At 43.1% G+C, this 288,358-nt stretch overlaps 3 protein-coding genes and 1 long non-coding RNA gene across 11 annotated transcripts; 2 read left to right on the forward strand and 2 right to left on the reverse strand.

Annotated features, from left to right (window-relative positions):
* Positions 1–6,816: 6,816 nt before the first annotated feature.
* On the reverse strand, positions 6,817–118,002 carry RASSF4 (Ras association domain family member 4). 4 transcript variants are annotated; one of them, XM_069980818.1, is made up of 12 exons: positions 117,946–118,002; positions 82,925–82,988; positions 46,843–46,921; positions 35,767–35,842; positions 20,570–20,715; positions 16,840–16,904; positions 16,278–16,429; positions 14,987–15,088; positions 14,786–14,837; positions 13,618–13,739; positions 9,723–9,820; positions 6,817–8,527 (listed from the first exon to the last, which is right to left on the reverse strand). In XM_069980818.1, the coding sequence occupies exons 3-12, from the start codon at positions 46,899–46,901 to the stop codon at positions 8,458–8,460; spliced, it is 942 nt and encodes a 313-aa protein (XP_069836919.1). In that variant the 5' UTR covers positions 46,902–46,921; positions 82,925–82,988; positions 117,946–118,002; the 3' UTR covers positions 6,817–8,457. The 4 variants fall into 4 exon arrangements, with proteins under 4 accessions (XP_069836919.1, XP_069836918.1, XP_069836921.1 ...); XM_069980817.1 differs by lacking the exons at positions 82,925–82,988; positions 117,946–118,002 and adding an exon at positions 55,743–55,807; XM_069980820.1 differs by lacking the exons at positions 82,925–82,988; positions 117,946–118,002 and adding an exon at positions 55,165–55,254.
* LOC138799520 (platelet factor 4-like) lies at positions 61,470–68,612 on the forward strand. 2 transcript variants are annotated; one of them, XM_069980815.1, is made up of 4 exons: positions 61,470–61,580; positions 63,680–63,788; positions 64,948–65,025; positions 66,646–68,612. In XM_069980815.1, exons 1-4 carry the CDS (start codon positions 61,517–61,519, stop codon positions 66,773–66,775), a joined length of 381 nt encoding a protein of 126 aa, XP_069836916.1. In that variant the 5' UTR covers positions 61,470–61,516; the 3' UTR covers positions 66,776–68,612. The 2 variants fall into 2 exon arrangements, with proteins under 2 accessions (XP_069836916.1, XP_069836917.1); XM_069980816.1 differs by having other exon boundaries at positions 61,501–61,599.
* Positions 78,424–164,092, forward strand: LOC138799524 (uncharacterized). Of its 4 annotated transcripts, none has more exons than XR_011364273.1 (4): positions 78,424–78,739; positions 155,557–155,637; positions 155,737–155,907; positions 163,581–164,092. It is a non-coding gene; the product is annotated as an uncharacterized lncRNA (long non-coding RNA). The 4 variants fall into 4 exon arrangements; XR_011364272.1 differs by lacking the exon at positions 78,424–78,739 and adding an exon at positions 146,156–146,226; XR_011364271.1 differs by lacking the exon at positions 78,424–78,739 and adding an exon at positions 146,498–146,980.
* A 7,127-nt stretch (positions 164,093–171,219) lies between these two features.
* TMEM72 (transmembrane protein 72) lies at positions 171,220–210,536 on the reverse strand. Its single transcript, XM_069980822.1, has 5 exons — positions 210,304–210,536; positions 178,938–179,004; positions 177,004–177,075; positions 175,553–175,692; positions 171,220–171,976 (listed from the first exon to the last, which is right to left on the reverse strand). Exons 1-5 carry the CDS (start codon positions 210,371–210,373, stop codon positions 171,501–171,503), a joined length of 825 nt encoding a protein of 274 aa, XP_069836923.1. The 5' UTR covers positions 210,374–210,536; the 3' UTR covers positions 171,220–171,500.
* Between the last annotated feature and the right edge of the window lie 77,822 nt (positions 210,537–288,358).

Consider the following 288,358-nt stretch of genomic DNA (forward strand, 5'->3'; position numbering starts at 1 on the left):
ATTCTCTGAATTGCGGCCGCAGAAAACTGACACGTCAGTTATTCGCGGCCCCATTCGAGATCCCGGCCGGAGCGTATATGTGTATACGCTCCGGCCGGAATCTCACAGAAGATAAGGCTATGTCCACACCTCATAAAGTATAGCCGTTGTTGCCGATGGCAACAACGGCCGTACTTTTTACGTAGTGTGAACATAGCCTCAAGCTGCAAAGTTGATTCTTATCCGGTGAGCTAAGCCTTTCACTTGCTATTTTATAGGTCCTATCTAGAATGCTAGTGCCCCCCATCCCCATAGTGCAGAATAAAAGATTCCCGAACCTATAAGAAATCTTTTGTTTCCTCCATTTATGCACTTTGATGCTCTTTAAGTGTAGCTGTCATTTAAAATATTTTTGCAGAAATCAATAGTACAAGTGATTTTAGGAAACTCTGTAATAGGTAATAGGATCACTGCTTGTCTGGGAACTTGGTGAGGTTAGATTGCAGGATGATGTGCTGTGCAGGGCTGCCTTTTCTCCTCTCTGTGCTCACTCGTCCCACGTGATCCTTCTATAGACCATAATGAACACAGGAAACCTGCTTGAGGTGTACTCCTTTTTGTGTACAGAAGGAAACTCTTTTGCCTAATAAAACCTATTACAGAGTTTCTTAAAATCACTTGTACTATTAATACTTAATCATTTCTGCAAAGTGACATTTAAATGACAGGTACACTTTAACATTAACATAAAAAACCCTTAATTCAAAATATATACGCCAAGAACCTTAGTTTTATATGTGTAGTAAATCAAAGTAATAGAGCTTGATAGATGTGCTCTTCAATGTTCACATATGTGTTAGCATTTGCAACGCTAGTGTATTTTGTTATGTGTTTGCACTATTTTGCAGCCATGGCAGTTTGCACCTGGGAATTTATTTCAGTGTTTGTGGATGTGTGCTGATCAATTTAGATCAAACAGATTAACGAAAAGAACATGTTTCAGTATCTGACGGTAATTAGGGAAAGAAAACTGTAGACGACACATTCACTTTAATTGAAACATGTAATGGCTCCTTCAGTCAACAAGATATTACTATTAGTACATAATTAGCATATTATATTTAGGGAAATTAAGTGATCATTTTATTGCCTATACCAAGTACATTAGACTATAAAAGTGAAAAAATCCAGAAAATTTGCATTTCTGAAATTAGCATTTCTGACCATGACAATTAAAAAAACACAGTAGTTAGAGACATAGAAAACTGTCAGAATAAAAAGACTGTCTGGTCCATCTACCCCATCCTTATATTATTTCCTTTAGAAAATCTTCGGATGGATTCTGCTTTAGGGTGCGTTCACATGTACTGGATCCACAGCAGATCTTATGGTGCAGATCTGATGCTGTGTTCAGTTATTTGGACCAAATCTGCTGCGGATGCACACCATCAAATCTGCTGCGATACGGTACAGTACATTAAAATGTATTAATCCAAAAACACATTAGTAACTATAGGTCCCGAAACAAAAAGAAGATACATCCTATAAGATTGAGCTGTATTTCAGAACAAACAGACAAGTGCATAAACAATGAGGTTTATGCTTTCAACTTTGATGTCAATTTTGCCAAGTCCTGGTGTCCATCTGTGCTGCAATAATTGGTCAGTGATATTTATAATAACTTACAGTCTTTAGAACATGGTAATGGTGAATGATGTCATCATTCCTATGTTATCACAGAAGGAATACACTGAGCTACTTGCTAAATATCAGTGCATCTTCCTAGTCTGGGTTCTTCTATCATGTGAACTTGATTCACAGGTAAGGCACTGGTTATCTCCAACAGATGACTTTATGGTTTCTTACTCCAGGGAAGACAACAGGGTGATAGACAAGTAGGTTGTATTAGGTTTCATTCTAGTATTTCTGGTACACACCCCGGCAGAAACAGGAGGGGAACCTGATCTTGTCTTCTGAATGTTACAAACCCTGTGGTTGTTGAATAAACAGTCAGAAGATGCTCGACTTACAAAATAAATCTTAATGGAGTTAACTTCTTAACTGCCAAGACCAACTGGATGACAAATGACAGTAGAAAAAGTACCATCACACAGTGATTTACTATCGAGGCTATAGTGCATTAATAAAATAGTCATCAACCACAAATAAATACATTCCTGTATATATAATGAAATATTTCTATACATTGATTCCTTTTTATTGCTGAGTATTGGGCTAAAGAAACAAAACACATTCATGCATGTGTAATCTATAAGGATTAGCCATCATTCATTTTCCACTTGTTTGGTACTGATTTACAAACAAATCAGCACGTGTCTTAATATTGAAAAGTAAAAACATCACAATCAGGAAGACGAAAACATGTATAAAAAAAAAAAAGGCTCTTTACAATTTTGCTATTTTCTGCATTATTAAAGGGCTTTTCTGTGTCAGTCTCCAGTCTCTGCAGCAAACCCTTCTCTTTGTTGTCACAAAGACCTTCCCATTAAAGGGGTTATCCATTGCTACAAAAACATGGCCACTTTCTTTTAGAGACAACACGACTCTTGTCTCCAGTTCAGGTGTGGTTTGCAATTAAGCTCCATTCACTTCAATGGAACTGAGCAGCAAAACCAATCCAAGCTGGAGAAAAGAGTGGGGCTGTCTCTGGAAGAAAGTGGCCATGTTTTTGTAGCGCTGGATAACCCCTTTAAGCTAATCAGTGGCTTAGGGCCCTATAACATGGGAATATGGGGGCACGATGAATACTTTAAACAAGCGCTGATCTGGTAGATCGGCGCTTGTTTACTGGGCCTATTACACGGACTGATAATCATTAAGCAAGGGCTGCATGGACATTGTTACTGATGTCTTTGCAGCACTTGCCCAAACAGTATACATTACCCATCCATGCTCCAGGGTTCCTCCTCCTGCAGTCTCCCCGATCCCGCACACTGCAGCTTTAGAGCGGGCTGTCTGAGCTGACGGGCCACTCAGCCAATCACTGGCCGGGACCGATTATTTTAGGTCTGGGCCTAAAGAAACGATCTACCGATGATAGTTTCATCGTCTTATTGTTGTCTCTATTACACTTGAGCGATAATCGGCTGAATCGGGCCCATTATCGCTCCGTGTAATAGGGCCCTTAGCTATTGACTGGCTTAGCAGGACAGTCAATAAGACAACACAAAAACAAGGAAGTGCCTGCAGCGGGGACTGACTCAGAGACAGCAGAGACAGTGGCTGAGAGAGAAGGGTAAGTATTGGCTCTTCTATTTCATTGCGCCCTGAGCACACTTAGATAGAAAAACATTCTCTGGATTACTCCTTTAATTGTCCAACTCAGGAAAAAAAAGCACCAACTAGGCCATCTTATCATGTCACCAACATCCTTTGCATTAGGATGCACTTTAGGGTAAATTTACAAATAGCAGATTTGCTATGGTAAAATTCTTCAAAAAGCCACAGGGAAATCTGTAATGGCAAATTCCAAAACAAAAACATTTTTTTTTTTAAATGGTTGCTGTTCTTTTAACATAGTTTGCATAAATTAATTGTACAGGCAAATATAAGAACTATAAGAAATGTTGCTGTTATTCACTCTGAAAATGAGTTCAGTTCTATCTGATGTTTACAAGGTGGGACCTGCAGCTCAATCGAAGATCAAAGCTGATAATACAAGTCTATGGAGGGTGGAGGGGTGAGAAGAGACATCGGAGAAGTGACTGTAAAGATGCTTGTTTATCAGCTGATCTGTAGCTCTTTTTCACTTGCCCAAGTGGTGTCTTTTCATTTGCCCAAGTGGTGTGTTTTAAAGGGCTTTAGAATCTAATCTCTCTCCGGGGATTCATTCACAGCTTAGACTGCTCACTAGTGCTCTATAATGCCTTCCATGCTGCTGGTATGTATGGAGACATAGAAGGATCTCCTGTTTTGTATGTGCGCAGTGTATGGCAGACACCTTTGACATGCGGTTTCAGGGCAGAAATTGAAAGAACATGTTATATACAGAATGGCTTAACCTTTGAAAAGTCACCTGAAACAAAACAGCTATAATTTAAACTCTCACCCACTTTGCTACTACTGTACTCTTCTGTGGATTTTCTGCCCAGGGTAACTCATTTTTTTTTTTTTTTTTGCAGAAATCAGTAGTATAAGCAATTTTAGGAAACTCTATAATAGGTTTTATTAGGCAAAAAAGCCTCTTTCTGTACTCAAAAAGCAATCCCCCTCACTTCTTATCTGTGCATTATCAGGCAAATCCGTCTTCATTACAGAGAAGCCAGTGAAGACGGGTTCTGCTGTGTCCATTATATCCTATAGAGTGGGGAAGGGCTGAGGGAGATGAGTGAGCAGGAAGAAGAGACATGAAGCTCAGCTGTTTGTAGACTGGGCACCTAAAACGCTGAATTCAGAGGTCAGAAAGGTTAGTGCTTATCTAGGAACTTGCTGAGAGAAGATTGCAGGGTGTTGTGTTGTTGTCACGGCCGCGGCGGCTTCCCGCGTTCCGGGTTGCCGCCGCGACCGCCTCCTGTCCCGTGCAGCCGCCGGGGTCCTTGTGTAGGGACCCGGCGCTGCTGCTGCTTCGGCCCCTGGGGCGCCTCACCTCTCCTCCGTGCATGTCGCGGTCTGTGCCGGCCGGCGCGCGCGTCCCCGCCTCCTAGGGCGCGCGCGCGCCGGCTGTCTCAGATTTAAAGGGGCAGTGCGCTCCTAATTGGTTAGTGTCACCAATCACTCCCCTATAAATCCCAGCATGCCCTGTCCTTAGTGTTGGAGCCTCTACATGCTTCCCATAGCGTTGGCCCAGCCCCCTGTTGTTCCTGAGTCCTATCCGTTACCTGGTCCCAAGTCCCTGTTCCTGAGTCCTATCCGTTACCCGGTCCCTAGTCCCTGTTCCTGGTTCCTGTTTCCCTGTCACTCCATCTGTTCCTGCGTTCAGCCTGTCACGTGCGCTCTCACCTGCAGACCATTGCCAGTGCCATCTCCTGCCTACTGCTCCTGCCACGCCTCGCCTGCCGACACCAGCAACCAAGCCAGGGGTAGCGACCTGGGGGTCGCCTGCCGCAGCAAGTCCATCCCGCCTTGCGGCGGGCTCTGGTGAAAACCAGCGGCCCCTTAGACTCCGCTCCCTGGTGAGGTTTGTGCCATCGCTGGTGCCGGTCCAGTGGATCCACTACTCCGGGCGTTACAGTTGTGCAGGACTGCTCCGTGCTCACTCACTCCTCTCAGCCCCTCCCCTCTCCATAGTGAAGGAGGGTGGGAGCTAGGAAAACAGCATTTTCAGTACAGAAGGAAACTCTTTTGGTAAATAAAACCTATTACAGAGTTTCTTAAAATCGCTTGTACTATAGATATTTATTGTTTTCAGAAAAATGACCCTGAAATGAGTTACGCTTTAAGATGTCTTCTTAGATGCATTTCATGACCCTTGCATACAAGATGCCACAATCTTGAGAGACTCCAGTCTCTGTCAGCCAATGTCTAGGCACATCAACAGCACAAAGGGTATGGGGAAAGTGCTGTGGCAACCTGCTAAGTACTTCACTGTCCTAAGCAGCTCTTTAGAAAAGTTGAAAACAGGCAAAGCAGGCAGGCCCATATATTATTTTCGATTTAAAAGGCCTCTTCCCCAGTGTTTACATCATCCTAATAGGTCTTCTTCAAATGTATCACACCAGAAAGACTCCCAGCAATGCCAGTGCCTATTTTTAGTTTATCCATATTCTATGCTCTTAACAAAAAGTAACAATATTTGATTATACATTTCATATTCAATATATTTTGATAAAAATGTACACTCATGCTAAAGGCTATACAGTAAATGGTATATAAGAAAGGTAAAGCATTGCTTTCCCAAGCTCTGTGTCTGCAGCTAAACTAGATCAGGATCTTACATACATGTGATAAAGAAGTTGTAGTAGCTCCATATCAGTAATGAGGTAGGTCCAGGCTGACGTTTTAGGCTCTGTACACATAATGTTTGCTTACATTCACTGTTAATGCTTCCAAAAAATTGCATCAAACTATATTTTGGCATAAGTCTGACTTGGCTTTACTTTTTAGTACAACAACCCCCTTTTTAATATAATACAACAACCTTACACTGACTATACACTATAGCATAACCTGTCCTGATAATTTCTTAATATATCTTATATATTTTTGTATCAGTTGATTTTTTCCTAATTATACAGAGCTTCATATGCTATATATATAGGGGTTATCCCATGAAGACACCCTTGTATAGATAACAACCAATTTTCTCTTGCCCTTGTTAAATATCCTGAGTGGGAGACGCTGCTCTATCATGGGGGGAAGAGGGTTAAAAAGCAACTATTTAAAATGATGAAATTCTTTCTGCTGAACTGAATAACAGTAATCCACCCCAAGTGGTGCCATCTTACCCTGAAACGGGAGATCCGTCAATCCAGTGTGAGTAAGAATCTTTAGGAGTTTTACGCAAATTGCTAGCTAAAGCCCCCAGGGTGTTCTCCTGTGCTGCAAACATCCAGCAAAGTGCGCGTTAGGATTGAAGGGACTGCCACTAGGCTTTTGAAATTGTGGGGTATTCCTTGTAAGGGCGGGTTCACACTACGGAATTCTCGCAGACAATGTCCGCGGAATTCCGTCAGCTGTCCGCCCGCGCATCTGGGCGCCTTTCCGCCGGCCCCATAGACACCATTCTATGGGCCGGCGTATTCCGCTATACGCTGAAAGAAGTGTCATGTCACTTCTTTCAGCGGATCGTGGAATACGCCGGCCCATAGAATGGTGTCTATGGAGTCGGCGGAAAAGCGCGTGCCCGTGCGGGCGGACAGCTGACGAAATTCCGCTGACATTTTCCGCGAGAATTCCGTGTGAACCCGCCCTAAGAGTTATTTCCTAAATTACATAAAACTTCTAAAGCTCATCTCTCAGCGATGGAGCTACGGATTGAAATGAGTTACATCTCCTAAGGGCTCTATTACACGGGACGATTATCGTTGGCATAATCGTTAACAATAAACGATCCAAACGACCGCTATTGCGAAAGACCTGAAATCGTTCACCCATTTTCATGGAACGATAATCGTTACTTATGATCGTTCTTGCGGTCGTCTTGTCGTCTCTATTGCGTTCGTCACTACTGCAAACGACCGAATAACGTCTTATTCAATGCAAACAATTTGCGAACAAGCTACGATAAAAATAGGTCCAGGTCTTATAAAACGATCAACGATTTTCGTTAATCGTTCACTGGTATTCAACTGAACAATTATCGTTTAGATTCAAACGACTTAGCGATAATCTGAACGATAATCGTCCCATGAAATAGGGCCCTGATTCAAGTAAAGAAGCCCTATTGTACACTGCCTTTACTTTATTCAGCAAAAAGCTGCAGACGGGTTCTTTGTAAATGTATTTAGACTTTTGCCAATAAAAATGCTTATTCACAAGAATGGCAACAGTGAGATGTTTTTTACAAAATGGGAAAAAACGGCACAAGCAAACTCAATGTACAATATTTCATTTTTACCAGTGTAAGGCTAATTCTCTGACAATGTTAAGTCTCAAACATTACGAATTACTGGATCTGTCTAATTACCATAAGTTATTCCGGCATATGGACATCATAAATAGAGGTCTGCTGCCTGAGACCTTAAACTATCAGTCAGAGTAGCAAGATATAGACCTTGTGCACCTCTGCATTACATGGTTAGCCTACGTCCGAGCGCTACATGTTCCCTGTAGTGCTAATGGCAGCTTAGCTCTCTTCTGGATTCTGTTTAAGGAGGTGGTGTCTCCAATAAGCAATCTCCATCACAATGAGGATGGCAGAAAAGTGAAGCAGCTTTTTCAGTATATTCAGGGAAAAGAGGCTTTGGGCCCTTTTACACAGGTCAATCATTGGGTAAATGAGTATTCCTAAGAATGCTTATTGCCCACAATCATACTGATACCCATTTAAACCCTGACTCATCCAGTGCCGCCTCTCTAGTTCTCCCTACTTTGTTTACATCACTGCAGAGATGACATGCCTGTATAAGCACGCCATCACTGCAGCCAGTCACTGATCTCAGCCAAAATGATGAAGTGGGTATTATTGTAGGTATTCTTTTCAAAAAGAACCCACTCAAATAAAATATATATTAATTTCCCTTTAAATCTGCACACAAAAACCTGAATTGATGGGCAGACTCCGCTAGGTAAAGCTTACTGAAAAGAGAGTTATTATGGTATAGACCTGTATTCAATAAGTTTGCCTAGTAGTTCTCTATGGCTTTGTAAAGAGAAGCATGGATTTGGAGCTCTTTATACGTAGTCCTTTGTAAAGAGACATTATGAGGTTAAATCACAGAATTTTCTATTAAGGTGAAAAACAGCAAATGAATCGGTTTACTATAAACACCCTGTAAAACGTAATGTCTAAGTCCACGTCGACTAGCAGCAGATGCTTGCCATCCCTGATAACAGTACTTCCCAGGCACTGCTGTTTGTTTAGGCAAAACTTTCATAGTTGGTAAGCTGATCCAGTCTCTCCAATAGCATCAGGCGTAGAGCATTGTACCTATAAGAGAAAAGTTTCCAATCAGTAATTATATTCATATTATTATTTTATGTTCACATTGCGTTTTTGCAGTCCGTTTAACATATCTGTTTTATGGGAGAAAACGGATGCAAAAACTGAGGCAATTTTGTGCATCTGTTTGGATCTGTTTTTCCATTATAAAAAACAAAAAAATCCTTTTTTTTCCCCCTCTTCATAGGCACATTATTGTTGGCCGGCTCTAGATCATTGCAGGTGTCTAACAGCAGGTTTATCCATTCTCTCTATTAAAATAAACAGCTCCAATTATTCAAATGGATTTGAAAGCTTTTATGGTGCGCTTACACAGAGAGATTTATCTGACAGATGTTTGAAGCCAAAGCCAGGAATGGATTTGAAGAGGAAAAATCTCAGTCTTTCCTTTATGACTTGTTCTCTGTTTATAGTCTGTTCCTGGCTTTGGCTTCAAAGATCTGTCAGATGAATCTCTATGTGTAAACCTAGATAAAGATAATCTCTGTAATAAGATAGAACAGCCTGTTCATCGTGTGTCACTACCTCTATCTTATTAATGACTACTGCAAGAAGCTAGTCTGTCTGCAGTCTGCATGGACCAATATATTTGCAAAATGGTTTTAACACCTAGTGGAATCCAGCTGCTGTGGTTTTAAATCCAAATGACCACCAATGACCTAAAAATTTGCCCCTGTTAAATATCCTGAGTGGGAGACGCTGCTCTATCATGGGGGGAAGAGGGTTAAAAAGCATTTTAGCAAATTTCAGCAAGTTATATAGATGAAAACAATAAAATAAGTTTTTTAAAAAGGTTGTTATAGATACAACTCCAAACTCCACATTAAAGGGGTATCCAGTGTTTAAAAAACATGACCACTTTCTTCCAGAGACAGCACCACTCGTCTCCAGTTTGGGTGAATGGAGCTTAATTGCAAACCAAACCTGAACTGGAGACAAGTGTCATGTTATCTCTGGAAGAAAGTGGCCATATTTTTCGAACGCCTCATTAATCATGAGTTACGCCTGCTCGTAGGCGCACATCATGACGCAAACATTTTGTGCGCCAGGTGCAGATTCAGGCACCAGGCTGTCCGGATTTACTAAGAGGCGTACGCCTCTTCGTGAATGCTGACGCGAAAAAGGGGGGCCTTATATAAGACCGGTGTACTTGTACGCCAGTCTTCGTAATTTCCCACCTTACCTTTGTGTCAGTTTGTAGATTTCTCTTTCTTCTTCTTCCTTCAGTTTTTCAACAAAGCTGTCCAGGACCGGCATCTCAAACTTGATGTACTGAGCCACCTGAACAAAGCATTAGAAGTGATCAGGGTGAATCTCAAGAATACACATGTACATCTCATATACATTTATTACATTGTTAATAAAGTGTTTAGAATACAAACAGTTTTTCAGCAGTGTTTTTCATAGTGTATTTGCTTTTTTACACCTGAAATGCACTACATGCAATGGCCTAAATGTACTAAAACAAAGAGAATCTGTCATCTGCAATTTACATTCCAAACTGCTGACACTCTTAAAGCGACTCTGTACCCCCAATATGACCCCCCCCCAAACCGCTTGTACCTTCAGATAGCTGCTTTTAATCCAAGATCTGTCCCGGGGTCCGTTCGGCAGGTGATGCAGTTATTGTCCTAAAAAACAACTTTCAAACTTGCAGCCCTGTGCCCAACGGCCATGGCCTAGATTGTGTATGCATTAGGCTGGCACATCCTCTCTGTCCCTCTTCCCTGCCCTCCTCATTATTACAAATGCTCCAGGCAGATTGTCTCCTATTCCTCACCTGTGTCAGCCCAGCACACGGGCTGCATCGTTAAGGCACCTGTGCAATGTTCAGACAGGAGAAAATGTTCTAGGGGCATTCTAATGATGAAGAGGGTGGGTAGGAGGGACGGAGAGGGTGTGCCATCCTAAAGCATACACAATCTAGGCCACGGCCGTTTGATACAGTGCTGCAAGTTTAAAAATAGTTTTTTAGGACAATAACTGCATCACCTGCCGAACGGACCCCAGGACAGATCTTGGATTAAAAGCAGCTATCTGAAGGTACAAGTGGTTTGGGGGGGGGGCAGATTGTGGGTACAGAGATGCATTAAGGCCCTATTACACGGGCCTATCTGGAGAAGCAAACGTGCACCAACCTCAGGTCAGTGCTTGCTTTCTTTCTTGTTCCCCACTTGCTGACGGCACTATTATACGCAGGTAAGGTAACTATTACACTACAGGTAAGAGTGGGGGGTGGAGGAGCTGCGGACATGGCTCATATTACACAGAGCAACATTATCGTTATAGTTCTTTTTTAACATGTTGAAAAGACAAGGATCAGGCAACATTGTGCGTGTCGAATGATCGTTGCCTTTTAACACTAGGTATTACACAGTAATTATCGACCATATCGGCCAAATACTCACTTGATAATCACTTGAAGTAATATGGACTTTAGAAAGCTACTGCAGATAGCTGTGTGTATTCTTGTCCTAACAGCTATCTAACAGAGTGACCAGTTTGGAACGTGATCTAGAGCTGAGAGATTAACTTTAAGGCCCTCTTATATTGACCAATAATTGTTAATAAGTGTTCCATCGGTGATTTGATCTTATGTGCAACTTGTAAAATAATTGTTATCGGAGGCACATCTCTCAACAGGTGATGTGCAGGCAATAAAAATACATTTAAATGGCTGCATGAACAATGCAGTGATCATTTGTGTGGTCTGGTTGCTTGATTAGTTGTGCGCTGTAAAGGCACTGCAAGCGAGCGCCAACCTTGCTGATTCGCAATCGTTTCCTGTCGAACACTGATCTGAAACCAAACAGAACCTGACGTAGCTCTGAAGAAACACCTACAAGTAGTGGGCACGTGTGCAAACAGACATATTTTGTTGGTTCTTAGGGGATTTATTTTGGTGTCTGTATTTAAAGGGGTACTCCGGAGATTGATTTTTTTAAAAATACATTGCTTTAATAAAGTTATATCACTTAGCTAAAATAAATGTATACTTTTTTTGTTAATTCTGACTGACAACAATAAGGGGTAACACAGGCCTTTCTGCTGCTGCCGCCAACGTTTGTTTCAGCAACTGCAGGGTTGTCTAAGCCAGTGCTTCTCAAACTGTGAGGCAGGCCTCACCAGTGAGGCGCCCCCTAGTTGTTGGTGAGGCCCCACTGGGGAGGCATTTTTTTACAAAAGTGACTATGATCTGCTCAGTCCTTTTGATGTTTGCAAAAATCTCCATTTTAGCCACAACATTAATTTATTTTGTACTTGCTTTATTAGTATCTAGAGCTTGGCAGATGGGTGACAGGTAGCCCTAGCTTTATTTTCAGCTTTTAATTGGACTTGGGTGAGGCCCAGGAACCCTCTTGGTCATTCTGGTGAGGCCCAGGCATTGCCTTGGTCTGTTCGGTGAGGCTCCAGTAGAAAAAGTTTGAGAAGCACTGGTCTAAGCCCAACAGTTTCCTGTGCTCTGATCCAGCCCTACATTGCAGCACTGTTAATCTTATTAGAATATACAATACACAAGACGGAAGCTGTATGCCACTATTGCAGTGTACGGCAGCCTTTGCACAACGAGCAGTCATAGTAATCACGGATTGCTGTGCAGAGGCTTCCACACACAGTGATAGTGACAGTTTCCCCCTGGTATGGTATATCCTAGTTAGAATATACAGTACATGGTGGGGATCAGTGAAGTACCCTTACTTCTGTATTAATAGTGCTGTGTAGCAGCGCTGGATCACTGTGGGGACCAGAGCTTAGACAGCCTTGCAGTTCCTGACATGAACATTGGCGGCAGCACCAGGGCCTGTTTTACCCCTTACTGCTGTCACTTAAAGGACGTTGATGTATAAACACATATTTTAATACAGTTTTATTGGGTAACAGTATTTTTATTACTCCTTCATGACATGAAAACAGTGCCAATTGGAGAACAGGAACCTTCTACTGTTATAGAATGGAACATTTCCAAGAAACAGCTTGCCTTTTTATTGCAGCGTGATGAACAGCTGTACAATATGTGTTGCAATGTACATTTGCCTTTTTACTTTTACTTTTAACTTGCAATGTAAACATGATGAATTGTACCACCCAAACTTTACTTCTGCTACATGCAGATGTGATCATAGGAAGGAAAACAACTATACCCTGGACAAGCTTTTCTCTACTATGCAGCTGTCCACCCTGAACAGGGATCACATATTTCAGGATGTTACATTGTTTCACATGCCTTTTTCACTAAATAAAATGATAAATGATTCAACTTCCTGAACCAGACAGTCTATTAGTCAGACACACATGCAGGGTGAAGTTTGTAAATCTCTCCCAGATAGGAAATAATATACGGATATATAAAATTGTCCTGTATTCACATTTTGGTCCCATATCTTTGTAATGCTGATTATTATTACATACAGTGTTGCTATATAATCAAAACTATTGAATAGACATTCTTATCTTACATCTAGGTGGGGGCCACCACTGGTGAGAACCAGGGTCCCATGATCCCATTTGATCTAAGCTTAGAGCTTACAGCTTAGATTCTAATTAAAGTCTTGCAAAATAAAAAAAAAAATAAAGCAGAAAGGCAGGGGGTGCAGGAACATAATAAACAAAGTATACTTACCTATCCACGTGTCCCGTAGTGCTGCTCCTGGGTTCCAGCTGCAACGTCACATACCTGGCTGATCGATAGCCTGCTCAGCCAATCAGTGACTGGAGTGGGACACTGCCACAGTAACCTTCTCCCTTCACATGCCATCTATATTAGTGTAAGTGCCTGCTTGTTCAGTCCAGTCCCCTTTTAGTAGCACTACGTCAAGGCATATCAGTAAGGAGTAATTGCTATTCTCTGACTGGCCAGATAACGTAAGGGAAAGAAGAAGATAAATAGGGAAAGAAGGTGGCTTTGTGAGTACTGCTAATAAAGAGTTTGGCTGTATTTCTGTCCCCAAAAATGGAGAGAATGAAACAAATCTCCTCAAAGTACAGGTTTGCTTTAAAGGGGTTTTCACTCAGGCAACGTGATTATTTACCAACTGTTTACGTTACATATATAAAAATAGTAAGTAATGTAGACTTACATCATGTGAGACCTCCTCCCCAAGGTCAGTCTCCATTAGGAATAATTTGGCAATTCTTTCACAAGGGCCATGAAGTATCCTGCAAATCAAGGGGAATTCATTGTCCCCCAATCTGGTTCTTTCTATATAAGAACAAAACGTAAGAGAAAAAAAAAACAACTCATTCATTTCATTTTTCAATAGAATTCCAGTGATTGTTTTATATATACCTGAGCTCAATATACATAGGCATATGCAAACTTTTGGGTTGAGAGGATCTATCATGTTAACAATAATATGTAGGAATTGTTATTTGACACTGCTATGAATGTCACATTGTACTCCTTTTAGGAAGTACATTGCACTGCACATAAGTAAAACTTTTTTTTTCTAATACTACTTGGCCCACCTGTAAATTAATCCTTGACCTTTTAAAGAGCACCGACACATAACTATCAGCAAGACCAGAATCTCCTCTAAAAGAGTCGACTGTTGTCTCAGGGTTCCTGCCCCACATCAGTATAGAGCTGGGTGATGGATGGATGGCAGAGGGGCCGTTGACATGGGTCTAAGAGGTAAATGCGTCATCCTTAGGGAATCATCCTTATTCCCTCAGAAGTGCTGCTATGAGTAGATGGTCGTAAGTCTATGCAGGCTGAGTAGGTAACAGGCAATGAAGTAAGATTCTTCTTATGTGCAAAAAAACACTTAAGGTCCTTATTTAAAAAGGGAGGAGATTTATTCCACATTCCACCTAGTTTTCCATAGTAACCAATATTGCTTCATTGATATCCAAGGGTACATCGACACATAGTGAGTCCACTGTGGGTTCCATGGAGCAAATTTAGCTCCAGGATCTACATTATATGGGTTGACTGCACAGCACCCAGCCTGATCCAACACTGGGGTAAGAGTGAATATTAGAAATGCCTATTGTTCCCCAACTTCCAAGACCTATAAAAAGTCTGTTTTTTAAATCACCCTATAGGCTTAGTAATAGAGCCGTCTCATCCCTTGCTAAGTCAGGGCATAGATGTAAGAAGGCTAGCACTACACCCTCCCGCTCCTTTTACTAACCCAGTACTCAGTGGTACCAGGGATACTGGAAAGAGCCAGGGCCTGTCTGGCCTGGACCATCAAAAATGACAGTCTGGAACCGAGAAAGTAGCATAACTAGTACTTAATGTACCTCCATTCTCATGAACCAGGTAAAGTCCAAATTCTGAGGGGCCATTTTCAACCTACAAGAACCAAAATATGAAAAACTATTTAAATAAACTATACACATAAATGATCCACAGAAAGATAAATAGCTTGATAGATTAGAGGTGGATATATAAAAAGAACTGTATTTTATAGTTATTAGTTATTCTCTAAAAACACAGCTTACCCTGAACTTCCTTAGCAGCAGGCTTAACACTTCCGATGTGTTCATGGTACTAGTGACACGAACATTTGTCACAGAGCCATATGCTGGAGTAAAAACAGAAGTCTAAAAAGAAACAGATCGGTATTATGTGTCGGCAACGTAGAGGAAATCTGTGTTCTGACCTTTCATCCTGTACATATATTGCAATAAGTTTGTTAAATATTTTCATCCTCTATTTTTTCTCTCTGATCGTGTGGGGTGGATCGGTGCAGCGTGGACTGCAGTCCCAACCCCAGTGCACCAAACTGACTCATTTTTGTATTGGTAAAACTGGAGATTAAACAAAAACTGCGCTGAGGATGAAGGTAAGAAAATTACCTTAAGAAAATAATTTTAAGATATGTTATTACCCAACAAAATTTATGAAAATTACTGATAGACAATTATTATAGGAAACGCAAGAGACTGCCAACACCTGCTGCAGCGGTGGGACAGACTGGAGCAGCAGGGGTCGGCAGTTTATGTGATGTGACATCACCAACTTTACAGAGAGCTGAACACGCCATGCTGTAGTAAGTGAAAGGAAAATGCACTATAGGTGTGTTTCCCATAATAAGTGTCTATTATTAATTTTCATAACTTTTGTTGGGCAATAACATATCTTAAAATAATTTTGCCTGGACTTCCCCTTTAATCCTCAGTGTCCCTGGCCCTATGGGAAAATAACTGCAGGTTAGAGTCCTCTAACCAGCTGTTAGTTTCCCATTAAAACAATGAATACATTAAAGAAAATGTCAATGGCTCCGCTGTCTTTAAAACGTAGGCCAATTGAGTAGGTCTGCTAAAAAAGGAATATGTCTAAATGTCAGATAATGAACTTGGAACCAAAGAGATGCGCCACACTGCACCAAGATGCACTATACTGTGCCATAGGACAAAGGCAAAGCCGAAGAGAGAGTAGGAAGACGGCACTCCACTGGTTGGTGATGCATGAGGTGGAGAGATCCAGTAGTATGTTTAGAAGGAACCCGTCACTCACCCGATGAATTTGAGCTTATTTATTCAGTGCAACTGCATCATGCTACATCAAGTACGCGTTTTAGCCAGGCATGGCCTTCATCAAGTTGCTGAGCGAGCTCATACTCATCTGATGAGCGCTGTGTTCCTTCTATTCATACTAAAGGCAAAGCCGAGTCCCCAATACAAATACAAATTTGAGCCGAGCTCCTCTCAGAAGTAGAAAGAATTGAAAGAGTTGGCTTTTGGAATAAAAACCTCTATGGCATATCCCTTTAACATATGGCAAACATACCTTATGATTATAGAAGTGGCCATTAATGGAGAACCTGTGAGTTCTTAATCTCTGAGCCTCTGCGGGGCTACGATGGTGTGACCGTCTCTGTACAAAGCTGGCATCGCTTCTGGTCCTTTTTAACTGTGGTGTTACTTCCTCTTCATTGGTATCTGGTAAAACAGTTATCATTAAATGAGCTACACATGAGCTCTGGTAACACACAAAGCAAAGGTATTTACTCTCATAATTACAGTGAATACAGTATTTTAGGACCATGTTTTTGTGTGATCTAATTCATTTCAATCTTGTTTATAATAATAATCACACAAAAAAAGTAAACTAAAAAATCTATAGAAATTTCATTCATATTTTTGAAAGAAGGAAACAAAATAGGGAAAAAAAAGTGGAAAATAAATAAGGCTCAAATTAGATGTCATATTTTTCAATGTATTTGTTCCACAAAACTGTTGTAAATACAATGACATACTGGCTCCAGTGTGTATCATCACAGACTGTCGCTTCTTCTTTTGCAAAATTATTAAAGCTCGAAAAGGTGGATCCAAATGCTCCATTTACTTACTTCTATCAGCAGCATTGTTGTTTTCCTCTTCATTATGTTGCTGTTCTGTGATGGATAATTGAAGCCTAGAACAGTGAGATCCAAGTTAATGTGATATACTGATGAAATTCAGTTCAGTCTTATCTTTCTTTGTAGTATAGATCAAAGGATGTCATTGATATAAATGACTGCATAAGTGGCTGCAGTCCACAGAAGTTACATGATATGATAAAAAAAATTCTTTCTACAATATACATTCCTCATTTATCATGTATCGTGATAAGTTACTGCAATTCAGGTAGAAGTGAACAACCTCTAGGTGGGCAAAATGTACAGTAAGGTGGCTGTATATTTCCAATCAATATGTTTCCATTTACTATCACTTTAAACTGTTCCCAACATAAGAGTAGTGGCCAAGGTAATTTACAGAAGAATGCACAAGTAGGCTATGTTGCAGTTCTTAACCTTAAAAAGATGTTGTAAGAATGTAGCCGTAGACTGTAATGGCCTATTAAGAGTAAACTTTGCCAAATTCAAGCCTCTCAGTATTGCATGCATTGCCTGTAATGTAGTCTAGAAATCCACCATAATCACTCTGTGTTACTCCTTCTCACCTTATGTTAAAGGACAAGTGCCATGAAAACCTTTTTCCCAGTAATTGAAGCACATTACAAAGTTATATAACTGTATAATATGCTTCAATCACCTATCTGCCTCCCTTCCCTGTCTTTTCCCCCCTCCACCCCCCACCAGGAAGTGTCCTAACTCACACAGACCTGATTACTGTCGTCACCATCACCAGGCAGCTCCTTCTTGTGAGGATGAGTCATCAGCAGGAGGGCTGCTCTAGGTCCTGTTACACCAGCCCCCCCCCCCTTCCCCAGTCCAAGTGATAGCTTGCAGTTGTTCAGCCAATGGGAGCTGAGCAAGCTGTCACCTGACAAGGCAGGGGAGGGGGGAGGCTAGTGTAACAGGAGAAGGAGCTGAGAGAAGAGCTTGGTAAGGACAGTAATCAGGTCTGTGTGAGTCAGGACACTTCCTGGTGGGGAATGGAGGGGGGAAAAGACAGGGAAGGGAGGCAGATAGGTGATTGAAGCACATTACAGAGTTATATAACTTTGTAATGTCCTTCAAATACTGGGAAAAAGGTTTTCATGGCACTTGTCCTTTAAGCCCTATGATCCTAGACAGGACATGCAGTCCTATCACAGTCTGGAGCACACAAGGGTGTCCTGTATGTGTTTGGTGTCACTGTTCTTCAATGGAAAAAAACACACCAAGCAATTTGTGACAGAGGTTCTCATGGTGACACAAATACAGATTTGGCCACAGACAATGTTGTGTTATTGCCCTTGTTAAAATCCTATAGGGGTCCCCTACTCAATTTACTGAACAATAAGCCAGGGAAGTTGCATGTATCTCTGGCTTAGTTAGTAGATTCCTTGTGCCAGAAATGTGTGCCTCTGCTCAGAATAAACCAGAAAAGTATAAAACTATTAGCAAAGGGTGCCATGGTACTTATACATGGGAAGACGAACACCTGTTAAAGACAGGTATCCCTGCTTCTTGCACACCATGCTATGCTAATGATGTAATGTGCTTTGGAACAGATGTTGTAGTTGGTGCTGGCGTCATCTGTAGATTGTTATCCTCTAAATATACCTAGGTTCTTATTGCACAAAGATGTACTTTCTGGTGTTTTTTTGTGACAGGTATGGTTTAAGCCGTGTTTCTCCTTTTATTTAAAAACTCCAAAATTATTCACCATACTGCACAATGCTGAACTTCTTTTAGATTTCCAAAAGAAAGACCTTGCACTTAATTTCCAAAAGAAAGACCTTGCACTTAAATTCTATGGTTGGAAAATGATGGCTCTAATTTTTTAATGTTCAGTGAAGTTTTTTGAGCTGGCCATGTTTGGGCCATTTTATGGCTCAAGAAAAGGTCATACTGTGTTAGGGTTCATACCACTTTACTTTTCATACTGTACCCTGGGTGTCAGGAAAAGAGGTTCTGTCTTTTTTCTGGTTCAAAAACATTATCTAAGTTGCTTAAAACCTGAGGGTTACTGCGACAGCTGCGCTTTTTATGTCAGATATACATAGTCAGAGGATTCAATTAGGTCTAAACACAAAAAAATTCAGCTCAGGATAAAAAGTGAGATCACGCAGGCCATATGCTTCCTGGGGCTGCGATGGGAGCCGTTCACGTGGTTCCTGGGTGATCAGCTTTTATATAGTGAGCTGGCAGTGCAGGTTAGTGAGATAACTTCCCCACCGCTATTTGTTTTATTCCTATTTTTACTTTGTAAACAGGGAACTCTCACAATGACCAGACAGACCATTAACCTGGTAAGTCACATGTAATGTGGTTTTGTCATCCTCCTCAAAATTAAAAATCATAATGTGTCAAATATATTTTATTTAAAGCACTGAGGGGAACTCAAAAGGATTTCCTTACAGCTGTCAAGGAAGAAAAACAAGTAATTTTTCAGTGTTAGTACAGTCAGTGACTGAATAGAAAACATGTCATTGAAAGGGCTAATAAAAAAATCCTTAAAGCTAACACGTCTATAAAATAACACTATAATATTTGAGCACTACAATGTCACATAATATAATAGCTGAACTTACACTGGAGTTATTTTCACTGTACATAGTAAAACTTGTGTCTGAAAAAATATTTACTTAGCCGATATCACCTCATGGACTTTTTATGTATTACATATTATCAGTATGTATTATGCATTATAAATAGGCAGTGGTACATAACTTCTGGTTTTTAGTGGAATTTTACACGACAACATACAATTTCTATGAAGTTCACTGAAGGGCTTCAGTCTAGAGCAATAGTGCTATAAAGAAACAGTGCTAGCCATTGCGGCTTTGTTGCCATTTGGTGTGTTGGGAATGATTTAGAGTTATGGCTCAGGGGGCTTCTAAGTAATGTATCACCTTCATTTTCTTAAAGCTTTAAGCAATTTAATCAATTTCCTTAAAGCTCTACGTTAGTTAATTGGCTTTCTAAGGCTGCGTTCATACACTGGCACTGCAGTGTTTTCACCAAAAATGATGCAGTGACCACAACAGTACCAGAACAGAATTGCAATGGAACTGCAATGATTGAACACAGCCTACACAGTCCACCGTAATACAATAAAAATACATTGAATCTGCGCTACAACAAAGACATTGTATTATTACTTGGTCGGTATGCAGGTTGGCACGTAAATTATTAGAACAGTGTACTTGTATGTGAACAGGAAATAAGCAATACTCATTCAGGGGTGCCGTCATGTAACACTTAGAACATAGTGTAACAATAGTCTTGCTAAAAGTAAGCAGGACCACCAGAAGTATGACTAACATAAAGAAACCCATAGATGTGTGAGACAAAGATGCAATCAGTAACTGCTATACTGTAATAGTTACTAAAGTACAAATGGATCACTTATCATGGCAATTATGCAGGGTTTTCTGATGCTTTGTAAAATAAATCAGCATGTGGCTCTCATTTTGATTGATTTTCTATGATTATGTTTTAGATAAAACTTAATATAGCCAAGTAGTCTAAGCCACAGGTGTCAAACCTAAGGCCGTCCAGCTGTGGCAAAATTACAATTCCCATCATGCCTGGACAGCCAAGGCCAAACTTGTAGCTGTGCAGGGATGATGGGAATTGTAGTTTATAGCAGCTGGAGGGCCGTGAGTTTGACGCCATTAGCTTGTGCCTTGTTTGGTGCAGCTTTTACCTGTCTTTTTCTTGTAAGTCTTTGCACCATGAGTCAGAGGAGCTGAAGCATATCCTTTCATTGCTGTCATGCATTTGTAGTCTGATAGGGCGCCGCAAACCCCAGGATATGTTTAAAAGTCCTTCTACAACAAGACCTCCACCATCCTGCAAGAAATAGGCAGAATACATTACATTGTGTGAACACAATTGGCAGTCAGAGCAGGCGGCTGGGGAGTGGATCACTTTGCTGCCTCTATGCCCAATATTTTAGGAACACTATAGAAGAATTAACAGTGATAAGCCATAAAATAACATGTCTCTTCCTCTGTCAAATCCAGCCTATTCATATAAATAGCTGGTGTGCAATATTAGATTTTCGCTGGAACATTAAATACAGCATATACAGCTATTTACAATGGGATTTCAGGTGTGACCTACAGCAATTACCTGGACTTTGGCAAGGCTTTGATGGAGAATGGTGTTAGAAGTATGAAATAGTTGAACATTTGCCTGGAAAAGAGGCATAAGCACACTGCCTGTCCATACAAAGAAGTGGATGATGAGAGAGACAAAGAAACCCCCAAAGAACACAGGGGCAGAAATACCCATTGACAGAAAAAAAAAAAAAGACATCAGTTTTCTCTGTTTGTAAATCAGGATCCTGATTGATTTCAATGTAGTCATTCACACACCCATTTTGATAACAGGTCCATTTTTTGGCTACTTGTACGGTCTGTTTTTGCAGAGGCTCCAATAGATGTCACTTGGTATGATTTTACTATGGCACTGCATTTACTAATCCTTAGGCAGGCTCCTTTCAGTGGCCTTTTATTACCCTCCTACCTGTTTTTGTGGATCCACAAGAAAGTCGTCATACAGATGGTTTCTCCAAAACATCACTGATCCAGATTTTTGAGGTCCCAGAAGAAAAACTGATGTGTGGATGAAGCCTTATGTCTCAGGCAGGTATGTAAAAGATTACACTGGGTCTTGCAACAAGAAGGCATATGTCAGCGCCCCAGGAAACAAAGACACAGGACAAGTGGGCCCTATGGCTAACACCCCCCCACACTGTCTCTACCTACTTGCAGTGCAGGTCCTAAATGACTGTCTGCAACTGGGTGTCAGTACAGGCGAACAAGGTACAATGACAGTAGACAAGGCAAAAACAAACTAGTAGAAGCAGCAGCACCAATGTACGCCAAACTTGCCTTCTGATGGGATGCACGCTGGTGAACCCACAATGCCTCAAGTGGGTATCGACAATGTAGTACAGAAGAGGTCCAACAGCATCCACAGTAAATCTTCAATGCTTTATTATAGGAGTCAGCTTACAAAAGATACGATGTTGCGACCCTATCCAGGGTCTTTTTCAAGTATATGACAAGTATATACTTGACAAAGACCCTGGATAGGGTCGAAACGTCGTATCTTTTGTAAGCTGACTCCTATAATAAAGTAGACAAGGCGAGGAACAGGGGACCAATGAAGGACGAAAGCCAGAGATGCAACAAGGTAAACAGAGAACCAAAGAGAGCCAGAGATAGTAGTAAGTAGGGATGGTCTGAACCTGCCGAGGTTCGGGTTCGTACGAACCTGAACTCTCGGCAATGATTCCCGCTGTCTGCCCGCTCAGTGGAGAGGGTGGATACAGCGGGAGGACTGCCTGGAAAACTGGGATACAGCCATAGCCATAGGCTGTATCCCAGTTTTCCAGGTGGTCCTCCCGCTGTATCCACCCTCTTCACGGAGCGGGCAGACAGCGGGAATCATTGCCGAGAGTTCAAGTTCGTACGAACCCGAACCTCGGCAGGTTCGGACCATCCCTAGTAGCAAGATGAACTTAGGAGAAAGCAAGAAACACTGAGGACTAAGCGAAGTTAACTGAAGACTAAGCAAGATACGCTGAGGACAAAGCGAGACACAGAACCAAAAGACAAAGAATGGCAAGAAACAGGGAAAACAGTCAGGAAAGCAGGACTACAGACTGAAGGCAAAAAGGCTGCATCTAGCTAGTCAGACAAGCTGCACAAGACTATCAAGAGCCCAGACTGAAGGGAGAGGGACAGCTATAAGGGAGACCAAGTCCCGAACACAAAGCTCATAGGTTAAGCAGGAGAAACACAGAAAGCCAAAGGTGAAGAGACCTGTCCATCAGAACACAGCAGAGACAATTAGTGAGAAAGCCAGGGCAAGGTAAATGCAGGGAGAACTAAGAAACATGGACCGGATCACAGAAGACATAAGCGAAGAACAGAATAAAACCAGGCACAGACTTAAGGCCAAAAGTGCAGTCTTTGGCGCAGATGTCGAATCTTTGCTGCAGAGGGTGGCACTGATGCCTTTTCAGGCACGATCATGACAGCATAAAACTCAAACTCCCAGAGGCGACTTTTGGTTAGTGTTCCCCTTTGTGACAGGAAGCTGACTGCTAGACATGACTTTATGATGCACTTGAAGACATTTTACCCAGTAGACAGATGTTGTGAGGAGGTGAATTATTGGACTGAGTGGACGAGGAAGGTCGTATAAACAAATTGCCCTCAATCTAGGCCAGTGCTTCTCAAACTTTTTCTACTGGAGCCTCACCCAACAGACCAAGGCAATGCCTGGGCCTCACCAGACTGACCAAGAGGGTGCCTGGGCCTCACTATCTGTGGTGAAAAATCTGAAAATATTTGCTAGGACTAGCTTTCACCCGTCTCCCAAGCTCTAGATAGTAATAAAGCAAGTTTGAAATACATTAATAATGTTGCTAAAATGAAGATTTTGGAGGACTGTGCAGATCATAGTTACTTTTGTGAAAACTGGCTCCCCAGCTGGGCCTCACCAACAACTAGGGGGCGCCTCACTGGTGAGGCCCGCCTCCCAGTTTGAGAAGCACTGATCTAGGCCATTCTGACCAAGCTGTTAGGAGGCATTGGGAGCATTGGTTATGCAAGAGCACGCACACATTGCAAAACTGCTTCGGATGGCTCAGACAGACCACCAGAGGTTTTAAAATAGTTGAGTAATTTTTCGCAGAAGACATAGGAACACGCCATATAAAAACTAAAGACTGGACAATGCCTGAACATTTTATTTTTCTAATTTACCTTTCTAAGCAAATCCATTAAATAAATGTAGGAGCTAAAGTACAAACTTAATAATGGCTTTCTCTCTAATCCAAGTTATCAGCAGGACAAGGTGGAGGTCTTGGATTAAGGGGAAATGGTATTTTCTCACTATTTAATAAAACTTCATGCAGCAAATGACTAGATTCAGAACAATATGCACCCAGCCCAGAAATAGTAGAGGAACAAGTGGAAAATTACCAGTAGATGTTGGAACAGAGCCATTTCTCACTGGTCTCACAATAGATCATTTTTCTACATGAAAATGTTATTGTTTTTTACACTGAGACACAATTTGAATACATGAGAAAATCCTTAATTTAGGGAACACAATCGTATAGCTGTATTCATATACACACACATACTTTTATACAAATCATTAAATATTACAATATGACACCGGCTACATCAGTCTGTTTAAAGGGTGTCATACTGAATTACATTTGGCTTTTTTTGAATGTCATGTAGAGTTTTGTTTTGGTCGATAACCCCTAACCCTGGTTTTCCTGATCATACAGGGGAAAAACATATCAGGAAATATATATTGTAAATGTTAATGCAATATATTTTCTGTTTAAATTATTTGTGTGTGCTTGTTTTGGGATAGGGATTTCTAGGGTTATATATAAGGGGGCATATAAGGGAGCAGTATGTTCTACTTAGAGAGATGAACAGTCCTATTGTTTTTGTGATTTAAAGGGGTTGTCTAGTGAAAAAATGTTTTCTTTCAAATCAACTCGTGTCACAAAGTTATATAGATTTGTAATTAACTTCTATTCAAAAATCTCAAGTCTTCCCATACTTATAAGCTATAATATGTCCTGCAGGAAGTGTTGTTTTATTTACATTCAGACACAGTGCTCTCTGCTGACATCTGTGGCTGAGACAGGAACTGAACAGTTCCTGACATGGACAGAGGTGCCCTAACAGCTATCCAACAGTGTCAGCAGTTTGCAACATGAATTTCAGCTTAAAGATTCCCTTTGAGGGTGCGTGCACACTATGAAATTGCCGCGTCTAACCGGCGCGCCTTTCCGCCCGTGCCATAGACACTATTCTATGCATGGCCGGATTACGCATTCCGCCGAAAGAAGTGACATATCAATTCCAGATGTCCTGATGTCCCGCCCAGCCAATCAGTGACTGTGGTGGGGTTGTGCACTGGTTGACTGAGTGGGACTTACACGGACCTTGTCTCAAGTTTGGGTGTAGGATTTGCAATTTGGCTTTATTGAAGTGAATAGAGCTTAATTGTAAACTCCACTTGAACTGGAGACAAGTAAAGGAGAGTTTATGTTATCTCTGAATTTAACCTGACATTTCCTCTGTGGATACAGTGGAAAGTACAGACTATTAAACCACCTGTGAGAAGAAAAAAAGGTAACTATTACATATATACAGGTAACTGCATCATGAGGAGTAATTATTGGGGTCACTGCCACATAGAAGTGAGAGTGGTCCCAAAACGTCACTTGATGCTGCCTAATCTGAACCAAAGGGAAAAATCTATAACCAGATTTCAAGCTCTTGCGGCTGCCTGATAGCACAGTTTGATGGCAAGTGATTTAGGTTTTATATCAAAGCTATGTATCCAACCTCAGCTTAGTTTCTATAGTTACCTGTGCTATAGTTGGCAGCAGAAAAGCACCATTTAAGGATCTATCTATAGCTCCACACCACTGCATGAACTCAGAAACCGCTAGGTAATAAGTGCTACATTTAGCTTTTAGCCTTTTTTACATGAAAAACCCCTATGCTCCCAAGGGAAAAAAAACCAAGGGGGGTGGGAGTGTTCAGGGAAAAGAACCAAAAAGCCAACATGATGGGTGGTATTATATTCATGTTATAGGGTTGTATTTGTGGGTGCAACAACCTAATTATCTGTAAATTATGCAGTCAGAGGAGAGCAACCTCGCTCCTTCTCACTGGTACATCAAGGATCAGCATAATAGTAGTGTTGAGCTGAAGCTAAACGCTCAGCATTTGACTCCCAGAGGCTGGAGAAGTTGGATGCAGCCCTAGGGAGTTGTGGAGAACATAGATACAACCATAGGCCAAGTTCACACAATGTATTTATACAAAAGAAACGCTGTATGTGAATGAATAGAATCCCGGCCAGTGCATATACCAACCGTATACCAAGCGTATTCCAACCGACTGCACGAAAAACTGCCATGTCAGTTTTGTGCGGCGGCTTTTCATTGAATTGCGGCCACACAGACATGTCAGCTCACACAATAGAGAGTGCAGCTTCAGACGCACTCTCCATTGTGTGCAATGTGAATTGGCATGCGGGCGCACACGGAAGTATCCGCATCCGAATTCAACAGAAATGAGGTCATCTGGCCGGGATGATCTTCACTAACACCGGCCGTTCTACACTGTGTCAACCCGTCCATAGGCTGCATCCAACCTGGAGTCAAATGCTGAGGCCAAACCTGTATGTTCAGCAGGTTCACTTCACACTACAGAAAGAGCTGTTCACACATAACAGGAGAAATACAGGCACTGGAAGAACTTCCATACGATGACTACAACATAATAGAAACATAGAAGATTGTCGGCAGAAAAAGACCACTGGGTCCATCTAGTCTAGTATAATAGTTAAAGTTACCTAAAGTCCTTAATCAGATAATGTGGATAATGTTTATTGTGGAGATGTAGATAGGTACAGTATAAAGATTACTTGCAAATAGACTGCCTTAGGGTAGCTTCACACGTAATGACTCGCAGCGTTAATAACACTGCGAGTCGGCTAGGTCCTGGCAGATCACTTTCACTACATACACACAGCGTTCTGAACGACCGCTGCGTGTATGTAATTCTGCCGGCCGCTTAATCCCTTCAGCTGCAGCCCGGCTCCCGCTGCGATCCCGCTCTGTATACATTACCTGTCCTCGCTGCACAGGGTCCCGACGTACTGCTCTCCCGCCCGGCCAATCAGTGTGTTGCCCTGCCGCAGCCACTGATTGGCCGGGCGGGAGAGCAGTACGCCGGGACCCCGTGCAGCGAGGAAAGGTAATGTAGCCGGGCGGCAGCTGAAGGGAATAAGCGGCCGGCAGAATTACATACATGCAGCGGTCGTTCAGACCGCTGTGTGTCTGTAGTGAAAGTGATCTGCCAGGACCTAGCCGACTCGTGCCGGTACGTGTCGAGTCGGTACGTGTGAAGCTACCCTTAAAGGAGAAGTCTGGCCAAAACTATTTTTTAATATGTTATTACTTACGGAAAGTTAGACAAATTTCTAATGTACAGGGAGATCAGGGAGACTTCAGATTCTCTAAAAAAAAAGTGACGTCACGAACCGGGGGTGTAATTACAATGGAGTGTTCAGCAGGGGCGCACTATATATAGAAGTCAATGAGTACCATTGACTTCTATATAGAGTGCGCCCCTGCTGGACACTCCATTGGAATTACAATGGATGTGTATGTAAATGTAATATACAGTGTTTTTGATTGAATACATTTATGAAATACTTTGGGGAGCAAGTGTCCTTGCTCCCTAAAGTATTCCATAAATGTAATCAATCAGTACATTTGGATATTACAGTAAGCCCACCGATCTGCCGCCGCCCGCCACCGCTCTGGACTACACTGAACTACTACTCCCATCACCTGCTCATAGCATGAGCAGGTGTTGGGAGGTGTAGTAGCTTTGTTATCGCTATGAGATCGCCGCCGCCGTTGATGCTGCCGGGCGCCGCTCATCACTGCAGCCATCATCCCCCTCTGCTCCCCCCTCCTGCTTCTTCCAGGATCCGTCAACTTTACACTTTACATCTGATGGCTGACTCCCCACCTGGCCGCCGCTCTCCGATCACACGTGCCGGCCGGGGACACCAGGAAGTCTCTCTTTCCATAAGTAATAACATTTTAAAAAATAGTTTTGGCCAGAGTTGTCCTTTAAGGAGTAAGAGTTCACATTAAAGGGGTTATCCAGTGCTACAAAAACATGGCCACTTTCTTTCAGAGACTACACGACTCTTGTCTCCAGTTCAGGTGCGGTTTGCAATTAAGCTCCATTTACTTCAATGGAACTGAGCAGCAAAACCCGCCCAAGCTGGAGACAAGAGAGGGGCTGTCTCTGGAAGAAAGTGGCCATGTTTTTGTAGCGCTGGATAAGCCCTTTAACATGAACCTACGCATGTTAACAGATCAAAGGTTTAAAAAGGTAATTTACCTAAACAAAAATCACATACAAAACAAGTACTGCAGTAGTAATGAGAAAGAACAGGAGCATATCACATAGCCAGTGATTTATAGGCTTTATAGGTTATTAGTTGTAAGTGAGGATGTGCATACGTGGATGATGAGGAGCACTGAAAACGTGTCACTGCGCACATTAACATCCCGCTGCTAGGTACACAGTGGAACAGACGAAGCAGGAAAAAAAAAAAAAAGCTGAAAAGCAAATAGTCACTCCAGCCAGTGAGAGCCTGGAAGTGCACACCCCCCCCCTCTTCCCCTCTACATCCCTAGAGCCATCACCTTCTTCACATCCTTGCTCACGTTCACAGCTGATGCTATATTAGGAAACATAGTCCAGAGGCTGGCAGCGGCTAGAAACTATAAAAAGGAGCAGGAACACCATTGTAGATCAGAACGAGCCTGACAGACACATACTGTAACTCAGCAAAGAAGAACTAGGAAAAGGACACATACAACTATCAGAAGGTAAGATATTTAATTATTACAGTACTAAAAGTATTATTGTTAATGCATTATATCAGAAATATAATTATATATATATATTTTTTTATTTTATTTATCTATTTATTTAAGCCTATGTTAATGGTCGATGTTATATTAACCAAACATGAAACCTGTTGGTTGGCTCTATGTTTTATATCCAGAGCATTAGTAATTGTCACTCAGATCCTATATCCATAAATGCTTTCCAAGTTCATGTCTTTCTCAAAAGTTATTCTGATACACTTATGTTTTCTGCCGGTTCTTTACAGCTATGAGATCTCAGCTCCTGATCTCGGTACAGCAGCTGCCGACTATTGGTGAAGATACAGAGGTAAACATGCAATGTGAAAGACTGGCCGCAAATAACCATTTGGACAGTGGACTGGAGGATTACATCAGGTCGATTCAGACCCTGGCACAGCCTTGCTTAACAATAACAGACCAGCTGCAGCTTAGACCAAGCAAGTGTCAGCGAAGTCGTCGTTTTAGACAAAGACCATCATTGAGGGTCTGTGAAACCAAAGTTCTGGCTCATACTCAAGAATCCACCTGTGGTACTGGCCTGATGTCCCTTCCAAGTCAGACTGACCCTATTGCCTGGCTATTCAGACATAGTGGAAAAGAGAACCAAGAGCTAGAGAAGTCCTCTGCAGCTACCCGCGGCACCCTGCCTACAAAGCTGAGAGTTACTACTGCCGTACATACAAATAAAGGGGCCGACACACAAAGCAGGACACAATGCAGCGAGATTCAAGCTATACAGGATAGAAGGAACAGATTCCCACGCCTGCAAAAGAAATGTTGTTCCCCAACTTACAGTACAAGGGGGGCAATAAGCAGACTTCATAAACCACAGTTACCAGTTATATATGAGTTATAATGTGTCCTGAGAATATATGAACATTATGTAATTGGAAATGGTTTACTATTGAAGATGAAAGTTGGGCTGATATTGATCTGATTTGACATGCTTGCACTAATAAATAATATTTATTTCTTTTAGAAATTCTTTTTCTTTTTTGCTATTGGTCACTACAATCCAGTATTCTAGAAAGGGTTATAGTTTTTCATAGGCATACTAACTGCTACGTGGTTATATAAAGAAGTCTCTTGTATATCATGTTGGACCTCTATTTTTTTATTAAGCTGTAACAAGACACTTATAGAAATGTATGGGGTTTAATTTTGTTCTGTCAGATTGTGTAAGAGTTCAAAAATATCATGGCATATACCCTCAGATTTCATATGTATGGAGCCTTTAGAAACACTGCTCCTAGTGAAGAATATCTGTATACATATGTTACCTGATGACTTAGTGAAGAAGCTTATGTAGTGTTGAGTTGTATGCTATCGTACTCTAAGCATGTGCAGGTTTTATACTGTGCTTAAAGGGAATCTGTCAGCACCTGGGCCCTACCTGAGGTGCTGACAGTGTACTGTTGTTGGCAGTTCCCTAGTGATCATGTAACCTTTTGGTAATCTGTCCGTGGAGTGGATTATGCTCAATCTTGGCTCTCTTACTGTAATGAAGAGTCAAAGAGGAGTTGTGGCTCAGCATTCGTGCTATTACTAAAGGTCCTATTACAAGGCCCAATCAAACTGTAGCCACTGCTAAATCGGCGCTCATTTACTGAGCAATTACACTGGCCGACTATCGGCCAGCAAGGGCTGCACAGATAGTTAGCGATATCCGTGCAGCCCTTGCCTTTAGTGTAAAATAATAAGTATTAACTCACCTTATCTAGTTTCCTGGTGTCCTCAGTTGCCTTCCTCGGTGTCTGCAGCTGTGTCTTCTGTTACAGCCTCTGCACCGACAGGCCACCGGCGCTCAGCCAATCACTGGCCGTGGCCTGTCTCGGCCAGTGATTGGCTGAGCAGCCGGCAGCCTGTCTCAGCCAGTGATTGGCTGAGCGGCCGTGGCCTGTCACTTAGTGATGAGCGTCCAACGCCCAATGATTTTAGGTCTGGACCTAAAGAAAACAATTAGCCGATGATCGTTTCATTGGCTGATCAAGTCTCTCTAACACACGGAATGATAATCGGCCGAATCAGCCTGATTCTGACACACCTTACCACACCTTCCTTCTCCTTCTTTTCATGAATAATCTCTGCTGCACTGTCTCCTGCTCACTCGTACTGTCAGCCAGTGTCTCTGAGTGTTTATTTCAGACATAAACTGCCAGAGGATTGATCTGCAATCAGATCTAGTTGAATGTCCTAACCTAACCTAATTTTGAAACTGTGGTCTAGGGGTAAATCACCTGTCTAGAGACCAGCAACAATTTTTTTTCATGGAAGGGAGGCAGCTGGGGGTGACTAGGAAAGGGAGGCAGCTGGAGGTGGCAGGGGGAGCAGCTGGGGTGACAGGGGGAGGGGGAGAAGCTGTGGAGTAGCTGGGGTGACAGGGGGAGCAGAAGCAGCCGGGGTGACGGGGAGCAGCTGGGGCGACAGGGGGAGCAGCTGGGTGGACAGGGCGAGCAGCTGGGGGGACAGAGGGAGAAGCTGGGGCGACAGGAGGAGCAGCTGGGGAGTAGCTGGGGCAACGGGGAGCAGCTGGGGCGACAGGGGGAGGGGGAGAAGATGGGAGGGCAGCTGGGGTGGCAGGGGGAGAAGATGGGAGGGCAGCTGGGGTTGCAGGGGGAGAAGATAGAGGGGCAGGGGGAGGACATGGGAGGGCAGCTGGGGTTGCAGGGGGAGAAGATGGTAGGGCAGCTAGGGTTGCAGGAGGAGAAGATGGGATGGCAGCTGGGGTTGCAGGAGGAGAAGATGGGAGCGCAGCTGGAATTGTAGGGGGAGAAGATGGGGGGCAGGGGGGAAAAGATGGGGCAGCTGGGCTTGCAGGGGGAGAAGATGGGGGGCAGGGGGGGAGAAGATGAGGGGCAGCTGGGGTTGCAGGGGGAGAAGATGGGAGGGCAGCTGGGGTTGCAGGGGGAGAGGATGGGGGGTGGCAGGGGAAGAGGATGGGGGGCAGCTGGGGTTGCAGGGGGAGAAGATGGGGGGCAGCTGGGGTGGCAGGTGGAGAGGATGGGTGGGGGCAGCTGAGGTGACAGGCAGGGGGGAAGAGGGACCAGCCGAGGGGGCCGAGAGATCAGCCGGGTGGCAGGGGGACCAGCCGGGGGGCCGAGGGATCAGCCAGGGGGCAGGAACAGAGGCAGGCTAGGAAGATCTCCCCCATGCAGGGCCAGCATGAGCTTCCGGCACAGACAGCCTGTCACACAGGCCGGAAGCTCACATACAGCCCCGCGATGTCCGAACTTCTTCCCTGCTCAGCAGCGTACGTGTGACGTCATCACGCTGCTGCCAAACAGGAGACAAGTTCGAGCATTACGGGGCTGTATGTGAGCTTCCGGCCTGTGTGACAGGCTGTCTGTGCCAGAAGCTCACGCTGGCCCTGCATGGGGGAGATCTTCCTAGCCTGCCTCTGTTCCTGCCGCCCAGCTGCTCCCCCGGCCAACCTAAAACCCCCCACCCCGCACCACCCGGGCGCGGACCTCAGCGGCGGGGCGGCAGAGGGGGTTAACAAAAAAAAAAAAAAATGTGTCCTGCGAGTGCAGTCCCCCGCAGGGCGCCGCCCTGCAAATACGGCCATGCCTGGGTGGTCTTTCCATCAATCTTTTTGGGTCAGACAGCAGAGCGCCCCAATCTGGCGGGGGAAGGTCCGGTAATGCAAAAGTTTGCAGCAGACTAGGCAAATTAGCTGGGGATGTTAACGCTGCAGCTTTGTCATTATTATGAATGCGTAGAGCAAATGGGAATCCCCAGTGGTATGTCTTAGGGCCCTATAACACAGAACGATTATCGTGCGAAAAATCTTTAAATCGTTCGAATTTAAACGATAATCGTTCTGTGTAATTTTTAAATTAACACATTAATTCCAAACGGCCTGAATGCCGATTTGGAGCTTTTTGAGAATAAAATAAAACTGTTTTTTTAGCTTGAGTTCTGTTACATTCTCAAGTAACTGAGATAGTTTTAAAGGTGAACAATATTTAGCTGCACAGTGTAGCTAAAATATGATATAATAGTAGGTAAAATTCCATTGGATTCCAAGAAGGAACCAGGAGCGCTGGCGACATCTAGTGATTTTAAACATTTTAGCTGATTTTCATGTAGTGATATTACACATTTTAGCGTATTTGCATATAGTGACATTGCACACGTTAGCGTATTTGCATATAGTGTGCCTTGAAACTGCAATGAAACCGCAGCATGAAGTCAGAATGATAGAATTAAATGGGGGATGCCAACAAGGAATAAGGAATGAGGTTTTATTACTAAAAAAGGCAGATCCCTAAAAGGTGTGCATAGGAACTCTCAATATGTAAGATGAAATGTGCTGAACCCATGAAGGACGGAACCCCTCCCTATAGCCTCAACCTTGACGAAGGCAAACGTTTTATTTTGCTGAAACGCGTTGGTTTTGAGACTCAACGGTTCGGGAGAGAGTGACGTCACTTGGTTCCGTGAACCTGCCAGTTGGGTTTGTGCTCACATCGTTTTCTTTTTTGGAGGGACTAGCTGTCGGCTGGGGCATCCCTATCCAAACAGCCTGGGAAAGATATTACACATATTTGCACCGTACATAATTGGACCTTGGAGCCACACCAACTTACCGGATCTCGGTCTGCCATTACCACCAACATTGGAGGACTACTACGCCTATGAAGCTTTTATTGCTCATACTGGTACATACTCATACAGGTACTTTCATCTATTCCACAGTGATATCTAGTGTACTACTATAAAAGAGTTCACTTATTTCATTTTCAGTATTACAGCACATGTTACTTACGCCTGGCACTTTTAGTATTTATTCATAGTTCACTTTTATCCATTTCACAGTGACATACAGCGTGCAATTATTTAAAATATTATTAATTATTAATATTATTTAAAATTATTTAAATATTGTTGCACTTGTAGTACTACAGCACATGTTTACTTGCACTTGGAACGTTAGTGTTTATCAGTAGCTTATTTATTTGGGGAGAGAAGCATGTCACTCCCAGCCTGACAGCTGCTAGACTATCATAGCGCTGGTGTTTGTGAACTTCTGTTTTGTCGGGGCTCCCACACAGGTGGTTCTTTTGCGATTTAATCCCTATATGTGATTGGAGTGACCTGCCTAGAATTGAATTAAAGATGCCTGTTAACATGAGTAGGATATCTGTGAATTTTACATCTGTAGCTAGAGAGTTTAGGTAATTTTTGGATGGTTAGAGAGCTAGTAATGCCTGAAGATCAGGGCTGTGTAATATATGTGCTGCTTTAGCATGTGGTAATGTTGTTCCTGCAGGAATTGTCATTGTGTTGCCACTGATTCTCTTCTCTTGTGGTAGCTGCCTGGAGTGTTTGATTAAATATGTCCGACTCCATGGCTAGGTCTGAGTTAGGGTATTCTGGACTATGCCATGGGGGGGGGGGTTCATTCCCATTTCTGAAAGAGCTTGTAGGTTACAAGCCTGCCTCTGTGTTCAGCTGAGCTGATGGGGTTAACTCTTTTATGGACTGAGTTGTTATATGAGGTGGTGTGAGGGAAGCCTGTAGGTCAGCGTCGTGGGCCTGAATTCCTGAGGGAGCTGCATTTTCTCTCGACTCACTGTCCTCATGCAAATCGCCCTGTGTACTCTGCAGCCAGGACTGCTGTGCTCCCTCGTGTGTTTCCTGACCAGGCTGTGTCCTGCTTCCCGAACGCTCAGAGGCTGCTGAGGGATAAAAGGTGAGCTGCTGCAGGGAGCAGGTCTTACTTGGGTCACCAAGAAAAGCGCCAGTTGGGTTCTCCTTAATCCTTTGGTGCTGAAAAGCAGAGATCTGTGCACATGTCTGGCAAGATGTCGCCGGCTCTGACTCTGCCGGCTCCAGATCTGACTACAGATCTGCGAGCGGTGTAGTAACTAGATATTGGGGGGACAATGCTCTCTGGGGTCTCCGGTGTCTTCTTGGACCATCCGTCTTGGTCACATATTAATGTTATTTTTTCCCCAAAAAGTGCTGGGCCCAGAACTCTTACGGCTTGCGACTAATCCCCAGCATGCCAGGCCACACCCCCTATCCCCAGTGATCGTTTTAACTACAATCTTTTGATTGCAGAGCGTCTTTTACGGTCATTTATGTATTTTGTGCATCTTTCACATGATATGTTTTACATGTCTAACATAGGTCACGGTACTGTCAAAATCAAGTGTTAAAGGCTTTATTGAAAAGTTTCGAAACTTTTCCGCGCCCAAGCCTGCCTAAAGGTTATGTCTTATAGTGTACTTTTTATATTTAATGCTAAAATAAGTGAGAAAATGATGCTCAAACATAATTTTGAGCCCCATCACATATTATACTGGATATTAGGAATTCACTCATATATTGTTAATATTACAATATAAAAATGAGTGACTGGACAAAAGCACAGGGCCACCATTAGGATATTACTGGTGCGGTTTTACAATTCTATGTATGACCAAACGTGACTAGAAAACATATAGAATTAGGCTATGTTCACACAACGTCAAAAATATTAAAAAGGCGGCCGATTTTCTTATTTAAAATAACGTCCGTTTTTGCCGAGATTTAACTGACTGTAATGGCAATGCATTGAAGTCAATGGGAAGACGGACGTCCATTGCACACAGTGTATTGAATAACGGACGTTTTTGCCGCGGGCGTCAAAATAATGAACATGATCATTATTTTTGGACGTCTTTTGCAAACAGCGGACGTTTTTCATTAGCAGTTCACACACAGTTTTCCTTTTTTCACTGTTCTTTCTCCGTTTTTACTATTAAATTCAATGGACTTTTAAATTAAGACACATCCAAAGGGCAATTAGTAACCACAAAATAAAATAATGTGCAAACATCAGTCATTGCACTAAGGGGAGGCCAGGCTGCTAAAAAACGTCCGTTATTTTAGACTCAAAATAACAGAAGTCATTTTAAACGGAGCTGAAAAACGTTGTGTGAACATAGCCTTACTTTGTTATTCATTATAGGAAGTGAATCTGACAGTAAGACAGGAATTTTTTATGTAATGAGTTTTTAGTCATTTTTATTTCTCCATTGCATGTAAAATAAAAAATAAAGCATCTCTGCAAAAGGTCTTCATGTGCATATACTAGAAAAAAGCCCTATGTCCTGTACATTTGGATGGTTGACAACAAATAGGGAAAGATTGCATTTTGTTAACATGGAGGTCTACATAGGAGCTGTAGACAGCAATACCATTTGCTTCGTACATGTATTGGAGCAATGAAAAACCTAAATACGAAAATATTGATTCACTTTAGGGTGGCTCGAACCAAACAAAAAAAAAAATCTTACAGCAATATGCTTTGAAATCTAGATACCCTGTTATCCCAAATTTTATTTTAAATATTAAGAAAAATATAAGGACAATGATAAAAAAAAAAGTGTTCTCACCTCATGATGTCGTAACTGGAAGCTTTTCCCTTCATGATAGCAGTTGTAAGTTTTCAGTAAAGACAAGAGCTCTGACCTACGGAGCAAATGAAAAAAATAAAGACTCATGTGCTGAACAATTAGTGGAGAACACTTTTAAATATTTGTCTTGCAACCAACAGAGTAGCAAATGCAATAAGATTATAGTAAAAAACTGTATATATATTTTTTAATTTTCATGTTTTACTGTTTTCAGACGTAGAGTAAATCCTAAAGTAAAGCTAGTGTCACATCTGCATTCGAGATTCTGCCTAAAATGCTATTTTGTCCAGTAAAATGCTAGGCGCCAAGGAGGAAATCTAATAGGTTGGTTGGGTTAAATTGATGTCCAGCGTTGGGCAGCTATGAAATGTTTTTTTTTTTTTTTGTTTTTTTTTATTGTTCTGCTCTTATAAAGCTCTTAGCAGAAAGACGCAAAGAAGAGTGCAGACGTGAACCCAACCCAAATACAAAAAAATGTAATTTAATAAATTTTTCAAAGAAAAGGGCTATGCAATATCAACTGGCCCAGTGTGTAGCAGGTATAATGTGTGCAGAGACAGGAGCTGTGTGGACCTCTTGCTGGCAGGGGAGGTCAGTGTTTTCTTTATTTTTCACCTCCCTGGACACCATATCAAAAATGTACATTGCCCGGACAAACCTTTTAAAGCAAATGTACTAGGTACATTCAGTGGTTTGCAATAAATTAGAATATATAAAAAAAAATTTCTTCAGTAATTCAATTCAAAAAGTGACCTCATATATTCTATTTCATACATACAGAGTGAACTTTTTCAAGTGTTTATTTCTATTAAAGTTAATGATTATGGATTACAGCCAAGAAAAACCCAAAAGTCAGTATTTCAGAAAATTTGAATATTATATAAAACCAACTGACAAAAAAATGTTTTTAACACAGAAATGTCAACCAGAATAAAAAGTCTGTACAGTAAATGCCCTCAATACTTGGTCGGGGCACCTTTTGCATAAATGACAGCATCAATGCGGCGTGGCATGGAAGCGATCAGCTGATGGCACTGCAGAGGTGTTATTGAAGCCCAGGTTGATAGCGGCCTTCAGCTCGTCTGCATTGTTGGGTCTGGTGTCTTTTATCTTCCTCTTGATAATACCCCATAAATTCTCTATGGGGTTTAGGTCTGGCGAGTTTGCTGGCCAATCAAGCACAGTGGTGCTGTGGTTAGTAAACCAGGTATTGGTACTTTTGGCAGTGTGGACAGGTGCCAAATCCTGCTGGATGATGAAAATTCCATCTCCAAAAACCTTTTCAGCACAGGGAAGCATGAAGTGCTCTTAAATTTCCTGGTAGACGGCAGCGTTGACTTTGGTGTTGATGAAACACAGTGAACCTACACCAGCGGATGACATGGCTCCCCAAACCATCACTGATTGTGGAAACTTCACACTAGACCTCAAGCAGCTTGAATTGTGCCTCTCCACTCTTCCTCCTGACTCTGGGACCTTGATTTCCAAATGAAATGCAAAATTTACTTTCATCTGAAATCAGCACCTTGGACCACTGATCAACAGTCCAGTTCTTCTTTTCCTTGGCTAAGATAAGACGCTTCTGGCATTGTTTATTGGTCAGGAGTGGAATGCAACACTTGTTGCCCATGTCCTGCAGACGTCTGTATGTGGTGGCTTTTGAAGCACTGACTCCAGCAGCAGTCCACTCTTTGTGAATCTCTCCCAAATTTTTGAATGGCATTTTCGTTACAATCCGGTTAAGACTGAGGTTCTCCTGGTTGCTTGTGCACCTTTTTTTTACCACACTTTTTCCTTCCACTCAACTTTCCATTAACCACTTCATGCTGCAGCTAGTTTGGGCCCTAATGACCAGGCTAATTTTTCAAAATCTGACCTGTCTCACTTTATGCTCTTATAGCTCAGTGATGCTTTAACGTATGGTAACGTATGAGATTGTTTTTTTTCGTCACATATGGCACTTTATGTTAGTGGCAAAATTTGGTCACTACTTTGTGTGTTTGTTGTGAAAAACATCAAAATATCATGAAAAAATACAAAAAAATTGCATTTTATGAACTTTGAAATTCTCTGCATCTAATAAAAGAACGTCGTAGCACATAAATTAGTTACTAAGTCACATTACTAATATGTCTTCTTTATTCTGGCATAATTTGGTAAACATATTTTACTTTTTTAGGGTGTTACGGGGCTTAGAAATTTATCAGCAAATTATCACATTTTCGTAAAAGTTTCCAAAACTGATTTTTTTAGGGACCAGTTCTTTTTTTAAATGGATTTAGAAGTCTGGTATCCTGAAAACCCCCATTAGTGACCCCATTTTGGAAACTACACACCTTAAAGAATTAATCTAGGGGTATAGCGAGCATTTTGACCCTACAGGGGCTGGAGGAAAGTATTCACAATTAGGCAGTAAAAAAATGGAAAATTAAAATTTTCCAATAATATATACGTTTAGATTAAAGTTTCTCATTTTCAAAAGGAACATGAGAGAAAAAGCACCCCAAAATTTGTAACGCAGGTTCTCTTGAGTACAACGGTACCCCATATGTGGGCGTAAACCACTGTATGGGCACACAGCCGGGCTCAGAAGGAGGGGAGCGCAATTAGCTTTTCCAATGCAGATTTTGCTGAAGAAGTTTCTGAGCGCCAGGTGCGTTTGCAGTGCCCCTGTAGTGTCAGCAGAGAGAAAACCCCCCATAAGTCACTCCATTTTGGAAAGTACACCCCTCAAAGAATTTATCTTGGTGTGTGGTGACCATTTTGACCCCACAGGTATTACAGGAAAGTATTCAAAAGAAGACAGTAAAAATGAAAAACTCGAATTCTTCCAATAATATGTTCGTTTAGTTTGAAATTTCTCAATTTCACGAGGAACAAGAGCAAAAAGTACCCCAAAATTTGTAATGCAGGTTCTCCTGAGTAAAAGGGTACCTCATATGTGGGCATAAACCACTGTATGGGCATACAGCCGGGCTCAGAAGGAAAGGAGCGCCAATTAGCTTTTTCAATGCAGATTTTGCTGAAGAAGTTTCTGGGCGCCAGGTGCGTTTGCAGTGCCCCTGTAGTGCCAGCAGAGTAAAATCTCCCAATAAGTCACTCCATTTTGGAAAGTACACCCCTCAGTGAATTCATTTTGGGGTGTGGTGAGCATTTTGACCCCACAAGCATTAGAGGAAAGTATTCAAAAGTAGACAGTAAAAATGAAAAACTCGAATTTTTTCAATAATATGTTCCTTTAGTTTGAAATGTCTCAATTTCACGAGGAACAGGAGAGTAAATTCACCCCAAAATCTGTAACGCAGGTTCTCCTGAGTACAATGGTACCCCATATGTGGGCATAAACCACTGTATGGGCACACAGCCGGGCTCAGAAGGGAAGGGGCGCCAATTAGCATTTTCAGTGCAGATTTTGCTGAAGAAGTTTCTGAGCACCAGGTGCGTTTGCAGAGCCCCTGTAGTGTCAGCAGAATAGATTCCCCCCAAAAGTTACCCCATTTTGGAAAGTGCACCCCTCAAAAAATTCATCTTGGGGTGTGGTGACCATTTTGACCCCACATGTATTAGAGGAAAGTATTCAAAATTGTCCAGTAAAAATGAAAAACTCGAATTTTTCCAATAATATGTTGGTTTATTTTGAAATTTCTAAATTTCACGAAGAACAGGAGAGAAAACGTACTCCAAAATCTGTAACGCATGTTCTCATGAGTAAAACGGTACCTCATATGTGGGCATAAACCACTGTATGGGCACACAGCAGGGAAGGAGCGCTAATTTACTGGAGCAAAACCGCAGCTAGTAATAGTTATTAGAATAGAGCAGTTACTAAAATAAAATAAAAAAATTAGATTACAGGTAATCTGGGGTGGTTATGGACAGTCTGGGGTGGTTATGGACAGTCTGGGGTGGTTACAGGTAGTCTGGGGTGGTTACGGACAACATGGGGTGGTCACGGGCAACCTGCTGTGGTTACAGGTAATCTGGGGTGGATACAGACAACATGGGGTGGTCACGGGCAACCTGCTGTGGTTACGGCAACCTGGGGTGGTTACGGGCAACGTGGGGTGGTTACGGGCAACAAGGGGTGGTTACGGGCAACAAGGGGTGTTTACGGGCAACAAGGGGTGTTTACAGACAATCTGGGGTGGTTACGGGCAACGTGGGGTGGTTACGGGCAACCTGCAGTGCTTACAGACAATCTGGGGTGGGTACCTGTAATCTGGCATGGTTACCGCAATCTGGAGGGGGTCACTGGCAATTTGGGGTGGTCAGAGGCGACGTGCAGTGGTCAGAGGCGACAAGCGGTGGTCACGGGCAACCTGCTGTGGTTACAAGCAACGTGGGGTGGTTACGGGCAACGTGGGGTGGTTACGGGCAACCTGCAGTGCTTACAGACAATCTGGGGTGGTTATGGGAAACGTGGGGTGGTTACGGGCAACCTGCACTTCTTACAGACAATCTGGGGTGGTTATGGGCAACGTGGGGTGGTTAGGAGCAATGTGGGGTGGTTACGGATAAACTGAAGTGCTTATAGGTAATCTGGGGTGGGTACCTGTAATCTGGCATGGTTACCGCAATCTGGAGGGGGTCATTGGCAATTTGGGGTGGTCAGAGGCGACGTGCGGTGGTCAGAGGCGACGTGCGGTGGTCAGAGGCGACGTGGCCTGGTCAGAGGCGACGTGGCCTGGTCAGAGGCGACGTGGCCTGGTCAGAGGCGACGTGGCCTGGTCAGAGGCAACGTGGCCTGGTCAGAGGCAACGTGGCGTGGTCAGAGGCAACGTGGCGTGGTCAGAGGCAATGTGGCATGGTCAGAGGCAAAGTGCGGTGGTTACGTGCAATCTGGGGGGTTACATGTAATCTGGCGTGATTACGGGCAACTTGGGGGGGTTATGTGCAACCTGGAAGGGTTACAGACAATCTGGGATTGTTACTGATAAACTGAAGTGCTTATAGGTAATCTGGGGTGGGTACATGTAATTTGGGGTGGTTACGGGCAATCTGGAGGGGGTCACTGGCAATTTGGGGTGGTTACGGGCAACGTTCGGTGGTTACAGGCAACGTGCGGTGGTTAGGGGCAACGTGCGGTGGTTAGGGGCAACGTGCGGTGGTTAGGGGCAACGTGCGGTGGTTAGGGGCAACGTGCGGTGGTTACGGGCAATGTGCGGTGGTTACGGGCAACGTGCGGTGGTTGCGGGCAACGTGCGGTGGTTGCAGGCAACTTGCAGTGGTTATGGGCAATCTGGGGGGGTTAGGGGTAATTTGGGAGTAAACTGCAATTATTACTATAATAAAAAGTGTGTGTTTTATTTTTTGTATGTTTGTCACTTTTTGTACTTTTACACATTCATTTTCTCTATATTACTATGATTACTGTGATATTTTCTATCACAGTAATCATAGTTCAGTGACAGAGACCCACTTTAAAATTTTCAGAGTTGGCTGCTTCTGGAGCGCATGCGCACTTCAGAAGCAGCCTGGACGTTGAGGAGGAAGGACCTTCCAGGATCAGGTGAGTATATTGGGGGTGGGGGGCGACTTTGGGGGGACAGACACATCACTTTTTATCCCGTCACCAATCATTTATGGTGACAGGGGATAAAAAATGCCGGGAGCACATGGTACAAGCGATCAGCAGTATATAGTATATACCGCTGATCGCTTGTACCGGGACCCCCAGGGGGTCACCGATCACTGCCCCATGGATTCACGGCTGGGGGAGATGAAAGGCAGCGGCGGCAGCGGCAATGCCAGTTACCGACGGCCGCTGCTATGAAGTTAATAGCGGCGATCGTCGGTAAGGGGGGCGTCTGAGACGGACCCCACACACTGCCCCAACCCCTCAGCTACCTCCGGTAGCTGGGAAGATGGGGTGGGGGCCTTCCCGGACCCGCAATCTTATTCTCTGCCATAGCCGTAAAAAGCTGATGGCAGCAGAATAAGGCCCCTTAGTTACCACCGTAAAAAGCCGTATCGGCGGTCACTAAGGGGTTAATATGCTTGATACAGCACTCTGAGAACAGCCAGCTTCTCTAGCAATTAACTTTTGTGGCTTACCCTCCTTGTGGAGTGTGTGAATGACTGCCTTCTGGACATCTGTTAAGTCAGCAGTCTTCCCCATGATTGTGTTGCATACTGAAACAGACTATGGGACTTTTTATAACACTTAGGAAGCCATTGCAGGTGTTTTGGATTAATTATTCTAATTTTCTGAAATACTGACTTTTAGGTTTTTCTTGTCTGTAATCCATAATCATCAACCTGAACAGAAATAAATGCTTGAAAAAGTTCACTCTGTATGTAATGACTATAGAATATATGAGGTCACTTTTTGAATTGAATTACTGAAAAAATATTTTTTTCTTGATATTCTAATTTATTGCAAACCACTGTAGCTATCAGGTACATAGCTTTAAGATTTTTACAATAGTATCACCGAGCGGAGTGCAGAAAGTCACACTAGGGGTGGGAGGCCCACCTCCAGTGCTTCGGGCCGGTGCCCGAGAGTAGACAGGTGCCATGCACGGGAACTGGGCCATGGTTCAAGAAAAGGACAGACATCCCCGCACCAGCGCCAGTTTATTGATGCAAAAATCCTAAAGGGATGTACCTGATGGTACATTCTCTTTGAGTTGTCAGCTTAATCTCTGATATTTGAAGTACATTAAATGCTTTTAAGACCTTCATGTCGCAGCCAATTTTCATTTTTGCACTTTTGTTTATTCCTCCTCATGTTTAAAAAGCTATAACGCTTTCATTTTTTCACCTGCATGAGCTCCTATTGTTTGCACTTTGTACCAGATGTACTTTGTAATGACATACTTAATTTTTCAAAAAATATGCTGTGAAACAAAAAAAATTATTTATGGTGCGTTCACACCAACAGGATCTGCAGCTGATTTTCTGCAGCAGATTTCATTTCAATAACTGAACACAGCATCAAATCTGCTGCAGATCCTGTAGGTGTGAACGCACCCTTAAGAGGTGAAATTTTCTTTCCAAATTTCACGTTATGTGTTTACACCCTTGCCATGCCATGCAGTAAAACTGACATCTTATCTATATTCCTCAAGTCTGTACAATTACAACAGTAGGCAATAATGTATATGCCAATTTTTTATCCCTTTTTGCAATAATGTATATGCAAATTTATCACTTTTGCAGGTTTTTGTACTTATGCCAATTACCCTGCAAGATGCTAATTTAATTGTCTGGGTGATTCTGCACGCAGCAATAATAAATATGCTGAAGGCAGCCTCTAACGATCGCTGAATACAGACAGCCCATGAGGAATAGCTGAGGACCCAGGCTGCCTGTAGAACGGATTGGCTCTCCATGATCCTGGTGTGGGGCCCATCTGGCCACCGGACCACCAATGATAGGTAATGATAGGTCATTTAAATGCTGCTGTCAGTTTTGGCAGCAGCATTTTAATGGTTCAGTAGTTGGCACTACTACTGTCTCTATGATAGCAAGATTTTACACATTTTATGAAATCCAAGTCTAAAACACACCAATGGCCTAGAAAAAAATGCCATTCTGGAAGAACTTTCACAATAAGATTAGGATATGTTAGAAACACCTATCATACTGGAAGAACTGAGTTCGGCACATCTGTAAATAAAAAAATCCCTGTGGCATATGCTTGCTTGTAGAGGTATAAAAGAACCATAAAAATACTTCTACCTAATCTATTGGGAGTGTTTCCATATTGACACCGAGAACTGCCCCCTTCTATAATAGAACTTATCACTGCAAAAACAATTCAGAAATCCCCAGGTAGCTGAATCATACAGACTGACTATGTTGTCAAAGTCCTCAACAATAAATGTGGGAATAAATTCCTACAAAAACATTTGAAAGTCTGGAATGAAGCCATCTCTGGGTTTCTCAGCAGGGAATATGCTTTGGCCTTAAAGCAAACCTGTCACTTAGTTTTGATTGGTTGGTGTCTCGGTGTTGAGATCCCCATTAATCATTAGTAGTGATAAGCAACCTTGGAGAGCTGAACCTAAACGCTTGTCATTTTACTCCAAACAGCTGGAGAAGTTGGGTGCAGCCCTTGGGAGTCCTGGAAACCGTGGATACAGCCATAGGCTGCATCCATGTTTTCCTGGCAGCCAAAAACAATTCAGAGCGTTCGTCAATTTTTTGGTTGTCATTAGAACAAGCAAGCAGAAATTGGCGGGTAGTTTGCTTTACTTCTCGGCTTGCAGCAATTTCCACAGACAGCCTCATAGAGGTATCTTGTGGGTAGAAGTTGTATTTAATAACTAAATCCAGTATTCACGTTATCAGCAATTATTTATCTGGGCAGTTTAGTCTGTCCCCTGTTGTCCCTGCTCCATGTGCTGGTAGTGGAACAGCTGGCAGTAGCTTCTAATCTTGTTTCTAAGGGAAGCAGCAATGTCCCTTACAGCTAATATTGGGAAACTACCTGGTTTAATAAAGGGGTAATTCTATCTCAACTTACATATTTTTCGGTTTACTATAAAATAAAACGAAGCTGAAAAAAATATTTGTAGGGTGAAACTGATCCCCCAACCTTTTTCCAGGAATTCACAATCTTTGTGGGATTTTGTTTTCAAACATTGCATTGCATTAAAAGTGACAAGTTATCTGCATTCTGTGGGCCAGTCTGATTACAGCCATACCCAATTGATATAGATATACTAGAAAATTTACCCGGCGCTGCAAAGGTATAAAGTGTCAGTGTGTTAATTAGGTTTATTCTAAGGTGCCCAGGAGGCCAATCTATGTCCTTGTTTTTTTTGTTTAAGGGGAAATCACCAGTAGCCCTATATGCCCCTATATACCCGACAGTTCTGCATTGTTTATGTAAATTGTAGCTTATGCACATTAGAAATAAACAAAAAACTTCAAACATTCGTCCTGTATACCTGTAGTGTATAGTTGGGGGGGGGCTGTATATCTGTAGTGTATAGTTCAGGGGGTCCTGTATACCTGCAGTGTGTAGTTGGGGGGGGGCTATATACCTGTAGTGTATAGTTGAGGGAGGTCCTATATACCAGTAGTGTATAATTGGGGGGGGGGGGGCTGTATACCTGTACTGTATATTTTGTGAAGTACTGTATACCTGCAGTGTATAGCTGGTAGAGGTCCTGTATACCTGTACTGTATAGTTGGGGGTTCTGTATACCTGTAATATATAGTTGGTGAAGGTGCTGTATACCTGTAATGTAAGTTGGTGGAGGTCTTCTATACCTGTAGTGTATAGTTCGGGGTCCTGTATACCTGTAGTGTATAGTTTGGGGGTCCTGTGTACCTGTAGTTTATGGTTGATAGAGGTCTTGTATACCTGTAGTGTAAAGTTTGGGGGTCCTGTATACCTGTAGTGTATAGTTTTGGGGTCCTGTATACCTGTAGTATATAGTTGATGGAGGTCCTGTATACCTGTAGTGTATACTTTTGGGGTCCTGTATACCTGTAGTGTATAGTTGGTGGAGGTCCTGTATACCTGTAGTGTATACTTTTGGGGTCCTGTATACCTGTAGTGTTCTGTAGTATATAGTTCGGGGTTCCTGTATACCTGTACTGTATAGTTTGAGGGTCCTGTGTACCTGTAGTATAGAGTTGGTGGAGGTGCTGTATACCTGTAGTATAGAGTTGGTGGAGGTCCTGTATACCTGTAGTGTATAGTTTTGGGGTCCTGTATACCTGTAGTATATAGTTGGTGGAGTTCCTGTATACCTGTAGTGTAGTTTTGGGTCCTGTATACCTGCTGTATAGAGTTGGTGGGGGTGCTGTATACCTGTAGTATATAGTTGGTGGAGGTCCTGTATACCTGTAGTGTATAGTTTGATGTCCTGTATACCCGTAGTATATAGTTGGTGGAGGTCCCGTGCACTTGCAGTTTATAGTTTTGGGGTCCTGTATACCTGTAGTGTCCTGTATACCTGCAGGGTCGTATTTACTATTAGGCACTCGTGGTCTGCCTAGGGCAGCACCTTGCATGGGGGCAGCACTGGGGAGCAGGGGGAAGGAAACAACTTTTAATTTTTTTTATTTTTCTAGTCTTCCACCTCCTGTTCAGACTTGCCAGAAAATCTAGTGTCTTTTCGAAGGGGTATGGTAGTATTGGTCAGGTCTGGTATGGCAGTGTCATCCAGTCACAGTATGGCGGTATTGGTCTGGTATGGCGGTGTTATGCAGTCACAGTGTCAGAATTGGTTAGCTCTGGTATGGCGGTGTTATCCAGTCACAGTATGGCGGTATTGGTCAGGTCTGGCAGTGTTATCCATTCACAGTATGGCAGTATTGGTCAGGTCTGGTATGGCGGTGTTATCCAGTCACAGTGTGGTGGTATTGGTCAGGTCTGGTATAGCGGTGTTATCCAGTCACAGTATGGTGGTATTGGTCAGGTCTGGTATGACAGTGTTATCCAGTCACAGTGTGGCGGCATTGGTCAGGTCTGGTATGGCAGTGTTATCCAGTCACAGTGTGGCGGTATTGGTCAGGTCTGGTATGACTGTATTGGTCAGGTCTGATATGGTGGTGTTAAATGTGACCTCTGGAGCTATTATGAACCAATCTATCATGATGCTAATTAGTGAGTGAAGATGGGGCGTCCTCAGGTTTAGTGCTTAGGGCAGCAGCAGCTGGTACTACTGCCCTGTATACATGTACTGTATAGATGGAGTAGGGGGTCTACCAGTTATTTCTGTGGATGTTGTGAGGCAGCTGCCCTAGCAACCACAGCTCCCTGTGAAAATGAAAGTAGTAATCCTATTGGCTGCTAAGCCTCCCAACTGTCGTTTCTCCTGGGCAGAGCTGCAGTTAATTGTATCACCTGTGTGTGCAGTGTGGAGATTTTCCCATTCATCTCTATCTCATCTTACACGGAGGAGACAGGGGCAGTGTGACAGTGTTCTGATGGAAAACCCTGGATCCTGGCATTCATGTGAGTGTGTACCACCTGCCTAAACATTGTTACCATGTACAACTTCATGACAATGTTGATCACACTATACACTTGTGGGCAAGCAGCCACTTTCACTGCCGAAACATACAGTAAATTGGTAACATAAAGAAACATACCTTAATATGCATTTCTTGCTGCTGATTTTTACATATAACTGCGATTCACCATCACCCATTTCTGAATCACACAGCGTTCCTGTAACAAACAGAAGTACAATCACAGGATAAAATGCAATAGGCAAATGTATTTTGTGCAGATCAAGTAAGAATATAGTTTAATTAAGGACGACAAACCTTTTTATTCACATACGGATTATTATTTATCACATTTCCTGCATGCATATGTAATACTTTAGAAACCAGATTATATTGCACTCTGTCCTTAGTGGAAGTGGTAATGGTACTTGCAAGCATTAGGCACAGTTAAGACAACAGTCTTTAGACATCATTGACCACAAAAATATCTGCCAGTATCATCCCAACAACCTGCAGAAACAGGCTCTAGCTACAGACCCGAATTCTCTTGCACAGAAATCAAAGATCAAGTTACAAAGATGACAAAAGCATGACAATTGTCAATGATGAAAGCAACCACAGCATATAACCTGGTAGGGGATATAGGGGCAAATGTATGAATGAGCAGATAATGAAATGAATGCTGCACTGTGATTGTTATTGGCAACAAAGACAGTTTCATAGATCTCTACAATGGCATAGCTATAGGGTCCTTCCCCCACATTAAAGGGGAACTACAAGCAAGTAAGACTAATCTATTGTGTACAGGGTGCAGAGGAGAAAGGTTCTTGTGCTGTTAGCAGTGTAATCCTCGGTTCAGAACAACATTTGGTGCACTGCCCCATCCCGGCCCGCTCCTTCTAATAATAAACAATGGAGCGGACAGGCGGGTCAGCGCTATGGGGGTGGGGCAGTACTTCTAACAGTGCTCTAGACCGAGGAGTAAACTGCTAACTGCAGGGAAATGGAGCAGAGGAGGAAGGATATACCTTCCTCCTCAGTGCCCTGTGCACAATACAGGGCTATCAGCAGGTCAGATTTGTCTCCGATCTCCTGTCATTATGTACGGATCCAGGGACACCAATGCGTGTAGGACTGCTCACACTGAAGCAGCCCTGCACAGATTAAAGCCCCTTCACAGCAGGAACCTTTATACACATTCGCACTGCACAGGGCATTAGGACAGTAGGAACGTATATATATATATATATATATAATGTACTGTTGATGTGAAGGGGTTAATTTATCCCTAGCCTTCCTTTTATCTTCTTTCCCTTCCTTTGGTTGTACTAGATGGACAGATTATCTTTCCAACAACACTATGTAACCATACGGATTTAGCTTTCTATTATCAAGGCTGTTGCAATCATTAATTTCCTGGTTTAGCTGGAAAAATGAGTTGGCATAATATGAATAACTACTTTGTTGTCTTCTTATATACCGGAGACCTTTGCTCTTTCAGGATCTTTGTTGTGTAAGCAATAAAACAATATCTGACTAATAAAGTCTGTTAGCACAAATCGTGGTACTGCCTTAAGGCAGCAAGGTAAATGAACGGCTATCTCACAGATGAGGCCATACATTTAGTAAAGATACACAGTCTATAAACCTATACATAATAATGAAGGTGTTTTGCAATGATGTGTGTTAAGCATTCTTTTCACATTACAGGAATTTTAATGGTTTAACAGTTAAAGGGAATCTGTAGAATGCTCCCTCATCGCTTCCTCTTCATAAAGTTTGCTTTTTATCCCACCCGGTGAGACGTCAAAGAGGGTTTCCAGAAAATTAAGGGGCAGAAGCAAACTTATCAGCGACTTTATCTCCGCTCTCAATGCTAATGTTGCATTGACTGAATAGAGCCTATGGAATTTCCAGTAAACACAATTGCAAGAAACTCCATAGGCTCCATTGTAATTAGGACAATTGCAAGATTAGCATTGAGAGCAGAGATAAAGGGGCAGAGTGTGCGCTGCCAATCGCTTCTACCCCTTCTTTTTGCATAGGTGGTCTACAGCTCTGTACTCTGGCCCAGAAAGTCTCGCACACCTTCCAAATTATAACAGATCCACTTCAGGCTGGGGCTTGCATCAGGGGACAGGAGTGTGGAGGTAATCTCTACATAGCTGTAACCCCTCTCTCCCCGGACAAAGAGTGCTGCATGTATGTGCCCACATCTGCCCTGCTCATTCTTTCATGCTCCCTGCAGTCTCTGCCAGCCCTTGTGTTTCCCATCCCCTCTATTACTGCTATAATGTGCCTGCACTCACACTCAGCTATACACACTAATGTATAGAAAAGTTTCTGTCATTGTCCTCCTACACAACTCTCTGATTCACTTCCTAATTGGTCCATGCTGAACACACACCCCTTCCCCATTGCTGTCATGTGACCCCACAGACCTCTGAAAGCAGCCCTGCTTCTCTATTCTAGCCTTTTGTACTACGCTACTGAATCTACAGTTCCATCCTATATCTACAAATTGCTGCTGTTTTTTCAGGTTTATGCCCTTACTATACATTATACTCTGTGTAGCTGTTTCTCATAGTTTGTTTCATCTGTTCTACATGTTGTTTAGAATTAAAAATAATTATTTTGGGGATGTGGAACCATTTGTCTGCATTTCAATGATTACTTATGGGAAAATTTACTTTCAGAGTGGATTTGGATTACAAGCGCGGTCCTGGAACAGATTATGCTTAATCCAAGGCACCACTGTATACAATGTAGTCCTGGATGTAATTACAGAGTATGAATCAACGTCTTCTCACTAGTGGAACACATTATGCTGACTTTTAAAGATAAGCAAAGGCAATGGGCAGCAAGGCACCAGACTGCCGCCACCCCCCCCCCCCCCCCACACACACACACACATCCCCCGCGCGCGACTTCATACTTTCTTCACTATGTATTAAAACAAGTCAGCTTCTCTACAGTGAAGTGAATAAATACATTAGACTTGCTAGAGAGAGACAGGTAGAGGTAGGGTTATAGAAGGTTGATTACATATCAGTGACAAATAGAGGATAGTGTGAGGGTAATACGAAACAGGGTCTCCTTTTCCCTATAAGGGTATGTGCACACTACGGAATTTGGGCAGAAATTTCAAGCGGAATTCGCAAGGCGGTCTCTACTTGAAGTTCTGCCTGTCCCATAGACTCAATGCTATTTTGAAGCTCAATCCGCCGTCTGTCCAAAGAATTGACATTGAGAATATTGACATTCAGAATATCATTGAGTCTATGAGACAGGCAGAACTTTCAGTGGAGACCGTTGCATGAACTCTTGAAATTTCTGCCCAAATTCCATAATTATTCCCTAAGGCCCCGTTCCCACTGAGCAAAACTAGCGTGCGCCTCCCATAGACTCCCATTATGAGCGGGAGGCTAACGGCTTTCCGCGGCGGACAATTCCGCCGTCGAATTCCGCTAGTTTTGCTCAGTGGGAACAGGGCCTAATACTGAGGAGAGGCTGTTGTTTCCCTGCCCTTGGCCAGTTGATCACTGTGTAATGTCAGTGGTGGGCGGGGTTAGAGATGAGGTGTTACAACTTGCCTGCCAACAGAACAGAGATCATGTGACCTCTGTTTCAAAAGGTAAGGGGAAGACAAAGGAGTCGAGAAAGAGTGGACCAGGAAATTAGGATTTTTAGCAGCTTCAGGGTGTGAATCAGCTTAGATTATGTATGGGGATTGAACAGGGTTAAATCTTCCTTAAGGGTGCGTTCACACCTACCGCATCCGCAGCTTATTTTTCCGCGGAAATCCGCAGGTCTGGTGGTGCAGATTTCAACCTGCGAGAAATCTGCGTATGTGTGCGTTTTGCGTTTTTTCTGCATCAAGTTTATCACAACTGAAATGTCAGTTTAAAATGTCTCTCATTCTAAACGGACATTTCAGTTGCGATAAACTTGCTGCAGAAAAACCGCAAAACGCACACATACGCGGATTTCTCGCAGGTTGAAATCTGCACCACCAGACCTGCGGATTTCCGCGGAAAAATAAGCTGCGGATGCGGTAGGTGTGAACGCACCCTAAAGCGAGTTCCCCTTTAACTTCATCCAAGAGAGCTGTGAATTTTGGTAGATCATTGTATATCAGCTAGCCTGGGTGAAGTTAACCAATTGAGTCACCTGTCTGGTTACATCAGGTGGCCTGTATTTAAACTGTGTCTGGTAGTAGAATAACAGTCATTCTCAATGAGACTAATTTTGCTGCGATATTTTGCTCGAGGCCAATTCCATAATAATGTTGTCTGAGGTGATCACAGGGACGTAGTTACGCTCTTGGTGAGGTGCAGTAGAAACAAGCCAATGGGAAGACAAGCCGATATTATAACACTTAAGAGCAAAAAAAAATTCTGGATGTCTAAGGGACTGTCTATTGTAGTGGAGCTGATAATCTGCTGAAAGACTGCACTAAAAGCAGGGAAACTTCAGCGCCTAGGTGGTTACCAGGGAGACCACCTAGGCGACCAGGTAATTCCTATTGTCTCCAAAAAGATATTGTTACCAGTTAGTGTTTGTTATGAAGGTCAAGAGATATCAGGGCTTGCTTTTGTGGACCTAGGGACTGCTTCTAAAGTTTTCAATTTTGGTTTTGCTACTTCTCTGAAAATCCTTCTGCAGCCTCTCCCTGAACCTGTGAGGGTTACTGCAGTTGATACTACCCCATTAAAAAAGGGGTTGATTCAGTATGTCACTCCTGCAGTTAAGATGTGGTTGGTTCTATTCATTCTGAGAATTGTACCCTATTTGTTATGGAGAAACTTCTAGAAGACATCATTCTGGGGTTACCTTGGCTCCAGGCCCATAATCCTGAGTTTAATTGGGAGTCTGCAGAACTGGTAAAATAGAGCTCTTAAAAAAACTGTATTACAGATTATGAGGATGTGTTTTCTAAGAAAGAGTCTGAAAAACTTCCCCCACATAGGATGTAAGATTGTGCTATTGATCTGTTACCTAAAGTTAAGTATCCTAGAGATAGGATATATAACTTATCCAGGCCTGAGAGAATGGCCATGAAAGTATACATTCAAGAAAGTCTCCAAAAAGGCTATATTCGTCCCTCTGTGTTTCCTATGCATGAAGGTTTTTTCCTGAAGGAGAAGAAAGATGGAGGTCTCAGACCTTATATTGATAATCCTCCATTAATTCCCGATTTATTCAGATCCCTTATTTATCAGATCAATACTCCTGAGGGGCATTTTGAATATCTTGTGATGCCCTTGGGGTTAAGTAACGCCCCCACAGTGTTTCAAAACTTGGTGAACGACATTTTTTGAGAATTCATAGGCAAATTCTTTGTCGTTTATCTGGACGGTATCTTGTTTTGCATCTCTGACTGGTCTGCACACATTTAGCATGTATGAATGGTGTCACAACAATGCGTTTCAGGGTACAATGACCCCTTTATCAAGTTAAGAGAGACATCTACTAGCTTCTGCATCCGTTTCTGCACTGCTGAAAAGCGCCTCACAGGTTTTTTACCTCCACCGTTCTACCACGGGGATATGACACCTCCACACAAACAAAAACTTTCAGAGAATTCTTTGTTTGCAAAACTAGAGAAGTGTGTGTTTGGGGTCCAAGAGGTGCCTTCCTTGGGGTACATCTTGATCCCTAAAGCTTTTAAAATGGATCCTGCAAATGTCTATTGTATTGTAGATTGGGTCCATTCCCCATCATTGAAAAGAACTGCAATGCTTTCTTAGGTTTGCTAATTATTACAGAAAGTTTATTAAAAATGTCTGAAAAATAGCTAAACCACTTCATGACATGACTAGGAAAGGGGCGGACCTACTACACTGGCAACCTGAGGCCACAGCAGCACTTGAGGCCTTAAAGGAATGTTATACTAAAGCCCCTATCACACGGGGCGGCATAGAGGAGCAAACAAGCGATGTCAGCGCTCGTTTGCTACTCATTTACTGCTCGCTGCTAGCGCTATTACATGCGTCGGCAGCGAGCGGGTAAGTGCAGGGGAGGCTGCGGGGAGGGCTGCCCGGGTGATCGCTAGATCGTCCGGGCAACCCATAGAGGATAGCGGCGGTCTGCTGCCGCCGCTCCTATTCCATGGAGCAACGGCAGCAGACCTCTGCTATCACAGTCGTTTGTAAACAAAAGAGTCTGGTGACTGCCATAGTGGTAACGAGATAAAATAAGACTTCTGATAATGTAATTCTTAGGGATGGTGCGAACCGAGTTCGGTTCGGGTTCATACAAACCCGAACCCTCGGTAATGATCCCCGCTGTCTGTATCCACGGAGCGGGCGGATCCAGCGGGAGGTCCGCCTGGAAAACTGGGATACAGCCACAGCCATAGGCTGTATCCCAGTTTTCCAGGCGTTACTCCCGCTGGATCCGCCCGCTCCACGGAGTGGGCAGACAGCGGGAATCTGCTGCCGAGCGTTCGGGTTCATACGAACTCGAACCTTGGCAGGTTCGGACCATCCCTGGTAATTCTGTATAATGTCCTTTGAATTAGAAGTCCCATTTTGTAGATAGAAATCCTTTAGAAATTAGCGTCCATTAGAGTCTCCACATAAAATAGTCATCAAACATCATCCTTTACATCCTATACATACTGTACATGGTCTAATGACCATGCATTTTTCTTAACATAACATGTCATAACATGTAACCACAGCAGGCTGTGTGTGTGTTTTGGCTGCAGCAGGCTGTGTGTGTGCGCTATGGCTGCAGCAGCCTGTGTGTGTGTGCTATGGCTGCAGCAGGCTGTGTGTGTGCGCTATGGCTGCAGCAGGTTGTGAGTGTGTTATGGCTGCAGCAGGCTGTATATGTGTGTGTGTGTGTGTGTGTGTGTGTGCGCTATGGCTGCAGAAGTCTGTGTGTGTGTGTGTGTGTGTGTGAGTATGCTATGGCTGCAGCAGGCTGTATGTGTGTGTGTATTTACTGTGGCTGCAGAAGGCTGTGTGTGTGTATGTGTATGCTATGGCTGCAGCAGGCTGTGTGTGTGCTATGGCTGCAGCAGGCTGTGTGTGTGCTATGGCGTGCCCCCACACCCACAGTGACCCCTCTATATCACTATGTGTGACCCTCTCTATCACTATGGCTGACCTCTATATTACAGGTATCTAGCATTGTTAGCAGTGTTTCTGTGTGTATGGTGAATATTTAGTTAGAAACACAGAAGATTGTCAGAAGGAAAAGACCACCTGCTCCATCTAGTCTAGTTGTGAGTGGTTCAGGACATGGAGACTGGCTGCATCCACTGCACATACAGGAGAATCTGCTTTATATCTTTTCTCAGTCCCTCAGAAGTCGCCCCAGGATCATGTAGAACATTAGGGAGAAGCTGCTGAGCCAGTGTGATAAATAACTCCCCTGGTATCTGACTGGCCATTTATGAAGGAGCAGGAGTCAGACTCAGTCCTGATAAAATTCAGGAGTCGGAGCTGCGGCTTACTGACTCCACAGCCCTGACTGTGACAAGAAAAAAAATAAAAAAAATCACTTTTTGGCTTGAAAAAACATGCATATTTTACGCATTTTTAACTGCTAAATAACCCCATTAGCCCCATAATTTAGCTGTTGTGCGGTTTAAGATTATTACTCCAAAATCTGGTAAACCTGCCGAACAAAACTTTTCAAAATTTTGCTCATCTCTATCGATCATGCTTGTCTGATTTGTAGAAACTTGTCTTACATATGAGATAAAGGACTTCAGACATCAGCACTAGAAGAATTAGGGCCATATTACACCAAGCAATGTAGAGGAGCTAACTTGACAGATCAGTGCTCGCTTCCTCCTTGCTCGTAGTCGCTGTCTGTACTATAACACACACATACAGGAGCGAGGAGTGGGGGACCACAGGGAGCAGCGAGAGGGGCGGCACAGACGATCTTTAGATCGTCTGGATGGCCATTCAAGAGGAAGGTGGTCTTCTTCCAATGCTTTTGTTATAAGGAGTGATTGCCAGCATACAAGTCACTATCGTGATCGTTTTGATAGGTCATGTTTAACAGACAACGATCAGCTGACATTGTGCACGTGCCATGATCATTGCCTTTTAACATGACCTATTACACCAAACTATTATCAGCTAAAACAGACGGTAATCGGCCAAGCATGGCAGATAATTATTTGGTGTAATAGGGCCCTTAAGCAAAAGTTTGAGAGTCACAACTGACAATCTGCGTTGTGAATTAACTAGTCTAGCATAACACTGGGATGAGAGGAATACAATGTTAGGGTGGCAAGAAAAACACCAGTTAAGGACCAGGGTAAAAAAATGTGATGACAAAAAAATGGGGCTGGTGAATAAACCATGTGCATCCTGTAAGAACTGGGTATTTGTTGCTATTAAACCCAAACAAGTTACAATTTATTAACTGGTTCATAAAATGTGACTGGAGAGGCCATTATTTCCTTTACACAAGTTGCTTGTAAAAAGGCTTTTCTACCTTAAAGTTTCTTAAGAATTGACAAAGGAATGGAATGTCTCACAAGCATGTAGAATCCTTAATGCTGATGGCAACACAGGAAGTCATTCTTGTCAGTCCAGATTTAGATGGTTATCAATAAAGCTGCAGAAAAAAATGAATTCCTATGAAATGTACTCATCAGTGCTTCAGGAACGGAAATACTGCTGTGTATTTCTGGTCTGAGGGTGTGAATGTGCAAAAGTTTTGCTTCTTCCTCCTACTGGGATCCATTCAAGTTTTGAAAGAAAAAAAAAGAAAAGTGAAATCACCCTAAAAATATAGTTACATCGCACAAAATATTTAAATTTATTGCACTTTTTTAAGTTTGTTCATTTCATGTTAAATTTGTTATTGCTATAATAAATTATCATTACTTTGGCATCAAAAAGGATTGTCTATACCTTAAAGGGGTACTCCAGCGAAAAGCTTTTTCCCAGCAATTAAAAAACATTACAAAGTTATATAACTTTGTAATATGCTTCAATTGCCTATCTGCCCCCTATCCTATCTTTTACCCCTTAATCCCCCACCAGGAAGTGAAGTAAATTCATTCTTACCTAATAACTGTTGACCCCAGACTTTTCTGTGGCAGCCATTTTGTGACAATGACATCATCAATAGGGAGACTGGTCTAAACCCTGTTAAGCCAGCCTCCCTTTGTCAGATGACACAGGTAGCTGATTGGCTGAACAAGATGTAAGCCATCTAACAGTTTTACAAAGTCAGTTAGACATCACAGGAGACAGAGTGCATCATGGAGAAGCACAAACCAGGAAGTAAAGAAAAAATGAAGCCACCAACTGGAGCTCCAGGGACCTGCAAACAGCGGGAAATTGAAAAACTATGGGGGAGATTTATCAAACTGGTGTAAAGTAGAATTGTCTTAGTTGCCCCTAGCAACCAATCAGGTTCCACCTTTCATTTTGCAAAGAATCTGTGAGGAATGAAAAGTGGAATCTGATTGGTTGCTAGGGGCAACTGAGCCAGTTCTACTTTACACCAGTTTGATAATTCTCCCCCTATGTCTATGATTGATTGTTTGTTTTTTTTTTTTTTAATCAGCACCGGAGTACCACTTTAAAAATGATGGCCTATTGGATTAGTAGAAGACCCTTAGCATCAAAACCAGCCACGGGGCTCCGGGGTGCACCACATCCACGTCATCGTTTACCAGGCAGAGCTCCGTTTAGTAGTGGCTGTGTTGGTATTTTAGTTCAGAGAAGCAAAGTCCCATTGAAGTACATAGGGCTTATCTGTAATTCCAGACATGGCTGTGATTACATAATATATAGCCATGCTGCACTCAGAACATCATTTCATAACCTTTTCACCCCACAGCAAGTGGACCTGTGTGACATAAAGGGGTTATCCAAGCTCAGAAAAACATGGCTATTTTCTTCCATAAACAGTGCCACTTCTGTCCTCATCTTAGATAAGGTTGTGCAGCTCAGTTATATTAAAGTGCATGGATATGAATTGCAATACCACACACAGCCTGCGGACAGGGGTGGTGCTATTTTTGCAAGAAAGTAGCTGTGGCTTTTTCTAACCCTGCATAACCCCTTTTAACCACCAGGACTGATTTTTGGTCCGATTCCAGCCCTGCATGCAAGTTTAAGTTTAAGTCCCTTAAGTTTAAGCCCATCTATTAAAGAGGTTATCCAGCGCTACTGAAAACATGGCCACTTTATTCCAGAGACAACACGACTCTTGTCTCCAGTTCAGGTGCGGTTTGCAATTAGGCTCCATTCACTTTAATGTAACCAAGTGGCAAACCCCACCCAAACTGGAGACAAGAGTGGTGCTGTATCTGGAAGAAAGTGGCCATGTTTTTGTAGCGCTATAAATCTACATATTTCAGAAACAGGATCATCATCTCTTTTGGAGTGGCCACAGGTCCTCTTTAAATGGCCCCTGCTCCTTCTTCTCCTCCTCCTCCCCTTACCATAGACTTCTGTGGGCAGCATGTTACTTGACTCATAGCTGATAATCTGCCGTCTTGCAAAGCATTTTTTCGCTGGGACCGGGGAGGAGGTGGCTGAGGGAAAAGACGTCCACTCACCTCCCCGGTTCCAGCGGCGGGTCCCACATCGCGGCGCTCCGGTCCCCGGCCGCTTCCTGGTGTCGGACGTAGGCCCGAGACGATACGTCTCAGGTCTGCTCAGCCAGTCAGTGACAGAGGCGGGATCTGAAACGGACTTGAAACGGATTCCGCCTCTGTCACTGACTGGCTGAGCGGACCTGAGGCGTCATGTCTCGGGCCCGCGTCAAACACCAGGAAGCGGCCGGTAACCAGGCACCGGAGCACCGCGATGCGCGAACCGCTGCTGGAATCGGGGAGGTGAGTGGACGTCTTTACCCTCTGCCACCTCCTCCCCGGTCCCAGCGAAAAAGTGCCCCCCTGCTGGAGTACCCATTTAAGGTAACTTCACACGTACCGGATCACAGCAGATTTCACAGCGGATTTGCTGCAAGTACCGCAGCAACATCTGCTGCGATTCCCAGTAAAGTCATTTTCTGCTGCATACAGTACTTGGAGCAGATTTTTCATTCCACGGTATGTAAAGCCTCTTCCCACTTAAAGGAGAAGTCTGGCGAAAATTTTTATTAAAGTATTGTATTGCCACCCAAAAGTTATACAAATCCCCAATATCCACTTATTACGGGAAATGCTTTTAGGGTGCGTTCACACCTACAGGATCTGCAGCTGATTTTCTGCAGCAGATTTCAGTTAAATAACTGAACACAGCATCAAATCTGATGCTGTGTTCAGTTATTTAACTGAAATCTGCTGCAGAAAATCAGCTGCAGATCCTGTAGGTGTGAACGCACCATAAAAGTGCTTTTTTCCCTGCACTTACTACTGCATCAAGGCTTCACTTCCTGGATAAAATGGTGATGTCACGACCCGACTCCCAGAGCTGTGCGGGCTGTGACTGCTGAAAAGGATGATGGCAGAGGGATGCTTGGTGTCCCTCCAGTGCCCTGTGTCCCTCAGTGTCCCCCTGCCATCATCCTCTCCAGCAGCCACAGCTGCACAGCTCTGGGAGTCGGGTTGTGATATCACCATTTTATCCAGGAAGTGAAGCCTTGATAAAATAGTAAGTGCAGGGAAAAAAAGCACTTTATAAGCATTTCCCATAATAAGTGTATATTTGGGATTTGTATAACTTTTGGGGGGGGGGGGGGGGGGCAACTTCTTTAACCCATTGTTGCCCAGTTTCTATAATAAATTGAGTCACAGGAAAGTGAAATTGGGTAGCATAGTGGCTCGGTGGTTAGCACTGTAGCCTGGAGTCTAGGTTCTCTCCGTGTTTCCGTGGGTTTCCTCCCACACCCAAAAAACATACAGATAGGTGAAGCGCTGCGGAATCTGTGTGCGCTATACAAATAAATAAATAAAAATAAAATTATTCCTGCAAAAAACAAGCCCTCATATGGCTCAAAATAAAAGCATTGTAGCTTTTAGAAGACAAGGAAGAAAAAATTAAAACTCAAAAGTGAAAGTCAATGAAGACACAAAGGGGTTTTAAGTAAAGTTTGTTGTAAACTGTACCCATTTCCTTTAAAGGAGAAGTCCGGCATTTTATAAAACCTGGCATCCTGCAGAGGAAGGGGGAAATTGATCACAATTACTAACTTACCCCTCCTTGTGCCCTCGGTGAGCAGTGAGACCCCCGCTGGGCTTTGGGATCTCCATGTCACCACCTGGCTGATGGCCTGGCCACTAAGCCAGTCAGTGACTGGGGCGGGACGCTGCTCCAGTCACTGACTGGCTGAGCCACCAGTTCAGCCATCAGGACAGGACTTCCGGCGGGGGTCCTGTGGCCACTGCTGCTTACCGTGGGCCATGAGGAGAGGTAATTAGTTAGTAATTGTGATCAATTTCCCTCTCCCCCTGCAGGATGCCAGGTTTTAGAAAAATTGTGTGATTAGAAAAACATGACTGTGCTGTAGAGTAATGCATTATTACTGCTTGCAATAGGTCAAAGGATGGGTTCTTCTACTATCAGAATATCAGATATCTAGTCCTCTAAATCATCCTGAGTAAAATCATATTATGCATTTATTAAAGGGAACCTGTCAACCCCCGTGCCGGGGTGACAGGCTCCCGACCCCCCGCTACAGCCCCCTATACTCACCTGATCCCGCCGGACTCTCCGTCATTCTCTATGAGCGTTGGACTCATCTCTCAGCGGACGCGCCAGGCTGCAGCGGCTGATATCTCTGTGACCCGACCGGATCCAGAAGCGGGAACCGGCGGGATCAGGGGGCTGTAGCGGGGGGTCGGGAGCCTGTTTCGGGGCTAGGCAAAATTCATTCGGGGGTTAGGCCCCGAATGATTATGCCTAGCGACACCACAGCTCAGTCTCATTATATTAGGTGAGCTGCACCACTCCCCTTTCCTTTTTTCATCTATCAGGTCAGATCACGTTAGACTCATAAATTTTACAGTCATACTATTAAGTAATATGTATTATTATATCAACAACAAGGAAATTTCCCGCAATTACATTTTCAGTGTCGACCTTCATTAGCAGATTACATATAATTATATTCTACACTTTTTTTTATACGGATTTTTTTATTTGTAAGGTTATGTTCACACACTGTATTTCCATCAGTGATTTTTTCAACCAAAATCTGGAGCGGAACTGAGAGGGCAAAATTATAATGCAAAGATTTGCCCAGTTTCTGTTCAACTCACCCCTGGTTTTGGTTAGAAAGGACTGACCAAAAGACTGACAGAAATACTATGTTTGAACATAGCCTAAAATGGGAGAGGGGGTTATTTCAACCTTTAGGGTATCTTCACACTGAGCAAATACGGTGGAAGATCCGCCGAGGAATTACGCCATGCTTAGTGTCCGCTGTGAGGCAATAAGAGAGCTCGCGCTTCTCCGCTGCAGCCGCTCTCTGCTCCAGGAAGTGACATGTTACTTCTTTGAGCAGAGAGCGGCGTCAGCAGAGGAGCGTGCACTCTCCCATAGACGGGCTATGGCACACTGAGGCAGGGATTCAGCAGATTCTGCCTGTTTTACACAGTGTGAACATACCCTTACTGGGGGATGGTTCAGTTATATTTTTAAAAACGTTTGTTGTTGTGTGTGTGTGGTTTTTTTAATTTCTTTTTTACACTTAGTGAGGTAGTAACACCTCCTTTATTGAAACTAAAATAATAATAAGAAGTTAAATTCTATTTTTTGCCAAACTAAAAATCAACATAATTACATGTAAAACAAAGAAAGCAACAGGCTACCGATCACAGCCTTTACACTACAAGCTTACTGAGCATAGTAGCAACTAGCTGGAGCATATGCATATACTGTTATGCATTAAAATGTAAGTAACTACTTTAAACAAGTGTACCAACAAAATCTAGGAAATACCTTTTTTCGGGATAAGATATTAAAAAGATGCAAAGTACAAACATAAAATGCAAAGCAATGTATGTGATAAACCATTATGCCCGAAGAAAAAGGGTGGGAAAGCCTTGATATTTCAGGTAAGGAAAATAAAAATAAGAGGATCTGGTAAAGATTTAAACTATATTAGCAGTCATAAAATAAGTATAAATAAACCTATAACATAATGAGCACCGCAACCAAGCAAAATGCCCGATACAGGCATAAAGCGACAACACTGGTACATAAAGGGGTACTTTGGAGATTAAACTGTTTTTCAGCTGCAGTATGTCCTGCGGGAAGTGGTGTATTCTCTCCAGTCTGACACTGTGCTCTCTGCTGCCACCTCTGTTCATGTCAGGAACTGTCTTATACAGCAGAGGTTTTCTGCTGCTTTTTTGGGCAGTTCCTGACAAATCTGTACATTTTGTTTTCTCCCCCCCCCCCCCCCAAAAAAAAAATAAAAAAAAATAAAAATAAAAACAACAACAAAACAGCTGAATGCCCTTGGATCCTAAGGGTAGAAACTAAAGCGTTAACTAAAGTTATTATTTCAATCCTTTAGTGCAATTTCAATCCATTTAAGTTTGCATGAAGAGAAAAACATGAAGTTTAAAGGGTTATTCCAACGTAAATGATCATATGATCATTAGGGGTGTCACTGCTATGTTGCTGCTTCATTCTAATATCATGAATCTTGTATTATATTCATCCTTCCTTTCCTGCTTGTAATATGTTTTGTTGAAGTAAATGGACAGCCTGGCAGTGCATTATTATTGTGACATGCTATTTTAATATTTACTTAAGGTAAATGTAAGAAATCAATCATTGGTTCCTTCAGCTTTCCAGGAAGTAACCAGAACAAAAAAACCTCATCGTTACTTTCATACTGCTTTCACTTTTACAGGAGCCATCGAAGGATTGATATGGAGCTACGAATGCTGCTGCTGTTCTCCTGGCTGCCTGCTTACCTATCAATGGTTTCTCATGGTAAGCTATACAATAGGAGGTATACACAATCAAGTACATTAAATCGGCATTCAATACTTGTTTTACACATCTCTAGAATTTTGTAGTTTTTGGAATGTCTACATATTTGTTAAAAATAATTGAGAAGAGTCAATTTTCCACTTCACAGAAGTATATAGTGAACCTGTGGACTGAATCTTTATAGTAAATCTGCTATGAATATATGTCTAGTTACTGTAAAGTGGTTGTTTGGTAAAATTCTATGCATACAAATTCCGAGATAGACTCTATATAAGTGAATACAGCAGTGTCTATAGATCTTCTGCAGGAAGGGAACAGATACACAGTGCCGATTAGGTACATACACAGGGTTCATTTATTTCAGTCTTCCCCCAAATTGAGAAGTCTTTATTATACAAAGAATAACTGGAATTATTATGGTTTTGAAATACCGGTATTATTTGCCATTAAATGGCAGCCATACACTAAATTTTAACAGTGTGTAATGATAGCATTTCTGTGTTCAATTCACTCCTGGTTTTGGTTGCAAAATGCTGAGCAAAAATACTGCGTGGGAACATAGCCTAAGGGCACTATTACATGGGTCAATCATCGTGCAGAAAATAGAAAATATGACATTCTCTGCCGGCAAGGCTTGTTACATTGCTGCAGTGATGACGTATCTGTGTGGTTTATCCATGTCATCACTGTAGACAATTATGGACCACAGTTGAGGTTAGGTATTGGCTGTGGGGTTTCCAGGCACATCATACAGAAGTGATCAGATTTATCATGGAGCCGCTGGACATAGATTGCTGTAACATGCCAAAGGTTTTCCTTTTTTTTTTTATTTCGTTGCCTGCATCACTGTATAAAGCTGCTATGAAGCTCCGGGATGAACCGGCTGTGGCTGCGGCAGCTTTATATGGTAGAAAAAGAAGTTTTAATCCTCGGGCACGCGGCAGGCAGGTAGTCATCTGGGCGGCTACCTGCCCGTGTGTAGTCACCGCTCTGTGCCTGTCAATGTGCTCTTCGAGGATGATTGACAGGCAGAGAGGCCAGTAACGGGTCAGATGAGTGTCCCTGCATTTCACTGTGACCAGCGTGAGCTTGGTAGTGATGACAGGGAAAGGGTGAGTTCATCAGATGATGTGAGGTAAATTCAAGTCTTCAAATTGGTAAATTCCAGAAACAGTTTACAGATTATTTGGAAGCTATAATGCCAACAATATGACATAGAAAATGGAATGGGGAGGGGAGAAAAAGGAGGACCATATAAACACTCTAAACCACTTAAAGAAGATCATTTCTTTAAGACCATTTATTAATCCATTTCTTTTTATATGGGGTGGGGGAATTTGCAAGATGAACTCCCAAGTGCCAAAAAAAGTTAGACCCGGTTCACTTTTTGGAAGGAGACTTGGACAAAATCTATTCTTAAAACAAAAAGGTAAAAAATGTTGGGTCTTGCCACGCTTGGAGGATTATTTTACGTGCTGCGGCAGAGATGCAAAAGAACAACCTCTTTTGTAAAGGGGGCATTCTGTCACACTCTGGGAGTAAGTGGCCAAAGAAAGTCCGGCATGAGGTAAAGAAACAAAGATAGAGGAACGTGTGTTTTGTAGAACAGCAGTATTCTTTGCCAGAAGGTTTGAATAATTTGACAAGTCCAAAGGCAGGGGTATAGGTCTGTCATTTGTTCCCCGCACATCAGGTTCAGTAGCTTACTGATGAAGAAGTTGCAGAGAGGGGATTTATAGCTCTTGTGGGCTGTTTTTAAAGTCATTTTCCAATAAGAAATGGTGGGGATATAGGGACACTAAGTTTGAGAGTATTATTTATTTTGTGAGTTCCAAATTGTGTTTGCCCCAAGTAATGTTACCTGTTGTAGTAGTTGGGTACAAAGGAAAGAAAAGTGTCGGTATTTGGATCGATAAGTGTTTTGGCCATGGTTAGTCTGAGACAGAGAAAATCATCCCACGCTCTTCCAGATGAATTACTGTAGGTGAGGACGGATGGGGTCATTTGTAAGGAAGGCCTTTGCAACTGTAAGCGTTAATATAGAATAAAAAACAACCACAGCAAGCTTGAAATTCACATCCTTTTTTCTTTCTGTCCAGATTCGTACTCGAGATGTCTATGTATAAATTCTACAACTAAACTGCCTAAGCACGTTGAAAATATAGAGGTGAAACCACCAGATTCTTCCTGCAACTCCTCAGAAATTATGTGAGTCATTAAGTTTACAACCAAACTTATAATAGATATTTAGGGGATTCTACCACGACAATAAGGAATGAATCAATGTCGTAGTATCAAATGTACCAAACGTTACAACTTCAAATGGTCCCTTAAAAAGGTTTTTCCCATCTCAACTAATATAGTTATACTTGAAGGGCTCATTAAAGTAAATATTTTGCAAACACATTTAGCCAACTTGTCTTCTTCTCATTCTTTACAGCTCTTGGAATTACCTAGGTAATCCTTTCTTCAGTAGGGATGCAAAATTGGTGGATTCCTCAACACAGAGATGAATGGAGACAGATTGGGGTATTGGGAAGAAGATAATGATTTCTATTATAGGAATGCAGAAAATAAATTTTAAGGCATCGTCCTCCACTTTACATGGAATGTTTCATTTTAAATATACAGTAATTGCATGGAAAGTCACTGCTGGGTTTTGATGTGCACATTCATTAATGTTAAAGTTACATTATACCTGGAACAATCCACGTGAATAGAACGGCGCTGTACACGGGAACTGGGCCGTGGTTAAAAAAAAGGACCGTGGTCACCACCCACAGTGACTTTCCTGCACTTCTTGTATATTTAAATTGAAGCATTCCTTGTATGTAAAGTTTTATTTATACCTGAGGAAGAGGAGAAGATTCCTCAAATTGTATTGTCCTTATTCCTAAAATAAAAATTGTAATCTCATTCCCAATACCCGTCTCTCTTTCTGATCTTTGTGAGAAGCATGAATCCAGGAAGCCACAAACTTTGCACCCCTACTCAGGTCAGACTTCTTTGGTAATTCCAAGTATTCCCTCCCAGGTTGAGGAACCAACCCGTTTTATTAAAGGCTATATGCGGTGTTGCGTTCGGAGCTTCAGGCAGTTTTCACAGTTTGATGAATCTTGGTCATAGTATATATAAAGGAATATAAAAAGTAAGCGTCTGATTGGCTGCAGCAGTTATGTGCAGTCTACTTGTCAAAAGAGACCCAAAGCATTGACTGGAGCTTGTATGGGGAATTGCCACTATATCAGGTAAGTAACCATTGCTTTGTTGTTTTACAGTGTGTTTGGCCCCTTTTTAAAAAAAATAAAATAAGTCTGGATAACCCCTTTAAAACTGTCGACTGAATGCTCAACTGTTTTCTTTTCAGAATAACTGTAAAGTCCTCACGCCACTGCCTGAATCCAAAAAATGAACTTGGAGAAATAGTCATTTCCTGTTGGAATGAGTAAGTTTAGCCCTAAAAAAATACATATTCAAATAAAAAGAACTAATTAATTTATTATTGTCTTTTTAAAAGACTTCTGACATGTCATAGTGACATGTCAGAAGTTTTGATCAGTGGGGGTCTGGGTGCTGAAACCTCTCTAGGTCCCTTAAAGGAACAGGCAGCAGTGCTTAGCCTTATTCCTGTTTTCCCATTGGCTTGGCTCTGCTCTGCAAACTCTGCTGCTCACTTGTTCTAGGAATCTGCAAGGGTCTTAGTACATCAAAACATCTCACATGTCTCTATTACCCCTTTTAGACCAAAATATTTCTCGGCTGTGGGGTCCACAAACGAATGCAAAACAGCAAGATCAGCTGCTTGTTTGCTTTGCCTTTATACGGCACAAGAAATCTAGCAGATGGGCTGCATGAACGATCGCTCATGCAGCCCAGATATGTATATAGAATATATGTAGATCTGTGCTGTCCATTTCCAGATCACAAGCAGCAATCTATACTTACCAACAACACTGCTTGTGATTCGGCATCTGGTTCTCCAGGCATCATGCAGACTGTATCTTTAGGCCCAGTCTCCTCCGACTGTCAATCATTCCGGAGGAGGTGGCGGCTTGAAGATACAGCTTGTGGCCGGAGGACTGGAAAACCAACAGTATGACTGGTAAGTATAAATTACTGCTTGTGATCTGGAAACTGACAGCACAGATAATATCTGTGCTGTCAGTTTCTCTTTATCTTTCTTGGCCGTACAAACCCCCGCACAAAATTTTTGAGCAGGCACAAACGAGATCAGTCGATAATCGGGCATTCGCCCGGTCTTCAGCTAATCACTTCCCCTTTTACACAGCCGATTATTGGCTGTAGGAGCATCTCTAGCAATGCTCCTGGCTGATAATCGCCCTGTCTAAATTGTAAATGCAATTTTTCTCTTTTGCTAGTACATGTGTAGCAGAGAAAAATTTTAAATCTTTAGTACTGCAGAGCTGAAGGCTTTAGCCAGACAACTCCTTTAACTGTTAAGATCTTATCCATGGGATGACTTAACCTATGTTATTTGTATTGGCACAACTGCATACATAGCATAAGGCCAGCTTCACACGTACCGGATTCGCAGCGGATTTCATGCTGCGAGTTTGCAACGAAATCCACTGCAAATCCTGGCACTGTGATCTTCAATGGGGTTACATACCCGCAGCGGAATTTTCATTTCATTTGTACCACAAATTGCATTGCTTTGTGCAGTTTTCACAGGTGAGAGAAATGTTTTAAATGTTTGATACGTGTCACCTGTGTAAACCACGCTGAAAAAAAAAAAAAAAATCACAAAACCGTGATTTGCCATTCACACGTACAGGATGCACAGCAGATCCGCTGATGTGTTCAGTCATTTAGTTACATTCATATCTGCAGCATTAAATTGAGCCATCAAATCGGCTGCGGATCTTGTACATGTGAACGCACCCTTAAGAAATGTGTTTTAGTGATGCCGTTTTTTTTTTTTATAATATGACCTTAAAAACAATATAAAAATGTGAAGCACAATGTGAACTTAATTGTAACAATACTACTAATTATTTAGCATTCAAATGCGAAGTATAAAATTGCATGTTAATATCCGTTTTAGAGATAAGACCACTTTAAAAAAACTGATGCAATGTGTGAAAACAAAATGGAGAAATCTGCCGAATAAAAACAAAAAGCTAAAGAGGAAAAGAAGGAAGAGCAAGAACAAGCGTAGGAGAAAGCAACTGTAACGCAGATATTAAAGTTGGGAAAGGAGAAAAATTCCACACAGCTGGCGGAGGTGCAAGAGTGGTAGATTAAGCTAAATCCACCCTGATTTATTCCTTCAACTCACAAGTAGAAGACTATGTTCCCACACAGTATTTTTGCTCAGTATTCTGCAACCAAAACCAGGAGTGGATTGAAAACACAGAAAGGCTATGTTGAGTGCATGGCCGCCATTTAATGTCAAATAACCATTATTTCAAAACAAGTACTGACCAAAATACTGAGCAAAAATACTGTGTGGGAACATAGCCTAGAACTGAAATAAAATAACCTTTTAACTTTTTAAAGCTAGTTCAATATATCTGCCAATATGTAGAGGCGCGCAATTCGGAAGGCATTCTTCTATGGATTCACTAATGCATGTCCATTATTATTAAGTGACTATAAACATAAATTTTATTGGTCATTAACCTTTGATTGATGTTAATGTAAGAAGACTTACAGACTCGTCTGACAACACGTTGCCATCTATGTTATGTCTAACAACTTCAAAGGGTACTAATATTATAAATATATATATATATATATATATATATATATTGCTGGGTCCCTGCACACTGACAGCCTGCTCACCCACTGAGTATTCCTGCCACAGCCAGTGATTGGCTGAGCAGGCCATCAGTGTGCTGGAACCCAGAGACTGAAGCTGGAGAATGCTTAGGGATCACGGACTATTAAGCATTGCCAATTTTTCTTAATCCCACATTAAATAGTTAAGCTGGGTTCACACTGTGTTTTTGCAGTCCGTATATGCAGTCCGTATATGCTTTATGGAGGAAAAAAAGATTTAAAAAAACGGATGCAATTGTGTGCAACCTCTTTGGATCAGTTTTTTTTTTTTTTTTTAAACTTCCATTATTAGGGTATTCCCGCCTGTTTCAATGTGCCATATATGTAACTCTCTCTCCCATAGACAGGCGGGATTCCGTGGCGGAAAGTGAGCACTCAGTGTGAACATAATCTTAAAAAAAAACAAAAAAAAAACAAAAACATTTTCCCACTTGCTGCTTGGTCATACTTTTACATAGTCTAATTATCTGCCAAATAAGCATGTCTAGAAATGCTTGTTGATAATTGGCCTGTTTAAATGGGCCTTACGTCTAATGCTACAAAAGCGATAATGGCAGTGTCTTGACCTCCCTGCTCGAGAGTCAGCTGAAAGCTGAACCCAGACTGTCAATCAGGGGATAGGAGGCAAAAAACACATTGCACTGTACATTTGTACTTGCAGTGCAGTGGTCCTGGTTCAAGGACTATAGCTGCAGGTAGATTGTATGTTCTTCCTGTGTTTGTCTGGGTTGATGGAGGTCAATGTGGAAATTAGATTGGAAGTAGAGATGAGCGAACCTCAAGCATGCTTGAGTCCATCCGAACCCGATGGTTGGGCATTTGATTAGCAGGGGCTGCTGAAGTTGGATAAAGCTCTAAGGTTGTCTAGAAAACATGGATACAGCCAATGACTATATCCATGTTTTCCACATAGCCTTAGGGCTTTATCCAACTTCAGCAGCATCCGCTAATCAAATGCCGAATGAACGGGTTCGGATGGACTCGATCATGCTCGAGGTCCGCTCATCTCTAATTGTAAGCCCCAATGGGGCATCCATGATCAGATTTGAGGGCATTCATGAGTGTGGATCTGACTGAGGCAATGCTTTTTCTGAGAGTTTTTGAAAGATTTCTTATTATTATTTTGTACATAAAGTTATTTTCAGTTTACATGAAGTTTACAGGAAGTTATTTGATCATTTTTTTATATGTTCTGAAACTGTATACCAATAAACATGCTTTATGTTCTAAGTTGTCCAATTACTAATATAATTGTGAGAAAAAGCCCAGTATTACTAATCTACAAGAGTAAAATTTTTACTAGTAAGGCTGGGTTCACACTGCGTTTTTGCTGTCCTTTTAATGGGGGGGGGGGGGTGAATGAAGAAAAACTGATGCATTTATGTGCATCCATTTGGATCCGTTTTTCCATTGACTTCCATTATATAAAAAAATGGATCAAAATGCAAGGGTGTAAAATTGCTGTGATTGGTTGCTGTGGGCAGTTTGCACCAGTCTAAATTTTACACTCTTTGATAAATCTGGGCCTTTGTCTTTTTAGCCAGTGAATAGTGATGAGCGAACCTCAGAAAACTGTCTGGGATTTCTCGATATTCAACTCCCGGAAAGTTAGATGCTGCCCTAGGGAGTCCTAGTAAAAAACATGGATACAGATATAGGCTAGGTTCACACTACGTAAGTTTCCGGCCGTAGCACGCTCCGTGAATAAGCGGCCGGAGATTTACGCAGTTTGCGTACAATGGAAAGTATACGATCTACGGCTGCACAGTTCACACTACGTACGAATCGTATGCGGCGCCCGGATCGTATGCGGCGCCGTAAAAAATGAACCAGACCATTGTTTCGGGACGGAAATGCTGTAACTTACGCCCGTAGCGTAACATGGGGACCCGTACGGAGTGGTGATTTCTTCTTTTTTCCACTTTGTTTTGCCGATCCAAAAGGTTCTGTGGGGTGTCCGGGGCTAGCCGAAGATATCCCAGTAAAATCCCGCTGTCAGATCGCTACGTACGCCGCTCAGGAAGCGTACGTAGCTTACGGGCGTAAGTTTGCGGACCGTATGTAGCCGGCCGCAACTTGCGTAGATTCCGGACGGAGTTTTACACGTATATGTCCGACCGCAAAAAATATTTTCGCGGCCAGACATATACGTAGTGTGAACATAGCCATAGACTGTATCCATGTTTTCCTGGCAGCTCTAGGGTGGCGTCCAATTTCTCCAGACATGGCCGAACCCGGACACTTTTCTGAAGCCACCGAGTGCTCCGGGCGATGCAGTATATCACCACCACTGCTATTGCCACCATTACTCCCAATGTTTTATAAGTTTTCTCTTCCTTTATGCTGATACTTCTATTATAACCAGCGAGTCTGTAAACTCTGACATTACAGAAGTGCTGTTTGGTGTCTGTTTAGCACGGACACCTTCTCTGAACAGCCAGCAATCTGCCACACAGCAGTTCTATTTGCCATTTACTACACAGGTCACACACACAGGAAACTTTCGGGTTCTCTCCACAGAACACTGTGATTATGCCCCAGAATTCATGGATTAACCAAAGACGAAGAAGTTCCTTCCACAGTCCGGTCCACACCTGCTCCCCCTGGTGAAGCAATTTATTCAGAAATAAGGAAAGTGTTCAGGGTGTCCAAACCAGGCAACAAATGGAGACTGGCGATAGATCTTACTGTCACGGCCGCGGCGGCGTCCCGTGTTCCGGGCCACCGCCGCGACCTCCTCCTGCCCCATGCAGCCGCCGGCGTCCCTGTGCAGGGACCCGGCGCTGCTGCTAGTTCGGCCCCTGGGGGCGCCTCACCTCTCCTCCGCTCCTGTCTCCGTCTGTGCCGGCCGGCGCGCGCGTCCCCGCCCCCTAGGGCGCGCGCGCGCCGGCTGTCTCAGATTTAAAGGGCCAGTCCGCCCTTAATTGGTTAATTGCACCTATCACTCCCTATAAATCCCAGCATGCCCTGTCCCTTGGGTTGGAGCCTCTACATGCTTCCCATAGTGTTTGGCCCAGCCCCCTGTTGTTCCTGTTTCCTATCCGCTACCTGGTCCCAAGTCCTTGTTCCTGGTTCCTGCTCCCCTGTCACACCATTGCTTCTGTGTTCAGCCTGTCACCTGCGGTTACGCCTGCAGACCTCTGCCAGCACCATCTCCTGCCTACTGCTCCTGCCACGCCTCGCCTGCCGTCATTAGCAACCAAGCCAGGGGTAGCGACCTGGGGGTCGCCTGCCGCAGCAAGTCCATCCCGCCTTGCGGCGGGCTCTGGTGAAAACCAGCGGCCCCTTAGACTCCGCTCCCTGGTGAGGTTAGTGCCATCGCTGGTGACGGTCCAGTGGATCCACTACTCCAGGCGTTACACTTACATACCATTCAAAATGGACAACAAGAAATTGTGGTTTCCAACCTTCAGCAAAACTATTTCATATCTACAATACATCTCATGGATCCATCAAAGATTTATCAAAATAGCCCTTCAGGTCAATTGCATGGTTAGGCATCTGAAATTCATGTCTGCCTCTCAGGCTCAGGAAAGTTTCCAAGAAAGACTGCAGTCCTTATAGCAGCATTTTGTCTCCAGAATATACACAATTACATAATAACATAGCACACATATAGAAAAGGAAAAGCCTTAGGCAAAAATTATACATGTCTATGTAAACATTAATCTTATTTTGCTCTAAGAAGTTGTCTAAGGGTGCCTTCACACCTACCGAATCCGCAGCGGGTCTCACTTCTGTGGATTCGCAGCGAGATCAGCTGCGAATCCAGTACCATTGATGCCTATGTTAGCACATACTCGCAGCAGGATTGACATCCCGCTGTGAGTATGTGCTTTAACCCCCTGCCGCCCAAAGCCCCGCACTCGCATCAGCCCCGCCGGCATCCTCTATCCCCGCCACCATCATCCCCGCCGCCCGCATCCTCCATCCCGGCCCCCCCATCAGCACCGCATCCTGCAGCCCGCCGCCGATGGCATATATTACCTGCTCCTCGGCGCAGCTGCAGTGAGGCTCCCGGTCCCGCTCAGCCAATCAGTGTTGCCGTGCGCTAATCGGCTGAGCGGGACCGGAGCCTCACTGAAGCCGCGCCGCCGAGCAGGTAATGTATGCTCCCGGCGGTGGGCTGCAGGATGCGGGCGGATTCGGTAAGTGTGAAGGCACCCTAAGCCTGTTTTGAAGCCCTGAAGATTTTTTTTCCCTCCAGGTAGAAGGCGTGCCCCTTGTCTTTTCTAGGGGATTTTTTTTACCACAGTTTTGCAATAATCTATTTACATATTTAAATCATATTGATCATATCCCCCCTCAATTATCTTTTTTAAAGACTAAACAAATTTTGTTCTTTTATTAATAACTAATATCCTCCATACTTGTATGCTGGTCTTAAATAAGGTTCATGCATCTTAGTAAATCTCTACCTGCTCTGGAGAAGGTGTGTATTCCTGCCATAATTTACATCTGTTTGCAGTCGAACATGATGATAAATTAGACGTGGGAGTAGGCCACACACCCTCCCTGCCTTGCCCTCCCATCGGGCAAGTAGGGCCTACGCCAACAGGTGGTTTGTGCAAACATCTGCCCCTTTTTGTGGTGTACACCAGGGGTACAGTTAATGAATCTGCTTAGAACTGAACAGTGTACTCCAGGTAAGGCTTTACCAAAGCAGTAATATCTTCCTGTCCTGACAGTTCATATCTGTTTTACGGCATGACAATATCCTGCTGGCCTTAGAAGCAGCTGACTGACATTGCGTGCCATTCTAGTTTATCAACTACAAGTACACCCAGATACTTCTCTACCAGAGACTTTCCTAATTTAACACCCTATGTGTCCAGGCAGCTTATAACTTATGCACATGTTCGATAGACTGGACTGGACTACAAAGCTTGGTGTCATCAGCAAAAAAAACCCCAAAAAACAACATTAAGGTCAATTCAATTTTGTACCTTAATATATAATATAAATAGATCAGACAATTACGCATGCTACGATACCAAATATATGTTTATATTTTATATACATATTTTATTTGTAAAATAGGAATCAGGGGAGAGCTTTATATTAATTTAAAAAAAAACTTTTTTCCACATTTTTTTAAGCCCCACTATGGGACTATTACAAGCAATTATTAGACTGCTTTTACTGATCAATGCTATCGGTGGAGGGGGCGTGGCTTCCTCACTTGATTTATCATAGTTTACACCAGGAAACAGATGTAAATCATGGCACATGATAAAGATAAAGATGGGTATAATAGTCAAAACAACCAATTTGATATTCCATTGATTTCTACATATTCTAATCAAGCTAATAATGTGAGACAAATTGTACAGAAACATTGGAGCATTTTAAAACAGGATAAAATCATAGGGGAACTTATCCCGGATAAACCTAGGATGATTTATCGGAAAGCACAAAATCTGGGTAATAAAATAGCCCCCACTGTCCGGCAAGATTATATTGAGAAGTGTACAGGGATAATATCATATTCAGAAGGCTTCTTCCCTTGTAGGAAATGTAAATGCTGTACTAGTATGGGCAATGTAAAAAGAACTAACAAAGTTATCCATCAAAATATAAGTCACAACATAAAAGGACATATTACGTGTAAAACCAAAGGAGTGATTTATTTTATGAGATGCCCCTGCAATAAATTGTATATAGGGCGAACAAAAAGAACTCTACAAAAAAGAATTTCCGAACATATATACAATATAAAAAGACAGTTCGATGGCCACCCTCTATCACGACACTATAGAGAACATCATAATGGTAAAATTGACGGATCAATTTTTGGGGCGTTGGAACAAGTGAAGACAGAACGACGGGGTGGAAATTATATCCATAAAATGTCTAAAAAAGAGAGTGAATATATTTTCCTATTTAACAGCATGCAACCCGTAGGGCTAAATGCTGAATTTGAACTGTTTGCCTTTTTGTAAAAAATCATCTGGAAGGAAACAGGTTAATCCTGGGATGGGAATCCATACCTATAAAGGAGAAGCATCAACACGAGCAAGATCCTCTTAAGAAAGAAGGACGTATCCTTTGAAACGCGTCGAGGAAGAATCTTGCCTCCTGTAGCGATCCGTACAATCTGTGACGTCACAGAAGGATTCCCATCCGGGATTCCTGTAACTGGGGCTGAACGCGCCACCGGCCGGGGCGCACGCCCTATCTGGATTATATTCCGGTGTAAAGAACGTTTTTAGGAACAACAACTAAAAAGGAATCAGTGACTAAGAACTCACACAAGGAAGTCACATAAAGGAAGTCACACAAGGGAAGCCACACAGGTCTACAAACGGGGAGGACTACAAATCCAAGCCGACATCAACAAGCACCAATGGTGAGTGTCTTGGTTTAAATACCCTACACTGCTCGCACTATACACTAACAGTGGTGCTTTTTATTGCTGTTTTTATACTAGTACTAAGCGCGGCACGGCATTTTTTTATATATTAATTATATTTTTTAGTGGAAGCAGATACCACTAGCTATAGCTCGCAGCAGTACGTACACTAAAATTTTTTTTTTAGTTTTTTAGTGTTTTACCAGGAGCGCGATTGTTTGAAATCTATTCTACAAACATGGCACATATCTTCACCTGCTCCAGATTAGATTTGTGTGCCTGTTTTATGAAAGGTGCAGGTCCGGGTAGGTTCACCAAGAGGCGTACACCTCTTATTAAACCTGGCAGGGTAAAAGGGGTGGGGCTTTATTTAAGACCAGTTATTTATTTCAAATCGGTCAGGGGAAGATACCACTCCTGTCATGGACATGGTCATGTGTGTGCTGATTTTGTTTAATAAATTCCTTTTTTAACTCTTTGGCACCTCTCTTTATGGACAGCACTGACCTACAGTACCATATATATTTTGTTCCAGTTTACTTTTTGTCTCTACGGGCCCCATATTTTTGAGAGAATCCCGTATTTGGTACAGTCAGTTTGGCAGTCCTTAGAGTGAGTAGGCCCTTGTCCAGCTGAAATAGACAAAATAGACGTTGGATTAGGACTTCGTACCCCACAGCTGTAGAGGGGTGATATGCACAAAGCCCAAGTGGCGCTCAGGTGAGCACATTTTCAGCATTCCTTATTTCTGGTTCATTGAGGTATCACACGAGGCGCACATGCCCGGTTTTCTTTCTCTTTTACTTTTGTTTGGAGAAGAAGACTCATACACAAGTTTTTTAATGCATGCATCACAAAAGGCCAAACCCTAGACTGGGAAAACTGGCTCTTTTATCAGTGACAGAAATCACAAAGCACATTGTTAAAATAATGACCCTGAGGGACAAGGAAGTAATAAAACTATTCAAAACTGCTGACCTATCCTTCCACAATAAAGAAAAGGAGTGAAAACACTGATGGTTGTATGCATTAGGCATGTTTTTGCACTTCGGGATATAAATCCCTGAAATGAAAGTTGATATGGGATCTGTAAACATAAAATGTCTAGTTCTGCATACCATACACCAGAGCAATAACATATTTAACCCTTAGACGACCCAGGGCGTATAGTTACGCCATGGAAGTCTGTTCCCAGACGACCTAGGGCGTAACTGTACGTCCTGGGTGTTTCTCCCGCTATGAAGCGTGCTCCGGAGCGGAGCGCGCTTCATAGCAGGTGGGGGCTGGCTGCAATGAGCAGCCGGAACCTCACCGGTAATGACACGCTGCAATGGCGTGACCGTGGCGTTTAAGTGTAAGTGACAGGGGGAGTCCCTAACAGTAAAACGGACCGCCGGAGGTCTCTCACCTTCCTCCGTGCGGTCCGATCGGCGATCTGCTACACTGAGCCTGCACAGGCAGGCTCAATGAGCAGATCGCCGATAACACTGATCAATGCTATGCCTATGGCATAGCAATGATCAGTGTAAAAATCAAAGTAGTGTATGTAAAAGTCCCCCAAAGGGACTTCAAATGTGTAAAAAAAAAAAAAAAAGTTAAAAACACTATTACACTAGCCCAAAACCCCTCCCCCAATAAAAGTTGAAATCACCCCCCTTTCCCATTATATAAATAAAACATATAAAAATAAATAAACAAATAAACATATAATATACCGTAGCGTGCGTAATTGTCCGATCTATTAAAATATAACAAGCGTCATTGCGAACGGTAAACGGCGTAGACGAAAAGAGGGAAAAAAGTGCGCGGATTACCGATTTTATGTTACATTATATATAAAAAAAATTATAAAAAGTGATCAAAACATCCGATCTTCACAAATATGATATTAATAAAAACTAGAGATCATGGCAGAAAAAATGACACCCCATACAGCCCCGTAGGTGAAAAAATAAAACTGTTATAAGCTTCACAATAGGGCTATTTTATTTATAATTAATTGCCAAAAAAAAGGATTTCATTTAAAAAAATATATAACATTAGAGAATCTGTGTAACCTGCATATGGTTGTGTTCGGACTGACCTATAGAGTAATGGTATCATGTCACTTTTACCATATAGTGCATTACGTAGACACAGGAACCCCCCAAACGTTACCATATTGCATTCTTTTTTTATGATTTCACCAATTTATATCTTCATAAATATTAATTTTGGAATTCTGTCATACATGTTATGGTAAAATGAAAGACGCCATTACACAGTACAACTATTCCTGTAAAAAACAAGCACTTACATGGGTTGTAGATAGAAAACTGAAAGTGCTAGAGCTCTTAGAAGGGGAGGAGGGAAAAACGAAAATACTAAGATGAAAATTTGCGCGGTCCACTGGGTCATTTTGGGCCTGGTCCTCAAAGGGTTAATGGTAGCATGCAACATATACAAGCAAAAATGTAAATATTATTTATCACCTATGTTTAGGCATGTATTGTGGCCGTTTCTGTAACTCCCATAAAGCCAAACAGTGTCATCATACCTTCCTGGCCGCCATACAATTATGTCAGAGAAGGGGTCTAGTAAATGATGAGATAATGATTGGTTGTTTCCCAATCAATCTACTGCTTATCAACTTCTAGTGGACGGGTGATACATGTTGATGGCTGGAACACTTCACCAGTAGGGTATGTGCACACTAAGGAAGGGTATGGGCACACTACAGATTCCGATCGGAGAACTTCAAGCGGATTCCGCAGCGCACCCCCGCTTGAAGTTCCGGCCGTCCCATAGACTCCATTCTATGCTTGGGCAGATTCCGCCTTCCTCCCAAAGAAATGCAGGAATGGAGTCTATGGCACGGGGGGAAAGTCAGGCGGGGCCGAACTATGGAATCCGCTTAAAGTTCTCTGCGCGAGTTCCGTAGTGTAAGCATGCCCAAAGAACTGACATGTCAATTCTTTGGGTGCATTCAAACTTGGAATCCGCGCTGAGAAATTCTCACTCCCTGGGAGTGGAAAGCAGATCCTGCAAATTCTGCTTGAAAATTCTGCCGTGTGAACAACAAAGTGGAAATCCCATTGTACACAAGTGGGATGTTCATACTTTACGGGAAGAATTTCAAGCAGATATTAAGTCTGCTTCAAATTCCTTGCCTATTCCTCATTGCGCACATACCCTTATTCTGAAGGACTGGCCCTGTTGCAGATAAAGTGATAATACGACATAGGAGCTAGGCAGACTAGGAGGCACCATGTCACTCACATGTTCCTATGAAATAGTACATGAGCTTTAAGAGGGTACTTCAAAAATTCTTGTATTAAATGACAATTTAAAGGGGTAGTCCTGGTGTCTAAAATGTTTTATTATTTTGCTAATATATTGCTTTAATAAAGTTATATCACTGTGTAATATAACTTAAAGTGACACTGTCCTTTGGGCATTCTGACATTCTGACATCTCTACACAGGTGTAATGGGTAAATTTAGCGGTTTTCATAACTTATTTTATATCATACGTTACGGTGCTTGTTCAAGTAAAAAGTCATCTTTTATCAACTGCAGGTTAAGTGGGTGGGGCCTCACGGCATTAGCGCCACTTAGCCCCGCCCACAACGCCACCGTTGGCCCCGCCCCCTCGCCAACCATTGGAACAGGCTGGCCTAAAGGTCTAGGCCCCACCCCCTCTAGGTCGTCCCACCAATGGCCACCAAGCGGGCGGGGGCCAATGGTGGCATTGTGGGTGGGGCTATGAGGAGTTACTGCCGTGAGGCCCCGCCCACTTAACACAATCTGCAGTTCATAAAAGATTATTTTTTACTTCAACAAGAAGTAACAAGAAGTAGATATACAGTATGTGGGGGTGGGGTTTACAGGGGAAGCTGCCCGACATTATCGCTATGTGCAGCAGCCTCTGCACAGTGGGCAGTGATTGCTTACATTACTAGTGGTTCTAGCTGAGTGAGCAATGATAGCAATCATCGATCAATATAGAGAGGCTGCTGCACACAGCAATCTTGTCAGGCAGCCACCCCCTGGGTACTCTATATAAGAATATACAGTACAAAAGAGAAATGGAGCCTTGCTCTCCATATCGCTATGCAGCAGTGCTTGATCAGAGACGAAATCTGGAACTGTAGGGCTTGCAATTCTCGACACAAATGTTGGTGGCAGTCAAAGCAATAAGTAAAACAATACATTTTTTGTAATGAAGTTATATTACAAAGCAAAATTTAAATAAGAACTTTTGGAGTCTCCGGAGTACCCCTTTAAGAAATGGTACCAAAAAACACGCAAAAGCAACTCCATTCATCCAGAAACAGAATGATAACTGTCTGTACAGTTAGCTTTATTTTTAGAAGACGTCTTAAAACTACAAGCAGTAGCAGGAAAGTCCTTTCCCTTGTTGAACATTGAATTCACGAGTGAACTTGAGACAATGCTGCTGTTTTAGGTCGGGTTCACACTACGTAAAAAACACGTCCTTATTTCATAACAACGGCCGTATTTGCACAAACAACGGCCGTTATTGGCAAAATAACGGCCGTTGTTTGTGCAAATACGGCCATTGTTATGAAATACGGACGTGTTTTTTACGTAGTGTGAACATAGCCTTACAAAGGTTTCTCGAAGCTCAAGCTCCCTGAAATAAGTCTTGCTGAATTATAACTAATCTGTTGCACGCTAAGGTTCTCCATATTTTTGCAGTGACCTATGTTATGCACAAGTTGATAAAAAGAAAATTCTCACACTGGATACATATTTTTAGTTTTTATTATATTTCATAAATTTCTTTTGTCATTAAGTGCAGTGAGGTGAGCGCTGGTGCTCACATGTCTGCATCTGCTAAATTGTAATATGTTAAGTTCACGGTTTTGTCTACATGCAATGCCCACGTTCCTATAAAGTGCTCATGCTGGTCATTCTAGGTCTGGACCCCCGGACGAAGGCAACGAAACGCGCGTCGGGGTGGTGGCGTCCTGGAGGATACACATTGTATATTACCGCAAAAGGTATGTAACTGTCTGGATCTCTAGATTTGATGGGGAAATAATACTAGCTGAAGGGTGGATCAGAGATTTATCAATTACCTGTAGGTTGAGTCTATGAATTGAATGCACTTGCACTTTATTATTTATTATATTTATTATAGTGTCCTACTATGTGATTCTTGAGAATATATCCCCCCTGTTCTGTGACATTTGTTGTTGGTCAGAGATCTCAGCATATGTGATCTGGTTACTTTAGAAACACCTCCAGGATAGTCACTGTTCTTTTTAATGTTTGGTCTGTCTCTCTTTTTTATGGCAATGGTTTTAATGTATACTCAATAAAGATATATAAGTTGTTTGCTACGAAAAATCAGCATTTGTTTTCTTTTTTGGTTATAAATTGTAATATGTTCTACAGGAGAAGTCTGGTGAAAATTTTTATTAACGTATTGTATTGCCCCCCAAAAGTTATACAAATCACCAATATACACTTATTATGGGAAATGCACATAAAGTGCATTTTTCCCTGCACTACTACTACTACTGCATCAAGGCTTCACTTCCTGTATAAAATGGTGATGTCACGACCCGACTCCCAGAGCTGTGCGGGCTATGGCTGCTGGAGAGGATGATGGCAGGGGGACACTGAGGGACACAGGGCACTGGAGGGACACTGAGCATCCCTCTGACACCATCCTCTTCAGCAGCCACAGCCCGCACAGCTCTGGGAGTCGGGTTGTGACATCACCATTTTATACAGGAAGTGAAGCCTTGATGCAGTAGTAAGTGCAGGGAAAAAAGCACTTTATGTGCATTTCCCGTAGTAAGTGTATAATTTGTATAACTTTTGGGAGGCAATACAATACTTTAATAAAAAATTGACAATTTAACAAGATATTTGTCAAGGACTCTCTTTTTAAGATGGGGAAGCTTGTAGAGGAGTGTTTCCCTGCCATATCCTGTCAAGAGCGAGGACACTGTTTGAATCTCTGCGGCACTGTAAAATTATGGAAGCCTCTTCAAATTGTTTGTCCTTGAGTCTCCACCAACCATAATCCAGACACGCATGCAATAACTCATAGCTGTCTGCTGTCGCCAAGACATCAGAACCAATGGGCAGCCATTGAACATAGCCTTCAACATGCAGCCTCCCTACTCTCGACTCAGAAGATACCTTCCAAGACAGTGAGAGAGAGGAAGCAGAACAGCAGCAGAACAAAGGCACCCTAGCTGTGCAATCATGGGATCATAGGTGCTGTGTCCTCTGTAGAACGCCTTTAGATGAGCAAAATCTCATCTTCATCCTATTTAAAGCAGGTATGCTACACTTGAGCACTTCCCCCTTGTTTGTAAACTTACATACCTATGTAGCCAAGTAAGCAGTCTGGGATTTAAAACAGAGTACTTTTATGCTGTGGCCTAAGAATGGTCAGATGGTGTGTTCCCTCTCTCTCCCTTCCCAGCCAAAGTTGGGGAGCTGCTCCTAAAAGGTTGTGTGTAGATTACCATGTGGTGTCCCCACACATGTGTTTGTCTTGTTTTGCGGAGTGTTACTAAAGGATAAAATATGGGGGGTTTTTGTTCCCCATTTACTGGTTGCCTCATCTCTGTGTGTTCTCTGCTACTTACTATGTCACACTCTGCACAACAAAACTGCAAGTATAACAGGCTGCCAGAAATTGTACTTTGACTGAAGCGAGGCTATGTCAGCTTTGTCCTGTAGTCAGGGACTGATCCTTATTTAGTGAGTGCATTGACAAGGTTAGGGATTTTATGTTTACAAGTTGTTTGTTTAAATATCATTAAAGGGGTTGTCCGGCGAAAAAAAATTATTCACAGAATAACACACATTACAAAGTTATACAACTTTGTAATGTATGTTATGTCTGTGAATGGCCCCCTTCCCCGTGTCCCACCACCCCCACCCGTGTACCCGGAAGTGTGGTGCGCTATACATTACCTGTCGCGTGCCGACCACGGTCTCCGATCGTCAGCAGTGACGTCTTCTTCGGGAGCTTGGCGGATCTTCCCGAGTGCCGGCCGCCCTCTGCAGCGTCATCCGAAGCTCAGCCGCGATTGGCTGAGCATAACTGTGCTCAGCCAATCGCGGCTGAGCAGCTGATGACGTGGCCGCGTCATCAGCCGCTCAGCCGCGATTGGCTGAGCACAGTTATGCTCAGCCAATCGCGGCTGAGCTTCGGATGACGCTGCAGAGGGTGGCCGGCACTCGGGAAGATCCGCCAAGCTCCCGAAGAAGACGTCACTGCTGACGATCGGAGACCGTGGACGACACGACATGCGGTGAGTATAATGCACCACACTTCCGGGTCTAGCGTGGGTGGGGGGAAACACGGGGAAGGGGGCCATTCACAGACATAACATACATTACAAAGTTGTATAACTTTGTAATGTGTGTTATTCTGTGAATAATTTTTTTTCGCCGGACAACCCCTTTAAGTAGTAAGAAATAAGGAACATTCCCCAGAGCAATGGAAGTTCTCTAATCCAGCAACAGTGTTATATCCAAGGCCAGTCACCCCTGGCACACAAACCATGCCACCAGCCCCCATATAACAGCCCCCGCCCCAGTAAAATGCACCATAAATAAAAGTGGACCACAGAATCACTTAGTCATTTAAAATTATAAGACCAGGAAAAAAATGTAAACAATTCCTAGGACACAGAACGCTGAGAATAGAGGTAGTTTTCTTACCTTCATCCTTCATCGTCACTTTCTTCAATATGCAATTTAGACGGTTTGGTGCACGGGGGGTGGGGACTGCTGATGTCACTGCAGTGCCACCTCAATATTCATTAGGAGGGATTGGCTGGCAGGGGGAATTGCTGCTTCAGGGTAGGTTCACACGAGGGGTTCGATGTCCATATCCCCGGGTGATCTCCATGTCGGCCGACGGCCCTTTTTTTTTTTAACAAAAAAGAGCCGCAGGTACAGAGCCATAATGCTTTTATTTTTCCACCTAAAGGGCTGGTTAGGGTGTCATTTTTGTGCCATGAACTTTAGTTTTCATCAGTATCATATTGTTGTAAAAGAAAAGTTTTGATTGCTTTTTATAAAGTTATTTCCGCTTGTCCTGTCACTGACTACCTTAAAAGCCACAATCGCTATGCATCGCAGCGTTTAAGGGGTTAATGTCATTATGCTGGGCTCCCGGGACGCTGATGTGTGCAGGGCCGCTCTCACTGCAGCAGTCCCGCACACACTTGCATATATAGGAAAGTAAAGATTTAGCAAAAACTATGCTAAGGATGGAGATAAAAAATCTAAAGTGTGACTGTCATCATAGAAAATTTTAACATGTCAAAAACTTTCAACATGAGTTTTCAGACCCAAACCAAATCGGGAGAAGCGTGGTCCCTTCCCAGCTCTGTTTCACAGGATCAGACGGGCTCTATACTATCTATAGAGCCCGGCTTATTATGCTGACAGCGCATCCCTCTCCCTGCCTGTTCTGACAAACAGTACGGGTCTGAACACTCAGACAAGAACTGATCAAAACTTTTGACATGTCTCTATGACGTGGCAAAAGTTTTCTATGATGACAGTGACACTTTAATGCCATTATCATAATAGTGTCCTGTGTGCTATGGGAACAACACTCTGACCTGCTTTCAGTTTCCCTTTAATGGCAGCCTCATACAAGCTACAAACTAAGTAATATCTGGTTGTTCAACACTTATTTTATTTGTCACCTCACCTCAGTCTTCTCAATCTATATGCAGAACAACTACTACAGCTTATAAAGACTACAATGTAATCCGTATTGCTTTAAACAATACAAATGTGCAGGAGACAACATTGTGTAACTGTCAGATAAATATTTATGGTCAGAACTTTCTAGACATCATACATACATACATACATACATACATACATACAACAGGCCAGCCGGATGATTAAGTGCCATTTCTAACAACAAGAGCTCACATGTGCTTATGTTTACGGCTCCCAGTTGAGGGAATAGACTTGGCATCATCATACAGGCTCACCAATCATTTTGACTAGACTGTAAATTATAGCTTATATATTTTAAAGGGTGCATTAAGGTCAACAAAAGTCGTAGCAGAATTCCGTCCAAGAATGTCCGCCCAATTCATGATGTACATATGGTAGACACAAAGCTAAAAATCCATATAGATGTTCTATCATTACGGATCAATCAATATGGTATACAGGATTGTACTTACAGTCTCAACAGCGATGGGGTAATAACCACTCTATCAGCATCTATTGGGAGGAGCTGCTGTCTGTCTGAAATAAAGACAAGAGGCTGATTTAGTGAAGATCTACCTCTAACAAAGGACGTTTAGGCCTTATTCACACGTCCCATAATCTAAGGATCCGTATTTCCGTATTCGAGTTAGCGCACATTGATGTCTATTGGGCTATTCAAACATCAGAAGATTACAAGGATGCAAACCAATGCTGAAAAAAAGGACATGCCCTAGTGCGGACCCAGATTTTATTACAAATCCTCTAACAGAAATCAACGAGATCCCCTATTTTTTACTAATTGTAATCTGTTTGACATCTGTTTTAAGTAAAAAAATACAGATGACTCATACGTCATAAGGTTGTGTTTCTAGGCTAGGTTCACACTGCGTTTTCAGCATCCGTTTAACGCATCCGTTTTTTGCAAAAAACGCATGAAAAACGGATTGCAAAAAAACGGATTCATTTGTGTGCATCCGTTTTTCCATTGACTTCCATTATAAAAAAAAACGGATCCGTTTTTTTTGGCGGACCAAAACGGACCAAAAAACGTTGCTGACCATATTTTTGTGGATGTTAAAAAAAACGGATCCGTTAAACGGATGCTGAAAACGCAGTGTGAACCTAGCCTAAAGCAACCACAACCAGGAAGAAGGAACTGCAGAAGCACAGGTTCTTGCAAACAGAATTAACAGAACTGTCTCACTGCAAAGCAAACCAGCAACGGCAAAGTAAAATGATCATGTGACTTTTTTTTAGGGGGTGGGCATACTGGTGCCAGTTTTTTTTAACCTCCTCAACTTTATTAACTAGTCTTGTGCAGTCAGTAAAAAAAAATAAAAAAAATAAGGAAATTATAAATAAATTACGGAAATAAATTACGTAAATACAGATGCAATACGGATGCACAATCCTTAATTTTTAGTGGATTGTATGGGTGGATAGTGGGAGGATTGTACGGACTTGAAAACAATACTGAACGTGTGTATGGCCTTACATGTGCTTTCAAATCCATTACATTCCTATATGTATGTATGTATGTATATGAGCTGATGATTGTTATGCAATGCGCGGCAAGCTATACAGTTACAGTAAGTAATCCCATTATTGAGCTGACCTTACAATACAAACACCAGCCTGGTATACAACAAGCAAAACACCTGATTTAGGTATATTCTATTAATGGTGCTTTTTCACAGACAGATTTATCTGACAGATCTTTGCAGCCAAAACCAGGAACAGACTATAAACAGGGATCAGGTCATAAAGGAAAGACTGGGATCTATCCTCTTTTCAAATCCATTCCTGGCTTTGGCTTCCAAAATCTGTCAGATAAATCTTTCTGTGTAAATGTACCCTAACTTACCATGGTTAACCTCTATATGGGTAGACCGTTAAGGGTTAATTGAAGGGCTGTCTCTTTATGAAGCCTGTTTTCACTGCTATATTAGAAAAAGGTTCCAAGAGTTCCCAGGAGGCCAAACCATACACTTATTACCCATATATATTTTTTTTTATGCGGGAAATGGCTAGTAGCCCTATACACACCTGCAGTTACACTTTGTTTAGTTCATTATTAACATCATAAGATGTTATGAGATGGAGTCATAAAACTATATGATAGAGCCTGTTGATAAACGGTGGCAGATTTATTGCCAAGGGCATAAAGACATAAAGGTGGGAATTCAATGGTTTCATGAGGACGCTAGTGTAAAAATAGCAAATATTTGCGCAACAATCTTTTGTGCAGGGCTCTTAAGTTTGGCGTAAAATGTAAGAAAAGTCACAAAGTTTTAATCAAAGAAGCCACTTTTGACAAATGTGCAACAATTTTACACCAAAGACTACACACAACCCATTGATAAGTTCCCCCAATAGCTTCACTGTACCTTCCTAACTAGGATTATCTAGTAAATTGCACTACCTGTTATACTATCAGATAAAAACTAAAGAGTGGACAGTTCCTGACACAGACAGAGGAGGCAGCAGAAAGCACCATGTCAGACTGGTGTCACGGCCGCGGCGGCGTCCCGTGTTCCGGGCCGCCGCCGCGACCTCCTCCTGCCCCATGCAGCCGCGGGGGTCCTTGTGCAGGGACCCGGCACTGCTGCTAGTTCGGCCCCTGGGGGCGCCTCACCTGTCCTCCGCTCCTGTCTCTCACTGTGCCGGCCGGAGCGCGCGTCCCCGCCTTCTAGGGCGCGCGCGCGCCGGCTGTCTCAGAGTTAAAGGGGCAGTGCGCTCCTAATTGGTCCATGTGTCAATCACTCCCCTATAAGTTCCAGCTCTGCCCTCTTCCAGGTGTTGGAGCCTCTACATGCTTCCCATAGCGTTTGGCCCAGCTCCCTGTTGTTCCTGATTCCTATCCGCTACCTGGTCCCTAGTCCCTGTTCCTGATTCCTATCCGCTACCTGGTCCCTAGTCCTTGTTCCTGGTTCCTGTTCCCCTGTTTCACCATTGCTCCTGTGTTCAGCCTGTCACCTGCGGTTACGCCTACAGACCTCGGCCAGCACCATCTCCTGCCTACTGCTCCTGCCACGCCTCGCCTGCCGTCACTAGCAACCAAGCCAGGGGTAGCGACCTGGGGGTCGCCTGCCGCAGCAAGTCCATCCCGCCTTGCGGCGGGCTCTGGTGAAAACCAGCGGCCCCTTAGACTCTGCTCCCTGGTGAGGTTAGTGCCATCGCTGGTGACGGTCCAGTGGATCCACTACTCCAGGAGTTACAGTAGGCTCCAACCATGGATCCCGGCGAGGTGCCTGATATCCGTGACGTAGCCCGTGTGGTCGCCCAACAGGCGCAGCAGATCCAGCAACTCACTGCCGCCTTACAGCAGCATACTACAGCCCAGCGCACACCACCTCCTGCTGCTTTTTCTACACTCCGACTGCTCTCCTCAACCAAGGGAGCTCCTCTGTTGGTGACTACGCCATCCAGTTCCGTACCCTGGCGGCAGAATTAGACTGGAATGAGGCCGCTCTAATAGCCACCTTCAAGAAGGGCCTGTCCAGTCGGGTGAGAGACGTGCTTTCCGCCCGAGACCTACCTACCGCCCTGAACGAACTCATCCTACTGGCCACCAGAGTTGATACTCGTTTTTCGGAGAGGGAGGAGGAGGTTCGGCATGAACAACGACTAAGCCTGTCCCGTCGCCATCACCAGCTGGCGCCGGTCTTCCAGAATCCTGACATTCCGGTGTCCCAGCCCTCTCCTGAGATTCCTATGCAGGTGGAACGGGCTCACCTGACGCCTGATGAAAGAATTCGTCGTCTGGAGCTGAATCTCTGCCTCTACTGCGGTGGTTCGGATCACTTTCGACTGAGATGTCCCCAACGTCCTCAAGCGTCCGGGAAATGCCAGCACCTAGGTCCGGTGGGACAGGTGTCCCTAGGTGTGAATGCCACCTCTCCATGTTTGTCTATGCCGGTTTCCATCCAGACACCCTCAGGACAAACTCACCAGACTACTGCCCTTCCCGATTCTGGGTCAGCAGGCAGTTTTATTGCGGCTACATTGGTCCAGAGATGGCGGCTACCCGTGACCCCACTAGCCAGACCCCTGACTATCTCCTCGGTCACGGGCGAGATTCTTACCGACCATGTGTACTACCAGACCGCACCTCTAGTCCTCCAGGTGGGTCCTTTACATCAGGAAAAGATATCCTTCTACGTCCTGCCCCATTCTTCTCCCGCAATCCTCCTGGGACTCCCTTTGCTGCAATTACATGCCCCTAAGCTGGACTGGAGAACCGGGGAGATTCTCAGTTGGGGTCAGGACTGTTCCAACCAGTGTCTCAAGTCACCTCAGACCAAGTACTCTATGTCGTCACCTGACCCCGCCAAGCCTCTATCCGGCCTACCGGCGGAAGACCAAGACTTGGCGGATGCCTTCTCTGCCGAGGAGGTGGACTCTCTACCATCTCACCAGGCGTACGATTGTCCCATAGACCTCCTTCCTGGTACTTCTTCTCCACGAGGTCGGGTGTACCCTCTCTCCGTACCCGAGACTGAGGCCATGTCCTCCTACATCCGGGAGAACTTACAGAAGGATCTCATCCACAAATCCACATCCCCTGGCCACATTATACCTCCCGATCGCCTAGTACCAGTCGTCACCTCTACTCTTCAGAGAATACCCCCCGGAAAGACCCATGTTCACCCTGCGCTTCGAAAAAGGATTTTGAAGTGGGGACATTCCTCATTGGAGGCCGGGCACCCTGGAGTCCAAAAGACCGGGCAACGGATCTCCCGCCACTACTGGTGGCCCAGTCTGTTCCAAGATGTCAAGGACTTTGTGGCTTCCTGTACCATCTGTGCCAAAAGCAAGTCCTCCCGACTAAGGCCTGCCGGCCGATTACAGCCCTTGTCAGGTCCAGACCTTCCCTGGCACCACATAGGGATGGACTTCATCACTGATTTGCCGCCATCTGCAGGCAAGAAAGAGGGGGAGGCCAAAGGGGGGGGTACTGTCACGGCCGCGGCGGCGTCCCGTGTTCTGGGCCGCTGCCGCGACCTCCTCCTGCCCCATGCAGCCGCCGGGGTCCTTGTGCAGGGACCCGGCGCTGCTGCTAGTTCGGCCCCTGGGGGCGCCTCACCTCTCCTCCGCTCCTGTCTCTCACTGTGCCGGCCGGCGCGCGCGCGTCCCCGCCTTCTAGGGCGCGCAGAGTTAAAGGGGCAGTGCGCTCCTAATTGGTCCATGTGTCAATCACTCCCCTATAAGTTCCAGCTCTGCCCTCTTCCAGGTGTTGGAGCCTCTACATGCTTCCCATAGCGTTTGGCCCAGCTCCCTGTTGTTCCTGATTCCTATCCGCTACCTGGTCCCTAGTCCCTGTTCCTGATTCCTATCCGCTACCTGGTCCCTAGTCCTTGTTCCTGTTCCCCTGTTTCACCATTGCTCCTGTGTTCATCCTGTCACCTGCGGTTACGCCTACAGACCTCGGCCAGCACCATCTCCTGCCTACTGCTCCTGCCACGCCTCGCCTGCCGTCACTAGCAACCAAGCCAGGGGTAGCGACCTGGGGGTCGCCTGCCGCAGCAAGTCCATCCCGCCTTGCGGCGGGCTCTGGTGAAAACCAGCGGCCCCTTAGACTCCGCTCCCTGGTGAGGTTAGTGCCATCGCTGGTGACGGTCCAGTGGATCCACTACTCCAGGCGTTACAACTGGACAGTATAGACCACTTCCTGCAGGACATACAGCACTGGAAAACTTAGTTATTTTTTTTTCTTTAAACAGAAGTAATTTAAAAGTCTCTATAACTTTTTGGCATCAGATAATTTTTTTCTCGAGTACCCCTTTAAAGGGGTTATCCAGAGAAGGAAAGGTTTTCTATCTGGATTTGCTGCTGCTCTGGACAGTTCCTGTCTCAGACAGAGATGTCAGCAGAGAACACTGTGTCAGGCTGAAAAGAAAACATTTCCTGCAGGACATACAGCAGCTGCTAAGTATGGGAATACTTGTGATTTTTAAACCGATGTAAATTACAAATCTATAGAACTTTCTGACACTAGTTGATTTGAAAGAAAAAGATTTTCGCTGGATAATGTTTTCAAGGTTACTAAAGCCCTGGTTGGTCCATATTACACTCCTTTTTCACATTTGCATTGTTGTTGTGCTTCTTGGTTCACATAATCAAAATCTAAACTGTCTTGTCTGGGCTACTATGGGATCAGTATTATCAGGTGTGTCAGATTGTATCTACAGTATATGCCAAATTTATGGTCAAATAGTTGAGGTATTTAGGTGCTTTTAAAGAGCAGACTGTGATAATGGCTAATAACAGAGAACAATGTTGTGCAACTGCTGTAAATGTCCAGAAAGGGAATTAAAAAAGAAAAACTTTCCAGAACACCTTTAGCCAAACAGTTCAGGTGTGTGGATGTCTATAGATGACACGTAGACAGACATTCAATTCAATATGTATTCATATTGAATTATGAATAGCTGAAAAATGACTTTCTGCATTTAGGACATTTAAAGGTTGCCACAAGTATTTCCAACCTAGTAAGAGTGACACAGGACAAGTCATACTATGGTGATATGGAGCACCATTACTCTATGTTCTGTGAGCTATTCATCACTACTACATCCCCTGTACCAGTAATGGAGGATAAATACAGTACAAGCAGCTCCACATTAGACACACCAAAATGGCATTAATGCGACTCTGTACCCACAATCTGACCTCCCCCCACTTGTACCTTCAGATAGCTGCTTTTAATCCAAGATCTATCCTGTGGTCAATTCGGCAGGTGATGCAGTTATTGTCCTAAAAAAATACTTTTAAACTTGAAGCCCGTGCCAAACGGGAGTATCTGTGCCCTAACTTTGCACCACCCCTCCGTCCCTCCTCCCCACCCTCTTCATCATTAGGAATGCCACTGGAACATTTTCTCCATGCTGAACATTGCACAGGTGCTTAATGATCCAGCCCATGTGCCGGGCTGACACAAGTGGGGAATAGGAGGCAATCTGCCTGGAGCATTCCTAATGATGAGGAGGGTGGGGAGGAGGGACAGAGAGGTTGTGCAAAGTTAGGGCACAGATACTCCCGTTTGGCATGGGCTTCAAGTTTAAAAGTATTTTTTTAGGACAATAACTGCATCACCTGCCGAACGGATCACAGGACAGATCTTGGATTAAAAGCTGCTATCCGAAGGTACAAGTGGTTTGGGGGGGGGGGTCAGATTGTGGGTACAGAGTCGCTTTAAAGCTAATGTACCATCAGGTACATTCGCTTTAACATGACCCACGGATAGATCAGCGCAGGGAAGCCGGTGCCGCGGTCCATTTTTTGAACCGTGGCCCGGAACCCCTGTACGGCGCCATTCTATCCACGGATACCAGGCCGGAGCTGAAGCACTGGAGGTGGGCTGGGCCTTTACAATCCTCCCACTGGCGGCGGCCCGCCTCCAGAGCTTCAGCCCAGGCCCACTACTCGTGGATAGAATTGCGCTGTACACGGGAACCGGGCCACGGTTAAAAAAAAAAATGGACCGCCGCACCAGCTTCCCTGCGCCGATCTATCCGTGGGTCATGTTAAAGCGAATGGAGTCACCCAGAACAGTAGCTGCGTACGACCAGCCACAGCGGTGCCGTGCGTCAGCTCCGTCTTGCGCCTGCCTCTGGCCCAGTCTTCCTCCTGCCTCCTGCGATAACATTGCCCCACCAGACTTAAAGGGGTTGTCCGGCGATAAAAAATTATTCACAGAATAACACACATTACAAAGTTATACAACTTTGTAATGTATGTTATGTCTGTGAATGGCCCCCTTCCCCGTGTCCCACCACCCCCCACCCGTGTACCCGGAAGTGTGGTGCGCTATACATACCTGTCACGTGCCGACCACGGTCTCCGATCCTCAGCAGTGACGTCTTCTTCGGGCGGCCAGCGGATCTTCCCGAGTGCTGGCCGCCCTCTGCAGCGTCATCCGAAGCTCAGCCGCGATTGGCTGAGCATAACTGTGCTCAGCCAATCGCGGCTGAGCGGCTGATGACGCGGCTGATGACATAACATACATTACAAAGTTGTATAACTTTGTAATGTGTGTTATTCTGTGAATAATTTTTTATCGCCGGACAACCCCTTTAACCAATACCACCATACTGTGACTGGATCACACCGCCACAGCAGACCTGACCAATACCTCCATAACCCCTCCCCCTCGAGAAAAGACACCAGATTTACTGGCAAGTCTGAATGGTAGGTGGGAGACTAAAAAATAAAAAACAAAAAAAAAGTTGCTTCCTTCCCCTGCTCCCTGGTGCTGCCCCCCTGCAAGGTGCTGCCCTAGGCACCGGACCACGGGTGCCTAGTGGTAAATACGGCCTTTGCACAAGGACACACATTACACATCTAAAGCCCTTAGCATATTCATAAATGTTCTGGTTTGAAGAAACAGATTTGTATAAAATACATTTACCACCAACAAATGGCACAAAGCAGTGACTAGGGAAGTAAACTCGCCTTGTCTATTGATACTGTATAGTGTACAGGTATACAGAAAAGCCCTACTGGACAAAACTAATCACAAAACACTATCTTTCCCATATCTATATCTCAACAGTATGACTAGTATAGAAAACATCTTCCTGTAAAATAGATCTTATGTAAGATCTTAGATATGATATCTTTAATAGTACATTTTTTATAGACTAATGGCAGATTTCTTACTATTATGTGACAGTGCGTTATAAGCCACAATACTTTGTCGTATAGTGACCAGGCACTTGCTAATACTTCTCTTAATTGTAACATTTTTTACATTGTGTGTTCTGCTTTCAGTTGCAAATGTATGTTCTTCAAAAAGATATGAAAAGACTAGAATATATTGATAGGGAGTTGTTTTCTCATTGTTATCTTTGGTGTACGATGTGCGGACACAAATCAGTGTGATGGAACTCTGGATATATTTGGCTACTGTAAGGGCAGCAGTGATTATGTTACGCCAGATGTGTGTACATCAGATTCTGCAAAAAACACGCCACAGTAGCCTGCAATCTAAGTAAAAAATTGTAGCTTTCTACGTTCCTGATTATTTGCGGATGCAAAAAATAAAAATCAACTATTGTAATAGCATAGCTGCCCCTGGTAGATCTAGTGTGAACCTTCTTAGACTACATACAATAGCCATAACATCAAAGCCATTTGTCTCACATTGATGTTCAGTTGTATTATGCATCAATAGATTAACAGCATTAATCACTGGAAACTCCACGAGGCCTGCCGTTTGGATATACTGTGACTCTACATTTGCTGTGTGTATAGATCTCACTAAAAGATTGCGGCAAAAATGACGTAATGTTACCAAAACTTTTGTGCTAGCATTTAGGGTGCGTTCACACATAACGGATCCGCAGCGGATTTCTCGTTGCGAATTCGCAGTGAGATCCGCTGCAGATCCCTGCCCTGTTCACTTATGGCAGACAAACTCGCAGGGGGATGGACAAGCAGCCGGCCCCGTTAAGCCCCAGCCGCCGAAGTGTATACATCACCTTCTCCCCGCTCCGGCTTGCTTCTGGGCTCCCGACACGTCCCGCTCAGCCAATAAGTGCTCTGCCAAGCCGCAGCGCAATGATTGGCTGAGCAGGACGTGAAGACCACGGGAGCCCCGAAGCAAGCCGGAGTGGGGGGAAGCGACGTATACGCTCTAGCGGCCGGGGGTTAACGGGGCCGGCTGCTGACATAAATAGTGTACAGGCCAGGGATCCGCAGCGGATCTTGCTGCGAATTCGCAACCAGAAATCCGCTGCAGATCCGGTACGTGTGAACGCACCCTTAGGGGTGCAACAGATCTGCAGCAGATTTGATAGTCCAGAATTAAATTGCTTTGAATCTGCAGCTTCAAATCTGTGCCATCAAATCTGCTGCAGATTTGTTGTAGGTCCTGTGCGTCTGAACATACCTTAAAATAACAACATTTTGGGCAATTTTGCCATGACTTAACAGGGAGTTTAGCAAAAACAAGGAAAAGATGGTGTTATTGAAACTCTATTTCAAAAGTCGTAGTAACATAAAACCAATTTTGGTTTTGGAAATTTCCTATACATTTACAGTAATCTATGAAAGCTGCTCACCAAATCTTTTACAAGAAGTCTGCTGCTGGGCTCACTGCATTGTGATTAACAGCACAGGAGAGCACAGAGCTCTGAATGTGCCGCAAACACTCTGTATTTCTTTCAAGCCTTGCAGTTGTCATAGATCAGGGGTCTCAAACTCGCGGGCCAACTGCGGCCCTCGGGACACTAGTTTGCGGCCCCCACCTCAATGGTAGCTTTCCTGTAAGTGCGGCCCTCATCAGCTGCTCAGCCGCAACTGGCTGAGCTTAACTTTATGCTCAGACAATCGCGGCTGAGCAGCTGATGGCGCGGCAGAGGGGGGCCGGCATTAGGGACGGCTGCAGCTGTTCGGCCGGCCTCCCGAAGAAGACGGAGAGGTGGGCGGCGGCGGTGGTGGTGGTGGGAGGGGAGGTGTGCGGTGCAGGGGCCTACAGCCGCCTAGCAGAGCCGCCGCCCCGTAGCGTCCATGCCGCACATGCAGCTCCCCGGTCTCTGGAGGAGGAGGCCACGGGGACTGCAAGGTGATCGCATCGCTGCAAGTCCTGGGGCTGTTCAGCAGGATCGGGGGATGCAGTGCAGACCCCCGATCCTGCTTTACAGCCCCAAGACTTGCAGCGATGTGATCACCTCACCCTGCAGTCCCCGCGGCCTCCTCCTCCAGAGATCGAGGAGCTGCATGTGCGGCTGAGAGGAGAGCGCCGGTGCGGGGGTGAGAGGAGGAGGAGGAGGGGTGTGTGCCCAGCTCCCCCCAGTCCCCTCTCAGTAACCCCCAGCTCCCCCTAGTCCCCTGTGTCACCCCCCAGTCCCCTCTCAGAGACTCCCAGTCCCCTGTGGCACCCCCAGTCCCCTCTCAGAGACCCCCAGTCCCCTTTGTCACCACCAGTCCCCTGTGTCACCCCCTGCTCCCCCCAGTCCCCTCTGAGACCCCCAGTCCCCTTTGTCACCCCCAGTCCCCTTTGTCACCACCAGTCCCCTGTGTCACCCCCCTGCTCCCCCCAGTCCCCTGTGTCACCCCCCGGCTCCCCTTTGTCACCCCCTGCTCCCCCCAGTCCCCTGTGTCACCCCCAGTCCCCTGTGTCACCCCCCTGCTCCCCCCAGTTCCCTGTGTCACCCCCTGCTCCCCCCAGTCCCGTGTCCCCCCTCCTCCCCCCAGTCCCCTGTGTCACCCCCCCCTGCTCCCCCCAGTCCCCTGTGTCACCCTCTCCTCCCCCCAGTCCCCTGTGTCACCCCCCAGCTCCCCCAGTTCCCTGTGTCACCCCCCCATCTGCCCCCAGTCCCCTGTGTCACCCCCCAGTCCCCTTCTTGTGGAAAACCTGATGCGGCCCAGCCTCACCAGACTCTACCTCCAGCAGCCCCCGGGTAAATTGAGTTTGAGACCCATGTCATAGATGAACATGTATTATCGTGTTTTCCCAAAAATAAGACGCCCTCCTAAAATAAGACACCCCAACTAAACTACCAACTAGCCTAAAGTAAGGCATCTCCCCAAAATAAGGCACCCTCTACTCTAAACTAGTGCACCCCCCAAGTAAGGAACCCCACGAAAGTAAGGCTGCCTATTGCCACCCGCTGACTCACCTAATCCCCTTGTGGAGCTTCACAGCCGGCCCCACAGGCAGCTTGGTCAATGGCCCCCACGTCCCCCGCATGTCCTGCTGTACGTCCCAAAACACAACGCCACCTGTCCCACCGGCACATCCCGCTGCATGCTGCCTGTCCCGCTGCTGATGTGCTCCAGCAAGGAAGATCATACCCCGACATACCCCGAAAATAAGACATAGGGGGAGATTTATGAAACTGGTGTAAAGTAGATTTTTTTTAGTTGCCCCTAGCAACCAATCAGATGCCACATTTCATTTTTCAAGGAATCTGTGAGGAATGAAAAGTGGAATCTGATCGGTTGCTAGGGGCAACTAAGACAATTCTACTTTACACCAGTTTGATAAATTTTCCCCATAGTGCCTGTTTTTCAGCAAAAATTTAAATAAGGCAGAGTCTTATTTTCTGGTAAAAACAGACAGAGGAGCAGAAGCAGTGACACCTATTGGCCAGGGTTTTTAAAAATAAAGTAAATTACAAATATGTTAGACTGTCAAAATATGCAAAGGTTTTTTAATGACAGAGCCTGTTTGAATTCAGGATTAACTGAACAGTCTGACAAAGTATAAACCTGCGTATCTGTAAAATCTGCATATCGGGACACCCGGAGATATGTAATAATGATTTTTTTAGTTGGTGTTAATCCAACAAAAACATTAAATAAGGTTTTTAGAATGTTTTGAAACATGGATCTACGTCTATTTATGCATCTACAACAAACCTCTCATCATTTAGTTTCAGATGAATTGACATTTCAATATCTTCAGTATAGTAACAATTACTTTTCCATTACTTTTTGCCTTTCAGTTGTAGAGCTATTTGTATTTCCCACCAGTATCACTGATGGCGAGTATACAATTACAGATACAAAGTACAGCAAATAATAAAGAGTAACTCAATGGAGCTATTCCAGGATGATACTGGGCACATGCAATGCTTTATGAATACATATATTGTGCAGTCAGGATAACAGGCTGTAGAGCTGATTTTAGCTGAAATGTAGCATCTTGCATTGCATTCTATAAATAGTAAGACTGAGTTAAACTAATATGCCTATATACTCACACGCTGATTGACCATAAGATTAAAACCACTGTCTGGTGAAGTAACTATGACACCTGTCAAGATTAGCAAATGAACAGTTCCTGAAGCTGAAATGCTCGAAGCAGAAAAACAATGAACAAGTATAAAGAGAGCGGACTGTGATGGCTGGATAAACAGATCAGAACATCTCCACAACAGCAGCTTATGTGGATACTATGGGTACTGGTGAACCACTGTCTGGCGACTTATGAATAGCATAATAGCACTTTTACTTATACATATTAATCTAACAGTATTAGACATCTGTCTATTTTTGTTGAAGCAGTAATAGACCTTCAGGTAGTTCATGTAATGTGCTGTATGTTCTATATTTTATAGAGAATTTTTATCTCATTATTATCTTTGGTGTATAATGTGCATTGCAGACACAAATCAGTATAATGTATTTCCTGAAATATTTGGCAACTGGCACTGTAAGGGCAGGAGTGACTATTTTACGCCAGTCTGTGTGTACTTCTGATTCTGCGAAAAAAACACGCAACAGTAGCTAGCAGTCTAGGTAGCACATTTATGTTCTTTTATAGCTGCAGGTACAACAACAACAAATAACTGTTGTAATAGCACAGCTGCCCCCTGGTGGATCTAGTGTGAACCTTCAGAGACTACAGACAGATATAACATTAAAACCACTTGCCTAATATTGATGTCCAGTTGTATCATGCATTAATAGATTAATAGCAATAATCACTGGAAACTCTCCACAAAGGCCTGCCGTTAGTAAATGTATATAAGCCAGAGTATATCCTATGGGTCTATAGACCGAAAGGTAGATCTCACCGAAAGTTTGTGGTAAAAACGGCATTATGTTACTGCAACTTTCATATGCACATTAAAGCGACTCTGTACCCACAATCTGACCCCCCAAACCACTTGTACCTTCAGATAGCTGCTTTTAACCAAGATCTGTCCTGGGGTCCTTTCGGCAGGGGATGCAGTTATTGTCATAAAAACAACTTTTAATCTTGCAGCGCTGTGTGGGCTTACATTTGTATATGCATTAGTCTGGCACACCCTCTCTGTCCTTCCTCCCCACCCTCATCATCATTAGGAATGCTCCAGGCAGATTGCTTCCTATTTCCCACCTGTGTGTATAATGAACATGGGCTGGATGGTTAATACACCTGTGCAAAGCTCAAACAGCAGTAAATGTTCCTGGATCATTCCTAATGATGAGAAGGGTGCGGAGGAAGGACGGAGAGGTGGTGCCAGCCTAATGCATATACAAATGTAAGCCCCGGCCGTTAGACACAGCGCTGCAGGATTAAAAGATGTTTTTATGACAATAACTGCATCCCCTGCCGAACGGACCCCAAGACAGATCTTGGATTAAAAGCAGATATCCGAAGGTACAAGTGGTTTGGGGGGGACAGATTATGGGTACGGAGTCGCTTTAAGATAGCACGATTTTTGCCAATTTTGCCACAATTTTACAGTGAATTTAGAGAAAATGAGGCAAAAGTAGCATTATTGTAACCAGGGCTGTGGAGTCGAAGTCGTGGAGTCGGAGTCAGAAAAATGTACCAACTCCAGCTTTAAAAAAAAACTTAAAAAATATTTAGAATTGATATGAAGTTTTGCTCATCAATATATATTTTATAAGCAACATTCTAATAGGATACTGGCCCTATTAGAGAATGGTGGTCGGGGAAAAGTTGTCGGCCTCTATTTGGCAGTTTGTTTCAGAGAAAGAAGAGCCCATTGTGTGAGGGGAGATCTGTGCTGTTCCCTTCCTGGATGCTGGAGGATAGTATATTAGCAGCAGTGTAATATGAAGATATCCTGTGTAATATAGAGAAGGAAGAGAAGCCATAGGTAGTAAAGCAGTAGCCTCTGTCCTTAAAGGGGTTGTCCGGGATTTTTCAATAAACTAGCATTGAATTGACCTCTGTGGGTGTTGCATATTCTACATACACTTCTATTTTTTAATTTAGAGCGCTTACTGTGTTCTCAGACTTAGTCACATGACCACTCTGCCTGTGTTTTCTTTACTTCCTGTGATGTCCTGTTCCCTTTTTGTTTCCTGTTCCTGCCAGGGAGGGAACAGTGAGTCATCAGGTGGGCGTGGTTATGCCTCCACATTTCTTTAGCCACACCCCTAACATCTAAGCCCAGAAGAAACTGCAGCAGTAAGGACACCATGAAAGACTACAATCTCTGTACAGCACTGCAACATAGGTTGGAGCTATAAACAGTAAATAAAGGAAATATGGGGGGAGGGTGATTTATCAAAACTTGTGCAGAGGAACAGGGAAACAGTCACCCATAGCAACCAGTCAGATTCTAGGCTTCATGGGTATGAGTCAGGGCTGTGGAGTCGGAGTCGGAGCTAGTTTTGGCTGGAGTCGGAGCTAGTTTTGGCTGGAGTCGGAGCTAGTTTTGGCTGGAGTCGGAGCTAGCTTTGGCTGGAGTCGGAGTTGGAGTCGGAAAAAAGTGTACCGACTCCGACTTCAGCTTTAAAAAAAAATCTAAATTTTACAAGTTTTGCTCATGAATATATATTATGATCAACATTCTAATACGACACTGGCCCTATTACATAAGGGGGGTCATGGAAAAGTTGTCGGTCACTATTTGGCAGTTTGTTTCTGAGCTGGAAGAGTCCATTGTGCAGGGGGACATATGTGCTGTTCTCTTCCTGGATGCTGGATGACTGTATATGAGCAGCAGTGTAATATGAAGATATCCTGTGTAATATAGAGGAGGAGGAGGAGAAGATATAAGTAGTGTAGCAGTAACCTCTGTCCTCAGTGTGGGGTTTTCTCTCTGGGATAATATTGTGTTTTTCTTCAGTGTTCAATGGCTGCAGCTGTGTGTATGTGTGTGCGTGCTATGGCTGCAGTAGGCTGTGTGTGTGCTATGACTGCAGCAGGCTGTGTGTGTGTGTGTGTGTGTGCTATAGCTGCAGCAGGCTGTGTGTATGTGTGCTATGGCTGCGGCAAGCTCTGTGTGTTTGTGTGTGCACACTATGGCTGCAGCAGGCTGTGTGTATGTGTGCTATGGCCGCAGCAGGCTGTGTGTGTGTGGTGTGCGCTATGGCTGCAGCAAGCTGTGTGTGTGCTATGGCTGCAGCAGGCTGTGTGTGGTGTGCGCTATGGCTGCAGCAACAAGCTGTGTGTGTGCTAAGGCTGCAGCAGGCTGTGCGTGTTTATGCCATGGCTGCAACAGGCTGTGTGTGTGTGTATGCTATGGCTGCAGCAGGTTGTGTGTGTGTGTGCGTGCCCCCACAGTGACCTTCTATATCACTGTGTGACCTCTATATTACTATGTGTGACCCCCTGTATATCACTAAGGCTGACCTCTCTATCACAGGTATCTGGCATTGTTAGCAGTGTTTCTTTTTGTATGGTGAATATTTAGTTAGAAACATAAAAGACTGTCAGCAGGAAAAGACCACCTGCTCCATCTAGTCTAGTTCTGAGTTGTTCAGGACATGGAGGCTGGAGACTGGCTGCATCCACTGCACACACAGGAGAAGCTGCTTTATATGTTTCCTTATTCCCTCAGAAATCATGTAGGACATTAGGGAGAAGCTGCTGAGCCAGTGTGATAAATAACTCCCCTGGTATATGACCGGCCATTTCTGAAGGAGCAGGAGTCGGAGTCGGGAGTCGGTCCTGATAAAATTCAGGAGTCGGAGTTGGAGTCGGTCTTGAGAAAATTCAGGAGTCGGAGTTGGGGTCGGAGCTGCAAATATGGAGAGGACAGAGCCTGCTGCTGTGTGTAATATGGAGAGGAAAGAGGCTGCTGCTATGTGTAATATGGAGAGGACAGAGGCTGCTGTGTGTAATATGGAGAGGACAGAGGCTGCTGCTGTGTGTAATAAGGAGAGGAGAGAGGCTGCTGCTATGTGTAATATGGAGAGGACAGAGGCTGCTGTGTGTAATATGGAGAGGAGAGAGGCTGCTGCTGTGTGTAATATGGAGAGCAGAGAGGCTGCTGCTGTGTGTAATATGGAGAGGAGAGAGGCTGCTGCTGTGTGTAATATGGAGAGGAGAGAGGATACTTCACCTCATGGCAGTCACCATTCTATCTATTTCTTGCGGAGGTAACAGAATCCTGCCTCATTGAGACCCCACCCACCAGTAGGATGGCTACTGTAGTGTATATGTATATGTAGTGCATATTCCTTGGTTGAACTTGATGGACATGTGTCTTTTTTCAACCGTATTAACTATTTAACTATGTAACTATGTAATCCAGGACTACAACTCCTATAATGTACATGTGTGCTGGGGTTTGTAGTCCTACAACAGATAAAAGAGTGAAAAAACTAGTTGATTTGACAACATAAGTAATTGGCAGACAATGAGCCACCATGCTGCTCAAAGGGCACTTGTAGTAATACAGACATTTCCTGCCTATGGGTAGAGTAGGAGGAGCTAGATTCAGAGTGGGGGGGGTGGAGCTATAGGCTTGCAGAGCTGTAATGTCACTGCTGACCCCTGTGACCTGGAAGTTCTTTATGTAAACAAACACAAATCCAAAAAGCAGCAACAGAGGAGGAGGCCCAGGGACAAAGAGGCGAAAAAAGGTGAGAGAAAACCACTAAGAGAAAGGGACAGATTACAAATTATTCACATTTCCAATAAGAAAAAAATGTTGGAGAACCTCTTTAATGTACTGTTTTCTCTCTGGGAGAAGATTGTGTTTTTCTTCAGTGTTTTATGGCTGCAGGTGTGTGTGTGTGTGTGTGTGTGTGCACGCGCGCTATGGCTGCAGCAGGCTGTGCGTGTGCTATGGCTGCAGCTGTGTGTGTGTGTGTGTGTCTGAGCGTGTGTGCTATGGCTGCAGCAGGCTGTGTATGTGTGTGTGTGTATGTATGGCTGCAGCAGGCTGTGTGTATGAGTGTGTGTATGCTATGGCTGCAGCAGGCTGTGTGTGTTTGCTATGGCTGCAGCAGGCTGTGTGTGTTTGCTATGGCTGCAGCAGGTTGTGTGCGTGTGCTATGGCTGCAGCAGGCTGTGTGCGTGTGTGTATGCTATGGCTGGAGCAGGCTGTGTGTGTGTGTATGCTATAGCTGCACCAGGCTGTGCGTGTGTGTGTGTGTGTGTATGCTATAGCTGAAGCAGGCTGTGTGTTATGGATGTGTGTGTATGCTATAGGGATGCACGATGCACCGAAATATCGATACCACTATCGATATTTCAGGCTGAAAAACGGTTCGGTACCAGGATTTCCTGGTATCGATACTTTATTTTAAGCAGCTTAATATAAAAGTATAGCGCAGAGAACACGGCCAGCGGCTACCTGAGCGCCGTCTGTGTTCTCTGTATGCCTCTCCCTGCCCCCTGCAGTCTCCTCCTCTGCCCTTCCTCCCTCCTTTCCCGGCGGCACCAATTTCAAATAGCCGGCACTTGCTGCGATTGCTAGTGCCGGCAATGTAACTGTGTAGATGCCGCTGTCACACTGAGAGCGGCATTAACCCCTCCTGAGCCCGCTCCATATGCAGCAGGGGTCGGCTACTATGTGTAACAGACCCCCGCTGCCGGTGTCTCTCTGATAATAGAGTCTGGCTCCGCCAGACTCTGTTATCAGAGAAATGATTTATGCTGAAAAGTCGGAGCTGCACGGAGGTCTCCACGGCTGGAGAGGGAGAGCGGGAGGTCCGGTAGAGGAGGACTAAGGAGAAGGCTGGAGGTGAGGAGGCTGGAGAGGGAGAGCGGGAGGTCCAGGAGAGAGGACACATGTGAGGATCCAGCCGGCTGGCAGATGGGGGAGGTGCGCTGGGGCTGTGAGGTGCAGACATCAGCATAAGTATAAGTAGTGTATAGCAGAGCCGAGTGGGCAGTGTATAGCAGAGCCGAGTGGGCAGTGTATAGCAGAGCCGTCCATGATCGCTGTACCCGGTATAGCAGAGCTGTCTAAGTGATCACTGTACTCTGTACACAATTATGTAAAAAACGTAAACCTTTATTTTTAATGTAATTAAAATAAAGAAAGGTCCATAAATTGGTATCTCTGTAATAGTGCAGGCCTGAGGAGTATAGATAACATTTCAGGTTTATTATATTCGCTGTCTAGGGGGTATTATATTTCTATCGTTGTGTTTTTTTTAAATATTTTAGTAAGTATCGAACTGGTATTGAGTATCGAAATGTTAGTATCGGTATCAAACTCAAAATTCTGTTATCGTGACATCACTAGTATGCTATGGCTGCAGCAGGCTCAGTGTGTGTGTGTCCACGCGCTATGGCTGCAGCAGGCTGTGCGAGTGTGAGCTATTGCTGCAGCAGGCTGTGTGAGTGTGTATGGTCTGGCAGCAGTAGGCTGTGTGTGTGTGTGTATGTTATGGCTGCAGCACGCTGTGTGTGAGAGAGAGGCAGAAATTAAAAGGGGTAGTCTGGGCAACAATGAAAAATCCAGGGGAGGCAGGGGACGGTTGGTTTATAATAAAAAAGTCCTATTTACCCATCCCCATGCCCCCACAGTGCAACCTGCTCCCAATCCTGTGATGTCACGGCCCCACTCAGAAATGCCCACTCAGCCAATCAGTGAGTGAGGTGGGGCACAGCTGTAGTCACTGACTGTCTGAGCGGGTAGTTCCTGTGGGCCGGGATGATTCAACAGCACGGACACTGACAAAGAGCTGATACATCTGGGCCTATGACTGACCCCTCTATATCACTATGTGTGACCTCTCTCTATCACTATCTGGCATTGTTAGCTGTGTGGCTTTGTGTATATTGAATATTTAGTTAGATAAAATGCTGTTTTAAAAAAGTAATTTCTAAAAAACAACCATATACATGGCGCTGTACTTAGAAAAAAGCCCAGTTATGCTGCTAAAGTGTAACAAGGGATTCCGTGGTCCCCCCTAATAGTTAAAATACACCAAAAATATGTGTGTACACTTAAAGCGCTACAGTGCATGCTTAAATGATGGAAAAGAAGTTTCCTGAGAGATACTGTCCTATAAAAATGTAAACATAATATATTTTCTGTAAAGTACATGAATAAATAGTGACAATGGTTCGTTTAAGCAGTTTAAGTATCCTTAGTAATATATAGCTATACTGCTGAATACCTGGTAGTTTTGTGATGTGGTATAGTATCCTCCATTCTTCTGTATCTTTTCAGTAGTTGTAGGTGTTGAGATGTTGAGTTGGGAGCGGGCCCCGGCCGGTGGCTCCACTACTACCAACTCTTGGCATGCGGTGAGTAGTCCAAAGGTTTTCCACGGAGTAGCAGTGACGGCACTGTAGTAATTGCCGTAGTTCATGGAGGTCAAACATCTAACATGTTTCGGCGATCAGCGGTCGCCCTCCTCAGAGATAATTTTGGCCTTGATGCAGCCTCTCTCAGGAAACTTCTTTTCCATCATTTAAGCACGCACTGTAGCGCTTTAAGTGTACACACATATTTTTGGCGTATTTAGTTAGAAACACAGAATATTGTCAGCTGGAAAAGACCACCTTCTCCATCTAGTCTAGTTCTGAGTTGTTCAGGACATGGAGGCTGGAGACTGGCTGCATCAACTGTACATCCAGAAGAAGCTGCTTTATATCTTTTCTTATTCCCTCAGAAGTCGCCCCAGGATCATGTAGGACATTAGGGAGAAGCTGCTGAGCCAGTGTGATAAATAACTCCCCAGGTATCTGAATGGCCATTTATGAAGGAGCAGGAGTCAGGAGTGGGAGTCGGCTTACCAACTTCACAACTCTGATTGTAACTCTAATCCGGAAGTTGCAGTATTAGGCCATGTTCACACAATGTAAGATTTGTATTAATCACGGCTGTAGTTGGCAATTTGCACAAGCCTGACAGGTCACACAATGGAGAGTACAGCTCCGGCCGCACACTCTCCATTGTCTACTATGGTGCATTAGGATGCGGCACACAGATGTGCCCGCATCCCAATTCAGCACAAATGAAGATCATCCGTCTGGTACTGCAGTACCGGCCAGGATGATCTTCACTGACACTGGCCGTTCTGTGACCCAGCCAGTGTTTCACGTAGTGTGAACAAAGCCTTATATTGCCAATTTTGCAATTGCTGCAAAAATTTCCCTATTTTACAGGGAATTTCCCATACATTTACAGTGGTCTATGAAAGCTGCTCACCAAATCATTTATATGAAGTCTGCTGCTGGGCTCACTGCACTGTGATTGACAGCACAGGAGAGCACAGAGCTCCAAATGTCCCACAGAGCTCTGAATTCTCTGACAAAAGTATAAACCCGCGTATCTGTAAAAGGTGTGTATATCCTGAGATATTTAATGATAGTAATGTAATTTTGAGTTAGTGTCAAATTCTCTTTAAATGGTCACTGCAGTGTCAAACAACTTTCCTCCATCCCTCCTCCTAACATATCTGTAAATCATTTTATTTAACAAAAAGGACCCCTTACCTTACATTGGTCACTACTCTGGCGGGGTAATCTAACAAAACCATTGTTTTTTAAAAAAAAATCAACAGTTTTAAAGGGAAAAAAAAGACTCCATTCTTTGATGTGCTATGAAGAAAGGGCAGTTTCGGAGGAATTGGCATTTCAATATCTTCAGTATAGTTACAATAAAGGATGGTCCGAACCTGCCGAGGTTCGGGTTCGTATGAACCCGAATGCTCTGCATCAGATTCTGGCCACTCTGTATCTGTAATTGTATACTCGCCATCAGTGATACTGGTGGGAAATACAAATAGCTCTACAACTGAAAGGCAAAAAGTAATGGAAAAGTAATTGTAACTAGGGATGGCCCGAACTCTCGGCCTGGAAAACTGCCTGGAAAACTGGGATACAGCCTATGGTTTTACCCCAGTTTTCCAGGCTATCCTCCCGCTGTATCCACCCTCTCCACGGAGCGGGCAGACAGCGGGAATCATTGCCGAGAGTTCGGGCCATCCCTAGTTACAATTACTTTTCCATTACTTTTTGCCTTTCAGTTGTAGAGCTATTTGTATTTCCCACCAGTATCACTGATGGCGAGTATACAATTACAGATACAGAGTACAGCAAAATAATAAAGAGTAACTCAATGGAGCTATTCCAGGATGATACTGGGCACATGCAATGCTTTATGAATACATATATTGTGCTGTCAGGATAACAGGCTGTAGAGCTTATTTGAGCTGAAATGTATCACACAGTTTCTCATCTTGTTTGCAGTAACAGAAAAAATGAGTTGAGCTAATATGCCTATTTACCGTGTATATATACAGTGGTGCCTTGGATTACGAGCATAATTTGTTCCGGGACCACGCTTGTAATCTAAATCCACTCTTAAACCAAAGCAAATTTTCCCATAAGAAATCACTGAAATGCCAACAATTGGTTCCACACCCCAATAATAATTTATTCTGAATAACATGTAAAACAAATGAAACAAACATTTAGAAACAGCAGAATATGTGATATTATAAGTTACTGTACAGTAATGGAGGGGATGGGAAACACAAGGGCTGATAGAGACTGCAGGGAGCAGGAAGGTATGAGCAGGGCAGATGTGGGCACATACATGCAGCACTCTCTGTCCGGGGAGAGAGGGGTTACAGCTATGAAGAGATTACATCCACAGTCCTGTCCCCTGATGCAAGCTCCAGCCTAAAGTGGATCTGCTATGATTTGGAAGGTGAGGGAGACTTCCTTGGTCAGAGTACAGTGCTGTAGACCCCGCTATGCAGACCATGCCTCTCCCCCACTCCCCTCCCACCCAGTACAGGGAACTCTTAAACCAAAGCAATGCTCTTAAACCAAGTCACAATTTTGAAAAACTGTGAGCTCTTAAACCAAAATGCTCTTAAACCAAGTTACTCTTAAACCAAGGTACCACTGTATATATATATGTATGTATATTAGACACACACATATACATGCACACACACACAAACACATACATAAACACACAGTGATCGGCTATAAAATTAAAACCACCGTCTAGTGAAGTAACTATGACACTTCTCCAAATGAGCAATTGAACAGTTGCTGAATCTGAAATGTTCAAAGCAGGAAAAAAAAATATGCGCCTCCATTAGAATCAAGTCTGGCTGCGTCACTGAGGTGATATCGGTGAACTAGGGGCGCTGGGATGGGCAATAAAGCGTGTTATGGGATGTATTACAATGGATTTATAGCATTATAATAGTTTTTAGGTGATTGGTTCCCATTAAACGCTGACAGAAAACGATCTACAATATGATGCCTCACAGATTGTTTCCTCAGAACATCATTCCCGGACATGAAACCGCAAAAACAATATGGAGAATTCATAGACTGTTGTGGTAAGGAGACTTGTCACAATAACAGCCATGTAAAGACTCCACTATCACATGTTAAAGGGGTTATCCAGCGTGGGGGCTAGTTTTAGATCTGGCCGGAGAGGAGGTGGCTGAAAGCAAAGACGGCTCCCGCATCGCGGCGCTCCGGTGCCCGCTTCCGGGTGTCTGACGCGGGCCTGAGACGTCACGTCTCAGGTCCGCTCAGCCACTCAGTGAAGGAGGCTGGAACCCGGAGCGCCGCAACGCGGGAGCAGCCGCTGGAACCAGGGAGGTGAGTGGACGTCTTTTCTTTCAGCCACCTCCTCCCCGGCCAGATCTAAAAATAGCCCCCACGCTGGATAACCCCTTTAAGCAAACATGCTCTGCATCATTATAAAATATGGCCAGGAGTGTTTTTCTTGACTTATGTTGTCTACATTGCTGTTTTAATTTTTATTTCTGTGCTGCCTGTTACCCCTCCATTGTGCACCAAACAATACTATGTACGGAAAGGATCAGGAGGAGGCACACATCATGGCTGTAGTAAAGCTTTCTACTACAATCCCCATCATGCCGCTCACATGCCCTCTGTTGATTGGTCCTCCACGGCTGTTGCATCGCTGTGCGCTGTATTATTACACAAATGGTGCTATTAAGGAAATAGAGTAAGTTTTCCTGCACAGTGTTTCCTAGGCAGCTTAGGATATGAAATATATCTTGTATGTCCTCTCCCCAATTACCCTCCCAGAAAGTGAAATGGTGAAAACATTGTAATCAGTAGCTGTCCAAGAGCATTTCAAGGCCCTGTATCCAGCCATCTCGGCCCTATTCACATGTCCGCCATTCCGTCTGCAATTGCAGACAGAAAATAGGATCAATGTATTTCAAAGGCTTCATTCATACATCCGTAGTTGTGTACAGGGTAGTGATGTCACAATGCCAGAATTTTGAGTTTGATACCTATACCAACTTTTTTTTTCCTTCAATGCTCAATACCAATTCAATACATAACAAATTATAAAAACTAAACACAATAGAAATATAATGTCCCCCAGACATTAAGCCATTAACCATGTAATAAATCTAACATTTTATCTATATTTTCCAGGTCAGTATGAACCATTTATGCTTCCATTTTATTGCTGTCAAAATAAAGTTTTCATTATTTAAAATAAATGTGCTTAATAAAAAAAAAAATTGCTCTATTCTGACTCCTTGGAGTTTATTCTGACTCCAAGGTGGAGACGCCAGGGTGAACATGCAGAGAACATGGCAGGTACTCAGGAAGCCGCCCGCCATGTTTTTTGCTGTATACTTTATGTTAAACCGTGCTACTGCCTTAGTGTGGACACACCATTAGAACCCTATGAGATCCGTAATTTTGCGGATGCGATCCGCAATCCACAAATAGTGACTAGATTATTATTAACCACACCAGCTAAAAATACGGATGCAATACGGATAGAAATTTGCGCATTGCTAATGAAAAATAGCAGACTCAAATTTGCAGAATCTGAAGTATAGTGATGTGTGAATAGACCGTACTGTGTGCATGCTCAGATTTCAGCAAAGGTAAAGTAGAGTATAAGAGGCTGACATAGAATAAGTAAATCAATGCACTAGATGGAGGGACAGATGGCCAGCACCACAGGGAATTTCAGTGTGCCTGAATGACCTATTGACAGCCATCTACGACCCTTAGGAGGCACATAAAGGACAATGCAATAAGGGATTTAATTAACGGACTTTGCACAGTGGGACAAACCCTTAAGGAAATTTGTACTTGTACCAAGCATGATGTGCTGCCAATGCCCAATATCATACAGAACCACTTGGATCTAATGTCGGTACTGCATGCTTCTTTTATAACCTGCTACTAGTGTTGAGTGGACTTGAGAAAACTGCCATAGGCTGTATCCATGTTTTCCAGGACTTCCTAGGGCGGCATCAAACTTCTCCAGAATCAAATTCAGGGCCAGCGTTCAGGGCCCTATTACACAAGACAATTATCATGTAAAAATTCGTTATATCATTCGAATTTGAACAATAATCTTTCCATGTGTATGCAGGCAACAATCGAAAAATCATTTGTGTTGTTGATCGGATCTTTTAGGCTGACCATAAAATTGTAAATCGTTTGCTAATCTTCGTTGTATGTACACATCATTCCTTCTTTTGCTGGGATCAGGAGTAAATGATCTTAGTAACGATCGTAACTGATGCCTATCGATCTGTGTGTTAGGGTCCAATGATGTTGCATTTACATGGAGTGATTATCGTTCGAATTTTCACGGTAATGATCGCATTTAAGCAATAATTGGCTTGTGTAAACACAGCGAACGATCAATTGACAAGCGAGAAATCGTTTATTGTGATCTTTCAACATATTCATAAATTGTCGTTAGTCGTTCGCTAAAAAAAATCGCAGATCGTTTTGTGTAAACAGTCTTGCACCGATTCAACCTAAGTGTGAGATAGGCTTAAGTAATCTTAAAACGATTGCAATAATTTTTATAAACGATATATCGTTACGTCTAAACGCTGATCGTTAAAAAACACATTGTTACTTTGCAATCGTTAATCATTCGATTTGACGAATTATAGGTCTGTGTAAAGCACCATTACACAGAAAGATTATCTGACAGATTATCTGCCAAAGATTTGAAGCCAAAGCCAGGAATGGATTTCAAAAGAGGAGAAATCTCAGGCTTTCCTTTATGACATGATCTCTGTTTAAAGTCTGTTCCTGGTCTCTGGCGCTCTGGAGAAAGGTACGCTTTAAATATAAATTGCAATCTGCTGTCTCCCCGTTGTCCCCCCTGTTTGGAAATCCCTGCTTTCCTCTCGGTTTGCTGCAGATCCAGTTTGCCTGGTGGAAAGCCAATGGACTGCTTAGACTACAGGACTTTTTATGTAGAAAACGCTTGTATACTATGGAGGAGTGCGCCCGCCAATTTAGTCCGCCTCCACCTGAAATATACCGATTGCGACAAATTTATTCCTTCTTTTCCTCTCTTAAGGCGGTTGGAGCTGAAATTTCTCTGTCCGACTTTGAGAGACTGGCCTTATACACCCCTGATAGGATTGGAATGTTGTCTACTCTCTACAGTTTGCTGAACTCACTCCCGCCTGATCATAAACTTCCTTATATGACCCAATGGGAGTCAGACCTACATATCACTATGTCCCCCCTTCAATGACAAACTAGCAGTGAGCTCCTTAGTAAGGGCAGGTGGCAGGTAGCGCTTTCGGAAACAGCCCTTAAAATTCTCCATAGAGCATATTATGTCCCTGCTAGGCTACATGCCATTTATCCTACAGTTTCTCCCCTTTGCTTTCGGGGCTGTCAAGCCACTGGTGACATGCATCATATTTGGTGGTTCAGCTGGCGGTGGACGTGGTGGGATACCCTCTCCGTTCAACGCCTCAGCTATGTCTATTTGGTGTAAAACCCTCCCGTATGCCCTATAAGCCATTTAAGCTGGCTCAACTTATTTTAATGGCAGCCAGAATATATATAGCTTCCAGTTGGAAAAAACCTCATCTTCACTTAGATAAGGTGAAGGACAGGGTCAACGATATCATGTTATCTGAAAAAATTGCTGCGACCAGGGGAGATACAGTGGAGGCGTTTGAACGAACCTGGAGACCGTGGTATACCTCTTCCCACGTGAGGGATATTTCGTATTATATTGATTTGGCACTACTTGCTATTTATTTTAGCCATTGATACTGTACTGCACTATTTCTGTTTGTTCCCAATGATCATTACTTGCTTGATTGCTCTTTTTTCTTTGTTCTCTATGGAGGCCGAAAAGGCCCATATGCTTGTACTATGCATTGCCATGAGATTGCAATAAAATTGATCTGTTTGATACTAAAGTCTGTATCTGGCTTTGACTTCAAATCTTTGGCAGATAATCTTTCTGTGTAAATGGACCCTCATGGTGAACCATTCCGTTCCCAAAAACGCTTGTTTGTGATTGTTAACCGAAAAATTGCTTCATCTAATAGGAACCTAAGGGCCCCGTTCACACTGTGGAAAGCCTCGGAGAGTGGAGGTGCCCTACATATAACATTGAGACAGTGAGGCAGACGGGGGGGCATTCCGCTCTGAATTTCCACAGTGTGAACGGGCCCTAAGGGTACAAACACACACACCGTATACGCTGCGTATTTACTGCTGCGATACGCAGCAAATACGCAGCAGATTAGATCTATATAACTGAACACAGCATCAAATCTGCAGCAGACCTGTTGCGTATCTGCTGCGTATACAGTGTGTGTGTTTGTACCCTAAGGGTTCAAACACACAGGACGTATATGCAGCGAGTTTCTCGCTGCGTAAACGCAGTGAAACTCGCTGCATTTCCCGTCCCTGTGTAGTCAATGGCAGGCAAAATCGCAGCAGGGATGAAAATCCCTGCTGCAAGTTTGTCTGCAGCCCTCCCTTTTAACTCCCCAGCCGGAGCGTATACTTTACCTGATCCCGGCTCCGGCGGTTCCCGGTGTCTTCAGCAAGCCGGAGCGGGGACCAGATAAAGTATATGCTCCAGCCAGCCGCCGCCCGCAGCCTCCTTAACACATCCTGCAGCCCCGGCAGCCCTGATCATCCCCTCTCCCGCCCGGCAGCCCTGATCGCCCCCCTGGCAGCCCTGATCAGGGCTGCGGGGGGGGGGCGATCGGGCGCCCGTGGGGACGATCGAGGCTGCCGGAGCTGCAGGATGTGTTAAGGAGGCTGCGGGCGGCGGCTGGCTGGAGCATATACTTTACCTGGTCCCCGCTCCGGCTTGCTGAAGACACCAGGAACCGCCGGGATCAGGTAAAGTATACGCTCCAGCGGCCGGGGGGTTAAAAGAACGGGCTGCCATTGACTACACAGGGACGGGATATGCAGCGAGTTTCACTGCGTTTACGCAGCAAGAAACTCGCTGCATATACGTCCTGTGTGTTTGCACCCTAATAAAGGTGTGTTTACAGACAGATTTTCCCCAGCAATTATTGAAGCCATAGCCAGGAACAGACTATAAATAGAGAACAGATCATAAAGGAAAGACTGAGATTTCCTGGCTTTGTTCTTATCAACTGCAACCAAAAATCTGTACGTGTGAACACACCATAAAACCACAGATATCATTACAGATCAGTGTCTAGTGTCCATGTAAATGAGCTTCTCACGAGTGCTGCACTTGATTTACAGTTATATATACAAGTAAGATATACCAGGACTGTATTTCATGTATTTTTGTACTACAATTCTCAGGTGTCAATACGAGACATTTTGTAGAGGGAAGTAGAGACGCTGTATTGTAGGCAGCAGCAGGTGTGGAGCTGACAGTGCGGGCATCGCTCCACCTGACATCATAGAGAAGGGTGTCATGTTTTCAGGGCCATTATGAAGCTTGGAAAGAGGAGGAGAACATTCTCTGTTACTGCTGTGTAACTTAAATATCGCTTTATATAATAGCCAACGTGTAAAGTAAGCTATTGGTTGTTGCAACAGTGTTTTCACACACAGCTTTTTGGAACCCCCACCCCCATCTGAAATCACCTGAACTATCAAATGAAGGCACACATTTCTCCACATGCCAAATGCCACATAAAATGAGTAAAATAATGCCACATAAAATGAAATAAATAATGCCACAATTGCTGTTTTTTTTCTACTGCCATGCTAAAAACAAAATAAAAAGGGGATATGAATGATTGCTGGGCGGACAGTTATCTCTACTGTCCTCCCAATACACATGGGCAGCCAGATGGCTCTGTCACCGGCTTATCCCTTCGAGAACAATGGGGTCGGGCAGTGAATATGTAATACACATTTCTACGTGTTCTTTTAGCACAGTTTAGTATGGGTGAACAGCAGCTATACCCAAATAGTAAAGTGTGACCATCAAAATGTATAGATTCCTGGTTAATCTAATACCCTCAAACCACAAACAGGTGAAGTAAATAACCTTGATTATTTTGCCACAATGGCACCTGCGGTGTGGCAGAAGCAGGAACTGTGAGGGGGACATTAATGAAGACTGTGTACTCATACTAAGGGCCCTATTCCACGGGACGATTATCGTTCGCATAATCGGTAACGATAAATGATCCAAACGACCGCTATTGCGAAAGACCTGAAAACATTCACCCATTTACATGGAAAGATAATCATTACTTATGATCGTTCTTGCGGTCGTCTTGTCGGGGCTATGTCGTTCGTCACTGCTGTGAACGATGTCTTATTCAATGCGAACGATTTGAGAATGAGCAACGATAAAAATAGGTCCAGGTCTTAAACGATCAACGATTTCTCGTTCGGTCGTTCGTCGTTAACTGCTATTCAACCGAACGATTATCATTTAGATTCGAATGATTTAACGATAATCTGAAAGATAATCGTCCCGTAGAATAGGGCCCTAAGGGTACATTCACACAGGGCGACTTGCAGCTGAAATATCACTGCGAGTTTTGCAGTGAGATCCGCTATGAGGCAAGGTCCTGGCAGGTCCCTGTGCATACATATGTAATTCAGCCGCCCCCTTAACCCCTTAATCGGTTCCCGCTGTCTATATACATTATATGACTCCTTGCTGCATGGGGTCCCGGCTTCCTGCTCTCCTGCCCAGCCAATCAGTGGCTGTGGCTGGACAACACACTGATTGGCTGGGCGGCAGAGCAGGAAGACGGGACCCCTTGCTGCACACAGTGGAAGCCGATTAAGGGGTTGAATTACAGGGACCTGCCAGGACTAGAGATGACCATAGCCATAGGCTGTATCCCAGTTTTCCAGAGGTCCTCAGGCTGCATCCACCCTCTACACAGAGCGGGCAGACAGCGGGAATCAGAAGTCGAGAGCTCAGGTTCATACGAACCCAAACCTCGGCCAGTTCGCTCATCTCTAGCCAGGTACTTACCTCGTAGCGGATCTCGCAGCTAGATTTCCGCTGCGAGTCGCCCTGTGTGAGGGTACCCTAAAACTCATACTTAAATAAGACCCAGGCCCCACCCGATTTACTATGAGGGGCACCACTCTTAGGGTCCATTTACACAGAAAGATTATCTGACAGATTATCTGCCAAAGATTTAAAGCCAAAGCCAGGAACAAACTATAAACAGAGATCAGGTCATAAAGGAAAGCCTGAGATTTTTCCTCTTTTCAAATCCATTCCTGGCTTTGGCTTCAAATCTTTGGCAGATAATCTGTCAGATAATCTTTCTGTGTAAATAGACCCTTAGTTAATCTGGCAGACCTGCACCTGTCACAGGGATTGCGCAAAAATCTACATCTGCTCTGAAGAAGATGTACATTTTTGCATTTACATCGGTTTCCAGGCGTAAACCATAATAATTTAGCAGGCCACACCCTCTTACGGCCTTGCTGCGCCTCCCCCCACCCGCCAATCAGGCACGCAGGTGTCACGACTGGAGAACCCTACAGAAAAGGTAATAATCTGTGTTTATCTGTGGCATACGCCAGGGATGCAACAATGCTAAATGTCCCACTGAATGTTTTTGACAAGGACCAAAGTGTAATGGTCCTTTTACACGGAACGATTATCGTTCGAATTTGCACGATAAAGATTGCATTTGAGCGATAATCGTTCCGTGAAAACACAGCGAACGATCAAGCGGTGAGCGAGAAATCGTTCATTTTGATCTTTCAACAAGTTCTCAAATCGTCGTTGGTCATTCGTAAAAAATTCGCAGATCGTTCCGTGTAAACAGTCTTTCACCGATGTAACCTATGTGTAAGATAGGCTTAAACGATCGCAAAACGATTTTTCCGTACGATATATCGTTCCGTCTAAACGCTGATCGTTATGAAAAACACATCGTTCATTCGGAATCGTTAATCATGCGATTATGTGTGCCCAGGATGCCCAGATGTGCTTAGGAAAGGGACAGGGAACCTTCGGCCTTCTGGCTGTTGCAAAAATTACAATCATGTCTGTTCAGGCAAAGCTTTGGCCTTAGTCTTTCAGGCTGGATGGGAATTGTAGTTCCCCATCCCTGGATAAGGGTCAGTTAAAACTACAGAATTTGCGTGGAATTTCACCTGTCCCATTGATTGAATAGGATGTCTCACACGCACTCCGCCATCCGCTGAAAGAATTGACAAGTCAATTCCACACCAATTCCATAGTGTGAACGGGCCCTAAGGGAGTGAAGACTGGCCCATCTGCTCCAATTCCCCAGAAGAACTACTGTAGCACAGATTTCTGATAAACGCTACAGCTGGCAATGGGAGAAAGCTGTCAGACACTTTGCTGTGTATTGAGCTGTTCAGCTACGAACTGTTCACATGTGGACATGGAGGACTCACATAGAGTTGCACACCTCTACATAAATCCAGGCATATCTGAGCAGCCTGTGCACTTTTACTGAAATCTATGCCAAATCTGAGTTGGCATAGATTTCAGCTATAATGTGTGCCCGTGTGCAATCAGGTGTGAACCCCCCCCCCCCCCCCCACCTCCACACCTTCCCCTGTGACAGTGATCACTATGACAAGTGAGAAGTGCCAAGCTTCCCTCCTTGCTGCGGCGGCTATAGTCTTGGTTCTCCTTCATATGACTGTAATTTGCAGTCCATGTACTGTGAATTTCAAAGTGCAATGCACATGACCATGGATTCCACCATCCATTGCCTTGAGCCCAGATGACAAATATAGGATGTGACCTAATACGGACCGCACTGTGGTCCAGGCTCCATGGACTTCTATTAGCCTTACACTCTATGATTGCAGGTGGTCCGTGGTTTTTCCACAAGTGCCCTTATCTGGAAAACTGTTTGGCAGCACAGTCGTGCAGGAAAAGCTGCAGTATCACTGGCAAAATCATATGGTTAATAAGTTATTGACTATCCCACACACTACATATGGGCATGGCTTCATCCACATACAGCCAGCACAACGTAGAAACATGCCCAATATGTTATGTTTGGTGCAGTGTAAATTATAAAAGGGGTTACATTTTATCATAACCAATAAATATGCACAGTGGCGGATCATACTGTAGGTGGTCCAGGCGGCCAATCGGAGCCCGAGCCTCCTGGTTGGCGCCCACATCTAATCTTGTCCTGAGCGCATGCACAATTGCTGACAGCCACCTGGGACTTTTGGTGCAGGCAGCATCTGTCACACACACTGCCAATGCAGGGAGACAGAGAAGGAGTCAGCAGCAGTGATGGGGAAGCCTACACTGGGGCCCATCTACTAACATGGCAGACTACACAGGGGGCCATCTACTAACATGGGAGACTAAACTGAGGGCCATCTACTAACATGGGAGACTACACTGAGGGCCATCTACTAACATGGGAGACTACACTGAAGGCCATCTACTAACATGGCAGACTACACAGGGGGTCATCTACTAACATGGGAGACTACACTGGGGCTCATCTACTAACATGGGAGACTACACTGAGGGCCATCTACTAACATGGGAGATTACACTGGGGGCCATCTACTAACATGGGAGACTACACTGAGGGCCATCTAATAACATGGGAGACTACACTGAGGGCCATCTAATAACATGGGAGACTACACTGAGGGCCATCTACTAACATGGGAGACTACACTGAGGGCCATCTACTAACATGGGAGATTACACTAAGGGCCATCTACTAACATGGGAGATTACACTGAGGGCCATCTACTAACATGGGAGATTACACTGAGGGCCATCTACTAACATGGGAGACTACACTGGGGGCCATCTACTAACATGGGAGACTACACTGAGGGCCATCTACTAACATGGGAGTCTACACTGAGGGCCATCTACTAACATGGGAGACTACACTGAGGGCCATCTACTAACATGGGAGACTACACTGAGGGCCATCTACTAACATGGGAGATTACACTGGAGCCTATCTACTAACATGGGAGACTACACTGAGGGCCATCTACTAACATGGGAGACTACACTGAGGCCCTCTACTAACATGGGAGATTACGCTGAGGGCCATCTACTAACATGGGAGATTACACTGGAGCCTATCTACTAACATGGGAGACTACACTGAGGCCCTCTACTAACATGGGAGACTACACTGAGGGCCATCTACTAACATGGGAGATTACACTGGAGCCTATCTACTAACATGGGAGACTACACTGAGGGCCATCTACTAACATGGGAGACTACACTGAGGCCCTCTACTAACATGGGAGATTACACTGAGGGCCATCTACTAACATGGGAGACTACACTGAGGGCCATCTACTAACATGGGAGATTACACTGAGGGCCATCTACTAACATGGGAGATTACACTGAGGGCCATCTACTAACATGGGAGATTACACTGAGGGCCATCTACTAACATGGGAGATTACACTGAGGGCCATCTACTAACATGGGAGATTACACTGAGGGCCATCTACTAACATGGGGAATTACACTGGGGACATCTACTAAAGGGGGACTGCACGGGACCCTGGGTACATTTAATCTGCTCCTGACTATACACAAGATCTCCATACGCCTATATACTATACACAGCGATGACACATACTGGACAGTTACTTCCTCTTTTCCTGTGTTACTTTAGGTTCCTCTGACTTAAGTAACAGAGTGGCGAGCGCAGCCTTTTGGGGTGGCGAGGGCGGCCTCCCTCCTAGGGAGCTGACAGGTGGCCTCCTTCCGAGGGTGGCAGGGGCGGCCCCCCTCCTGGGATAGTGGCAGTGGCCTCCCTCCTGCGGCAATGACAGTGGAGCCCCCCCCCCTGGGATAGTGGTAGTGGCCTCCCTCCTGGGGCAATGACAGTGGCGGCCCTCCTCCTGGGGAGCTGAACGGTTGCCTCCTTCCGAGGGTGGCGGGGCGGCCCCCCTCCTGGGATAGTGGCAGTGGGCTCCCTCCTGCGGCAATGACAGTGGCGCCCCCCCCCCTGGGATAGTGGTAGTGGCCTCCCTCCTGGGGCAATGACAGTGGTGACCCTCCTCCTGGGGAGCTGAACAGTTGCCTCCTTCTTGGGGTGGCGGGGCGGCCCCCCTCCTGGGATAGTGGCAGTGGCCTCCCTCCTGCGGCAATGACAGTGGCGCCCGCCCCCCCCCCTGGGATAGTGGCAGTGGCCTCCCTCCTGCGGCAATGACAGTGGCGGCCCCCCTCCTGGGATAGTGGCAGTGGCCTCCCTCCTGCTGCAATGACAGTGGCGCCCGCCCCCCCCCCCCTGGGATAGTGGCAGTGGCCTCCCTCCTGCGGCAATGACAGTGGCGCCCGCCCCCCCCCCCCCTACTGGGATAGTGGTAGTGGCCTCCCTCCTGGGGCAATGACAGTGGCGGCCCTCCTCCTGGGATAGTGGCAGTGGCCTCCCTCCTGGGGCAATGACAGTGGCGCCCGCCCCCCCCTCCTGGGATAGTGGTAGTGGCCTCCCTCCTGGGGCAATGACAGTGGCGGCCCCCCTCCTGGGATAGTGGCAGTGGCCTCCCTCCTGGGGCAATGACAGTTGCGGCCCCCCTCCTGGGATAGTGGCAGTGGCCTCCCTCCTGCGGCAATGACAGTGGCGCCCGCCCCCCCTCCTGGGATAGTGGTAGTGGCCTCCCTCCTGGGGCAATGACAGTGGCGGCCCTCCTCCTGGGATAGTGGCAGTGGCCTCCCTCCTGGGGCAATGACAGTGGCGGCCTCCTCCCTGCGGCAATGACAGTGGCGGCCCCCCTCCTGGGATAGTGGCAGTGGCCTCTCTCCTGCGGCAATGACAGTAGCGCCCTACCCCCCCCCTTCCTGGGATAGTGGTAGTGGCCTCCCTCCTGGGGCAATGACAGTGGCGGCCCCCCTCCTGGGATAGTGGTAGTGGCCTCCCTCCTGGGGCAATGACAGTGGCGGCCCCCCTCCTGAGATAGTGGTAGTGGCCTCCCTCCTGGGGCAATGACAGTGGCGGCCCCCCTCCTGAGATAGTGGTAGTGGCCTCCCTCCTGGGGCAATGACAGTGGCGGCCCTCCTCCTGGGGAGCTGAACGGTGGGCTCCTTCTTGGGGTGGCGGGGCGGCCCCCCTTCCTGGGGCGATGATGGTGGCCTCCCCCTGGTGTGGTGACGGTGGCCTACCCCCTGGTGTGGTGACGGTGGCCTACCCCCTGGTGTGGTGAGGGCAGCCCCCTAGGCTGGCACAGCAGTCAGGATACCCCATCAGGGTCTCCATAATGATGACCAGAGGAAGGGGGTCACTGCCATGGTGGATACCTTATGACGCTGGTGACACCATAGAGGGAGCACTGAGCTCTCACAGAACAGGTTACTGATACAACTAGGAATCACTGCGTGTGTTGCTGATGGATGAAATAATGGGAACATACGGAGCATAATGCCGGAGCTGCATATCACACTATTCACACTGGACGCTGCGGTAACAAGCTGTGTAACCCATCCAGCACTGCTATGTCCCGGCAGCATCAGCCATACAGTGCGCGCACTTGTCATAGGGATCCCACTTCCTGCACAATGTAACGGGAACGTGACCTGCCGCGCTGAGAACAGTGAGTGCAAGCTCTTGGGACCAGGCACCGTGTGACGAGCACCTGCACGATCCCCCCAGTACTGTACCAATCTCTCACCTGACGGCTGCTCCCGGCTCCGGTGCTTGTACGGACACACAGCTGCACCGAATCCCGGTAGACGCTACTGGAAGCCAAACAGCCAATAAGCATTAGCCTCCTGCGAGTGTCAGCCAGTAGGAGAGAGGGGGCGTGGCTTATACTTCCCAGCTAGGTGAGGCGTTCTCCGCTCACCACAGTGTCCATGGAGACGGGATGAGGGCTGCTCGCTCCCCCGGGGACCCCTCACACAATGCAGCATCGGTCTCATCTTGCTTTATGGGGAAACACGGATGCCTCTAGGACCCAGTGACTTCACGCATTGATAATGAAAACAATAAGCTGACTGTTGTTCATTATAACAATGATGTTTTCAGCACTTTTGCCGGTAATTACTGCCGCAAAGTGTGAATGGCGGAGGCCAGCAGGGAATGGGCAGCTTGTAGTTACTGACGGGCAGGGCCGGACTGGGACTTAAAATCAGCCCTGGCAATCAAACCCCAGCAGCCCACATACCATATCCTTCCCTATATATCATGGATAGCCGTGTAAAATACGAGCTGTAGCAAATTCTGCTTCATTTATCCATGTCCCCACTACTCCCCTAAACATGTGAACCCCACCATCAGCACCTAAAAACAATGCTATAACATGATCTGCTGTGGATTTGATGTGGCATATATATGCACTCATTCAACTCATTAAATCAGAAGCATCAAATCCGCATTGGATTAGGTATGAACGTGCCCTTAAAGGAAACCTGTGGGGTCTATTCCAGGTACACAGCTGTAGATCCCAGCGTACAGATCAGGGACTGGATCTTTAGTCCAGTGTAAACCTCTATAATCGTTCTTTTCATTACCAGCTGAAGTGTCACAGAGGTGGAGCCACAGCAGCACCTTCTGCCCCGCCCCTTCCTGCTCTGACTGATGGACGTATAGGGTGGGGCTGCTGCTGCCGCTGCTGTTGTGAAACTTTAGTTGGAAATGAAAAGGACAATTATATAAGTTTACACTGGACTAAAGGTCCTGTCTGTGATATCTCGCTCACATCTGTCTGCTGAGATCTACAGCCCTAGACCTGGTACGGACCTCACAGATTCCCTTTATAGGAGAAAAACATGGCCACCTTCTTCCAGAAATAGCGCCACACTCTTCTTCAGTTTGTGTGAGGTATTGCAGCTCAGTTCCATTGAAGTGAATGGAGCCAAGTTGTAATAACCATACACTGAGGACAGGATGGTGCTGTTTTTGGACAAAAGTTACTATATTTTTTAAATCCCTTTTATCCTGACTATGTTTGCACACCATATAATGGCGGTCAAAGCTACATAATAAGCTGCTAGATAGCCATTTCCTACTGGATATCTATCTATCCATCTATCTATCAGTAGGGCCACATGAAAAATTGAAGGATATATAATGGTAACATAGGTAAGAATTTTATGTGCATGATAACAGTGTCATAGTTAATAACACCAGTAAGCAAATATCACCATAGTGTACCCGTTACTGCCATACTGTTATTAAGCAAACCCACCAATACTGCCAATACTACCAGTATATAAGTAACAAATAATATCACCACACCATGAGCACTGCCATTATCACCACATAATGACTAATACCACTACACTGTGACTGAATACAATCCACTATATACAACACTAATATTACCAATAATACGAGTAATACCATCACACCATGCCCACTACTCTCACCATACAGTGACTGGATAATACCACTATACCATCACACCATGCCCACTACCCTCAGCATACGGTGACTGGATAATACCACTATACCACCACACCATGCCCACTACCCTCACCATACAGTGACTGGATAATACCACTATACCACCACACCATGCCCACTACCCTCACCATACAGTGACTGGATAATACCATTATACCATCACACCATGCCCACTACCCTCACCATACGGTGACTGGATAATACCACTATACCACCACACCATGCCCACTACCCTCACCATACAGTGACTGGATAATACCACTATACCACCACACCATGCCCACTACCCTCACCATACAGTGACTGGATAATACCACTATACCATCACACCATACCAACACTAATATTACCAATAATACGAGTAATACCATCACACCATGCCCACTACTCTCACCATACAGTGACTGGATAATACCACTATACCATCACACCATGCCCACTACCCTCAGCATACGGTGACTGGATAATACCCTCACCATACCATCACACCATGCCCACTGCCCGCAGCATACAGTGACTGGATAATACCACTATACTGGCACCAAATAACAGCCACTATATAAAGACCAATATTCTCCCAGAACAGTGACAATAGAACACAGATGTCACACTCCGGCCCTCCAGCTGTTACAGAACTACAAATCCCATCATGCCTGGACAGCTAAAGCATGGTGGGAATTGTAGTTTTGCAACACCTGGAGGGCCGGAGTTTGACACCCCTGATACTGAGGTAGATCCCAGCTGTATAAAGGTTCTGCAGACCTGATAAGTGATTATAGTGCAATTACATCCTGTCACTCACAGTAGGCGTCTTCTCTGCATGACCAGACGTCCACTTTTCCTTTTCTTCTCCATCTGGCTCCGGTCATCAGGAAGGCTTCTCTGGCCAGGACTCCTCTCCACGGGATCTGCCAGACAGACATTTTAGGCTTCATGCTCCAGCAACATCCTCATCTATACATCCCCCCCCCATATAGAATAGCCCCCCTGCTGTACATCCCCCCCATATAGAATAGCCCCCCTGCTGTACATCCCCCCATATAGAATAGACCCCCTGCTGTACATCCCCCTATATAGAATAGCCCCCCTGCTGTACATCCCCCCATATAGAATAGACCCCCTGCTGTACATCCCCCCATATAGAATAGACCCCCTGCTGTACATCCCCCCCATATAGAATAGCCCCCCTGCTGTACATCCCCCCATATAGAATAGACCCCCTGCTGTACATCCCCCTATATAGAATAGCCCCCCTGCTGTACATCCCCCCATATAGAATAGCCCCCCTGCATCCCCCTCCCATATAGAATAGCCCCCTGCATCCCCCCAATATAGAATAGCCCCCCTGCATCCCCCTCCATATAGAATAGCCCCCCCTGCACCCCCTCCTGTATAGAATAGCCCCCTGCACCCCCTCCTCTATAGAATAGCCCCCTGCATCCCCCTCCATATAGAATAGCCCCCCTGCATCCCCCTCCTGTATAGAATAGCCCCCTGCATCCCCCTCCCATATAGAATAGCCCCCTGCACCCCCTCCTGTATAGAATAGCCCCCTGCACCCCCTCCTCTATAGAATAGCCCCCTGCATCCCCCTCCATATAGAATAGCCCCCCTGCATCCCCCTCCTGTATAGAATAGCCCCCTGCATCCCCCTCCCATATAGAATAGCCCCCTGCATCCTCCTCCAATATGGAATAGCCCCCCCTGCATCCCCCTCCTGTATAGAATAGCCCACTGCATCCCCCTCCCATATAGAATAGCCCCCTGCACCCCCTCCTGTATAGAATAGACCCCCTGCATCCTCCTCCAATATGGAATAGCCCCCCCTGCACCCCCCTCCTATATAGAATAGCCCCCCTGCATGGCCACATGTGAAGGGGTTAAAAAAAAAAAAAAAAAACATTCTCACCTCACCTCGCTCCCAGCAGCTTCTTCCTCGGCTGCATCTTCGGTCCACGGCGGCGGCGGCTCGTCCTCTCTCTCCTCCAGGTCCTCAGCGGCGCGTCAGGGAAGTGACGTCACCGCTGGGGGCCTGGTGGAGGTGGCTGCAGACGTGCCTGCGCGCGGCACGTCTGCGGCCCTCGGCACTTGGGGGGGGGGGGATAACAGGGCAGAGACACACCACCGCAGCCCCCTCCCGCCACCACAGCCCGCTCACCTCGCCTCGGCTGGCCCGCTCCTGACGTGCTCCGCCAATCAACGAGGGGCCGCATCGGCCCCACGTTGATTGGATTGGAGCGGAGGAGCATGTCAGGAGCGGGCCGCAGCGGTGATAGGACAGCCGGGCGGCCCACGGACTGGTAATCTGGCCAGCCCAGCGGGCATTTGCCCGCCTTGCCAGATTACCAGTCCGGGCCTGCTGACGGGAGCCTGGCTGAAGCTTGTAGTCCTCCTTCAGCACAACAAGCCGAAGAGGGGTGGTCCTGGTCTCCTATACATAGATGGAGATGAGTGATGGTGTCTGTGAGCTAGGGGGCATCTGCAGGGAGCAGCATCTATAGAGCGCAGCCTGAGGCTATGTTCACAGTTTTTTTTTCTTTTTCTTTTTTTTTTTATAACTTATTTTTTATTAAATTTTTCAAAATTTTTCAAATTTTAGAAAGGCATACAAAGGAGCAGTGAATTGCATGCACAGCAAATGCTCAACATCAGCATACAGTCGTCAGAGCAATAATAGACACAGAACATAACCTAAACAATATCCGTAAGGATATGGATCACTATAGTGGCGTCTGCTCTATCCAATGAATCCACACACAGGGTTTTTAACCAAAACCAGGAGTGGATTGAAAACACAGAAAGGCTATTTTCACATTGTTGAAATTGAGTGGATGGCCGCCATTTAATGGCAAATAATTACAGTTATTTTAAAACAACGGACGTTATTTTCCATTAAATGGCGGCCATCCACCAAATTTCAACAGTGCGAGAACATAGCCTTTCTGTGTTTACAATCCACTCCTAGTTTTGGTTAAAAATTCTTTGCAAAAATACAGTGTGTGAACATAGCCTGAAATTGTATATACGGAAGTGGTTCCAACAGTATTCCTCCAAAAATGTCGGGATGATGAGAGAAGCGCTGACGAAACCAAGTGCTTTGCTTTGTTTAGATGAGCAATTCGCTCAACTCTATAAATAATGCTCATAACAATTACATATATGCCAGGAAACAGTGCTTGGGGCCATATAGTAACGTAGTAAAAGCTACAGGGGTGATTTTATAATGACTGGTTCCCTTTAGTGGGGTTGTCCAGTGTTTAGAAAAGCATTTCCACTTTCTTTCAAAGACAGCACAACTCTTGTCTCTGGTTTCTAATTGATGACTCTTGTCTCTGGTTTCTAATTCAGCCCCATTCACTTCAATGGAACTGAGTTGCAAAACCCAACCTAGTATGTCAGCAGTTAAAGGGGCATTTCCCATTCCCATATTCACTAACTTGTTAGGTGATGGGAAAGGCAAAAGCCATTTTACAAATGCATTAAATTAGCAAAATTGCTTTCTTTTGAAAGTTGTCCCCCTCTCTCCTGCTGTCATGTTGTCAGCTGTTGCCTTGAATCCTGTATGTATATGTGTATTTAACCCTCCCGATTTTCTTCGCTACTCTGGCCCTGTTTGTTACTCTCTTCTCTCTAATCATATCTTTCCCCTAAAGCCCCTATTACACGGGGTGACATAGAGGAGAAAACGAGGTGAGGCTGCCCTGGTGATCGCTAGATCGTCCGGGCAGCCCATAGAGGATAGCGGTGGTCTGCTGCCGCCGCTCCTATTCCATGAGGCCACATCAGCAAATCGCTGCTATCACAGTTGTTTGTCTTTCACCATGTTGAAAGAGAAACAACAGCAATGATCAGGGGACATCGTTCATTTCGGCTGATCGTTTCCTTTTATTACTTGGGCTCAGCCAATCAGGGCTGAGCAAGCCAGAAGCCATGTGATGCGCTCTAGCCAATGAAAAAGGCTGCTGGTGCGCATGTGCGCCAGCAGCCTTTTCCTCTCCCATTCACTGCAAAGAGGAAGGAGACCAGGCCTGCCCCCTGCTGTGATGACATCAGCCCAAGATGGCGCCCAGGAGAAGAGGACAGGGTCGACAGTGATTTGGTATGTATAACTTCTGGTTGGGGGTCGGGGTCGGGGTGGGAAAGGGGGGGGGGAACGGGGTCAGACAACTTATTAACACAAGTTACAAAGTTATATAACTTTGTAATGTGTGTTAATTAAAGGGGTTGGCCACTTTATAGTAAGATATTTCAGTGTACAGTATTAGTAACTGTACTCACTGTATATACTGACAGCAGCTCCCTGTGTACTTCATAGAGGTAAAATCGGACTCCCCTCCTCCAGGCTGTGCTACCCTGCTCTGCGGTGTTTTGGTCCATACGATGCCGACATGGAGGAGCATGTGACCATGCCCCACCCCCCAGTGTCCACCACTGAGCCTGTATATGTCTATGGAGGACACAAGGGGCAGGGCATGGTCACATGCTCCTCCATGTCGGCCATTTTATGGACAGAAACAAAACAGAGCAGGGCAGTACAGACTGGTGAAGAGGAGTCTGATTTTAGCTCTATGAGGTACATAGGGAGCTGCTGTCAGTATATACAGTGAGTACACTTACTAATACTTTGTACTGACCTATTTTACTATGAAGTGACCAACCCTTTTAAGCAGAAAAAGAGTAATGCTGCACTACCCCTCTAACCTTAATGTGTCTCCTGTTAGGCTGTGTTAACACATGCTGTAACACAATGAAAATGCAATGTAAATGCATCATTTAGGCAATGTTCACATATAGCATTTCTGCCAGTCTTTTGGTCCAGTATTTTTTAACCCCTTCAGGACTGGACTGATTTTGGCCTTCAGGACCAAAGCCTATTTTTTAAATCCAACCTGTCTCACTGTATGCGGTTGTAGCTACGCGATGCTATAACTTTTCTTTCTGATTCTGAGAAATTTTTTTTGTGACATATTGTACTTTAGGTTAGTGGTAAATTTTGGCCTTAGGCTGAGCCTGATCAGCTTCCGTAGTTGAGACACCAGGAGGCTTCTGAGAAGCCTCCTGACGTCACAGCAACCATTGGGGCTGCGCGATCTCACCGCACAGCCCCGATGGGGGACAAAGGGAGGATGCTTCCTTCTTGCAGCACTATAGATGCTGCGATTGCACAGATCGCTGCACCTATAGGGTTAACTGCCGAGATCAGGGCGGATGCCCACCTATCACTGAAAGACGCAAACCTCTCCATTCTAATTTTTCCCTGTCAGTTCCACTCCTGATTTTTTGGTTAAAAAGGACTGACCAAAAGACTGATTAAAATACTATGTGTGAACATAGCCTTGATTGTAATTGATCATTTCATTGCAGTGCTGCATTTCATTGTGTAAGGCTATGTTTTCACTTGGTGTTTAGTTTATTATGCATTTTTTAAGTGATTTTGATGCCATTTTTACAGCGAATTGTTCAATTGTGGTAAAATTTTGCTATTGTGGCACTGTTGCTGCTAAAATCTTGGCAAAAATAGCGATATCTTACAGCAGTTGGGCAATTCGCAGAAAAAGCATTGACCCCTTTAGAAACGGGCTAGTTTTCATTTTTGCGCTTTTGTTTTTTCCTCCTCGTGTTTAAGTCGGTATGATTACAACAATAGGTAATTTGTGAAACTTTTATTTTGATGGCTTTTAAAAAATAAAAACCTTTTTAAAAAACCAAATGTTCCTTAAAATTGCTTTTATATGTTGGTCTATGGGGCTGTGTGAGGTGTCATGTTTTGCACCTGTACTTTCTATCGGTACCTTGATTGCATATATGCGACTTTTTGATCACTTTTTATTACAATTTTTCTGGATTTGATGTGACGAAAAATCAGCAATTTTGCACTTTGGTGGGTTCATGCACTTACGCCATTTACCGTGCAAGATCAGGAATGTGATAATTTAGAAATTGGGGCGATTGCTCACACAGGGATGCCAAGTATGTTAATTTATTTCTTTTTATTTATAAAATAGGAAAAGGGGGGGATTTAAATTTTTATTAGGGAAGGTTTTTTTTTTAGTAATGAAAAAACAGTTTTTTACACAGTAGTTAGTCCCTGGGGGACTTCTAATACAACTACACTGATCTTTCATAAAGATCAGTCTAGTATACATAATGTATTACTCTGGTCTGCTGCAGACCAGATCTGTCAATTACCGAGCTGGTATCAGCGTCATTCTGATGCTGAGGCCTGGCGGGGTAAGGTGAGCGGATCGCCCTTCTGCAATCTCATCGTGTATTGCCCACCTAGCCAGTCACTAGGACGGGACACAGCCCCAGTCACTGAGTGGCTGAGCGGCCGATAGGCGGATTGTGACCTTTCAGCTGGTGAAGCCGGGTACGTGACATATGCAGTTTTCAGCTGAAGCTGACAGCCGGCTGCTTTAAACGGGACCTGGGAGGGACGCTAGAGATGAGCGAACTTTTCAGAAGTTCGTTCTGACCGGACTTCCGGATTGTTTCGGAAAGGTCGGTTCGACCGAATTTCGGATTTCTTCGGATTTCATAGTTTAAAGCATCTATATGATACGAGGGTAGTGTATTTGGTTGAATTTAGGGCTCTACATGTCAGTAACATCGTTATCTTTTCAATATCTTAAAGTAATTTTTTTTTTTTTTTTTAAGACTTCAATATTCACCATTACAGGGTCTATGCAGGAAATTCACCATTACAGGGTCTATGCAGGAAAAAGGTCACAAATGCAGTGAAGGAGCAGCAGTAGTCATTGGAGGCCAGTGGAGGTCCAGCAATAGTCATTTGAGGCCAGTACAAGAGCAGCAGTAGTCAACATGGAGGCCAGGCAGAAGCAGCAGTAGCCAACATGGAGGCCAGGCAGGATCAGCAGTAGCCAACATGGAGGCCAGGCAGGATCAGCAGTAGCCAACATGGAGGCCAGGCAGGAGCAATAGTAGCCAACATGGAGGACAGACAGGAGCAACAGTAGTCAACATAGAGGCAAGGGCAGGCACAGCAGTAGTCAACATGGATGCCAGTTAAGGCCCAGCAGTAGTCAACATGGATGCCAGTTAAAGCCCAGCAGTAGTCAACATGGATGCCAGTTAAGGCCCAGCAGTAGTCAACATGGATGCCAGTTAAGGCACAGCAGTAGTCAACCTGGATGCCAGTTAAGGCCCAGCAGTAGCCAACATGTAGGCAAGGGCAGGCCCAGCAGTAGTCAACATGGATGCCAGTTAAAGCCCAGCAGTAGTCAACATGGATGCGAGTTAAGGCCCAGCAGTAGTCAACATGGATGCCAGTTAAGGTCTAGCAGTAGTCAACATGGATTCCAGTGAAGACCCAGCAGTAGCCAACAAGTAGGCAAGGGCAGGCACAGCAGTAGTCAACATGGAGGCCAGGCAGGAGCAACAGTAGCCAACATGGAGGCCAGGCAGGAGCAGCAGTAGCCAACATGGAGGCCAGTACAGGAGCAGCAGTAGTCAACATGGAGGCAAGGGCAGGCACAGCGGTAGTCAACCTGGATGCCAGTTAAGGCCCAGCAGTAGCCAACAAGGAGGCAAGGGCAGGCACACCAGAAGTCAACCTGGATGCCAGTTAAGGCCCAGCAGTAGCCAACATGGAGGCAAGGGCAGGCACACCAGTAGTCAACCTGGATGCCAGTTAAGGCCCAGCAGTAGCCAACAAGGAGGCAAGGGCAGGCACAATATTGACATTTGCCATTGACAGCACGGTCTGTAAATGGGATGAAGACTTTAGAAAGTGTGTAACTATTAGGTTTAAAACATGTGCCATACACGGTACGTGCCTCATACGACGCAGTGCGGAGAGAATGTTGCTCCCATTGTCACTGACCACCGTCCGCACTTTAAGATGGCGTGGAGTCAGCCACGAGAGGATTTCCATCTTGAGCAGGCGGTGCAGCTCTTCCCCTGTGTGTCTCCTTTCACCCAGGCAGGCTAGATGCAGCACAGCATGACACCTCCGTGCTACACCCAAGTGGTACAAGGGAGGAACACTGGCGGTTGAGGAGGTTTTGGACCTACTGGAGGAGGTGAAGGAGGACCGCTACACAGGAACCCTGCTGTGACAACGGGGTGGTGTCATCGCCCTTTCCTGGGGGTCCACCGGCCATATTACATTTACCCACTGAGCAGTAATGGACATACACTGCCCTTGCCCGTAATTACAGCTCCAGACGTCTGTGGTTAAATGTACATGTCTGCTCACTGAATGGCTCAGCGAGTCAGCAACCTTTTCGCGAACATAGCTATACATGGCCGGGATACCTGTGTTTGAAAAGCCGAGTCGACAACTTTAAACGGCAGACCCTGGAGCACCAGCAACTTGGCCAGGTGGGCGTTCAGCTTGACTGCTGCGGGATTGCTGGGTGCATATGTCTGCCTCCGGTATAGGGACTCCATGATGCCAGGCTGCCTATTGCTAGCAACACAGGGGCCACCAGCCGAAAAAGGGAGTAAAGACACACTCCCTTCCACAGAGGAGGTCTGACTCTATTAAAGGCCCCCCTGACCACTGCTGCTTCCTGCTGCTGTTGACCGCGGGTCTGCCTGGGCCTGCTGTGACCCACTATCACCCCGTTTCTCCCAGGCGGAAAGGTGGTGGCGCTTCATATGGGCAGCCATGGCGCTGGTGCCAGGATGGCAACTCTTGCCTCTTTTAATGCACCTACCGCACTGGTGACAGATGACCACATAGGTATCCTCCGGGCACTTTTTAAAAAACTGCCACACAGGCGAGGTGTAGAGTCTAGTACCGACAGGCTGCGAGGATGGGCGGGGGCTGCCGATACTAGGACCTGCAGTGGAGGAGGTTTCCCGAGTGGTCATCTGCTTGTCCCGGCTACGGTTCCGACTTGTTAGTTGACTACTGCTGCCTGTCTGCTTTTTAGTTGTGGCGAGCCTGCTGGCGGACGGATTCCCGATTGACGAATCTGTCGAATAAGCCAAATTCTGCTATGGATCCCATGTAACATCCGATGTAGCATCATCCTGTTCCAGAATGATGCTATCATCCTCATCAGGCTCCTGCCCAGCCCTCTCTCGTCTACTGCCTACTGCTGTCCTGCCAGGCCTAACATGGGCCTGCTCTGATATCGCTTCCGACACAGCTATGCCCTGCACTTGATTGTCCCCTGTCTCTTCCCCCACGTGCTCATCATCATCAACGAGCAGTTCGCTGCTCATAAACGCCAACAGTTCCCTTGCAGGCGGCGGGTCAAAAGTTAGCGGGATGTTGCTGAGGATGTCAGATGGAGGACGTGGGGGAATTGCTGTGTGCCCGTGCCAAGTCAGGGTCGTGTCCGAGGTACCCACAGATATCTGGCTGTCTGTCTCACTACTCATCCTTGTGGACGTCGAAGTGTGAGCCAGCCACTCCAGGACTGTGGAATTAGACGTGTGGACACAACCCTGGTGTGACAAAGGAAGCTTGGGCCTGCCACTGGACCCTCTTCCTGCGCTACTTCCTCTTCTGCCCCTTGAGCCAGACTCTCTGCTCTGCCCTCTGCCTGAAACCCTTTGTGAGGTTTCCTGCTGCCGCTGTGCCATGACTTTATATTCAAATTCTGATTTCTACACTTGTTAGATGAGAACAGTATTTTCTGTAATATATAGGACTTGTGTGTGTGTATATATATATATATATGCGATGCCCTGGCCCCTGGGGGCCACTTCCGCAGTGCTGGTGTTATGAGCGGGCAATGACCGGGGCAGCTGCAGGGGTTATACTTGTCACGGTATAGGCCTGAGGGCGGCACAGCTGTAGGGCCGGTCTGTGGAATCTGCGGGTGATGATGGGTATGCGATTCTTCGCTGCACCTAGTCAGGGCACCAGTTAGTGGACACCAATGCCAGGGTTCAGTAACAGCGGTTTTATTATAGATGAGGTAACTAGTAGCAACAGTTCTGTCCGGATGCAACCGGGTATATAGCAGGCTGTGACAAATAAAGCAGGAGTGGTGCTGCATAGGCTGTGAGAATACGTGCCGGATGATGGGAGTAGGAGTATGAGAGAAATAGCGTTGCTGGGTGGATTAGCTTGAGAATAATACTTGCTGTGAATCCTTGCAGCGATGAGGAGAGATAACGGAATGACACCCAGATGAGAGAGAAGAATCCGGTCACTTGAGCAGGCAGATACAGCCGAAGACTTGAATACAGCAGAGCACTCGATCCACAACTCCTCTGAGGAAGGAGAGGGACGACACACACAACCTCCTTGCTCAGCAGCAAGGGGAAGACTACCTTGTTAGGAGGAAGTGGGAGGTCACATGGTTGCTCCTGGCCAGAGCTAGTCGGCCATTGGAGGAACCATGGTTACAGGTCACGTGATCAACAGCCTTGCATACCACTGTACAATGCAATAATACACAGGAATGCATGAGAATACACATGAGAATGCACATTACTAGAGAATACTAGGGCAAAACCAGCAGCAGTTGCAGTGCAAACACTTACCAGAACAGGCATTGACACAGCAAAAGAAATGGCCATAATAGGAGTAGTAGTCTGCATGTTCTGGGACACTACATACCTCCCTAGCAAATTTGAGCCGACCTCGGCGAATCTAGAAGGCAGCAGACATGAATAGACTGGACAATCAAACAACAGGAATGAATGATGAGAGTGAGTGTGATGAGGTGTGTGTTTCCCACGCCCAAGGCACAGGTGAGAAGAGAGAAAGGATGAGAAACCCTAGTGGCAGGACTTCAGCTAGGGGTGCCTAACGTACTCTGGCGACCAGGTAGCTAGTGCGTGAACCATCTGACGTGTAAGCCAGGACAACTTAACTGCTGGCGGGTGACCCTCCATATTCCAGCCAGTTAGACAGTAGGTTTTCTGTTAAATGTGTTACCCTACTGGAGGAGAACGTGAAGACCTGTGTACTATCTTGGCGTGTTTGTGAAATGTCTTGGATACCTGAAAAAGAATAGAACAAAATAATAAAAGCAAGCATACATCTGGGCGCCCATGCATACGGGTCAATCATACAACACAATTACTCAATAGGCCAAACACACGAAAGGGTATCCAAGGTGCAATATGTATGGACCAGTGTGAATGTTAAGTAAGACTATGTGTGATTACTACTGTGTTGGGACAAGACAGAGGTGAACAAATACTGGAAACAAAAGGAAAGGAAACACAAGGGACAACAAATACTGCGAGGTCTTGAGGAGAACTGGCTCACATGAATCTGAATGAAACCTGAGAAAAATCTGAATGAAAATCTGAGAAAAATCTGAATGAAAATCTGAGAAAAATCTGCATACGAACTGGCTCAACTAAATCTTTCCAGCTATAGATATGATAATAATACACAATACTGAGACTGGATGAGAAAATACACTCCTACATAATCTGGACTTTCTCTGAGGTATATGTAAACTGACTTCTCTTACTCAGAGGAGGAGCTATCTGACTTAGACACTGGAAAATATACTGTTTTACAAAAGAGGCACTCTACTCTGAGGCAATCTATGTAACCTTGTGCTTACTCAGAGGAGGAAATACAAAGACTTTGATAACACTGGAATGCAATGGTAGAATAAGTGCAATAATGAAATAAGTGCAATAATACCCTGTGTGGACCACACAATCACAGGAAAGTGCATTAGGAAGGAATGGGTTAAGTGTCTCTGTTAGGTAGAGTCTCTTTTAGGCAATTAGACATCGTCCATGTAAAAGGCTCTGGGACAGGCACTAGAGAACCTTTTGTTACTGTAAGTGTCCATCAGCTCATGGCTGGTTAGTACAGGGAACTTGGTCAGGAGGACCAGGCACGAACCTTGAACGTTGCATAGCAGGAACCTGAAACAATTAAACAGTTAGACAACAGAAACAGTTAAGGACTCATCTCTCAGGAGGACACTTAACAGAAATGTCCTGGAGGACCCTGAGTAGGCTTCTTCTTTTTCTTCTTCCACGGATAGCGATAGCGTGAAGGGCCTGGAGCAGAAGCATCACTGGATGCCGTAGTGACTACAATGCTGGGCGTCACCATGGTGATAGGAGAGATGATGGGGGCCACATGATAGGTGACGGTCGTGGTAGAAGAGGCAGCCATAGCCACAGCAGTGGGGGCAGTAGAGGGGACTGCGGTAGTAGACGGGCCCGCTGTAGTGGAAGCTGCAGGAGTAGCGCTAGGCATAACGGTGGCAGCTGTAGTGGCAGGCGACAGGGCAGTGAGGGCCTGCTGAATGTCCTCGATCAGCTGCATAATCTTAGGCCCCGGCCCGAGCATCCATTGCGGCAGGGGCGGTGGATCACGCCCTGGAGGTTGCCACAGACCCGGGGATATGAAGGCCTTAGCAGAGTTCTCCCCTTTAGGGCCAGGGACTGAGGACAGAGGAGTCGGTCCACTTACAATCTGCTGGCTGCCCGGTGATGAGGAACCTCCGGTAGAAGAAGCCAAATCAGCGGTGCTGGGGTGACTGGGTCCTGGAGAAATGCTGGTCTCAGGTATGGGCCCCTCATTCTGATCAGCAGAGGCCGGGATGAAGGCCCGGCGAAGACCTCCGTCGTCCGACGAGGCAGCGGCCCAGCTGGTGTCGCTGTAGGATGGGAGCGGTGCTAGCAGGCAGGCAGGATTGCTCTCCGGCAGCTCCGGCATCACTGGTGCTGCGGCTGCAGGCAAACGTTTCTCTGGGGCCGCCATCTTGTCACGCTCTGGCCGGAACTTGTAGCAGGAAGGGGAGGAGCGCCAGGCTGGAGGATCAGGTTCCAGAATCTGCCCAGCAACAGTGACGTCATCCGACCCAGGCAGCCAATCAGGAGCAGCCAATGGAAAGTCTATGGCGCCGGACGATTCCCGCGCTTTGGCTGCATGGCTGTTAACCCCCTCCTCTCCGGGGTATGGCGCAGCCAGAAATTGAAGAAGACGGCGGCCATCTTGGGTACTGTTTAGGGCCCGAAACACTTCAATCACCCCCATAGTAATCGGCAAAGTCTCTGGGGGGTAACAGTACAGTTCTGGGGGTACTGACAGTTGGCACAACACAGTCTGTATCCTGTTCGTGACGCCAAAAATGCGATGCCCTGGCCCCTGGGGGCCACTTCCGCAGTGCTGGTGTTATGAGCGGGCAATGACCGGGGCAGCTGCAGGGGTTATACTTGTCACGGTATAGGCCTGAGGGCGGCACAGCTGTAGGGCCGGTCTGTGGAATCTGCGGGTGATGATGGGCATGCGATTCTTCGCTGCACCTAGTCAGGGCACCAGTTAGTGGACACCAATGCCAGGGTTCAGTAACAGCGGTTTTATTATAGATGAGGTAACTAGTAGCAACAGTTCTGTCCGGATGCAACCGGGTATATAGCAGGCTTTGACAAATAAAGCAGGAGTGGTGCTGCATAGGCTGTGAGAATATGTGCCGGATGATGGGAGTAGGAGTATGAGAGAAATAGTGTTGCTGGGTGGATTAGCTTGAGAATAATACTTGCTGTGAATCCTTGCAGCGATGAGGAGAGATAACGGAATGACACCCAGATGAGAGAGAAGAATCCGGTCACTTGAGCAGGCAGATACAGCCGAAGACTTGAATACAGCAGAGCACTCGATCCACAACTCCTCTGAGGAAGGAGAGGGACGACACACACAACCTCCTTGCTCAGCAGCAAGGGGAAGACTACCTTGTTAGGAGGAAGTGGGAGGTCACATGGTTGCTCCTGGCCAGAGCTAGTCGGCCATTGGAGGAACCATGGTTACAGGTCACGTGATCAACAGCCTTGCATACCACTGTACAATGCAATAATACACAGGAATTCATGAGAATACACATGAGAATGCACATTACTAGAGAATACTAGGGCAAAACCAGCAGCAGTTGCAGTGCAAACACTTACCAGAACAGGCATTGACACAGCAAAAGAAATGGCCATAATAGGAGTAGTAGTCTGCATGTTCTGGGACACTACATATATATATATATAGCACTTGTCATGAATGTGCCTGTGCCGAACTCTGTGCGCCCCTTGGCTCGTGTTGCGCGCCTGAGATGGCGCTGATATTCAGTGTTTTTGTATGTTTGTGCGGTGTTCTGGGCCTTGTCTGAACACTGGCCTTTTTCCTTCTGTGTTTGTTCAGCCACACCCGCTTTGCCTGAGATACTCCTGGCCACTCCGGAGTTAACTCTGATGCTGGTTAGCTTGTCTTGTCAGGTTGCTCTTGCCCCAGGTGTTCTGAGGAGATCAGGGGTCTGGTCCAATCAGCTCCTGCACTGGACCTCTGGTCTCCTATATAGTGTCTGCCAGCCTGCCTCTCACTGCTGGATATTGAGCTTGACTCTGCCTGCTTGTGGTCTGATTTATTCTGTCTTTACTCTGACCCCCTTTGCCTGTATTTCTGACCATTCCTGCTAGCTGCCTGCCCCTGACCATATTGCCTGTTTATTGACCTTGCTTGTTGGATTGTGTTTTTGTACTGCGCTGCCCGATTGTTGTGACCCGGACTGTCGACTATTCTTTGTGTTTTGTCTGTCTGTCTTGTCTTTGTGTCCCACCAAGCCAGTACAGGGACAGCCGCCAAGTTGCCCGCCGCCATCTTAGGGCGGATTGCGGCAAGCAGGTAGGGGCAATGGGCGGGGTTCAGCGTCAGGGCTCACTGTCTTGTATTGTCATGCTGTCCAGTTCCTGACAGAATACCCGGCCCAATATATATATATATATACTGCCCCCTCTGGTGCCATGACTACTGTGGAAGATCTTGCTACCCGGGTGGAGGGGGTGTCAGGCCTGGTGGTCCAACTGGCAAACCAAATAACAGTTATTGGATTTAAACCTGGTGGCTAAGATGGAGGCGTTGTCCTGCCTGGTTGGTGACCTTGCTAAACAGGTTCAAGTTTTGTCTGCCAAACAGAATAATGATGTGGTAGTGCCCCATCCGTCCCCAGCGATCAGAACATCATCAGTGTCCCGATGACTACCAGGAAGGTCATCTGGGCGCACAGGTAACCATTGGTGAAATGGGCATACATTGTTCCTTTGATAAACCTGCCATACCTGTGCCTGATGTGAATGAAAATCGTGGGGATGATAACTCTGTCTGTAACTCATCTGTCTCTATCTCAGTCCTCCGCTGACGAGTGGGAGACGGATAGCGATATTGCTAGTAACATTCAAACCTGTGTGGTGAGAGGTTATTTTTTCGCCTACACCTGATTTATCAAGTGAGGGTCCGGAGGCCCCTCATAAAAGGGGGGGTACTGTCATGAATGTGCCTGTGCCGAACTCTGTGCGCCCCTTGGCTCGTGATGCGCGCCTGAGATGGCGCTGATATTCAGTGTTTTTGTATGTTTGTGCGGTGTCCTGGGCCTTGTCTGAACACTGGCCTTTTTCCTTCTGTGTTTGTTCAGCCACACCCGCTTTGCCTGAGATACTCCTGGCCACTCCGGAGTTAACTCTGATGCTGGTTAGCTTGTCTGGTCAGGTTGCTCTTGCCCCAGGTGTTCTGAGGAGATCAGGGGTCTGGTCCAATCAGCTCCTGCACTGGACCTCTGGTCTCCTATATAGTGTCTGCCAGCCTGCCTCTCACTGCCGGATATTGAGCTTGACTCTGCCTGCTTGTGTTCTGATTTATTCTGTCTTTACTCTGACCCCCTTTGACTGTATTTCTGACCATTCCTGCTAGCTGCCTGCCCCTGACCATATTGCCTGTTTATTGACCTTGCTTTTTGGATTGTGTTTTTGTACTGCGCTGCCCGATTGTTGTGACCCGGACTGTCGACTATTCTTTTATTGTGTTTTGTCTGTCTGTCTTGTCTTTGTGTTCCACCAAGCCAGTACAGGGACCGCCGCGAAGTTGCCCGCCGCGATCTTAGGGCGGATTGCGGCAAGCAGGTAGGGGCAGTGGGCGGGGTTCAGCGTCAGGGCTCACTGTCTTGTATTGTCTTGCTGTCCGGTTCCTGACAGCACTTAAGACTTTTGTGCTATACACCTGCATTAGGTATTTTTGTCTCTCAGGATAAGATGGATGTGATATACACAGAAGGGTCCAAGTATAGAAATTGTCTATATATATATATATATATATATATATATATATATATATATATATATATATATATATATATAGCACTTTTTTAAAGATATTATGCTATGCACCTGCACCAGGTATTTTTGTCTCTCAGGATAAGACGTATGTGATATACACACTATCAGAAGTATAGGACTTAGGACTTGTATATCTGTACAGCACGGTTTCGTTCTGTGCACCCTTTGCTGTCCTATGCCTAATCTATCTATTTTTCGCCCTCTCTATATTTCTCTCTCAATCACTAGATGTTTCTCCTCTCCGCTTTCCTAATCTTTCCTTTCCTTTCCTACAATATCTTCTCAGTAGTCTGTAGTACACAACAGCAGCAGCACCAGCAGAGTTTTGTCAATGACAAGCTCTGTGCAACGCTAACAGTATGCTTCCTCTCTCTACACACTGCGTGGTGCGGTCATGTGACCGCTCCTCTTAAAGCAATACCGACGTCACACAGGGGGTGGGCTAGTGCAAGATCCCTGCATGGGAAAGCGATTTTCCCGCCCGGATCACTTCCTGCTTTCTAGAATGGCGGCTGCCATTTTAGAAAGCAAGAAAAAAAAAAATCGGATTTTTGGAAAAATCCGAACCGGATCCTATACCGGCCGAACCGGTTCACTCATCTCTAGGCGACGCATCAGAGGCACGAGGACAGATTACTTCAGGCCTTTATTATTTATTGTTTTCCTGCACCTTTACCAGCCTGTCTGCAGTTTTTGTCCTTCCATAGGACTTATCCTTTAAAATAAGAGGTGACATTAAAAAGTACAATTGATCCTGCAAAAAATTATTCCTAATATGTGTAGATAAAGAAATAAAAGAATTATAGCTTTTGTTTCATTAGAAAGTGGCCTATTAAATCAGCCCTTCTCAAACTTTTTGTACTAGAGCCTCACCTAACAGAGCAAAGTGGTGCCTCAGCCTCACCAGACCAAGAGGATGCTGGGGCCTCCCTATTTGCTCAGTCTACCCTTCACATTGAAATAAGTACAAAATGAGTCAATGAATTTTCCTAAACCAGAAATTGTTGCAGTCAGGAAAAGAACTTTTTGTAAAAACAGCCTCCCCAGCTGCGCCTCACCAACAACTAGGGGGCGCCTCATTGTTGAGGCCCGCCACACAGTTTGAGAAGCACTGGTTTAAATCAAGTTTTTATGTCAACATCTTTTTAGGAATTTTTGGTTATTTTTGTTTAATTTTTCATGGTACTATCTATATTTTGCAGTTTATATTTTGACTAGACTTAAAGGGGTATTTCAGCAAAAATCTTTTTCTTTCAAATCAACTGGTTTCAAAAAGTCATATAGATTTGTAATTCACTTCTATTTCAAAATCTCACGTTTTCCAGTACTTATTAGCTGCTGTATGTCTTGCAGGAAGTGGTGTTTTCTTTTCAGTCTGACACAGTGCTCTCTGCTGACATCTCTTTCCGAGACAGGAACTGTCCAGAGCAGTAGCAAATCCCTATAGTAAATGTGTATTGCTGAAAAGAAAACGTTTCCTGCAGGGCATACAGCAGCTGATAAATACTGAAAGACTGGAGATTTTCAAAAAGAAATAATATACAACTCTATATAACTTTCTGAGACCAGTTGATTTAAAAGAAAGTATTTTCACTGGACAACCAAGTTGAGACTTCTTATTCTGTACATTGCCTTCCTTATCAACACAGACAGGACTCAGCCCCCTCCCCCCCATGTGGAATGAGCTCACAGAGCATGCACACAAATGTGTCCCATACATAGGGTCTGGATTATTGCAGTTCCTAACTAATCAGCCTTCCCTTCTCTAAACTCTCCCCTCTCCAGTCTATCCTAAATGCAACAGTCCAGGATATATTTCTAATGCCATCCTCCTGTCCCGGGCACCTCACTGGTTGCCATTCAGCACAGAGTACACTATGAATTCTTCATGCTCAACCACAAAGTTCTCCACAGTGCTGTAACATGTCCTCTCTCATCTCTGTCCACCACCCTACCTGCGCTCTATACTCTTGACTTATGACTCACATCATCCTCCATAATCCGCAGCTCTCACTCCTACCTCCAGGATATTATTGATAGACTGTACTGTAACAGGGAACTGAAACAATCAGTTCCATAGCACTAAAAACCCACAAGCACAGCACTGATATCAGGAGCTGCGCTCCTGCTGCTTCCCTATTCAGGTGGTTGCTAGGAAAGCCTTTGGTGTCATTAAAGGGGTTGTCCAGCGAAAATCTTTTTCTTTGAAATCAAATGGTGTCAGAAAGTTATATAGATTTGTAATTTACTTCTATTAAAAAATCTCCAGTCTTCCCATACTTATTAGCTACTAAATGTACTGCAGGAAATGTTGCTTTATTTTTATTCAGACGCAGTGCTCTCTGCTGACATCTCTGGCCCAGACAGGAACTGTCCAGAGCAGGAGAGGTTTTCTATGGGGATTCATATAAAACCGAGACAGAGTTCCTGTCTTGGCCAGAGATGTCAGCAGAGAGCACTGTGTCTGAATAAAAATAAAACAACATTTCCTGCAGTGCATTTAGTAGCTAATAAGTACAGGAAAACTTGAGATTTTTTTAATAGAAGTAAATTACAAATCTATATAACTTTCTGACACCAGTTGATTTCAAAGAAAAAGATTTTCGCTGGACAACCCCTTTAAAACGCACCTATCATATTTAAAAACTGGATGCTGTAGGTGCCATTTTATTATATCACAGTGATAATGTGCACCTAGAGAAGATGCAATCGGACCTTCTCTCTGTGTCTGTCATCATTTATCTTGACTGTTTGCAAAAACTATGAACAGATCTGCTAATAAAGATGGCCTCATAAATTCAAGGCACTGGTTATAGCTGGTAAGAACATGATTCATGCTCATAGACAAGCACAGTATGTTTCAGAACAGATTGATTTACTCTGTGGAGGGAACATTTCACCAAGAAATAGAATATACTCATCACAGTTATGGTTCTTCACAGATGAAATTGAAAACAAAAATGTTGGCTCAGAACTTTTTTTTTCTCAAAATTCTCAGAAGGTTTGAATTATTTTCAATATGTTCTTATTTTGAAACTTAACCAAATCCAAGCTCCATGAGAACGGGAACACTCTAGGTTTAAGCAATAAATCACAATTTCCTCTACATGGTCTAAATATAGAGGAAGGGTTTACAGTGTGAACTTTCTATAGATATATCATGGGGCATTTCCTGAGAACTTGCAGGAAACAATTGCTCACTTGCTTATTTGCTCCTTATTTCAGCTGCCTTATGTTTGTTACCTGGCTATGTTGACACATGCATTTCATTTTAATCCCAGTTTATACATTAGCAGTTGTATAGCCAGTACATGTGTGATCCAATAAAACACTCCTCTAGCCAAAATGTAAAACTTGTCGACATTTGCATTGGAGGTCCAATTAGGGGTGTCTGTATGTCCCAGTACAGGTGTGCCACTAAGCTTTATTCCACCTGTAAAAAGGTAACTCAGGCGTCAGGTGTCACACTCTGGCATGGTGGGTGCCTTTCTGCACTATCACCACTTATTGTCCCACTTTCCCCTGTCTTTGTGCACAGATGAAGATATAAGAAGAGTTAACTTATGTGTTCTTGCTGTTCTTCAGTTCACCAATAACTGATTCAGGTGCCTCACACTTCTCCACCTATCACACGTTTACACCTTGCTGCTTCTGGCCCTTTCCCCACCAATAGGAGGTTAGTCCCAGTCAGCCCTATAAAGGTTGCAGTGAGGGAGTTGCTGCTGCAATCTACAGCCAGGTCTAGCTTAGACCAGGGTCCTGGGCTTCTAGTCAATTGAAGTTGGAGAGAGACAAAAGTTTGTTTAAAGAGAGACTATGAAATAAAAGTAATGCAGTACTAAACCTAAAGGTGGGGTAACTGTCACCTGGGTGCACCTTGCCTACACCTGGGATCCTTATACAGTTAGGACAATCTACTGTATCTGGAATTGATCTGCAGTGGAGCAAAAAAACCAAAGCTGAAGAACTCCATTGAATCTTGCTCTACCTATTCGGGAAACCTTGAGGGGTTAGCTTAGCCCAGTTGTGCAACCTTGGGACTCGTGCTACCAAACCTGATTGTCATTGGCTTGTTTGGCATAAGGCGGTCTATATCTTTCTTCTTATCCTACACCAAACACTCTACAAGCATCCCAGCAGAGTACTGTTTTATTAGGCAAGGCCCCCAGACAGCCCCTGCACCTATCTAGTCTCAAGTAACACATTCTTTCTACCCACTAACCTCTACCTGCTACGTCAACATTTCAAGCGCCTTGACCCTCTGTGTTGTCCATCAAGAGAAAGGACATTGTCATTGCTATTTTTGCGATATCTTTTGCACTCATTTTGTCTGTTCTTGTATTGCACTGAAGATCTTAAAGTGTCACTGTTGTTAAAATTTTTACTGCAGAAATCAATAGTCCAGGCAATTTTAAGAAACTTTGTAATTGGGTTTATTAGCCGAAAAAAGAATTTTTATCATGAAAAAGTAGTTTGAAGCTCTCCTCCCCTGTCTTCATGGTTTTTCCTATGGAGAGAGAAAGTAAAAGCAGCAAAACAGGACAACAAAGAGTTAATTTACATTAACATTGCGGGCTCTCTCCTCTGACAGTCACCAGGGACCTCTCTGACCTCTAATTAGGGCTCTGAATAGCTTCCCCGCTGAGCAATCCTTCGTCCTCAGCTCTCAGCTGCCCGCTAATCTCTCTCCTTCCCCCTCCCCCCTCCCCTCTTCATAGTCCAGACAGATCCGACTGATGAAAAAACTGTTTCGATTTCCTTATTCTAAGGAGTGGATGACAGAAGGGAGAGGAGGGGGGGCCTGGGAAAAGGCTTTTTACATGCAGATAATGGCATATTTTGCTAATAAACCCAATTACAAAGTTTCTTAAAATCGTCTAGAATATTGATTTCTGCAAAAAAAAATTTAACGACAGTGACACTTTACGTTAACTTTATTCTGGTTAAGTGCTGCTCATTCCTTTCCGTCGTATCTGCACCCAGTGCATCTGGGGGTGGCTATCACCACTCCTGGCCACCGTGACAAGTGCCCATTTAAAACACCAGCTAGCCCACTGCTGTTATCACCTAGCAACTCCAGGTCACAGCATCTCCATCAAAATTCCTTTACAAAATAGTGTCGCAAACTGATCTATTATGCGTGGTAAAATGCACCACAACAGAAACTCAATGAACATTAAAGAGACTCTGTACCCACAATCTACCCCCCAAAAACTGCTTTTACAATAGGATAGCTGCTTTTAATCCAAGATCTGTCCTGGGGTCCGTTCTGCAGGTGATGCAGTTATTGTCCTAAAAAAACAACTTTTAAACTTGTAGCCCTGTGTCAAATTGGCGTGGCCTAGAGTGTCTGTGCCCTACACTTGCGATGTATATCCATCCCTCCTCTCCACCCTCTTCCCCATTAGGAATGCCCCTGGGCAGAATTTCTCCTATTCATCACTTGTCTGAACACTGCACATGTGCCTTAACGATCCATGTTCAGACAGGTAATGATCAGATGAAATCCTAATGCCCCCTGTGCCTCTATATAGTAATAATGCCTTCCCTGAGCCTCATGCAGTTATAATGCCCCCATAAAATAATACTCCCATAAAATAACCCCCTTAGCTTCCCTAACTTCCCCTGTTCTCTATATAGTAATAACTGTTTAGCCCCCTATAGTAATAATGCCTCTCTCTGCCTATATATAGTAATAATGCCCCCTTAGCCTTACCATAATAATAATGGCACCCTTACCTCTATATCGTACTAATGTCCCTTTAGCCTCCACAGTAATAATGTTCCCTGCACCTCTATATAGTAATAATACCCCCTGTGCCTCCATATAATAATAATAATAATAATGCCCCCACAGGTGCCCCTGAATGCCCCTTTGCCTCTGTATAATATAGCTCCTTTAGCCCCCCCCCTCTCCCCCAGGTAGTAATGTCCCCTGGTACAATAAAAATAAGAATAGAATTAATACTGTGGCTCCTGTGATGTGTAAAGGGTCTCTCTGTTCAGGCCTCTAGTGTGTAAGACACAGACATGTAAAAAGTTATATGTCACATTGGGTCTTTTTAGCTTCATAGACTATAATGAAACATAAGAGTGCGGTTTGATTGACAGTTGGGAAAAAAATGCAACACTCTTTTACCTCTCTGTATCTCAGGATTGCAGCGGTCTTAGCTATGCAATCCACCACAATCAATAACTTTATTATCAATAAAGTTATTACAAATGACAGTAATGCTTTAATGTAGATATGGTCCTGGTTAGGCTAGGTTCACACTGCGTTTTTGCAATCCCTTTTTTCACCCGTTTTTTGCAAAAAATGGATAAAAAAAACGGATGCATTTGTGTGCATCCGTTTTGATCTGTTTTTCCATTGACTTCCAAAAAAAACGGATCAAAACGGATCGGTTTTTCTTTTAACGGACACAAAGTGTCAGATCCGTTTTGATCCTTTTTTTTTTTTTTTTACAATTGAAGTCAATGGAAATACAGATCTAAACGGATGCACACAAATGCATCCGTTTTTGCAATAAACGGATGAAAAGAACAGATTGCAAAAATGAAGTGTGAACCTAGCCTTACCTGGAGTACCTTTTTTTCCCCCCTGAAGATTGGTCTGTTGCACCTTGTAAGCTCATTACTTATATGGTTTTATCCATGATTACTTATATTACTAAACAAGCAGAACATCATCACTCTTTTGTATAAGTAATCTCTGTTTATCTCTGTTTATGCTTTAGTTACAGTGCATGACCCGTACCTGACACCTTCATTGTGTTTCTCCTGTGCTTGTCTTACATTCTGTTTTTGCATTGTGTAATGCAATAAGTGATTGCAATAATTGATTACAGAGCAGTTACATCCAGTGACTCAGTCTTCTCTGAGTGAAGCACAAATGACATCTTCTCTGATCAGAGTTGCTTATTTTTCCTTTGCTTTTCCATCCAACTCTGTCATAATAAAGGCTTCCCCTAGCCATGTCTCGTCTCTGCAGAATCTGAAAAATATTTTAGGTTCCACCTTCAGCACAATCCTCACCTGTATACAAACTGAATAGGTATTGCCCTCTCTGTGCCCTTGTACAGTAGGTAGGCTCACCTCTGTCCCATATGGTATTAGGTCAAAATTTGTGGCCCTTATAGTATTAGGCCCCCTCTAAACCATAATATAGAATAGGCCAAACTTTATGTCCCCATATAGTATTAGGCTCACCTCTGCATCCATATAGTAGATAGGCCTATTATGTGCAGGTTCTATATTGTATTAGGTCCCTCTTGGCAGCCCCTATGTAATATTAGGGCTCTTTGAGCAGCCCTTTATAGTATTAGGTTACTCTGTGCAGCTCCTATATAGTATTAGACCCTTCTGTGTTTGTGCAGCCCCCATATAATATTAGGTCCCTCTGTGACGTTGTCACCGGCTAGGCCAAGCCCCATCTACAGCCAACATGGAGGCATAGGCCTCTTTGTGACTGCAGGATCAGCGGGGCCCAGGCCATTATGTCTGCCCATAGTGGCCATGGCAGGGTCTAGGCGCCGATGATGTCACGGAGGGGCTGGGGCCTGTGGTGATGATGTCATGAAGGGGTGGAGCCTACCGGGCCAATGTGGGTAGGGTTAGGGGCACAACTGTCGTGAAGCCCCACCCATATGATACTGTCCACCAACAATAACATGCATTTTTGAAGGTAGATTCCACCAAGAGATCCTTTATATGGTAAGATGAAATGTCCAGAATATAGGTTGAAGAATGGTGCTGAGAACTATAAACTACTCAAACAGCGGGAGATACAATAATAAGAAGTGCGGCCCTGGAAAGAGGAGGTAGGGGGCTAACTCGGACAAATCACCAGGTTCATTGGCACAAACCTGCTGATAGGAAATATAGGACATATTATCATTCTTATTATTCAGATTAGTAAAGGAAATCATTCACATACTGTAATCATTTGTATAGTGTACTCATTGGTTAGATCTAAATAAAAAAAAATATATTCAGGGCATTTGCTGTAAGTCATGAATATATAAATGAAAAATGAGAGAGAAATAAGTAATGCATATGAAACAATGTACGCTCTGGGATTCATAAAATTAATGTTTTAGATATTTAAAGGGGTAATGCAGAATGTGGTCTGCAAAATGGCTGAAAACGAATAGTTATTGGCATATAAATGCTCAGTAAACAAACACAAAAGTAATATTGTTTTAAGTTTTATATTCTGTAATCATTTCCAGAAAGTACAGCCTAAAACCAAGGAAACAATAGAGGTTGTCTGGATTCAACAGCTATAAACACAGACGCCATGAACTACAAATAATATCAACATATGGATTAGTCAAAATAGGCCCCAGGCTGCTCAGGTTCCTATTCAATGCAATTTCAGTTTAAAACGTGCTTCTAATTTTGGTAATAAAAGCGTTTTAATGGCCAATAAATGCATTATTACTCTGGATTTTTTTAAAAATTAATTAACTCCATCTACACAGTTGTCACGATGTTTCTGAATACATTACATAAGGCTGTAAACATACTGCACAGTTTTATCAATATAAATTGATATTTTATTAACTATATTTAAAGGGAATCTGTCAGCTGTATTTCATGTTCCAAGCAGCTGACACTGTTAGCTGTTAGGACAAGGAGACACATGGTACCTTTCATATATCCAGCTGTGCTTCCAGAATGTAGAAAGTTGCTATAAAGTTTAGCTGTCGTAGACAAAAACATATGGAGTGTCAAAAGTTTTGATCTGTCCAGGTCTGAGCGTTTTCCAATTCGTACCAATCAGGAAAATGATCGGGAAGAGGACTAAGCTGCAGTGCGGGTTTCATAGAACTCCATTAGAACTCTTTTTTCTAACACAGAGTGGGAGTGGATGTGCTGCAACGTGGGCTTTTGTCATGTCTTTATGACATGTCCTGAATAACTGCAAGCGGGAATGCTTCCTCTCTTACCCCTCCCTGCTTGGAAGCCAAATCCCAGGCAGGTTCAGGTGTGGGAGGGGGAGTAAGGAGGTGTTACAGCTTTATGAAAATTCAGGAGCTCAGGATAGCCTCTATTGTGCCTATTGTCAATGGGGCTTGCTGTAAATTGTCAATAAATCCTGTTACAATAGTTCAGGCAAGATGGCACCCCCCATAATTATGTACCAAAAAAAAACTTACAAAAAAAAAGAGAGAAAAATCCTTATAATCAGAAAATAGAAACAGAACTGAAAAAAGAGCAGATCCAGTATCAGTAAAAAATAAATAAATAAATTGAGTTTTCTACTTTTGGATGTTTATAGGACAGGATACTCGTATACTGTTACAATTACTGCTTTCCCAAAGAGAACATTAGTGAAGCTCCACCCCCTTGGGCCCTTCTGTGCTGTCCTGCAGCAGTCGCGTCCATGATGTGTTGGCACATGTGACCATACAAAGTTATTTAGCCTTATCCATTCACCCTGCGCTAGTATCTAGTGCACACTGTGGTCCTATGGAGAAGGCTACATTATATAGTTACATGCCCCATCATACACCAACATGTCATGGAAAGGATTGCTGCAGGATGGCATGGACGGACCAGCAATCGAGGGGACAGCTTTCATGTGAGTTTAAATGCTAAACAATAAACCAGAACTTTTTGTGTAACCTAGTGTCTATATGGAACATATTAATAAATAAAGCCATCATGTTGCAGAAAAATCTCTTTGTGTGTGGGGATATATTTTATCATGTAACCATTCCAGCTGGAAAACCCAATTTAGCTTCAAAACCACCTAATATGTGAGTAAGAGAAAAAGAGTCACTATCCGTTTGTGTAGAATACATTTTCTTTGCAACAGCCGACACTTTGCATGTGTTTGTGATCATTCCCAGGAAGGCTAGCCCTTTAGTGAGAAGTACCCCCTGTGGAACAATTTGACCTGTACCTCACCATACACTGTTTTATTGTATGCAAAGCAGAGGTTTTCTTCTGTCAATTGAGAAAAAAATCTCTGTTCCAGGTGACTAGACCTCCCGTCTAAGGCACAGGCTCCACGTAGACCCATTTGTGTAGAGCAAATCTCTAAAAAGGAGCTGTTTGGCTACAATATACTGTTCACATCTGGTGGAGCAGTGCAGACCTTCATGTACACACACAGCTGTTTAGGATGAAAAATTAGTTGGAAGATTAGTGACTACTATACATATCAAGCCTCGGTTGCTCATCTTGCCTCATGGTCCTCCAAATTTGAGATTAGCGAAGCACACTCACGTCATAATCTGTATCCATGTTTTCCAGGGCTGTATCCACGTTTTCCAGACGGTCCTTGGGCTGTCTCCATCTTCTCCATGGAGTAGGCAGACAGCGTGATTAAAAAGCCAATCGCTTTAATTCATACAAAGCTAAACGAAGTGTACTTCACTCATTTCACAGATCACTCACCAGTTGCTATATATAAAGAAATACTGAATTACCTGAGCCTCAAGATTCCATTCCTGCAGTGCATCGGACAACATGAAAAGAAGTGAAATAATACTCACTCATTGTAGCACTTATTTATTATGTAGCACTCACACATTTTTACTGGCACTGGCAAACCACCAAGCATTACACCAGTATGGGCTATTACATTTTAACGCTGCAGGCGTCAAGCAGGTGTTTTCCTGCTTGTAGGATGATGACTGCCACTCTTACACAGGCCAATTTCGGGCCGAATGAGTGTTTCTAGGAGCACTTTTTGCTAATAATAGGCCCATGTAAAAGGACCTTTAGTTTTTAATACCAAAGAAAATCATCCATAGTTGCATTTAAAAATGGTTTTCTATGGGGGTAGCGTTCTCAAGGAAAACAGACAGTGTACAGAATGTATTGGAAACAACTTCCTTCCATTTAATAGATGTAATTGATAACCATGTAACGGTTCCACCAGAAAAACATGGACACTTTCTTCTAGAAACAGCTCCACTCCTAGGGCCTTATTACATGGAGCGATAATAGTCAGCTGACAGGCCACTCAACCAATCACAGGCTGAAGCGAGTCCCGATCCCCCACCAACTTTTCCACCAGAACACAAAAAACATGGGTATAGACCCAACAAGGAGCCTAACTGTGCTTAAAAAGGAAGAGACCGAAAAGGATGGATAAAGAGCATCCATAGAGGGAAGAGAGCAAGGTGTATAGGGGAGAAAAGAACAGAAACAACAACAACAAAAAAGAGAGCTAAGAGAAGGAACGGAAAGAGATGTGGCATAGTGTAAAGGAATAAAGGTCATTGCAGGTCAGTAGGCCATAGGGGCAACCCCACAAACTATGAATCTCCGGAGATTGAGGACGAAGCCATAAGAAGCAGGAACCTATCTGAATCTAGGAACTTACATCACTTTCTACATTTGGTCTTTTTTTTTTTTTTCTCTTGCTAAAGACTAATTGGCATTACAGTTGGAGCCTCAACTACAGTTTGCCAGTAAGGGAGACACCTAGTTGCTGGTTTTATAGCATTGTATTTCATATAGAAAACTGGCAAAAAGGAAATAAATGAAGTAAATTGCAAATCTGTAGCATATATATATATATATATATATATATATATATATATATATAGTGATTGAACATTATTGGTAATGACAGCACCTAATTAGTTTACCAAAGACAATTTCTTACTGCAGAAAACAGCTCTAACGTTTAGCCACTAGGTGTCTCACTTATCTGCAATCTGCTGTCCATGTCATGAATGTGCCTGTGCTGAGTTCCGTGCGCCCCTCTGTTCATTCTGTGCGGTCGAGGTGGCGCTGATATTGAGTATTTTTGTATGTTTGTGCAGTGTCCTGAACCTTGTCTGAACACTGCTCTATTTCTTTCTGGGTTTTTTCAGCCACACCCGCTTTGTCTGAGATACTTCAGGCTACTCCGGAGTTAACTCTGATGCTGGTTAGCTAGTCTGATAGACTGTTCTCCCTGCCAGTCAGGTTGCTCTTGCCAGGGCCGGGACAAGGAGTTTTGGTGCCCTAGGCAGAGAAGGCAAATGGCGCCCCCCCCCCGAAAAAAGACAAAAAAAAAAAACGTATATACTGTATCTGCATAAAAAAGACATGTATACACACTTTTAAACACACTTAGTATGGCATGATCATAAATTAATGTAAATAGTTTTTTCCCCTGTAGCTAGTGCAAACAATAAGAGGTATCTTCGACATCAATAAAGTGCTTCATAACTTTTGATACTCAATACCATTTCGATACTTAATACAGCGCCCTACAACTCCCAACATACCTTCTTGTGCACTACAACCTCCAGCATACCTATTTGTGCACAAGAAGGTATGCTGGGAGTTGTAGTTGTGCAGCAGCAACCTCCCGACACAACAACTCCCAGCATACCTCTTTGTGCATTACAACTCCCAGCATACCTTCTGCTGCTAGGGTCCTAAAACATCCGGGGCACAGACCCTCTGAGTTGCTATAAGTGGATAATGGGAGAGATCTCTGCACTGACGTTATTTATATAGTGTACATATGTATGCTTATGTGTATATAGGTTTTGTTGTTCATTCCAGTTAGTGTTTGGAATAGTGACTCACAGTTGACGTCTTCTCTGATCACAGTTGTTCATTATTCTTTTTCTTTTCCACTCACCCTGAGCCACGATTTCTCTTTGCAGAATCTGCCAGAGAGACACTTTAGGATCCTTGCTCCAACACATATATAGTAATATAGTCCCCTCTGTACTCCTATGTAGTATAGACCTCTTCTCTACCCCTGCATAGTATTAGACCCCCTCTGTGCCTGTATAAAATATGGACCCCTAGGCCCCCTGTGCAGCAGTCTCCATAGTATGTGGGCCCGCCATGCAGCTTCCACATATAGAATAACCCCTCCTGCTGTGCAGCATCCTCATATAATATATGCTCCCCCCCCCCCCCCGTGAAGCATCACCATATAGAATAGGCCTCCCTGATGTGTAGCATCCCCATGTAGAATAGTCCCACTTGATGTGCAGCATTCCTATATAGAAATATAGAATACACACACACACATTGCAGCATTCCCATTTAGAATAAACCCACTTCACACACACACACACACACACACCACTGCCTCCCCCTCATGTACTGTACCACTGCCTCCTCCAACGTTTTTGTGTGGTACTAAATTTGTTGGGTTTCTGCGCTTGCTCTGTTTACCGTGCGTGATCAGGAAGGTGATCATTTTGTAGTATGGACAATAACACTTCAGATATCAGGGGGACGATGGGGATTGTAGTCATGTAACACTTCAGCTATCAATGGGATGATGACGACTGTAGTCATGTAACACACACTGCTATCAGGGGGATGATGGGGATTGTAGTCATGAAACACACACATACTATTAGGGACATGATGGGGGTTGTAGTCATGGAACACCAGCTATAAGCGGATGATGGGGATTGTAGTAATGTAACACACTTCAGCTACCAGGGAGATGATGGTGGTTGTAGTAGTCATATTTACATCCACAATTCTCATACACAGACTGACAGGCACACACACACAGCTCACACACACAGCTCACACACACACACACAGCTCACACACACACACAGTTCACACACACAGCTCACACACACATACAGCTCACACACACACACACAGCTCTCACACACACAGTTCACACACACACATACAGCTCACACACACACAGCTCTCTCACACACACAGTTCACACACACAGCTCACACACACATACAGCTCACACACACACACACAGCTCTCACACACACACACAGTTCACACACACACATACAGCTCACACACACACAGTTCACACACACACATACAGCTCACACACACACACACAGTTCACACACACACACAGTTCACACACACAGCTCAAACACACACTTCACTCACACACACACACACACACACACACACAGCTTAAACACACACACACACACACACTTATCATAAGGAAACTTTACTTTCAGCAGCTCCTTGCCTCCTCCTGCTTCCATCTCCTTCCTGGAGCCGGCACCGGGTTCTTCCGCCCCTCCCCCCACCTCCTCTGTGTGCCTGTCTGTCTGTGTATGAGAGCAGAGCAGGAAACAGGTGATGTGGAGGGAGCAGGACCCCAGATGGCAGGGTGAGGCAGCCTGTTAGTGCAGCCAGGCAGTAAGTGGTGAGGAGGCCCAGCAGCATATTCACCTTCCTCCCCAGCGTCTTCCTTCTCCTGGAGTCTGAAGGATCCGGAGTAGTAGTCAGGAGGAGGAGCGGCTATGACTGCCGCCGCGGGACTAGAGCCTGCTCCCCCGCACATGTGAGGTGTGTGTGTGGGGGTTAGATCTTGTGTCCTGCAGAGGGCGCTGCTGGCGGCCGGATCCCGGCCTGCCCGTTGGTATGTGAGCCCCACAGCAGCTTCAGAGCTGATGCTGCTGCAGGTGAGGGGGATATGAGGGCGCTGGTGGAATGTAAGCGCGCAGGGGCAGCGCTCAGCAGCCACCAGGAGACAGAATACAGTAGCCAGTAGTTAAAAAAAAAATTCAGAGACCACAATTGCGCCCCCTGTATATTACCACTAGATGGCGCCCTAGGCCATCGCCTACCTTGGCCTACCCTTTGTCCCGGCCCTGGCTCTTGCGCCGGGTGTTCTGAGGAGATTAGGGGTCTGGTCCAATCAGCTTCTGCACTGGACCTCTGGTCTCCTATATAGTGTGTGCCAGTCTGCCTCTCACTGCCGGATATTGAGCTTGTCTCTGCCTGCTTGTGTTTCTGCTATCTACTGTGTTTACTCTGACCCTTCTGCCTTGTGTTCTGACCATCCCTGCTAGCTTCCTGCCCCTGACCATATTGCCTGTTTATTGACTTTGCTTTTGGAATGTGATTTGTACTGCGCTGCCCAATTGTTGTTATCCAGACTGTCGACTCTTCTTTATTGTGTTTGTTTGTCTTGTCTTGTTTTGTGTTCCACCTAGCCAGTGCAGGGGTTGCCGCCAAGTTGCTCGCTGTCAGCTAGGGCAGATTGAGGCAAGTAGGCAGAGACAGTGGGCGGGGTTCAGCTCAGGGCCCACTGTCTGTGTCCGCCATCTTGTCAGTCTGAGCGTTCAGTCCTAACAGTCCACTGCCTGTTGACAGGCAAAATCTGTCTAAAGCGACAGCTTGAGAAAGCTTGCGCTGTGGATGTCCAAGCTGAGATTGTCTGCTAAAAATTATTGATATTGCTTCTCAAAGGTAAATCAAGGCTTCCCTTTTATCCCTCACTAACCATAAAGCGCAGATGTCCCTTGTGTAAACACAAGTGTATTTACTGCTGTATGCCCACAATGGTTCTTGAATGGTGCAAAATTTGTGCTTGAAATGGGCAGGAAAGTATGTATGTATGCATTTCAGCCATTCTTTTATGGCTAACATCGCCATCCTGGATTTACAGCTACAGAATGTTCTGCCTTTACACTGCTCTGCAACATTTCACACCACTGGAAATTCCACTTTGCATATACAGTGGTACCTTGGATTACAAGCATAATTCGTTCCAAGACCGTGCTTGTAATCCTAATCCACTCTTAAACCAAAGCAAATTTTCCAATAAGAAATCACTGAAATGCAGACAATTGGTTCCACACCCCAAAAATAATTTTTTTATTCTGAATAACATGCAAAACTATTGAAACAAACATTTAGAAACAGCTGAATATTGTTACTGTACAGTATAGCAATCATCATGTGGAGTATAATGTATGGTAAGTGCATAAACCTGAAAAACAGCAGCAGTTTGTAGATACAGGATGGAACTGTAGATCCCTATAATACAGTAGCATAGTACAACAGGCTAGAATAGAGGCTTCTGTCAGGGGTCTGTGTGGTCACATGACAGCAATGGGGAAGGGGTGTGTGTTCAGCATGGACCAATCAGGAAGTGAGAATCTGTGCTGTGCAGGAGGACACTGACAGAAACCTCTCTATACAGCAGTGTGAATGGCTGAGTGTAAGTTCAGGCACATTATAGCAGCAGTACGTATAGCTGAGTGTAAGTGCAGGCACATTATAGCAGGAATGGAGAGGATGGGAAACACAAGGGCTGGAAGAGACTGCAGGGAGCATGAAGGAACGAGCAGGGCACAAACATGTAGCGCTCTTTTCTTGCAAAACGCTCTTAATCCAAGTTACTCTTAAACCAAGGTACCACTTGTACTTGAATGCTTATATGAGCAGCATAAAGCAGTCAGTGACCACATTATCTACATTAGGCACCATCCCAGAGTCAGTGAAAATCAGAACAGTATGTCGCCTATTCAGGCTCACCAAATATGTGAGTAAAGAAAACAGCGGCATCAACAATGTCATCTACCTGGTATGTATATTACAGCAAATTTTCACAATTGTGCAACAAAGGATAGAAGAAGAAGAAGAAGAAGAACAGCTTCCACATTTTGCTCAAAGCCCTTGCATGTAAGAGGAAGTGGGGAATAATGAGGAGCTAGGATTTGAGGAAGTTTTAAAAAAATAAATACTTAACCCTATGATTCCCTGTGAATTAAAACAACAAAAGCCTGCCTACGTACCTTAGTAGTACCGGCATCTACTGTCTGGCTGTCATCTGGAGGGGGTTATGTATGTGGGCAGGGTTTGGGGAGATGAACTGCAGCATATAACAGGGGTCCTATACCTGTCTGCAAGCTGTCAACCTCTGGAGCTCCGCTCCTTGTATCGGAGCACCACCACATGAAAGAACAGTGTCTTGAGTGTCCTGTGTCCTCCCGCTCCATCCCAACATACTGTAGGTTAGGTTAGGCCCCCTTAGTGCAACATATAGTAGATAGGCCCTTCTGTGCATTCATATAGTAGGAGCCCTGCTGTGCATCTATATACTAGGTAGACACCTATCTGTATCTCCTGTATAGTGCTTAGGCCTATATGTGTCCCCATATAGCAGTTAGACATCTCTGTGCAGATAATATCCCCCATGTAAGCATCACTCTGTAGGTAATCACTCCTGGTAGTTACCCCCCCCCCCCCACACACACACACACACACACCAGTAGCTAGTATCTTGTAGAGGTAATACTACTGCGTGCTCCCCATTAGGTAGTATCCCCCATTCAGCTGGCATCCCTCACTATGTAATCCCCCAGTAGCCCCCCAGTAGGTAGTATCCCTAGTAGGTAGTCAGTAGATGGCCCCCTGTGTAATCTCTGTTTAGAAGATCGCCCCCTGTATAGTCCTCCTTTAGTAGATAGCCCCCTGTTTAGTCCCCCATTAGTAGATGGCCCCCTGTGTATTCCCACTTTTGTAGATGGCTCCCTGTGTAGTCCCCCTTTAGTAGATGGCCCCCTGTGTATTCCCACTTTAGTAGATGGCCCTCTGTGTAGTCCCCCTTTAGTCCATGGTCCCCAGGAGTCTCAGGCCCTGGTCCGCTGCCAGAACCACCCACATTATAACCCACCAGTAGTGGTACCCTAGAGGTGCTGTAACCCCTGGCACTTGTCTAAGTAAGATGAGTGCTGGCCTGGATATATGTTTGTGTGATGGGTAATGTATGTGCTGCAGTGTGATATCTTGTATGTATAGCTTCTTTGTGATATATTATACCTGTGCTATAGTCACTGAACACTGTCATTCTTTATAGCACAAGTGGTGATTGTAACCTCTACACAACAGAGTGGAAATAGCCAATGGGTTGGGGCTTTAGGAGGGGCCCCAAGGGGTTGGGGTTGTAGTTGTAATAATTGATTGGAAGTGTCCCGGGGTCGGGTTGGGTCTAGGATACTTTTGTAGGCCTGTGTAGTCTGATCCTGTTACTCCAGTCCTTTGCTCTATGTTCTCCATAGCCTACAGACATGAGATGATGCGTGCAGATAGAAGAATATAACACAGGGCTGGTTTGTGGTCTGTAAACGTGGGGACATATAGGTCTGCATAGGAGCTTTAAACATAAAACAGAAGATCTCATAAAGCACAACTGTAAATAAATGTGACATAATGGGTGTGGCATAAAAATATGAACCTGGCTTATAAAAGGTTACATGTTCAATTAATTGTGATGTTGATTTAGGCCATAAACGTCCAGCTCTAGCTATGCATTGGGCATTTTATCACGTAAACATTCACGTTTTTTCCCCCATAGACTTCTATAGGGAGGTAAAACTACCGGAAAAAAATGGCATGTTTATGTGCATAATAGCGTTTTTTTCTGGTGTCAAAAGCAAGAAAAACTACTGGCAAAATATTGATGAATAATTTGTGTTTAGAGAAAGCCTTAAAACAGAGGATGAGGAGTTGGTGGTGTTGAGGCATACATGGTGGCACATAGACTATATAGACATAGCTAGGGGAGGAGGCTGACATCCAGCTGCTGCTGCCCTAGGCACTGAACTTTAAGACGCCTCATCTTCACTCACCAATTAGCATAATGATTTTCTAGTTTCTGAACATCATATTGATATCTGATCAGTCTTAGGCCACGTTCCCGCATTTACTATACGTCACCACATGCAGCTGAAACCAGACCCTCATGCGGTAACCATTAGGCGTATGGCCAATAATCCTGATAACAGCCCATGACTACTGAGGAAGAAATGGGGGCGTTTTGGCCATATGAAACATTGTCCGAATCACGTTTTTCATGTTTTTTTAAACTGCTTAAAACATAAATGAATCTCCACATTGAATCAATGATTAGAGCAGTCTGCATATTGTCTGAAGGAATTCTCACCACAGGACTGGTAGATTTCTAGGTAATACAGTAGCTCCAGGCCTCACATTTAACAGAGCCATACCATGTTTTCTTCCCCCTGCTCACTGGGCTTGCCCCCCTGCAAGGTGCTGCCCTAGGCACCGGACCACGGGTGCCTAGTGGTAAATACAGCCCTGCTGACACCCACTGCTGTGTCTGATATAATGATGATGATGATGATGACGACACAGGACATGTCCTGCCAGCCACATCTCTGACCAGGAGGCCCATCTCTAGCCCTCCCGGAGTTACCACCCTGCCTCCTCTGCAGCAGTCAACTATTTCATTTCTTTTGAGTTAACCAGGTTCTATGGAGACACAAAGCATAAATAGATGTGTATAAATCATTTATTATAAAGCAGGACATAAATAAAATAACTGTATAACAGTAACCTGGTGCAAGGAATCTGGTTACCATGCACATATACATATAGGAAAAATGCCTTTTTTTATTTCTAGAAAATAATATAAGCAATTTAATAATATTAATGTAGTTCGGTGAAAATTATCCCCAAGCAATAAATAATGGAGGAGTGCAGAAATAGTGATTTGCATGATTATTACATTTCCTGTCTCAGCTACATGTGTTTAATATAACTGACAGGGATGACTGCGTAGGAGCGTCCTTATGTTGTTATCTGAGCTGTGACTGACACTTCATTTTTCTTAAAATTAAAATAAATTAACTGGAGAAAGAAGCCATCATAACACCCCTTTCCTTTGTCCCCAAGGTACTTACATCAAACACAGCCCGCTGGTTTAAATGTGCCCTTTAAGCCTTATTGTGATTGATTATCCTAAGTGATTGCTTTCTATCTAAAATAGATTAATTGCTTTTACTCATTTTCTGGTGTTTGTCAACATTGCACGTTATTTATGTTTCTTTTTCTTTTGCTTGAAAGGTTTGAAAATAACATAAATCATTTGTAAAGGTAGTGGCTACATAGTAATAATGATACAATGATACAAGAGGCCTGATGCACGTACCTGCAATAAGTCTATACATTCAAGCCTGAACACACAAGTTCTTTGGTTTCAAGCACACAGATTAGGCAATATATATCTGATCACTGCGACCCCTACTGATATGGAGAATGGGGGTCTGTACTCTAAGGCTTCATTCACACATTCATTCTGTCATTACAGTGCTAAAGAGATTCAAACAGTTTCCCGACTCCAGGCATGATATTGATACATCATTCCAGGCAGGGAAACCATCCAGGACAGGTATTTGTAGGCTCGCAAAATTTGTGGACGTGTGAATACAGCCTTGAGAAATCTTTAGATCGTTTGGATTTAAACAATAATCCTTTCGTGTTCTGGCAGGCAACGATTAAACGACCAACGAGAAATCGCTGATCAGATCATTTGATACAATCTGGAACTATTTTCATCGTTTATCGTTCACAAATCATTCGAACATCGTTTGGGAAATTAACATGTTATTCGGTCGTTCCCTGGTCTATCAGCCAGGAAAGGACGAGCGTAAGAACGACCGTAAGTAACGATCATCTTCCTGTGTAATAGAGTGAATGATTTAAAATCATTTGTCATAGTGGTCGTTTGAGATATTTATTGTTAATTGTTGAAAAATCGGACCATGTAATACCACCCTTTTTTAGATGTTGCCATTCAGCGCAAAAAAAAAAATGTTTTGCCACTTATTTTGGAACATTTATGGGACATGGATAGAAAATTGCCTCAAAAAAGTCTAAAAATGTTAAAATATTTTTAAAACACAGCTTAAAAAAACCGCCCAGAAGTAAACAGTGGCTGAAAAAGACATTCCAAATAGCAGGAAAAAAAAAAACTATGAAAGTTTAACATGTTGATAGCTATGTGCTGTGTGCCGTGTAATAGGAGCAGTAGCAGCAGACCACCACTGGTTTCTATGGGCCAATATTCTAAGGATCATTCAGGCGGCCCCTCCCGCTTCTCCCTGCTTGTTGTCTGTGCATATTATAGCACAGGCAGTGAGCGGGGAACAAGGGGGAAGCGAGCATACAATTAAACTTTTTTATGGTCAAACAACCACCTTATGATTTTTTTTAATGTATTTACATTTTTTTTAAATAATTCTCATATCATCAGTTACCACATTACAGTAATAATGTTAGTATAGCGCCACCTGCTGTTTCTCTTTAGTATCTCTACTGAAAGCAGCCTTAGAGGTTTTAAAGTCATTTGCTAATTTTATTAAGGGGTTGCAAAAATGTATGTTTAATACATTGCTTTAATAAAGTTATAATACCTTTATTTATAAAAAGAATATTTTTTTTTATCTGTATACAGTGGAAATAAGTATTTGATATAAGGCTGATTTTGCAAGTTTTCCCTCCTACAGTGTATTTTTTTTATTGTAGGTACACTTCAACTGTGAGAGACAGTTGGAAAAAATTCCAGAAAATCACATTATATGATTTATTAATATTATTTATTAATATAATTTTTTTATTATTATTATTATATTAATTTATTATATGAATTGTTACCTGAATAAAACAAAAAAACAAAACAAAAACAAGGAAGGATGATTCTAAAAAAGGTCTGTAATCAGCCCAGAACTATATGGAAGGACCTACCTGGTCAAAGACCTGAAGAAACTAGGAGCACATTCAAAGATTGCTGTTTACCATCCCACAGCACTAACCAGCCAATCACAGCACACATGCAAATAGCTGAAATGTAGCAGCCAATAGAAACTCACAGGTCCTGACAACATCCACGCAGTCACATGTGACCCAATGGACAATAGAAGATGGCAGGTCCTTACCATTCTTTACCAAAATTGACTCTTAAAGGGACTGTACCGAATTCACTTTCAAAGGGACAGTACCAAAGTCACTTTTAAAGAGACGTTACCAAAGTGGCTCTAAAAGGGACAGTATCAAAGTCGTTCTTAAATGGATGGTACCAAAGTGGCTCTTAAAAGGATGGTACCGAACTCACTTTTAAAGGGCAAGTATCACTACTCTTAAAGGACCAGTAGTGAATTCACTCTTAAAAGGCTGGTACTGAATGTACTATGGGGCTGGTATTGAATTCTCCTTTAAAGGGCCAGTAAAGGGTCGGTATCAATTTTTCTCTAAAAGGGCTGGCACAAAAATCCCTCTTAGAGGGCCGATACCGAATTCTCTTTTAAAGGGCCAGTGCTGAATTCAATCTTAAGGCTATGTTCACACTACGTAAAAGTGCGTCCATTGTTGCTATCGGCAACAACGGCCGTACTTTCTGCGGTGTGGACATAGCCTTACCTTATGTGGGATCCCGTCTGGAGCATATACATATCGTATACGCTCCGGCCGTGCTCCTGTACGGGGCCGCAAATAAATGACATGTCAGTTTTCTGCGTCCGCAATTCAATAAAGTGCGGCCGTAGAAAATCCTGTCAGTTCACACAATGAAGCAAGCGGCCTATGGGGAGAACCCTGCGGCCAAAAGATCATCCAGCCAGTACTGCAGTACCGGCTGGGGTGATCTGTGCAGAGACCGGCCGTTCCGTGACCCGGCCGGGGTCACGGAACGGCCGGTCTCTCACGTTGTGTGAACATAGCCTTAAGGGCTTTTGCTTTCAATGGGCTGGAAACAAAATCGCTCCTAAAAGACCGGTAACTAAGTTACCCCTAAAGGTCGAGCACCAAAGATGCTCTTAAAGGGTCAGTAACATCATTGACAGACCAATGAAGAAAAAAAATGTCATGTGTCATTTAGGGGTTAAAGTTTCTTTTTAAAGGCCGCTTTTGAAGTCACTGGAGCGCTCTTTTCAAGCACTATGCATTTTCTCCGGGAAATGCACATCTAGTTATGCATCAGGTATTATCACAGGTGTTCTTTGTATGGGATATCCTCAAAACTTAACCTGTTGGTGGGCCATGAGGACTGGAACTGCACTGGTCCTCATGGTCTAGGGGACATGCTTCTTGAGCACAGTAACTCAGCAAAGTTCAGTCCATGTACCTGTAACCACTGCTTATTTCACCATTTATAACTGCCTTCCCCTGCTTGATTAGCAGTCACTTACATTAAAAACTCTCACTGCAAATTGTTCAAAAGTGCCATAGAGTGGTGCTTATGCAGTAACATAATGTTCTTGTGTGGGTAGCATGTGTAGCCTTGGGCAAGCAGGGTGCTTGCATGGTTGGAAACTAGAAAACAGGTCAAGGCAGGCAGCACAAGTTTCTAATTGTCAAACTAGGTAAAAATTGGAAGCATGCAAAAATAAAGTCAAAGAAACAAGCCGGTGTCAAACACAGAAAACAGGATTCTACGGCAAACCCCATACCCTAAAAATTTAATGTCCAGGTGAACAGGTGGCAAGGGAACAGACCTGGGTGCATGCAACCTGGGTAGACACTACTGTATGGCTTTAAACCTTATAAATGTAGCAGTAAAGTAACGGCTTGCGATCAATTCAGGACCAGTTGACAATAGACCTGTTGTTGACCTATATTTGGAGAAACAGAAATAAAAATAAATAACAACAAATATAATTATAAAAACACTGCTAAAACTGCAAAATGCTGAGTGTGAATCCGTGCCTATACTGTATATGCACAAATTAATTCCTCATAGTTAAAATTGTGCACACAATTGTAAAATAATATCTAAGCACCATTATACGTTTTTCCTTCTTCAATAAATCAAGTTTATGTGCTGTCGTTTGTCTGATAGCTTTTGACTAGGCTTCTAAGGGAAGGGGACAGTGGGCTGTCTGTTATTCATGGGTCACTTATTAATTAAGGATTTTAATTAGATACCTATGCCATATATTTTATTACAAAGGGTCATTATGTAGTGCAGCAATTATTTTACCAACAACACAATTATATCAATGTGACAGCACAAAGTATCTGCACCCTTTTGACTTCACAATTCTTTAAGCAGTAAAACAATAAGTAACTGTTATCTCAACAACTGAATATGTCGAAGAAATTAAGATTATTAAGCAAATCCAGTCTTTTACAATGGGACTTAAAAAGAATAAACAAACTAAGGCCCAGATTTATAAAGCCTTTGACTTGTATAAATGGGAAAATAATCAAAGATTTTTACATAAACCACTCGGTCTGTGCAGAAACCTGAGATTATTTTTAGATGTACTCCTTATTTGCCTGATGGGTGGGCAGGGGGCATGGCAAGGTGGAGGCATTGTGACCCACTTAGCATTCAATTAACAATAGACAGACTGGGGTACCTAGGGGCCACCAGGGAATTTAATACTAGGAGCCCACCCTACATATACCAGATATAACAAGTACCAAACCTTTCACATTTCTATCACGAACTGGAGAGAGTGGAACGGCTGCACATCCCATCTATGGCTGATACTAATGCCGCTAGGCCTATATTAAAAATCAACACCAGAGTGTCTGTATATGAATTGATCAAGCCATATTGCCCCGTGTACCACCGCGCAGGTCCTCTGGTCCACATGGGTCCCTACGCTAACGCCACACCGTGTCGGTCAGCGACCGCCAACCCCGCAAAGCGTGCACATGCAAGGAAGGGAGGCCATGGAACGGCCCTGCAACCCCAATGTCACAGGACCAGACCCAAAAAGCCCCACCAAAACCCAGCCAGCACCACCGGCGGGGAAGGCTGCCCCCAAACGACACAAGTATGGATATGGTATTACACTTACCATTGCTGCTCTCACAGAATGGGGAAGACATAGGTTCCAGACATGTGAGCACAGACATATCCTGCTAATTTTGGTCATGTGGGTCTTATAAAGGACTGGGGTACCTAGGGGCCACCAGGGAATTTAATACTAGGAGCCCACCCTACATATACCAGATATAACAAGTACCAAACCTTTCACATTTCTATAGCGACTTTGCACAGAGCTGTGTATGTCACCAGTGATGCTAGCTCACTGCTATTAACTTGTCAGTCACTCTATGCAAACAGCATAATGTGCCACTTAATTTTCTTAACCTCTTAAAGAGTCACTGTCGTATTTTTTTTTTTTGCAGAAATCAATAGTCCAGGCGATTTTAAGAAACTTTGTAATTGGGTTTATTAGCCAAATCTGCCATTATCTGCATGTAAAAAGCCTTTTCCCAGGTCCCCCCCTCCTTCCTCTTTTTCATCCACTCTGAAAAATCTGAAAATTGTGACTTGTTGCAGGAGACGTCCCCTGTCTGTTCTAGGGAGAGGGGAGGGGGGAGGAGGAAGGAGGGAGTTAGCCGGCAGCAGAAAGCAGATAACAGAGGATTACAGGCACGGAGCTGGGTGACAGCTGTAATCCAAGCTCAGACAGGTCACTGGTGATGGTCAGAACAGATAACGGGTGAGATATTTGTAGATTAACTCTTTGTTGTCCTGTTTTGGTCTTTTCTTTAGCTCTCTCCATAGGAGAACAATGAAGACAGGGGGGAGAGCTTCAAACTGCTTTTTCATGATAAAAATGCATTTTTCGGATAATAAACCCAATTACAAAGCTTCTTAAAATCGCCTGGACTATTGATTTCTGCAAAAAAAAATTCACGACAGTGACACTTTAAGGTACCATGTGTCTTCTTGACCTAACAGCATCTAACAGGGTCAGCAGTTGGGAACACGCATTACAGATGACAGATTGCCTTTAAAGGAAAAGTCTTGTGAAACTAACAAATGACTGGCAGGCAGGGGGGTGCGGGAAGATAATAAGGAAACTATACTCACCAGTCCTCGTGCCCCTGTGCCGCTCTCTCTTCCACAGCCGCTGGAAATAATTTTCAGTGATTTTTGACTTGGTTCCGCGTATGTTACGGTCCCAGCTCCTTACCTCTAGGCGACCCTGGCCATATCCGTACGTCCAGGGCCGCCTCCATGTGTTCAGAGCGGGGCCGCATGGCGGCCGCACTCTGAGCCGCCGCGGTCTAAAAGTCGATCAAAAAGTCGCATATGCACAATCAAGGTTTCCGATAGGAAGAACACTTCATGGCGCAAAAAATGACACCTCACACAGCCCCATAGACCAAAGGATAAAAGCGCTATAAGCCTGGGAACGGAGCTATTTTTAGGAACATATATTTGTTAACAATGGTTTGAATTTTTTACAGGCCATCAGATACAATGGAAGTTATACATGTTACATATCGTTGTAATCATAACGACTTGCCGGACATATATAACAAGTCAGTTTTACCCCAGGGTGAAGGGCATAAAAACAAAAACCCCCAAATAAAACAAATGCGTTTTTTTTTTTCAATTTCACCACACTTTGAATTTTTTTCTGGTTTTGCAGTGTACTTTCCGAAAAAATTCAGCCTGTGATTGCAAAGTACAATTAGTGGCGCAAAAATAAGGGCTCATGTGGGATTTCTAGGTAAAAAAATGTGCTATGGCCTTTTAAGCACAAGGAGGAAAAAACGAAAACGCTAAAATTTAAATTGGCCCGCCCGGTCCTCTAAGGGTTAAGCTGCAATGTCACATACTCGGCTGATGGATTGCCTGCTCAGCCAGTCAATGACTACAGCAGTGTCCATCCCAGTCAGTGATTGGCTGAGCGAGCGAGCAATCCATCAGCCGAGTATGTGACGTTGCAGCTGGAGGAGCTGCAGGAGGCCGGTGACTATTGGATATCATTAAAGAAGAGTGCTTGGGTTCGAATAGTGTTGCTGAACCCAAACATTTTCACAGATCCAAAACAACTCCTCAGCAATACGCTTGGAATATGTGACATTTCAGCTATAATAATGTATATAAAAATACACAGTGTGAACTGTGGCATGTATTGTAGACATTGCATACATTTTTCAGCACATATTTCGGTTTGTAATTGTTGAGAAGATTTTTTTTCTAATATATATTTTATAAAATTTGCTGCTCTTTACATTTTTTATTGTATTTGTAGAGAACTACTTTAAAGCGACTCTGTACCCACAATCTGACCCCCCCAAACCACTTGTACCTTCGGATAACTGCTTTTAATCCAAGATCTGTCCTGCGGTCCATTCAGCAGGGGATGCAGTTATTGTCATAAAAAATTACTTTTAAAATTGTAGCCCCGTGCCCTACGGGCGTATCTGTGCCCTAACTTTGCACCACCCCTCCGTCCCTCCTCCCTGCCCTCTTCATCATTAGGAATGCCACTGGAACATTTACTTCTGTTTGAACATTGCACATGTGTCTTAATGATCCAGCCCATGTGCTGTGGTAACACAGGTGGTAAATAATAGGCAATCTGCCTGGAGCATTCCTAAGAGGGTGGGGAGGAGGGACGGAGGGGTGGTGCAAAGTTAGGGCACAGATACGCCCGTAGGGCACGGGGTTGCAATTTTGAAAGTAATTTTTTATGACAATAACTGCATCACCTGCCAAACAGACCCCAGGACAGATCTTGGATTAAAAGCAGCTATCCGAAGGTACAAGGGGTTTGGGGGGTCAGATTGTGGGTACAGAGTCGCTTTAAAGCTAAAAGAGTTACTCCAGCTGGATTTCTTTTCAATCAACTGGTGTCAGAAAGTTATATAGATTTGTAATTTACTTCTATTAAAAACGCTTGTCTCCCAGTACTTATCAGCTGCTGTATGCACTGCAAGAAGTGGTGTATTCTTTTCAGTTTGAAACAATGCTCTATGCTGCCATCTCTGTCCATGTCAGGACCCTACTCTGGACAGTTCCTAACGTGAACAGAGGTGGCAGCAGAGATCACTGTGTAAGACTGGAAAGAGTACACCACTTTCTGCAGGACATACAGCAGCTGATAAGTACTAGACAATTGTTGTTTTTTTTTTTTTATCAGAAGTAAATTATAGATTTCCGTCAACTGTTGATTTGAAAGTGTCCCTCCAAAAAGTTGGGAGGTATGGAGGAAGGGCAGACTGCAAAACATTATGGGGAAGCTTGATGTCATGTGTTTTCAGTCATCATCACCATCATAAACTTTACAGCAATGAAACAGCTTTATCAACCTGCCAGAGACAAAACACAGTCTGATTAGCCTTTAGCAACCAATCATAGCTTATCTTTTATATTTTAACAAGCTCTTATAAAATGAAAGATCAGCTTTGATTGGTTGCTATGGGCAGGTTAGACTGTCTAAATTGTGCATGGCAACCAATCACAGTTCAGCTTTTATTTTACCAGTATTATTTAGGGTTCTTAGTGTGTTAAGTGACCTCTGCAGTAAAGCGCATTGCCAGTCATTAATGGGTTAATGCTTCAGATGTGTTTACCTGCAGTAACCATGGCAACCATGCACTGTGATAACAAGCGCTGATGTCATAAAGAAGGTTCCATAAAGCAATGCACCGCGCCCTGATCAGTGCCATCTTGGATGCACCAGAGGACCTTGAGCTTGATTACTTTACTGCCCCCTACCCTTGATGTAATTTGGAGGTTCTAGCAGGGGAAAAGGGGTGGTCTGCTTTAGACTACTCCTTTATCAAGTCTCCACCTTCTTGAGAAGTGGACCTGGATCTGTGAGAGAGAAGAGATACAGCCGCCTAGCCATCAATAAGGTGACAGATATTGCAGCCGGATATCTCTCTCATCCAGTTTATTATATTTATAGTATGGTATTACCCTCTAAGCCCAGGGGAGGGGCAACTCTCCAGCCATGGCTCCCCCGAGGTTTCCCCCACAGGGGTTTTTTCCTCGCCTGAGTGCTGGAGGGTGAATCTCTGTGAGTCGGGGGTCTGTCATTTTCAGTGTCATGTAAGTTTAAATAAAATGAGAACCCTTTGACACCTGATTACAATGTGTTGTGTTTTTATTTTGCGTTCTTTGGTTTATGCACATTGCATTTTTCTATTAATATAGTTAAACTTGTAGAGCTCCAGTGAAAGGTAACCAATCACTCCAAAAATAGCCAGGAAGCTATATGTACGGCATAATGAAGCCCCTTGCACTGTTTTCAAAAATGTAACTGACACCTTTGAGCTTTTCACATACCCCTGAAAACAAAGCTTGTAAATGTCCTTCAAATTACCTTCAACTTGTCATGTGGGTGTTCTTTAGTGCTGAACTAGTCACCAATTGCACCCTTGAGTTGGCTGTAATCCTGCTTCTCTGGGTGCTCAGGGATGACCCCTCGGTAATGTGCAGGAGGCTCCTGAGAATCACGCCTAGAGTGGCCGTCCCTGGGCACCAACGCTACGCAGTTCATAGGTGTCAGTTACACATTTGCAAACAGTGCAGGGGGCTTCATTACACTGTACATATAGCTTCCTGGATATGTACTGGGAAGCCATGCCCCTCATATGTGTAACTATAAGCACTCCTAATGAGTGCTTGACTGCTTATAGTTAAATAAAGTAGTGTGCTGACAGAGGAAGGAGCCATTGGCTTCCCTCTCTGACAGTACCTTCTGTTGCTGTAGGCAGCATTTAGCCTCTGGCAAAACGAGGCTACTCTCTCCTCCTGGCTCACGGCGCATGAGTGATGTCACTCATGCAGAGCAGGGAGATCAGTAGGAGGAGGAGGCTGCAGGCAAGTGAGTATGGCTTGTTTCTTTTTTTAAATTACACACTGAGAGGTGCCTACATGGTCAGGAGATGGTGGTGGGGGTGGGAGATTACCTAACAGGGGAGATGCCTAACATGATGGGAGGGGGCTTACAGTGGGATGTCTACAGTTGAGTCCTAACTACATTACATATTAGGGGAGGTAATTGCCAGGGAGTTTACTTTAAGGGGATGCCTCCTGGGGAGGAGGGTCTAACCACCAGTAGGGGAGGGGGACAGCAGGACCTAACTACTACATGGGAGTTTAAAGGGGGCCTAATTACTATCCCAGGGCATGATACTGAGTCAGTAATAAGCTGGGGGCCTGATACTTGGGCGTGTAATATTCTGGGGCGTCTGATACTGGGGTCTGTAATCTGCCGGAGGTCTGATACTGTGTAATATTCTCCCTCTGTATTGTTCTTACTGTAAGGTCCATACAATGAGAACAATATAGGGAGAATTCTGAAAGCAAAACAAAACAACAAAAAGAAAACAGGTGACCAGACCCCCCCCCCAAAAAAAAAAAACAACAAACAAAGAAAACAAAGTGTGTTTGGGAAAACTTTTCAAATGTTGGCAACTTTGGTGGTGGTGTCCCTGTACAGTTTAGCGGTAATGTGGAGGCCTGCCGCCTACATACATAAACTAATGCTAGGTGTAATTCGCTGGTCATTACTTCCAGGAAACTGCAACTAAATTGGGAAAACTTGACTTTTCTGGAAAAGCAGGTTATTTTAGGAGAATCTGCACTGGTGACCATAAAGGTTAATAGGGATATTATACTAGTAAAAGCTTATGGAAATGCAGAATAAATGCTATAATTCCATAATGACAAATCCATTTTCAGATCTTGAATCAGCATAAGACATCTTGCACAAAGCAGCTGGTGAATAATGTCACACAATGAAGTCTCCAGGTGTGACCTCTTTATTTAGTTGTGTACATGTTCAATAATGTGAATAATAGATGATATCTGGCACAACACTTTTATTGCTATTTGGAATGCTATAATCTCAGGTTTAATTGCTGCACATAGTTTATATTGGATGAAGTATGGGGATAATTATGGTTTCTTATGGAATAGATTACAGCTGCAAAAATTGGCTTATACTACATTTTAACCACAATACATCTTTGCTTAATTTTAAAGAAACTGAAAAAGAGAGGCAGCATATTCCCCAAACCCCTCATTGACTCTGCTGTAGAATGCGTTTACATTGACATTCTTTGAGTACCCCCAAGATAAGTTTATTGTGAGCGTCCTTCAACTACGATACATTGTTTTCAGGTTTGGGATTAGTTGGGATTTGTAGAAAAAAAGGCCAAGACAACATGTTTCTATTCTATCCATGTTATAAATGCATAAACTGGAATATTTATAGGGACTCTGTGCTGCTGACAAAGCATATTTTTATTGCTACATAAAATGCTGCGTTTACACGAAGCGATAATTCGCCCGATCGTACGATTAACGATTTCGAAGTAACAATTTTTTTTATAACGATCAGCGTTTAGACGGAACGATATATCGTACGGAAAAATCTTTTTGCGATCGCTTAAGCATATCTCGCACATAGGTTAAATCGGTGAACGACTGTTTACACGGAATGATCTGCGAATTTTTCACGAATGACGAACAAAGATTTAAGAACATGTTCTTCGCTGCGTTTACAAGTACGATTATCATTCAAGTCAAACTCAAATTCAATTCAAATTCAAACGATAATCGTTTTGTGTAAATGCAGCAAAAGATCAGCCAATGAATGAACAAATTATATGGGACAAACATTCAACCCATGCAAAGGACTCTAAAGCCCCTATTACACGGGCCGATAGTGAGGAGCAAGTGAGAGCCGACCTATCAGATCAGTGCTCGCTTGATCCTTGTTCCCTTCTTGGTGCCGGTGCTATTATACACGCCCAAAGAGAGCAGGTCAGTGTGGGGGGCCGCGGGAAGTTGAGGGAGGGGCTTCCCGGATGATCCTTAGATCGTCCGGGGAGCCCATAGGAAATGGGCGATGGCCAGCAGACAACCGTTATCATTCAAAAATATTTTAACATATTGAAAGACAAGGATCATTGTGCATGTTAGCTTACTGTTACCTTTTAAAAGGAGCTATTACACCAAGCGATTATTGGCGACGGACAATAATCCGACGAATAAGGACATAATAAGGTGTAATAGGGCCTTTAACTTTAAAGCCCTTATTACATGGGGCGATGCAGAGGTACAAACGAGTGCTGTCAGTGCAAGGAGCCGGGGGACCGCGAGGAGCTGCGGCAGGGCTGCCTGGGTGATCGCTAGATTGTCTGGCCAGCCTATGGAGGATTGCAGCGGTCTGCTGCCGCCGCTCCTGTTTCGCGGGGCCATGGCAGCAGATCGTTGTTATCTTAAGCCCCTATTACACAGGGCGATATTGAGGAGCAAACGAGCTTGTCGTTCCCCACTCTCTGCTGCCGCTAATGTACGCCGGGTAGGCCGCTAAAAGGTGTGTGGGGGGGGGGGCTGCCCGTGTGATCGCTTGATTGTCCGGGCAACCCATAGCATATAGCAGCGGTCTGCTGCCGCAGCTCTTGTTCCACAGGACGACGGCAGCAGATCGTTGCTATGTCGTTTGTCTTTCAACATGAACAACGTCGGCTGACTGTTGTTTTCTATTACACAGGACAATTATCAGCGGTAACGGCCAATATCGGCGGAGTACGCCCGATAATCATTCCGTGTCATAGGGTCTTTAATTGTTTGCCTTTCAACATGTTAAAAGACAATGACAGACAACGATCAGCCGACATCGTTCATGTTGGCTGATCATTGTCTTCTATTACACAGGACGATTATCAGCCAAATATAAGTCCGGTTATCGTTTTGTGTATTAGGGCCTTAAGGCGTATGGCCACCTTCAGACTTCCTCATCAGAACTTTCTAGCCAACTCTGATAAAGTGAAAAGCAATTCTGTCCAGTCTTTAGCCCCTAGAGTGTTGCAGCAATTCCAGAGATAACCCTTTGACCTTCAGACTTCTCTCATTTAGTTCAAACACATGCTGCTCATTAATGACCTTATAACAACAGCAAGTTGTCCTGATCTCTTTCCGTGACACCTTTTAGTCTGCTATTAATAACAGCATGCCATAAAGCAAATACCCTAGCTTGGTGTTGTGCGGAAAACTAGTATCTCGGAGCACAGACATTTACATAACAACATTTTACTATAAATGATTAATTGTAAAGTTCAACCCATTAACCAGTATTAAATCTTGTGACTGTTTCATGGCTGGCTGATGTTAAGTGAGCCGTCACAGTGCCAGACACACGTAATAAAGTAAATGGAATCAGTTATGATAATTGGTCACATACAACTCTTTCGTCTATGTCTGCCTTCCCTCTTCTCATTCCAGTGCCAAGTTTCTTCATCCTGTTTCCATTTATAAAGAAACCTTTGACACAATGAAATACATCATCCCATCTTTGGTGGCCAGTAATTCATTTCAGTTTAGTGCATTGGGTTACTGAACTCAACAACAGTTTTTCCCTCAATGTCTATAGTAAAGCAAATCCCTAAACCTACATTTATTTTAATCAAGTTCTGGTTGTCTTATAGTACAATGCACATTTGCTATTTTGGCCCACTATACGGGTCATATTTCAGTCTTGCCTGTCATTACTGCTGCTCTATATTAGTTCTAGGTTCCACGTTCCCATATGTTTTGTAGGTGCCGGTTGATGTTCCAAGTGCTGATCCAAGTTAATCATATTGTCCTTAGGTTTTATCCCCAAGAATCCTAGGACAATTGTATCCATATTTATGAATATTAAAACAACGGATGTTATGGCGATTTTCCTGGAATACTCTCATGGCTAAAGCTACATTGGGCAAATCAATGAGCATAGAAATGTTAGTGCAGCTCTAGAATTCTATGAACCAGTCTGATAAAGTAGTACATGAAACAGATTTCACACAGAAAACAACTTAATGAGCGAAAAATAAGCCACAGATGTCTGAAACGTTATTTCCCACAAACATTTAGGGACATTTATGTAACCAATGATGTCCCAGCCATCACTTTCATAGTGCAATATCGGAAATTAAAGCGAACATCTGGCTGATGTAGGGATCGCCACATTCATTCTGTGGATTAGCTTTCACAGATGTCCTCTGCCATTGTGGAGTAGCCGCAGATCAAAGATATCTCTTAAGCTGAACACAGACATTAAATAATTTTAAGCCAGGACGAACAATTATGACTGTATCTGATGACAGTCATTCATTTATTTTGTCCTGTGCTTTTGCTCCATATGTAAGCAGAAGATAATCTGCCATATTGCTATGTTCCCACCATGGGAACAGGCCATCATTTAACAGAAAAAGGCATCCTTATTTTTATAATGACGGCTGCAAATAATGTTCCTTTTTTAAAAGACGGATGTAATTTCGCTCTAAAGGCCCTATTCCACGGGGCGATTGTCGTTCGCATAATCATTAACAAAAAACGATCCAAACAAACCCATTTACATTGAACGATAATCGTTACCTATGATCGTTCTTGCGGTCGTCTTGTCGTCGCTATTGCGTTCGTCGCTACTGCGAACGACCGAACGACATCTTATTCAATGCGAACGATTTGCGAACGAGCAACAATTAAAATAGGTCCAGGTCTTATTAAACGGTCATTGATTTCTCAATCGGTCGTTAATCGTTAACTGCTATTCAAACGAACGATTATCGTTTAGATTCAAACGATTTAACGATAATCTGAACGATAATCGTCCCGTGGAATAGGGCCCTAAAATCCTGTAGCCTTAGGCTATGTTTACACACTGTATTTTCTTTGGCCCTTTACCGGCCATCCAAAAGTCAGTTTTTTGATAATTGAGGCTGGGTTCACACTACGTATATTTCAGTCAGTATTGTGGTCCTCATTTTGGAACCCTAAACCAGGAGTGGATTAAAAACACAGAAAAGCTCTGTTCAAACAATGTTGAAATTGAGTGGATGGCCGCCATATAACAGTAAATAACTGCCATTATTTCAATATAACAGCCGTTGTTCTAAAATAACAGCAAATATTTGCCATTAAATGGCGGCCATCCACTCAATTTCAACATTGTGTGAACAGATCCTTTCTGTGTTTTCAATCCACGCCTGGTTTTGGTTGCAATATGAGGACCACAATACTGACTGAAATATAAGTAGTGTGAACCCAGCCTAAGGCTATGTTCACACTGCGTATATGTCCGGCCGGACATATACGCGGTAAACTCCGGCCGGAGATTTACGCTACTTGCGGCCTGCTACGTACGGACCGCGAACTTACGCCCGTAGTCTACTTACGCTTCCCGAGCGCCCTACGTAGCGATCTGACAGCGGTCTTTTACTTGGCAAGCTTCGCCTAGCCCCAGACACCCCACAGAACCTTTTGGATCGGCACAAAAAGCTGCAAAAATGAAGAAATCACCACTACGTACGGGACCGCATGTAACGCTACGGGCATAAGTTACAGCATTTTCGTCCGCAAACAATGGTCTGGTTCATTTTTTACGGGGCCGCGTACGCTCCGGGCGTAAGTTCGTACGTAGTGTGAACTGTGCAGCCATAGATCGTATACTTTACATTATACGCAAACTACGTAAGTCTCCGGCCGCTTATTCACGGAACGCGCTACGGCCGGAAACTTACGTAGTGTGAACATAGCCTAAGGACGTAAAAAATTTGCATGATCATTATTTATGGCCAGCCATGCGCAGTACAGCAGCCTCCTATCCATGCTGTACTGCCTAGGTCTGTCATGAGGAAGATGTTGGAGCGCCGCCCGCCCCCAATGTGATGTAATGACATGACAGCAATTTCAATCATGCCTAGGGGGGCGTGATTACAGCGCTGGAACACCCAAGGGACCGTGACTACTTAAAAATGGGAAGACGCCCAGATGACTACCTCAGGGTGATTTATATACAGCGCTTGATTTCATTAATGTACATTTTCTTAAAACATTGGGCAGGGACGGGGGCTTCAGATAAATGTTTAGGAAGTGTGCTGTGTCATGTACCAGCACATTTCCTTAGCGTTATAGTGAATTTTCATGTGATTGGTTCCCTTTATATGTTTTCTCTATTAAATGGGGTTTGGATACTGCCAGCAAAAAGCTAAATGCTCTCCTGCCCCCCCCCCCCACCTCAAATAGATAAACACTTATTTCTGTTGAATATTCATGTGTTTTAAATGGGGGGGGGGGGCATTGCTAGGCTTTTTCTAAATGCATGATCACACACTAGGAAGAAAAGAAGGAAGAAATAGACAAATCTTTAAAAACAAAGAAGTCTAAGACTCACCAACTTTAAATTGTTTCAATTTATTTTTTTTGAATGCAGATGCTCTTTTCCATGAAACACACTCACACTTTATAAAATTTATGTTTAAACTCTTTTTTTTCTATTTGACATCTGGAAATTTCACATAGAATTATATAAAAAATATATATAGTTGATTACATTACAGGAATACTGTATCACTTTCTTTGAGTATTCTACATTAAAAATAGAAGTACATACACTACTTCATCTGGTGGCAATTTTCACATGGTTTCTTTGGTCACTGGAGATTCACAGTCCTTTTTAGAATCCCAGAATTTACATTTGTAAATTGTATGATGCATCCTTAGAAGATGCCAGGAGTCATAGGTAGTGTACTGGATGCCTGTTTGGGCTCTGTAACTATTATAGGAGCTGTATCCGAGGTGGTATCCTCCACCTCACTGTCCTGATCATCTAGAATTCCCTCCTCCATAGGGATGATTTTGATGACTTTCTCTTCAAAGTGCACCTGCTTTTTCTTTGGAGATGTGTCCATAGATACATCCTTATAAAATTTGTCAGGGCTTTGGCTCTTGGATAGAGGTTGATCCTTTTTAACCTTTAGAATGCTTCTCATGTGCATAAGGAGAGATTCTCTTTTTTCTTTAAGATTCCCAGTGAATGTATATGTTTGCTCTGTGTCTCCAGCCCTTGTTAGGGCTACAGCAGTGGTTGATGGGTCTGTGTAGTATTCCGCCTGGGAAATACATTGTTTATCTTTATTCTTCTTTTGCTTACTCAACACAAGATAGGCAATGCCAGTAACAACCAACATGGTTCCTGTGGATGTGTAAAGAAAATGGAAGATGATGATCAATATGCATTACTGTTAGTGTAATGTACATCTTAAAGGGGTTTTCCCACTTAAAACTAAGGATAGGAGACAAGTAAGATTGCTGGGGGTCTAACCTCTATGCTCACCTGCGATCTCCTGATCAGCCTCTGGCTCCTTTGGTTTGACTACAGCTGCGGGTCAGCATGTGACCCTTGGCTCTATTCATTCTCTATAGAGCTGCTGGAGAGAGCCAGGTACAGCACTCGGCTCTTTCTGGTGGCTCCATTGAGAACAAATAGAGCAAAGGGTCACGTGCCGACCCATGGCTGTTTTCAAACCAAAGGAGACAGAGGCTGATCTGGAGCATGAAGAGGCTGATCGGTGGTGGTCAGACCCTCCCACAATTTCTTACTTGTCCCCTATGTTGTCGATAGGGGACAAGTTAGTTTTAAGTGTTAGGAGCATGCACTTTACACGTCTTTCACAAGATACGATTGTGCTATCATATATAATACTTTTATGCAGGAGAAAAAAACATCACAATTTGTGACAACACAATTTTAGTTTGTGTCTTGGGATGATAGTTTTATTTAAATATAATTATCTTATACCGGAGTACCCCTGTAATGGTAATGTATTAATACACAACCTCTGCAGCAGAGCTGATGACGATCTCTGATGAGAGGACCCCTTTAAGTGATTTGGTAACCGCCTGGATGTGCTACAACGTTGACTACTCCTTTCACACAGTTGCAAAAATGTATCTGAATAATTGACTGTATATTCAAAGCACACATGAGAATAATGGCTGTATACTAATAACTACAGCATATCAGTTATTACATGCTGATATTAATCACACATACTTATATTTAAAGCTTTGAATTAATTTATTCTATCCACCAAAGGCATCTTGCAGATTAATTGAATCTTGTGCCAGCGCTCTTTGATGGTTTGCCCTTGGCATATTACTGATCACATGCACATTTGGCTCTTGAGGGAAGCCCCAGCAAAGAAAAAGTAAACCCAGATGTTCCCAAAGAAAGTGAAGAAATAAAAAAGTTATATTGAGAAAAATGTGTGACTAAAGCTCATCTGCATCCCCTGAATGTGCTTTTGCAAGAACATTTTCATCAACGTCTAGAAATGAGCAAACCTCGAGTATGCTCGAGTCCATCTAAACCCGAACTTTCGGCATTTGATTAGCGGTGGCTGCTGAAGTTGGATAAAGCCCTAAGGCTATGTGGAAAACATGGATATAGTCATTGGCTGTATCCATTTTTTCCAGACACCCTTAGAGCTTTATCCAACTTCAGCAGCCACCGCTAATCAAATGGCGAACGATCGGGTTCAGATGGACTTGAGCATGCTCGAGGTTCGCTCATCTCTATCAACCTTTGGAAGGTTTAGTAGTTATGCTATTTAAGTGGTTTATTTTCTTTCACTTAGTTTAACCCCTTAATGACTGAGCCTACTTCTGGCACTAAGGACAGCAGGAAATTTTTCCTTTTTGCACATTCAGAAAACCATAACTTTTTATTTTTTAATGCTTTTTTGTGATGTTCCCCAAAATTACAATGCAGGGAGTTCTAAAACATTGCGGTTAATATTTTTGTGGTTGATGGTTCTCGTTTATGTATCTTAAACTGACGTAATTATTACTTCATTATTATTTGGTGCTGATCTATTTGTTGGAAAGCATTTATTTATTACAGCTGCTTAGTATTTACAACACACAAGCTTCAAAGAGATGTCGGCATTCAGTGGTGAGGAATGTGTTTACAAATGTGTTTTAAGTGTAGGAAGTGTCACTCTTGGTATCTCGGGTAACAGGATTGTTCAAACCCGATCGTCTTGCCTATATGTGGTGCTCAGACAGGTTTGCAGATATAAGTCCAGAAAGCGGGAAGTTTACACGCGAAACGGCTGTAGGCTGAGGGCACGGCATCTGCTGGATCTGTCTCCCCCTGCCCCACACCAACCTGTTTGATGTCACCCTGAATAAAGATACGTATTGCCTGAAGACTGGTGAGTGCTACTGGTTAGCTTAGTATTTACAACACTAGGGTACGTGCACACTAAGGAAATCTCATGGATAACTTGCCACGGATTCTGCCGTTCTTCCCTGCGTGCTTTAGCTTCACTCTCCCCCCGTCCCATAGACTCGATCCTGTGGTAGATTCCGCCGTCCACCCAATAAATGGAAGAGCGTCGGAATCTGCAGCAAGTTATCTGTGTGAATTTCTTAGTGTGCACTTACACTTAACCCCTAGACGACCCAGGACGTAGAGTTACGTCATGGAAGTCTGTCCCCAGACGACCCTGGACGTAACTCTACGTCCTGGGTGTTTCTCCCGCTATGAAGCGCCCTCCGGAGGTGCGCTTCATAGAAGGTGGGGGCCGGCTGCAGTGAACAGCCGGGACCTCACCGGTAATGTCACGCTGCAGCGATCGCGCTGCCACGTGTCATTAACCCCTTAAACGCCGCGATCGCTGTGTGACTGCGGGGGTCCCGATCGTTGAAACGGACCGCCGAAGGTCTCTCACCTGCCTCCGTGCGGTCCGATCGGTGATCTGCTACACTGAGCCTGCACAGGCAGGCTCAATGAGCAGAGCGCCGATAACACTGATCAATGCTATGCCTATGGCATAGCAATGATCAGTGTACAAATCAAAGTACTGTATGTAAAAGTCCCCCAAAGGGACTTCAAATGTGTAAAAAAAAAAAAGTTCAAAACACTATTACACTAGCCCAAAACCCCTCCCCCAATAAAAGTTGAAATAACCCCCCCTATCCTATTATATAAATAAAACATATAAAAATAAATAAATAGATAAACATATAATATACCGTAGCGTGCGTTATTGTCCGATCTATTAAAATATAACAAGCGTCATTGTGATCGGTGAACGGCGTACACGAAAAGAGGGAAAAAAGTGCGCAGATTACCGATTTTATGTTACATTATATATTGAAAAAAAATAATAAAAAGTTATCAAAACGTCCGATCTTCACAAATATGGTATTAATAAAAACTAGAGATCATGGCGGAAAAAATGACACCCCATACAGCCCCGTAGGTGAAAAAATAAAACCGTTATAAGCGTCACAATAGGCCCATTTTATTAATATTTAATTGCCAAAAAAAAGGATTTCATAAAAAAAAATATATATAACATTAGAGAATCTGTGTAACCTGCATATGGTTGTGTTCGGACTGACCTATAGAATAATAGTGTCATGTCGCTGTTACCATATAGTGCATTACGTAGACACAGGAACCCCCCAAACGTTACCATATTGCATTCTATTTTACGATTTCACCTATTTATGTCTTCATAAATAATATATTTGGAATTCCATCATACATGTTATGGTAAAGTGAATGACGCCATTACACAGTACAACTATTCCTGTAAAAAACAAGCACTTACATGGCTTGTAGATAGAAAACTGAAAGTGCTAGAGCTCTTAGAAGGGGGGGAGGGGAAAACGAAAACACTAAGATCAAAATTTGCGCGGTCCACTGGGTCATTTTGGGCCTGGTCCTCAAAGGGTTAAGTCAATGACATTACTGTACCTGGAATAGTGACATGCCACACTAGGACTGGGTGAAGGAAACATGCCACAGAGAGGAGTCCATAGCCCACAAACTTCTGAAATCCTCCCATACGAGCTGTTTTCCCTAAGTACACATATAGACGTGGCTCCTTTTGACATCTTAAAGAGAGAAAACAAGATATCTGAATACAATATTATATGTAATGTCCGTGGTTATCAGAAGAGCAATGTCAGTCTAGTGGTCGTATTATTGGTTTCCCGAGCAGGCTCACTTTGAAACTAACAATAGCAAAAGTCTCTCTCTAAGTTTCAGCTAAAAATATGTTTTCCCCCATCCCTGGAAGATATATTAATGGCTGGGGAGAAATACATATTTTTGGAAGAATGACTTTTACCTCCTGTCCAAAAGAGAAATCAGCAAGGGAAAAATCATCTAAATATAGACAAAATATTCATTTCTGGCGCTCGGAAAGTATAGAGTTCAGGATTAGAAAAAAAAGGATCTACCCCCCCCTCCCCCGGGAACTGTACAAGAACTATTTCCTAAGACAGACCATGAACATGTGTGGTGCGGTTTCTGAAAAAAAGCATGCTAATTCCTTGTATCTAAACAATTTTAGTTCCATGACCAATGAGCATTGTTTAATAAAGGACCTGTTATCATCCACGGAAGTCATTTCTGCATTTTTTTCCCAATTTCCCCAATGTGCTAATGAGAGCGTAGACTTTCAACAGGGTGGCTGCCACCTCTCAGTTTCCAACAGAGAGAGCATTTGGGTTCATGTTCAATTGACAGCTGTGAAATGGTAACCACCACCCTGACAATTCTCAGCAAGAAAATTCAGAGAGTATATACCACCTCTGTGTTTTTACAGAAACCTATAGAAAATCACTATTTGTGCCATACATTTTGCTACAAGAGTAGCTTAACTGGTCTGAAAGGGTTCCAGTTTATGTGAATGCTCACATTTGGTAGGTACAGTCTGTTCATAGTGAGAAAAAAAAGGCTTGGTTGTTATGCACAGAATGTCTTGCCAGTGGTGGTATGTCCACATTATACACTGTGATCTCTGATATGGACTCTTTCTTCCCTTTAAAATAACTGCCTGTTTGAAAGCAACAACTGACACAATGGGGTGATGCATCAGTCACTGCTGTCATGGTAACAGACTCAGGATTTTTGCAAATATCTTGAGAATAGTAGATCCTATTGAGCTGAGAAAACCTTCCAAATGGCTGGATTTACCTATGTGCCAAATTTGGTGCAGATTGGTGTAGTCATTTGGCTTTGCATAAAGAACATACATCAGACATATTAAATTCTATTTGTTTCCTAACATTGATTTTTTTTCTCAAAGACATTACCACTTTGTTGGCAGCAATAAGTGTGCATATGGATAATCAGATACATGTGCAGCACTCTATCATGTCACTAGAAAGCACACGGACAACACAGACACTAAAGTTTACCTAAAACAACGTGTGAGGAATAAGTGCAAAAAGAAAGCTCCTTCACAGATTGCTACTGCTGCAGATGCAAACCTGTAAATCACAAGAAGGAAAAGAATGAGAAAAATGAAGAAACTGTGGCATATGTTGTAACCTTCCTTTAAGGGCAAGTTTATGTTAAGTCATTTCAGGTGGAATTGACTCTGATTTTGAGGTAGCTTCTACCTCAAAATCATGGATCTAGGGTAATTTTCACACCCACAAATGCAGACAGATGCGGACCCATTTATTTCTATGGCCCCATAAACATACCCATTTGTGTTACGGGTCCGTGTTGGAGCTGCATCCTTTATTGTTAAAGGGGTTATCCAGCGCTACACAAAAATGGCCACTTTCTTCCAGAGACAGCCCCTCTCTTGTCTTCAGTTTGGGTGGGGTTATGTAAGTCATTTCCATTGAAGTGAATGGAGCTTAATTGCAAACCACCTGAACTGGAGATAAGAGTCATGCTGTCTATGTTTTTGTAGCACTGGATAACCCCTTTAATGAAGGGGTCCATACAACTATAGACAGGTTGCAGACAATTGCAAATGCACATCTGTAGTCTTGTCTGTAGTTGTGGGTCCGTGGCTATGGCTTTGGCCAAAGATGTGTGTACCAGAATAAGATCCAAAGGATTTACACTACTGTTAATACACTGTAAATTGCTTGCTAAAATGTCTAACACAAATCCAAATTCCACTTATGTTAATTCTTAAAGCGCAATCCATAAGTAAATTCCAATTCTAAAAGTCAATGGGACTTGTATATCCTCCCCAAATTCTGCACCATTTCAGGATAAAGCAGAAAGAGGATTTCTGCTGTAAAATTTAAGCAGGAAATTTTTCCTTGTCATTTTCCTCCCTGTGAACCTTCCCTAAAGGCATACAACAAGAAATAAACCGTAACCAGTAAAAGGCTAGGTTCAAATGGCATTTTTGGTCCAAAGCCAGGCTATACATTGGGAACCTATGAAATAAGGATGCGGATGTTAGCCCAATGTGTGGCCAACGGCCCTAATGACTTGAATAGACAGAATGCAGTTAGTTTGTGGCAACATTGTGTCCGCTTTTGAGTCTTAATTTCAGAAAATGGACAGAACGTAATCACAAAATGACTTCTCCTGCCCCATCAAGTCAAGCCACACACCGGGTACAGGGCTCAGGGTCGCTCACTATGCATATGCATAGTGAGCGGCAATAGAGGGGGCAGGCGGGACGGCTTCCTTGCGGTGCTCGGCACTGCTTGGGAGCCGTCTTCGCTTTATAGGACGCACTTAGTTTTTCCTCCCACTTTGGGAGGAAAAAAAGTGCGTCTTATAAAGCGAAAAATACGGGTATGTCACCCCCCCGGGCAGCCACCTACCATGCCCAATGGGTAAGATGGCCCTAGTGATAGCAGCGGCAGAAAGTGGGAAACAAGCAGCAAGCAAGCGCTGACCTAACAGCTCGCTTGCTCCTACAGATCGGCCTGTGTAATAGGGTCTTTAGAACATTGTCTGGGGATCTTTCCTTTTGTAGAGATTTTTGGCTTGGCATATATTCCTAGACAATGTTCTAAGACTCAAATGGAGTGAAACACTGCCTTGATGGGATACCACTTTGCCTAAGGGGTTTCAGAGATATTTGCATATCCTTTCTTCCCAGTATGTCAGGAGGAACCTTCCAAACTGGAGTAGTGTATTTCATCCAGATACTGATATACTGATTGCTATATTGATTACTACACCACCCTACTGTAAGTGGCATCTGACTCCATGCCTTTTGCTGTGAGATAGGCCCCTGTGTGGAAACACCATTTACAATAGCATGATTTTTTACATGATAGCAAAAGTCAAATTTCAAATTTACATTTAATAATGTAAAACTTTACTGTTTAAGATAATCTCACAATATTATAAAAAAATCAATACTCACAATAAGTAATAAGCCAGACTTGGGAATTGTCCTTGCTGCAGAGTTTCAATGCCAACCCCAATAAGTACTGAAGATAGAAATAGATAAGTATAATAAACAGGTCAATAATAGTGGCTTTCTGTCCTCATTTACTATCAGTAATATTTAGCATCACATTAATTTAGTTTTAATTCCTGTAGTAATACACTGTAGGCAGCAGGTGGCAGTAGAAGACTGTAGAATGTAAGTCCTGATACATCATAAAATTCATGCTGCCTTTGTTACTTGCCCATAAATTATGGCATCACCTAAACATTTGTAATGTAACATTACACACCATCCAAACCACTATTGATATCAGTTAAAAAGTGTCTAAATAATAAAAAAAAATTATAGTCTTTATCTCTCTAAGTGTTTTTAGCCCAAATTATGACCTCCTATTATCAATGGCATGGTGGTTCGATTCTGGGCATATTCTACTATAAGGCAATGTTCCCACACAGTATTGTAGCTCTGTATTTTGGTCATTTTTTGCAACCAAAACCAAGAGTGGATTAAAAACACAGAAAGGCTATGTTCACACACTGTTGAAATTTAGTGGATGGCGGTCAAAAATAATACAGTGTGTGAACATACCCTAAAACTTCTTAAAAGAACATGAAAAGTGACTTGAACAGAACAGTGGCACCAGAGAGCTTCTTTACACATCCTTCTTACCAAAGGTATATGAAGCAACATGGTGGTTTATGTAGGTATATTAACATATACAGTGCTTCTTGCTAATGTTGAACCCTTCAGAACTTTCTAGATTTCTGTAGAGTTTCTGGTAGTTGAAATAGGTCCCTTAGTTTGTTTCTGTCATGATATATTATAAGTGTAATCTTGGGTGAGCAGGGCTGCTATAGTTATTGTTGGTGTGTAGACAGTGGGGGAGATTTATGAAAGGGTATAAATATACACCTGGTGTAAACTGCCCACAGCAACCAATCACAGCTCAGCTTTCAGCTCTGGTAAAATATAAGAGGAGCTGTGATTGGTTGCTGTGGGCAATTTACACCAGGTGTATATTTACACCTTTTTCTAAATCTCCCCCAGTGTGTTTTTTTATGTATATATTATTTTCAGTTTTTTAACCTATGTGTGCTTATTATTATTATTTTTTCTTACATAATATGTCCCTTCATTGGGTTCTATAAGACCTCTGAGGTACATTGGCATGTAATTTTTTATTGCAATTTTTCCATTGCAACTGGGGCAATCATAAGAGCCGCAGTTACAAGTTAACACATACAGATTTATCTGGCAGTTTATAGAAGCAAAAGCCAGGAATGGATTTTAAAAGAGGAGAAATTTACAGTGTCATGGGTTTATAGCTAAGAACTATGAGCTGTACATGAATGGTGACATGTCTTTGTCGGGTTAAACTGCTTGATGTTCTGTAGTGTAACACCAACAGAGAAAGCCCTATGTGTGACCAATAAATCCCCTCTTGCAGCGTGGTTATGTGACATGACCAATGGACTTTAAGGAAAATTGTGTGTGATCACCTTGTATCTACTACAGAATGTGAGTGATTACTGATAGTAAAACTATACCGGGTGTTAACAAAAACAATAACAGCAAACACTCAACTCAGGAAGAAGGATCTGGAATGATATTAATCTACTTCCTGAGACAACTGATTAATGCCTATGATGAATGAATGCTTTCTTAAGATCTTGTATTTCAACAAAAGCAAAGAACCAAAAACTTTCATGACAGTCAACAGCAGCTGTGAACTGGCCTGCCATTATGGTAGATAAAAACGCATAGAAAATGTCATTAAAGTGGTTATTTAGGATTAGAAAAACCTTTCTTTCACAAACAGCGCCGCTCTTGTCCTTAGTTTGGATGTAGTTTTGCAGCTGAGTTCCACAGAAGTGATAGGAGCCAAGTTGTAATACCACACACAACCTGAGGACAGGTGGTGGTGCTGTTTGTAGGGGAAACTAACAGCAGGTTAGAAGACTCCAATCTGCTGTCACAGAAAGTTGAGAATAAAAGTAATTTTCTGACCTTCATCCTCGGCGCCATTTTCACTAAACTTTTACTTATTCAATATACACATTTGGCAGGAATACCACCCTCAGTATACTGATCTGTCTGCTAGCCTGCCTCTCCTTATAAATATTTATCTGCCACTCTGTGGCAGTGGCAGTCAAAGCGTCAAATGAATATTCATGAGGAAGACCGGCAAGCGGATCGGTACACTGAGGATGGTAATCCCAACCCCAGTGCACCAAACTGTGTAATTTGCATATTCATTTATTTTATTTAAGTGAACATTTTGCATAAACTATGCTGAGGATAAAGGAAAGAAAATTACCTTCATTCTCAGCATTTCCTGTACTATAGAAACATAACAGAAGGCTAGATTCTTCTAACATGCTGTTAGTTTACCTTTAAAATGATCAGTGATCCAATGTTACCAAAGCTATAATATAAAAACCTATAAAAAAACAACCAGGTGTCATATGGTTGGGTGTAGCTAATTAGCTAATCTGAACCAGGTGAGAAGAGAAGAAAACATCCTCCTTCAGACAAGCGCAAATGACCAATTGGTTTCTCAAGGAAAAAATGCATCAGTTTGAACCATTGTATCAGGAAAGCTGTTTTATTAATAGTATAATTTCTATTGGAATTGGCCAGGAGGTTGTAACGAGCCTTCCTCAGGCATAACAGCAATAAAAACACCCTTTCTATAAATGCCTAAATAACTAAAAGAATCCCCCCCTTCTGGGTCAGAGGATAACATGTAAACAAAACCTCCGGGCCGAAATGTGTTGCTTTTTATCCAATAAAAACTGTACTATCTGTGAAACTGCTATCCTGTGTTCCTAAATCATGGGTTTTCACTGTGCTTGTCTGAAGGACGAAGTTTTCTTTTTCGCTCACCTGGTCCATGTTAGCTATGTCCTATCTTCCTTCTGTAGTGTCCCAGTACAGGTGTGCCATTAAGTTCTGTATTCCACCTGTCCAAAGGTAACTGTCAGGTTTCACACTCTGGGATGATGGGTGCCTTTCCGCACCATCACCACTTGGTCTCTCTCTCTCCCCTGTTTGTTTTTACAGCTGAAGGTATACTAAGGATTAACTTATACTTTTGACTTTCTTATGTTCACCAATCACCAGCTTGGGTGCCTCACACTTCTGCACCTATCATGCTTACACCTCATCTCTTCTAGCACTTTCTCCACCAACAGGAGATTTGTCCTGGTCACTGCTATTTAAGAGTTAGTTTCTGGTGGAAGGGTCCTCTTTAGTACCCTCTTTAGTGGAGACAGAGACAGAGAAACACACACACACACACACAGAAAAAGCTCTTGTTGAAGCCTATAACTGGGCCTGGCCCAGGGACAGGGCCCTTGCCAAGAGCTACAGCTTACAGATTTCTTATGAGAGATTTTGAGAGAGCTATTAAGCACTGCTAAACCCGAAGGTGGGGTAACTGTCACCTGGGTTAAACCTTGTCTATACCAGGGATTCTTCAACTAGTAAATACTACACCAAAAGTAAGGATTAGTATGCAGTGGAGTAAAATGCACAACGCTGAAGTACTCAATTGGATCTTGCTCGGCCTACTTGGTAATCTTGAGAGGTTAGCTTCGCCCAGTTGTTCAAGCCTGGGACTCATACTACCAAACCTGAAACTCGCTGGGCTGGTTTGGCAAAAGGCGGTCTTCTTCTTATTTTCAACCGTGAATATGAGGGTCTTCTTCTATACAAAGTTGCTATAAAACATTCCAGCAGAGTATTGCACTACTTAGGCAAGGTCCCCAAGACAGTTCCCTAACCAACTCAACTCAGCTAGACTTAAAGCAGCCAAGCTACAACCTCCATGTTATCCACTAAGATAAAAAACATTGTTATATTCTTTGCTTGAGATTATCTGATTTACTCGTTTCACCTGTTTTATTGCACTGAACAGTTTTTCAAATAAACGTTATTCTGGTTAAGTGCTGGACTCTCTGTCACACCTGCAACCACACATTGTGCTACCCTTACAAAGCCCAGTGCCAGTGTGTCCTGGGGTGGGTAAAACACAATCAAGCGCACTGCTGTTACCTCCTAGCACCCCCCGGACCACTGAACTACATCTCGCGACTACACTGGTGGGGATTCTTGGTGAGCTGCATTGACCTCTATGTATCACTTCATAGTGTTGTACCTATCTATTGCATAACCACCCAAGATGAGTGTGCTCTACTTAGGAATAACAAACAACACCATAAACACTTAAAATAATACCACACTAGAAAGTGCTGACCCTAAGTGCTGATACCATGTCGGTTGAGTATACACCAATGGTCAAATTAAGACCAACAGGGTGCCTGTATAGACTGTGTACAACTGTATACAAAAAACAATATAAATGTAGGCGATCTATACAGTCAGCAACATCTTGTTAAGCTTTCCTACCTAACAAACAAGTACAAGATGGTTCAAGGCTTAGAGCAGTGTCGGAGAGTTTCAGTCCCAGTCAGCTTGTTGTTATTCAGAGGACTTTGTGAAGGACTTAATGGGACTCTTGCCCTTGAGATTCAATTAAATTTATGATCTGGAACAATTTAATCCTTGATTAGATTGAGAGCATTAGGCTTGGCCCACCTTTTGGGTCAGCTTTCACTGTTTACACCAGGAACTTCTCCCAGCAGTATATACTGTATGTAAGTCTATAGATTTGGTGAATACAATGTACAATTTGCCTCAAAATTTAGTCACTTTATAATTCTTTTACATGCTATGCTTGATCAGCCTTGAGAAAAGTCCCCTGGGAAAATTCAGATGCAATACTATTTTATATAATGGGAGGTTTCAACAGTTCAATGGGAGGCCTAACAGCTCTATCTGAATACCCTTTATTGAATTGTTTGGCTTGTTAACGTACAACTTGGCATCCAGCATCAAGGATGCATGTTCTGCCTGCTCCCTTTTAGCTATTGCACCTATAGGCAGGACCATGCTGTATCTATAGCTTGTCCTTTCGTAGGCACACAGACTGTATACATTAGGGTGATTACACATAATCTTTTCATACAGATCTGTTGATGTTCTGTTGATGCTTCTGCTCTTTCTCCCAAAATAACTTCAGATTGTCCATTTACACATATGTATGTTTTCAAGTTAAATCCACTGTGAGGCTTTGTTCACACAACGTTTTTTTAGCTCTGTTAAAGTCTAATATAACGGACGTCATTTAGCAGCCTGGCCTTCCCTTAGTGCAATGACTGGTGTTCGCACATTATTTTAGTTTGGGATTACTAATTGCCTTTTGGGTGTGGCTTAATTGAAAGGTTTATTGAATTTAATAGTAAAAACTGAGAAAGAACGGTGAGAAAACAAAAACTAAGACGTCTGAAAATAATGATCATGTTCATTATTTTGACGTCCGCGGTAAAAACGTCCATTATTCAATGCATTGTGTGCAATGGACGTCCGTTTTCCCATTGACTTCAATGCATTGCCATTGCAGTCAGTTAAATCACGGCAAAAACTGACATTTTTTAAAATATCAAAATCGGTCGCCTTTTCTCAAATTTTGGCATTGTGTGAACATAGCCTAATACTGATTTCTATTCCAATCACTCCAATCTCCCAGAGGATTTTTAGTCCACTATGAGAATATGTGGAGACATAGCGGGACATTTATCAAACTAATTGCGCCTGTTAGTCTAATATATCTAATTTGCGCTCAAAATAAATCTAATATGAATTTATGAAGCTTTTTTAGACAAGACTATCCAAATTAGATGCAACTCTTTGAATTAGATTTTTTGTTGTTAATTAGATCGAAAGTCCGCCAGAATTCTTTTTTAGCTAAATTTATTAACTGCACAATTTTTTTTTTAAAGCCGCATATATTGGCGCATCGCTACGTCCGCTCCGAGCCAGGTGAATTTTTTAGACTAATTAAAAGACCATTATTTTTAAGACACATTTACTATGCTAGTAGACAATTTACATAAATTTGACAAAACACATTAGATTGGAAATTATGCCAAAACATCTTTGACAAAATCGTGTTTTTAGATTTGTTAGTAAATATCCCCCATAGCCTTGTAAAAGTTACCTATTTAGCTCCTGAGAGATTAAAAACAATAAAAAGATCATGGCTGCTCAGCCAATGACTGCCCTGTCCTGCCGCAGCCTGTGATTGGCTATGCAGGCCATCACAGAGCAGGGAACCCAGAGAAACGAGCGGGAGTGCATGGGGGCACGCAGACGGGTAAGCATGATCTGTTTTTTTTTAATGTCTCAAGAGCTAAATAGTTGACTTTTATATTGCTACGACACTATATTCTTGCAGAGTAATGAAAATCCGCTGTGAGAATGGAGTGCCATAGACTTTAAAAGAAATCAGTATGACAAGAAACTCGCGGCGTGAAATATGCTGTGATGCGGTATGTAAGAATGGTTTCTTAAAACTTCCATCTTCCCCCATGTACCAGTCTGCCATTTGCCTTCATGTTGTGTGTTTTGAACTTGTAATGTTCCTGTTTGTTACCCCTATCTATTGTATGGCCCTCTGGAATTAAGGGCACTTTACAAATAAATAATAATAAATAATAATAATGTCCCCCCTTTCCGTTCTATCCTGCAGATTATACAGATTTACATCCTTACTAAGGCTGGGTTCACACTATGTATATTTGAGGCTGTATTTGTGAGGCTGTATAGCAACCAAAACCAGGAGTGGATTGAAAACACAGAAAGGATCTGTTCACATAATGTTGTAATTGAGTGGATGGCCATCATTTAATGGCAAATATTTGCTGTTATTTTAAAACAACGGCTGTGGTATTGAAATAATGGCCGTTATTTACTGTTATATGGCGGCCATCCACTCAATTTCAACATTGTGTGAACAGATCCTTTCTGTGTTTTCAATCCACTCCTGGTTTTGGTTGCTATGAGGACCTGACATGAGGACCAAATACTGCCTGAAATATACATAGTGTGAACCCAGCCTTAAAGTGTCACTGTTGTTAATTTTTTTTTTGCAGAAATCAATAGTCCAGGCGATTTTAAGAAACTTTGTAATTGGGTTTATTAGGCAAATATGCCATTATCTGTATGTAAAAAGCCTTTTCCCAGGTTTCCCCCCTCCTCTTCTTTCTCTAAACCCAATTACAAAGTTTCTTAAAATCTCCTGGACTATTGATTTCTGCAAAAAAAAATTTTTTTTTACGACAGTGACACTTTAAGTTTTGCTGGTAGGATTTATTTATCAATATGAGGGTGAGGTCTCCAGAGCTGGACACAGTATTCCAGATGTGGTCTCACTAGAGTTCTATACAGTGGGATCACAATCTCCCTCTTCCTACTGCATATAGCATAATTGCATACTGCATATTAGCGACTTTATTAAATGGTTCAAAGACACATTGGTGACAGTTGTTTCACTGTATTAGGTTCATCACAGCCACCATTTGCTTGCATATGGACTTATTTCATACCTTCACACCCCTGCTACTGGCTAGATTTTGGGTGCTTAGAAAGACCTGGAGTGGCGAGTTAAGTAGTGCCAGCTACTTCCTTTTGATTCCATCTTCCTACTGGTTATTCCTCTAGCTATACAGCCCAACATTCAGTTAGCTTTTCCTACCACCAGGCTACTCTGGTGACTCATTGGATTTGGAGATTGTCATAAATCACTACCTCTAAATCCTTCTCTTCTGAAGTCTTTGCTAACACAGAACTGCTAATACGATACTCTGATTAAAGATTTCTTTTATCCAAAAGCATTATTTAACAATCGGATGTAAGGAATAGATTTTTTTTTATAAAAAAAAAATCTGCAAGAAATCATACCCTGATTGTGCAGGTTTAAGGTGCCTTTACGCAGAGAGATATATCTGATTTTGGAAGCCAAAGCCAGGAATTTGAAAGAGGAGAATTTCAGTCTTTCCTTTATGATCTATTCTCTGCTTATAGTCTGTTCCTGGCTTTGGCTTCCAAAATCTGTCAGATAAATCTCTCTCACAGAGGGTGTTTGTGATGTTTCTTGTTCATTTAAACTAATTGGTAGACAAATCAAATCATGGGTTTCAAATATGGCTTTCTTTTTCTGGACTTCATATACAAATGGCCCATTCTACATAACATATTGAAATTAGCTTGTCGGCCTCACTGACTACAGGGAGTTATGTAATTGATTAGTTTCGGCCGAATCGGCCGAATACGAACGATAATCATTCCGTGGAATAGGGCCTTTAGTCTTCTAAAAATGTTTTATTTTTTTTTTGCCATATTTATCTATTAAAAGATTGTGCATTAAAGATTGCAGTGTTATAATATATTTGTAATAATAATATAATCATATAACATATCATAATATAATTGTAATGTAACAGCATTAAAAATAATTTTACAATTTAAAAAAAGACAAAGACAAAACTAAGTAAGTGTTTAATAGCCATACACAAACTTTTGCTGGAAGGCGAAAGGGCAAAGGTTGCATTCAGCAATTCACACTTGAGATCCTAGGCAAATTTCTCTCATCACCCTCCAATTAACACTGTAGCTCTAAAGCCTCCAATAAGAGACAATTAGGTAATCTGCAGCGGAGTGATGATGACATTACATTGTGTTACCTCTCAATGACACAAGTGGCTCAGAATGCTGCAGGGATTAACACATTTCCTGGTGTCCTGTAATGAGCTTTCAATCTATGTCTGTAATGTATTCTTTGCCATTCAGCCTTTACATTTTCTGTTCATGACACAATGTCTAATTTGCACAGTGAAATGTACTGAAGCATAGTGAGTGTAGCATTACACTTTACGCTAGAAGCTTGTATATTCTTTCTCTTGCATGTAACAATGGGTGTGTTAATGACAGCCAACTATATATTCACCACTGAAAATGGCTCTCAAAGACTATCATATTACAATGTCACAGGAAGCCATTATACGTCAGCATAGAATTTAAATAATAAGCATTCAAAATAATGCTAACAATTTAATTATTTTTTTTTTTTAGATTAAAAAGGAAAAAGAAGAGTGTCGGAGGCAAGATGACCTAGTGGGGTGGGGTATATAGCTTTTCTGCATTTATTAATGTCTTCATACCACTTACAATCTTTAAAGGGGATGTCCAGTGAAAATCTTTTTCTTTCAAATCAACTAGTGTCAGAAAGTTATATAGATTTGTAATTTACTTTTTTTTGAAAATCTCAAGTCTTCCCATACTTATCAGCTGCTGTATGTTGAGCAGGAAATGTTTTATTTTCAGTCTGACACAGTGCTCTCTGCTGACATCTCTGTCTGAGACAGGAACTGTCCAGAGCAGCAGCAAATTCCCATAGAAAACCTCACCTGCTTTGGACAATTTCTGTCTTGGACAGAGAGGTCAGCAGAGAGCCCTGTGTCAGACTGAAAAGAACACATTTCCTGCAAGACAGACAGCAGCTGATAAGTACTGGAATACTGGAAATTTTTAAACAGAAGTAAATTACTAATCTATATAACTTTCTAAAACCAGTTGATTTGAAAGAAAAAGATTTTCATTGGATAACTCCTTTAACACAGCAAAAAAAAAATCAGCTCTGGTACAACACAATTCACACTAGGCAGACACACAAAATGCAAAGACCCAAAAAGACAAAAATACAACAGCTCACTGGTAATGGCGTGACATAAACACAATAAAGATTTGAAAATCGCTAAAAGCAGCCCCCCGACTGCTAAAAGAAATACCATTTGCAAATAGTGTGTACCATCCCACTCGGTAAGGTGACCTCGGCCTCTCCTGAGCTAGTAATAACACCCGTATAAAAATTAGATATCTTTATTAATAACATTGAACATACACTTTAAAACCAAGAGGCAATTCCGAACATGAACTACTTCAGACCATGTGAATAGGGATAAACTCAATGTGGCTATGTGCAACAAACAACATTCAAAGGTACAAATAGCAGTGCAAATGAGAGGCCATATATAGGGGGACACAGTATTCTGAAACCACTTTATTAAACCACGTAACAGCCCTGAGTACAGATGTGCGCATGCGCGGATGAATGACCTGGATGCTGCTCACCCCGGCAGACGCAAGTGGCACGCTCATACCTTTGGGCCATTTTGGTCATAGGCATCGGCGTGTCGCTGGACGCCGTGGGTGAAGCGGTGTGATTTCCGGGAGTCATCTGCGCATGCGCCAATAGATCCGGAAGTAGTGATGATATCAGCGGATCAGGGTATAAAAGAGAGCCCACACAATTGAATAGGCAACACCCCCTGAGGAAGCTAATAGGTCGCTTTACGATCCCGAAACGTGCGTTGTGGAATAGACCAGACCTGTGAGATTATGGGTAAGATGCAAAGATGTTACATGGGACTTGTACAATAATTATAAGTATGTTTACATATGAGCATTGGGCGGATGTTATGGATTAGAGCAGTGCTTCTCAATTCCAGTCCTCAGGCCTCACCAACAGGTAATGTTTTGAGGATTTCCTTAGTATTTCACAGGTGATATAATTATACTCAGTGCATCAGGTATTATCACTGGTGCTCTTTGTATGGGATATCCACAAAACATGACCTTTTGGTGAGGCCTGAGGACTGGAATTGAGAAGCACTGGATTAGAGTAACTCATTGTGAGTGCTGTTATAGGTGGAGATACTGATGAGACTCTGCAGATAAACCCTATGTAGGTGTGGAGTAGTGACTGTTTCAGAATACTGTGCCCCCCCTATATATGGCCTCTCATTTGCACTGCTATTTGTACCTTTGAATGCTGTTTATTGCATATAGCCACATTGAGTTTATTCCTATTTACACGGTCTGGAGTATTTTATGTTCAGAATTGCCTCTTCAGTGTTCAATGTTATTAATAAAGATATCTAATTTTTATACGGGTGTTGATCTGTGGATGTGTATATTATGGGGGATCTCCGTAGTTACTAGATGGGATGGTGGTAAATTATGTGACATTATCACTGGGTTGTGTTTTACCACCATCCGCTGGAGTATCTGTATATATATGGGCTAGATATAAGCCTATGCTCTGGGCATGCAGGATTAAACTAATACTGGCCAAAATATCCCCTAGGGTGAGATCGGTGGAGTGCATGACAAAGTAGAGGCACCAACCCCCCCATATGCAACACAGCAAAAAGACAAAAAAAAGTCTCACAAGGCTCAGCCATAGGCTATATTCACATAAATTCCATAAATACAGTCTGTGTGCAGACTGTATGCTACATAATGGACTATCAGGACTATCAGTTATGATACTGCAAGTTCTGAAAATCTCCAGGCTACTGGACTGACACAGCATGTCCTGGGGCTGCATTAATGTTATAACCCACATGGTCTTCATAAATTGCTGTGGTCTTCATAAATTCAGAAAAAGAGCTAATAAAGACATAGGGGGACATGTATCAACGGGCGTACAGGGGTTTTTCGGTGGAAAGTGCCGATTTGCGCATTATTTTATTCGCAAATGGCCGAAGGGGGCGATTCACCATCCGTTCAGCCAAAAGATACGCCGAAAACCTACTCCACCTTTCAGGTGCCGTAGGTTTTTGGCCGTGCGCACTGGATCCCCGTAGCGCCAGAGATGTGGGGACATTTTTAAGTCCGGCGTAAAAAACTTTGGACTTAATAAATGTCCCCCATAAAGTTTGTGTGTTTCTGCCATCCATTCCCACTTAGGAAAAGAGAGGATTATACAGATAAAACGAGCGGACACAGAGGCATAAAATATAACTCAAAAGTTTGATCAACGCTGCAAAAGTCAAGTACTTTGCAGTATTTCTCACTCTCATAAATGAGTAACACATGTATTTCTATGGTTCTTAAAAAAAAGCACAAAAAAAAAAAATTGTGATCTTAGTTTCTCCCGAGGCCAAGCTAAACTGTACTGTATCACTACAAGATGCCTTCACTGCCAAATGCTGGTGCGACGGTTTTACCCCAAGGCACAACATTTAGGAGGAAATACCCATTTTGCACATGTTTCATTTTACTTGTGGTTATTGAATTGTTTTTTTTATTTGATTTGTTACATAGGTGTAAGAAAAAAAAAAAACAGAACAAATTGGAGACGTTTACAAAGCCTCAAGGTTACATGTAAAATAAACCATAGAAATACCATGCCAATTGAAGATAAAAATTTGTACTGGAGTTATAGAGAGTTTAGAGGGTAAGTATTGTACATGATATGTATTACTGTTCACAATATTCAATTGCATCAATATCATTTTTATCCAAAAGAGACCACCAAGGACATCAGCTGTCATCATGTCTTTTTACTTGTTTCTACTGAACAACTATGAGTTGCCATAAGGTGTCATTAGTTGTCAGTTTACACCATCAGTTTACTACTCTGTACCCGTAGCAGCCCCATTGACTCCAATGGCACAAATATAGTTAACTAAGGCCATATCCCACAATGTATATGTTTATAACCCGGACTAAAAAATGCATGCATTCAAGCCCTACAAAGTGAATACATACATGCAAAAAATGCACCAAATGTCTCTAATTTGTTAATTATACCAGCGACACAGTGTGGTGTGGTAGATCATTTAGGGGGTGCAGTAGGCTATGTTCACACAACACAAAAAATAGAGAAAAGGTTGCCGATTTTGATTTTGAAAAAAAGTCAGTTTTTGCCGTGATTTAACTGACTGCAATGGCAATGCATTAAGGTCAATGGGAAGACAGATGTCCAATGCACATGGTGTATTGAATAACAGACGTTTTAACAATCATTATTCATCATTATTTATGATCATTATTTTCTGACGTCTTTTACAAACAACGGACGTTTTTTTATTAGTTGATCACACAGTTTTCCTTTTCTCACCGTTCTTTCTCCGTTTTTACTATTAAATTCAATGGACTTTTCAATTAAGCCGCACCCAAAGGCCAATTAAGTAAGTAATTAAGTAACCCAAACTAGAATAATGTACCAGCATCCGTCATTGCACTAAGGGGAGGCCAGACAGCTAAATGATGTCCGTTATTTTAGATAAAAAAAATAAAATGAGGGGGCGCATGGCCGCAGCTCGACGGTGAGGACGCACCTCATGTGAGCCCCGCTCCATCTGTGACTATTTCGGCTTCCTTTAGCATCATTTCACGGCTCCTAAGCATCTCACCCGTTCCCACCGACTGGGGAACATGTCTAGAACATGTCTAGAACCCTTACCGGACCGTTACCGTACCGTTCCCAATATCTTCAGGACCATGCAGGCCTCACAAGTGGGAGCGGGCGCCATCTTGGACACGCTGAGAGCCTCGGAGGAGGGGGACGGTGAGGAGAACCCTTTAGACCCTCTGGGTGCACCAATGCTGTTCCGGTCCATCAAGCAGCTTTTCAGGCAAGAACTACAGAAAGTCCTCGCTGAATTTACCACACAGGTCCAGGAACTGGGCCAGAGGGTCTCTGACGCAGAACATAAGATAGATGAGATTGCTGACACCCTAGAGGCAGACCACCTGGACTTTAACGAATACAACGAACGCTTGGATCTTATGGAACTAAAACTGGAGGACCTTGAAAACCGGTCACGCCGGGCGAATATCCGTATACGGGGATTGTCCGAATCACACACTGATCTTAAAGGTACTGTGACTGCTTTGTATGGGTCGCTGCTCCCCTACTCCCTGCCTGAAATGTTGCGGCTAGATAGAATCCACAGGGCCTTTAATAAGCCATGCAACGCTGATGTCCCACAGGATGTAATCCTGAAGCTGCATTACCCTTTGCAAAGGGACCCTATAATGGCGGCAGCCAGGAATTTTGACCCTTTGCCGGGCCTCCTTCCCACGGTGCGACTCTACACTGACCTGGCACCTTCCACCCTTGAAAGGAGACGCCAGCTACACCCTATCACCATGGCACTGATCAAAAATAACGTGAAATATCGTTGGGGTTTTCCTTTTTCTTTGAACTTTACGATTAACAATCACACTTACATGGTGCGCACTCTGCACGACGCGCGCAAAGCGCTGACGATGGAGGACATACCGTGTGACGACTCTGAGCCGCCTCCATTGCCACAGAGACAGTGGCGACCCATGCGTTCCTGGTCCACAGTTAAGACACCTTCCAGAAGACAAGCTGTCCAAGTGGGCGAGGACGCTGCATCTCCATGAGCCTTCCTTTATAAGTTATAGTTATGAGGTTCCTATTGTGCATTTTATGTGCCTAACCCAGTTCTGGTGGTGGTCGGTACTCTAGCCGGTCAGTCGGTTAACCATGTTGCCTACCATACCCTTGGGTATGTCTGGATTAGGCTGGTTAGTCCCCGGATTGCCAGCCCTTCTGGTATTTCTTGTTTTTTTGTTTATAAGTTTATCTGTTGGTTTTGTTCTTTGTTTGTTCTCCTCTGTTTTGTTTGCCTTTGTTTGTACCGTGTCGTGTCTTATATCTGTTCAGTGTTTTCGGACAGATTGGAATCCTGCCATTAATAGTTGGGGAGTTGGCTGTGTCAGTCGACTGGCACTACATTTTTGCACTAGTCCCAACCTATTGCATGTGTAGAGTACTCTCCCATAATGTGAGGGGATTTAATTCCCCAGTTAAGCGTAAAAAGGCATTCCTGGACTACTTTAAGCATGCCCCCAACGTCATTGCCCTCCAGGAATGCCATTTCACATCTAATTCCTTTCCTAAGTACTTCCACCCCCAGTACTCTAAGGTCCACATAGCCCCGTATCTTACTAAAACCAGGGGAGTCATGTTCCTTATCCGTAATTCTTTTCCCTTTACCTTGCAAAAAGAAATCATAGACCCGGAGGGCCGCTTTCTGGTGCTGCTGGGCACGGTGTATGGGAAGCAACTCTGTCTGGTTAACTCGTATGCCCCTACAGATGATCCGCTAACCTTTTTTGCAAGAATGTGTACACTTATTTCTGATTTACAGTATGATTTATTGATTTGGGCTGGTGACTTTAACATGGTCTACAATGGCAAATTGGACAACGACGCTCCCCTGTGCCGTACTGGTGCCCAGCAGCGTCTTTTGACCTCATCCTCTTCAAATCTAGGGGTGGCGGATGTGTGGAGGGAACATAATGGTACTGTTAGAGGTTACACCTATTTCTCGCCTACTCATCATCATTATACCAGGACTCCCTGCACTCTTATATGCTAGACATGTCCTCTCTGTTTGGTCGGATTATGACATAGTGTTGGCTGAATTTGACTCTGTAGGCAAACTATCTACGCCCTTTAAATGGAGGCTTAATGAATCCCTTCTGACGAACCCCCAGTTACACCAGCAGCTTCAGGAAGATCTTATGTCATATTTCAGGGCCAATGCTGTGTCATCGTCTGACCCTTGTTGGGTTTGGTTGACCCATAAGGCATATATGAGGGGTAGATTGATATCCTTAGCCACTGGGGTGAAGAGGGACCGCAACAGGGCCCAGGCCCCATTAGAAAATAAGCTTTTGAGGCTATCCATTGCACACCAGAGTAACCCTACTATATATCTAGCTAAAGCTATGACAGATGTTAAGTTGCAGCTTGATGCAGTTCTCACCCACAGGACAGAAAAAGCGGTACGTTGGACACAAGCTATGTATTATAAATGGGCCAATAAACTGGATAGACTCTTGGCCAGATGTTAGCCCAGAAACAGAGGATAAATTGTGTGCATAAACTTCAGCTATGTCTCACCCTGACCGCATTTACAGTATTTTCCATTCTTTCTATTCTTCTCTCTATGCTAACCCCTCCTCTCCTTCTGACCCTAAAATTAAGCATTTTCTGGAATCCCTTCCCCTTCCATCTATATCCTTAGAAGAGTAATCCCTCCTCAATCACCCTATAACAGAAGAGCAAGTTACAGAGGCCATCTGTCGCCTAAAACTGGGAAAAGCACCTGGCCCTGATGGGTTTTCAGCAATGTATTATAAAAAATTCCTTCTCCACATTGTCCGCCCGCTAACCCTATTCTACAACTCCCTTCCTGACCGCCCGTCTGTTCCCCCTGAATTTTTGGATGCTCTGATTACTCTTATCCCCAAACCCAATAAGGACCCCACCCTATCCACTAACTATAGGCCCATCTCCCTAATAAACCTCGATGCTAAACTACTCGCTTCTATCCTTTCCTCCCTTAACCCTCTCCTTCCCCAATGTAATGACCAGGTAGGGTTCATCTCGGGGAGGCAGGCCCTGGACAATATCCGTAAAGTTCTAGATATTATTAAGTGGTCCAACACCTCTACAACGCCATTAATGTTATTGCCGCTTGATATAGAAAAAGCGTTTGATAGCTTGTCCTGGGCCTTCAGTCTATAGTATGTTGGTCGCATGGGGTCGCATGGGGTTTGGAGGATCGTTTGTTCATATCTTACGTTTACTCTACTCCATGCCCTCAGCGTTTCAGTGACCGCCACATGATATTGGTCTGTATATAGTGTGTATATAGAGTCATTATGTGGTGATCACACTATGGTGGTAATATTGGTCTGTATATGGTGTATATATGGAGTCATTATGTGGTGGTCATGGTGTGTGCTGGTCTGTATATAGAGTCATTATGTGGCGGTCAGTCTATAGCGGTAATATTGGTCTGTATATAGTGTATATATAGAGTCATTATGTGGCGGTCACTCTATGGCGGTAATATTGGTCTGTATATAGGATCATTATGTGGTGGTCACTCTATGGCAGTAATATTGATCTGTATATAGTGTATACAGAGTCATTATGCGGTGGTCAGTCTATGGCAGTAATATTGGTCTGTATATAGAGTTATTAAGCGGTGGTCAGTCTATGGCGGTAATATTGGTCTGTATATAGTGTATATAGAGTCATTATGTGGTGGTCACTCTATGGCAGTAATATTGGTCTGTATATAGTGTATATAGAGTCATTATGTGGTGGTCACTCTATGGCGGTAATATTGGTCTGTATATAGTGTATATAGAGTTATTATGTGGTGGTCACTCTATGGCAGTAATATTGGTCTGTATATAGTGTATACAGAGTCATTATGTGATGGTCAGTCTATAGTAGTAATATTGGTCTGTATATAGTGTATATAGAATCATTATGTGGCGGTCATGGTGTGGTGCTAATATTGGCGTGTATATAGTGTCATTATGGGGCGGTCACTTTATGGTGGTAATATTGGCCTATACATAGTATGTTTTCATCAATAACGGTATGGAGGTAATATTTGGTCCTGATATAGTGATTTTTTTATTTTATTTTTTAAAACAATGCATAAACTAATAAGGGGAATGGAGCATCTTAGTTATGAGGAGAGATTAAAAGAATTACATTTGTTTAGTCTGGAGAAGAGACGTTTAAGGGGAGATAGGATTAACTTATTTAAATATATAAATGGCCCCTACAAGAGATATGGGGAAAAGATGTTCCAGGTAAAACCCCCTCAAAGGACAAGAGGGCACTGCCTCCGCCTGGAGAAAAAAAGGTTCAATCTCCGGAGGCGACAAGTCTTCTTTACCATGAGAACTGTGAATCTGTGGAACAGTCTACCACAGGATCTGGTCACAGCAAAAACAGTAGAGGGCTTCAAAACAGGGCTAGACAAGTTCTTAGACCAAAATAATATAGATGCATATGTATAGAACATATCACCCCTCCCCCTTCCCTGTATCCATCCCCTCCTTGGTTGAACTTGATGGACATGTGTCTTTTTTCAACCGTATTGACTATGTAACTATGTAACTATATAGATAGTTTTTGTGTTTACACCACTAGTGGCGGTCCTGACATGTAGCGGCGGTCCTGACATGTAGCGGCGGTCCTGACATGTAGCGGCAGTCCCGGCATGTAGCAGCAGTCCCGGCATGTAACCTTCTGAATTGACTCAATGTGACTAAGGGCCATAATACACGGAGCGAAAATTGTCCTAACCTGGCCGATATTGCTCTGTGTATATAGAGACAACTGTAATCAGCTGATCATTGTCTTTTGGCAAGTGTAAAAATCATTGTTTGATGATTGTGCGTGTAACATAATAAAGCTGTTACTTACCTGATCACGTTCCCCGGTGTCCTCAGGCCTTGTCTGTTTGTTACGGCCAGTGATTGGCTGAACGGCCGATCACTTCAGAGAGAGGACGAGAAGTGAGAGCTGGGACTGGGGATCCCACAGACAAGGCCTGAGGACACCAGGGGATGTGGTCAGGTAGTATATATCTTCATTGTTCACTATATACAGCAAGGGCTGCACACACATCACTAATGAGATATATATATATAAAATCTCATCTGGCCCCATCCTCCCCATACACAGGAATGTTCGACACAGCTGAGCGTTTCTGTGTTCTCTATAGGAGGGGTAAGCCATAGCCAGACAGAACTGATGACCGCTTGTCTCTCTGAGAACAAAGAGGTTGGATGTTGATTTTCCATCAAGCCCAACCCCATATGTCCACTGATATCATGTCAGAGGACTGTACAAAGAGCCCCATTCACCTTACACTGATGGCCGAACCCACCACGAGCAGCAGGTACCACCAACAAGTGTATGGGAACCTTAAATTGCTGCTACAATATTTCAGCATTTGGGGCCCCACCTTCAACTTTGCCCAGGGCCACATTTAGCCAAAAACCGGCCCTGCCTGATAGGGAACCCTTCCTTTCCCCCTGGTCTGTCCCCCCTTATGTTTCAGTGGTGGATGTTTCCTACTATATTTCCAAGTGATCCCCAATCGCCCTTCCCCTTCTCCATAGGACATGTAATATTTGTTTTGTATGTGTACGAGACACGGTACCTGGAATTTCTTTTCTGTTCTGTTACTTTTGTAATTTTTTATGTTTTCTGAAAGTTGGCCATGTAGGCCACTGATTGCTGTATTTGCTTTTCTGGCTTTTAAATAAACTTAATATGTTTGACACTATAAAAAAAAAATAAAACGGACGTCATTTTAAACGGAGCTGAAAAAACGTGTGAACATAGCCTTTAGCAGTATTTTATTTAGGGGGTGCAGTATGTAACAGTATTATATTAAGGGATGTAGTGTTACGTGGTTCATCAAAAGAAAGAAGCTGGAAAGATCTGAAGAGTAAACTGCAAAAAAGTTCTAATGATGATCTGGGCGGAATAGAGAAAATAAAGAAGGTGAATGAGAATAGTTAGAAAACACACAGCCTGTGAGTGAATGTTTATTCTACCTCTGACTGTGTTCTGGATTCACTTGTTGGTCTACAACAAGATGATGTAAAGTAGCATTCTTTATGTGTTTCTGAAACAACTCCCAGTATACCCTTACCATTGTTTAGATCATACTGGAAACTATATTTACACAGTGCAAACTCAAATTGCAGAGCCACCAGCTATATGCTTTTTGTTTTCTGCAGTGGCGGAATCAGGGGGCCGCATCAGGGGGCCCGGTGGCCTGGCCTACAATGGCCTTGGCCCCCTGAGATCACTTCCTTTGCAGCATCTGGCAGCTGAGCGGGCCCCTTGTGTGCTGCTTTCAAACGTCCGGATCCGGTACTTACACTGCAAGTTCTCCTGATGAACGATCGCAGCTAAATGCAGGATAGTGATTGAAATGGTTAGGAGACAAAGGTTCCTGAACCTGCCAATCACTCTTGTGTCCAGAGACAGCATTCTGCCTCAGGTCACAAGAGCCCAGTCTCTTCCCCAGCTCTCCAGCGCACGAGTGATGTCACTCATACGCTCAGAGCAGTGACAGGAACGAGATGTCGGATGCTGCAGTAGGGGGAACATGGTTGTTTGTCTTTTTCACTTAGGGATGCTTGCAGTGGGCATTGTGTGTGTGTGTGTGTGTGTGTGTGGGTTATGCTATCCAACAGAGGGATGCCTACATGGTGGGAGAGGGGTTAATATAAAGGGGAAGGTGCACATGGTGGTGATGCTTGTAATCTAAAGTAACGTGGTAATGAAGTTGTGTATGAGTTTTGCCACTAGATGTCACTGTGTTAAGTCTTGTATATGTTTCACAGCTGTAGTCACTATAGGGTTACTGTCTTGTTATGCGATTCTGTGCACCAATGAGAGATGCTCTTCTTCTTCTACCTATATCTATCCTCTTTTCTTTACCCATTTTCTTCTCCACCACTCACAGGGACTTTTACACACCCTGTAGGAAGTCATCACATGGGGAGAGGAAGTGTAGCACCACTTTAGTTTAGTTTCCCTCTGATTCTCTGAGGAGTAGAACACACACAGATCAGGCATCCCTGCTGAACTTAGCCAGGGCCTGGCTCTGCCAGATTACCTGTCTGGGGCAGGCCAGCTGTGATAGTGAACACACACACATGAAGAACGCAGAGACTTTCCTTCTTAAAGTTATCACTATAGACAACATGCAGTGCTAAACAGCTAAAGAGGACAAGTCAGAGAACACCCCAGCCCATGCCAAGAACTTCTCTGTACAGAGCAGGGCATTATCCTAGACAGAGGAGCTGACCCGGATAGAGCAAAGCAGCCGTATCCAAGGCCTACATACTCTATCTCGCAGCGCAGGTGAAACCAAGATACGCTTGGACAGAGGGCCCTAATGGGGGTCAGAGAAGGATCTAACTACTATATGGATACAGAGGGGACTAACCACTATATCAGGGCACAGATGGGGCAGTATAGATGTGGAGGATGATGATGGCATATGAGTGAGGAACCTAAAATGTTTGTCTGGCAGATCCTACGGGAATGACTTATGACTCAGAGAAGTCCTCATGATGGCCCAGGCCGGATGGAGAAAACGAGGAAAAGAGAGGAACTCTGATCAGGAAAGAAGCCACTCAAGGAAGACACTTGCTGTGAGTCATTGGCTATAACTGTAGTCTGAAGTCTCTGGAGGTCTGCAGAGCTGGATTCAGAGTATACTGGATTTGGTCAGTGACAGTAAGGATGTAATCTTAGCGGTCATGGTGTGGCGGTAATAATTTTTGCATAACCATGTAACACAAATTTAGTTACATAACCATGTACCACATGAAGACTTAGGTGGTGGTGGTGGTGAGTTGGAGCTATTTCTAGTTACGCCCCTGGTTTTCTGAACTCTGGGTTCTGTATTTATGATATGAGCTAGGTTTGGGCACTATAGTTATATACTTGATTCTGGTGCTGTATTTATGTTATGAGCTTGGCACAATTCTAGTATAAAAGCATCAGAGAGGTTATAGGGAACCTAGCAGCAGGTTAGATGCATGTAACCTGATAATAGATTCTAATATTTCTTTTGAAAACCAAACAAACCTGTTAAATATACAGTATGTCAGATGTAATGTACATTCAAAACTGTTGACATTGTTAGATAGCTGTTAGATAGCAGATTTGGAATGCCTCCTATCTGCCCCTCCCATCCCTCTCTCAGCGGACTGACAATCAAGCAGGCATAGGCATCGGAGGGAGAATGAGGAGGCATATTCGAATAAAAATGGTCACAGCGCCAAAGGGGTAAATCGCTAATGTGTAGTGGAAAAGGTTTGACTAGAATTAAATAACAATAAAATGCCTCTTTGAATTTTAGACAGTATTGTACATGGAAGAAAATGACAGACAAAGAGATTTAAATCGGCCCATTGTGGTTCTGGATTTTGACTTTTGCCATTTTTAAGGGGCCTGGTATTTTCTTTCAAATCTCTTTTTATTGGAAGATAGTTTTATATTTTGGCCGGGATTTTCTATTTTATGGCCTTTTTGCCAATTCTGCATCTCTTAGCTGGCTTAGGGCGCTATTACATGGAGCAATAATGTGCTGAATCAGGCTAATTCTGCAGATTATCACTCTGTAATGCTGGGTTTACATGGAACGATTATCGTTCGAATTTTTGCCACAAGGATCGCATTAGAGCGATAATCGGCCTGTGTAAACACAGCGAATGATCAAGCGGCGTTTTGATCTTTCAACATGTTCTCAAATCGTCGTTGGTCGTTCGCTAAAAAAACCCCCTTTATTTGCGCACCCCACTCACCGTTGCTGCTGAAGCTTCTACACTGGTCTTTGAAGTGACAACTCAGTTAATCACTGGCTGTGGAGCTGTCCCGTCTCAACCAGGGATTGGTTAACAGGCCTATGACTTCATAAATCCTGAAGCTGTGGCAAGCGGCCAGAAGCTAGAAGAACACCGGGAAGCGTGGAGAGATAATGTATATACAGAATTTTATGATTTACTTTATACAACAAGGGCTGCACGGACATCGCTAGTGATGTCTGTGCAGCCCTCGCTGCACGATTATCAAGCCGTGTAATAGACTCAGTAAATGAACCCTGATCTGGCAGATCTGGCATTCATTTACATTAGTGGTTGGGCCGTGTAATACGTCCCTTACAATGCATTTGATGTAGAGGTGAAAGCCCTGCCCTGCTTCTCTTTATTCATTAGCATAAGGGATGGGGTTAAACATGGCTGGGCCCTATAATAGCTATATCATGTCTACCCCTCAGTATTGTCTATTGCCAAGGAAAAAAAATATGATCGTATTGATGCCTCCAAGTGGAGATCAAATTTTTTACATTCCATTTCACTAACCTCCAGAGTAATTTTTATTTAAAATAAGTTCACATTTGTTGCCATGTCCCATGTAATGAAGAGAGTTAATAGTCTAAATCTAAAAGCTATTCTGCGAACCTTAAATAATCTGCGCTAAGCCCCTTCACCAATGTGACACCTCCTAAATCTGGGCTCTCAGTTATGCCGAGTATGTGCATTTCCGAACGTAGTCAGGACAAACCACCTTCTAAACCAACATACAAGGGTGAATGATCTAAACTCAAAGCTTTTGTCCTGTTCTGGTAAAGAGTCTAACAGTCCAAAATGAAGGATTAAAGGGATAAACGTGTTGCTTTCTACTGCTACTTAAATGCTGATATATACCCTTAAACTCTTCCTTTGTTAAACATTGCTCCCATTATTTTCATTATTATTAGTTCTAGCAGAGCTTGCAATAAAATCATGGCAAGTTACTCTGACTCTGGGAGTTTACATTTCATGGTAAGCATGGGACATTTGAAGGTTATTGCAAAGTACAAATTTTAAAGGGGTAGTTCAGTAATAAATAAATAAGATTTCAAATCAACTGGTACCAGAAAGTGCAAGAGATTTGTAATTTACTTCTATTAAAAAAATCTCAACTCTTCCAGTACTTTCCAGCTGCTTTATGTCCTGCAGGAGGCAAATACCCTTAGAAAACTTATTCTGCTCTCCAGACAGGGAAAGAATACCACTTCATGCAGAACATACAGCAGCTGATAAGTACTGGAAGACTTGAGATTTTTTTTTTTTATAGAAGTAAATTAGAAATCTCTGACACTTTCTGACGCCAGTTAGTTTGATTTTTTTTATTTTTTTGCTGAACTACCCCTCTAACTATTCTAATATTTTCTTTAACAATTCAACATTTCATTATTGAGCACTAGTTACAATCCAAAAGATTACATGTAACACAATGTATTGTTTGACATTAGCATTAGCTTGATAATTGATTTCAGACAAAAGAGTTTTAGATGGGCTAGGTGCCTAATGGTCCTGTATGCATGATGGAGATTTACCAAAGTAATGACATCACTGGGGACATATAGTCCTATGGACTTAAGACTTTTAGGACTAGGGTTTTTCTTTACAAATACCAATATTAAAGGGGTATTTCACTCAAACATAACTTTTCATATGTTGCTGCCTGTGGGGGAACAGCCTATCCTCACCTTTCACACTCCCCTGGTGCACTCCTAGTTTAATCTTCAGGGTCATGGCTGAGTGATCCCACCTTCACTTTTGAGACGGACCTGTCTGAGGGTGACTGCCCACTCAGCCAATCACTGGCTGAGATGGGAAAGAGCCGCAGCCAGTGATTGGCTGAGCAGGCTGTCATCTCGAGATTTTTTAACTCAATGAGGTAATCGGGGGAGTGCGGAGAGGTAAGAATCCCCATGGGCAGCAACATATTAAAAGTTATTTTTGAGTGGAATACCCCTTTAATGATGGACCTATAGACAACATGCATAGCCAACTTACCAAGGAAGAAAGTCAATAAAACTCTACTTGACAGTCACGCATTTTGGTGAAAGTGCTGTTCATTTATCTTGGTGATCTCACTGATAATAATTCACAAAAAGTAGAGTCTGAATTTAATCTAAGCTATGTTGAGTCTCAAAGGGGTAGTGCGGCAGTAAAGAATTATTCACAGAATAACACACATTACAAAGTTATACAACTTTGTAATGTATGTTATGTCTGTGAATGGCCCCCTTTCCCGTGTCCCACCACCCCCACCCATGTACCCGGAAGTGTGGTGCGCTATACATACCTGAGTATCTAATTTAAAGGGGCGGCCTCCCACCATGTTGGATTTCAACTGATTGATCCATTTGTTCTCGGGAAGAGAAACCTTCACAAGAGTTGTTTGGCAGAGGCTTCCACCCCTCTCTCCATTTAGAACATTTATGAACAATCAACTGGTGTTCTACATCTTTCAAACAATACAAGGTAAGAAATTCTTGGACTTTGGAAATATGTTTCATTTTACATAATGTATCAGTATGGACCTAGTTTTCTTTGTGACACCACCCCTTTAGGCTAGAAACCCACTTGGCGGGTCTGCAGCGAGTCCCCTTGCTGCGTATTTGCAACGAGACTCGCTGCAGATCCCGGCCCTATACTTTTAATGGCAGACAAACACGCAGCAGGGATGTACATCTCTGCTGCGAGTTTTTCTGCAGCCCACCCCATTAACCCCCCGGCCGCCGATGTCTTCAGCAAGCCGGAGCGGGGACCAGGTGAAGTATATGCGGGGCTGCAGGGGGGCGTGCGAGCGATCGGTGCTGCGGGGGGGGGCGATTGGGGGGGGGCGTGCGATCGGTGCTGCGGGGGGGGGGGGGGGCGATCGGGTGGCCGGGGGGCGATCGAGCGGCCGGGGCTGCGGGGGCGCGATTGGGGGGGTGTGCAAGCGATCGGTGCTGCGGGGGGGCGTGCGATCGGTGCTGCGGGGGGCGTGCGATCGGTGCTGCGGGGGGGGCGTGCGATCGGTGCTGCGGGGGGGGGGGGGGGCGATCGGGTGGCCGGGGCTGCGGGCGGCTGGCAGGAGCATATACTTCACCTGGTCCCCGCTCCGGCTTGCTGAAGACATCGGGAACCGCCGGAGCCGGGATCAGGTGAAGTATCAGCTCCGGCGGCCGGGGGGTTAATGGGGTGGGCTGCAGACAAACTCGCAGCAGGGATGTACATCCCTGCTGCGTGTTTGTCTGCCATTAAAAGTATAGGGCAGGGATCTGCAGCGAGTCTCGCTGCAAATACGCAGCGAGGGGACTCGCTGCAGACCCGCCAAGTGGGTTTGTAGCCTCAAAGTGTTTGGCTGATTATTGCTCCATGTAAAAGACCCTTCAGGTCCAGCCACTATTTCTGAATCCTATTTGTTTTCCTGCTGAGAATATAGTCCAATAATTTCCTCCTCCTTTCTTACGTTATATCTTAAGGCCGAGTACGAATATTTTCACTATACCACATTCAACTAAGCTTTAGGGTACAAACCCACTTGACGTATTTGCTGCGTGAATCAGTCTTAAAAATAAGCAGGCAAAACGCAGGTTGGCTTTATACAATTGTTCTGTGTTAAAATACGCAATTGCGTATTTTTGAAGCGTGAAGCTTGTTGTTAGCAAAGCATCAGTTGTTAACCTGTGCGAAAAACGCATGTAGCTTCACGCTTCAAAAATACGCAATTGCGTATTTTAACACAGAACAATTGTATAAAGCCAACCTGCGTTTTGCCTGCTTATTTTTAAGACTGATTCACGCAGCAAATACGTCAAGTGGGTTTGTACCCTTAAAGTGACACTGTCACCCCCTATATGCATTTTGACTGCTCTCCACAGGTGTAAAGGGTAAATGTTACAGCTTTCATTACTTATTTTATATCACACCTCATGGTGCTTGTTCTGGTAAAAAGTCGTTTTTATCACCTGTGGATTGTTATATGTGGGCGGGGCCTCGCGGCCTATGTTCCAAATCGCTCCGCCCCTAGCACCACTTAGCCCCATCCCCATCTGTGACGTCATCACAGCATATGCCCCTCCTCCTCAGCAGCCATTGGTAGGGCCAGCCTAAAGCTCTATGCGGTGATGATGTCACTGATGGCGCTAGGGGCGGAGCGATGTGGCACATAGGCCGTAAGGCCCCGCCCACATATACCAATCCACAGTTGATAAAAAGGACTTTTTCACCAGAACAAGCACCATGAGGTGTGATATAAAATAAGTAATGAAAGCTGTAACATTTACCCTTTACACCTCTGGAGAGCAGTCAAAATGCAAATAGGGGGTAACAGTGTCACTTTAAAGATTGATGTAAGGAGAGTCTAGTCTAATTGGACTGAGTTCCTTTTGAATATATCCATAGCTCACAGCAAGCAAGCTACATATTTACCAAAGTGTCCAAGTTTCCCGAGACAGTGACCAACCACTCTTATTTTACAGTTTTATTTGCAGAATCTTACTGTCAAAAGTCATTTGCCAGCACCTTGCATCACTGAAGCAGCTCATTGACAAAGACTGAAGCTTGCACTTAGGATAATATGCTGGCACAGCCACTATGCCAGGTGACATTTACAATGCACTACTGTATCCAGCTAGCCCTGCACAACATAAGATCACTTGCCACCCCTCAGGCACCACAAATGGACCAAATGTGGTCAATGTCAAACAATTTTAAATGTTTGCTTTGCAGGATACAAATGTGTGATAGACTGCGCTTTTGATTGTAGAAAATAAAATATATAAGAGCATAAAAGCAATATATTTTGGTTGTTAAAGTGTTAGGGCGTGCTGCCAGCATGGTACTGTATACTACCGTGTCATAATATCTTTTTGTCTGTATCCTGACATACACTAACAGCAGATGCCTGAAACATGATGTGAATTGGGCGTTAATTTGAATGCTCTTTAGTGTATTGCTCTTTAGGGCAGATCTCCGAGCGACTGCCGCCTTTCATTGCTTGCATGAGTCCTCTGCATACAGATGCACTAATAAAGAATGGCAGAACAGGAGTTGTCAGTTCCCTGCTCATGAGGCCTGCAGCCTACAAGCCACTGAGACACAACCCCTGTACTTGCTGGTGCAATGATATAACTTCATCTTGCCTGTGTGGGGATCCCATCCTTAAAACTCATGGGGAGCAGGACTGAAGAAGCCTGACAAGCCTGAACTAGGTGAGTATATTATAATTTTTTTTCTGGTTGTTCACAATAGGACATTTTTAATTCAGGGGTACAGGAGGCATTATAACAGTATTGGGGAGCACAGGGTGCATTATTACAATATGGAGGCACAGGGAGCATTGTTACTGTATGGCGGCATTGGGGCACTATTATTATATGAGCACACGGGGGACAATATTACTATAGAGAGGCACTGGGCTAGCTATAACTATACAAAGGCACTATAACTGTATGGAGGCACATGGGGCATTAGTATGTTATATGGCACATGGGAATATTATCACTATATTTAGGAATATAGAGGCAACTATTAATATCTCATACGGTCTCATACGTTGTGTGAACATAGCCTTACTGTAAATGTACCAAGGGACCATGGGGAACTATTACTTTATGGGAGATCAGGGGGCATAATTACTATATTGGGGAACTTTTACATTATGGGAGAACAGGAGGCATTAATACTGTATAGGGCACAGTAAGGGCATTGCTGTGGCCAGGGAGTCGAGTGAACTGCTGTGGTGCTGTCTTCCTGGCTGTATCTTGGTATCGCAGCTGTTACTTATAATGACAGTGTCTGCTCCCGCTGCTCCTATTACATTGAGCGATTGCCAGCAGACCATCGCTATCGGGATCAGGGTTTTGGTTCATGCTTTTAAGCAATAATCATAGCTAATCAAGCATAATAATCAGCCGACATCATGCATGTTGGCTGATTGTGGTCTTTTAACATGTGCTATTACACAAAACGATTATCGCCCGAAACAGCCGGTAATCAGCCAAGTAGGGGCGATAATCTTCTGGTGTAATAGTACCCTAATAGATTTGCTGTTCCCTTGTGGCTAATCATGAACAATAAAGGAAAATAGAGAGAGGTGTCTGTGCTAGTTTACGGTAGTCTGAATTTATTAGGACAAGTTTAAAAGTTCTGTAAGACTGTGTAGACAGTTTATTCATCAGAGTACAGGACGTGCTCTTATTAGATGTGGTTCATTTCATTTACAGAATACTGTTCTTGAAGGCCTAAACAATGATGGATATACACATGTAGTGTGCAGGTATTGGCACCTAGGATTCATTTAGTCTTGGAAAACTTACTTAAGGCCGTTTAGGGTGATAATCATTTCTTGTAATAGCGCATGTTGAAAGGCAGTAATCAGCCAACATGCGTGATGTTGGGTGATCATGGTCTTTCAATTTACAAAAAAATCACGATCATCTCAGCGACGGTCTGTTGCTCGTCGCTTCTTGTAATAGGAGTGGCAGGCTGACTTCAATGGGCAACCCCAACAATCTAAAGATCATTGAGGCAGCCCCTCCCGCTGTTCCCTGTACCACCTTCCTGCTGCTCTCCGCCCGCTGTCTGTGCATGTAATAGCACAGGTAGCAAGCGGGAACGTGGGAGAAATAAGTGCTGACCTGACAGGTTCGGCACATGCTTCCCTGGAAATTGTGCCGTGTAATATGGCCTTTAGATGTCAATTATATATATTTAGTGAAGCTATTTAATTATAGTCTTTTTGTTTTCAACTATCTACAGTAGAATAGAATAACATAGCCATAGCCACATTTTATTATACTGTATACTGTATATAAAATACAGAGACTACAACCAGTCACCTGACTCATAAATCTTCAATGTACCAGTGTTTTTTTTTACTGCACCATGTAGATTCTCTATGATGTGTTTTTTTATTATGTAGTTTCAGCTCCAGAGATAACATCTACTAAACATTATATGCCGGAAGATACAGTATAGGGGGAATTTATAAGACCAGTGTACAAGTCTACCAGTCTTACATAATGCCCCATCCCCATACCACTGGCTGGCATATGCCTCACAGTAAAGGCTGTGAAAGAATGGGTCATACTAAAGAGCGCACTTCTAGTGTGGTTCTGTAATAGGATGCCATTGCAAGTCAATTGTGAAATTTCTACCCTCATTGATCAACTGTGACTTATATGAATCAATGGAGCCGTGTCATAGAGGGGAAGGGGTTTCCTCCCACTGCGTCCCCCACGCCGGCATTGGTCTATTCATAAAAAAACATTTGCTTTAAGAACCCCAGCAAGTAGCACAGAAGTAGCAGACGATATGAAGTTACAGAGGGTTTGCTGAGAGCTGAGGTCAAGCAACTGCATCACCAAACACTAAGCATTGGATGGAGTGTAAAGCACGCTGTCACTGGACTCTAGAGCAGTGGAAACATGTTTAGTTTTGACAAATCACTCTTGCCACTATCTGCCATGGATGGATGAGGATGAGTTTAGCAAATGAGAACGCTACTTGCCTGACTGCACTGTGCCCAAGGGCATACAGTACATGCTTTAGAGACAGACCATGCAGCTGCTATGGGGCCCTTGAAGGGATTGGTCTCATTGCTTTTGCCATTGGTAGGAAACTTTTCAGGACTCCTCTTCTCACTGGACTGCATTGTCAGCAAATAAAGTGATAGAGGAATTGACCTAAGGGTGGTATTACATGGGCCGATGGGGGCCCGATAATACCTGTAAACGAGCAGCGATCTGCTAGATCGTCGCTCGTTTACTGGATTTATTACACGGCCCGATAATCATTAAACAAGGGCTGCAGGGACATCATTACCGATGTCCTTGCAGCCCTTGCTTAACTATATACAATACCTATCCACGTTCCAGGGCTGCTGCTGCCGTCTTCTTCTCCACGGGTCCCGCGCGCTCTAACTTCAAAGTGGCCTGTCAGCTGACAGGCCGCTCAGCCAATCACAGGCCGGGACCGCCGTGGCCTGTCAGCTGACAGGCCACTCTGAAGCCAGAGCGTGCAGGACCCGGGGAGAAGACTGCAGGAGCAGCCCTGGAATGTGGAAAGGTAATGTATATCGTCAGTCGCCGGCCACGCACCGCTATTACACGTAGCTGTGCGCGGTCGGCGCCCAACGAAAATAGGTCCAAACCTATATCAACGATCAGCCGATGATCGTTGTCATCGGCTGATCGTTGTATTTATTACATGGAGCGATAATCGGCCGAATTCAGCCGATTATCATTCCGTGTAATAGTACCCTAAGAGTCCAGGAAAAGAAGGCAACTTGATAACCAGACTTCTCTGTCTTAGGGGACAAAATCAAACCCCATAATTGGAGGCTCCTTTGCTAAGGGGCAAACTTTCTGCTGTGTATGCTACTGATTGTATCAAGAATTAAGTTTGGTGGAGGAGGGATAATTCTGTGGGGTTCCTTAGATTTTGGCATAGGCCTTTTAGTTCCAGTGGTAGAAAATCTTATTACTTCAGCATATCAAGATGCTATGAACAATTGCATGCTCCTAACATTGTAGGAACACCCTGGCCTGCACAGAGCTTGGACCTTAGTTCTAGTGAACACTTTTGGGATGAACTAAAACAGAAAATACCAGCCAGGGCCTCTCGTGAAACCAAATGACCTCCAAAATGCTCCTACAGATGAAAGGGAAACAATTCTCATGGAAAAACTCTAAATATAGAAGAAACTCCCCCCCCCCTCCATAGAAAAGTATAAGCTGTCATAAACTATAAAGCAAGGGGACCACTCCATATTAGTGTAAATGTGCATAAAGATGATTGAACAGCGCTGATGTTCAGGTTTGTACGAACTCGAACCATCGGTATTTGACTCCTGCAGTCTTCCCGTTCTGTGGGGAAGGTGGAGACAGCCCGAGTCCTGGTTGGAAATCAGAAATACAACCTATGGCCCAGTATGTATTCCTGTTTTCCAGGTGGGACTCAAGCTGTCTCCACCTTCCCTACGGAACGGGAAGACTGCAGAAGTCAAATGCCGATGGTTCAAGTTCGTATGAACCTGAACATCAGCGCTGTTCGATCATCTCTAGATGTGGATGTAAAATTGGGATGTCTTATAAGCTCCTGTAGGTAACAAACTATGATATAACTACATTTGGACACATTTCTAATACTCTTTGCTTGTATGCTTTATAACTCTAACTTTATACCATACAACTTTTGTAAAACAGTCACACAAAATGCAACATTAAAAAAAACGCTGCCCCTTCTCCCTACTGAAGAAAAAAATGGTAGTTCGTGCAAGGAGTTGTGGAGAACCATTTTAGAAATATAGATGCCCCATTGTGCATACAGCTCTCTTATACATTCATTTGTCATCTATTGTATATTCCAACTGCTTTATCTCATTGTCTCATGTATAAATACCTTTATAAATGTGGTCATTAATGAAAATGCTGATTCTTACCTGCAGTTGTAGATATCCCTAGGAACCTACAGATAGCTTCAACCACCACCCAGCCTGCTTGGCACTGCATTGTATCCAAAGGTTAGAAGCACAGCACTGCCATGAACTTTGGCATCACAGGCAGCACAAGCTCCGCGCTGAGGAAAGTTGTACTTGGGATGTTTTGAAAACAAGATTTCCAGAGGGTAAATGACTTTGGAGCAACAAGCTCTGTCCACACACATCCAGTCTCTGCTGCTACTTTCACCTCCTCAATACATTCCATGACTCCAGCCCCCCTGTGTGTGCTGGCTGGTGGCATTGTTCTGTTTAATAATTACCTGCATCAGACTGCAGGGAGGGTGCCCTCATTCAATGCACCAGGCTAGAAATCTGATTAAGGAATCTAAACCCCTTGAGGCTGGAACGCTTAATCTCTCGTTGTTTAACTCCTTAATTATTTTTATTTTGAGCCTTTGTTCTCTATTAACCTTTTTGTGTGTAATACAATTTGTGCTTTAAAATCAAGGGACTCCAGCAAACATTTGTGTACTGATATACTCATAATACTATCTTCTTTCCTGCTAAGTAAGGGACAATGGAATAAGTACAGCAGTGTCCTGCAGAACCCACCTGAAATCAGTTGCCTAGTTTACCCACAAACACCAGCTTGTACAATGCTTAAGGCCTTATTCGTCCGATATTGGCTGTTATGGCCAATAATCGTCTTGTGTAATCAAAGACAACGACTTGAACGATGTTGGCTGATCTTTGCAGTCATTTGTCTTTCAACATGTTGAAAGGCAAACGACTAATATAGCAGCGATCTGCTGCAGTTGCTCCGTGGAATAGGAGTGGCGGCAGCAGACGGCTGCTATCTTTTATGGGCTGCCTGGACGACCAAGCAATCACCTGGACAGTCCCCCGCAGCTCCCTGCGCCCCCCCCCCTGTACTCACCCGCTCACTACTGATGCGTGTAATAGCAGCAAGCAGGGAACGAGGAGCAAGCAATCGCTGACAGCACTTGTTTGCTCCTCTCCGTCGCCCTGTTAGTAGTGTATGTAAGTATTTTCGAGCAGTTTGTAATGAAAAATTAAAGGGTGTCTATCCATAGGATAGGGGATAACCAAATATCACCAAATGCCTGAAGGAGCTCATGGAAGCATTCGACAGCCTCATTGAGAAAGAATGAAGCTGAGGCGCACTAAGCACTCCATTTAATATGAGGTAAATTGCACCCTTCACTCCTTGGGGTTGGATGCTGAGATAGAAATACTGTACATTTTTAATGTCAGAGTTATGACTATATATACACCTATAAGTAAGTAGACTGCACCTGGTGGCAACTAGTATCTTGTTATAAAACACACTGCACTAGCTGATTTTTTATTCTTTTTGACAAAAAAACAAAGGTTCATAAATGTTCCTTTTTTGGCAACATATGTCTGTTAGTGTTCATATCCACATACTTTTTCCAAATAATCTTAAATGTATCCGTTTTTGGAATCTTACACCCTAGAAAGTGCACAAAAGTGGCACAAAAGCTTCAATGCAGTCCTCTTTTTTTATATATATATTTTTTTACAACATCACAAATAAAACAGGCACACTTAAAGTTGCAATAAAACAGGTGCAAGGAGAGAACAGATGCAATGCATTCTCTCCAGTGCTGCTTTAACTTATTTTATTTTGTTGGTGTGGTCCTACTGGATTGGAGTGCTGTCTGCAAGGCATTATGGGCTACCCTGAGGTCATGCGACCCCCCCTTTTTGCCATGTGGCAGACATCATTTTATTATTTTATCAGGTTTGGCCCAAATGAACCACCCCAAGTTCAAGTTCACACTAGACTGAACTTGTAGCGAAGTTCAGACTGAACTTTGATTTAATGGGTTTGGTTTGCTTGTCTCCATTTGTGTATATTAAGAATCTGTGTAACAAGGATCCTGAGTACTGTAATGTGTAGGAGGCCATACAGCAAGTGACAACTCCTTGTTTACATTAGATGGATAAAATTAAGATTTTTTCACTTACTGCCACAAGTTTTCCCTCAGCTTAGATGTAAAAGTATTTGAAGTGTTGCAAGCGTGAGTAATGAACAGATCTACAAAGTTTTAATAGATTCTGTACCTGAATATACCCGTCACTTTCTACATTAGAGTTAATGTTAGTATAGGAATGCAGTCTGTGGGGTGTGTGCCTGCTGGGAACTCTGTTTTCTATCTACTTTCCCCTTTTGCCTTTGTTCCATCCTCAATGTAAATATGCAGACAGTGTGATACATCTCTTATTCCAAGGTCACACTCTTTGGAAAGAACATCCTCTATATTTCACACATATAACAACTTTGTCACAAAGCAAGTGAGTAGGAGGCAAAAGGTCTCACGTTTGCATATGGACATGGTTTCCATCACTTATTTTTGGATTACCCTCCAGCCCTCAGTATATTGTATGCACTTCAAATGAACGGCCACTTGTTCTGGGGTTATTTGTAGATGACTCGACAGTAGTAGCAGACATCCTGCATATTACATTTCAAGCTAAAGTAAAAGGATTATTCAATTATTATGTGGATGAGATGATGTGGAAATGTCACTTCACAATGTCCTGTGCATTTATAGAGCTGGATATGTAGAAGGCAGGAGGTTAGCTAGGGATGGCCATATAATATACAGATTCTTTTATTCAATTTTACCTTTTGCTTGCTTATTGACTAAATCGAAATTTTAAATGTAACTTTAAATAAGTTGATGAAAAAAAAAATCACCCAGTACATTTTTATCACAAAATTGACATGTCTAAACAAAAGTGTAATAGAAGCATCCAACCTGCACCAATCATAATTCCCTAATATTCTCCAATCCAAAAATCGGTGGGGAGGAGGTCAGCTTTTAAATCACCTATTTCCTGTTATGGCCCTTCTTGGTAAGTAGAGTGATTGTACTGAGAAGAGGAAAACCTTACCCAGGTACACTCTGGCTAAATAATTCTTATTGCCCTACATGTTTCTTCCTCCTTTAGCTTAGTCAGGGGGCATATGCTCCAGGAAATGGTAAAAAGGAATAATTGTTGTAAGGTAAATATCAATAAGTTACATAGCAGAGATATAGGGGACATTTATTAAAAGGCAAAAATGCCTTTTTTAGGCAAATGGGCCCGATCAGCGGGAAAATATTTGCAAATGGTCTATTTGCGAATATTTTTTTCGCATCGGGCCGATCTGCACCACCTTCGCCAGTGGGGAGAAGAGGGGGTGTTACGGGGGGTGCGGCAGCATGCAGAGGGGGAGCAACCTCTGTGTGCGCCGCATTTATCATTTTTCCGCTGGAAAATTATTTGCACAGGCTCCGTGCACACAGGATTTAGGTAGAGGCAGTGCGCCTCTACATAAATCCTCTGAGCTCCGGAGCTGCGGGGATATTTGTAAGCCCAGCGTAAAAAACACCCTACTTCATAAACGTCCCCCATAGAGTTCAGTTGCCATCTCTCCCAAAAGTTTCCTATAATTGGGTAATTATTACTTTATCACCCCCAAATCCACAAAATCAGTTCAACTATGAGTACAAGGCTTCATTGCAAAAAATATTGTCCAACAAAATTGGTATGAAACAGCATTGCAGTGAAAATCTTATTAAAAATGTCCTGGGTACAATTTTCAAAAACAGTGATAAAACCTGTCACCACCACTATGCAAGAAACATCACATGGCTTCCATCCTCATTTCTTGTGCATATGGTGAAGCCGCACCCCACCTATGTTAAAGCCCCAAACAATTGGTAGGTAGAGCTGGGATAAGTAAGTGCTAACCACATGACCATGTGATTGAGATGTCAATTGCCGCCAGTGGGTTATGCTACGTTTACATGGAGCGATAATTCGCCCAATCGATCATTTAACAATATTGAAGCAACAATTTGGTTTTTATAACGATCAGTGTGTAGATGAATAAATCGCTCGAAAAATCGTAAGAAGATTCGTAAGAAAAATTGTTATTGCGATCGTTTTTAAGATCACATAAGCCCATCTTTTACATAGGGTGAATCTTTGAAAGACTGTTTACACGAAGCGATCTGCAAATTTTTAGCAAACGATGAACGACGATTTGAGAACATGTTGAAAGATCAAAATGAACGATTTTTCGCTCGTCGCTTGATCGCTTGCTGTGTTTACACGGAACGATTTATCGCTCAAATGTGATCGTTATTGCAAAAATTTGAATAATAATCGTTCCGTGTAAACGCAGCATTATACACTGACATTTACCAAGAACTATTTCTAGCTGTTTAAATCCTGTATGAGCCACATAAACCAGATATATTTTCCTCTATGAATTCTAAGATTTGTATAATTTGTGTATGTCAGTCATTTGATACATAGATTGATATCCTTTGTGAGCTTGTGAGCCATATTGTGACGGTGAAAAAGGCTGCTGTGGATTGAGACAAGCTTAGAGTACATGCTAACAGCTGTGAGAATAAAGCTTTCAATCATAAAATCGGATGAGCAAGAAGATTAATGTCAGAGCTCCATTTCCATGGTCAGATCAATGGGGCTGGTTCATGATTTAACTGTAAGTGGATTGAGCAGAGTTAGGGAGGAAGAGAACGCAGCGAGACAGAAAGGCAGAGGAGGCTTGAGGTCAAAAGAGAGAGCACATGAACATCGTGTTAACATTCTTCATGAATGACCATGCCACGACTTCCAAGATGTGAATGAAATACCTGGATGTAGTTTATACTCTAAGGAGATGCCTTACTGTCATTGTGCTACTGGGGTGTTGTGGAGACTCTGTAGCTCTCTACTTCTTGTAGGTCATGATTGCAGTATTGGAAATTTATCTTGATCAAATAGAATCTTAGGTAAATTTGATATTTTATTTTTTATTTCATGTGCTTTAGTCAGTTAAAGGAGACACACACGGCTCTTACACCACAACTAATAGAAAATGCACAAAATCAGGTTCTGCAGGTTACACACACCATTTATAACCAGAACACATCTACAGCTGCCTATGGAACCAGTAACATTTATTCTAAATTTCCTACTGATGTTTTATAAGTAAACCTGGCTACAGAAGAAAAGAATAAAACAAACCTGCTGTTGTTTATATCATTGGTCAGTCATTTGTTACATCCTTTGTTACATTGTTACATTACTGACACCTATAGCATAATACTAGCATTATACTCTGAAAAATGAGCCCAGTCGTACTGTAACCTCGGGGTGAGCAGGGACAGCTCTATATTTACTAAATAAGCCCACATGTCTGACTGTGTTTGACAATAAATACTGGCGATATGATAAACCTTTTATCCTATGCTAAAGATTTACATTGTTATCAACAGGACTGTTGATAAAATAGAAGCTACTCCAACAAAGATTTCAACATTGCAAGTATTGTTTTGGCAACTGTGAAATAAAACTACAACATCAACATGTTTTGCACATTTAAAGAATTAAGAATTACTAGAGTATTAATATTTTTATTATATTCTTTAAAGTGGACCTAAACTAAAAATTATGAAATTATGTAAAGTAGCTGATAAAGTCCATTAAGGATTCCCCTGGGCAGCAGTAATCCAACTGAAGGTCATCCTCTTTACTAGAAACCAATGCCCCTAGGGCTGTCAGTTTCCAACCACACTCTTTGGATTGACAACCTAAAGCCTGTACTTTTAGCCTGGGCAATCCAAGGAAATATCATGTAAGCATTTGAAAGAGGCAGCCAGGAGTATACTCCTTGTGCGTGTGCTCGCCTACAGTGGTTACCCTGGCAGATGCATGAAAGACCTGCACAATTCTGACAGTGCTGATCCTGCTATAGACACTACTAGGAGAAGAAGACAATACACATGCAGCACCCACAGCTTCACAAGTGATTTCGATATATGGGTAGAGGCTTCCGCCCGTCAATCTAAGAAGTGTTTTAGCAGAAACTGACGGACTAGAGGCATAGGTTTGGAATTAAGGGGTTAAACTGTGGTGGGCTTTTGCAGCCAAGAATGCTCTGTGGGCTTTATCACTTAATTTGCAAAAGTTCTCAACGCTGGAGCGACAAATTTAAACAAGATTGATAGTTTTATGCACCTAAAAGCTGCTGACAAGTGCGACTCCATGTTAGCAGTTCTGTTTTGCTGGACTTTAGCCATTCTTTTTACATGGATGGCCATTCACTTGAATGGCCACTCTGTAATACTACATTTCCCGACAGTGGCTGCCAAAGGTGACATATCTGACTGGCCACAGCTTCTCCCAGTGTAGACAAATGTCTAGTAGGGGTGGCAGACAGATTCTCAAAAAAATTGTCTTTCATGAAACAACCTTTTTAACAATTTTATATGGTTTGTTTACTTACTAGAGGTGGTCCTTTGCAGAAAGTGGGCACCAAACAATCCATAGACATAATACAACAAAAATAGAAAGGGTGCACCAGCACTACAGGTCGCAGATCACGCCACTGGTATCAGGTGTAGGATACTCTCACCTTTAGGTGTATTGGTGGTGCTCTGTTCAAAACAGTAGTCCATGGAAATCACATATAGAAGAAATGGGCGAACGGCACATCACCTTAAAACGAATCCACCTTTATTATTCCATTTGGTTTTACCCTTTTTAAACCTGCGAATTTTAAAGAGTTTTTATCGGAATTATGACATTCTTTCATGTGGTTAATTAGTCGTGGGCAACCTTTTCCAGTAGTGAGTGACCGCATATGTTCCTTCACTCTCACTTGCATTTTTCTTATGGTTTTCCCAATATAATAAAATTTACAAGGACAAAATAACACATAGACAACATTTTTTGTCTGACATGTTAAAAGGTCCTTTACAAAAAATTCTTTCCCCCCCAATACAAAAATAAGAATTAACCAGCATTTGATTACATATATTACAATTTCTGCACTTGTGGTTCCCCTGCGGTACCGATCCTTCTAGCCATGTACCTACTGTACATGATTATGTTCTTTTATCACACCCTCCACTAATTCATCTCCGAGATTTCTACTTCTTCGGAAAGATATTAACGGGGGGAATTGTGTTTTTTCCTTCAGTGTTTCATCTTCTTTCAATATATGGCAATTTTGTAAAATAATATTTCTAATATGTTCAGACATGGGCTTAAATTCAAAAGAAAAAACAAATCTATTCTGTACCTTTCTGTCTTTCTTTTTAAAGATTAAATCATCTCTATCTATTCTTACTGCTTTTTCTAATGCTTTTGCTATTACCTCTTCGGGGTATCTTTTTTCTCGTAACCTCCCTATTAGTTCTTGGGACTGTAACAAAAACTCATTGTAATCACTATTTATTCTATGGAGGCGGATGAACTGTCCATAAGGGACCGAATTCCTTACATAATGGGGGTGATAGCTCTCATAATGTAGTAATGAATTAGTCGCAGTTTTTTTCCTAAAACCCTTAGTATGCAGTTCACAATTCGCAATGTATGCTGTCACATCTAAAAAATTAATGGAGTCCCCTCCAAATTCTGCTGTGAACTGCATGTTAAGGGGATTTTTATTCAGATAATTAGAAAACTCAAAAAATTCCTCCTTAGATCTCTCCCACAAAATTAATGTGTCATCCAAAAATCGTCCCAGTATTTGATCTTACTCAAAAAAGGATTATTCACAAGCCAAAAAGACAAAAATGGCTGCACATCGCACCCATGGCTGACACGAAAGCTTATTCAGGTACATTTAAAACCAACATCAGAAGTTAGTATATAATTTGGCCAAACCATAAAGCCTCATGTACCACGTGCAGGTCTTCTGATACACATGAGTCCCTAACCAAAAAAACATCACTGTGCCGGTCAGCGACCACAATCCCCGCAAAACGTGCGCAAGCAGAGAAAAAGGATTATTACTGGAGTAGACAAAGTCTTCTTCCCACAGGGCTAAAAATAAATTTTCTAGGGTTGGGGCTACTGGAGTCCATCAAACATGAACGCGTTATTTTTCAGAATAAATTCTATAGATATACAAATAAATTCCACGCATTCTCTATCTTTATCCATACGGGCCATGATCCTCCTGAGTGCCGTGACTGCATCTTCATGTCTTATTCTGGAATACAAATTTACAACATGAATAGATGCTAAACCCATGCCCTCACCTTTATGGATAGATTTTAATTCCTGTAACAATTTTTTAGTATCCCTCAAATATGAGGGGACACTAGCGAGTAGGGGGCATAGAAACCAATCGGTGAACTGGGATAGGTATTCCGAGACCGAGACCCTGCCCGCCACAATGGGGCAACCAGGGGGGTCCACTAAGGTCTTGTGGACCTTTGGCAAGAAATACCAGTATGGTTTACTGGGACTCACCGGTATAAATTTTTAAGCATCTTTTTTACTTATGGTACCCTTCTCCACAGCCCCTCTTAACAATGTTCTCAGGCGATTTTTGTACCCCTCAGTTGGGTCACAGGACAACGGTTTATATGTTTCTTGATCCCGCAATTGGCGCATGGATTCCTTTAGATAATATTCTTTTGACATGACAACTATATTCCCTCCCTTGTCGGCAGGCTTCACAATTAATTGTTTATTGTTTTTTAACCATTTAACTGATCTCCTTTCTCTCTCAGAAAAATTCATTTCTACCATGGGATATTGGAGAGTTTTTACCTGCTTTTTCACGTTATTTGTGAAGTTATATAATGAGGAGCATGGCGCCAAGGGAGGAAAAAAGTTGGATTTATTACCCCCCATAAATGTGCTGTCACAGTGGGGTGTATCATAAATGTCATCACCACCCATCAATTCACATAGATCTCTCAAGACCCCTTGAGACTTCCTCTGTGGAAAACTGATTATATGCACTAATGCCCAAAGGCCCTATACACACTGGGTTTTGGATGGCTACGTTATGTGTGGGTTTGTCAGGTAAATCATTAAACATTTTATGGAGGTTAATTTTTCTCATAGCTTTTTCTAAATCTATATCAAACTGTGTTTCATTAAACTTATTTACCAAACAGTAATTAAGGCCCCTAGACAGAACATTCATACAATCCGTAGATAGTGTAACATTAGATAAATTCATCACATTGTTACCTGTGGGATCAGAGGAAGCCGCGTCCGTCAAGCCTGCCAGGACACCTGCTTCTGCTTTGTCCCACCCCTTGTACTTATGGGGTTTCTTTTTCCTTCCCCTACGCGTCTTTGCTCTAAAGGGGGTATGTGCTGGGAAGACCTCTCACCTCCCGCACCTCCCTCTCTAGATTGTCCATTTTTATTAAAGTCTCTGTCCTCAGGTGTACTTGAATCCGAACCCAAGTCGGTAGTCCAATAATCCATGTTTTTGCTTTGACGTTGTTGTTTTCCTCCCGATCTTTTTAGTTTTCTTTTTCCAAAATTGCTTGTGAAAATATTCTCATCGTATCATAATCTTGTTTATCACAGAGGAATTTATCTATTTTCCTCGATTTAATTTCATTTTGTATAGGGATTAGTTTTTGTTCCATTTTCTTAATTATTTGTCCATATTGTTCATCAGATAGTTTCTGTTTTAGTTCATCCTTAATTCCATCCAGATTTTCCACGATTTCATCATATTCCTTAATAGATTTTTTCAAAACAATCCATAGCAACTCAATATTAAAAGCTATGTTCATGTTACCTGAATGCAAAATTAAGCAACTTATTAAGTAGTTTTCATTTTAAAAAAATCTAACATTTAACTTTTACTAAGTGTTAGAAACAAAAGAAGGGAGGTAGAAAGGGTTATACACCAGCTTAAACCATGGACAGAGGGTAGAGGATACATGGAGGGTAGCTGGCACAATTTATGGAAATAGAGAAAAGCAGGTAGTTTGCAGATAGAAATCACATGGGCCGTGGACAAGTGTAGAGAGAATATAGAGCCCATACAACAATGTTTCACTGGATTGTTTATGTGGCCCTTTGCTTATATCAGCAGTATGATGCACACTCCCTATAACAGACCATTCACAGATGTCAGTTCCCCCTCCCCCTGCACAATGACATCTGCACAGGTCACAGAGCATGCCTAGAAAACTCTTCTATAGAACTGAAGGGGGGTCAGCTCCAATCTCCTGTGCCTATGTAATGCTTGTTGCAAAGCATAACTCTTAAAGGCAGCTCAGGCAATATAGCTGCATAATAATGCATCTAAGCATTTGGTTTTGATCAGTAAAAAAAATATTCAATTGAAGCTAATAGAACAAACAAGAAACATAAAGTGTATGTTACCATTTGGATATCTCTAGTAAGAGAAATAATAGTAGAACATTATGCTCTCAATGTGCTGTCTTGAAAAAAAAATCTACCAATAAAAATGCCAAAGAGAAATCCAATTTTATAGGACAGGATAAGTATGCGGTATAAAGACAGGTCAAAGGCTAAATTCTATAGCTAAAATAATCTTTAGCTTGGCTTTAAATGTATTACTGCCCATCCCCCTGTATAGTCAATGTCTTTGTTTTGTTCCTTAGCAGGACACTGGGTTTAAAATTTTTCATAGACACGGCTGTGAAGTTATTAGGTTTGCTGGGCTGGAAAGAATTAGATAAAACACAGGCACTTGTACATGCACCTGTGGGATGTAGAATACATTAGAGCTGCATTAACATGGCATTAACTGGTTCAGTGAGTTTCCTAAACCTTCTAGCCAACCAGCCTGTCATAACCTCTAGAGTCAAAGGCATCTGAAAGGTAGAGATAAATATCTCATTGTATCTCATCTCAAGTTTTTCTTCCCCCCCCCCAAGCAATTCTTGGTAAGGGTATATGCGCAGAAAACCCTGTGCGGAATCCGCTGCTCGTCCCTGCGTGCTCCCACTTCCCTCTCCGCTGGCTCCATAGACATTTTTTGCTCTGGTGGAATCTGCTGTCCATTCGGAATCCGCCCGACCATAGAATGGAGTCTATGGAGCCGGTGAAGAGGGAAGCGGGAGCGAGTGGGGACAAGTGGCGGATTCCGCAAAGAGTTTTCCGCCAGAATTACTCCATATGCATAATAAAGAAACTATACTCATCAGTCCCCATGCCCCTGTGCTGCTCTCTCTCACACAGCCGCTGGAAGTCATTTTTAGTCATTTTAGACAGGATTCCGTGTCACAGCCCCAGCTCCTTTAGCTGCAATGGATGCCTGCTTAGCCACTCAATGACTGCAGCGGTGTCCATTCCCAGTTGGTGATTGGCTGAGCGGGCGATCCATCAGCCGAGTATGTGAGATTGCAGCTTGAGGAGCTGCAGGAGACCAGTGGCAATTGGATATCATTAAGGAAGAGCTACCCTACAGACAGGAATGCAGCTGTTTCTGGGAGAAGGCTATGTTCACACAATGCGTATATCTGTTGCGTTTAACATGCATTTTGATTGATGAACTTATTGAGAGACTTAGGAGTTCACGAACAAAATGGCATCATAAACGCACAGTGTGAACCCAGCCGAAAGCTGCCAAGTCTGATCACGTTGCTGCGGGGAGCCAAACGCTTGGGTTTTTGGGTTCGAATAACGAATGTATATAAAAATACACAGTGTTTCAGTGCATATTTTGGTGTGTAATAGTTGAGAAGATTTTTTCTTCTAATATATATTTCATAACATTTGCAGCTCTTTACATTTTTTTTATTTCATGTGTAGAGAACTCCTTTAAAGCTTAAAGGGGTACTCCAGCGGGAGGAATTATTTTTTTAAATCAGCTAGTGTCAGAAAGTTGTAGAGATTTGTAATTTACTTTTATCAAAAACCCTTGTATTCCGGTACTTATCAGCTGCTGTATGCCCTGTAGGTAGTGGTGTATTCTTTCCAGTCTGACACAGAGCTCTATGCTGCCACCTCTGTCCACGTCAGGAACTTACTCTGGACAGTTCCTGACATGAACAGAGGTGGCAGCAGAGATCACTGTGTCAGACTGGAAAGAATACACCGCTTCCTGCAGGACATCCAGCAGCTGATAAGTACTGGAAGACTGGAGATTTTTTTAACAGAAGTAAATTACAAATTTCTGTCACCAGTTGATTTGAAAGATTTTTTTGTTGGAGTACCCCTTTAATACTCAGGACTATTTTACTTTTAAACAACTAGACAACCCCTTTTGTACAATCAATGCAGTTTCTCGAGTGATCAAATTATGGGATGATCACTGATTTTCTATAAAAGCCTGGGAAATGTAGTTTTACATGTCACCCATACTGTCTTTACTCTGTCTTTCCAGGTAGGGATCCCCTCCTTCTCTATTCACTTCAACAGCTTTATTATTAATACTCTTTGGCAGCCCTTTTAACATACAATTAAACCAGATTGTCAGCAGTCTCCTTCATGTTAACAAATATATAACTGTATACCCATGGATTCTATACTGAGTGACAGGAAATGCTGGGAATTGTAGTGTATAGAAATGTCTGTGAACCACAATTGTCCCTCCAAAAAGTTGGGAGGTATGGAGAAAGGGCTGACTGTAAAGCATTATGGGGAAGCTTGATGTCATGTGTTTTAACCCTTAGACGACCCAGGACGTAGAGTTACGTCATGTTAGTCTGTCACCAGACGACCCTGGACGTAACTCTACGTCCTGGGTGTTTCTCCCGCTATGACGTGCGCTCCGGAGCGGAGTGCGCTTCATAGGAGGTGGGGGCCGGATGCAGTGAGCAGCCGGAACCTCACCGGTAATGACACGCTGTAGCGCGGCGTTTAAGTGTAAGTGACAGGGGGATTCTCCTGTCACTTACCGATCGGGACCCCCGCAGTGTGACTGCGGGGGTCCCGATCGTTGAAACGGACCACCGGAGGTCTCTCACCTGCCTCCGTGCAGTCCGATCGGCGATCTGCTACATTGAGCCTGCACAGGCAGGCTCAATGAGCAGAGCGCCGATAACACTGATCAATGCTATGCCTATGGCATAGCAATGATCAGTGTACAAATCAAACTAGTGTATGTAAAAGTCCCCCAAAGTGACTTCAAATCTGTAAAAAAAAAAAAGTTCAAAACACCAATACACTACCCCAAAACCCCTCCCCCAATAAAAGTTGAAATCACCCCCCTTTCCCATTATATAAATAAAACATATAAAAATAAATAAATAAACATATAATATACCGTAGCGTGCGTAATTGTCCGATCTATTAAAATATAACAAGCGTCATTGTGATCGGTGAACGGCGTAGACAAAAAGAGGGGAAAAAGTGCGCAGATTACCGATTTTATGTTACATTATATATTAAAAAAAATCTATAAAAAGTGATCAAAACGTCCGATCTTCACAAATATGGTATTAATAAAAACTAGAGATCATGGCGGAAAAAATGACACCCCATACAGCCCCGTAGGTGAAAAAATAAAACTGTTATAAGTGTCACAATAGGCCCATTTTATTAATATTTAATTGCCAAAAAAAAGGATTTCATAAAAAAAATATATATAACATTAGAGAATCTGTGTAACCTGCATATGGTTGTGTTCGGACTGACCTATAGAATAATAGTGTCATGTCGCTGTTACCATATAGTGCATTACGTAGACACAGGAACCCCCTAAACGTTACCATATTGCATTCTATTTTACGATTTCACCTATTTATATCTTTATAAATAATATTTTTGGGATTCCGTCATACATGTTATGGTAAAATGAATGACGCCATTACAAAGTACAACTATTCCTGTAAAAAACAAGCACTTACATGGCTTGTAGATAGAAAACTGAGAGTGCTAGAGCTCTTAGAAGGGGAGGAGGGAAAAACGAAAACACTAAGATCAAAATTTGCGCAGTCCACTGGGTCATTTTGGGCCTGGTCCTCAAAGGGTTAAGTCATCATCATCATCATAATCATCATCATCAGCATAAGCTTTGCAGCAATGGAGCAGCTTTATCAACCTGCCAGAGATAAAACACAGTCTGATTTGCCTATAGCAACCAATCACAGCTTACCTTTCATATATTAACAAGCTCCTATAAAATTAAAGCTGAGCACTTGGTTGGTTGCTATGGGCAGGTTGCGCATGGCAACCAATCACAGTTCAGCTTTTATTTTTCCAGAGCAATTTGAGAATCGAAAGCTGGGCTGTGCTTAGTTGCTCTGGGCCACATCAAACCATATTATTTAGTGTTCTTAGTGTGGCCTAACCATGAGCTGTTTGCTTGGTCACAAGTGTTTTTAGTGACCTCTGCAGTAAAGCACATCGCCAGTCATTAATGGGTTAATGCTTCAGATGTGTTTGCCTGCAGTAACCATGGCAACCGTGCACTGTGATGACAAGCGCTTATGTCATAGTGAAGCTTCCATAAAGCAATGCACTGCGCCCTGATCAGTGCCATCTTGGATGCGCCAGAGGACCTTGAGCTTTACTACTTTACTGCCCCCTACCCTTGTAATTTGGAGGTTTTAGCAGGGGAAAAGGGGTGGTCTGCTTTAGACTACCCCTTCTTCACCACCTTCTTCAGAAGTGGACCTGGATCTGTGAGGGAGAAGAGATACAGCCGCCAAGCTATCAATAAGGTGACAGATATTGCAGCCAGATTTCTCTCACATCCAGTTTATTATATGTATAGTATGGTTTTACCCTCTAAGCCCAGGGGAGGGGCAACTCCCCAGCCATGGCTCCCTCGAGGTTTCCCCCACAGGAGGTTTTTCCTCGCCTGAGTGCTGGAGGGTGACTCTTTGTGAGTCGGGGGTCTGCTATTTTCAGTGTCATGTAATTTTAAATAAAATTGGGCCCCTTGACACCTGATTACAATGTGTTGTGTCTTTATTTTGCGTTCTTTGGTTTAACTTATTATGCTTGGGAATTTGGGATCCATCACATATAGCAGAGTCATAAAGCTGGACATCTGCCTGCTACACAGATCTATCACCTGCACAATGAGCACAAGTAGGATGGAGCAGTGGATAGTATGTATGTATGTATGTGCATATCACTGGATTAAAGGTGCACTCAAATCTTGAAGAAAAAACACGTATCGCAAGGTTTATACCTACATCTGCAATGTTTGTCGAAAGGTTTTTTTAATTGACAGGGTCACACCAAGCATATCATAGCAACATGGACACCACCATAAATATATATTATATGTGTACGTAGGTATAATGCATGTGTGTTTCTGTGCACTATGTATGCATATAGGTAATGTGCATTTCTTTATATCTGTGTATGATGTGTGTATATATTGTGCATATTTGTATGGAATGTATGTACACGTTATGTTCGCTAATTTGTAACTCCCCTCCGACACCTAAACCTTCTGGGGACTTGGCGTCCAAGTGTCAATTAAGCAGGGAGAAGCCTCTTTGACTCTTAAAATATATTTAAGGTACCATCAGTTTTCTTGACCTAACAGCATCTAACAGTGTCAGCAGTTTGGAACATGAATTACAGCTAACAGATTCCCTAAAGGAGAAGTCTTGTGAAACTAACAAATGACAGGCAGGGGGTTGTGTGAAGATAATAAAGAAAGTATACTTACCAGTCCCTGTCCCCGTAGCGCTGCTCTCAGGTCTCTCTCACAGCTGCCAAAAGTAATTTTAGCCCACGTTCAATGTATGTCTCAGCCCTGGCTCCTCCAGCTGCAATGTCAAGGAGCGGCTGATGGATTGCCCCCTCAGCCAGTCAGTGACTGTAGTGGTGTCCCATCCCAGTTACCGATTGGCTGAGTGGGTGATCCATCGGCTGAGTATGTGACGTTGCAGTTGGAGGAGCTACAGGAGGCCTGCATCTGTCGGATATCGGATATAAGTTTACTTTTGTTATTATGTTCCCGAACCCCCCTGTCTGAGATTTGTTAGTTTCATGGCACTTTTACTTACTTTATTTAAATTAAGTGGCACACTATGTTGTTTGCATAGAGTGACTGAAAAGTTACTAGCAGTGAGTTAGAATCGCTGGTCACAGTTACGGCTCTATGTAAAGTCGCTATAGTAATGTGAAAGGTTTGACACTGGTTATATCTGGTATTTGTAGGGTGGGCCCCTAGAATTAAGTTCCCTGGTGGGCCCAAGGTACCCCAGTCAAACACTGCTGGCAACCTGTTAAAGGTGTTACACGTAGCCTCCCAGGTTCAAGTTTGAATTCCCTGATTTGTGATTTCTTAGGTCGGTAACAGCTCAGGAGCAACACACTCAAGGCCTGTATATACAGTAGATACAGTGGCTGCTTAAAGCCATTGTAAGTACACAGGGAAGGCAACTGCTAGTTGTAGACTGGTTCTTCAATCTAATGACCTGTCAGCATTGTTACAGATTGCCAGATCTGGAGTCAGGAAGGAATTTTCTCCCCTAAAACTAGTTAAATTGGCTTCTCCCTCATGGGGGATTTACTTTCATCTGGACCAACACTGCAGCATAATAGGCTGAAATGGGCGAACATGTCTTTTTTCAGCTTTGCAGACTTTGTTATTATGTTCATAGCTGTTTTTACTTTCACTGCCTTTAGGCAATAGATGGCACCAATTAGTCATAGACTTGTTTTCATTATCCAAAGCTAAATGTTCATCAGGACCATACAAAAAAAATAAGGGCAGTCTGGAGAATTTAACAGGACAAATTTCTGTTGCTCGAGACTCATGAATCATGAATTTACATCAATTTGATTCTTTAAGGAATATTTTTATTTTTCTGAGGTAGGTATCGCGATGGTGTAGATTGGGTATTTTTGGAAAACCAAATGAAAAGAAGAATACCTACCACAGAGGTAGACACAATTGCTATGAGACCTGTTATTAGAGTCAGACTGGCACCAAACTGCTCCTTTAACAAATTTATAGCATTAAACGATAACATTCTGGTTACACGCAACAGTTCCCAGCATGCAGGTTTATGTAGCTCCGTATGAGTTTAATAAACATTGTATGTTTTTATATTCTGCTCCTATTGGAGGCTATAGGCAACAATAACTTTATAGTTTAGTGCTGTATAAAGAGAAGCAGTGGATTTATAGTTCTATATCAGAAAATTGCATATGTTTCCATTTTCACATTTTCTTTTTACATGTATCCTTCTAAAGTCAGCAGGAAACTTTAGAGTGGAATTCTAACTTGATATATGATGGTTGAGCTAGGCTTGGTAAGCCAAAAATGAAGTATAGTACACCAAGAAAATGAAGTATAGTACACCAAGAAAATGTAGTATAGTACACCAAGAAGTAGTATATATTTCCCTACTTTGACGTCGAAGGTAGAAAAATTAGCTAATTGAGAATCTTCACACATGTTCAAAGGAAATGTAGGTCAACCAAAAATGGCACAAGATTTCATGATGAGTTAGTGCCAGTGTCCTCCAAGTAGTATTAGGGACTACTTGATGTAAAGAGTCAGGTAATATCTTGTTTGATATGCTATATAAGGAATTGGCCTTTTATATGATTTGTAAAGGACTAATCTTTTCCATGAAGAACTTATATAGTATTCATGGCTACAGTATGTGCTCCCATAGCCCATATGTGCTCATATGGGCTATGGGAGCTCTGTAGCTGTAAGAAGCTGCACAATAATAGGCTGCAGCAATGATCAAATATTATGGGATATGCTGGGGACTCTCCACAGTGACCTTGATGTTCTACAAAGCCTAGACCAGTGACAAAAGTAGGCTGTGAAGTCCAGGAAATGTACAGTGGGGGAGGAACTATCTGCATCTTCAAGGGATGACAGAGAATGGGGCTCCCTCTATCCGTCCACAAGTTACCCCACGATTATAATGAGGGGGTTAGCAAAGGCTCCAAGGTTTGCCATAGGCTATTAGGCCATATGAGGCATAGTAGTAGGTAGGTAATCCCCCATATTAGGTACCTGCACTTGGTAGGTTATCCCCTCAGTAGGTAGGCAATCAAGCCCTTACGTACCTGTCCCCCAGTAAGTAGATAACCCACCTATTACATAGAAGCCCTCAGTTGATAGATAACCCCCCAATCTAGTAAGTAGATTATCCCTCCTTGATTTGACTTTTGTTTTCAAAGACCAACTCACAACTGTAATGAAATCGCATGACAAGTCACAGACCGGTTACACTAAGTATTTTGGTTGTATGGCGTGGAACGAGAGTTGTATTGTAGCTCTAACTTTATAATAAATTGTAAAAGTACTATTTTAAAAATGAGTGCAGTGGAGATGAGTCATATAGGGTTATAGAAGACACATTATCATATTCAATGTTATAGTTACTAATAAAACCTGACAGTCAAAATTGCTGGGAATCAATCCCACTAAAAAATGTACAGTCCCTGAGTGTCTTTGACTGTCTTAGTTGCCTGAGGCAAGTACCTTTACTCTACATTGGTGGTCACCACACTACTATGAGGAAAATATTTTTACTTCCTGCAGGTGAGTTTAACCTGTAGGAGGTTGTTAATAATGATATCGCAACCTATGAAAGTTCTTGAATTCTTGAATGGAAACACGGGCCATAAAAATGAATGCTATGTCTTACCTTTAGGCACTTTAGGCAGTAGCTAAAGTGAAATAAAACTAAGGCCTGAGGTTTATATTGTCCTCAGCTGCATCTAGACAGTATTTTTAGACATGTGAAAATGTCATACCAATGTCAACAGGATCTGCCAGTCGTCTGATGTGTATAGGTGCAGAGGAAATGCAGAGAGGGGAAAAATAAGAATCAGGCCTATTTTTCTGGTCTGGCAATACATATGAACAGTGGCATAGCCATAGGGGTTGCAATGGTCGCAACCGTAACAGGGCCTGCCTGCTGGCCCCCCTCAGCACATACTGATCTTCAGTTTTCCTAAATCGGCTGTGATAATGACATCTGTTTCAGGAGAACTGCAGTGAATTGATCTCTCTTTCTGTTCAATTGTATAAGCAATCACACATACAAGTGAATAGCTGAGTGGCAGGAGGAGGGAAGCCCTGTGCTTCCTCTCCTGCCACTTTCTTCTGTGTGATGCCCACATTAAACAGACCTGACCAGAAAAGGTGAGAGCACCAGAGAAGAGCAGGGGCATGGACTGGGGAGATTACCAAGGGGCTGTGCCTCCCAACCTGTGGTTCTCCAGGTAGAAACCTACAACCATCATCATGTTCTGCTTACAGTTCTGCAGTCCTGTGGTTTTGCAACCTGTGGTTTTTCAGGTTGCAGATATACAATCCCCCATCATTTCCCACTGGCAGTCCTTAATGGGGGTTGTAGTTTTGCAGACTTTGTCTCTCTCCAGGTTACAGAACTACAGCCCCCATTATTTTCTGCTGACAGGTCATGATGGGAGTTGTAGTTTTGTCAACTGTGGGTGGGCTAAAATTTTGCATATGCCCCTACATATGAATGTCCAAACACCTGACTTTTATTTAGCAGTTAGACAGTTGGGATATTAGACCACCAAAGATAAGTGGTTCTTAGAAACTTGTAGAGGTCCCTAGTTGTATGGTGTCCAGGGCCGGCCTTAGGGTAGATGGCGCCCTGTGCAGAATATTCTTTTGGCGCCCCCCCCCCCCCCCTCCCGGCTGATTGTAGCCCATCCCAAGCCTATCTCTTGGAGACACACACTGTATATACTGCTTACACAGACAGATACAGTCACATATACACATACAGACACACGGGGGATGTTCATCAAACATGGTGTAAAGTGAAACTGGCTCAGTTTCCCCTAGCAACCAATCAGATTCCACCTTTCATTCCTCACAGACTCTTTGGTTGCTAGGGGCAACTGAGCCAGTTTCACTTTACACCATGTTTGATGAATCTCTCCCACAGTGTATATACTGCTTACACAGACACACAGTATATATATCCTGCAAACACAGACACACATACAGTCACATATACACATACACACCACACATACCCACCACTGGGAGTTGTTGTTGTCCTACCAGAGACGCACAGGAGCATGCTGGGAGTTGTTGTCCTACCACACAGAACCACACAGGAGCATGCTGGGAGTTGTTGTCCTACCACACAGAGCCACACAGGATCATGCTGGGAGTTGTTGTCCTACCACACAGAGCCACACAGGAGCATGCTGGGAGTTGTTGTCCTACCACACAGAGCCACACAGGATCATGCTGGGAGTTGTTGTCTTACCACACAGAGCCACACAGGAGCATGCTGGGAGTTGTTGTCCTACCACACAGGGGCATGCTGGGAGATGTCCTACCACACAGAGCCACACAGGAGTATGCTGGGAGTTGTTGTCCTACCACACAGCCACACAGGAGTATGCTGGGAGTTGTTGTCCCACCACACAGAGCCACACAGGAGTATGCTGGGAGTTGTTGTCCCACCACACAGAGCCACACAGGAGTATGCTGGGAGTTGTTGTCCTACCACACAGAGCCTTACAGGAGCATGCTGGGAGTTGTTGTCCTACCACACAGACCCACATAGGAGTATGCTGGGAGTTGTTGTCCCACCACAAAGAGCCACATAGGAGTATGCTGGGAGTTGCTGTCCCACCACACAGAGCCACACAGGATTATACTGGGAGTTGTTGTCCTACCAAACAGAGCCAAATAGGAGTATGCTGGGAGTTGTTGTCCTACCACACAGAGCCAAATAGGAGTATGCTGGGAGTTGTTGTCCTACCACACAGAGCCACATAGGAGTATGCTGGGAGTTGCTGTCCCACCACACAGAGCCACATAGGAGTATGCTGGGAGTTGCTGTCCCACCACACAGAGCCACATAGGTGTATGCTGGGAGTTGTTGTCCCACCACACAGAGCCACATAGGAGTATGCTGGGAGTTGTTGTCCTACCACACAGAGCCACATAGGAGTATGCTGGGAGTTGTTGTCCCACCACACAGAGCCACATAGGAGTATGCTGGGAGTTGTTGTCCTACCACACAGGGGCATGCTGGGAGTTGTTGTCCTACCACACAGAGCACACACAAACTCCACTAACACACACAGACAGAGATAGATAGATATACTCACAGTCACACTGCATTAGTGGAGGATGTCTCTGCCCATGAGGAGACGCAGGTAGAGCGGAGGATCACACTGCTGATGTCTCCGTCGGGGGAGGGGGCGGAGTTATGGGCCTCTGTGAGCTGGGAGACGCTGTGGAGGGCGGGGGATAAGGGCCAAGCTGCAGTCACATGTCCGGGGAGAAGAGCTTCCTCGGCTGCTGTGCTGAGGCAGGGGACGGATATATGGCCTCAGGGGGATGCAGGTGGCGCCCCCCTCCTGCCGGGAGTGCACAGCGCCCTGTGCGGCCGCACTGCTCGCACACACCTAAGGCCGGCCCTGATGATGTCTCTTGGAGCACCAAAGATAAGGTGGTTCTTAGAGACTTGTAGGGGTCCCTAGTTGTGAAATGTCCCTGGGTAATTACCTCTTTTTATCTCCATATAATCCAGCCCTCATTCAAACTTGTGGGGGGATTAATCAAAACTGTAGTCAAATATGCTGGTAATAAATAATCCCACACCAGTGCACAGGTCCGTTGGATTTATATAAAGGCACATTTCTACATAACTCCTGGCTCCTCAGAGCTGCCCATAAATTGCAGGTGTAAATTGTGGTAAAAACAGTGCTAGGGGAGGCTGTGCCCACCATTCTGACCCCTCTCCATACCCTTGGTTTAAGCGGCGCAGATGTTTAAACAAAACAGGGTCACGCCACTCAACAGATTAAGTCTTCATCATTGTTTTTTTTTTTTCCTTAAATTATGCTGTGTATATATATTTTATTGTCATTGTTTTCTAACAATCTGGTTCATAAAATAGATAATATTATGATTTTATCGCTAATTACAATTATGAGGTTTTGTACAATGATTTCAGTATAAAAACAATATTTTGTAAACCAAAAAACTGCTTGAACTGTTCTGACATTAGAGGAATGTGTTAGAAAGAGTAAAGTGTCAGCTCAGTGTCTCTGGGATTTCTGTAGCTATAGTCTTTTAGCACCATAAATTGATCTAGGTCAAAGGTTGTTTAATTTGGCCTTTACATAATACTTAGTGGGATCTGATTGGATGATACATGCATCAGTCAATTTAAATAACCTAATTTGTGGAACTCAGTAATGAGTAATACAGAACACTATTACATGAAGTATAAGGAGAGACATCTATCAACCAAGCTGATGATTGTTCCAGGCCCATGTTCTGGCTACTCTGAAATGGCGCAGAGTGCATCATAGAGGGCAGTATGAGACTAGTGACAGGTTCTTTTTAAGCGGTTGTCTGATTATGGTCCTCCTGTGGAATAGGCCTATCCATGTATTACTGTGGTCACTTCAGGAAAAATGTATTGCACCTCACAATCAAATCATAATATGAAATGTATTTATTAAACATAAACTTAAGGGCATGCAAGATTAAAAACATTAATAATTCTACCACAAACAACAGCCGATGGCTGTTATGTGAAAATCCCTTCATTTTAATTGGAATGCAGGCACAGGTACAATACAGGGAGAAAGTGTGCCGCAACGCATACACCCAATGGCCACTGATTGGTGGAGCCGGGAGCAGCTCTTCTGTTCTAGTAGAGCCGCCATTCAGTATCAGCTGTGCCCTAACAGCCAGCAGCAGGCGGAGATGCTATGCCCACAAGTCATGATGGGACCCTGCATGAGTCATGGGCCCCTGGGCAACCGTCTACCTTGCCCAATGGGAAAGACTGCTCTGGTGATAGTGTTGAAATGTTGTATCACTTTTTGTCACATTTTGAAAATAAATCAGAATCTGTCACTTCTATCTATCTATCTATCTATCTAGCAAATAGATAATCCACGGCACTCACGGGGTTAAACGGTGAAAAAAGTAAGTGATTTATTGCAGCATTCCAAAACAAGACACGACGTTTCGGTAACCTCACGTTACCATCCTCAAGTGTATCTATCTATCTACATTTTCGCCTATTTTCATAAATTTGAGCATCAATTGTTTTTTAGTGTGTAGCATTATTTATATGCCTGCCACCTTCTCATATATATGGTATATCGATCAGGTCCTCATATCATAACCAGTGAATTTTTTATATTTTTACCCTTTGAGTTTATGTTTACTAAATAAATGTCAAAAGTTAGGATTGGTGAGGGTCTCCAGGAGAAGCGTGCTGCTGTGCTCTTCATTCCCTTTGTGTGTTTATAAAGTAAAGTCTATATAGACATGGTCAGGAGAGTTTGATGTGGAACAACTCGACCGCCTGCATAGACCCCTGACCTTAACTCATTTGAAAACCTTAGGGATGAACAGACATTACTAGCCAGTCCCTCAACATCAGTGTCTGACCTCACAAACGCCCTTCTGAATGAGTGAGCAATAATTCTCGTATGCAGACAAAAAAAACTTTGTAGAAAGAATAGTGGAAACTATTCTAAAAGAACTATGCTCTTGTTTTCTTATTCCATTTCTATTTTCTGGTTGTAATTTTTTATATCATCTTTTATACATTATTATAGGGACTGCCATCTTGACTGGGCTTCTCTATCTACTGGTGTCACATGTCGCTGCAGTGCTGTACAGATCACTTTACTGCAGTCTTCTCTTATCACCACAGGAAGTCTCAGCTTAATTTTAGCCCCAGTGGTGATAATGAAAACTGTAAGATCTCAGGATTATTTTATAATATAGAGAGAAAAATGAAAAATTAGATTGGCCCCTTCTCCCTGGCATACACCTGCCGATGGGCGGGCAGGAGGGCTTGGGGGGTGAGGCAAAGTGGGGCGCAGGGTCGGGTGCATGGCCAGCTAGGTTCAGTAAGAGGCGTGCGCCTCGTAGTGAATTCAGCTGGGGAAAAGTGACGGGCCTGATTTAAGACCACCATACATTTAAACAATAGGTCATTTTCCCATCACACATTCCCTTTAAAGCTCCTGTAGGAATAATTTTTTTCCACATACCTTATGTATTACAATGTTTGATTTATAAATATATTATGAGACAAATGCATTTTTTTCTGTATGTTTCACCAAATATTAAGGATTATTTTTCTTAGTTAGTGTTAGTTAGTTTTTTTTTACTCTTTTCGTGACATAATTTGACATACATTGCATGCATGCACATCTTTACAAATGTATGTAACTGTGTATTATTGGAATTTTTTGCCTTTTTTTTTTTTAGCTTGAACCATTTGTCATCATTTTTCACTATTGTAAGTTCAGAATTGTATGGAAAGGCTAGAGAAGTAAGTGCTTTTCTGGCATTAAGTTTATACTTTATGGTTTAATATATTTCAAGAGATAAGGATGCATATTCATCTCATGTATGTCACTGCAGCCTACCTATTAGACAGAAGGATGGTCTAAAGAATGTCTTATTGGTTTACTTTTGTCAGACATAGTCAAATAAAGATAAAACACAGGAAACAAGACCTAGAATCAATTTACATTATTTAGAAGTGGTGCAAAAATATGTATGATGAAAGGAAACTATTTACTTTTGCAAGTATATAGTCAATTATAGTAAATCTAGTTAGTGCAGGCTGCAACCAGTACTGCCAAACAGCCTGGGAGTGACACTCCCTACTAGTCTACTGGAAGACCAAAGGATTCTCTGGTGGGCCCTGATGTCTGGGCACTGTTCTCTGCTGCATCTTGACAGTGCTCCTCTAAATCTTTCTACTCCAGATGCCAACTAGCAGTGCAATAGAGCTCTATTATGGTGGCAATGTGCAGGTCACAGGCCTCTTGGTGCATTCACTCTCTAGGTCACTGGATTACTGGGAGAGTGGTGGTACTGAAATTAACCCTGACACTAGTTAGTTGTTGATTCTTCATTGAACCACAATTAGGGGTTGATTTTTTTTTTTGGGGGGTGGGGGGGGTGTAACTATAGAGTAGAGTCACAAAATAATAGGGGGTGACTGCAAAGTGGTGGCACAGTATTGTTGGCTAACAACAAAATGGGTGCACAATGTTGGTGTCTAACTACAGGTTAAGGCAGAGTATTTGGGTCTAACAACAGACTGGGCCTTAACTATAGAGAGGAGGCCAAAAAGATGCCTTTCTACACTGAGGGGGCACAAGATGGTGGCCTAATTATAGAGTGGGGGCTTACTTTAATGTGTATTGACCTCTAGTGAACTATGGATAGGGGGTTATATAGAGCTGTGGATGCTGCTGAAAGAGTAAGGAGAATTAGATCTTGTCTGGCAAATTCTGCAGAAATAGTTTATGACTGGAAGAAAACTTCATTGCAGTTTAAGTGGAAGAGAGAAGAAAAGTGAATGACTCTTATTAGCAAATAATGAGTGACTGGATATAACTGCACTATGATCACTTATATGGTCTGCAAAGCACCTGTGTTGACTAGGTATCTACCTTCATATCGTCAGTATATTGAGGAATTATTATTATTATTGGTTCTTGTATAGTGGGTGTTACTTCATAACAATATGGTGGTAATGTATGATGGTATGGTGTTATTGTTTGTTAACAGAAAGGCAGTGTTGTTCAGTCACCATGTAGTCATAGTGTGGTTTTATTATTTGGTAACAGTATATTAATCAGTTACTGTGGGGTAAGGTGTACTCATGGTGTAGCAGGTATATTGGGTTTGTTAAGCAATAGAACAGAAGGACTCTACTGGATTAATAAATGGCAAATGGCCAAAGAATCCAATGTCTTCTGGCATCTTTTGGCTATCATTATCAATGTCATTCACTGCCATTTTAGTATCGTATTCTGACAGAAGAGTACTAAAAGAGCAAAAAAAAAAAAATGGCACCAAGGGGGCTTTAAAGAGCACAAAGCTAAAGAAGCAATGAGTGGCATTTGGGCAGAAAGGTGGCACTGAACAGAAAAGGCAAATGGATCAATAAATGGCAAATGGAACTTGGTCTAAGAGCATACTGCAAGACAAACTAACTGTTTTAAAAAAAATTGTAAGTTGGTAAACTGGCAGTATGGTGTATGATCGCTGCTTCTCTCTGAGATCTAAATTGCGAAAATTTGCTTTGATATACAAGTGCTTTGTATTCGATCCCTTTCCGGGAATGTTTTTCTAAGATATGAAAGTTGTCCACATGTGTCCTGGGAAAACTCGGCATAACATGTAAACAAAACACCAAATGCCAACATTATGTAATGAGGTGGGGGCACCAGAGGGCAACTTTGTACAGGGCACTATGCAGCCTAATGCTGGCCCTGGTTATCATCATCAGATACAAGAATGTTCAGTTTTTTTCTTCCCTTTGGACTATCATGATAAATGTTAATTGGTCTGGACTACATGAGCGAAATCAAAAGTTACATAAAAACTCCATTGTTTGTATCTTATGACAGGAGCACACAAGCTGTATTGTATACTGAATGTAAACACTTATGTAAACCCTAATAAAAGCAGAAAGACAGATTCAAGAGTAACAGATGATAGAGACAAAGATAGGGATGACAATAGATCACAGCACTAGATCTGCACCCAGCTATCATTGGTTTTGTTTAGATCAACACACAATGTAGAAAAGAACCCTGGCATGCAATGTCTGAAGTGACATTAAATGCTACATTTAGACTGTAGAATGTGTGACATCTTAATGCCATAACCTGACATCTGCCAATGCCTTTGGGAGGGGGGCAGTCAGGAGTCTTCCACCAAAATCAATAAAGGGGTATTATGACCACTAGGTACATTGCTTTTTAATTTTGTTACATGAATAAACCAGTGCAGGGATGCTGGTGCCATGGCTCTTTGTTTGAACCACTGCCTGGTTCTGGCACACAGCGCCGGCCTATTCCCGAGCACCGACCGGGCATGAAGCATGTGACAAAACCCCCTCCTCTCTGTGATGCCGCTGATTCTAATGGAGCCACATCACAGATGGGACGGGAGATTGTCACACTGGGGGCCAGTGGGCCTGCCCCCAGTGCTTCATGCTGGGCTGGTGCTCAGTTATAGATGGACGCTGTTTGCGGGAACCAGGCAGCGTTTCAAAAAACAAAGGACTGCAGCACCGGCATCTGTCTGTTCATGCAAAAAAATTTACCCAGTGGTACATTTGCTTTATATTAATAATTGTGAGGTTGCACAGAGGTCTATGATCTCTCAAATGGGGATTCAAACTCTTTCTTTGTTTTTTTTTTCCCAATAGAGCAGCAGTTCAGCATGTGTGCAGCTGCTCCATTCAATGTTTATAGAGCTGCTGGGGATATTGGAGTACAACTCTCATCTACCTTCAGCAGCTTCTATACAGAATGAATTGAGTGCTGGTGTGTGCGCTGACCTGCCAATTAATTCAAAATAAAGTAGTCGGCCCCATTCAGGAGACCACAGGGGATCCTACCACTGAGATAGAGGTTAATTTAAGTCAGAATACCCCTTTACGTTTATTAGTGTTAGGGGCATTTGCATCTACAGTATACTCTATGTTTTAATACCGTGTGCCTATAATGGATTTCTTTTTTGTATTCGCCCTCTGATAATACGGTGGTGAAATGTGTTGGGTTTTTTTTTTTTTGTTTCCATATCTAGTTTTACAGTTGTTTAGCTGGACCTTTGCATTTTTATACCCTTGTGTTGCAGGTACCTGTAAAAGTGAGCTAGGGTAAGATAGGGCCGGTGTTAGGCAGGGACTTGAATTACAATGCTGTTGATCCCTTATATAGGTTTTTCCTATAACACAGAGAGACCACAGGAGTGGGTCATAAAACTAACTGTGAATATATACCCCTTCTTTGTGTATTAATCCTGTGTTCTGTACATCTGTTATTGCTCATCGAAGTCCCCCATCACAGTGTGGGACAGCATCTGGTTTTATGACTAGCCGACTATGGGGATTTTGTTATTTTAATGTGCATTTATATTTATATTTTAAAGTGGATTGTTTATGAAATGCAGTGACATGATAATAATGATCCAGTACTATTAGTGATAACTAGTTCATAGATTGTAAGCCCTCACGGGCAGGGTCCTCTTCCCCCATGTACCAGCCTGTCTTCTGCCCTCATGTAATGTGTTTTGATCTTGTATTGTTCTGCTTGTTACCCCTATCTATTGTATAGCGCTCTGGAATTAAGGGCGCTTTATAAATAAATAATAATAATAATAATAATAATAATAATAATAATAGTGATGAGCGAATAGTATTCGATCAAATAGCTATTCGATCGAATACTACGCTATTCGAGCTATTGCTTTCTTTCAAATATTCAAACGAAAGCGCTGTAAAAATTCGTTTCGCCCTCCCACCCCCCTGGCGCTTTTTTCCAGCCAATAAACATGCAGAGGGGAGAGACAGGCAATAGGAATAGGCAGGACTTTAAAAAAAGCTTTAACTGTGATTGGCTGGATAAACTATGTCACCTCCTGAGTATATGAATAGGTGATTTCAGATTCTTGTCACTTGCTGGGTGGAGCTAGAGAGGGAGAGACTGTATACCAGGGAGAATTAACTTTTAGGTTAAGTTAGGTAGGAAGGGACCCCCAAAAGCCCTTCTTAGGGCTAAAAGTATACAAAACAGAGATTTAGAAGGTGTTTTGAGACAGTGTGTTCAGGGTCCTATTAGACGAAGCGATTTTTAACGTTTACTGACCAACGATAAACAATTGGAAACAAGATTATTTATGGTTAACCTGAAATCGTTAACTATATTACACAGAACTATAGTTGTTAGTTCCGATTGTTATTGCGAACTTTACTATGATCGTTTACTCCATCTGATCCCAGCAAAACAATGAACAATGTGCAATTACACTGAATGAGTAGTGAGCAAATGCGGAACTTAAGCGAACGAATGTGAAAATACAGCGAACGATTAGCAAACAATTAGTAAACGATTAGCGAACAATTAGTAAACGATTAGCAAACAATTAGTAAACGATTAGCAAACAATTAGTAAATGATTAGCGAACAATAGTCAGCGAACAATAATCATCCCGTGTAATAGGGCCCCTGGGTAGGAAGGGACCCACAAAAGCATCATTTCCTAAAGTTTCATTGTGTCCTTGGTGACCTCCTAGTGGTCGAATATTGATTTCAAAGTCCCGAGTATTTTTCTCCCATAGAATATAATCAGATTCTATATTCGATTGAATATGCGAATATCGGGGGCTATTCAAATCTAATTTCTGAATATTTCACTATTCGCCCACCTCTAGTGATAACATTATTTTAGTAAGTTATATGTCTGGGGGTGTTAGTTTTATTTAAATAGAATTTTCTGATACTGGTTAGCCCTCTAAGTATAATCATGATGCATGTAAGGTGTAGAGCCTGAATTTGGAATAATAAGAACAGATATAGGTCATGTACTATCCAATAGCATTGCTTCAGTAGTAATGTTAACACTACAACTCCTACAAGTTTCACATGATTTGTAGCTTACTTCCTCATAGGAGACCTTCCAACAACCTCAACAGTTGGCAAATATTCAGGTGTCACATAAGCAAGTAACCAGACTAGGAACTTGGAATCATAAGTTCAAGCACTGAAAATCCTAATATAACTTCCAGAAGATGAGAGGGAGGGTGGATATGAAGCTTTTACATTGACATGCTTTTTGTTCTGATGACAATAAGGACACAGTTGCCAAGAGTCATACATCTCTGATAAACTTGAGCTAAAACAGCCATAAACAACCATGCGTGAGGTGGGCTTGAAAATAACCCAATATTTTACAAGGGGTGATATTAAAACTACTGGTGGAAATAGGAGCTTGGACTCTCCATTGTCAACTCTTTATGGTGGGTAGCTGTGACAAAACCACATGATTTTCCAACGGACACTTTTCAAGTCTGGTACAGAGGTGGATTTTGGCTTTAAAAAATAAGACATTTAAAATGAATATCTCTGTCTGTAATTTGTACTCATAGAAGTAGCAAGAAGTGGCATAGAAACAGATGCCCCCCCTCCTCTGATGAGGTCAGGTTTCACCAACCAGGAGAGAAGGCCCTGGTGATTGCTTCCCCTTCAGCTCCATTCCCATGAACCTTGGTTCACATCCCTAGCCCTCATTTGGTCCTAAGGACAGAAGTTGTCAAACCAACCTGATTTGTTTTTATGAAGAGGTCAGTAAAAGCTTTAAAAGGGGGGCGGTTGTGGATGTAGTGTATCTGACCCTTTTAAAAGTGTTTGGCACTGCCCCTATATATGTCTGATGGGTAACTTAAAGTCTAGGGGTTTCGAAAGTTTAGGTTCAATCTCCAAAGGTGCCATAAGAACTATGAATATGATCTTTACTATATACCCCAGAGAGTGATTGAACATACTAAATGAGCTATTGCTAATAAATGAGCAGAAAAGTAACTATACAGAATCCACCAGATGCCATATAAAAACCTTTGTACATATGATATCCAACAGAACACGTCATGAAACATTTGTATACTTCTGCATTAAATTGAAGGCATCTGGGCTTACATAAGAGGCCTCTTAAAGGGGTATTCCGGTTAGAAAAGAGTTAACCCTGTTCAGTCCCCACCCATAATCTATACTTGTTTGTAATAGGCTACTATTTCATACATTGGGGGCATTTGTCTGTCTTACATGTTTATCTGTATGTCTTCTGTAACTCAGTGATCAGTGATCACTCGGTCAAAGCAGGTTAGGGCGGTTTTCAGTGAGTGCATCTATATGCTTTTTTTTTATTTTTTCATTTTTTAATGGGATTGCCGGAATACCTCTTTAAGCATTGTACAATATCTAGCTGAAATTTGGCCTTTTGCATGACCTAGTTACTCTGCTTTACTTCAGACAGACAATCTGTAGACGTAAATGTAAATTTAATATTAATGTTTCTTTTTTTTTTTTTTTTATTTCTTTATTTAAGATTTTTTTTTTCCTTAAAAAACAAATCCAAGCAAATTAAGTACATAATTTAGTAGAACCTGTTGGTAGGATAGGCTTAACTTGGCAAAAAAAACATATACCCAAGCTAGTCACAAACAATAGAATTCTTGCATAAAATGGGTCAAGGGCACAGGCCAGTAATATCATATTAACTTTTAGGTTAAACAAAACGTTATTCTATGTCTATGTCAGATATCTTTTCCTCTATTACAAATCAGCACACTGCAGGCCGCTCTGGTAGGACCCCCCTTTTTTTTTTTTGTATTATTGTTCATACTAGCATGAATTTAGAGGCCAAGATATAAGCTGGCCATTGGCCCCAGGATGGCGTCCACAACCGAACCACCAGTGGAGCGCCCCCCTCGTCGAAAATGGAGGACCCCCACTACTCAGTAACACAATAAAACAAAAAAATAGAAATAAGTAAATTAATAAATAAACAAAAAAAAAACAAAAACACAACACTAATATCCCTACTAACCTTAGAGCACTAAAAATAGCGGTTTTTTAGGTTTTGCGGAGGATTACAACTCACTTCAAGTAAGCTCCATATCCTACCGCTACTTCCCAACCTTTACTATTGTACATGTTTAGTCACATCACAGAGAGGCAAGGTTTCACATAGCCTTTGGGTACATATATAATGACACCCTCAGCCCTATTACTACTCCCCCGATCTCTCTATTCCGATACAAAATAATAATTAGTGCTCACTTATTAAGTCTTAGGGCATCTCATACGGCTTACATCTCGTTTTCCACAAGACTTCATGCCCTTTTAGAGTATTCCTCACCCTAAAAAAGAACAAAAACTGCAACAGCCCAGACAGCTAAAACAGACAAAAAAAAAACAAAAAAAAAAAAACAAAAAAAAAAAAAAACACAAGACGAACACAGAGGGGGTTCCCCTTCCCAACTCCGGACAGGCCCTCCAATGCCGACCCGGCCGGGTAACACCAATCCCCGGTACCAACGGTCAACTCACGCTCTCTTTTCCCCTTTTCTAAATCTATTTTTGCATTAGGTTCTAACCATTCCCCACCTGACAAGAACAGCAAACTCAAATACTTTAAGAGCGAGGGTCCTCCAGAACGGTCCACAGATCACAAAATGCCAGCCTAATCCCATCATTATGCAGTAAAAAAAACAATAAACATACCCTACCATAATCTATTCAGTGTACAACTGTTATCTCCCCCCCCGATATCCCACCCTCCCCCTCTTCCAAAAAAAAAAAAAATAAATAAATAAATAAAAAATAATAATAATTTCTCTCATCTCCTCTTCCCCCCCCCCCTCCCTCCCTCTCCCCCCCACCATCCACCCACCACATAGAGCTTGAGTCCTGAATTATCAATCCAGCCACTTCCCCCATACTTCCCTAAACGTCTCCATCCTCCCTATTCTCTTTGCCTCAATCTGTTCCATCAAAGTAACTCCATGCATTTCTCTTTTCCAATCACTAAAAGTTGGTTCTTTGGACGTTACCCATCTCTTCAGGATACAATTTCTAGCTGCAAACAGGGCCTTGTATAGAACTCTTTTTTTTCCGGTGTATACATTAAATCAGACAGATCACCCAATAAGTATTGCTTAGGATTTTCATTTAAATTAATCCCCATTATATTATTTAAATATTGAGTAATTTCTCCCCAATAGCGGTGGAGTTTAGGACAACGCCACAAGAGATGAATTAAATCCCCCCCCTCTCTCATACATCTATTACATTTATTCGTTTGACGTAACTTCATTCTAAATAATTTCACCGGTGTATAGTGTACTCTATAAATAATAAATAATTGGGATATCTTATGATTAAGTCTCAGGCTAACCTGATCAACTGCATCGAAAGCACTATCCCAATCAACTGAATCGGCCCCTAAATCATATTCCCACTTATCCTTATATGACATATCATTTTTACCTTGATTATATTGCATTAATTTTTTATATATTTTACTTATAAGCCCTTTCTTAGCCCTAGTGATTCCCTCATCAAATAATTCATGAGATACAACCATAAACTTGTTATAGTCCTCCGTACTTTTTACTGCGTGTGTCACTTGCCAATATCTAAACTGTGCATTATTGGGAATATCAAATTCCGTGACCAAAACATCAAATGACTTCAGAACTCCCAAATCATCAAAAAGGTGCCTAACTTTAGTGATTCCATATCTACCCCAAAAACTATAATCAGAGATTTTGTAAAACTGTTTCTATTATGGTAACTTGATTGTCAACTTCTTTAAATCCTGGAAAGCAGATGTTTTATTTTTTTTGTAGGGGTATTTACTTGCCTTACTCCTCATTAGTTTTCCACTTGTTTGTGTGTGCAGTTAAACTGGTGCCAGAATTACTGAAACAAATGAAGGGGTCTTTATGTGGCTTGTTGGCTCCCTCTAGTGGCCACTTCAAAGAAAGCAAGCAGCTGGAATGTAATTGTTCTTTAAAAACCACAGTTTTCTGCTGGAGTTAGCATGACCACACACGGGATCTACCTCAATGTAGTTAATCAAAGTCCTTTGGGTTCATTGGTATGAACGATGGTGTCAGTAACATTAAACCTGCGCAAAGAGACAAATGATTGGTTAAATTCAGAGGATCGTTCCAAACACTTTTTTTTCTCTAGCAAAAGGATAAGCCCTTTAAGCAGCAATTGCATTATACTGTAGACCTTGTTATGAAGTACACTGGCTGACAATGACTGCAGGCAAGTGTCATCTGCACACATACTGTATCAAACATAGGAGATATAGGACCAGAGGGAGAAGGTCAGCACATCACAGCAATGGCTCACACTCTGTATGAGAATCTATTTACTAGTAAGATGTATCACCATCAATGTGGAGATCAATGGAGCAGAGGTTTACTATAGAAACAAGGTCAGGGTCAACAGGATGGGGGACTATTGTGACAACGCTCAGTCCATTCTTATTAGTGGGAACACTTTAATTAAAAGCAGAAACCACTTTCCCTATGTGAATCCAAACCCCAGAATTATGTAATGAAGTGCACAATAATAACTATTAGACAATGCACACACATATGTTTATAGCCTCTTTTTTAGATAATCTAGTGTGAACTATTGTATTTATAAAGCAGGAACATATAATAAACCACAAGGCTGTGATAAAAGAATTTACAACATGTGTCTCTATTGTGTATGAATGCCGGAGCAGCTGAAAAGATTTAAAAGTACACGTACAACAGATGTAGATCCCGTGATTGGTGGACATCTGGGAGACAGGCAAGTCCACCTGAGTGACAAAACCTCTGGGCTCAGAAAGCGATGGATTATGACAATTTCACAGTATTATCTATCATTCACAGTATAATCTATTATCAATCAAGTATCTCTCTGCATTGATCAGCCATAACATTAGAACATCCTTCTCATGCCACCAAAACAACTCTAAGCCATTGAGGCTGTCCAGGGCAGGAGAGGTTTTCTATGGGGATTCCCATAGAAAGCCTTTCCTTCTCTGGACAGTTCCTGTCTTGGCCACATATGTCAGCAGAGAGCACCGTGTCTGAATAAAAATAAAACAATTTTTTTTAAATAGAAGTAAATTACAAATCTATATAACTTTCTGACACCAGTTGATTTGAAAGAAAAAGATTTTCACTGGACAACCCCTTTAACTCTGGAGTTAAAACCGTGGGATCCTCAGTGTAGTCAGTAAAAATCCAGTTGCAACCACAAGGATCCAATTTCCAAATCACGAGCACTGTAAGGCTATGTTCACGTTAGTTTTTATATGAATTTGATACTGTACACGAAAATACATGCATGTAATACTGTAGGGCACTACTCGGAATATGCAATAGTGTAAAAATATGGTATTTGAACATAGCCTGACACCTATTTTTCCTGCTTCTAACAAGCTTCAAAAACCAACGGTTCATTTGCTGCCTCATATATTCAATTCCTTGACAATGGCCGTTGTCCCTTTATCTTGTTTTAATGTTATGACTAATTGGTGTGTATCTTATATCAGAGATGAGTCAGGAGAGGAGCCTTAAAAATAGGGGAAGGATAGGCAGCGATTATATTATTTATAGTCCATTAGATATGTAAACACTGGAAACTAGTTGTCACGCCATCCTCAATGAGTGGCGTCCAATCCTGCCCACTGCTGTAGTGTAGTGCTATAGTAATAGTAGTGGTACTGTAGTAAACGTCTTCTGCATATGGCGTCCATTCCTGCCCACTACTGCTGTAGTATAGTGCTATAGTAGTAGTGGTAGTGTGTACTGTGGTAAACGTCTGTGGCATATGGTGTCCATTCCTGCCCACTACTGTTGTAGTATAGTGCTATAGTAGTAGGGGTAGTCTGTACTGTAGTACTGTACTGTTCTGCATATGCCGTGAGTTCCACTCCATGATGCCCCTCCATCTTCCATTTCACATATATGGCAGATGTTAGAAAGGGTTTAATGTATGCACAGCTATTCATAGCGGTGATGGGGGATATAAGGCCTATTTTGGAGGTGGAAGCCTTGGTGCTTGGTGGCTTCCATCACCTTCCCAGAATTTTTGTGTAAATCGTCCACACTCCTATTTTTTAACATTATAACATGAGAGCCTATGGAGAGATTCCCACACAGAATTTAATTATTCATATACACAATGGATGCAGCAGACCTGGACTGGGACTCCTCTTTGCTGAGGACACCCTGGACACATAGCTGTATTGTAAACAAGCTTTTTCAAGCTACAGTATCTTGTGCTTTTTAGCATAGGAATTACATTGTGACAAGGCAAACAAAAAAGTAATATTTAGTTTTATGTCTTTTTAGTTTTTTAGTTTTCATTACGATCTATGTTGTTCGGAACAAAAGCAATATCTGTGATTGAACGTTCTGCTGTGTAGGAAATACTCAACACTAGAACATTTAATCAGATGGATTTAGTGTAATTAAACCTCTTAATCCCAATGTAATAGGACTGTATTGTAGTCTTTAGGGGGATAAAGTTTTCTAACCCTAAAATCTCCAGTGGCAAAGGATTTCCCATTTACCTGCAATGCTTATACTGAAGTCCTACAACCAGAGAGGAGTAAACTATGAAACCAGCAAAGCTTATTGGAATGGTTTGCTGGAAGCTTTAATGAAATCTCTCTCTATCTATTTATCTGGTAATAGGACACCTTCCTCTGTTATTCTTTCAACTGTTTTCTTCTAAGTATTTAAAATCTCTGTTTTGGTGCATAAGCTCCATAGAATAACACTCAAAGGTGTCCCATGTCAACGTGGCCTAAGAAATGGGAACCATATGAATAGACTCCATTATTTGATCTATTGTACAAAGAGTTTAAGGTGGAAATATACTTGATTACTTGATATAAAGATAAATGGTTATACATTTACTGCATGTCCATCACCCCCATAGCACAGATTGTCTAGACAATGATCACTATATATAAGAAGATTCTGTAATATATGTTATAACCCACAGGACATCGTTGCTGTGAAATTTAAGATACTGAAAAGGTTTAGAGGTGGAGACTAACAAGGAAAATACAGTCACAGCACAGCGGGCTTTATCTGAAATACAAGCAACTACCTGTCCCAACCTGGGACAACCAGAATCTGTATTTTCTATACCCACAACCTAAATCTTGGCGCAACTACACATGCCAATTGGGTCAGCTGTTCCCAGACAATGACCTGCAAAACTATCCTGGACACCACAGATTGCCACTTGAGTAGCAGGAGCTGAACCAGTTGTCCAACGCTTGCTCTTCCGCAAGCATCTCAGGTGGCCAGCCACTATTTGGCACTCTGATGATCCACGGAGATTCCCTATGTCACTCTCCTCGTACTTCTGCAGATTGTAAACAAGGGATGCAGTACTTAAGGCCCTATTCCACGGAACGATTATCGTTCATATACTCGCTCCAACGACCACTCGTTAGCATTCAAAATTGTTTTTCAGCATGTCGAAAAAAAAATTGTTGGTCTTTGAAAGATAATTTGCTAATCGGTTCGTAAAATTAGAAAGCTTTCAGTCGTTCGTAAAAAGGTTTAAAAAAAGTAGGTGTGTCATATGGTCATGATCACCCCGGCGAACGGTTTAAACGACCATGTAACGACCGCAAAATAATCATTACACTACATATATCGTTTACGTTCCCACGTGTGTTATGTGTTATCGGTCGGAAAAAAAAATCATTTAGTGATCGTTAACGAGCGGTCTTTGGAGCGAATTTGTGAACGATAATCGTTCCGTGGAATAGGGCCTTTACTCAAGCCCTGTGACCCCCTCAAATAAGAGATTGCCAAAAGTCAGACCCAAAATAAAATATTATTAATGGTCCTTTCTGAGGATTAGGAATCAAATTTAAAAGCCCAGTTGGATGCTTAACGCTTTCAGGACTAGGACAAAAATGGCCTACTTTTAATTCAAATCTGACCTGTCTCACTTTATGTGGTTATAGCTCTTTGATGCTGTAACTTATCCTAGCAATTCGGAGATTTTTTTTTCCGTGATATATTGTACTTTAGGTTTGTGGTAAATTGTGCAAAATATGCTTACAATTGTCTTGTAAAAAATGCCCCTATTTTATTAAACAATAGCAAAATTAGCATTTTCTAATATTACATTTTCTTTGATCGTCGTGCAGGGTTAATCACCTGATAATTTTATAGCCAGCATTGTTACGCATGCACTGGTACCAAATATGTGTACTTTTTACACATGGCTGGGTCGTTGGCAGATAAAGCACTTGTTGCCTCTTGTGTCCAAGAGGCAACTTTGGACCGAGCAGAGCCTACATCTAACTCTAAAACTTATGATCACCCTTTCACCACTATCAATTTCCACCCTCCTATTTTATCTCTCAACCAGTTATTAAGGTCCCCCCCCACCACACACACACCATGATTTTCCTTTCCTCTCTTTTTTTTTTTTTAAATATATTTACCCTTTATTTTACTGTCTCACCTAGGGGACTGTACTATCTGACAGGCATATGACACTGTTGATCTGCATTGCAGTGTATTATGCCTGTTGGCATAGCTGATCAGACTAGCTGATAGCTAACATCATTACTTCGCAGAGCGCCCTGATGGTGAATAGAGGGAGAGTTCTCCCTCTGTTCTCCCTATAGATGCTGCGATCACACTGACCACAACATCTATAGCATCCAACTGATAGGATCTGAGCAAGGGCCCCTGCTAATGGCACAGACACGGCTTCTGTGTCTGTGTCATCAATGAGAGTTACTGTACGCCCATTTGCCTGAACTCACCGGAAAAATGGATGTATAATAACAGCCAAATGTGGGAACGAGCTTAAGTGTTTCATAAAAAAAAGCATTGTAACAGTAGGTTTGTAAACATGGATTTACTTAACTGAAAAATAAAGACATCATATATTTGGTTATGACATGATTACTGAGAATTCAAGTTGATCTAGACTTTACTGAATCTGTGCTGGGGGTCCATAGATTTCAGCTGTAAAGAGCTCCCATTTTCCTCCATCTGTATGCCACTGTTTTTTCCAAGCAGGTGGGGTCACAGGGATACGTCTTGAACAAACTTACGCCTGAACAACAAACGCAACATAACAGAACTTACAGGATAAATGAACATGTTTTTCATTCCAGACCTTTCTGTAGACCCAGTTCTGGCCTTAGCAGGGACCCCTTTCTGTGAAGTATTGAGTAACTTAGTTTACTTACAAGAGATTAATTCCCATTCCCTTCAGAAAGGAGTTTTTTGTGCTCAGAAAAATGCTCTGTTTGGAGGACATCTGTAGGTTTAAGCCTTTTCAGTCACAGACAAGCAACACAAACATTCATTTTTAACTCTTTGCGTGTTGGGAATGTGGAAACCTCATGCTCTTCAATGACTCTCAGTCCGCAGTAAGTGAACTGTTAATGCCTTGGCCTTCTGATTCATTACAGATGTGGGCACGAATCCCTTTCATGTAATAAATCCGCTGCCCATCTCTCAGTCATGCATCTCAAGGTTATCTAGTCCCCTCCACATCTTTCAGCAGGTTTTAGACAAATGGACTTGAGTAGGAGAGTAAAGGTGACAGTGATTTATCCGGCGACACAATAACTGATTGAAGTGCCGCAGACTTTCAGTGGATGAAATATTTTAGCCAGTCATTATACCATCAATATTTTACAGGCAAAAAATTGTAATGGTAAAAGTGCTACACAAGTGTAAAAAATCTGACCTCTGTACGTAAAAAGAATGGTATTAAATGTTGTGTTAAAGGGGTAGTGCAGCGCTAAACAATTATTCACTAAATATTACACATTACAAAGTTATACAACTTTGTAATGTATGTTATGTTAGTGAATCGCCCCCTTCCCCGTGTTTCCCCCCACCCACCCTAGACGCGGAAGTGTAGTGCTCTATACATACCTGCTTCTTGCTGACCCCGTCCGCCATCTTGTGCCAATGATGTCATCTAAGGACGGCCGGCCGAACCGCTCCGACTGTCCCTAGTGCTGGCCGCCCTCTGCCGCGTCATCAGCTACTCACCTGTGCTCAGCCAATCACAGCTGAGCAGCTGATGACGAGGCAGTGGGCAGCCGGCACTAGGGACGGTCGGAGCGGTTCGGCTGTCCGTCCGAAGATGACATCATTGGCACAAGATGGCGGACGGGGTCGGAGAGAAGCAGGTATGTATAGAGCACTACACTTTCGCGTCTAGCGTGGGTGGGGGGAAACACAGGGAAGGGGGCGATTCACTAACATAACATACATTACAAAGTTGTATAACTTTGTATTGTGTAATATTTAGTGAATAATTGTTTAGTGCCGCACTACCCCTTTAAAGTGTACCTGCCATGTTAAAAAAAAATTAAAAAAAAAATTTTAATTCCCAGACCCCAACTCATCCCTAGAATAAAGTTAAACGTTAAAAGTTTTTTTTTTTTTTTTTTTTTAAGTGATAGTGCCCGCAGATTAACTACACAGTATAAACATGGAAGCACAATGTTAGGTTAGTGAACTTAAAGGTTTTTTTAACCCTTTTTCTTACTGCAATAGACCATCATTTTTAATCCTCTAGTTTCCTTAGTTGTTTCCTCCAAACTTTTATTTTGCCTTTTTGCCCCTGTGCATGCTCTGTTCCTGCTTTTCTGATATGAATTTAGTTTTGTTTAGAGACATTTTTCAAAAGACTTTTTTTTTATTTTGTTTATTAAAGTACTGTGTGAATTCATGTCCATGTAGATAGGGGTGGATTATGGTTGATGGAAATCACAGAAAAAAAATCTGGTCGGGCCTAAATCAGGTGGGATCTGCAGAAACTGTAGTATCCATCAATCACTTACATTATCAAATACATTTTTTTCTGTGAGTATTGCATCTTCTAGCTGTTGTACAAATACAACCCCCACCATGTGGGCCTTATCTGGCAATAGAAGATCTCTCTGTGCTCTCCCATTATCCTGTTGCAGCATCTCTGGTGTCTCCTGATGACTGCAGCCAACGCCTATGCCAAGACTAACTTGTCTTGGAGTGACAGCCCTCTCAGCCAATCATTGATGAGTGAGTCTCAGTGGGCCCCCAACCGATTAGGTTTCCCATAGGGAACCTCATCAGACAACACTGCTTTCCAAATAATAAAAGGAATGTTATGCTACATTATTCATAGTGAATAAGGACTGAGAGCAGGAAAAATACTCTCTACATCTCACATATAGAACCACATATATAAGAGTATTAGCACAAAGAAAAAGGGATAAAAGCGGTGGCTTCCTTGGTGCAATCCGTCTGGACCTGGAGTCTGATGTCTGGATCACTGGGTCTCCTCAATGTTACCGGACACTGACTCCATGTTCTGGTAAAAGAAGTTCTTTATTTACATTCAGCTACGCGTTTCGAGGAGGCCACCCTCCTCTTCATCAGGCATGTGACATAAGGTGCTGGTGTGCATTTTATAATGAAGCTCATAAAGGGTGACCTGGAAGTGATCTCACTGGGTGCTTGAACCCGTGACATCATAGGTCAGCATGCAATTAAATTGAAACAACAATTTTAGTTCATACATATAAAAACAGAATTTGATTCAAATATAAATAAAATGCAATAGAAACATATCTGATAAAATGCTATAGATACTATAAAAGGTTTATATTTGAATCAAATTCAGTTTTTATATGTATGAACTAAAATTGTTGTTTCAATTTAATTGCATGCTGACCTATGATGTCACGGGTTCAAGCACCCAGTGAGATCACTTCCAGGTCACCCTTTATGAGCTTCATTATAAAATGCACACCAGCACCTTATGTCACATGCCTGATGAAGAGGAGGGTGGCCTCCTCGAAACGCGTAGCTGAATGTAAATAAAGAACTTCTTTCACCAGAACGTGGAGTCCTTGTCTGGTAACATTGAGGAGACCCAGTGATCCAGACATCAGACTCCTGGTCCAGATCGATTGCGCCAAGGAAGCCACCGCTTTTATCCCTTTTTCTTTGTGCTAATTCTGCTGACGGAACTCCTGGCTGAGTTACCGGAAGGTGGCGGGCTGCAATCCCACTGCAATTTCAAGCTCTGAATAGTGTCGTGCCTAATTCAGTTACGACCACACCAGGTCAGCGTGCATACTGTGTACTTGTGTTTTTGGCTCCCTCAGAGTTAATTTTCCTGCACATGCAGCGCTTATTGCTTTTTTCTTTCATATATTTATATATAAGAGTATAAGATACTGGAGGACCACACTATACTGAGTATAAGATACTGGAACACTGGAGGACCACACTATACTGAGTATAAGATACTGGAAAGCTGGAGGACCACACTATACTGAGTATAAGATACTGGAGGACCACACTATACTGAGTATAAGATACTGGAAAGCTGGAGGACCACACTATACTGAGTATAAGATACTGGAGGACCATACTATACTGAGTATAAGATACTGGGACGCTGGAGGACCACACTATACTGAGTATAAGATACTGGGACGCTGGAGGACCACACTATAAGATACTGGGACGCTGGAGGACCACACTATAAGATACTGGGACGCTGAAGGACCACACTATAAGATACTGGGACGCTGGAGGACCACACTATAAGATACTGGGACACTGGAGGACCACACTATAAGATACTGGGACGCAGGAGGACCACACAATAAGATACTGGGACACTGGAGGACCACACGATAAGATACTGGGACACTGGAGGACCACACTATAAGATACTGGGACGCTGGAGGACCACACTATAAGATACTGGGACGCTGGAGGACCACACTATAAGATACTGGGATGCTGGAGGACCACACTATAAGATACTGGAAAGCAGGGTGACCTCTTAATATCCCACTTGCTATAGAGCCCCTCTCTCCTCTTGCCCTGTACAATTTGGAAGTAACAGGGTTAATAGCTCACCAGCAGGCTGCAGTGGGAGTGGGGCTTGTGAAAACGGGGCGGGGCTTATCAGCACATTATACGGCCCCTTCAAAACAGAGAATCTGGAAAAAACAAATGTTTGCAACTATGCACACAGCCTATCTCCCCCCTCCACCCGCCCCTGTAGGCCCCCCCTGACCAGTATGTGCCCCCTCTGTGCTGTGCAAGCTCCCCCCTCTCCTCTGTGCAGTGCCCTCTATTCACCTCTCCTCCGCTCCCAGAAGCTCTTCTCCTGGCCAGTCCTCAGCTCGTCCTCTTCTAGCTTCCGGTGCAGGCAGACTGACATACAGGCTGCCTGCACAGGAAGAATGGGTCTCTGTCCCAGCGTGCCGTCCTTTAGCTGTGCGTGCGTCTTAAAGGCGTACGCACAGCTAAAGCTCACTAATATTACCCTGCCACCCGGACCAACCCACCTCAGCAGTGGGCCCCCAGCCTTGGTGGGCCCAGAATCGGCCGCCCCCTTTGCCCCCCCCCCCCCCTATTTTCGCTACAGGGCTGCAGCAAATGGGGGACACCAGAGATGCCACAACAGGACACCAGGGGAGTGCACAGAGAGGTAAGTATAAGATGTTTATACCCACTAATCATGAGAATGATGCACATACCTTGCTTCACTCGCATACAACAGAACTCGGCCCTTTCTTGGTTTTGGTAATGTCCCATACTTGTTAATCATATATTGAGGGCAAATTATTTAAACAATTATATTCTTTTCTCTAGAGACAGGGGCGATACAAGTATAATATATGTATAAATAACTAGTGTAATACCACTGGTACAGACATACTGCTGCAACTGATAACATGAAGAAGAAAGAGCAAGGTCTAATCCAGATGTCATGTTAAAAGAAGACGAAGGAAATTGAAAACACCCAGCATTTCAGTTCAAATGGAATACAAGAATGATAACAATGGTAACACAATCCCATTCAGTTACTCATTGATCAATATCATGAAACCATTTTGCACAAATCATATAGACTCAAGGATGATAAAGCCATCACAGAGCCCCAAGGGGTAGTGTAAACTGCAATATATCTAAATGAGCTTCTAGATTAATCGTAGGGGAGTAAAACACACAAGTGAGAAGAGTTAGCTCCTTTATAAGTGGGCCCAAATACTACAAAATGAAACATGGAACATGTTATCCTTTAGATCAACATAGAAAAACATTTAATGATTGTGATTAGAGATGAGTGAGCCTTTAAAGGGGTTATCCCTACAAAAAACATGGCCACTTTCTTCCAGAGACAGACCCACAGTCTCCAGCTTGGGCGGGGTTTTGCTGCTCAGTTCCATTGAAGTGAATGGAGCTTAATTGCAAACTGCACCTGAACTGGAGACAAGAGTCGTGTTGTCTCTGAAAGAAAGTGGCCATGTTTTTGTAACCCCTTTAAAATACTCGAATGCTCGTTATTCGGATCGATTATTTTTTAATACTGGGGTGCTTGACACGAATAATGAGCCCCATTGAAAACTATGGGAGACTCAAGCATTTGATCACGTGCCCCCTGCTAGGCAAAGTGGAGGGTACCTGGTTAATCTGAAAGTGACAATCTGGCCCAAAGGGGATTAAGTTAACCTTCTAGGCGCTAGACTTTGCTCTCTTGGTGGGGAGGGGAATGTGGAAAGTATACTTTCTGCTCCTGTTTTCACTATTGTTGCTCTGTGTACCAGCAGCTGAGGCGGGACACTATTGCAGCTGCAGATTGGCTAAGTGGAGCCTGCTCAGCCAATCAGAAGCTACAGTCCTGCCTCATCTGCTTATTGACTGAGCTGCGATAGGGAAGACAGATAAAAGACCAAAGCGGTAAGTCCTGTATACTTTCCCTGCTTCCCTCCACCCATGTGGTTTAATGTGTCATGATCGGACCTTCGGGATCAGCATAGAGATCCTCTGCTAATCTGAAAGGTTTAAAACAAAACACAAACAGAAGGACGCTTCCTGGTGCAATATAGTTAAAACTTAAAACAAATGAGCAATAGAGATACCCAAGGAGTGTAGACTAAACACTCACCTACTAGGGTTGTGCAATTAGGCACAACGCTAGTAATCGCATAAAGTTAGTCACCGCAGCACGCTGGAGGGACCACAACGACCGTTGAGTAGAAATAACCAAAGATGGTTAACTGCCAGGACCCGGCAGAAAACAAGGGCGCGGGTGATCAAATGCTGGCAATCTTATAGCTAAACCGCATCTGAATCTGAACGCTGTGCTAAAAAATGAGTGCCATCCTTAAAATGTCGTAAAGTGCAGAAATAATTTATTTTGGCAACGCGTTTCTGCCCTCTAATCTAGGAGGGCCTTTCTCAAGCTCTAAAAAACATGTTACAAATGGATCCTTATATAACACCAAATCTGACAAAAAATTGTGCTTCCGGTCCCAATCGGCCGCTTCACATACATCAGAATAGTGAATATCTTTTCTAGACAAGTTCATACAACATAAACCATAAAACATCAACATATAAATCGGCATATATTACATACCAAGTTTCAAACTTGGTATGTAATATATGCCGATTTATATGTTGTTCAGATTCAGATGTGGTTTAGCTATAAGATTGCCAGCACTTGATCACCCGCGCCCTAGTTGTGAGAGGACAACTTGTTTTCTGCCGGGTCCTGGCAGTTAACCATCTTTGGTAATCTGGAAGGTTGCGTCTCCATCGGTACGAGGACACAGAACATAAGGCATTATTGTCTGATTGTGTTTCCGTATCCATGGAGATCCGACCTTCCGACCTCCAAGGATCTCGCTACTGATCCGGAAGGTCCAATCATGACAGATATACTTTATTAAGGCTGTGGAAATGCATTATGCATGTTAAAGACTTGCAAGAAGCTTTTTTTAACGAACACCCGAGTAGCATACAGTACAGTATATAGGTTTGTATATAATAGTGTATATAGTTTATTAATATGTTTAGCTAAATAGTTTATATTATGTATATATTGTATATAGGTATATGGGTGTATATATTGTATATGGGTGTATATATTGTGTATATGGGTTGTCTGTGTGGAGGAATGAGTGTGGGGATGGACCGGTGGTTTATGTTATGGTTTCATTTTTCTATTTATTGTTTTGTTCTGGTCAGATATGATGCGTTATTTCTGTATTTATTTATTGTTATGTTTAAAATTTTAATAAAAGAAATACAGTACTCGCTTGAGTATTGACTACTTTTGAGTAGCCCGATATTCAAACTAATACTATATTTGATAAAGTATGCTCGCTAATTTCTTCATCTTATTATGATCATTATCAAAATAGGTGAAATAAAAAAAACTGAAAACTGGTTTTCACTTTGTGAGATCCAGAGGTCATATTTGTCATTTTCAATGCAGTGCTCATACATATAAAAAGTATATGATGGATTGTGTTTATAACTTGCAGAACAGTGATTGAATAACCCATTCCAGTAGACAGCCTTTATTGTAATATGTGCATTGGATGTGTATACGATAGTCTGCGCTTTAGGCTATTTGTATAAAAGTAGTAAACCTCGCCTTTCTATATCACTGATTAATGATTAATGAACATTGCTTACTTTCTATACGTTCTCCGTTCTCTGAAGCATGAATGTTATATTATTTTCAGCCATTTTTCATACTCTAAAAAGCAAAGACACTTGTGAATAGGGTTGTCTATCTGTAGAACGTATAGATGCCATAGAGGGTATCCCAGTTTAACGTGCAGATGTTAGTTGATCACCATGCTGGCTTCTAGTGATGAGCAAATAGTGAAATATTCGAATATTCGATATTCGTATGAATATCTCCCAAATGATCGAATATTCGATCCCATTAAAGTCTATGGAACATGTATTCGATTATTGAAAAACATCTATTGGACCACTTGGAGGTAAAAACCAGAAGCTGGGGCATTTGAACACTTATCGAATATTCATCGAATATTCGGTGAACTATTCGATAATATTCGATAGATTGAATGCCTTACTATTTGATCGAACATCTATTCAATCGAAGAGTATTCGCTCATCACTACTGGCTTCTAATCAAAATGTGTTGTCTTTAGCAGAAAGCAGCAGCTGAGAACTGGAGGAAGGAAACTGAATAGAATAGTATGGAATGAATTGTTAGTCTCAACATTGTTAGACTCAACACTTTTAAAACTGTTCACGCACATATTTTTTCGTATTTTTTCGTATTTTCGTATTTTTCCGTTAATACGAAAAAATACGTTGTCTATTTGCCTGTGGGATCCTGGCCGGAGCGTATGCACATAGTAATACGCTCCGGCCAAGACCCCTCGCGGCGCCGCAAACAACTGACGTGTCTTTCTAATTACTCCATTGGAATGAATAAAGCAGCGGGTCATGTGCCGTACCCGTGGCTTTATTCAAGACAAAGGAGCTGCGGGCCGATATGGAGATCACTGGGGCATACAGAGGTTGTACTTGTTTCCTATACTTGTTGATAGGGGACAAGTTAGTTTTTTGGAATACCCCTTTAATAGGTACTTCATTTCTTTCAGAAATTGTCAATAGAGGGCATTGTCAATAGAGGGCATTGTGTACTGATTGAGCAGCAAGGCATACTGCGCTCAGTGAGCATTTGGTAGGCTGTGCTCTCTTCCCAAATGTGAATAAGTGGCAACGTATATGTATGCCTCAAAGCTCAGTACATACAGGAGCAGGGAGGCAAACCTATTGGTATTTAGAGCTCACTGTGACCTTATCTAGTGTTTTTGATGTGTAGAAAATTTCTGCAATTATACAGTGACTTGAGATGAGCGAATCTACAGTAGGAAAGAAGCAAACTTTCCTAGATCTGGAGCCCAGCCCCCAGGGAGGAGCAGCACTGAGCCGAACAGACTTCTAAGTCCCGCAGCCTGATAAGCAGATAAGCAGTGCTAGCTTCAGACGTGTGTTGGAAGAGATCAGGGAAAGAGCTGCTGCTGGTCAGGGAGAGTGTCAGTGTAGGATTTAGCGTTCCAGTAGGCAGGGATATACTAGCAATATAAACAAACAGCCCTTTTCGGGGCTTAAAAGCGTTTTTAATACTATTACTACAGACTGCTGGCTGGGACTTGCAGTGCTGCTACCACAATTTCAGCAGCACACTGTGGTGATCGGCTGATGGCAGAAAGGGGGCATTAGTTGTTGCATACACACCCCTAAGAAGTGCTCAGTGTACTCTTTTTGATTTTGGGGCTGGTGGTTCTGCTGTACTACATTGCATTGCTGGGATTTGTAGTACATCCTGCATAGAACTTCACTGCTCATTGTAAAGGGGTGACAGAGAGTTTGTATAGTTCCGGCCAATACCAGATTGTACCGTACAGCCCCCCTAAACTAGTGGGTACTACACTGTATTGCTGGGACTTGTAGTACATCATGCATAGAACTTCACTGCTCATTGTAAGGGGGTATCACAGCATGTGTCTAGGTCCAGCCACTACCAGATTGTACCGTACAGCCCCCCCCCTAAACTAGTGGGTACTACACTGTATTGCTGGGATTTGTAGTACATCCAACATAGAACTTCACTGCTCATTGTAAAGGGGTGTCACAGCGTGTGTGTATAGTTCCGGCCAATAACAGATTGTACCGTACAGCCCCCCCTAAACTAGTGGGTAAACACTGTATTGCTGGGATTTGTAGTACACCTGCATAAAACTTCACTGCTCATTGGATGGGGGTATCCCAGCGTGTGTCTAGGTCCAGCCACTACCAGATTGTACTGTACAGCCCCCCCTAAACTAGTGGGTACTACACTGTATTGCTGGGATTTGTAGTATATCCTGCATAGAACTTCACTGCTCATTGTAAGGGGGTGTCACAGCGTGTGTGTATAGTTCCAGCCACTACCAGATTGTACCGTACAGCCCCCCATAACTAGTGGGTACTACACTGTATTGCTGGGATTTGTAGTACACCTGCATAAAACTTCACTGCTCATTATAAGGGGGTATCCCAGCGTGTGTCTAGGTCCAGCCACTACCAGATTGTACCATACAGCCCCCCTAAACTAGTGGGTACTGCACTGTATTGCTGGGATTTGTAGTACACTACCCCTCAAGTAATGATCCCTTTGCATGAGACAATTGCCAGATCCTCAAGGATCAAAGTCAAATTCAAAATCAAAACAGCGGTGGGGGGAGAGGTGGTGAGTCACATTATGCAGGGAATGTTACCCCAGCTGCTGCAGTCAAATTGAAAATCGAAAGGGTGCTGGGGGTAGAAGGCTACTTGTTGGCTACTGCTGGGCCTTAAGTGGCATCCATGTTGACTATTGGTGTGCCTGCCCTTGCCTCCATGTTGGCTACTGCTGGGCCTTCACTGGCACCCATGATGCCTGCCCTTACCTTCCTTGTCTTGTCCATTTCAAACCATATTATCTGTGGATATCATCTTATCTTACGGGTGTCCTATGCCATTTTTTTACCAGTACCGTCTACCTTTTTTCAATGTTGTAGCTGTTTTTAAGGCAGGATTGACCAGAGCAGTAATGGACATCCATGTTGACTACTGCTGTGCCTGCCCTTGCCTCCATGTTGGCTACTGCTGGGCCTTAACTGGCATCCATGTTGACTACTGCTGTGTCTGCCCTTGCCTCCATGTTGGCTACTGCTGGGCCTTAACTGGCATCCACATGTTGACTACTGCTGTGCCTGCCCTTGCCTCCTTGATGGCTACTGCTGGGCCTTAACTGGCATCCATGTTGACTACTGCTGGGCCTTAACTAGCATCCATGTTGACTACTGCTGGGCCTTTACTGGCATCCATACTGCTGGGCCTTAACTGGCATCCATGTTGACTACTGCTGCTCCAGGGAGTTCTCTGTGTGCTCAATGCCATGCTGTGTCTGCCCTAATTTTTGGGAGGCTCACTTGCTTCCTCACTCACTTTTAATGGTTCTCTGTGGGCTCAATGCCATGCTGTGTCTGGTATAATTTTTGGAAGGCTCACTGGCTCCCGCTTCTACCTTGTTCACTCTGTCCTTACCGCCATGCTGTGTCAGGCAAAATTTTGGGGTGTTTCATCATATGCTACCTCTGTTTTAATGGTTCCCTGTGTTCTCACTGCTATGCTGTGTCAGGCTGAGTTTTAGGTTGGTACATATGCCTACCTCTGTTTTAACCAGGCTGTTGCACAGAATAAGGCATAATGGTGCCATTAGGCAGCCTCAGAGGCATGCATACATGCTGCCCCTGCTGTTTCCTGTCCATTTCCGTTGTGTTTCCATCAATTTCTGAGGTTGACAGGTTTTTACACGACCTTCCCTCTACCGAACTTGAGTCTGCTGCAAAAATACTCCCATTGAGTCTCCCATTGACTTCAATGGGGTTCGTTACTCGAAACGAGCACTTGAGTATCAGGAAATACTCGTCTCGAGTAACGAGTACCCGAGCATTTTAGTACTCGCTCATCACTAATAATAAACTATGATTGCTTTAAGATGAACCACATTAATCTTTTTGTCCTTGGATCTGTCAGCAATAATCATTGGCTTACACTTAAAACACCAAACATTTGGCAGAGATTCTTTAATAAGCGAGGAATAACACTTAAGAAAAATGCAGACCTTAATCTATTTAAGATGAAATCTGGAAGGAATGATTATTTACTATAAAGACATTGATTGTATGGAACACTACATATAACTGTATTCTACAGAAAGCTTGGTAACTTTAGAAATACTTAATTAGCAATATTGGTAGTAATAATAATAATAATAATAATAATAATAATAGCAGCATTGTTTTACATATACCATGGTGTTTTATCAGCTATGAGATGCAGAATCAAGTAGAATGAGGCACCACATTCAGACGTTATGCTGAAGGTTGATCATTAACAGTGTTGCACTGAATGTACTGTATGTGTATACTGTTGCCGTTGACTATCATTATATTAATAAATTATACTGTGCCATATATTTTTTCTTATTCCATTATGCTGTAAAGCATAATCAGCTGGACATTTCAATGAAATTTGAGGCAAAGATACATAAAGGTCCGCCAGGCAAATGAATTCCTGTGTACAAACTGGGCAATCATTTGGAATATTCCTGGCTAATGATGTGGTCTATGGTCAAGTCAAATATGTGTGCTTTAAGAACTTCATGTTTCACCCCCAAATTTTTTTGAATGTATATAACCAAGAACGAAAAAAAATAACGAAAATAAAAAGCATTTTATAGTATATTATAGTACCATAGAATATTGTTTCTTACATGTGTGTTGTACTTACTTGTTTGAGCTAATGTGATGGATCTTTTTTTGATTGATTTGCCCGCTGAAATTATTGTCTAATGTTGTCCTTATCTCCCATGAAGACTTTGAATTTGTATAGAGAGGGGAGAAGGAGTCTCTATTGCGATCTATCTAACAATAAGGATGACTAGTGGATTCTAGAATGGGCAGTTGAGACTCAAAAGTGGGTTGGTGTCAGTTGAAATATTTAGTTTTGATGCATTCTTTTTTTTATTTAAAGAGTTGTTTTTTTTTTTTTTTACAGAACTATCGCTATGAGGAAAAAAGATTTCACGTATTATCACTACATCAGGTGTTTTACAAAAATGGGAACTCTTCAGGCAGTGTTCACAAATACTCCCCTATGGGAGGTATAAAACTACAGTATCGCCTGACCCTACATATAGAGCTGGGTGAGGAGGGGAGGGTTCTGTGAGCATCCACAATGGATCTAAAAGGAGATTATGTCATGTTGTAGTTCACAGGAAGTCAGCTGACCCAGGAAAGGTTACTTCCTCTGACACGTCCAGGCTCGGATATTTTTTTCAAAATAGCTGGGGAGGAGGTGGGTGAACATAACAACGTGCGTACAATTAGGTAAGTAGGTAGTGTCTACATTCTCGGAATATAAATCTGCTGAGAGAATGCAGAGCCATAGGCCATAAAAGGATCAAGTGTGAAACCTGCTGCGATACCGTACATGTGAATCCACCCTTGAAGGGTTTGTTGCGTTTTTTTGCAGTCATGGTTAAACCGCAATGGTACTGATCTGCAGCAAAACCACAATGTGCGAACACAGTCTTTCCAATAATTGATTTAATGTTACAAGCCTGGTTATAGTTTAGCCTGCTGAAGTAACAACTACATACTACATACTAATATAATTAAATTGCATGCAATACGTTTGTTGGAGACCCATTCAGTAACTTAACATCTGTGCTTTATTTTTCATTGCTGCAATTACATCAGTGTATGACCCACAGGACATACCTCTTTGATGAGTGCTCGGGCAGGTCACTATGGAAGCTCCTATAAGTCAGGCATGTTTTGAACACATTTTTGTTTGTGTTTTCTTGCCCCCTGTGAACTAGACAGGGTTAAACTCTATCACTTTAGAGATACTTATCATCCCACCAAATTCCTTGAGGTTTGGCTGGTATCCCGAGGCTGTTCCTCTTGGATGCAGATGAGTCCTGGGAGCTATTGTTGGATAATGTTTATTACAAAATGTTGAGGTATGTAAAGCCTGGAAAATAGAACTGAAATCCCTTCTATGCTTGACTTTTCTGACAACTATTGGCCTATTGAACCATGTTTTAAACATTCTGCCCCATTACATATTTTCAATATGTAGTTAAATTATCTTGACAAGAAACTACTAATTGCTCTATTCACCGTACTTCATCATAATTAGATTATACTGGCGGAGGAAGGGACAATATAAGGAAACTCAACCAGAAAAGAATCAGTAGTTTCCGTAAAATGAGGCCATAAAAGTGGAAATGCAAAGAAATAAGAGATTCCAGGTGAAACCTTAATGCTTTAGTTTCTAAAGAAAGCATTTGATGACACTACCCATTCTACACGCCATTATTACTACTCAGAATTAGTTGTGTGTATGTGTGTGTGTGTGTGTGTGTGTGGGGGGTTAATTTGCCTAAACAGTTCCTGAGGGTGGGTTCAGACTAAAGATCCCATACAAAGTTCCGTCGGATTCCATAATTTGTCCCGCTCATGGCCGCATGTATCTCCGCCTGTCACATAGACATGTCAGTTCTTTCAGCGGACGGTAGAATCGGCCCGGCCATAGAATAGTGTCTATGGCACGGGTGGAGATGTGTACCGCTTTGAGCGGGGTCGAGCGGCGGAATCTGCCGGAACTTCTCTGTGCGGATTCCTCAATGTGAACCCACCCTATGCTTGTAATGTAATGTGTGCAACCAATTTATCAGTCACAATATGTTTAGTGAATTGGTTGAATACAAGTAAATACTTTACTAGGCATCTGATCATTGCAACATAAGTATCCTTCTTGCCAGTAAAAGTGCTCCGAATTAAAGTCCCAACATGCAAACATTTATGATCTTTTTTTTTTTTTTAAGTTGCAGTATGGAAATGGTACTTACCAGCCAAAGTTTATATGAAAAAAAAAAAATCAGCTTTTTATTGTATTGCCTTGCTTTGTTGTATGAGGTAAGACTAGCATATGTGTAATACGTGGATGGTAGAAAACTAAGGGTGTTAACTTGTACCTACATCATCATGTACCTAAGGCCAAGATGAAGTGTTTGCAACATGAAGTGGTCGTTTCCCGGCTTTTCTACTTTTCTTCCTTCAGTCCTGCTTGTTGCATTATACTAAAAGTGAATAAAGCCGAGCAAATAAATGCAAAGAAATGCAATCATTTCTCATGATTGTAAGAAGTTGGATTTCAATTATCATTGAATATCGTAGCAGAGCGGGACTTAATTGTTTCGGCTGCCACAGTGCCGACTGAATCTGAAGGGCTATAAAGGATCATCCTTTTGACTGGAGCAAGCAAGTGCTAATCTGACTGGTCGGTGCTCGCTTGCTCCTCCTGATCCGCCCATGTAATAGGGCCTTAACTCTCTCACCTTTCCAAGTTAACTTTACTTTCAAGTCCACTTTGTACTACATAGTTATGAATTCTAACTGCAGCCTATAACCCATTAGACTTGGGTTCTCAGACATTAGACTTGGATTTTTGAGGTTTGATATGTGCCTTATATGTGTGAGAATCAATCCTACTAAAAGTTGACCTTTTGTCTTATGTCTGTTTAAATGTTATTTGGCAAACATTATTCTTCCTGTTTATGAGGCATATGAATGGGTTATATCTTGTGGTAAAACCTCTGCATTTACTTTGGTTAATTCTCATTATTGTGGACTCTGATACGCCCACATCCGGTAGGGTATTTAGGATCTGGAATGGTTTTATCTAATATGAAATAGGAATTGTCCTTTCACCCACCACAGTTATTTTGTGTGGTCTTCAAAGCCTTTTGTTGAGGTTGATCATTTAGTTTGTTCTTTTTAAGAATGTACTAAACAGTTCTCTTGGTCACACCCATTTGCTATCGCTATGATAGGTTGTTTTTTTTAGACTTAATGATGACTTTATAAGGACAGCTCTTTGGATCGCATATTAGGTTTTAACAGCAACATACTGTATTACCAATGCAAATAAATGTCTTCAACTATTGACCTAATGTTACAGTTTTTCTTATGAATGTATTCTTCATTGTTTTATTCACATACAAAGAAAACTATTAGCAACCCACCTCTTCCTGCCCCCATTTATTATTCCTCAGTATATGAAAAACGCTAACATCTATATCTATTTAACTGATAACTACATATTAACTGTTATTTTATGTATATACTTACACACTCATATATATCATATCATAGAGAAAAAGGAATTTTATTTGTTTTATACAACCACACCTAACCTCATCCACTCACTGCCCGTTACAAAGAGGCGTGGTATTTCAGTAGCCGAAGGCTATGCAAAATCTGAAAAAGTGATTTATAGAGCCCTTTAACATGGCCTGCTCATTTACTTAAAAACATACAGTATATGAATACATACCCTTACATTTATATGCGTTTAATAGCCAAAAAAATCAGACAAACATTCTGTTGGTGTAATAGAGCCCTTAGGGCCTTATTACATGGCCCAATATTTAGGAGGGAGCGGAGGAGGGGGGGATGTCCTTGCAGCCCTTGTAGCCCTTATTTTATACATTAGCTTTCAAGGCTGCAGGTCTTCTTCTCCCGATCCTGCGCGGCAGCATCGCCTTCGGAGCAGGGCTGTCTGAACTGACAGACCGCTCAGCCAATCACTGGCCGCGGCAGTTCCAGCCAGTAATTGGCTTAGCGGTCTGTCAGTTCAGACAGCCCCGCTCCGAAGCTGCTGCGGTGCGGGAACGGGAAAAGGAGAAGACCAGCAGCCCGGACACGGACAAGTAATGTATGGTTCTGCTGAAATCGTCGGTTGTCGCCGTGCACCGCTATTCAACCGTAGCTGGTGGCGAACGACAATTTTAGGTGTGAACCTAAATGAACGATCAGCTGATGACACGATCATCGTCTGATCGTTCTCTTTATTCCACGGAGTGAAAATCGTCTGAATCGGGCCGATTCGGGCCAATTATCGCTCCTGTGGAATAGGCCCCTTAAGGTGGTGGTCCGTAGAAGTGAGCGGTGGCCTGCTGCGGCCACTCCTATCAGATGGGGTGACAGCCAGAAGACACTATCATGATTGTTTTTTAAAACATGCGTTAAGATGACAATCAGCTGTCATTGCACATTTCGGCTGATCATTGCCTTTTAGTAGGGATGGTCCGAACCGAGTTTGGTTCGGGTTCGTACGAACCCGAACTCTCGGGAATGATTCCCGCTGTCTGCCCGCTCCGTGCAGCGGGCGGATCCAGCGGGAGGACCGCCTGGAAAACTGGGATACAGCCATAGCCATAGGCTGTATCCCAGTTTTCCAGGCGTTCCTCCCGCTGTATCCACCCGCTCCACGGAGCAGGCAGACAGCGGGAATCTGATGCCGAGCGTTCGGTTCATACGAACCCGAACCTCGGAGGGTTCGGACCATCCCTACCTTTTAGCATGACCTATTACACTAAACGATTATCGGCCATAACAGCCGGTATTGGCCAAGTACGTCCAATAATTGTTTGGTGTAATAGTTACTTAAGGCTTTGCAAAATCTGAAAAGGTCATTTGTAGGACTCTTTTACTTGCCCTGATGAAGCTCCAATCACTGAGAAAGGCGTCTCTTTGCAAAGCTCCTACAAGGGCCAATCAATTGTGTGGCCCAGCCACACAAAAGATTGCTGTGTCAACTTCATGATAATTGCCTCTACATTCCCATTTATACGGGAAGATGTGCGGGAAATTATCAATGATTTTAATGTCCACACAAAATCAGTGAGCGTCCCTGTCTGCTGGTCATTGTAATAGGACCCTTAGAAACACATAATTTTTGTCCAGCTTTGCCTAAAATGTGGATTAAAAATACAGTCTGGACAATTTGCTACCATAAGAGCCGGCACTACTGGCTTTGCCAGCACTAGCCGGTAAAGACTGATGCTTTGATCCCTTTATTTAAAAAGTTTTCTTCATACTAAACACTTATTAAACAGATGACTCAATGCCTGCACTTTTATATGAAGCATATTAAGCTATTCTTTTGTTGTGAAAATACCAAGAAATGCAATGGAAAATAATTCATGTCACACATCTTATGTAGGCCGGCCAAGCCTTCTTTTACTCCTGGCATATACTATTGTTTGGAAATGAAAACGGTTTCATTGCTCTTGACAGTTCTTGGATAGAGTTTCCATCTAGACCTCCAGAAGATTTGCTCAGGGCTGTGGAGCTTTGAATAAAGGTGCACAAATCACTTACTAAGAAAAATCTTTTGCTTATGAATTTATTACAATGTTATAAAACTTTTTTTTTTTTTGGCTTGGCCTGATTTCTAGCTGGCTATATGCGATATTAACAATTCTCCTTTTACTATAATTTTTGCACACTTCTCTACCGCAGTTTTAAACCTTAATCTAAAAGCATGATCTTAACTACAGGTACACAGACATGGTAGCTGTTATGGAGCTTGGCAACCATAACAGCAAAACTAAACTCCAATGACCTAGAATACAACCGCCCTGTTGTATTATTTAACTTTACGAACAGAGCTTCACTTTCCTTCTTCACCGAGCTCCAAAAGCTTGCTTCCCATGATAATATTAAGTAACAGGTTACTTCAGAGATTTTTTTTCAATAACATATTACAAAATAATATAACTTTATTAAAGAACGGTATTAACAAAAAAAAAAAATTCTGGAGAAACCCCTTTTTCTGTGTAAAAACTTCAGTTGTAAAGCTGCCTTTTTATAGGGTAAGGTGTAGATCAGAAAATTACAAAAACAAACAGATGTTTTTGGCGCACATAATTATACATTTATACATTATACTCAGCATTCTAATGGTATTTTAATCCTGTTTCAGTAATTTTTTATGTGTTATATATGAGTAATGTATTTATTTGTATTGAATTTACCACCCTAGTAGAGAGCCATAGATTCCAGGCATACTGAACTTTTGATAAGGCTATTGAACACCAAAACCACGCCTGCCCTCAGGTGCCCCGATCCTTAGTATCCATCACTGGCAGTCTGTGAAGCTCCCCTATAGGTCATTACTTGCTGTTACTTGCCATATGAATACATCCTCAGGGCTGATTGGGGCCCTTTGTGAGCTTGTCCCTTTACCACTACCAGGCTTTGGGCACATCCTGATGCTATCACCTTTTTCCTTTTTCAGACACAACCTCCCCCCCCCTGCAAAGGAAAAAAAATCCCAAACTAACAAATACTTTAAAATGAACCTGTCTACTTTACCTCTTTGAGTACTAAGTTGGTCTTCTTGGGGCAAGTCACACATTATCCTAGTCACATAAACTAAAGGTTCTATTACACAAAGCGATTATTGGATGTTTTTGGCCGATTATCGGACATTACGGCCAATAATTGCTTAGTGTAATAAAAGGCTGATTGTTGTCTTTCAATGTCTTTCAACATGTTAAAAGACAAACAACAAGGATAGCAATGATCTGCTGCTGATGCACTGAGTTATAGGAGCTGCAGCAGACCGCTGCTATCTTCTATGGGTTCTCCTCCTCCCGTAGCTCCCCCGGGCCCCCCCCCCCCGACTTACCTGCTTGTTGTCAGCATGTAATATAGCGCCTTCAGCGAGCGGGGAACGAGGAGCAAGCGACCCTTGACCTGACAGGTTGGAGCTCGCTTGCTCCCAATGATCGGCTTGTGTAATAGGGCCTTAAGGGTCCTTTTACAGGGGCTGACAAGAGGCAGACAATAAGCACCAATCCCGCACATTGGCGCTTGCAGAGCCTTTACAGGGCTCAAATGTGCAGTTGGGTCGATAATGGTAATTAACAAAGCAAAGCAATGACAAGTCTATGTGCAGCTCAGCAATAAGTGCTACCTGAGGCCAAGTAAAAGCACCTTTATAGCATCTGAGCACTTTGTTTAGCCTCTGTCTTATAATTGAGGAAATGGCTTTGATTTCTGCATTTTCTTTTGATACATGTATATGTAAATTCAGGGTTCCAGTTCTACATGAATAGTTTCCTGATCTATATAGACAATAATACAAAATGACAGCCCAAGTTTAAAATGAGCTGTAACAAATAACCTTTGGTAAACTATGTAATATAAACCTAATGTTGCTTACTAATAAACCATTGCAGGCTCATGCTGTTTATATAAACAGCCTTGAGAAATATATCCACATTAAATATCAATTCATTGAAGTACCTTTTAAAAATTGCATTTCCCCCCTGTTTAAATGCAATTGAACTTGCCTATATAAGTACTAGTACTAAGATTATGTTTCTGTCTGACCTTCCAGCTTCATAGCTTCTTGGCCTGTCTGATCATATTGGTACACACAGTGCTTCTGTGTTTATGGGATAGAGTGTTATGGAAAACCCCAGCACTGATCCCTATTGGCCTGACAACTTCCTGACAGCAAGCAATGAACTGGAATCCACCATCCTGAAGTAGACCCATATGGAACTAATCCTGACAAAGGACTTCCAGCTGAAATGTTAATTGGCTTGGATTAATCTGGGTATGAATCTCAGAGTTCTGCCAAGACAACAATTTTTTTGTTTAAATGCAAGAATAATATATATGCACAAACATTTTAAAGTCAGCTTATATTTTCTATGGGCAGCAACTGTGCAGTAATACAAATAACCTACTAAAGTTCTATACAGAATTATATACAGAAAATAATGTTGATTATATGTTAATAGAAAATGATTGAACCATTCTTTGTGCTCGTAAACATTACCATATTAACTAATTCTCTGGAGAAAAAACAGACATATACTTATCAATGATTACTCAGCGCTATACACTACTAACATCAGGAGTTTATTACTTTTGATCAAAGTCCATAAGCCCACACACCACGTCAAGGTTCCTGATATATGTGGGTCCCTAACTAAAAATGCCACAGCCCCATGTGGCGACCACAACTGCAACAACAGCGCCAGAGGAGGGAGCGACCCAGTCGCCCAGAAGCCCCAATGCTGCTGCACATAGTCCATCTGGGCCACACCACCCACCGACACCCTGCCACCACAGCAATGACCACCAGTGGAACCACACCACACAGAGCAAGTTAGGTACCCACAAAAATCTGGAACCTTGACACGGTGTGTGTGGCCTTCTGCATTTTGATCAATTTGTAACTTATTATATATAGTAGTATATAGTGCTGAGAAGCAGATGGTCAGTCATGTTTATGGATGTGCTGCCTTGTCTTTTTTTCCCCCCATAGAATTACTTTGTATATTCTGTCCAATCTTTTTTGTCTTGGTTCAGCACTCCTACCCCACCCAAGTGGCTTTAATTAGTAACTGTATAAAAGGTCAGAGCCTGGCTTCCCTCAGTCTTAGGGCTAATAGCACAGGTGTGCCTTTTTTCCATCTGCTTTTCTTTGTGTGTTGTGGTTCCATGCGGCGGCCATTGCTGTGGTTACACTGTGTCTGTAGGTGCTATGGCCTATAGCCCAGGGTGGCTATGACTGGCAACATTGGGGCTGCTGTACAACTGGGCCCCTGCCTCCTGTGGCGCTGTTGTTGCAGTGGTGGTCGTCATGTGGAGCTGCGCCATTTTTAAGTCAGAGATCCATAGGAATCAGGAACCTTGAAGCCGTTTGTGGGCTTATGACTTATTATTAAATTGTAACTAATTCCTGATGGTAGTAGTATATAGTGCTGAGAAGCAGATGGTCAGTGATAAGTTTATGGATCACAGGAAAAAAAAAAAAAAAAGACAAATTTGGTCAGCTCTCCTGGAACACCATTTACACTATGCAGGAGCACGATGCTATGGCTGAAATGCAAACACACAAAAACACAGAAAATGTTTGTGTTTTTATAAGTGTATGGATGTGCTGTCTTGTCTCCCCCCCCCCCCCCCCCATAGAATAACCATATGTTCACACAATGTCTTTTTTTGGCCGTTTTGCAGCAGTTTTTTGGATGTGTTAGGCAAATGATGACCATCACTTGTATCAAACAGGCATGTTTTGGGGCCAAAATGACGGCTGTCAAAAAAAAAAAAAGATTTTATGTGAACATAGCCTATTGCTGTATACAACTTCCTATCTGTATAAAGTCTTAATAAGGCACCAAAAGAAATAATTGGAGTCTTACTGGTTTTCTCACCTGCCTTATTGACCTCAGCATGTCTCCATAAGCCCTGGAGACATATGTGATCTCAGATGAGGAGTCAGAGGTTTCTTAAGACTCCGAGAGAGAGTTGAAACATAGCTATTTTTTGTACCTGTGATTGATGGAATAAACCTTTTTTGCCACATGTTGGAGTGCTGCGGATTTTTGCGGACTGTATTTGGGATCCCCGGCCAAGGGACTTTCTCTGCAAGCACCCACTGCATTATCATTGGATGTGCGGCTTTTTTCTGTGCTATCTATCTATCTATCTATCTGATGCTCTCCCGGAAATATAATCAGTGGAACGCATGTTGCGTTCCACAGGGCGGAAATGAGGAGGAGCCACGTATAGGCGCGAGTGACGGCGGCTGTTTAAATCTCCATCATGACTACTGGAGGCCAGAAGCCATACGCTCAAGCCCACATGTAATGGACGACCTGAGGTCCACGTGAGTTAGCGTCCCTGAGCACTCTCAGGACGCCTCTGTGACAATACCGCCGCTGTATCGTATGTGTTAGTGGTATTGTGTAACTTTCTTACCCTGACTTTTTGTGATCCTCCCCTGATGATTATCGGAATGAAACACGGTGTCGGGAGTGTAGGTAGGGGTTTTATAGGGATATTGGTATAGACTAGTACGGGGCAGGGGCCGCCCTTTCTAGGGCGATAACTCCGACAGTCCCTGAGCGAGCAGGGGTAGTTGTGGTGCACCCAATAGGGACCTATAGGGTCAGGTGCTCCCAAGGACATTGTTGGTATCGCTTACCTGCTCGATGAAACGATACACACTGCACACTTGACTGAGACTATAGAGTGGTGTGTATTCTGGCATGAAATATTGTTTGGGTTCATAAGCCTGATTTTAGATGGTGGAGGTGTGTTGGTACACTAAGGGTTTTTGTTTTGATCTATTTTAATATATCTAGTAAAAGTTACGTTTTATTTTAGTATAGACCTGTCGGTGCTCAGTTTGATTGTTACTTGGTCTATTGTTCTTTTCTCTGGTCGGATTGGCTATTGAGACAATACTGTGCTGATATCTGTAAAGAGAGAGAGAAAGAGACAGAGAGAGAGACAGAGAGATGTCTAAACAGTAAATTAAATATATTGGAGATTTTTTAAACATGGTGTAATGTGAAACTGGCTTAGTTGCCCCTAGCAACCAATCAGATTCCATCTTTCATTCCTCACAGACTCTTCGGAAAATGAAAGGTGGAATCTGATTGGTTGCCGGGGGCAACTGAGCCAGTTTCACTTTACACCATGTTTGATAAATCTCCCCCATTGTGTATAAACAGATGAATTTTATTTAAAGCACAATAAAAGGCAAATCATAGCAGTCAGCGGCCTACATGGCCATCTCGTAAAAGTTAAGAAATATATATAATACTGAAAGAAAAAGATAAAATAAGAACAAAAATACAGTCCAGGACAGCATTAGTAATGATTGGCATAACATTTAAATAGCACCTTTTTTTTACTGTATAGGTGTGGCTTTAGCACCAATAAATGGATGCCATTTGATTGAAGAAGGATGTCATTGCATTGAGGCACATGAGACATCTCCTTGTTAACAGGTTTTTGGCTCATCTATTACAGTTATATGAGTTGCTGACATGTGGTATTTAGACATTAATATGTGCTCTTTATACTGTAAGATATTTTTTTTACCATCTGATAGTGTATATTTATACAGCTGGCCCTGAGGATAAACAGGACATTCACCAGTTGCGATCTTATATAAATGTCATAACACACTGCTAATAAGGTGGAGGGAATCCTATATAGTGAATGATTTATTGAAAGAGATTGTTTGATTAAATATGCATTGTTTGTATATTTGTATTAAGAATATCCATTAATAAAGATGACGTTCATTTCAACAATGGATTTTCTATATATCTGTATGTGTTATGAGATTGTTTGATGTAGTATATGAATTCTATTAGCTCACACAGGACCTTACATTTCTAGACATTACAAAGATAATATATGATGTTTTATCCCCGTGTTCTGAAAATCATGTAATAACATAGTAAATAAATCTGAACAAGACACCTCCATCAAGTTCTACAATCGGGGGTGGGGTGTGGAGAAGAATATATATGATGGGTAGAGGGCTATGGGTAAGTTTAGTTCAAGAACTTAGTCCAAAAGTTAATTTGATTTTGTTCTAAAATTTTGTATAAGCATAAGATTGTTCTAGGTCATTTCTATATGCAAATTGATCATGTCCCCCCAGGGCCGTATTACCAGCTGCTGCTGCCCTAGGCACTAAACCTGAAGACGCCCCATCTTCACTCACCAATTAGCATCATAATTTTCTTGGGCGTATCGTCTATAGGCATATTGCTAATAATCCTGGTAATCAATGATCAGAGCAGTCTGCATATTGTCAGAAGGAATTCTCACCAAAGGATTGGTAGGTAATAGCTTCAGCTACTGTAACTGGATGACTCCAGTATACCAGACCTGACCAATACCACCATAACCCCCACCCCCCGTTCGAAAAGAACCCAGATTTACTGGCAAGTCTGAAAGGGATGTGAAAGACTAAAAAAAATAAAAGCACCCTGCTGCTGCCCCAGGCACCGGACCACGGGTGCCTAGTGGTAAATACGGCCCTGTGTCCCCCGCTTACACATAATTTGCCAACTTGATGCCCAAGCACTCAGTATGTTTAATGTGCTTATAGGGGTATTTCGGGGAAAATAATTAAATTAGCAATGGAAAGGGTTAAGCAAGGTTTACCCTTTCCTAATATACTTACCTGTCTTGTATTGGCCCCCCAAGGAGATCTCCCGTCCGGTCACGTGATCATCCAGCCGCCGACCATCTTGTTTTCTGCGACGTCCTGGACTCTCTTTACTTCCGATCTTTACGTCACCATACCCAGCCTGCATCCGGCGCTCCTTCTTAATAGCAGCAGAGCACTAAACCCTGATTGGCTTGCTAGCGTGTACCAGCCAATCAGGGTTTAGTACTCTGCATCCCCACCATGCTCCATAGTGGGGGGTCCCCTGGGCCTTCTGTAAATTACCAGGGGTTGTGGGGGCTCAGTGCGGAATTACATGGGCAGGGCCGGCATCAGCACCCAGCCCTGCAGCACTACAGCGCTCTTGTGTGGCATCTGACATCACTCTGCAGGACTCTCTCCCCCCCCCCCCCCCCCGTCAGTGATGCCAACCCTGAGTCCCGGGATGGGCGGGTGGCATTACTTCATTCATAGCCACCAGACACCCAGAGCAATGTCGCCCGCCGCATCCCTTCCCCTTCCGGGAATAAGGGTCAGCATCGCACCCGGGGAAGAGTCCTGCAGAGTGATGTCAGATTCCACACAACAGCACCCAGCTGGGACCCCTCACAGTGGCCTGCTGCAGTAAGCCGGGTGCTGACATGGGCTATTCTAACTGTGCTGTTGTGTGGCTTCTGACGTCACTTTGCAGGACCCCCCGGGTGTCAGCAATGCTGACCCTGTGTCTTGGGAGGGGAAGGGATGTGGCGGGCGACATTGCTCCTGTCTGGTGGCTATGAATGAAGTAATGCCGCCCACCCCTCCCGGGACTCAGGGTCGGCATTGTTGACACCCGGGGGGGGAGAGTTCTGCAGAGTGATGTCAGATGCCACACAAGAGCGCTGTAGTGCTGCAGGGCCAGATGCTGATGCCGGTCCTGCCCATGTAACTCCGCACTGAGCCCCCACAACCCCTGGTAATTTACAGAAGGCCCAGGGGACCCCCACTATGGAGCGTGGTGGGGATGCAGAGCACTAAACCCTGATTGGCTGCTACACGCTAGCCAGCCAATCAGGGTTCAGTGCTCTGCTGCTATTAAGAGGGAGCGCTGGACGCAGGCTGGGTATGGTGACGTCACCGGACCGGAAGTAGAGAGAGTCTGGGAAGTCATAGGAAACAAGATGGTTGGCGGCTGGACGATCACGTGACAGGACCGAAGATCTCCTTGGGGGCCAATTCAGGACAGGTAAGTCTATTAGGAAAGGGTTAACCTTGCTTAACCCTTTCCATTACTAATTTATTGATTTTCCCCGGTATACCCCTTTAACCCCTAGACGACCCTGGACGTAGGGTTACGTCATGGAAGTCTGTCCCCAGACGACCCATGACGTAACCTTACGTCATGGGTGTTATTCCCGCTATGGAGGTGGGGGCCGGCTGCAGTGAGCAGCCGGGACCTCACCGGTAATGACACGCTGCAGTGATCGCGCTGCCGCGTGTCATTAACCCCTTAAACGCCGCGATCGCGGCGCGACCGCAGCGTTTAAGTGTAAGTGACAGGGGAAGTCCCCTGTCACTTACCGATCGGGACCCCCGCAGTGTGACTGCGGGGGTCCCGATCGTTGAAACGGACTGCTGGAGGTCTCTTACCTGCCTCCGTGCGGTCCGATCGGCGATCTGCTACACTGAGCCTGCACAGGCAGGCTCAATGAGCAGATCGCCGATAACACTGATCAATGCTATGCCTATGGCATAGCATTCATCAGTGTATAAATCAAAGTAATGTATGTACAAGTCCCCCAAAGGGACTTCAAAAGTGTAAAAAAAAAAAAGTTCAAAACACTAACACACTACCCCAAAACCCCTCCCCCAATAAAAGTCTAAATCACCCCCCTTTCCCATTATATAAATAAAACATATAAAAATGAATAAATAGATAAACATATAATATACCGTAGCGTGCGTAATTGTCCGATCTATTAAAATATAACAAGCGTCATTGCGACCGGTAAACGGCGTACAAGAAAAGAGGGGAAAAAGTGCGCAGGTTACCGATTTTATGTTACATTATATATTAAAAAAAATCAATAAAAAGTGATCAAAACGTCCGATCTTCACAAGTATGGTATTAATAAAAACTAGAGATCATGGCGGAAAAAATGACACCCCATACAGCCCCATAGGTGAAAAAATAAAACCGTTATAAGCGTCACAATAGGCCCATTTTATTAATATTTAATTGCCAAAAAAAAGGATTTCATAAAAAAAATATATATAACATTAGAGAATCTGTGTAACCTGCATATGGTTGTGTTCGGACTGACCTATAGAATAATAGTGTCATGTCGCTGTTACCATATAGTGCATTACGTAGACACAGGAACCCCCCAAACGTTACCATATTGCATTCTTTCTTACGATTTCACCTATTTATATCTTCATAAATAATATATTTGGGGGTTCCATCATACATGTTATGGTAAAATGAATGACGCCATTACACAGTACAACTATTCCTGTAAAAAACAAGCACTTACATGGCTTGTAGATAGAAAACTGAGAGTGCTAGAGCTCTTAGAAGGGGAGGAGGGAAAAACGAAAGCACTAAGATCAAAATTTGCGCGGTCCACTGGGTCATTTTGGGCCTGGTCCTCAAAGGGTTAAGTCTGTTCTAACTTATGCGCATCTCCCATAGACTTTCCTGTAGTACACAGGTGTCACAGGTGTCATCTACAAAGATAGAAAAGTGCTGTTAATCGCATCTTCCATATCATTAATAAATTATCTGCATAAAAATAGACCCATTGCTGATCCTTGGGGTACAGCACTCATAGGCAGCTCAGATGTGCTGGGATTTATATAGAGGCATGTACCAGCGTGCTCTGTGCAGACTTTTATTTACCTCAATAACAGAACAGGTTCATTTGACAACTTCTGTCCTAGTAAAACCATGCTGGCTATCACTTATGATACGATTACCCCCTACCTATTCCTGTATCTAGTCCTTCTACATCACTTACTGCCTGGAGCCTCACTACCTGTCAGTAACACTTAAGACTAATCGGGATATGGCACATGGCTGCAGTAGAGAATATCTCATTATTATAGTTCTGGATGGAAGTAGCCAATACACAATGAAGAAGTTTTTTTTTTTGCCCATAAGGTGGTGTGACTATTTTAATATGTTTTTTCTACCTCACAGCTTCAATTTAATGTTTAAAATATTATATATTTCACTTGTACATACTATATAAACTTGGCAAATTAATTATAAAATATTTATGTTGATGTCTAAGGGCCCTTTTAGAAGAAAGATTTCTCAGCCACTGGTGTGCAAATGATCGCCAAGCACTGTGATCAGTGACCATTTGCAGTGCCTTTACACTGCATGCAGGAGGAGTCCGGAGGACTGGAGAAGACAGATACCTGTCAGTTTCCTATTATTGCTATCGGCCACACATAATCCTGTGTACACAGCAGGATGTGTTGCCAACAATGATAAATTTTAAAGCCTGCTCTAAACAGACGATTAACTGAGGATCGGGCATTTTCCCTGTCCTTTTACATTTTCCCTATCGCTTTTACACAGGCTGATTATTGGCCACAGGAGCATTCTAGCAAAGCTGTTGGAAGATAATCGCCCCCTGTAAAAGGCCCTTAATTGTACTTACTAAGTTTCTGCTATAAATGAGATTGGAAAGAAGAGTATTCTCATCCATGCGCCTTGCAGTTACTGCAATAAGGGCAGTCTCAGGAGCTTACCCCACACCACTCTTGTATCAGCTCATGGTCTTCTTTAAAAACTTTGGCGATCTGTGGCAAATTGCAATATTTATTTACCAACCAGAATCCTTTAGACATATCTGAAATGTTACATCTGAAAATCTATGTATGTGCTTTTCTATATTATGGCTATCAAAATTTTAAAGAATATCTCTAGCTAGAATGAAGGGTGAGTATAAGAAAGCATGAATAAATAAGGCGGGCATGTGAGGGCAAGTGGATGGTCTCATTTGCTTTGGCTCTTACTATGAATCACATCGAATTAAAATACTTACAGATAAAGCTAGATAGATTTAAATGTAACTTGTTTTTTTTTTTGGGGGGGGGGGGGGGTGCTGGACCATGGTTGGATCATGGCTGCTAAGTGTGAACTCCTTAGGATTATCAATTTTTTTCTTAAATTAGAATAAAGAAATCTAGAACAGAGAAGCTTTAAAAGATAGATCTCTTTTATAATTAGATTATTTTTGTTCACAAAAAAAAGAGATAATGAAATTATGTTGAACAGCACAATTTATTGTACAGAGGAAATCTCACATTTTGGCTCACAGTCAACTTTGCAATGTAAATAGGTCAAAACAATCCATCATATAGAAAATTAAACATAAAATACTAGTTGGTTGGTTGGTTGGTTTCTATGAAGAGGAAATTGTTAAAGGTTTTATTTCATCTAGTTGTATTAATTATATTTCTAATGGCCTAAAATATTAACATAAACTTTGCAACATACCTCAACAATTCTCACCTGTTACAAGATGTTTTCTTATTCTCCTGGTGGCTGTTTTGGCAACGCAATTGTATGATGTATCACTGCTGTGGGCCACAATTGACCTATGCGGTGATATCATATATCATCACTATGGACAACACATCAAAATACCATGCAGAGGAACAGGGGGCACTGAAGAAATGCAGGTGAGCCTGTGAATCAATAGTGAGTATGTCTGGAACCATTTGAAATGCCATAGAGACATGTCAAAAATTTAGTTTGGTCCGAGTCTGAGTGTTTGGACCTGTACTGATTGGGGAAACAAGCAGGGAGAGGACCGCGCTGCAGCACGGGAAAAAAAAATTGGGCTCCACAGACGTACATTATGAGCCTGACTCTTTTTTTTTTTTTTAAATACAGAGCGGGGAGAGGACTTGTGTCATTGAACACTCAGACCTGGACCGATCAAAACTTTTGAGTTGTCTGTATGGCTTTCCCAAACAATAGAGACACTTTAAGTCGGCTTTTTATTACTTCTATTTGCATTAAAAATTATTTTTGCCGAGGAATGTTAATAAAAATGCTATATTCTCATTTCAAATTGACATTTCTCTCTTCCATAATGCAAATGGTTATTCTAACTTACACAGTTACATAGTTATATAATTCAATAAAAATATATGTCCACTGTTATATCTGCAGCAGCGACCCGTGCCCTGGTCCGCCACTGCTCCCGCTGTCTGGGTGCCCTTGCTCTGCTTCCTGTTTGGCCCCTTCTTGGGGCATCTTCCCTTCCCTCGCTCCTGGGTTGTCTGCTTCTCGCGGGGCATGCACACCCTAGGAGATGGGGATGGGTGCACGCCGGCTCCCTTTGATTTAAAAGGCCAGTGCACCCCTAATTAGCTGCAATGTGCAGCAGATGTGTATAAAGCCTAGCCCTGCCATGGCTCCCTTGTTGGAGCCTCTGAGTGCTTTTCCTAGTACTGTGGTGCCAGCCTAAGTTCCCTGACCTATTAAAGTGATTCCTGCCCATGATTCTTGCCTGTGACGCCCGCTGTGTTCCTGCCTGCTATCCTGCCTACGTGTCTCCAGCTGCACCTCTCCCACCACCTCTAGCAAGCCAAGTCAGGGGTAGCGACCTGGGGGTTGTCTGCCACAGCAAGTCCATCTCACCTTTCGGCGGGCTCTGGTGAAGACCAGCGTCCACTTAGACTCCGCTCCCTGATGAGGCTTACGCCATTGCTAGTGGCGGCTCAGTGGATCCACAACTCCATTCGTTAAATCCACCAAATGTAATCAAGAATGAGGGTGATTGTTCCAGCATCAAAACTGATTTAACTTGAAAACATTGAGATCAATTTTGTTATCAGTTTCCTTATAGATTTTTTATACTGTACTGAAGGGTAACTTGACAGGAAGGCTGTATATACACTCTTGTTAAGTGGGAAATGGTGCTCTATCCAATAGCATCATTTAATAGTAGTTAGCACTGCAATATTTGTGTTGTAGGAAATAGTAACAATGCATTTTATGAGTACACTGGACTGCTCAGCATCACTACACCTTTTGAATGATGCCCTAACATGGGATTCCATTTTCCTATGACAGTTTCCCTTTAACTTCCTGTCCTTCTTGTCCTTAGCTAAAAATACATAATGGAAGGACTTCTAGGGGAATTCCTACGTTAAAGGAATTGACCAATCAGGAGGTCAATTTCCAGAATTTCCTCTGCAAAGTAGTAACAGTTCTAAGGTCATGCACAAAGGTCATTATGTTTCATTCTTTCAATTCTAAATAGATAAATACTAGTAAATAATACTTTAATCTGTTATTACACAATACCACTTAGTTCCATGGAAAGAAAGTATGTTGAAATATCCATTTCTGGTAAAGGATAGCATATTCTATGACCAAAAAAGTTATGTGATCTTAATAGTTTATGAATTTTATTGTCATAAGATTATTAATCAGAAAGACACATATGAGAAAAATTAGATTATGTGTATTTTCTCCCCACATCAGCAAGAAAATCCTATAAAATGTTAGATGCGCATTAGCCATCCATTTTCATTTTTCATCCCACAAACTAGGGATCTCTAACCTTTTGCCCCACAGCTGTTGTGAAACTACTAGCATGTCCAGGGAAGATATTCTCTTATGTCTTGGAGGTTGGAGTTTTGCAACAGCTCAGGAATTCACAGCTATCATATCACTAGAATAAATTAATACCCAACAAACATTTTTAAATGAAAATGTTAAAAATTGTTAGGGCCATGTTCACATTTAGTGGATTATCTACAGATAAATTTGGTGGGAATTCCATGACAGAATATTTAATTACTGTATGTTGAAATGTATTATGGTTGTAAGAAAGCTGGCATTTGTTGCATCTAAAGTACTTACCGAGATCAGACACAACATTAAAAAGTACCTGTCCATAAAATAAAAAAGTCAGAGAATACACAGACCCTGGCTGATCAGTTAAATGAGCGGGGAGACGACCGCGTTACTCCGTGTCTGAAACCTAGAAAGCCCCATTGAAAGTCCATCTAGGTTACAAGACACGGGGGGGATTTACAAAGACCGGTGTACAGGTATACGGTGTATAAGGCCCCGCCCCTTTTTCGCTGTAAGATTCACTAAGAGGCGTCCAGCATAGATTTGTAGGTGTAGATTTGCGTCATGATTTGCGCCTGCGAGCAGGCATAAATCATGATAAATGAGACCACGCCACCTCCCTGCCTCATCACGCCACAGCAAGCTCGCATGGGAGGCGTACGCCAGGGAGAAAGGGCGAATCTGCTCCTTCTCCCTGGCGTACGCCTCTGGCGTACCGTTCGTAAATCCCCCCATGGAGTTGGAAGTGAATGCGCTGTTTGTGGTCTTTTCCCAGCTCGTTCTCCTGAACAGGGTCTGATTAATCATGGCACTCAGGAAATGATAAAGATACAAATAAAGTTATATTTATTCCAAGCAGTCATTAGACACACTCCAATCAAACAAGGTAGTATCAGATGATCATTAAGAAGTAATGGCTATGGATCGTTTTGGTCAAAGACATTTTTCTGGACCTCCTCGGGCTCAGTATCAGTAGCCACTGCAACATATTATTTTAGCATTATCTAGGGCATGTGCACACTTTGGAGATTTTACGGAAAATCTGCTGTAGAATCCACCGTTCATGCCCACTCGCTGACTGCGGTGCGCGCGTCTCCGCCTGTGTCATAGATCCCATTCTATGCGCGGGTGGCATCCGTCGTCCGTCCAAAGAATGAACGTGTTCATTCTTTGGACGGACGACGGAATCCGCTCGTGCATAGAATGGAGTCTATGACACGGGTGGAGACGCACGTGCCTGCCACAATCCGCGAGCGGCGGATTCCGTGACAGATTTTCCATCAAATTTCCCAAGTGTGCAGATACCCTTACATAGCAAAGATGGGGAGGGGGACATTTTTATAAGATTCGCTCTATTGGCCAAATTACATAGAAACTACCCCACTTAGGGTCCTGCAAAAGTGGTTGTAAGAAGAACAAACAGCAACAGCGTGTCATGGACGGAAAAGGTTAATTTCCCTCCAATCCCTGGAGAGCCCCATTCTCCATGCAACTGACATGACTTGAAGAAACTGCTGCAAACATCTTAGTGCCAGATGCCCCAGGATACTTTTATAGGTCTTGGGGAGTCCTCAATTGCTCACATTGGTTTTGATGACTCAAAGCCAGCCTAGGTATGATTTGGTGGGTGGTAGAACCAAACCAAATCAAACCCAAAACAGGGCAATGAAGTAAGAACCCAGATGTCCACTTTGCAGCTAAACTAGGACATCATCATGTATAAGGGTCAACACGTATAATAGTAAATCCAACAAAAGCCAAGTACCCCTTAGGATTAGGGTGTCAACTTATAATTTTCTGTTACTTAAGATTCTCTATTTTTATTGCAAAAATGCTGGCAACTTTCTTCAGGATTTGTGACTCAACCGTAGGTAGGGTATAGGGAAGGACACAGACAGTAAGCTCTAATCTGGTCCCACCAGCTGATTCTGCCTACTTGCCTTAACAGTCCTAGATGACTGCAAATAACAACAAAGATGGCCCCTACTTACAATAAGGTGATAACACAGAACAAGACAAGACAAAGTTACATCCAAGGAGTAGTCAGCAATCTGTGTGAAACAAAACTGGCAGAAAATTACAAAAAAAGGATGCAAGTGAATGGTCAGGTAACAGAACCGAAGTTAGGGAATGCCATATAACAATACAGGAAAATATATGGAGACACTTGCATGCTAGAAAACTCATAGCCAGTGTGGATATCAGGGAATTGTTATAGGAGGTCAGGGACCCAGTCTAGGATGTGATTGGACCACATTTACACAAACAGAAACAGACACAGCAAAGCTGAAGGAGAAACCAGATACCAATCACCTAAGCAAGACACAGATTAACTGTTAAGTGGCCCGAGGAAACTAGCAGGGAAGAGATGGGTATGGTAAAAATTCAATCAGCGGAGCAGAAGGAGTAGATCTGCGTTTACACAGTATTCAAAGAAGTGCAAATGAAGCAAATGAAGGCGCATTGGCATAATAATTTGTTTCTTATTAGACTATTGTAACAGAGCATGCCGTGGAATTTCATTTTCCAGTCAACCCTTAAGACAAAGATAACTATTACATTTGCTTGCACAGTCATTTCTGGATCAACTCAGATTTCAGAATAGAAGCAAAGACTCTCCAGATAAAACTGATAATAAACGATATGGCTAATCTAGGGCTTGAGAGGACAATTCAAAGAACACTAAATTGAAAAATCATGCACCTCACATTTATTGTATCTTTTATTAACCATGTGTGAACCAGCTGTGCAATAGTTTTAATGATAAAGTGTACAGAATCTAAGGACACAATACTAATGAGATGTAATTGTATGGCATTAGTCTGAATCCTATTGATAGGGACCTATCAATTCATTTTTTTACTATTGTGAACCAATAGAAAATTATAATTGTGGGGGGCGACACAGAAGGGGGCTAACTACTGTACAATACTGTGTTGGATATTCTTATTTGTGTGGCACTATAATGGGTAGTTTGTATAGGAGTAGGGAGCGGCGAGAAAATTCCATTGCTGGAAGAAATTGTCATGGCGGTCTGGGCTGTAAAAGGAAAAAAGTCAAGAAATCCAATCAGAAAAGATGTAACTGCACTGTAGTCTCTTATAGAATCTGCCGAGCCTGTGTAAATCTAATACTACTGTGTGATAGAAAGTGGTCATTGCGTAGTATTTTCTGGCCCTTGTATAGTAGTTTTATTCCGTCAATATGTGATGTCTATTAGTTTTATATTAGACGTCTATTAGTTTTACACTAGAGGGTGGACTTCGGCACTACTCAAACTGCAATTGTCCTCTTATCTAGCAGATATATTGCCACTGACTCTTCCACTGCAGTGTACTGTGGATGGCATGTAATGAAGCCTAGTGGTGCTTGGTACAGAGTAGTCCAACAATAATCCAACACAGAGAAGTACAAAGTATATTCATATTCCAAAAGATGTTTTTATTCCATCAGTAGAGGCGTGGGATGGAGACACATGGGTGTTGGCTGTTTCTCATGCTATTTCTCACTTTGTCGCAGCCCTCCCTTTTAAGGCTGGGTTCACACTATGTATATTTGAGGCTGTATTTGTGAGGCTGTATAGCAACCAAAACAAGGAGTGGATTGAAAACACAGAAAGGCTCTGTTCACATAATGTTGTAATTGAGTGGATGGCCGTCATTTAATGGCAAATATTTGCTGTTATTTTAAAACAACGGCTGTTATATTGAAATAATGGCAGTTATTTACCGTTATATGACGGCCATCCACTCAATTTCAACATTGTGTGAACAGATCCTTTCTGTGTTTTCAATCCACTCCTGGTTTTGGTTGCTATGAGGACCTGACTTGAGGATCAAATACTGCCTGAAATATACGTAGTGTGAACCGAGCCTAAAGGTGCATACACACTTGTATGAAGTGATTATATTTACATAAAAGAACAAACAATACATACAACTCCAGTCACATCAACCGTATGTAACTGGTGGTGTACTACAAAACTTGTTAAAACTAAGCAAACATATCGGAGTGCTCGTTCAGACCAAGAGGCCCCACAGTGTGTACGCAGAGTATTATTTCAGTTTCTTTATTTAACAAGGCTCTACACGGATCACCTCTTACAGGGAGAACACTTATATGTTTGAGGCCCATGAAATACATATCATAAACTGATTGACTGTGAAACTTACATATATGCTTTTATTTGTATAGCGCCAACTTTATATAGTTTGTCAATTTTGGTCCCTGTCTCCATATGGACTCGTAATCTAAATTCACCTATCTGTATGTTTTGGGAGAAACCCCATGCAAACGCAGGCAAAATATTGCCCTTGATGGGATGTGAACCCAGGACCCCAGTGCTGTAAGGCCAACCACATTGCTTTTATGCTAAGGTGTCTTGCTACTCTTTCAAATAGAGGTCTATTAGTTTTACCAATGTAATAATGGCCAAATCTGCCCATTATAGCATCAACTACATAGGAGGATCATCACGTGATAATGTCCTTTACCTGAACCCTCTCTCCACCCTTGTAACATTGTTCATGTAACTACAATAATTCATGTAACTACAATAATTGCATTGGCCACATTAAACTGCAAATCCTGACTCTTCATCTGCACCTTTTAGAATGGTCTAGATAAGGATGTATTCAGTCAATGATTATTCACCCATCACTACCAAATGCTACACAGTATTCAAGTGAATATACTGTATGTATTCACTTGAATACGTGATATGTAATTGTTTTCTAAAAGTTTATATTATAGATGGTTGAGTAACGAGTTATATTATCATGACCACCAGCTAATATCCACAGTCACTGTTGCGTTTAGCACACACAGCAGCTAAACAGGCCAGGAGTGACTCAGTAGGGTGCATGTATAATGTTCTATAGAGCAAACACAATGATCCAAGTGGTCCAAAAGATGCTCAATTGTGTTTATATCCAGGAAATTAGGGGACCAAGGTGATACTTAGAAGTCTTGTCCATGCTTTTCTAACCAATGTTGTACATTTTCAGCCATGAGCCATGTCGCATCCTCAGAGGACAACGAACAAGTATGGGCCTACATGATCTGCAGGGATTGATTCATACCCAAATGTGTTGAGATTGCCTTCTACATGGATGAGTGGCTCAGAGAATGCTATAAAAACATTTCCCAGACAATAATTAGGGATGATCGAGCATCTTCGCTCAATTACTATGCCTGCGATCCCGGGTGCATAGTTGCGCTCCCGGGAATCTGCGGGCAGGATCTTCCAGGGAATTCAAGATACATTCCCTGAATTTCCAGGGAATGTATCTTGAATTCCCTGGAAGATCCCGGCCTCAGATTCCCGGGAGCGCAACTATGCACTCGGGATCGCAGGTATCGCACTGGAGTGAGCGGTTTTCGGACCAAAGTCCGAAAGTTCCGCTCATCTCTAACCATAATACTGCCACCACCTTCTTGTGTTCTACTAGCGATGGTTGCAGGGTGTTTTTTCTCTGATGTCTCTCACCTGAGATTCCAATGTCCAATCCGTTCAATGCTGCAAAAAAATGTGGCTTATTAGAGAAGGCAACCCTTTTTTAATCAGTGGAGGTCAAATTCCAATTTTGCCATGAAAGTTGAAGCCTTTTCTGTCAATGCCACTTTATTAGCAGAGGAGCAGTGACCATTTGTCTGTTTTGGAGCCCTATACCCAGTAGGATTTGCTGGACTGTTGTTTTAGACACACTTCTGATAGCCTCCTGGCTAATTTTGGCAGTAAGCTGCTCTATTGTAACATGTCAGTCTACCTTCATGCACTCATTCTCAAAACGTTAACAGTTTCAGAACTACTGCTACCCTTAATAATCATCCTTTTTTGCAACCCTTTTACCCGTTACAGCAACAAGGGACATGCTGACAGTTGCACACCTTAAATATCTGAAAAGCCAGGTCACAACATGTGATTTCCGTGTGAGCTACATGCTGCCAACACTGAACGTAGGGAGTAGTCATAATAGTGTGACTGTAAAATCAGGCTATGCTTAGTAATTTTTTTAGACTATGCTTATCAATTTTAATGTAACACACATTATATCTTATCGTCCCTTATCATCCCTTGAATATAGTATAGTTTGACAGTAATTTTTTTTAAAATGTAACACGCATTATATCTTATCATCCCTTACGGTATAGTTTGACAATGGCATTGACTAATGGCATAGCTAGGTCTAATGCACATATAGGTTTCACTATGCCCCCACTTGCTCACTTTGATCCACAGGTAGAAGACTGCTGACAGCTCCCAGAATGTGTTCAGCATTCTTTGGGGCCCAGTTCTACTACACTGCCCCAGCTCTGTGGGACTATGCTATCTGGAAATCTTTAAAAACATACTCAAGATTTATGTTTTCACCCAGGATTTTGATTTATGGGAAACAGTCAGACATTTAACAATGAGATTTCCATTCTGCGTATTTAATTTCTTGAGTACATCATATATTTGGTTCTTATAAACCAGACATGTTTTTCAAGGTTTATTACTGCAAAATTCAGTTGAAAATTTTTTTCCAAAAATAATTAAATGTGAAACTTTAACAAAAGAAAACAGTAAATAAAACACAAAAAACTTTTTAATAATAGCATAGAATCTGCTGGAACAAAAGAATACAGACTTACCAATACGACAAACTTATTGTTTGTTCACAAAATGAACGTAGAAAAGATGTGAAAAAAAAAAAAATCTGTGGGCAAAAGGGGCCATAAAAAAGAGAAAATAGATATGGAGACATGTTGAACTCAACAGCCCATCTTCATGCAACAATGGAATACAACAGTTGTGTACCATAAGTCATCTAAGTATACATAGTTGGTGAAATCTTGGCAGACATAATAACAGACTACTGAACAGGGCTGATCTTTTATGATAGGAGCTTGTCTGTGCTGTTCCTTAGGTCGGTGCCCCCCTCATGGTATGTGTCATATTGTTATGGTATATGTCATATTATGGTACTGCGCCATATTGTAATGGTTGCACTAAATATACAAAATATCACATCCTTAACACTCTGACACAGTGTACAGATAACCAGAGGAGGATTTACTAATAGGTACTGGATGCCCAGTGCCTATGGCTGCACTTTGGTGGGGATAGCACTAGTAGCAAAAAAACAATCCAAAAAAAACCTAATTAGAAATACTAATAAAACTGATAATAAAATATTTTCTGGGGTTGGGGAAATGTTATGTGGTTGTAAGGCACTGGGAGACATAGTGGGAGAAAAGCACAATTTTCCTTCTGGGGAACTCCATAATAGACTGTGCTCTCCTTTTACCAAACACGTGTCAAAACAATGTCAAAGTCATACACAAAGCCATTCTTTTCTATCTACCCACCTAGTGGATACCATTGTCTACCATGACCCTTCAATGACCCCTACTGGCAAAGGTGAGGGGAAGCAGCAGTCCACAGATTTATCTGCTACAGATTAGTCCTGCCCAGAGCTGGGTGAGAAAAAGAACACCCCAGTGCCATGGCTAACAAGGGGGACTTAAGTGCCCACCACCAGGGCCAGAAATCCAACTTTTTTTTTTTTTTTTTTTTTTTTGCTGCTGGAAGTTGGGCAACACTGCACAGATGCCATGTAGCAGGGATGGATTTGACACCTAGTAATACTAGTAAATGCCAGATGGGTTGTAAGGGGAATTAAGGGCTTAAGTGCTTCCTTCTCTATGCTTAGTTATAACTAAAGTTATAACAACAGGTACACTTTAAAGCGAACCTTTCACCCCGGCTGCCGGGGCATCCGACCCCCGGTCGAGCCCCGGGCTTGGTCTTGCCACCGAGAAATCGCCATTGGAAGCCCTGTGCGCGTTATGCTAATTACCAGAGATGAGTCCGACGTCCACAGAAAATGGACATCTTTTATTCTCACAGGTTAAACAGTGAACAGTGAACTTTGGTTGAACAGTGAGAATGGTAGTCATACCGTAACTCAAACGTAAAAACGTGTTTCTTATAAATTATGCCATGATACCATACTGACATTTTGGATAATTCATGGCACAGCACTTTTGGCTATTCCAAAAAGACCAAGCTGTTACTAATTCAACTTGTAATCTGCCCGATTTAACTTTTAACTGATTTCTGAGCATTTTAAATTATTGTACATGCGGTATATGAGTTATACTTATTGACATTTGACAATTGATACATCAAGTAAGATGTCCTGCAACACCATAAGAGTACATTATCAGCAAGCGTGGTTAATGGTATACACATACTTTATACAAGTCCTTGAATTATAGTCAGATTTGAAAGGCGGTCTTGTGTTTCCATGAGTTTTGAATTAGAGGACAAATCAGTCTTAAACAACAGAACAGCTGTCTCTGCAGGGGTCTGCAGCCTTTGTATTGATCTTATGTTTAGTGACAAAACATACATCAATTGTAAGCAGTTGATACTCTGTGTGGTAACTAGAGATGAGCAAATTTACTGTAAATTTGGGTTTGTGTGAACTCAAACGCTCTGTATTTAAATCCCAGTGGCTGAAAAAGATGGATGCAGCGCTAGCGCTGCATCCATCTTCTTAAGCCACTGGAATTCAAATACTGAGCGTCAGGTTCACGCAAGCCCAAACTTACTGTAAGGGTCCTATTACGATTCCTATTAGAAATATGGCTCACATCTCTGCACTTTAGTTATAGCAGAACTATAAATATTGTGGGAAAATGGTGAAATATGTTTTTCCCTAAGATGTGATAAATGTAATAATATGTACTGCCATCTGTAATTCTCTCCCCTTTTAGCCTTTGCAAGACCTGGGTGGACCGGTACAATTGATGATGAGGCCATTGTTGTATATTATTTGTAAGGATTAAAGCTCTTGAGAGGAGATTTGGGCTGTACTTTTGTGTAACTCTGTTAAAGCATTAATAAGGACATATTTAAATCCCTTCATGGGGAATCCAGAACATTGCAAGCCTTTTGGCCTTGAAGGGGTCATATCTCATGTCTTATTAGAATTTAAGAAAACCGATGACAAATCTATATAAATTCGAACCATATTTTTTATCCACAAGAGACATATTATGTTGACCAAATTCCACGTAGCTATAAATCTTTCACTGTGTAATGGATACTCTATAGCTAGGCACTAATTAAAAAGTATGTTCGAAATATTACTATGCGGAAC

This window comes from Dendropsophus ebraccatus, chromosome 8 (assembly GCF_027789765.1).
Source record: "Dendropsophus ebraccatus isolate aDenEbr1 chromosome 8, aDenEbr1.pat, whole genome shotgun sequence".
Taxonomy (NCBI): domain Eukaryota; kingdom Metazoa; phylum Chordata; class Amphibia; order Anura; family Hylidae; genus Dendropsophus; species Dendropsophus ebraccatus.

Excerpts from the sequence above, each read along its gene's own strand:
- RASSF4 (XM_069980817.1), bottom strand. The coding sequence starts at position 55,800 with ATGATGTCATTGTCACAAAATGGCTGCCACAGAAAAGTCTGGGGTCAA. Across the intron at positions 20,716-35,766 it reads TCCAGTTACGACATCATGAG|GATGGTGGAGGTCTTGTTGT; the intron begins GTGAGAACACTT and ends TATTTCTTGCAG. Across the intron at positions 16,430-16,839 it reads CAACAATGCTGCTGATAGAA|ATACCAATGAAGAGGAAGTA; the intron begins GTAAGTAAATGG and ends CTGTTTTACCAG.
- LOC138799520 (XM_069980815.1), top strand. The coding sequence starts at position 61,517 with ATGGAGCTACGAATGCTGCTGCTGTTCTCCTGGCTGCCTGCTTACCTA. Across the intron at positions 61,581-63,679 it reads CCTATCAATGGTTTCTCATG|ATTCGTACTCGAGATGTCTA; the intron begins GTAAGCTATACA and ends CTTTCTGTCCAG. Across the intron at positions 65,026-66,645 it reads GTCATTTCCTGTTGGAATGA|AGATAAGACCACTTTAAAAA; the intron begins GTAAGTTTAGCC and ends TATCCGTTTTAG.
- TMEM72 (XM_069980822.1), bottom strand. The coding sequence starts at position 210,373 with ATGCAGTGCCAAGCAGGCTGGGTGGTGGTTGAAGCTATCTGTAGGTTC. Across the intron at positions 179,005-210,303 it reads AGGGATATCTACAACTGCAG|TACTTATTGGGGTTGGCATT; the intron begins GTAAGAATCAGC and ends TTCTATCTTCAG. Across the intron at positions 171,977-175,552 it reads GTGGCATGTCACTATTCCAG|GAACCATGTTGGTTGTTACT; the intron begins GTACAGTAATGT and ends ACACATCCACAG.